General features: G+C 44.7%; 1 protein-coding gene across 1 annotated transcript; it reads right to left on the bottom strand.

Moving 5' to 3' along the window:
- Positions 1-54,174: 54,174 nt before the first annotated feature.
- LOC146797303 (IgGFc-binding protein-like) lies at positions 54,175-284,327 on the bottom strand. The gene is made up of 5 exons (XM_085627587.1): positions 284,186-284,327; positions 270,671-271,873; positions 64,527-64,739; positions 61,547-61,563; positions 54,175-54,525 (listed from the first exon to the last, which is right to left on the bottom strand). Exons 1-5 carry the CDS (start codon positions 284,325-284,327, stop codon positions 54,175-54,177), a joined length of 1,926 nt encoding a protein of 641 aa, XP_085483713.1.
- Positions 284,328-288,358: the final 4,031 nt, after the last annotated feature.

Genomic DNA, 288,358 nt, shown 5'->3' with positions numbered 1-288,358 from the left:
TGAAAAATACCTAGAAATTCAAAATATAGTTGACGCTAATCATACTAAGTATAATAGGCATAATACCCCATTAACACCTAATACCAATGGAGACTGTACATTGGACACATTACTTATACCTCCAATGGATATAGAAACCGACGAAAGCATTTGTCCTGAAGTTCAAGCAAATGAACCATTATTATATGACTTGTCATTTGATTTAGGCATTAGAAGTACAAGTACTGATGAACTTTTAACCAATAATATAATGCCAGATGACCAATATCACTGTTTGATGCAAAATCTTACAAATGAGCAACTTAACTTTATATACCATCACTTGCATTGGATAAAAACAAAAGAAACACCTTGCTATACGTTTTGCACAGGTGGTGCAGGAGTAGGCAAAAGCTTCCTTATTACAGCCCTTTACCAAACATTACTACGCTATTACAATACCAAAGCAGGAGAAAATCCTGATAACATTTATGTATTGCTTACAGCTCCAACAGGCAAAGCTGCACATAACATACATGGTAAAACGCTACATAGTACATTCAAAATACCAGTTTCGCAGTCGCTAACTCATAAACCACTCACTCATGAGAACAGGAGTGCACTTCAAAATGAATTATTGCATCTTAAATTGCTAATTATTGATGAAATATCAATGGTAGGGGCAAATCTTTTCAATTTTATATATAACAGGTTGCAGGAAATTAAAATGTCCAAACTCCCTTTTGGTGGAATATCCATATTAGCAATTGGAGATTTTTATCAGTTAAAACCAGTATTTGACACATACATATTTGAAAATTGTAGACATTCATACAGACCAATAAGTACAAATTTATGGCAAACACACTTTAAGTTGTTTGAATTAACCAAAATTATGCGACAGCAAAATGACTTACCTTTTGCTCAATTACTAAACAGATTAAGAGAAGGAAAACAAACTAATGCCGATATTATACAAATACAAACACGCGAACTAGACCCACCCCAAGATATTTCCAAAACCATCCCTTATATAATGGCAACAAACAAAGAAGTTAATAATATTAATAATGAAGTTTTGTTACAACATATAACGAAATACCCTGTATACACATCAACCGCAATAGATACAGTTGCATCTGACCTAAGCGAAATAGTAAAAAAATAAATACTAATGCAATTACCTGAAGATGCAACTAAGACCATGGGCCTGCCATTTACATTGCATATTGCATTAAAGTTACGATACGATCTAACATGCAATATCAATGTTAACGATGGCTTAACAAATGGTGCAACAGGTATAGTTGAATTAGTAGAAACTATCAATAGCGTTCCAAATGTGATATGGATTCTTGTTGATAAAGAAAACGTTGGAAGATTAACAAGACAGGAAAATAGGCACATATATCACAATAACATTTCACCTGATTGGACACCAATTCATGTTATCTCTAGACATTTCCAATTTACACAAAAATTTATAACAATTATACGCAAACAATTCCCACTACGCCAATCATCTGCACGTACTATACATAGAACACAAGGAGAAACTATTGAACCACTTTACATCCATTTTAACAATAGTAAAATACATCATTTGCATTATGTTGCTTTAAGCAGAGCAAAATCATTAGAAAACATATATATTAAAAACTTTCAGCAAGACAAGATAGTTGTACACCCAAAAGTTCATGAAGAAATGGCCCGCTTAAGAACAGATATGCTATTAGAAATATCAGTACCACAATTATGTGATTATCTGCTAAACTTTAATATTATTGTACACAACATACGTTCACTACAAAAAAATCACAAAGCTATACAAGCCGACACAAATATCATGAATGCAGATATTATATGTCTCACTGAAATAAACACAACTAGGGAAGGCAACAGTAATTCATTATATATTGACCAGTATCATCTGATGCTATTTGATAAATTCCATAATCAAAATACCAAGCATGGGATTGCTATTTATTACAAAAAAAATCTTTGCCTTTTACCAATTTATGAAACACAGCACGAAATTGACATTTTACATTTTACTTTAATTATAAAGAATTCTGATTACTTATTTGTGATAATATACAAACCACCACATGTACAACTACAAAAACTTTTTCAAGTATTGACTAGCGTATTGAGCTTTTACCCAACCTACAAATATATAATAATGGGCGACTTCAACATAGATTTAGCACAAGTATCGCACAATGCAACACTGCTTTTAGAATACATGCAAAACCAATTTCAATGTCACCAAAAAATACAAAACTCAACAACAGACTACAATTCAACCTTAGACCATATATATGTTAATGAAGATGTAACTCAATTTGGTATACTAGAGTCCTACTATAGCGATCACAAAGCATTATGGGTAGCTATTTAATAAGCTGAAATTATCAATTGGTATGTTCTTTAGCTTCAGAAATTTGCTTTCTTTACATGCTATATTCAGAAGGTCTGCTTACATTTTTTGTCTCATTGCAGATGATTTCTATACAAGAAATAAAGGAAACAAAACACGAGGAAAGCAAACCGTATCAGAAAGCAATACGAGCAAACATAGTAAAATGCTCTGCAAAAACAAATTACAAAAATGCAAAACAAGAAAATAAGATTTTATTCCATATTGCTCTTGCTGATGAAAGTGGGTCAATTAAAGGGACTTGCTACAATGATGATTTTTTCAAGCTGACAAAAGAAGGGAATGGAATTATAATTCGGAATTTTATAAACAAGAACAATGTCATAATCTTAACGAAACAAACAAAGATTTCAAGAATGCCACCATTAACAATCCCGGAAGCAATAACCCAAGAAGCAGAATATTTGCTACAGCCGCCTGCACCCCCAGTTTCTCCAATAAAAACAATAAGGAAAGCAAATTTACGTTCATTAATGAGCATATTAGGGACAATATCTGAGGTAGGTATCATAAAATAAAAATTAAGTGCATATTACCAATTGCATGTAGTAGTTAGTAAAGTTAGCAACACTATCTGCCACACACACTTTGTAAAAGCACTCTTCAAAACACTATAACATACATTCTATAACACATTTAGTAACTCCAACTCTTTAAAACACACACATAGCAGCACACTTTACTATAAACTATATACAACACTCACTACAACACACATGCTAACTACAAACATTTCGAGTAATAGCTGTTACTTACTCCTTTTACACACACCACAATCTTACATATAGTTAAAAACTAATACTCTCTATCTCATTCATTGCTACATAAACTTTTACTATACTCTCCAGTACAATCTACTACAAGCATACAAAAATTTATTATGAAAAAATATCATCTGATAACTATATTTAGGACTAATCGATGTAGAAAATCAAATATAATACACAACATTGCTGCTAATAGCACTATACTTACTGTACACCACATACAATATCCTAGCAACTCTACTTGCACATTTTATATTATCAATTATATTTAACTAATACAATTTAAGAAAACAATTTACCAATCTGTAAAAATACACGACGAACACTAAATGCGCTGTTAAGTGTTGATTACATGGAACAGTCCCACCAGTTTCAAACATATGTAAAGTATTAGTACTATTTATTTGCAACACTTGTAAAATTGATAGCTATACACAATATCATCATCTACTCTTTTATGTGCACTCTCCTACAACTTATATCATGTATATACTCCCATACAATAATCTCTACCGCACAAAATCTAACATACACACTTTAGCACACACTATTACGCAACAAATACACAACACCAATCAACAAACGTTTCATTCTCATGTTCTCTCCAATAAACAAAGATACAGGACAAGTGTATACTATCTATGCAAGAACAAATAACAATGATTGTTTATCAAATTTAACAGGAAGAAGAAACAAAAACAGTATTCATAGGAGGACAAGAAACAAAACTAAAATCAATAACAGTAAACGATGCAACAGACTCAGTGAAAATAACACTGTGGCGAGACGCGGCAGACTTTCCCATCGAACTTGGAAGCTACATCAAAATAACCCATTTAACAGTCCATGAATTTAACAACCAAAAAATATTGAATTCTACTCGGAATACACAATTGCAAGTAAGTACAAAGTAAAAAATAAAGTTTCTAAATACAAAAAATGCATTCTTTACAAATAACTTACTTACACATCTACAACACAACAGTAATTAAATTCACCATTTTTATATCACACGTAGTAACATCAGTTGCTCTTTTTTCAACATACAATTTGCAATTCTACACAACTCTCATACACATAGATAAAAAAACAAAATACTATATCACCTTTACATACATGCATATACATTCATACAAAACACTCTCTCTAAATATCTTACACTACTTTTCAGTTTACCTTTCCTCCAGCTCAACGCCTAACAACAAAATACAAAACATGTAAGGAAATACATTGCAAATCATACTACATCTTTTGGTATAATAATTTTGCACACATTTTAAAATGCTAGTCCATACCCATACCATAGTAACTATTTTAGTCCATATCTATACGTTACCTACTAACACATGCAAACATAAAATTGCTTACTTTATATATAGCACTAACTTTCAATCAGAATAGCAACAAAATCATACATTACTACAGCTCAAGCAAAGCAACATCTAACTCTCTATCTATGTCTATATTTACCTTTTTCGAATACATACTTCTAAAAAACTTCCTGACATGCACTTTTAGTTTTTACCTTAACTATTACTTAACTTCTAGTTTATTTGCACTCTATCACTACTTTCCTCTGCATATTCAAATACTATTTCTAAGTTTTCACATAATGCACTACACAAACATACATTTCTATAAATATCTATCACCTTTAGTTCATCTTCCATTACATTTAAAAACACTCTGCATCAAAAATAGACAACACCTCCTTCATAAATTCCACAAGTACTAACACATAAGTCCGCAATTTGGGTCTTTGCCTTTAACTAAATATACACACACTCTTCCAACCTCGCACAAAAAATGCAATTCACAGCAAAATCTTGAATAACTTCCTTCAGCATCTATAGAACGTTTCTATTTCTCTCAAAAGCACGTTCAAAAATAGCACAAAAAAACGCATATACAGTAAAAAATGGGTTTCGTAACAAATGTTTTTTTCTTTTTGCAGAAAATAGAGCCACCCCAAGAACAACTGCAAATAACAATATATGGACTCGAAAATACTACGCAGGAAAAAAGCACCCTCACCATACAAATTGAAGATAATGAACATTTAAAATCTGTACAAATCAGCAATACGCTTTTAATGGACCACCTAAACATTCCAGCAGATATTGATGACTTTGCAGAGGCTCTTATGCCACACCTACCGAAAACATTAAATATAATATTTCAAAATGAACACATTATCGGAATTCTAGACAAAGATTAGATTATGCAATATGCAAAAAAATAACAGTTTTTGTAACTTTGAATAAAAATAATAAATACAAAATAAATATTTTAGTTAATAAAAATCTCAAATGACATTTGGCTTACTGTTGATTTTTTCAAAGAAATAATACTGTTTTACATGTACTTGCATGTATTTGTGTGCCCCATTCAGATAAATAATTACACAATGACTTATGTTTACATTTTGCAGGAATTGGGTAGTAGTATTACAAAAAATATAACATCTCTATAATTTATCAATAATACTTACTGCACTCTGCTAATAATACTTACTCCTCCATTTAGAATATACAACATCCTATTCAAACCTTGCTCTTTCTCTTCACAACTATTACTCATGTAATAGTACACTGTCTAAACACTAACTCACCCAACAATACTACTATTGTTAAAGTTAGAGCTATTGGCATTGCTCATAACATTTTGGTTTGCTTTTGTTTATAAAAAATTTTTTTACAAAATTATTTACTGTATTAATAGCTTACTCAATATGTGTGTAGGTAACTCTGTGTTCAAGTGCAAAGGCAATAGATGTCGCATGTAAGACAGATTAAGGTATTGACATTGGAAATAACAATACCTTTTCTTTAAATGTTTAAAAACCATTAAAAAAAATAATGTCATACACAATGCCAATAGCTCTAACTTTGCCAATGCCGAGACCATTGCATTGTAAATGCTTGTTTACTCAGTTTTTGCTGGTGTCATGATTCTGCGCACTTTCCTCACTGCTGTCCAGTGGTAAAGTGCAAGTGCTCCTGTATAAAATGTATTATGGATTGGTGTTTTCATGATTGGCCTATTTGATTTATGTGTCAGTCCCTAGTAAAGTGCCCTGCGAGTGCCAGGGCCTATAAATCAAATGCTGTTGTTGGGCTGCAGCACTAGATTGTGCCACCCACGCAAACGGCCCGTAAAGTGTAACTCTGGCCTGCCATTGCAGAGCCTGTGCGCAGCCTGGGGCATCCATGTCGACTTGGCAAGTGCACACAATTGCAAGTCCCTAAACCTTCCCTTTTCTACATGTGAGTCACCCCTAAGGTAGGCCCAAGGTACCCCCATGGGCAGGGTGCATTGTATGTAAAAGGTAGGACATGCCCTGGTGTGTGTGGCATGTCCTGACAGTGAATTACAGCCTACTTCATTTTTCATTATTGCAAGGCTACCTGTTCCCCATAGGTCAGAGTGGGCAGTTTGATTATAACATCCTATAATCCTAACTGACTCAGGGAACATGGTAGAAATTCGAGTTTAGTATGCCTGAACTCAGAATGATAAAATACATCTTTAAGTGAAGTTGGTTTTAACATTCTGTGTTTAAAAATACCACTTTTAGAAAGTAGGTATTTTCTGACCTAACCATCCAGCCTGCCACTGCTAGCTTGTGTATTAGCTGTCTGGTTTGTGAGTGACAGGGGCTGGTGGAGACTTCAGGAGACAGGGTGAGTCAGCAGGGCTGAATAGGCATATCTACACATAGATGTGTGGGAGGAGTAGCACCTGGGTCTGAATAGGGCTGGGCTTGCCTTCTACAATGCTGGCTCCACCTCCTGTGCTGCATCTGAGTACCCTGGCCCATACTGACAAAGGAAGAAGGTGCACACTTGCAGAATGCACCCAAAACTGGTTTGAACTAGGTCCAGGCCCCTCTGCCTTCAGAGGACATAGGATTTGCTGGTATAAATATTGGGGCCCAGACACCAAGATTTTAGAACTCACTGGAATCAAGGAACCTGCCAAGAAGAAGAGCTGGAAGTGCTGCCAGGAGGAGTACTGCCCTTTTGCTGTGTTGTTGCTTTGTTGGGTTGGCCCTCAGCTGCTGCTTCTGCCTTGGGAAGCAGTGAAAGGACTGGACTGAACTTTCTCTACTTGCACTGAGTGTCTCCAAGGGCTTGAGGTAGAGCTTGCCCCCTGTTCAAGAAGTCTCAGGAAAAGCAAAGACTTCAAGCCCGATGCCACCTACGACGCTGCTGCCGACTCCGTGTCCTGAAGGCAAAGCAGAGGGCACCGCCGCAACGCTGCACCGCGACCCTGGTCTCACCGATGACGCCTGCTGATGCCGCCACCGAGCCGCTGTCCGCGCTGCAACCTATGGGCACCGCACTCCGCACCGCCTCACTTCACGACGATGTCGTGGTTTCCCCGATGACGTGGCTCCACGCCAGACTCGACGGCGCTGCTTGCACCGTGGTTCGAGGGCACCGCTCGTAAAGTTACACGATGCACTGCCCTCATCCCGCACCGCTGCCTTGGGATACTGACGCCGGTGCCATCGACTCCAGTTCATCAGCCGACGAAAGCGCTTCAGCAACGACGCTGCCGCTGATGCACCGTAACCTGCCAGTACCGTCACGAGCACCGCCTTTATCTGACACCGACGACACCATCTGACACCACCACTGAGCCGCTGCTCGCACCGTGACCTGAGGGCATCGCGCGCCACACCGCTGCACTTCGCACCGCAGCACCCAACGCCTGCCGACGCCAGTGCTCCTGACTCTATCAGAGAAGAGATCGACCTGCAACATGTGTGACATTGAGGGCCACGACGACTCCTGCTCCGACCACCGGAACGACGCCTGCGGACACCGTGTTTTTGGAAGCTCAACGAGAGGTCATCAACGCCATGCAATTCTGAAAGGTACTGTTTGCGGGTCTTCCCGACACTGTAGCTGGCCTGCAATGCCGCAGTCAGCAAGAACTGTTTGGATTTGTTTGTTCACGACGCCGTGATAGCCCCGGACGGAGCTATCGACATCAAGAAACTGTTTGTACTGTACTGTGGATTTTTATCGTATTTGGTCTTGTTTTAAGTATATAAAAATATTGGATATTTTTCTAAACTGGTGTGGTGTCCGTTTGTAGTGCTTACATTGAATCACTGTTGGTCTTGTGCAAATGCTTTACACGCTGCCTCTAAGATAAGCCTGACTTCTCTTGCCAAGCTACCAAGGGGGTGAGCAGGGGTTATTTTAGAAATCCCATTTCTAACACCTGCGCAAGAGTTTTGATAAGGAGGTTCGAGCCCACCTCCGTTCAGAGTGCTCCCGCCACAATATCGCCAATAAGACTGCTGATACACACAAAATTGACTCCTCAATGCAAACTTTCCCCAAAAAGTACAAAAAAGATCCTTAAGGCATACAAGGACAAATTCCTGGATGTGTTCGGTCGTTTGGCAAAGATTTTGGAGCTAGCGCTGGATGCGCAAGAGACCGGAGCTGCGATCCACCCGGAGGTCCTGGCAGGGTGGACGCAGTGTGTGATCTGTCTTTTAGACAATGCTAATTGCACTTTGTCATCAGAGAGACGGAAGTCAGCCCTCCTTCTGTGGTAAATAATTTAATTACCGGAACTGAATTTGATGCGGAAAATCTATAACAATAGCTCAGTAAAATAAGAGGCAGAATCCGTGGTATTAGAGGTTCGGAACGGGCTTTATTCCAAATTCAATTTAAATTGATGAGCTCCATATTCCATCACCACGAAGGTTCAGGAAGTGAAGACCTTACTTTATTGACAGGTAATCATTTTTATACAATAGGCATTACAGTGAAACAAATGGAGGAGGCGTAACAATTGATAGTAAAGATAAAACATACATGCGTAGCAAAAGTGGGTGTAACTGGGTGTAACTAAAGAACGTCATCAGGTATGATGTCATAATAGGGTGGTTCCATGAAAGAATTTCGCAATGTCAGCAGAAATACTTGGCAGAAATGCGCGCGCAGCAGCATGACGTGTGATTGACGTGCAACTAGGGGGTGAAGGGGACTTGACATTTAGCTCTACATGTGGCGACAGAAGTCTGGAGAGTCAAGTCAACCTAATCCCAAATCATATCTAACATCCTATGTTTAAAGAACTATGTTATCCAAAAGAGAGGTCTCTTAGAGTAGAATCTTATTCTATACTGACTATATTGACTGTGAGTGCGTGTACAAGCGTCTAAGTGTCTACACAATATGCGGGGGCAGAAATCGTCCATAGTAACAGGGCTATGAATTACTTGCATAAAGACAGAAAAGCCGGGCCTTTTGCTCGGTAGCTGGCAGAATGTTTACTTAAACTACTAGACAGGAATGCATTGGGTAGGGAGCGGAGCAGATAATTTCGAAGGTGAAATACAGTTTTTGGTAGGCAACAGGCTGATGTCAGGCACCGTTAGCTGCGCAGGGAATGAGACAAAGTTCATGGTCACAGATGCAGGCTCAGACTGGAGCTCTCAGAGGCAGAAGGCAGGAAAAGGCTTGATGGCAGAATCAGGGCCTACTTGCCTAGACTGTAAAATGGCATAAGTGAACCATATAAAGCCGGTGGCCTTTCATACTTAGGAATGGAATATCCGGCCCATTCATGGCGGATCTGAAAGAGGACATGTTAACGGTGGACGCACATGTATTTGTGTCTTCATAACTGGAACTGGAGGGAACATACATGTACTTGTGATTTATACATGAAACCGTTGGGGTCCAAGATAGGGGACATAACTGATCATAAAAATCCATATTTCCACATTCCCTCCTTGTCCCCTACTTGCCCGTCAAGAGATATCAATCTTCATCAATCCGTCGATCTGTTCATATAGCATCATTTGTTCTTCTTTTTTCTTCTGGGATGAACGAAATCTTGGTGGTGGAATACACGATGTGGCACACAGACCACAGATCGCTGGTCCACATTGTAGGCATAGAAAGCAACTGAATAATATGAGGAAACCAATACCTAGGAAGGATAGGACCTTCCATCCAAAGGTAGATAATATACTCCAAAACCAACCGGACCAAGTCCAGGTGCCTGGATTCTGGTGTATCTGGCTTACAATCTTATGAAGACGAGTTATAGCTTTATATACAGATGGCGAATTTTCTGGTATGAAAATGCAACAACTTGATCCGATGACCCTACAAGCTCCGCCCCTATCGGCCAGGATGACGTCAAGGACAAGACGATTTTGAAGCACAACAATCCGCATAGCAGACTGCTCTTCTGTTAAATTGCCTAAGGCGGAAATAGTTTCGTTCACTACTGCTTCAAGGGTTCTGGTTAATCTACGTATCAGCTTACTATTGGTAACTGTACCTATATAGGGAAAGAGACCTTTATTGAAATCTGTGTATTTTTCCCATGCGGTCTCAGTGTAATCGACTATTGGGAGATCTCTCCTTTCTCTATTGTGTACTAAATGAGTATTTCTATGATAATCAGGAGGAGCTAGGAAAACAGGTGGCAAAAGGAATCCGATGTAGCAGGTACCATCCCAATCTAGTGGCAAACGTATATATGCCGTCTGACCACATATGAAGTAGGAATGGCGGGAAGCTCTAAATGTAGACTTGCCTTGATCACTAAATTCTATTACAGTGGTGCATCTACTATGGCCCATATGTATGGAACCATTCTTTCTTACACATAATTCACCTTTTACTGGAAATACTGACATGGCGGGCAAAATTGGAGTAGCTTCGGATTCGACATTTAAGATCATAAGATTAAGCGTAAAATTACCTAATCCATATACTTCATTTTCTAGATCAGTTCCTGTTCTTTTGGGAAGTCCCTCCTTGTTAGGGTGACAGACTTTGAGTAAAACTAAGTTCAAATTTCCCCATACCCAGTTATTCTGGTAAACTGCAGAATTTGAATCTAGGGAATTAATTAAACTAAACCATGCTCCACAGGATCCATTGTGTGTGAACGGGTATGGAAAGAAAGGTAGGATTCCTTTATAGTTCTGATAGGGAGGGAGTCGACCACATATCCAACAATTTGTAGCATTGCTAACCTGATGGGAATGATGTAACATACTAATAAACGTGTTATTGCGCAGCGCAAATCTATAAGACAACTCATGCGGAGGTAATTCACTAAAAGAATGTTCAGCAGTAACATTATAAACATGTCTAGAAATAGGATAATATGTGTGCAACAATATACTTGCAGTAATTATTAAAAGACTTAAGAAAAACAAAATTAATAACGTCACTGTGCAATGACTACGCAGTGATTTATAGTACGCATGTCGTTTCAGCTTTATCCTTCTGTTTCTTTCTCTACACAGGTCTAAGGAGTACATGTCAGAGACAAATTCGACCGATTCACCTTGGAGAGGACTTAAACAATCAAATTGCCTGACTTGTTAGACCTAAGTTTTAGTTTGTATTGTTCATGGCTATTCAGTTCAACCAAAGGAAGTTTTGAGTCAATCGGTGAAGACACGCAAGGTGTGTCGTTTACGTCTGACGGTAGTCCATGAAATTTCTTGATATGACTTGAATGTATCCAGCCTTTTCGACCTTCAATCTTCACGGCTGTCCTCGTCGTTAACAATACGAGTTGAGGCGACTTCCACCTAGGATCCAGCTGAGACTTCCGGTCAAAGTTCCTCACTAAAACTAAATCCCCTGGAATTACGTCGTGGGGTTTCACCTCGGTGTTGTCGGGAAAGGCTGCAGCTACCTGTGAACGACAAGATTGTAGTGCAGACATCAAGGAAGCCAAGTAATCTGTCAGCATATTACAGTCAATATCAGTTATTTTGCGTGGTATATGCGTCCCCCACATATTTGGTGGTCTACCGAAGATCACCTCATACGGGGATAGCCCTGTTCGAGAGTGTGCTACCATTCTCATGTAAAAGAGTGCAACGGGTAAGGCTACTACCCAGTCGACACCTTTCTCTCTACAAATTTTGGACAATCTAATTTTCAGGGTCTGATTATGTCTTTCCACGAGACCTGCTGCCTCGGGGTGTCGGACACAGTGAAATTTCCACTGATAGCCTAACAAAAGTGAAACGTGTTTCATTAATTCGGATGAGAACGGCTGGCCGTTATCTGAGTAGACAGCACGTGGTAAACCGTATCGTGGGAAGAATTCTCGAACTAACTGTTTGGCAGTAGTCGGGGCAGTGTAATCTGAAACCGGGTATGCCTCTGTCCAACGGGAAAGAGCACAGACAACTACGAGAACATATTTGAATCCTCGACATCGTTCCATCTGGATATAATCCATCTGGAGGACTTCAAAAGGGTGATCAGGAGGCTGAAATCCACCCTGTTCTACGGGAATGCTTTTTCCTGGGTTAAACTGACAACAGATCATACAGGTACGAACTTTTTGTTTAGCTGCTGCTCGTAAATGTTTGTTGAACCAAATGTGTTGAATGCTGTCTAGCATAGCTTTTTCTCCTAGATGTGCTGGACTATGTACAGTATTAATTATAACTTGGACCATTGAATCAGGAAGGAACCACACAGATTTTTCCTTCGTCATCCATCCTTGATCCGTTTGGATCCCTCCTAATTCAGTCCATTTCTTTATTTCGTCTGGTGTAGCATGTGTCTGTATGTCGATTACGTCAAGAGCGGGATCCTTAACCATCATGCAATATGTTGGTGTCGGGACTATTGTCTTTGTCATGTCGGATGTTCGAGTTTGAGCAGTCTGTTTAGCTGTTCTGTCAGCTAGATCATTGCCTTGAGAAATGATATCAGTAACTTTCGTATGAGCTTTACATTTCATAATTGATATTGCAGCGGGTAGATGTATTGCATCTAATAAGGCATGAATGAGGGGTCCGTGCTGAATGTGGGCACCGTGAGAAGTTAAATAACCTCTCTCTCGCCACAGCACGCCGAAGTCATGTACAACTCCGAATGCATAACGTGAATCAGTGTATATGTTGACTTTTTTATTTGCGGCTTGAATACAGGCTTGTGTCAGAGCGATGAGCTCTGCGGCTTGAGCGGACAAGGTATTTATGCAATTTGTTTCAACGATTTCAGTGTCTGTTGTGACTGCGTAAGCGGCCACTAGCTCTCCTGTACCTGTTCTCATACATGAACCATCTACATACAACGTCAGGTCTGGGTCTGACAATGGGACGTCTGTCAAATCTTGTCTGGGTTTCGTCGTGATAGTGATAACTTCAATACAATCATGTGCTAGTGGGTCTGTTCCATCTACAGGTAACAGTGTGGCAGGATTCAATGTACTGCAACGTCTGATTTCTATATGTGGCTGAAACAATGTTAATTCGTAACCAGTGAGTCGTGCTATAGTCAAGTGTTGTGTTTGTGTGCGGTTCAAGAGAACCTCTACTGCATGTGGTACTTGTACTGTCAATGGATGTCCTAATACTATGGCATCGCTTTGTCTGATTGCTAAAGCCGTTGCTGCCACTGATTTCAGGCACGCAGGCAAAGCCTGAGCTACGGGATCTAATGTACTAGAAAAATAAGCACATGGTTTGTGTGATCCTGCTTGTTCCTGTGTGAGTACTGACAAGGCAGTACCTTCGCGTTCTGTAACGAAGAGTGTAAACTGTTTATTGTAACATGGTGTTGCTAAAACAGGTGCTTGGCATAAGGCTTTCTTTAGGCTTTCAAAAGCCTGTGTATGTTCCTGAGTCCAAGGGAGAACAGTCGATGTGGCTGCCTCCTGTGTTGTCAATTGAATGAGTGGTTTTGCTAGAAATGCATACTGAGGGATCCACTGCCTACAATATGAAGTGAGGCCTATGAAAGCCCGCACCTCCTTTTGTGTCTTGGGTACTGGCATATTAGCAATTAGCTGGATGCGATCTGGTGTAAGCTGCCTTCCCTCCTTGGACAGCGAGTGACCAAGGTAAGCAGCTCGCTGGACACAGAATTGCAGCTTAGAAGGGGACACCTTGTGCCCCTTTTCGGCCAAAAATTGTAAAACCGTCAGTGAGGCTTTTTCACATTCAGGTTCGCTTCTAGCGGTGATCAGCAGATCATCGACATATTGAAGCAGGGCAGTGTTGACTGGCATGTGGATACTGTCGAGTTCTCGTTTCAGTGCTTGGCTATAAATGCTGGGGCTTTCTGTAAATCCTTGAGGTGCGCGTGTGAATTTGAAGCTACGTCCATTTAAACTAAATCCGAACAAGTATTGGCTTTCCGGATCTATTGGGACGCTGAAAAAGGCATTCTTAAGATCAATTACAGTAAAGAATGTTGCTTCGGAATCAATGGCTGTCAGTAATGAAGAAATGTCTGGGACTACGGGGTATTGTGGTACTATGCATTTATTTAATTCGCGCAGATCAATAACCAATCGATATACTGGCGGGGCTGTTGGATCGGTTCGTTTAAGAATCGGAATTATCGGTGAATTACATACATTGGAGTCAGTTTCCACAACCACTCCTTGGGTAATAAGCTCGTCAATGATTTGCAGTAAAGCCACTACAGCATCTGGGGGTAACTTGTATTGTCGCATTCGTGGAAGTACCACTCCTGCCTTTAGTGTGACTCGATATGGTGTAATGTTCATGCAACCAACATCTGTAGGGCCTTGTGCCCATAAATGTGTCGGTAAAGTCTGTAATCGGTGATCCATGTCTCGGGACACGTAGTGCCCTTTGAAATCACGTAAAAACAATCTTACTCCTTCCGGAGAACAACATATTATAGCTCCTAGAGCTTTCAAAGTTTTTATACCTAACAAGTTTTCTGGACATGATTTAGTAAGCAATAAATCTGTAGTTCGTGTCAAGGGACCGATCGTAAGTGGAAGAGGCTGTGTTACTTCGTTAATGATGGGTTTTCCTGAAAAGCCAAGGGAAATATTCTGTGTGCCTGAGAGGGGTGCCCCTGGAACTTCACTACGTTTTATTGTTGTTCGACTTGCCCCTGTATCAAGTAAGAATTTTCTATCTTGACCTAACAGTTCACTGTGTACATAAGGTCCTTCTTGATCTACAGGGACCTCAATAAGGGGTAAGCCAACTTCCCTCTCTAGGCTGTTTCATGAGTATCGTTGATAATCAGGATAGTCATACTGTGCGGTCTGATACATCTGTCGGGTCGCTGTTTGTGTGGCAGCAATAGGCTGCGGTGGTGGAGCTGGCATAGACTGTTGCGGAGCTGGCATGGACTGTGCATGCTGCGGGGCTCCTTGTTGGTTCTGATCCTGTCTAATTGGTCGTGGTCTTTCTTTTGCGTTACCTATGGCAATATTATGTTTTAAAACTGGACAATCGTGTACATAATGACCTGGCTGTTTACAATAGTTGCACGTCCCTTTTACAGGACCTGTTGAAACACTGGACTGTGTTATACCCTTCTTATGACCGTCGGCTGGCACTGTCTGGGAAACTAGCATTTTCATTTTCGTGTCTTTCATGCGTCTATGTTCATGTTCTTGTTCTTCTCTAATTCTATTGTGATGGTACTGTAGCATTTGTAACATTTGTGATGGAGTGTTACCTTGCCAGGTACTCTCGAACTTCAATATTCTATTCTTAACTTGGGGCAAGGCATTTTCAACTAACTTTGTCACAAACAGATGTGGATACGACTCGCTACTTGCTTTTATTCCACTATTTATACCAAAACATTTCTCAAATCGGGAATAGAAATCACTAGTGTCTTCGTCTGATTTTTGTTTACAGGCTGAGATTGCACCCCAGTCTTCCTTTTTCGTAGTTAATAAACGTGGCAGTACCTGTACTAGTAAACCTGGTAGTGCTTTGGTCTTGTCCCCGAGCCCTGAACCTGGACCTCGAGCTTTTTCTTCGGTTTCTAATGCTGTCCAATCTATCTTCTGGTCTCCCACCTCCCAATCCTTTTCCTTGAGTTTTTCGTAAATGCCCGCAGGCATTAATACCTTCAATATTGTCATAATGTCGGGGTAGGTATATTCTCCCATGAGTAACATATCTTTAATTTCACGGTGGAAACCCGCTGGGTCTTTGTCATGACTGGGTACCACTTTCTTCATTTCTAATAGTTCTATTTTGGATATGGGTATGTATACAAACACACGTTTAAACTCATTGTCATCACCCTTTATCGGGTGTACTTCTCGTAAGGGATTTTGTCTATCCATGTAATACGTCGTTCTTTCCTTGATGGGCAGTGAGACATGTTCAGGACATACAAAAAGAATGTACTGCCTTCTAGATTCTAGTATTTCTCTAATTAACTTAGTACCGGAACCTCTCCATTTATTCGTGAGTAATTCAGTCAATATATCTGGTAAGGGGCCAGGATCGGAGTGTTGGCTTTTATATAATATAAGGAGTTGTTGAATCATATAGATACCAGCTAAACGCTGTTCATCTGGGGCGAGGTTCAAAAACGTATGCGCTAGTGTATCATCACCATATTTTCCAGGACTATCAACCCAGTGTACGGCTGACCTGGCTAATTCTTGTTCGTCCATAGAATCGAGTATATGATAACCCCTTCGTTCTCGGAGTAATTTGTCAGCGGCTTGGAATGAATGTTCGGGGGACCTTATATTTATTATAGGAGTTTGGAATTTTCTGTTATTATCTGGACGTATCGGACATATCGGATCAGTAAAGCATCTAGTATTATTGCAAGATCTTCCTCTACCTACATAGGCCATGGTTTCTAACTGTCCTGTGGGCAGTTCTAATTCTTCCTCATCCTCGGTTTGTTCAGGTTCGTCTACTGCTAATCTTTCTTCGTGTATTCGTTCTATTTCTTTGCGGATCTTTCGGCTCATAGCTACTATACATGATCATTTATCGTGTCTCCCCTCTGATATATTCTTACCCCAAGTGGTAAGAATTTGCATTTCTTCCGGACTTACCCCTGGTTGATCTTGATTTCTGATCACACAGTTTATGAGGAAACGTAACAGTTCCCCCTGTATTTCCACCTTTTGGTACTCCATGGCTCTGGTAATACTCTCAGGGTCTCGCCCTGACTGAACAAAATGATATATATTTTCTAAATGTGCAGTCATTCCTGGTAGCTTCCCTAAGTATATTGCAGCTCGTCTGATACGTAATGATGCCAGCATCATTTCGTCCCCTTTTCCGGGCACTGGGTCATATCTACAATCTATTAGAAGTTCCTTGAGCGTGTTGGGAGTTACTAGTTTGGGCGTACGTTGGTGGGCTAATTCTTGAAAGGAAAGTTTATTTGTTCTGGGTGGCGTAGAAAAAATGCTTGATGCACCTCCGGTAGCACCACCTGGGGTGCTGGATGTGAAAGGATTCGTTGAACGAGATATAGCAACCATAGGTGTGGATGCAGATGTAGAAACAGATGTGCTTGCCGGAACTCGTGTCGGGGTTTGCTGTTGCAGAGGTACAGACGGAGGAGGGTCTTGGCGTTGAACCCCCTCGGCAGATGGTCTATGTGGCGCAGCATTAGCATACTCGGGAGCTGCGTCGTCTAAATAAGAGGAAAGAAAAACATCTTCTGCGGATCTGGGATGCCCTTTGGGATGTACTTTTATCGGAAACAATGGGGGTGGCAAGTCTTTTGGTATTTCCGGAGTAGCCTTAGGTAATCCTTCGGCCAGAAGAGGATACATACCATTCACAAGGGCATTTCTTTGTCTGTCTGTTTGTTCTGACTTTACTCGAGTACCTTCTTCAATTAATACACTTTCTCGAACTTTATTTGAATTCTCCTTGCTTTTCTCTTCCTGCCTGAGCGCTTTTTTTGTGCGTCTATATGATTCTTTATGCCATAATTCAATGGCATCTTTCTGTGACTGCCTAGCTTTCTTTTTCCATAATTCTTCTTCTACTTTCATAATGCAATCTGCATCCCAGGTCCCGGCTGCGGGCCACCTCTGACTTTCTGGTAATTCCTTGGTGTAGTCTACCCATAGATCAAGAAATAATATGGCGTCTAGGCCATGTTTATGATACATGAAGTACCCTGGAGTGTCCCTAGGAGGAATGGGAACAGCTTCTTCGAGTACCCCTTTTCTAGTTGTGATCTGTCTTAATTTCGAAAAGAGCGGCATATTGGGAACTGATCTGATACCTAATTTTGAACACGTTTAGTACCATAAAACACAATAATGAACAGTCATTCACACCACAGTATACAGAACGTATTTAAAACACTTTAACATTTAACATTTAAATGAAATGGACAATGATGGCCATTTAGGGAACTAGTCACTAAGCATAATACTCGATACTAACTAGGTAATTCTGAATTATATACTAGACATACTTGATATACTGCTAAACAGTACAGATACACTGCTGAAACAGTGCAGACCGGATTTGTGTACCCAAACCCGTCTTGACCGGCACAATCTATGTGCACGTCAGAACGCCTCCCCGATAATGGTACTCACCGGGTAGCTCGGAACGGAAGGCCTCGGAACTGAACTGAACTGGACTTGAACCGGACTGGACTCGACTCGGAACTTCGGAAACTTCGGAAACTGGTGGGCCTCTGTATACCTCGGATCTTGCTCTCTCAGCTAGGCTCTGGTCGGGATACTTCGCACTTCTCACCGCCTCGTCTGGGTGTTGATCGCAGCCTCAGTTACCCCCGCTCGGCAGGAGGGAGATACAGGAAATCCTGTGGGTACGCGTTGTTGTCCGTCCAGCTGTGACAGGAGACCGGGCCTGCAACGCACCGCCGGCGCGTGAGATGAGAAAGTGTCCCTGTTCGGGCGCCATTTATGTGGTAAATAATTTAATTACCGGAACTGAATTTGATGCGGAAAATCTATAACAATAGCTCAGTAAAATAAGAGGCAGAATCCGTGGTATTAGAGGTTCGGAACGGGCTTTATTCCAAATTCAATTTAAATTGATGAGCTCCATATTCCATCACCACGAAGGTTCAGGAAGTGAAGACCTTACTTTATTGACAGGTAATCATTTTTATACAATAGGCATTACAGTGAAACAAATGGAGGAGGCGTAACAATTGATAGTAAAGATAAAACATACATGCGTAGCAAAAGTGGGTGTAACTGGGTGTAACTAAAGAACGTCATCAGGTATGATGTCATAATAGGGTGGTTCCATGAAAGAATTTCGCAATGTCAGCAGAAATACTTGGCAGAAATGCGCGCGCAGCAGCATGACGTGTGATTGACGTGCAACTAGGGGGTGAAGGGGACTTGACATTTAGCTCTACATGTGGCGACAGAAGTCTGGAGAGTCAAGTCAACCTAATCCCAAATCATATCTAACATCCTATGTTTAAAGAACTATGTTATCCAAAAGAGAGGTCTCTTAGAGTAGAATCTTATTCTATACTGACTATATTGACTGTGAGTGCGTGTACAAGCGTCTAAGTGTCTACACAATATGCGGGGGCAGAAATCGTCCATAGTAACAGGGCTATGAATTACTTGCATAAAGACAGAAAAGCCGGGCCTTTTGCTCGGTAGCTGGCAGAATGTTTACTTAAACTACTAGACAGGAATGCATTGGGTAGGGAGCGGAGCAGATAATTTCGAAGGTGAAATACAGTTTTTGGCAGGCAACAGGCTGATGTCAGGCACCGTTAGCTGCGCAGGGAATGAGACAAAGTTCATGGTCACAGATGCAGGCTCAGACTGGAGCTCTCAGAGGCAGAAGGCAGGAAAAGGCTTGATGGCAGAATCAGGGCCTACTTGCCTAGACTGTAAAATGGCATAAGTGAACCATATAAAGCCGGTGGCCTTTCATACTTAGGAATGGAATATCCGGCCCATTCATGGCGGATCTGAAAGAGGACATGTTAACGGTGGACGCACATGTATTTGCGTCTTCATAACTGGAACTGGAGGGAACATACATGTACTTGTGATTTATACATGAAACCGTTGGGGTCCAAGATAGGGGACATAACTGATCATAAAAATCCATATTTCCAGACGGAAGTCAGCCCTCCTTCTTATCGACCCGCAATTGGTGGAGCTGGCCGCAGCGGAACCGGGCCCTTTGGCTGAAGGGCGATTATTTGGTGACCGGTTCGTAAAGGACATCGCCAAGTTCGTGAATACCTTTACTTCATTGGAGAAATCACAATCTTCCCTAAAAAAGGTGTTTCATCCCCTCTCTGACAGGGACAGTCGTGGCATAGGATGCTCGGCTGGCCGCTTCACATCTCAAAGTCCTCGACAGGGCTACGCCCCAGACATAGAGGTTACACACAAGAGACGAACCAAGCCGGGTTCTTTCCATCCAGATCCCGTGGTTTCAGGGGCATTTACAATTCTTACCTCATTGGGGTCCTCTGCGGAATTATATGTTTCCTCTATTTGCATTGATCCCCAGAGTAGCTGCTCAGATCAGGCGCCAGGGAGCCTAGGTGATTCTAGTCACGCCAGTGTGGAAGACGCAGTCTTGGTTTCCAACGCTTCTGGAACTATCAGTGGATCTTCAGTTTCAGTTACCCTCATTGTCGATGATTCTCCAGGACCCAGTGGACTCTCCACATCCGCTGGTCCTTCTGCAGCGATTAACTCTCATGGTCTGGACGCTCTCCGGTGACATGACTGCGTTGAAGGCCTTTCATTGGCGGCTGCTGATTTTATCCAGCAGGCTTGGGCTCCATCCACCCGCAAACGATATTCTGCATCATGGAAGCGATGGGTGGGTTATTAGTCCCTTCAATGACAGGTGGATCATGTGGGATCAGATTTAAAAGATATTCTTAATTTCTTGTCAGAGTGTGCAGGTCCGGGTTTGTCCTATTGGACGGTGAATAACTTCAGATCCGCACTCTCAGCGGGGCATGATCATATTGATGGGAAACCTGTTGGTGTTCATCCTTTAGTGTGCAAACTATTGAAAGGTATTAGGTTGTCTCGATTTCCGAAACCCAGATACACTTCTTTATGGGAGGTTTCCAAGGTTCTGAGCTTATTGGAGGCATGGCCTGACAATAAAGATTTGTCACTGAAACAGTTATTAGTAAAGCTTACTATGTTGTTATGCCTCATTTCATGTCGCAGAGTTTCAGATGCTCATGCTCTTGATTTGGGTGGCAGGATTTTTTCTCCCAATGGTGGTTCTTTTGTCATTTCCAGGAGGACGAAAACTATGTCACATTCAGATGAGAATCCTGCTTTTCCTTATAATAAAGAGTCATGTGTTTTGAGATGTTTAAAGATGTATGAGGAACGTACTTTGAGTCACAGGGCCGATCCAGTAGGGCCCTTGCATTTAGCTATTCAGAAGCCATTCAAACCTGTTTCGTCAGCCATGTTGGCCCGATGGGTTATGGCAGAAGCCAGTATTGATGTTGCTGAGTTTGGCGCTCATTCAGCCAGAGGTGCTATGGCGTCTAAAGCTTTTATCATGGGTTCTTGCCTAGAAGACATTCTAAAAGCTACGGATTGGTCTTCCGACTCAGTATCTGAGGCTCCCCCCGCGTCGCGGGACGCGCGCGGGCGGCGCCGGGCTGAGCCCGGGCAGAGGGCGGGCCGTCTGTGGCCGTCCGAGGCAGGAGGAGGCAGGGCTGGGCCTTATCTCCTATTACCCGCCAGCATACACCTGGATACATCCGTCGAGGCAGGTATTCAGCCATAGACACGGAACTTGGGACTTGAGACTGTCGTACCCAATGTTGTCGCTCTGGTCGTATTAACTGCCTCCTGCTTCCTGACCTCCACGGTTGCCATAGCTTGGCATTATTATTTTTGTTACGTAGTGGGCTTGAGGTGTTTTTAAGAGGTAGTGGTGGGGGAACTCGATTTACGGGGACTGTACCCTCTCTCCTGTCCCCATTAATTCAAGAGCTGGGCAGATTATCATACCAAGATCATGGTAAAGACTAAGAACTCCCAGCCCAGGGTGGAGGGAGGGGTAAAGGGTACCCTTGACGCCTTCATTGTAAGAGCGGAGTCCCTGCTAGCACATGAAATTTTATTGACGGAGCAGCGGCTTTCCCTGGACTCTTTAATAGCTAAGAAACGGTCCTCTTTGGGGAATATAGCCCATAGCGCTACGCCGGGGGAAGGGTCCTGTTACCCGAACCTAGCCAAATTCCCCTAAACCCCCCCAACCCCGCCGCAGTTTTATTGATGGGAGACTCTAGACCACAAGGGGCCTTAGAACTAGTAAGCCCTTCTGTAACAGTCATTTCCCCTACACACATGGTGCCACAAACGGTCGGCTTGATACACACTAATATTGTGTTAGGAGAAGCTGAAAGGGGGGCTTCCAGTGCACCTCCAACAGCATCAGACATTGAATCTACGCAGTCGCCCATCAGGGAAGTGGTAACTCGATCTAAAAGATCACAATTGCAGACAGGGATTTCAGCTAAAGGTGGGACGCACATTCCCACCACTACAAGTAGGCCCAGTCGTAGAGGATTAACAAAGCCCACTAAAGGAACCACTAAGAACTCCGAGTGCTAAGAATGCCCAACTTGTAAAATAATAAATGGGTCGGCAGGGCAGCATGAAATCATTACAGCACTGGAGGGAAAAATGGAACAGCTCCTAGTCCAACATCTAGGCCCAGTACTAACTGCAATTTCTAATCTGGAAGGCAAATTAAGGAGGTTGGCAGACCCGGTTACTGGAAAGCCAGCCGGGATTAATCTACAGAGGAGGCAAGAGGGAGGTGGGAGAGAAGAGGAGTTACAAATGGCTGACAGTGGTAAAACGGATACCATCAATATTGACCCTGAGCCCAGAAACCGTAGGGAAGTTGTTTTAGAACAAACAAACACTGATAACGGGAATTCTGGACAAAAAGCCCAGGGCAATATGCGGATCCCCCTCGACTCTAAGGCCGCTCCCCGGGGACCAAAGGAGACTGCAGATTTGCTTAAAATTAGCAACAATATTGTCTGCGCTCAGAATACTCCAGGCCTGCCGATATTAGACTTACCCCCCGCATCTAGCCCTTACACGTTAGTGCTAGTAGGCGTACCAGGCCTTAATAAAGACATTGAGGAAACGACCTGCACCTTGATTAATAAGACCTTACATTGGGTGCGTAACAACTCACATGGGACGAGGCTCCAGCATAGGTACATCTTAATGGCCAGGAGGGTGGCCTGGATTGGGAACAGTGAAAAAAGATTTGCAGGCGACTGTATCATAGTTAACCTCAAACACCCTGAGATGGTAAGAGAACTGCTTGACAACCGACACACGGATGGGGACTTCGGGTCATATATAAGGATGCTACCCCTGCACTTCTTTTACAGGAATAGCGCATTAGAGACTGGGCAGAGATGGGTGGGGCCCCGGGATGCCATAAAACGGAGGGAGGTGGTACCTGCACACGATACAAATAGATTTGCTCAGCTCTCTTGTTTCTCCGCACTGGATGAACAGGACTGACTGACGAAAATAGGGAGTATGGAGCCCGAGATGGTAAACGATACTCCATGTAATATTGCAGACACTAATATCCCAGGGGTCCCTGACTCAGCTTCAGTAGTTGTCCCCATGGTAGGGCAGGGGATGGAAACGGAAGTCAGGCCAACACTGCCAACTGGCCCTGACACTAACCCTCTCCCAAGAAAGATGACCAGAATGATTAGGGGTTTAGATCCAAACCCTAAGGATCTGAGGATCATTTCCTGGAATATTGCAGGACTTGCAGGCAAGATCCAAAATACCGAATGGTTAGCCTTCATCACAAAATTCCGAATCATTTGCCTACAGGAAACATGGGAAACTAACAAAACCATCCCATTCCTGGAAGGATACAAATAGTTTTTTGTGCCGGCCCGGAAATCTAGTATGGGCCGCGCTAAGGGTGGACTAATAATGTATGTAGCACTGTCACTGCAGGGGAAATGTCAAGATTTGGGGTGGGACTCCGGCTGCCTTCAGGGCGTAAAATATTCACTGATGGGCCTAAAGCTTATCTTTATAAATTTTTATAACGCGGGACAATCCTTAACAAACCTGGTGGAGTTAGAGGAAAGACTGGTCAACCTCCAGGACTCAGGGGATGAAGGATCTCAGTTAATCCTCATGGGCGATTTTAATTGCCACCAGTGCCCATATTTGAAATGGGAAGGTGGCATTTGGGATGATTGTCCCTCCACCAAGGGTTGGCATCCGGAGCATACCAGAGAGGGCCTGGCACTGAGCACAGTCCTGAGCGAGTTTGCCCTAACTCAGACGATGGACATGATTGACCATGGGAAGTCTGACAATATTGCCCCCTCCTTCAAGGGAAGGGGCTGTAACTCAATAATTGACTATATTTTCATTTTCACCGTCTTAACAACTAGGGTAGGCCACTTTACGATAGTGCCCAGTGCGTTTAGTGACCATAATCCTTTGGTTATGTCACTGGTGGATATTATCCCCTGCACTAAAACGGACAGAAGGACCACTAAGGGTGAATTCAAGGCAAAGGATAAGGGAAGAAGAATCAAATGGGATAATATTGATGGGGAAGAACTCCATAGAGTACTCCTTGCCAATGCTGAGAATCACCTGTGGAGGTGTTTAGATCTTACTGTTGAGGGGACGGACTTGATTGCAGCGTTTGTGGGCACTGCCCAGCACATAGACACCCTCTTAAGGAGTAAACCAAGGTCCCAGGCAGATCTCTGTCCCAGATGGTTTGATAAGAGCTGTTCTAGAGCCCACAGGGACCTAAAGCTGGCATTATCAATAGCCCCTAGGGATAAAGGAATGATTGCTGATTGTAGGGCCCGGTATAAAAAGGCAATTAAGCTACGAAAAACTTCTTTACAAATAGAGGCCTGGGAATCCCTGAGAGAGGCCGCGGAGCTCCACGACATGACCAGTTTTTGGAGGATCATAAACGCCCCATGCTTCCAACCCCCAAATAAGCCTCAGTTGGTCTCTCACATCTTGCCAGACGAATGGGTGGCGCACTTCAGAGGCTTATATAACCGCGGCGAGTCTGAGGAGCTGCCAACTCTAGTCGCAGGATCTCTTGGTAGTGATTGGTCACCCTTTACGGTTTATGAGGTCAAACTGGGGATAGAGGGTTTGGTGGCGAGGAAGGCGCCAGGGCCAGATGGGATACCCCCCGATCTTTTTAAAAGTCAGGTAGATCTCTGGGCCCCGATACTGACCAGGGTGATTAATACAGCCATTGAAGCAGGTATGCCTAGATCCTGGTCCACGGCCACCATTGTGCCAATATTCAAAAAGGGCAATAGAAACGACCCACAGTGTTATTGCCCAATTTCCCTTATAGACGTCACGGCGAAAATCCTGGGGAGAGTCGTTTTAAACCGCCTATTGTTATGTTATGTTATGTTAGTTACATTTTAATGCGCACAGCTGCTCCAGCGAAGGAGCGTCCTGGCGCAGGGAAAGGAAAGCACCACACAACACTGGATCCGATGACAAGAAGCAAACAATAAAAGCTGGAAAAAAATTAAAACAAGAGGGTTTTCAAAACTCTGCGAAAGGACATTAGGTCGTTCGAAAGACGAATTTCCAAGGGAAGAGCGTTCCAGAGGGTTGCGGCTTTCACACGGAAGGAGCGACCCCCCATCCGACTAAGTCTGAAACGGGGGACGACCACCAAGGACTGTCCAAGGGATCGTAGTGAGCGGGTAGGAACATAAGGAGAGATCAATGAGTTGAGTATTACGGGTGCCAACTCTCTCAGAATTTTAAAAACCAGGCAGAGAGCCTTGAATTGGATACGCTTGCATATCGGGAGCCAGTGCAAGGACCGCAGGGTGTTAGAAGTAGGGCAGGATCGAGGCAGACCAACCACCGCCCTAGCCGCCGCATTCTGAACTCGTTGTAAACGAAGAATCTCGGCTTGGTTTGCTCCTAATAGGAGGGAACTGGCATAATCCAGCCGCGAGATGATCATTGCTTGAATGACCAGCTGTCTTGTAGGGGCATCGAAGAAACGCAGCAGGGGTCTTAGCCCGCGTAATACACCAAAACAGCAGGCCGCCACTCTCTTTGTGTGAGTCACAAAGCTCAGCGTATGGTCAAGCCAGACTCCGAGATTCCTGAGTTCCAGAACAGGGACCGGCGCTGATCCCAGCTCTGGAGGCCACCATTCGTCCCCCCAGTGGTCCGCTTCCCTTCCAACGATCATCACCTCTGTTTTTGACGCGTTTAGTTGGAGACAGTTGTTATTCATCCAGCTGGCCACCTCTCGCAGTCCACTTCGGAACCTGAGGGCATCCCGCTTGGCATCCCCGCTGATCGTAACCGCCAACTGAGTGTCGTCAGCATAGGAGACCATGGTAAGGCCCCATTGCCTGACGACCTCAGCCAGCGGCTGCACGTACAGATTAAAAAGCGTGGGACTCAGCGAGGAGCCCTGCGGGACCCCCAGGTCCAAAGGATGGTACTTGGACTGAAAAGGAGGGGTGGCAACGCAGAAGGAGCGATCACTGAGGAAGGAGCGGCACCACTGCAGAGCTGAACCACAAATGCCAATGTCCTGCAGGCGGTGTAGCAAGATGCGATGGGAGACCGTGTCAAAGGCAGCGCTCAGATCTAGTAAAATAAGCGCTGCCGTTTGACCTGCATCGAGCACACTTCGCAAATGCTCAACCATTGCCAGAAGGGCCGTCTCAGTGCTGTGACCAGCACGAAACCCATTCTGCGTTGGATCCAGGACATTCACAAGGGTCATATGCTCCGTGAGGGCCCGATTTACATGGGCCTCCATGACCTTAGCCGGCCAAGGGAGCAAAGATATAGGGCGGTAGTTTTCAGGTCTCGATGGATCCAAAGATGGTTTTTTTAGGATCGGGGAAACCACCGCTTGCTTCCATTTGGCAGGGACCTGGCCAGAGGTTAGGGAAAGGTTAATCAGGGAGCACACTGCTGTGCGTCCCTGAAAAGCAACGTCCCTGAAAAGAGCAGATCTTACAGGGTCTGCAGGCGATCCAGACTTGACTCGCAGGGCCCACATTGCGAACTCCTCATCAGAGATGGTAGGAAAGGAGTGCAGCGATGGGCAGCTGCTAGAGCCGCTCCAGGGGATCACAGGAGACAGTGTGCTTGGAAACGCCAGATAGATTTTCCTGACTTTATCCAGAAAGAAGGTGGCTAAGGCTTCACAGTGGGCGATGGAACTGTCCAACTGTGGGGGAACTCTCTTTGCCATTAAATCTTTTACGGTTTTAAAGATGGTTTTAGTCGGGTTAGGGCTGTTTCTAAATTCGGCTGCGTAAAACGCCGCCCGGGCCCTGCATATAGCTCGATGGTAAAGCTTAACTAGGGCCAGGTAGATGGATTTCTTATCGGCATCGTACGACTTACGCCACACCCTTTCCGCCCGTCTGCAAGAGGACTTCAGTGCACGCAGCGCACCGTCATACCAGGGGCTGGCCTGCCGGGGACTGGACTTGCTGGAGATGATAGGTACCAGGACGTCCAGCGCCCTGGTAATCCAGTTACAAAACCGGTCATAGCCCGAGGTGGCATTCAACAAGGGACCTAATGGCTCAGCACCCATAATGCGGTGAAGGTCCTCTAGCCTAAGTTTGTTCCAGTGGCGCCGGGGTATCCGCAAAGGAGGCGATATAGTAGGATTGGCAGGGAGAGGAAGCCAGGCAGACACCAGATAGTGGTCAGACCATATCACAGGATCAACCGCCACGATCCTAACATCCGAGATAGTGGTAAAAAACGGATCCAGGATGTGGCCGGCCACGTGTGTAGGCTGAGAAATAAGCTGGGTCAACTGCAAAGCCTCTAAGTCGGCCAAAAAACCACTGATGGCCGGAGACTCTAACCTGTCAAAGTGGAGATTTAGATCACCCAGGATGGAAAAATTTGCCCAGCCACTAGCCAATGAGCTCACAGCCTCCGGAAAGGCACCTCTAAAAGCAACATCGCTGCCTGGAGGGCGATAGACAACCATCCCTGACAGCGAGAACTGAGGGCTGATGGAAACCTTAAACAACGCACTCTCACATCCGGCAATCTGCAAGATCGTCCAGGTGCATGTAAAGGCGGATCTAATAAATAAGGCGATCCCTCCACCTCTAGAATGGCGGTTAGATCTAAAGCATGAATAGCCCGGAGGACAGGCAAGATTGACTATGGCGTCATCAGTATCTTGTAGCCAGGTTTCAGTTACGGCCAACAGATCTGGTGTCTTATCCAAAATGAGATCAGCCACCGACAGATGGTGTTTCACTAGAGATCTGGTATTCAGATTTAAAAATCGTAGACCAGATCCCAGACTGCCAGGCAACGGAGAGAGACCAGGAGGAGCTCGTGGGGCAGGAGAAGTGGCGAGCTCGCGAATACCTACAGGGTGGTCCAATGACCATCTATTGCATGCACACTGAAACGGGCCACACAGCGGATGGTGGGGTGTGGCAGAGCAGCGTGGGAGTGTGTCTCTGATGGCACGAAGCGAGGCGTCGGAATACTTAATCATCCTGACAGAGCAAAAGCTACGAGCACACAGATATATGCAATATTACAATAAAAGATGGAGTGCCCAGCGTACCACGCGTACTTAGCGCGGACGGGCGCAGACGGGCAGACTCTGGCTCGACTCCGGCGCGAGTCAGGCGCTACCGCTGCGCATCACCGCTGCGCTAGCAGAGTGAACTTTAAATACCAGCTCACCTGGGCTACATGAAGCGCTAGAGCGCTGCAGCAAGTGGCCCAGGAGGCAGAGACCACCCCAAAATGGCGGCCAAGCGCCACGAAGAAGCTACAAACAGGAGGAATTTCCGCGAAAAAACGCGGTGGGGGCACAATTAAAATGTAAGTATGAGGCCAGGGACAATTCTACTAATAAAACGAGGCTCCAAACAAAAAATAGTACAAATATAAAAAACAAGCTTTTAAAATCAATAGTAAGCGCAGCGCGCTTAAATGCAACTAATGTAGCGACTGATATAGCGCATGCAGGCACCTTTCCCAAGGCTGATCTGGGCTGATGAGAATAACATCATCACGGACGTGCAGTACGGGTTCAGAAATGGGCGTTCTACCACTGACCAATGCCTCAACCTGTATCATCTGGTAGCAAAGTATACTGTGGCCAGGGAAGGCACTGTTTACTTGGCAGAAGAAAGCTGTGGGAGATCCTGGATGTTTTGGGCGTTGATCCAGGTCTGATCCATATTTTACGAACACTTCACCTAAATACCACGGCACGGGTCAGATTTAGTGAGAAGGGGGAAGTCACAGAGGACTTTCGGTGTCGTAGAGGGGTGAGACAAGGATGCATTCTTGCCCCTTTTTTGTTCACGCTCTATATTAACGGGCTTGATAAGGCGCTCGGAGATCTGGAGGCCGATTGTCCCTGCATTGGGAGGAGAAGTATACCAGTCCTCCTTTATGCAGATGACGCGGTACTCCTGGCGCGCACAGGAAGGAGCCTGCAGAACCTCATCAGCGGATTCGTACGCTTTATGGCAGATTTAGACCTAGTTCCCAATCTCTCAAAGTCTTATGTTATGGAAGCAGGCAAAACGCCTCTAAAGAACTGCACCTTCTCCATAGGCACCCATAAACTGGAGAAGGTAAAAACTTTTAACTATTTGGGAATTATGTTTGATAGGGACCTCACCTTTAAACCCCTTGTAAAGCACAAATGCAGTCAATACCCGAGAGCTGTAGGGTCAATCATGAATTACGCAAGCAGACTTGGCCGTTGGTCGCCTAATGAAATAGTAAAGCTATATAGGTCGGTTTTCTGCGCTAAGACACTGTATGGGAGTGAGGTGTGGGGCTTTATAGACGGGCAAAAAATCCAAATAGAAGAAAATAAGTTCCTAAGGAGACTCCTGCAAGTGCCCCAATGTATCCCCTCTTATATCGTTCAGGGGGAACTGGGCATTCCCCACCTCAGTGATAGGGTACAGCTCAACCCGATAATTTGTTGGGTCAAAATCTGGACAAATCCTGAGGCACTGCTAAGCAGACAAATTTTGGAGGATTGCATGAGGGGGGAAAAGGGGTTGCAAATACCCTGGCTTAAATACATCAGGGACGCACTAGACACATTGGGCCATGTACATTTTTTCAATAATCCATCCACATTGGCTAAAAGGGACCTGGGTCTTATAAAGGCAGATTACCTGCGACACACAGTCAGGGCCAGAGAGGACAGAGAAGGGCGGAAACGTAGCGTTAGTGATTATCAGCTCACAAAAACCTCTGTGGGGATGGAATTCTACCTGTCTAATATATATAATAGACAGGATAGATTCCTGATGACTAGATTTAGGTTAAATCTTGTGCACCACATTCTGTCAGTCCCCGCTGGATTTGTCAGCGATGTTAGGATAAAAGGGTGCTGCAGCTGCGATCTAAGATCTCCGCAAGACACCCTACATTTTGTCCTACTCTGCCCCTTTTATGCATTCCCTAGGTCCCGGTTCCTCAAAACTGTCCTAAGACGAGCCAAAATCAGACAGGCCAAAGTGGCCCTCTTGTTCCTTAAACTGTCCACCAACCCTTTTGTTTTATTTAGCACTGTGCACTTTCTGCGACTGGCAGTCAAATTAAGAATTACTAGAGGAGAGGCCCACTGAAGTAGGAAGTGGATAATTGTGTAGGGTCTATTGGTAGCTTATAGACATATTCTATATCTCTCAATGTATGATAGTCGCACACAAAGTTTTACAGTAATTGATTGTCCCGTTTTTATCCTATTAATCTGTTTGTATAAAGGGGTTTTAATTTTATTGATTTTATATATTATGTGTATAATTGATTCAAACTTTTTTAATGGATTGTATGATTGTTTTATGACGTGTATCTTTTATGGATATCTTTTTATCCGAATAAAGATTATTGAAATGAAATGGGTTTGGTTTGTGGCGTGTCCTCAGCCTGCCTTGAGTTTGAGGTGAGTGCAAGATCATGCCTCTCTTGTTTGGCAGTTAAGTAACCCGCGATGTTGGCTGTTTCTTTTTTGGAATCCTCTGTGCCTCCCATTTCTTGCACCCTTGTGATTCCTACTGGAAAATTGGGCAATAAATTGAATGCTTTTCCGAGGGTTCCAAAAATTAAATAATTCGTCTGTGTTCCTCTGTTGTCTTCACCTCGTGATTTCCCTGCCCCGTATGGCCTGCTTGGGGTGCTCGGAATGTCCGGATCTGTCTCCAGACTTAAATGACGTGATTCCTGTGGGGCTTGTGCCTCTTGTGGCTGAGCAGCCTCATTAGTGATTTGTTCTTGTTCCTCTTTGAGGGAAGTTTTAATACTTTCTATATTTGAGCCATGTACAATGCTTTCCGGTGGTGCTGTAAAAACCCTGTTGTTGATTGTAGAAGGAAGGCTAGAAATAGAGGTGATTATGTGAGCTTGTTCAGTTTTTGGGAAATTTGGGGGGTAGAAATTACTCTTCTTGGCAGAATTGTAATGGTAGGTTTGAGCGGTGGACCATTGCCTGGGTCAGGCAAGGTGAAGAGGTCTCTTGTTGCCAGATTTATTCCGGATTGTGCGTCCCCTATGGGGGATACTTGAAGACATGTGCAGACTCCCCTTGTTGGGCAATCATTCGGTGTCTTTGGGGCTGCCCCTCCTTGCTGCCCATCTGAGCGTCGGGTGGGCATGCCCTGTCCTGATTCTTTTGTCTCGTGTTAAAGACTAAGTTGGTCTGCTGTCACTGGACATAAAGAAGGGAGTCCGTTTAAGCTTTCATTGCCTGGGCAAAGTGCTGCCACCGCAGCCTTCAAAAATGAGAATTTAGTGTAGATCTTAGGCTGGTGGCTGCTCCTTGCCCTTCTAGTGATGTGGAAAAGCAGCCAGTTACTGTCGAACGCCCAGGCTGTTGGCGCAAGGACGCCTCTAATTTCCCATAGCAAATAGATACCAAATAAAGAGACAGGCGCTGGAAGCTGGAACGCAAGAACAGGGTTTATTTCTCATGAGGAGAGCCTGTCATTTCGGACACGCACACAGAATGTCCTCGGGAGGTGCTCTAACCACATCTCTGAGGCCTGGCCTCTTATACACAGGTTTATTGCTTTATTACACGTGACACATTCTTGTTAAGACTTTGATGTACGGAAAGACATCCTTGGAATCCCCACTTCAAGCTCGTTCCCACACATAACTACAGTGGAAGTCCCCACCCCACCCACAGTAGGAGATGGCTATCACACAGCTGGACATTCCGCCAATTCCCGGGGGTGTGTGCGACTGGTCGGGTCTCAGGGGGTGGGGGCCTTGATCTACTGTAATCCCTTTGATGTGAGGTGTTTCCCTTACAGTAGGGGCAATAAACTGCATCCGCAGGGCTAGGTGATGGCCTGGGATCGGTTCGGACAATCGGGCGCAGAGGAAGGGGGTTATCAAAAGGATGTATGACCATGTATGGGATGAAAGGAGGTGTTGGTCAGGCGCGGGATGTGGTTCCATGGCAGGGTCGCGCAGAAGGAGAGGGTTTATGGCCCATGTATGAGAGAGCGGGGGTGGCCGGCGCGCGGGGGATGTTTGCAGCGCCTGAGGGACGCGCTGGCGATCGGCAATGAGACCATGGTGTCTAAAATGGCCGTCGCGCGTTTTCTGCATGTGGCGCTTGGGGAGAGACAAGATGGCGCAGACAATGTTCAGATACGAACTAAATTTCCACAGAGGGGCCATGGCGCTTTCAAAATGGCTACTGCTTAAGTGAGCGTACGGGCCTGAGAGGGGACAAGGTGGCGCCAATTATGTTGACATCGCAAACCAGATTTTAACAGTCCTCCCTTTTCAACATATCTAGCCAGCTTGTCTAGCCGACATCCACCTTCGTTAAATTCTTAGCCACGACATCGTAAATGCTTTCATGCGTTCCTGTTTTCAAAGTACAGAGTCTTAGGACAGACAGGAATAATCTGACACAATTGTATATAATTACATGTAGTTGATGTGATAGGCGAGGAGGTAGCGCATACAAAATTACATCAGCTGCGTCATATGTCAGACCCGGAGATAGGAGGAGGGAAGCTCGCTTGAACACAAACAGGATACCGTAAAAAAAATGTTCTGGCAAAACAAGGAATATTACGTACATTACTTAAGGCCTAGACTTCGTGTGGATCAAACTAGACAGCATAGTCATGTGCACGGCTGATGTTATTCAATTGTCATTATACAAAGTTAATGTTTCTTAACTATCAGTGTACAGTTGGAAGTGACCGATGTAATATCTCGAAAACTCGATTGGAAGATAGTCAATACGAAAGTGGTTGGGAGAGGAATTCAACTCAACATGGGTTACCATCAGAGGGGGGGGGGTAATGTCCAAAAGGGAGTTCTTCTTTCCAGTGTCCTATTACAGCGAGCCATCACTGGTAAGCTCTCATTGTTCCTCTTCTTTCGTTGGCACTGTTGAGCACCGGCGGTGGAGCTAAGGTCCAGCTCAAATCCAGGTTTTCACGTTGCAGGGTGTGACCATTCTTTGCTCTCGGATCACAGTCCTGTTTTGTCCTGTTCCCTAAATGATCTTATCATAGGTACCTTGAGACGGGGTACCCGCATTTCGTTCTTCTTTTGTCAAGTCAAGTTCAAAATCCCATATGAAAAAGGGAGGCCGAGGGAAGAGGGGGTGGAGTGGGATCGGATCAAAAAGCGGACCAAGGAGAGCAGAATCTTTTAGCACTGAGCCCATCAATCGGGCTCGACGGGCTGGGACTTTAGGCACGAGCTGATCAGTGAGCAGGGGGCTTCGGGATAGCCCTTCTTTCTATCGCTTTCCATGCTGAGAATGGTGCCTCGTCCCGCATCTTTTTGCTCCGTGGCTCCCCCTTGGTCGAGGCCATAGATGTTCCATGATCCGCAGCCAGGCTGTGCGTCACGTCCGACCCCTCTCCTCCGATGACCGCATGTTATCTTTGAATGAGTACAAGAAACAAAATCTTAGAGAACTGGTAGGGAAGACGTTTACACACTTCATTCTCTCTCCCAACCCCAAGTAGTCGGGGAAACGTTTATCGGTCACTCTATGGTGGATGTCTATTAACTCTTATGTCGGTGTATGCTACTAACTCATTAATCATTGCTGTGGTGCAGGTTTGCGAGTGTTCCTGCAAATTTCCATCATCAGGTCTGCTAGGTGTTGATTCCTGTACCTTATAAACGTGGCAAGAAGTCTGACATCTATCAACTTCCTGGTCTATCAAAATTCGAACCGGCTTCTCCGGTAGAGACTCGTCTTTCTAACACAAGCCCTTCTGCTTGGGCTGGGTGAAAGATGGAAGGAAATGTCAGCTGTGCAGGGTACAGAGGTGAGAGCTGGTCGCTCCCTTACTCCTCCAAGAGCTGTGCCCGGATTCCGCCCCTATGCTGGAGGCTCCGGGGCTCGGCGTGGCGCCCCACTGGGACACCGCCGCCAATAATTCTACCGCCGCATACCGCTTGCTGCTTACTGCCCCGCTGTCCTACTTCGCTGCACTTCACGGCTCCCGCGGCTTTCCGCGGCCTCCCAGCAGCAGCAGCAGTGGTTGCTCCAGTGCTCCGTGGCACATCCCAGTTCCCGCAGCTCCCAAGGCTTCCGCAGCTCCCAAGGCTTCCTAAGCTTCCACGGCTTCCGAGCAGCAGCAGTGGGTGCTCCGGTGGCACATTGGATCAGGATCGCAGGGTCACGGAGCATCAGACTCGAGCAATCACCAATCGCCTTGTTGGTTTCAACTGGAGTATGCAAGGAGGACACCAAATGTGCCCTTCAAAGCAGTCTGGTGGCACTGGCAAGCACCCCCCACCCCAGCCTAATACACTATGTCCTGTCTGGGAGGACATTACACCGACAGGAAACCTATTGTTCTGCCTTCCCCTGCTCGAGCCTGGCTCAGCAGCAAAAGGGCAGATTTGTGTCTGTGGTCGGCATCAGCACTAGCTTACAGTTAGACCGTGAAATGCGGGTACCCGGGAATACAGGACAAGGCTCCCTATGGGAGCCCCCAGTACATGAGATCCTTCATCCAACACTGGAATCAGTGTTGGGGTAGGATTCCAACATGTTTGATACCAGACATGACCATTTTTGGTGCAGCCAGTATATAGTTAAACATCTCATAATTGACTTGTCCACTATATGTATAAAATGGTTGATCATGTTTACAAAGCCAGGAAAATACACTCCTGGGTCTGTAGGGGGTGTCCTCCACCTGCAGGGCCCCTCACACTTACAACCAAGCACCCTGCCTTCAGCATTTAAAGGGCTACTCCAGGGGTGACTTATAGGTCTTAGGTCCAGTGACCTCAGATGTTAGGAAACATATCTGTGGTGAGTGGTGCTAGCACCAGTTCACACAGGCTGCAATGGCAGGCCTGTAGGCACAGTTTGAGGGGTCTCTCATGGGCGGCATAATACATGCTGGTGCTCATGGGAGACCCCTCGTGTACCAATGCCCTGGGTACCTTAGTACCAGATACTAGGGACTTAGAATGGTACACCAGTAGCCAATTATGAAGGCGCCAGAGTTCTTACCATAGTCCAATTTAGGGAGAGAGCACAGTGACTGGGGTCCGTATTAGCAGGATCCCAGTCAGACTAGTCACACCGCCGAGAACACGTGGGGCTATGGTTTTTACCGATTCTAATTCATAATTGTAACCTCACATTTGTGTACCCTTTTGCCTCTATGCTCCCTGCAACCCTTCCCCGCCCTAATCCTCTATATTTTTCTGCTCTTGAGACTTTTCTGCTTTTCTATTGTTTTCCTCAACTAACAACGCAGTTGCATTTGTTGTCAAATATATAGAGGATACTGGACATGCTAGGCGGTTAACACCTTCCTTCCCCACATGAGTCTTAAGGAGTTGCTCCATAAGAATTCCTTGCATTGACGGGGAGAGTAGACATCCCTGCTAGTTCCATATTTGATTGACATTCTATTTAGGCGGCTGCTTTTAAAAGAGATGACAGCTTCCGGTCAATGACATACTGCCTCATCCAATTGAATGAAAAACTAATCAATATTCATAGATTTTATTCCCTCCCTCATAAGCCACCATCAAACCTGATAAAAAGTTTTTCTATGTCTAATAGCACATCGAAGATAGGCTGATTAAGAGCTTGAGTGCAGCTGCTCAGGTTCTTAGCTAAGTTTAAAGCAACACATACTTGACATATGAGCTAAAAATGTGTTTAGTAAATGCTCTACATTAGATGTTGTGTTATTTAGAAAAATAAATTCCACAGAAATGTCACATAAAAAAGTTTTTCTTTAGAAAGAACGCCTCACAAAAATCTTTTGCATTCTTTTCTTGTCGAGTTAGTTACTTCTTTGTTCCCAAGGTGGATTGGCTGGTTTGTTTTCATTGTGAGTTTGCTCCTCACAGAGACTGCATGTGCCATTGTGATCGCTCCTTCTATGTCACTGGATGTATACGCCACAGTAGTCCTTCTTCTATGTCACTGGATGTATACGCCACAGTAGTCCTTCTTCCTTGTTGCTGGTTTATGTACTATTGTGTTCCTTTTCAACAGTGGCACTTTTATAGAAACAGATAATCCAGTCTCACTAATGTCAGCTACTTTGCTTGGCCATTGTAATAAATTATAGCTGCTCTTTTCTCATTTCTGGGCATCTACTAGCAGCCTGTGTCACTGTAGTTTATTGTGTGCTGCTCACTACTCCAAACCTACAAGAAGCCTGTGGTAGAGCAAACTTGTGCTGCTTGCTGCAAGGTGAGTTCCAGATTATTTCTAATACAATATCTCCCGGGCATCAATATTGCGCCCTAAATATCTTCTATTAATATATCACTCCATTAGAGTTATTAATAAAGGTAATAATGGAAAATCTGCACCTAATGGGATGATATATATTTCGACGCGATATATGAAATACATTATTTATGTCAAACAATATGTTTGTATCTGATATTCTCACATAGAACCTCTCTCTGGACTCCTGTAACAGCCTGTGGTCCAGCCGGCTTGTGCTGGCCACTCTCAGAACACATAATAATAGCCTGCGTTACTGTAGTCTTGTGCTGGTCACTCTTAAGTCTGACTTTAATGTGCTGATGCATGCAAATAACCTTTGTGCATGACCGTGCTTGCATGTATTAACATATTTAGGTAAGATTTAAGCTCGCTAAGAAAAATAACAAATTTTCCTTAGGTCCTGGTTTTGGTATCCTACACATAAAGTGATTTTCTAATGATTTCCAGATATAAGGCACTTCTGCAGAAAATATTTTGTTTTCTTGCGCCAGGAGTGAATTGATCCATTTTCTTTCGCGTCATCAATCTTTGCCATAACGTCAGTCATTTTTCTGTCTGTCACCGCATTTTGTACCTGATCTTGTCTGCCACAGTCACCAAGTCAAAATGGTGTTGAATTCTGTGCTTCATTTCTGTTAAACTTGATAAATCCACCTCTGATTGCAATTTGATGGAATAGTGGTCTGGATACTATCAGTGCCATGCTTTTAACCTGTCCTGTGGTGTGGTAAAGGGTCTTGTGCTATGGCCTTTAGAGCAGGCATTTGCTTGATTTTCATCCTCCTAGAAGTATTTTAATCATGTGGGTATGGACTTGTTTGGTTAATATAGCAGATGTAACAGTCTTAAGGTGGAAAGGATATTGAATTGACAGGGAGTTTTTCTTCACATTATTCTTGCAAATGATGGCTTTTGTTTTTAGAGCTTCTTATGGAGCAAATCTTCTTGTAACGTCTCTTCCCTACGAGTCCTAACTGTAAATAAGTCTTTTAAATGTTATATGTAAGAAATGTTAAACCCTGACTGTGAAAGCTATGGTTGGATTAGTGAATAAAGAAAATTGTCAATAGCAAACAAATTCCTTCCTCACACCTGTTTCCGAGATAGGAAGAGTCATCTTAACAGAGTGTGCAAATGGAAAATGGAATATGAGCCAACAACTGGATCAGATATTTAAGGACAGTTAACATTGTCAAACAACAGGTCTTTTCAGAAGAATTTCAATTAAATTATCAGATGATAGTCTATCCAATGAAATAATCAAAGCAGGTTAAAACATAATCATAGCCATACTCTACAAGTCTGATATATTCTAAAACAAACATTAGACAATAAATTTGCGGCAATTAAATATTCCATTGTTATTACATTTTCAATAGTCGTGAGATGCATGAAATCATGTGACACTGATGCTTTGTTGAGTTAAAATATGCATTCAAGTTTTAATATATACCCCTGCATATGACTGATATATGTAGGCGGAGATTTGAGGACTCTGCTCTCTTGAGTATCATCAGCTCTGTTTCTTCCTAAGATACATCTTACAGTCGGATCCTTGGAGGTTTCAGGAGTCACTCTTCTCCCTGTAGGATCCTGTACCCCTGGCTTTGTGTTCTATAATATCTTCTCTGCACAATCAATGCCATAGCGGCCAGAAGGCAAATGCCACAGATCCCGCCAATGAGGGCTGAGTTGGTAGAAAGTTTCTGTTCTTCTTGATATCTTGCCTGCTTGAGGGTCTTTCCTGAAACAATGAACGTAATATCATGTTAATAAGTAGATCTGTAGAAACAACCAAAAACAGATGGTCATAGAGTTCAAGAAACATGTTTGCCAAGGAAGCCTCCATGAAATCAAATTGAAATGAGGTCTTTGATTTGTTCTGTTTCGTCAATATTTTTCGTTAAAAGCCCCACGGGACTTAGGAAAGGAGGGAAATGATGATTTAGCTTTAGAAAAATACGCGCATGCACCTGAAACATGCCAAGTTTCCGTTTATTAGGGAGTGAAATATTAATGATTGTATAATGAGTATGAAAGCATAGGGGAATAAGTCGGATTAAAGATGATTTACAGGATTTATAAAAAAATCAATAGAAGCAGTGAGATAATAGGGCATCACCACCCCCTCCCATGCACACAGTTGGTACTAAGGCTGGAAGGTGCCTTTGTAAGAGATGCAATAACTAGAGTGGGTGAAGCTAAGTTTTCCTGGAAGCATTACACCCAAGCAGGACTTTTCTTGACAATAGTTGGAGAAAATAGTTTTTTTGTAAACAATTGTCTTTGCAAGAGTGTTTTCAAATTAAAAGTGACACTGATGACATCTCAAATGACATCATTGATGACACTACCGATGACATAACTCATGACATCTTCCAAGCTTCTTTTGTACACATTACTCTATAAACTAGTATGGCATTAGAGGCATGAAAGTAAGTACAACATAGCTCCGAATAATATGAAGCATCGTTAATGCCATCACAGATACAACTCCCTTAGGTGTAGCACGCATGTGTAATGTGCAACATTGACCTTATCACATGCACTTCACGGGAAGCCTAGTTGACATTAACAATCAACCATAGATTTATGGTGAATCCTCTTAACACACGGTTTTCAATATGTATACAACTGTTCAGAGAAAGCTGAGTTTCTCTAGATCCTCAGGGCCTGTTATATAACTAATGCCCTACTATGGACAGTCTTTACTTGTATCAAACCCTTCACAGTCATTGAGCCTACAGTGAGAAATTAAATTAATATTGGTAGAAAAGTGGGTACTGCAAAGAGTATTTATGATATGGAGACAGTTTACTCTGTACCAACTCTCTTGGGAAATACACCACAGAGTATTAAAAAGTATCTACTAAGAACAGTGGATGCTCTATGCATAACCTGTCCAAAAAAAGACTATTCACTTAAAACAACCAAGGTCTCAAGGTGCTAAAGATCATACTACCTGCAGCCTTCATACTGTGATGAAAAGTTTACAGGTAACCCATCTTCTAAAGCAAAACAAGCACATGCACATAGGTAGTACCTGGTGTACACAGTCTTCTGTGTTATGTAGAAATTGTCATACTGAGACGATTCTGCCCAATAACTCAAGGCTGCTTACAATACTTGGGCCCTCATTTATGAAAAGTGACGCATCGCTGAGAGAAAACAGCGATATGTCACTTTTCATTACACCCTCCTTGCGACACCAATGTTGCGTCATATATACAATATGACGCATCATGTCGCAAGGAGTTACAGATACGTCAATATTTCTGACGTATCTGTAGGCGCAAAAATGACGCATTGCTGGAGTGTGTCACAAAAGTGACGCAACTCCAGCAATGGGTCATCACATGGGCAATCCCCATGTTAAATGTGCCTGCGTCAGCCTTACGCCTGCCATGAGGCAGACGTAAGATATTGACGCATTTGCGTCCTAGAAGTGGCGCAGTGAAATCTTATAGATTTCACTGCGTCACTTCTACAACCCTTTCTTGCGTCGGTACACCCCAGCATACATTATACTTGGCGCAGGTATAATGTGGCTCAGGAGTTTACAAAGTGATGCATCTACCTAAATATGGCACAACATGGCACATTTTTTACACCGCTGATGCGTCTTCAAAAAGTGACGCACCAGCAACGCAAAAGTGATGTAAGGGCCTATAAATAAGCACCTTAGTATGTAGTACATAGAATCTTTGCCCTGTTGGAAACTTTTTATGCAGTACCAGAAAATGTGTGTGGAACATGCACTTACCTGCACATAGAGTTATTCTTCAATACAAAGATTTAGCATGTTTTCAATGCCTCTACACACCTATGATGCATTAGGAGCATATGAGTTTTGTATACACTTACACCAAGTAGTGGGACACAGGCTGTACACAATTAGATAGGAAAATAATATGGCAGTTAGCTGCCACTATGTAAATTATAAAGCAAACACACTCTTTGGATGATGTCATCAGTGATGTCATGAATGATGTCATAGAACATGTCATATGTGATGTAATATGTGAGGTCATAAGTAGAGCATGTTGGGGATGCAAGTTAATGTTAGCGTTGCTAACTATAACTGGTGAATTTCTGTGGTTGTTTGAGTTCAAAACGTTAATGTTGTCACTGAGATAATCACCAAAATATGGTAATATTTTATTACCATAGCTAAGCCCCCCTCCCCGAACCTTATTAGGCCTCGAGAATCCCATGCTCTGGGGCCAAATATAATTAACAAGGGTAGTGGGGCTGAGTGGCTCCCTTCCTCCGAGTCTTCATAGGTCCCGGGTACCCCATTACTCTAGCAATTTTTTATTTAAAAGTGGAAGAGAGCTGCACGGCCCCCCTCCCCTTAGATTTTTACCTCGGGTGATGGGAATCCTGGGCCCTAGAAGGCCTGGCGAGGGGGGCGCGCTGTCCTCCTTCCCTGTTAAATTGTATAAAAATGGAGAGGGTGACTGCGCACCCTCCTCCATAAGGCTTTTTGGGCCCTGGGACCCATACCCTGGGCCAAATGTAATAAAAAAGGGGATAAGGCGCGCAGCCGTTCCCCAAGCCTTATTAGGCCTGGGAACCCCATCCTGAGGAGCTGAGTATTTAATAAAGAGAGGGGGCCATGCAGTTCCCTTCCCTTTTTTTTATTGTATTTGGCCCCAGGGGAAGGGATCCCTGGGGCCTATTAAGGATTTAGAACGGGGGGCCACGCGCATAATGAAGAATTGGGAGGCCACAGGGAGAGGGTGGATTTTCTATATGAGATTGTGGGATAATACTCAGGAGGGGACGAAAGTGTGACAAAAGTGTGCAACTGTGCTCCATTGGGCCTCTCTCTGTGAAGTGTCAGTAGTGTGGACCAGGGATGATCATTTGGGCATCAGATCCTATGTCTTAAGTGCAGGAGAGAACTAACACCTCTGAAAGTAGTGAGGTTCTGTCTCCTCTGTGGCATCCTAGGTAAACCACCATCTTAACCAATGAATGGAAGAGAAACCACAACATTGGAACACTGAAAGAGGTTGGAGACCCTCACAAGAAGTAAATTACACTGATTTGCAATGAACTATGTTGGACCACAAGTAGTCCTGGGCCCCATACAGCTTTCAACAAGTGAACAGGACCTCAGACTTCAGGGTCCCAGTAACACTGGGCTCCACAGACAGGCTCAGGAGTATGCCTTTGATGAATCTGCAGGAATAAAACAATTATGGGTGGAATGCATGGAATGCTTGAATCGATCTCAGCCACTGGTGATTACTCGGGCCACATCCCAGTCCATTGTTTTTTACCCATTATGCCACCTTAGATTATACCCAGCCTTATGCAAATCAGTCTTGACCCTGCTACAGAAGGAACAGTCCAGCCCAACCTGCCAGGTCAGGTCCTCCCTGAACCGGAACCAAGCGATGCAAGACCGGTTTCATTCTAGCTGGGACTCTTCAATCAGGTGCAGCTTGGTTCCAGGAGCAGAGTGAGAACAAGGCTGCTTGGCACGAAACCTTCCAGTCTAAAGTATTCAGGTCAATTACAGACCTGAGTAAGAAGGTGGACAACCCAAAGAAGAAGGCACCAACAACCGTAGAATTCTTTGAAAAAAAATGTGACCGGATGTTTAACAGGGTAGAGCAATGGGAATGTTAGCTTCCTGTCAAACTGCACAACCAAGAGAATATGTTTCCTGAGGTTTTGAGGATTTGAAGAAAAGGAGAGAGCCACAAACATGCTGAGAGGGTGAACAAGTACAAAGCTAAATGGCCGATAATGGCAGGTAACACGCTGGCCTCATTGTAGTTCATGGGGGTGCCAGCGTGTATCCAACTAGGATAGGCTCATTTAGATTTTGGTAGGATGGGAGCACTTACATAAATTGGCAGTGCTGCAGCATTATCAAACCCATGGATCCTCTGTCACATTTAGAAGTGAGGGAACAGCGGGGCTTCTCAGTCCCCCCTCCTCACTTGACAGAGACTCAACTGGTTCTGGCAATGGAACCCATTGACATGGCTGGATGTTGGCCACAAGGCTACCAGGTTGCTGTGTCACTTGCCCAGCCCTATTTTAAAAAGACTATTGTATTTTTTTACTAAATGCAATAAACCTTTAAATAAGTACTTGCTGTATTTTAAAAATTGTTTTCATGTCAGTGCTGAGTCGAGTTAACAGCAGCCCAGAGCTTCTGCTGCCCAGGGGGCCGCATGTAAAGGTCAGGATGCGGCCCCCGGGCCGTACTTTGAGTATCACTAGTGTAAGGCCTTCTTTTCCTGTCCGTCACTTGGAGGAAAAGCCTGGCAGTGAGGGACAGGAAAAAACACAGTAATGACCCCCACACCCTTGATGAAAAACTCCCACAGTGTGGGGTCATTAGTGTTATGTTTTTCAGAAACAAATTCCCACTTTGAAAAAACAAAAAAATTCCAAAATTTGGTGGCCGTACACTAAACTCTTAGGCCCTCATTGATTGGGATTTGGCTTTGGGCGGCTGCTTGCCTCACGACCCTACGCCAAAGTGAAAGGGAAGGAATGCACCGTGTTTATGCAATACGGTGCATTCCTGTCCTTTGCCCCTGCAATGGCGCCTTTTCAGCAGCCTTGCGCCATCTTATGCACCCTTGCACTACGGTGCAAGGGTGCCTGTGTTGTCGGCAGGATTGTTTTTTATGGAGTATAGCAGAAACAGAGCCATAGATTTGGACCAAGACACCATGATTGAGTGATTAAATACCGCACAGGTGAGCAATGGAACAATATTTTTAAATGCGACCTTCACAAAAAGAGAGTGCATAACATCTGATATAAAATACCTCTATTGATTTTAGACAGATGATATAGGTGCGACAATCTGATAAACTGAGAGGATGTGTCGTTGCCAAAATCATGAAAAAGGTGAGAAGAAACAAGTCCTCACTGAAAAAAAAGTAGGTTGGAGGGCTTGCTTGTAATGAAACCCAACCCTAAGCTGTGGTTGTTTTATTTTTATTTTTATTTACACAATAGTGCGACCACGACACTGAAATTTGTTTTTAATCATCCGACCCAAGATATTGTGATAAACCAACAGGTGGGTTAATACAATTTTATGCTTTCTATCAGCATCCAACGTACAAATAGGATGAACCTTTTGATTTAATATTCCACAAACGTCTTCTGTACAGTTTCGAATAATACGAAGAAGTGCCAAGGTACACGAAAGGATAGAAAGATGGACCGTGAAAGAATAAAAAGACGGACACGAAAGAACAGAAAGCCAAACCAAACAGGTGTGTGATGCCCCAAGAGATTAATCAAGTTGGGTAGAGAAAAACCTAATGATTTCTGGCCTGGACTCTGACACCAGTCCGCCTTTCTATAGTCTACTAGAGTGCCCCAGAAAGTAAGGAGAGAAGACTCGTTGGGAGCTGAATCCCCTCTGATAACAAACTAAAAGACTACAGTTCCATATTTTAAGGTACGTTGTATTCAATTGCAATAGTTTAAACGTATAAAAGAAAAATCCTTTCTTGAGCAGAAATAATGTTATTAGTTTTAGATAAAACAATATAGCAAACCCACCAGATATTGCAGCACTGCAAACTAGGAGAAAAGGATATACTTCTGAGTTGCTAAACATTAACTTGTGAAACGTGTAATTTTTGTATTCTTATACTGTTTATCTAGATTTTTAATATTGAACTATTGTCCTGAAGAAGGTGACAAACCACCTTAACACCGAAACTCTGCGTCAACAGTTTGTTCATTGTTTTATAATAATGTGCTTTATTAAAATGTAAAAATATTGATTACATTTTTTTTAATATTTAGTCACAAACTATATTGCTATATTGATGTATGATTTTCAACAAAAGTGTTTTAAATAAAAATTGAATCACACAGCATTCCTGTTGCAAATGCACGATTTGTATTGTATACAATTCCTTTTGAGATTGTGTTTCTTTTTAAAAAGGTGTAAGTTTAGCAGCTTGGAATTGGGTAAGAGAGATTAGCCTGCAGTTTTGCTATCTCTGGTCTGCGAGTTGCATTATTGTTCATTCAATTCATAAATAGAGGGAAAATGGAACTCTTTTGTTTTTTTATAAATAGCACCTTCTACTTTGACAAACTCATAATCAGAGCCCATTCATGTATGAGCAGTTGATGGGGTGGAGTGGCGTAGATCCTAGGATCTCCAAGTGGAGCCCCTGCTTCTGACCTTATCCTGTTGGTTTTGACCCCACACACCATTGCCTGCATGGCCTGAGAGACACAGCCCCCTGCTAGTGGGGGCCCGAATCCCTCACCGATTGCGCGCCAACTGCCGTTTCTTCAGCCGTGCTGTGGCCACACTTCAAAAATGGCGGTGTTCTCTGACGAGCCTTAGAAGACGTTGGCACCGGAGGTGATTGGAGAAGTGCTGTGGAAGGTGCAGAGACCTGGTGGGTGACCCCGCATCCTATTGGATCGGTCCGATCACTTTGGGCTGTCCAGCTGGCATCTAAGGAGCCTTGCCACCTATGCAGGTGCCGGCGTGAGATTCCCCTGACATCTGAGTGCGAGCCGCAGAGGGGTGGCCCACAGGACATACAGACCAGCCCTGGCAACAGTGATTGGTAGTGCCAGGAGGCCCCCAGGAAGCTCCTGAGCCTGCGGTTGAGACAGCTCGGGCTGGTTTGCAACCCAAGACGTATTCAAACTGGGTGTTACCAAGCCCAAGAAGGCGGCCCCGCGCCAAAAACATTTTCTCCTCGAGGCGGCAGAGGGCACCAGAGGCGGCAGAGGGCACCAGAGACTGCTGATTCAGTACCCCTTTGCATGGTGCTCTAGGTGAGGGTTTCTTCTACCTTCTTGGAGGGCCTGGCTGAGCATGTAGTCTTCTGACCAGCCCCTCTACATACCTGGGTCTCCCGCTCTGTCTTTGGACTAGGCTTACTTTTCTGGTGCACCACGGAAGTGTCCAGAACCTTTGCGATCCCAAACACTGATGTGGGATTGTCCTCCCCCCCCACCACAGTGGGCTCCGAGTTGTGCTTGAGTATGGACGGCTGAGAGAGAGATAGTTACAAGACTCCCTATATCGCTTAAGGAACCCGGACCTTTGCCACAAACTGCACTGCCTTGCTTACTGATGTCCAACCATCCTTGGAGCAGTGATGGGCCACTGCCTTTCCCCTTACTGTTGTGCGTGGCATTTGCTGTGGAGAGGGGACCCTCTCATTGACTATTGACCCCTGTGCAGTGCTGTGCTTGGCCGTGATCACCAGTTTGGGTCCATTGATCCAGCTGAGTGTCTGCTTCCCACCCTGTGTCTTTTATGGCCTACCCCTCCCTTCCTTCTATGGGTTGCATCCTGGAGATACACAGATGATACTGATAAGTACCCTCTCCGGCCCCTTTGGCAGTTTGGTCAGACACATGGTGTTGGTTGCTTTCTCCAGTCCGCCCTCCCACTTCACCCGCCATGATGTCGTGCCCTGGCTGTGGGAAGGAGGCTCAAGGTTCAGGGCCCACACAATCCCCAGATTCTAGCAACGAGTCAGGCGCCTACTCTGACTTAGTTACAATATCTCAGGACAAGTTGAATTCTATTCTTCTGGCCATTAAAGACACTAAAGACACTCTTGAGCACAAAATAGAAACAGTGGTTGTGGACCTTGGCCTCCCTAGGGCTGATCACCGTAAACTAGGGGACCTCATGGCGGCCACAGAACTTACCTTGCAGGAACTGGTCCCCAGGACTGCTGATCTGAAAACACAAATGGGGGAGGTTTTTGACTGGGTCTGATTCCTTGAGGCCCGAGCGGAAGATTCAGAGGGCTGAGCACGCAGGAATAGTACCCGGGTGGTGGGTATTTCTGAGAAGTCTTGAATATGGTGGTCTTCCTTGAGACCTGGCTGTGGGAGAGAGTGACACTGAAGGGCTTTTCCCCATTCTTCGCACTGTAGTGGACCCACAGTGTGCCCAGCTGACCCCTCCCCGGTGGGCCACCTAGGCCTGTTGTAGCATGCCTTTTACACCTCCGTGGCAGAGACCATATACTCAAATGTGTCAGAGACCATGGAGACCTTCAAGTAGATGAAAGTCAGATAATGCTTTTCATGCATTTTACCCTGGTGGTCCAGAAATGAGGGCCTCTTTTTTTTTTTTTTTGGAGGTCAAGCGTAAGCTCTGAGAACTTGGTATCCAATATGCTATGCTCTACTCTGACCGACTGTGAGTAATCACTACCCATGGTATGAATTTCTTCATTGAACCCAAGGAGGAGTGGGACTGGCTTGGCTTGAGTCTGGAATCTCGAGGGCATAGCAGGTGTCCTTGGAATTGACCCTGGCATAGGTGAGGATGAATCAGTGCCCATTTATCGGACCAAGCCCATAAGGACCGTCAGAGTGCTGTTGATGCAGCGGCTAATATTGCGACCTCTGATCCAGACAGCATTCACCTGAGGAGGGGGCAGCCTCACGTGTCCCTGACATTGGCACAGACTCAGACTCTACCCTACAAACCGACCGGATTTGGGAACCACCTGAGGTCACTCCGCAATCTGCAGAGGGACCGATTTAATGCACTGGACCTGTGTTGTTCTCTTTTCTATTCTACTTTCTGTCTACTTGGGGCTCTTCCCCTTCCTCTGTTCTTTATTTCCTACTGAACTTGCATGTAGGGCCTTTTGCTCTTTCTTTACAGCGAGGCCAAAGGGGTTCTCTCCTTTTGACTTGATACCCTGGGAGTCAATTTGTCAAATATTTGGTATGTGGCTACGGGGTGGGTGGCCCGTCGGGGGTCCCTTCCCCTCTTTTTTTGGGGTAGTCCATGGCTCGTGCCTATCACCCCCTGTTTAGTTTGTGGGTATATTTGTGATCCACAGATTTTAATAGCTGTAGAGGTTTTATGATTTGGATGGAGGGTCGTTACTTTACTGTACTGGTGAGGGGGCAGTGATTTGTTGTATTGTTTTTTGAGGTTACCTGGGGTCCTGTGGTGGTCCACTCCTTCACCTCCCCCATCTGGACATGGTTCTATATACCCCTGCTTGGGTAGCTTGAATGCAATGGCATGGGAAGCACCAGTTTTGGGGTATCACCCATCATCAGCCAGGGAAGCTTGAATCCAATGGCATGGTGAGCATGGGACCCATGTCTGCGCATACCCTTCTCACTTAGGGCGACTACAGCAACACGCCCTTTTCACTTCAGGCAACTACAGCAACACAAAAAGATAATGGACGGAATGATGAGCATTGTAAAACATTCACCTCCAGTACAGAGATCTGGGCCTAAATCCATTGTTATTTTACTCATTATACCATTCTAGTTTGGACCCAGCCATATGTAAATCAGTCTTGACCCTGCTCTACATAGAAACAGTCAAGCCCAAACTGCCAGGCCATGTCCACCCTGAACCAGGAAACAACCATCCTAGGCCAAGTTTTGGGGTATCAGCCAGCTAGCTGAAATCCAGTGGCATGGCGAGCATGGGACCCACGTCTGGACAGACCCTTACCACCTAGGGTGACAAATGCATAAAGAACAATTGATGAGCAGAATGCTGAACAGTACCAAACATTCAACCCTAGTACAGAGATCAGGGCCTAAATCCATTCCAGTTTGGATCCAGCAATATGCAAATCAGTCCTGACCCTGCTCCCCATGGGAACAATCGAGCCCGAACCTCAAGGCCCGCTCCTCCCTGGACCAGAAAACAAGCATCCTGGGACCGGTTTCGGGGTATCGCCCCTCATCAGCCAGGCTAGCTTGAATCCAGTGGTGTAGTGAGCACAGGACCCACGTCTGGGCATACCCTTTCCCAATTGAGGCTACTATAGCAACACAAACAGATGATGGACAGAATGCTTTTTGTTGTGCTATCACTTCAATGTGACTATTGCTTTAGGGGGCGGTTTGTACTGCCGCATTGGCTCCAGTATGATCAAAGCAGGTTTGGGCTGGGCTGCACCTAACACGGAAATAGAGGTTCAAAGTTTTGGGGCTGAGTGGGTCTTGTATCTTCAGCTGGTGAACAATAATGTACTCATAAAGGTGCAAACTCTTACTGAAAGGCCGGTCTGGGATTTGCGAGTCAAGGACATGTCCGGTAGTTTTTCTGCAGCTTGGAGTCAGTTTTCACTCTTTTGATAAGGATCTTTTCAGATTCGCAGTCTGCGCAGGTTCCTCTGCCTTTTACTCTGATGCTGAAAAAAACTTTTTGAGCAACAAAGGGTGGGCCCATCCTTTTCTTTCATTCTTCTGAAGGCAATGCTGGGATTCAGTCTGAAACAGGAAGTCTATTACAGCTTCCATCATGTTGGGTAAATTTGAGGCTAGTACGTAAGCGTTTTTAAATTCTTCTCTCAAGTTGTTGTAGAACATGGCTACGGCGGCTTCATCAATCCACCCCGTCTCTGCCTTTGATTGATAACATTTGGTCACATTGGAAAGGATATCACGAGCTCCCTGCTTGAACATGAGCAAATTAACATGAGCTGACGGCAATACCTGTTTTTGGAAAAGACACTGAAGAACTGTCGAAAGGAAGTCTGAATAGCACCTTAATAATGGGCACTCTTCATTTATTAGAGGTGTGGCCCAGGCGAATGCATCTTAGGACAAATGAGAGAGAATGAACGTAACATGAGCTGGGTCTACTTGAAATAGCTGAGGTTGACTGAGAAAACCTAATTTGGGCTAAGTGGCAAAAAAATGAAATTTTCATGGTTCGCCTGAAACCTTTCCAGGAAATGCCAAAACGATGAGGCCTATTAACTGGGGTGAACCGTGCCTGGGATAGGACTCTATGGCGTTTCTCCAGCCGCCATGACAGAGCTTTCAACCATCACTGCAGATGGATTCGCTACTAGGAATTTAATCTTATTTAACCAATAGTTTCACTCTTCGCGAGCCACCTCCTATTCACTCTGAATCTTACTAATGGCTTGTGCCACAGCCTAAAGGGGATTAAGATCCGAATCCATGCCAGTATGTGAGCCTGGAAAACTGTCAGGGATGAGGCAATTCCCAAGTGGGAGGGCCAGGCTCTGGACTCAGAGGGTATCTACCAATATTCCTTGTAGAACTTCCCAAGATGCGGAAAGGTAGTCCAACCTCCTGGATCAGTCCAGAAAGGAAAATTTGGGAATAGGGATAAGAGAAGACGAGAGAGACTGGGTCTAGAGAGAAGGTAACACGAGTGAGAGAAAAATCACACTAGGAAGAGGCCCATCACATGAGAGTCCCTCTGCATGCCTGGACTGGACTTCAAAGGAGATGACGGTAACAAATCCTGAAGGCACTAGGAAACATTCAGAGGCATGGAAGCCTCTGGCGGGCCTTCAGACAAAGCAGCAGCAGCGATGGGACCAAAACGACACGAGGTAAGACAGCCAGGTAAAAGGGAAACATCAACCTGAAAAAGTAATATCAAAACAAAAGTGGAGGAAATGCAATTCACTGATCAACTAAGCGAGAGCAGGAGCCATACAACAAACTGAAACTTGACAAGCACCATCTTCCTAGTTCGTAGCCACTTAATAGTGACCAGGAGCTGCTGTGATCTCTCTACTGGCCCTGACCTGGACCGGTCAGTTCTTGACCCTCTGTGTGTGAGCCAGCCACCAAGAGCTGGTAGTCCAGCCTCCAACCCTTCATGGTCTTTTGTGACTCTCTTGCACAGATATGAACTCTTTCCAGCATGTTCCTAGATGAAATCCTGTAAGATGGATGTAAATTAAAGAAGAGAGGTATGAGGAGTCACCTGCCTGTGATGTGAATGATGAAGAGCAGAATTGTGGAAATGTGACACTCTGGGCTCTATGCAGTATGATTTGATTCAACTGAAGATCCCTGGAATCCTGTCTGGTTTAGTCTTTGGATCAACAGCTGCTGGTCTCCTGTGTCAAAGGCTTCTTAAAGGTCCAGTAGGTGTACTGTGCCCCCTCCACCAGAGCCTATGGTGTTCAGATCATCCCACATGGAAATGAATAGTCACTTAGTACTTTTAACTGGGCTGAATCCAATCTGTCTGCATGAGAGGAGTGTGGTTGTTCAATACACAGGAGGCATGTGTAAAGGCTGCTTTGTCAATGAGTTTACCTAGGAGCAATCCTTCAAATATTGATCTGTTAATTGCCTGGCTAGTCGGCTCAAGTCCCTGCTACTTTAGGACAGGGTTAATGTGTTATGTGTTCATGCAGCTCTTTAACTCTCCAGTTCTAGAGACAAGTTACTAATCTCTTTGACCAGTATGGCAACAGAGCAGTCTAGCACAATGCTTTTGAATACATATGGAGGACGGTCTGCCGGCTACGCTGCTATCTTTATAAGTTTCTTTTGGTTTGATGTTATTAGTTTATTTCGCTAGTTGATGGAGCATTGTTAATATGGTTAGCAGCAGAGCGTGTTTCACGCCAGCTAAGCTACCGTTTGCCTTTGAAAACTCAGAGGCTGTTTTAAGAAGCTCATATGTGGGCATGTAGCACGTGAAATGCAATGAGAGTAGTGACTTCTCTTGCTTTTGTGATGGATGTTGTGTATATTTTGTAGAGCTGTTATAGCTGGTTGTCTTTCACAGCTTCTGGTTTAGGTTTTAAGTAGATTTACATCTGAGTTGAAGAGGTTGTTGCTGAGTTGTTATGACAGGAGCTTTCATGTTATAAAATTATTATGGGAACATTGCTGGGTCCAGAGGCACACTAGCAGTGAGTTCTTCTTTGAAGGAGTTTTAGGTTGACGTTCTTCCTGGTGAAGCCTCATCTTCTAGCCATATGATGAAGACAAGAACAGGGTTGTGGTCAGCTAGCTGGTCCAGAGGCTGACTAGCAGTGGGTTCTTCTTAGAAGGAGTTTTAGGTCGAAGTTCTTCCTGGTGCAACATCATCTCCTAGGCATATGATGAAGACAAGATAGGGGTTGTGGTCAGCTAGCTGGTCCAGAGGCCGACTAGCGGTGGGTTCTTCTTCAAAGGAGTTTTAGGTTGAAGTTCATCCTGGTGAAGCCTCATCCCCTAGCCATCTAATGAAGAAAAGATCAGGGTTGTGGTCAGCTAGCTGGTCATGCTCAAAGATCTGGCATTGATTAGCTTTAATGATAGTTTATCAATAGTTTGGCCTACCTCGGATGTATTACCTTGTTGGTTACATGATCATGAAAGGAGTTTTTCTGGGGAAGCAGAACACTCTGATGAAATGGCATTAAATTCAACTCTGCAGCTGGTGTTATTGAAGAAGATGCCGGTGATTCCTCTGCTGATTCTTCGTGCTGGTGTAACAAGTGGAAAGGGGGTTATAGATTCCCTTGTTTCCCTTTGCATCATACATTAAAGACACCCTAGGATCTAGCACGTTAGTTGAGGACAGTTTAGTAGACCCAGGATGTGTTCTGTTGGCTGCTATGGCTGGAACGGCAGCAGTGGAAGGACTGTTGTTTCCTCATGTCTGGTTGGAAGACTTGAATAAGAAGGTGTCTCCAAATCTAGGGCTTCGGTGAGCAGCGGATTGCTTTAGTGAGTGGACGCGCTGCTGACTACACTGGACCTCATCGTGTTCCGTGGGGCAGAGGCTTTTTAAACCTGAACTTCGGGATGTTGTACCATGCCTTGAGTCAAACTTATTTATTGGTGTGATAACACGTCACTTTTTTACTTCATCTTTTCACCACAAACACTGTAATATTTACAAACGGATGATTTTCTAGGAAAACAATGACATTTCTGTTAGCATCATGATGCATTGCTTAATTAGGGAATAAATAAATATATTTTTGTTCTGGTCAGTATTTACTACTGATCATTAAGCTTCAACAATAAAGTTGTATTAACCAGTCCTTGTGCATTATACATGGATATAGAACCCACCGCTGTAGTTTATAAGGATAGTACAAGTCATTATGGAGTTCGTAACCATTTAGAGGAAGGAGGTCAAAAGAAAAGGAGAGGTTATTTTATTCTTTTTACTGCCTCGTTAATATTGTGAAGTGTACACATCTAAAATAGCATTTTGTTGTACAAAGATATTAGAATCGGATTAATGTAAGTCAGATTTTTAAAAAAACACTATTGCTCAGAAAGTATATAAACATGCTGAGAGATCCCATCTTTTCTGCAAAGACTCCAGGGTGCAGAAATAAACATTTTGACATAAATATTTATTTTCTGCTCATCACTGTCCATTTTAGAAAAACAGATCATAAGATCAACAAGCCAGTTCTTTTCACTGTTTAATCTACACATGCAATGATACTCTGAGATCTGCATTTCACCGTAGCTGCCAGCTCTGGCAAGAAGTATTATAACATCAAAACTCAGCTGTGATAACTTATTACATTTGAGCAGCAACACCATATGCTTATTGCAGGTAACCAGAGACATCAAAAATTGACTGTACTAGGGTTTTATGTTCTTATGTGTGCATGTATGTATACAATGCTCCTTCTATGCAAACCACCCTGAAAGGCAGGTGCTGTTCAGGTTGTATCTTGAAATATCATTAGTAAAAAAAACATCTGACAGAAATAGAGTATCCAAATTTCTTTAACAAACATATTGTCCTATTTGGTGCAGACATTGAATTATTAACACTAATCGGTGTTAGCTTTGTAAAGTATATTTAGGACACAATATTTCTGCAAGATGAGATTTTGGTTACAATATTCTGAGATCATACAGCTGGTGCTGGCTGGCAATTGGAGGCAGCGGAATTACATCAGAGTGGGGGGTAATATGGTATATTTAGTAAGGCCCCAGATAAGGCATGCTGTGATGTATAGGTTACAATCAGTGTGATGTCTGAGAGGATATGGAACAGGGCAATGCCACCACCTAAATGTGAGAGGGTAAAGTCTTGAACAGCAATTCTTAGGTTACTTTCTGGCAGGAATGGTTTCATTTTCTTCAGTAGATAGACATGGTATAAGGCTGTCTTGGTTTCTTTGCAATGTGCCCTTTGGGAGAGTAAGGCTGGTGTCCAGCATGAATATAGGTGAATGGACATTGGGTGAAAGGGGTTTTTGAACCTATGTTCTTGCCATTGAATAGCAGGAATTCTATTTGTGATGGGGTCAAGCTTCAGGTATGAGCTGGATACATGGTTGGATGCAGGTGCGTGCATTGTCGGAGGCCTTGGATGTCCAGAACAAAGGACACTTTCATGTGGACCTGTGTGTCCTTGGCATTTTGGTGAACTGTGGTGCTGTTACTGGTGAGTGGTTCCATGTAGGGTTTGAACATGCTGGGGGACAGCATGAAACTGAGGGGGGGGGGGGGGGAATCTGCAAGCAAGAAGAAGATTCTGGAACTTGGAGGTCCCCTTGTAAATGGATACCTGCAGCCACACCAACATCTGCTACTACATGTAGGAAAATATTACTATGTGTATTCATATCCAAGTTAAGCTACTTAATAATGAAGGAATTTGTTATTTCACAGTTCTTTGCTGTATTCATGGAGAAATACATTTGTCTGACGTCTCACCCGTTCTTCAGGAGACTGTAGGATTCTTCGTCTGGAGACAAGGATGGGGAGGAGTTACAGTTTTCGGTATGTATCTGGAGGTTGTCATCATCAGACTCCACCTTAAATTCGACGTATATCCTCCCATGAAGGTCAATCTCATAAGGAAACACTGTGATTGGGTCATTGAAGGCGCTGCTCTGGTAGAAACTCATAGAGACGTTGTGATGCCCAAGCGCCACCTTGGAGGTGACCATGGGGTGGAACTGAAGGATCAAGGTCTCGTTATCCACCGTCTCACACCTCAGCGGTACCTCAATCCTGTGCACTGCGGTATTCGGGACGCTGCCATAGACTGAATTCACATAGTCAAGTCAAGTCAAGTCACAAAACTTATATAGCGCACTACATACCCATAGGGTTTCAAGGCGCTTAGGAAGGGGAGGAGGATTACCTTTCAAATATCCAGGTTTTAAGTTGCTTTCTGAATGCTAGGTGGTTCTGGGTGAGGCGAAGGTATGCGGGGAGAGAGTTCCATGTTTTAGCAGCCAGGTAAGAAAAGGATCTGCCTCCCATGGTGGTCTTGTTGATGCGAGGGATAGTGGCGAGGGCTTGGCTGGAAGAGCGTAGTTGGCGGGAGGGGGTGTAAAAGGACAGACGTGAGTTGAGGCATTCTGGTCCGATGTCGTAGAGTGATTTGTGTGCGTGGGTAAGCAGTCTGAAAGTGATCCTCTTATTGACGGGTAGCCAGTGGAGGTCTTTGAGGTGACCAGAGATGTGTTCGTTGCGTGGGATGTCTAATATGATTCTGGCTGAGGCGTTTTGGATTCGTTGGAGTTTCTTCTGGAGTTTTGCGGTAGTACCTGCGTAGAGGGTGTTTCCGTAGTCCAGTCGGCTCGTGACCAGAGCGTGGGTGACAGTTTTCCTTGTTTCGGTGGGGATCCAGCGAAATGTTTTTCTGAGCATGCGAAGAATGTTGAAGCAGGAAGAGGATACGGCGCTGACTTGTCTGTTCATTGAGAGTGAGGAATCCAGGATGACGCCTAGGTTCCGTGCGTGGTCCGTCGGGATGGGTGCTTTTCCGAGGGCTTCCGGCCACCAGGAGTCGTCCCATGAAGAGGGGGACGTACCTAGAATGAGTACTTCAGTTTTGTCTGAGTTCAGTTTCAGACGGCTGTGTTTCATCCATTCGGCAACTTCTTTCATTCCTTCGTGTAGGTTAGTTTTGGCGGTGCTGGGGTCATTGGTGAGAGAAAGGATAAGTTGGGTGTCATCCGCGTAAGAGATGATGTTGAGGTTGTGATGGCGTGCGATGGCCGCGAGGGGGCTCATGTATACGTTGAAGAGGGTGGGACTGAGTGAGGATCCTTGTGGTACGCCGCAGATGACTTCATAGGCCTCGGACTTGAATGGTGGAAGGCGGACTCTCTGGGTTCTTCCGGTGAGGAACGAGGTGATCCAATCAAGTGCTTTTCCTTGGATCCCGATGTTTCTGAGGCGCTGTAAAAGGGTGCTGTGGCAGACTGTGTCGAATGCTGCAGAGAGGTCAAGGAGGATGAGGGCGACTGTGTCTCCATTGTCCAGTAGAGTTCGAATGTCGTCTGTTGCTGCGATGAGGGCGGTCTCAGTGCTGTGTTTTGCTCGGAAGCCAGATTGTGAGGGGTCGAGGGATTTGTTGGCTTCGAGGAAGGCGGCGAGCTGGTTGTTGACAGCTTTCTCGATGACTTTGGCCGGAAATGGAAGAAGCGAGATGGGGCGGTAATTTTTGAGTTCGGTGAGGTCTGCTGTGGGTTTTTTCAGAAGGGCAGTGAGTTCAGCGTGTTTCCAGTCTTCTGGGAAGGTAGCGGAGTTGAAGGAGCAGTTGATGACGTCTCGGAGGTGCGGTGCTATGACGGAGTCTGCTTTGTTGAAGACGTGGTGAGGGCATGGGTCTGTGGGGGATCCTGAGTGGATGGAATTCATCAGGCGGATGGTGTCCTCAGTGGAGATTGGGTTCCAGGCGTTAAGGGTGTTCACGGGGGGAAGGTGTACAGCAGATGGTGGGGTGGGTTGGTTTCCGGGTTGGTTGTCAAAGCTGTTGTGGATGTCTGCAATCTTGTTGTGGAAAAATGAGGCTAGGGAGTCGCAGAGGGTTTGAGAGGGGGTGATGTCGTTGGAGTTGGCCGAGGGATTGGAGAATTCCTTGACGATGTTGAAAAGTTCCTTGCTGTTGTGGGCGTTGTTGTCAAGTCGATCCTTGAATGCTGTTTTCTTGGCTTTTCGGATTAGTTGGTGGTGAGTACGGGTGGCGTTTTTGAAGGCGTCCTTGGTGCTGGTGGTAGGGTCTTTTTTCCAGGCCTTTTCGAGGGAGCGGCAGAGTTTCTTGGATTTCTTAAGCTCATCGTTGAACCATGAGGCCTTCTTGTTGCCGGGTTTGTTTTGACGTTTTTTCAGTGGAGCTAAGGTATCAGCGGTGTTGGATAGCCATAGGGTGAGGTTGGCGGCGGCTTCGTTAACGTTAGAAGAGAGGGCTGGGGTGTTTTGAAGGAGTAATGCGGAGATTTGGTCCGTGGTGATTTTGTTCCAGTTTCTTTGCAGAGTTGGTTGGAGGTGGTTGGTGGGTTTGGGCTTGTTGTAGGTGAAGTGGACGCAGCTGTGGTCAGTCCAGATGAGATCCGCAGTGTGGCTGAAGGAGACATGATTGCTGGATGTGAAGATGGGGTCGAGTGTGTGACCTGCGATGTGGGTGGGGGAAGTGACCAGTTGTTTAAGTCCGAGGTTGGCGAGGTTGTCCACGAGGGTGGCGGTGTTGTGGTCGTTGATCTTTTCGAGGTGAAAGTTTAGGTCTCCCAGAAGGATGTATTCTTTGGAGGGGAGCGCGTGTGGGGTGATGAAGTCCGTGATGTCTTCACTGAATTTTGCGCGGGGTCCTGGTGGCCTGTAGAGGAGTGTGCCTCTGAGTGTGGTCTTGGGGTCGGTGTGGATCTGGAAGTGAAGGTGTTCGGAGTTGGCGAGGTTGGCGTCGGAGCTGGTTGAGATGCGGATGGATTTCTTATGGACGATGGCGATTCCTCCTCCTGTGTGGCTGGTACGGTCTTTGCGAGTGATCTTATAGTCTTCAGGGATGGCAATGGTGATGTCTGGTGCGGAGGAAGCGTTCATCCATGTTTCCGTAAGGAAGGCGATGTCCGGAGAAGTGGTGTCTAGTAGATTCCATAGGTCGATGGCGTGCCTGTGGACCGATCGGGTGTTGAGCAAGATGCATTGTAGGTGGTTGGGGTCGGGTATCTGTGGTGTGGTCGTAGTGGAGATGTTGTTGGTGCCGCTGAATTTGCAGGAGAAGCAGGAGAAAGGACCGTGAGTTTGTCCAGGGGCGGCTTGGACGCAGTTGGGGGCGCGACCGGGGTTAAGGGCTAGGAGGGAGGCGGCATCGTAGGTAATGCGGGGGGGCTGGGCAGCGCGAGGGGCAGGGGGTCTGGCGCTGGGCGCGGTCCAGGCGCGGACGGGCGTAGACGGGCTTACCTTTGGCGCACCTTCGGCGCGGGTTGGGCGCGGGCGCTGCGCGTGAACGCTGCGCGCGGGAACAACTGTCATATATGGATAGTGGAGGGGGAGGGGCGAGGGCGGCTCAGCTGGGAGGCGTGGCGGGCTCAAGGGAACAACAACAACAGTAACAGAGCCAAAATGGAGGGGAGGGCAGAGCAGGGCGCCGATAGCACACGATGTCAATTACACAATGCAGGAAAGTAATGGAGCGACCAAGCAAGCATCCGGTGAAGCAGTGACCAGGCGGTGGGAAATGATAATGATTCCTGGCGCTGTTTAAATAAATAATTAAATGCTCACACGCTCTAAAATCTTTTCGCTATGCAAATATAAAGTACCGCAACTCTGAAACGCTGAAACGCTATGGCGCTATTACAATCAATGAATCACTCAGCTTTGTAGCACAATACCGCCTTTCAGCAGCAAGCAGGCAGGGGAGCGACCACTCGAGGCAGGAGCAAGGAGTGCCATCTTTTTTTACCATCTTCAGCCTTAAAGAAGAAAAAAACACAAGCAGTGAACAGAGCCATTCAAACAATATTCAGTGAGACAATAAAATGGTACAATTTATCCATGGCTGGAACGTGAAGAATAACTTGTCCCTTTGAACTTCAAGAAATGGTGGCGCCGCCAATCAAGACGTTGGTTCTGGATTTGGTTTGTCACACCAGCCCCTAACAGACTACTTTGTCTGAGGACTTGGAAGCAGTCCTGGGAGTGCGAATCACTGAATTAGGTTTGAGACTTTCCTGTAGGGAGAGCAGTGAGTTTCCCAGCATATCAGTATCTCTGAAACGCAGGAATTTTAAAGGGGAGGCATTCCAAGCTTTTTAGACCTCTGTATGTACCATGATTAGTGTCCTTCATAAGTCTTTCTTCCAAGACTCAACAGAGGAGAGTCTTCTTTATATCTATTCAATGTACAAAGTCCTGTTTACTAAAACACAATGTGGGCCATGAAGGTCTTTCAGTGGCGTAACAAAACATGAGGGGGCCCCCTGCAAGATTTACTGAAGGGGGCCCTCACACTCACATTAATAGGGGCTGAGGAGGCCCCCTCCAGTATCGGTAAGCCTGGGGACTCCCCGCACCGTGGGGGCGGCGGGGCCTTTGTTACACCCATGTGGTCTTTAGGCCTTCCATGAACCTCAAATTTGCTTGTGCAGAATTTAATCAATGACCTTCTAACTTCTAGTGGGTCACTGTTTTTCTTACATTGAGACCCAATTAATTTGTTGTGTTTTTAGGTCTCGCCAAGGCAGCACTTGCGCTGTCTCTTTGAGACACGCTGTATTCAGGATATAGGCATAAAGCTCTGCCCACATTCCGCCCATCTTTTTAATTGTCATCTGTCATGGTCCTTTGTAAATGGTAGCTTTCATTGGTCAATAGGCTTAGTAGTCCCTCCTTAGTACCGCCTTTTCTCTTCTACTAACCTCCCATGAGGACACCCCCTGTTATATGTGTTGTTACTCGGTATGTTTTAATTACTGCCTCGAAGCACAATTTTCTTAAATGACTTTTGCATAAAATAAATATTTCGAGAAAAAAAAGCATGCTGTGCCATTCTTTTCAATTTGTTTACTTTTGTTGCAATTGCAGCACCCGTGCTTTAGCTTTAAACATCTTAACCTAAAGCACGGGTGCTGCGATTGCTTCAAAAGTAAAGAAATAGAAAAATATGTATTGTCTAGTTCTTTTCTTTTGAAGCAATTGCAGCACTGGCGCATTATCTTAAGATGTTTAAAGCTAAAGTGTGAGTGCCGCAGTTGATTTGCAATTACTGAAAGTTGGAGCTATTGGTTTTGCATTATTATTAGCAACACCAATAGCTCAAACCTTCAGTAATACGAGACCTATTGCATTGCAAATGCTTGAGTATTTTGCTTTTGAGGCTGGGTGGCATAAATGCAACCACCTGCCCCATTAGTTACGCTTAAGCCGTAGGAGCCTGCAGTCACAGTGGAACAGGCTGACCCACGTGAAGCGCCCCCTATTGTTTATTTTCAACAGCTGGATAATCGGCTTGTTGCCGTCTTTTGTTTCCATGATTACGGAAATAGTAGCTGTCCGGCTGAACACTGTGATGGCGAAGGCCATTTTGGAATGCGTGCATTTTATCTAAATAGAACCTCTGAGCATATTTCTACTACAATTATGTTGTTGTTAGTATTAGAAAGGGAGTATTTTGTTGTCTTTGTTAAGTAAAAGAATGCTAATAATAATTTATAGACTATTCTATAAAATTTCAAATATAAATTGCAGCGGCACGCCCTTTACTTAGTGACTGGAAAGATATTTTTCAGACCTACATGTTCGCTTTACGTTTTTGAAACCCTCCACTCTTCTGTAATTCATGATGGCCGCCTCGTTAGGGTACGGCCGCCTAGTTGCAGTATACTCATGCTCATTGCGGGTTGTCCGCCTGTCCTTAGTGATCCTTGCTCTTCCATAGCAAGCAGGGCCCGGAGGGTGGTTCTCTGCTGCTGCCAGGAAGTGTACTACGGATGTGACTGGTAAGGCAAGGAACAGGGTCTTTAGTACTCTGAACTGAGGGCAGAGGACAAGTTTCAGGTGGGTATCGGGTCCTTAGAGGACAGGGTGGTAAGGGGCATTAGAGTCATGTTCAAAGATGTTTGCTTGAGACCCAGGGGCTATGCATAACTCTATAAGATTCATACCCGGCCTGCCAAAACAAGCCTCCGTCACCGATGCCAATCAACCTTTGCTCGTTTCCCACCAGTCTTTGCTCTTTTTTTCTTTTAAGTCCATCCTGGTCCTCTCTCTTCACTATTCCTTCTCCCGGTTCTCCTGTCTTTCTGTAGGCAACCAAACTGCCTACCTTGATGTATTTTTAGCTGTCTCTCCTCCCTGGATGTACTCACTGTTTTCACCCCTCTTTTTACCCCTGCTCTTCTCTCCCTATTTCCCACTCTCCACCCATTATACACTCCCCCATACGCAATACCGACCCTCTCCCTCTTCTGTAACCTTTCATCTCTTCCTTTATGAAATATCATCATGGTAGTCAGGTTTACTTTTATTGACAACCAAACACATTAGCGCTACTTTACAAAGTTTGCCAGTGAAGCGCTATTCTTGATTTCTCTACTTTCTTTGAACAACAGTGTTCGCTTATCATGCTCTGCTGCTGCCCCTCCCCCTCTCTCTTTCTTTCTCTTATTCCCTCTCTTTGTCTCTGCCTTGCTCCTCCTCACTTGCTAAAAAAAACTCACTTAACATTGGAAAACGTTTGTTATGATCCTTTTCAACAGTTTTCCTTATTTTGGTTCACACAATGTGTACCGCGGCTCTGTGTCCAGGGATGTGGTCTTTTTAAACCATACTACTTACCCCTTTTTAAGGATATAAGCAATGGACAATCAAACAGGTCCCTTCCAGCCCTGTAGTCTTGTTCTTAACTTTTCAGGCAAAAACACTCAAATATTTTTGAATAAGTGTAAGAGTATTAAAGTAACTATCTTGTTCCTGTTTACATTTCTCATGCTTTACTTAATCTTGAATTTGTTTTTACTTTATTTTTCAGCCAGCATATTACTCTTATCTCCTCTCCCTCATAACCTATGTCCCATTTTCTGGTTATCCAGTGGAGCGACGGCATACAAATGGTAATAGCGCTATGTAAATATCATCACTCCACTGCATACAAAAAATAAAAAACATTGTCATTTTCAACGCCAAGAGCTCTAACTTTCACAAATGCAAAACTAATTGCATTTCAAATACTTGTTTATACGTCCCCTTCATTCCACTTCAAACCAAAACACATGGGTAAAAAACATTGTAATTTACAACGCCAATAGCTCTAACTCTTGCAAATGCGAGACCTACTACATTGCAAATGCTTGTTTTGTCATACTCTAAGGAAGGTGCATAGGCTCCTATCTGAGATTGCAGTACAGAGTCACTGGGTCATATTGCTCATTTTTGCACTGCAGGGTTTCTCCGCATTGGTTCCTTTATTAGTTAGGTCTCGACTGAGACAGCACGGCAATCTATTGTTTAAAAAACATAAAATGCTAAAAAGGGGTTTAGCCTGTCATTACTTCATTGTCACCTTTATTTTCTTCCTTTCCATTGGAGAGCGTCTCTGTGCATGCTGGTCTTACTTTCTCTTTGTGAGGTTTTTTTTTCTGGAGCATGGCTCGATCAATTTCTAGATGAGAGTTTCTTCCACACGGCTTACGCTTGGATTGTGAGCGTGTTTTGTTTCTCTCTATGTTCTTTTTACACGCTCCTACGCTGCTCTAGCTCGTGCCTTTTTGCTGCTTTTTCACCCTTCATTGTTGCTAAATCGTCTTGTGGTCACTACCCCCCTTGCTTTCCCGAATTTTCAAAACTTCTCTTTCCAGTGAACTGCTTTTCATCGGTCAGTCTTTTCCAAGATGCATAACAAAACAATTGATTACATTTTAATAAAGTCACATGTTGCAGCATTCACTAAGGTGCTAGAATGGAAATGTTTTTCTGCTTTAATTATGCATTAATCATGTAAAGTTAGCATTCGCCGCGCCATTTTATGTTTGGCCACCATGTGAGTCATGATGGAAACCTAATGTCTGTTTCTCCGAGACAACGGTTTCTGGCGAGTTTAATTTCTCCAAGGTTGTGCCTTGCTTTCCTAATGAATGTAATGTAAATTGAATACACTGTTCTTGTTAGTGCATACCTTTCCCACCAGATAGAGGCCTCTCTCCCACTAGTCTAGAGGGGGGCACGGACAGGAAGAGCTTCACATGGAGTGGAGATAGTGTGTGCCCAGCCTCAAAATCGAAACTTATCCTTCTGTATTCCTTTGTTCAGCTGCATCTGCTCGGAAAATTCCATGGTGGGCGTGCCTTTATTGGCTCAGAATCAGACATAAGGTATCTCTATGTTTGCTGATGTCAGTCCCCTCTTCAGCACTCCTAGGCGATTGGGCAGACCGGGCTCGGCTCGAGCGTATCTGAATAAACATATATTGGTTTGTATTCTCTACTGTCTGACTACCTCTTCATTTGGTACGGAAGGCTACGTGGCGGTCGGGAGTGACCCGGGCGACTCTAATCGGGCTGCTTCTTTCAAAGGGCAAGTCTGTTTATGGCTCCAACTCGTTTTGGTCACATTATTTATTATTATTATTATCATTATTATTATTAGGATTTGTACCGTGCAACGAATCATCTCCAGAGGGATCTCTCGGCGGCCTTGGAGGCACACTACTGGTAGCTTATGACAGTATGGCAATTACAACAACCAGGTTTTTAACAGCTTCTTAAACTGCACCAGAGTAGAGCAGGCTCGTATCTCATCTGGTAGTCTGTTCCAACGAAAGGGGGCAAGATGACAGAATGCATGCCCCCCCCCGCCCCCCCTCCATTTAACTTAGCTAATTTTGCAGGGACAGAGCAATTTCCGAATGCTCGATTTAAGTTGACGTACAGGAACATACGGATTTGCTTCTTCCTTAGGTACTCCGGACCGGTCCCTTGCAGTGCTTTAAAAACTGCTCTCTTCCTAATAGGCAGCCAGTGCAGTTGTTGCAAGAAAGGTAGTGACGGGGTGCGGACTGGTTTGTTGAGAACCAGCCGCGCTGCCATGTTTTGGACAATCTGTAACCTAGATGCAAGATCTTCCCTAATTCCTACTAGTAGTAGATTGCCGTAATCTAATCTGCTGACTAGTAGTGCCTGTATTAAGGTCTTTCTTGCCTCCAGGGGGATCCATGGAAATTTTTTCCTAAGCATCAGCATTATTCCAAAGCACATTCAGTGTAATGCTGCCTTCCCACCCAATTTGGGAAAACTGACAGAAGTTATATTTCTAAATTATACCAACTGGTGAGGTTGGCGCTTGTCTAAAAGAAAGTGTATGGCTGCTGTTAGCAGTTCAAAGGTTGTGTATATTTATAACGCAACATACCATTCTCATACCATAATATGCTATACAATAACAGGCCATGGTGTACCATACCATACCATAGTATACCATACCATTGCATACAATGACAGGTCATGCCATACCATGCCATACCATGCCATGCCATACCATGCCATACCATACCATACCATACGTACAACAAGTTATACCATATCATACTATCCAATCCAGTCACCTTCACCTTCTTTTTACCTCTACCCATCCCTGAACTCTCAAGCCACCCTCACCTTCCTTTACATTTATGCACCCATGAGCCCTCAAGTCACCCCCAACTAATTTACCTTTACCCACACATGAGCCTGGAAGTCACCCTCACCTCACTTCCCTTTATCTTTACTCACCCCTAGGCCTCAAGTCAGTGTCCTTCTACTGCTCACCACTTTCAGAAGCCTTTTCTTTCCATTTTACTTGCACCCACTTCCCCTCCCCTTCTGCATTGCTGTTTGCCCCCCACTCTCCTCCTGCATTGTTTATTTTCCTGTATGTCCCTCCCATATTGTTGCTTGCCCCATCCATATTTTCATAACTTTCAGGCATGCCGCCCTGCTGTACAATATGACTAAAAGTAATTGACATAGCAAATAGTTCTACCATAGGTGAGACCTATTGGCTTTGCTAATGCTTATTTAAATTCCTTCCAAATTTGGATATGCCTCACAATGTCCAATAGGACGTCTTGATGCCTGACTGTAAACAGTGACATATGAGGTGATTAAACCCAATTTAAATACATTAATTGGATGTTTGTCACAGAAATATATATTTTTAGTTTTGGGGAATTGACGGGTGCCATTCACAGGTGTAAAAGTAGATATTTTTTAAGACCTCTAAATTAATGTACTCTTTGTTACTTTACCACTCAAGCTGCCGATATTCTGCAGACAATGTTTAATAACAGAATTACTTACAAGCACTTGGGTGCCACACTTATCGAACGGCATGGTGATGACGGCCCACTGACCCTCCTGTCGAGCTTGGCACTCTGGGCTGTTGAGGTGGACATCGTGAATCGATAGTTCGGCATCTGTGACCAAGCTGAGGGGGAGGCGGTATTCAGCGTGGTGGGAGAGGCAGGTCAGTTCAGGCTCTTCTTTAGGATCCTCAGGCTCCTCTGGTCCTGGAAGAGAAGAACACAGTACCCTGGTGAGATATCCCTATGGTAGATGTGTTTGAGAATACTAGTGAATAGTGAAAGCAGAATGTATTAAATCTATGTCCGTCTTCACCAATGGCATAAGTAGTAGGCAGAGATAGGCAAGTCTTCTCTGACTGTGCCCTCTGAAATTGAATGACATTTCCCTCTACATCACAGCTGTCGTCTTTGAATCGACTATCATGGTTGCTTCCTCTTGTTTATTTCTTGACTCCTGCACTTGCCTCCTTTTGCCCTTTTTCCATTTTCTTTTCTGACTTCTCTCATCATCCCTTTCCACTTCTAACTGCTACGGTTATGTTTCTTCTCTCATATGTTTCATCTTCTCTGCATTTTAATTCCTACCTAATGTTGATCTAGCTCTTCTTCCCCATCGTTGTCTCTTTGTCTCGTCTCCATAATATTATAAAATAGTTCTCCTCGTTTATCAGTTGAATTTTGTGTCCCTCATCTCCGTTATACTTACTGGTATTTTCTTGTGCTCACCTCATGTGCACGTTTTTTTCTATATTACTTCTTAAGGAACTAGTGCCTGCTCTTCTCTCTCACTTGTATGGGTTTTCTTTTTATAATGTCATCTGATCCTTTTAAGTACAATATAAATCAAGAAACAAAACGCCCAAATGCCATCTTTTTTAGGAATATCTACCAAACCAGATATGAAGACCTGAACACTTAACATCAACCCACATGGAATGAAGGCCTGAAAACTTAACACCAACCCACATGGAATGAAGATCTGAACATTTAACACCAACACACATGGAATGAAGACCTCAACACTTAACACCAACCCACATGGAATGAAGATCTGAACATTTAACACCAACACACATGGAATGAAGACCTCAACACTTAACATCAACCCACATGGAATGAAGACCTGAACACTTAACATCAACCCACATGGAATGAAGATCTGAACATTTAACACCAACACACATGGAATGAAGACCTCAACACTTAACATCAACCCACATGGAATGAAGACCTGAACAATTAACATCTACACACATGGAATGAAGACCTGAACATTTAACATCAACAGACATGGAATGAAGACCTTAGCATTTAACACCAACCCACATGGAATAAAGACCTGAACATTTAACACCAACACACATGGAAAGAAGACCTGAACACTTAACATCAACCCACATGGAATGAAGACCTGAACACTTAACATCAACCCACATGGAATGAAGACCTCAACACTTAACATCAACCCACATGGAATGAAGATCTGAACATTTAACACCAACACACATGGAATGAAGACCTCAACACTTAACATCAACCCACATGGAATGAAGACCTGAACAATTAACATCTACACACATGGAATGAAGACCTTAGCATTTAACACCAACCCACATGGAATAAAGACCTGAACATTTAACACCAACACACATGGAATGAAGACCTGAACATTTAACATCAAAACACATGGAATGAAGACCTGAACACTTAACATCAACACACATGGAATGAAGACCTGAACACTTAACATCAAAACACATGGAAAGAAGACCTGAACACTTAACATCAACACACATGGAAAGAAGACCTGAGCATTTAATATCAACACACATGGAATGAAGACCTGAACATTTAATATCAACACACATGGAATGAAGACCTGAACATTTAACACCAACCCGCATGGAATGAAGACCTGAGCATCTAACATCTACACATATGGAATGAAGACCTGAACACTTAATATCAACCCACATGGAATGAAGACCTGAACACTTAACATCAACACACATGGAATGAAGACCTGAACACTTAATATCAACCCACATGGAATGAAGACCTGAACACTTAATATCAACCCACATGGAATGAAGACCTGAACAATTAACATCAACATACATGGAATGAAGACCTCAACACTTAACACCAACCCACATGGAATGAAAACCTGTTCATTTAACGTCTACACACATGGAATGAAGACCTGAACACTTAACACCAACCCACATGGAATGAAGGCCTGAAAACTTAACACCAACCCACATGGAATGAAGACCAGAACATTTAACATCAACACACATGGAATGAAGACCTGAACATTTAACATCAACGCACATGGAATGAAGACCTGAAAGTTAACATCAACCCACCTGGACCCATTTCCAGCTAACAAAGGGTCCTTCTCCACCACGCTGTTACCTCTCTGAGACTAGGTTGCCACACCCAGTCTTTGCAAAATCTTATGCAATTTGTGGAGCACACGTTTCAGACGCCATCTTGACTTGCAGGTGGCATTTTAACCGCACCAAACTCATGTGGTAGCGCTTAGCTTCGTTCCTTTGAGAGAGCAGGATGCTCTCCCTCTCCTCTGCTGGAAGACCTGCACACCGTCCTGTTTTTCATCTTCCTACCTTTCCTGCGACATCTTGGGGTTTCTTGCAGTCACTCAAGTCGTCCATGCAGATCACCGTGAGCCTGCTCCAGCGACGCCACACACTGAGGCTAAGATAGAGCAAAAGACAAATGTTGGTGCAACAGCGGGCCCTTCCCTGTCCACTACATTCTTTGAGTTGAGTGCACAGCATAGCAATCTGCTATACATCATCGAGATATTAGAGGATTGTGCATTTTCTAGACTATTTGAATAAGTTGATGCACAGAGCATCTCTCCTCATACCCTTTGCACATTGCTATGCGCAACAAGACTGTTGCATTACCCTGTGCGTGTTCAAGTGCAGAAATTCAGAACCCTTGTGGACGATTCCCGAGGCTGTGCCTAAATAAGAGCCTGTTGCCCCTCTATGCCAGAATAGAGTAAAGACCTGCATCCTATCCTGCAATAGTGTGCAGATGTGTTATTGCCACATTCACTCACCCTCAGACAGAAGACTGAGAACCGTGCAGAGCCAGAGAAAGAAGTGGGAAAGCCCCGGCGACTGGTTTTCTAATTTAGTGGTCTCCATCTCCTGTGTTGTGTCTAGACTCTGCAGTTCAGGGCTATGTTGTGACTTAGGTGTTTTCCCCATTTCCTCTGAAGAGGGGAGAAAGAGAAAGTGAAGCACAGCTTAGATGGTAAAATAGACACAGATGATGCGGGTAATGGCGGTAGAGAAGGGTAAAACTGTGGTATGACAAAGACATTTGGATGGAATTCCTGTGAATGTAAGAAGAGGGATGAATGAAAGTGAGCGGTAGAGTAAGATTGGATATACCAATTTAATTGGAAACAATATTAAGGGTGTCGTGTGCTGATTTTTATCTACTTAAAGTAACTGAATTAGAGTTTGATTTTCTTATAGAAATGTTATTTTTATATGTTATCAAATGTTTTGTCTCTTATGTGCACCTTGAAGCTCTAATTGCAGGACTTGCGTGTTTTGTAATAAATGCCATTGAGTGGGGAAGGAAAAGGAAAAGTATTCTAATGGAAGACTTTGAGGAAGGGAGGCGGGAATCAAATTGGGGAGGACAATGAGAGTCCAAACGTAGATGGGAAGATGAGTGAATTAGTAACCTCTGACAATCCAAAAAGGAAATTAACAGTTTAAAAACACACAGGGGCATCTTATAATAAGGAATATTGTTAGAATTGGTTTTTCAATTCCTATTTTATTGATGCAAATTTTTGCGCATGGGTGAGACATTTCGGGTACATGAAGTCTTTTAAGTGTACAGGAATTAACATACACAGGATAACATAAGATAATACTGTCCCACTATGACTGTGAGCTTCTTCGAAGAAGGAATATCAGGAGTCCAAGTGGTTGCCTCAATCAAAATCTAAAGGAATAATCTCTAATGTTGTGCACACAAGTTAGATTGAATGAGTTTCATAAAGCTTTCCGTGTTACCTTTCAGAGTGATTGGCTGAGTGGAATACAGTTTACTGATTAGAGGAGTCTGAAGTCCAAACAGACAACGTCAGTGAACCATTCCCATCTGGCATTATATTAAATCTGCAAGATTACCCCTTTCTCGAACCAAAAGTAATCATGGGTATCACAGTATATATGTTGTTCAAAGAGATTATGCCTGATGATGGTACAGAGGGACTAATGAATGACCCAAGCCAAGGAATGCAACAAACTTGATGACATATAACACATTTAGTGGACATTTTGCAACTTTCATTGCTTGAGAGCAGAGGGGGTAACTCCCCTCACCTTGCCCCGTTAACAATATGCATCTTTCATGCTACAAAAAACCTCCTGTAAAACAATAAAACTGGAGTTTAGTCCCAGGGAATTTTTTCTCATTTATCTCAGTGGAGGAAAGAGCAATGCCCATCACTGGAGCCTAATATTCTTTCCATAGTTTTAGAAGCATATGGCCAAATTAAATTCCGTGAAATAAGGAAAATAAACATTTTCCTATTAAAAACAACATTCGGTCCTTTACACAGAGTAAAGCAAACAATAAACTTAATTAGAAGATTTGGTAAAGTCAGAAAATAGGGAGATGCTACTTGGCCTCAGTCGTTTGGCATATTGCAAACCTTGCTGTGATGGTCAAGGATATAATTCAAATGACCTCACCAGCCGTGTCATAGTCCCTCCTGCTCATCAGTGTGCCTCAACCCAGCTGTGTGGCCAATTCTGCTCAGAGGTGGATGAGTTAGGAGGTTTCTCCACTTGCTCTGCCCTTTTGGTCAGAAGCATTAGTCTTCGGAGTCTATTATAATCTTGGAGACTTTCTACTGCGTCACCTAACTAACTGGAGAAAGGGCTACTTTTTTTAATTTTGGATACTTGCTTTGAATTTGGGGAACTTACTTGGCGGTCTGAAAGTGGAGCATCACTTTTATACACAAGTAAGTTGAGATATGTTGCTTTAAAAAAATTATTTAAGATAATCCAATGGGCACACAAACATACAATTGGATACAAAACAATGAATATATTCTCAGTTTATCCTGATAAAAATCATTGTCAGCGGATTATACATTCTAACTAATGTTGGAATGTTGACTACTTGCTTAAAATGTGGGTTACTTTATATTCTGAAAACTAAATGTTACCTTCTTTTCACACAAAGGTATTTGGTGAAGTGCATGCTTCTCTCTCCTAATTTTATAATTTCTTTAATATACCAGTTGAGTTGGTGGTACCAGGGTTGGGAGGGTAAAGGGGGGGCTGCATGGCTATTTACTGGAATAGACCTATCCATCCTGCTTAGAAATGAAATGTGGACATGCAGCAGTGACTGGTTCTCTGAGGGCTCCATCCTTGCTAAACTTTAGACTCTTTAGTTCAGGATAATGTAGTAAATTTAGAGCTTTTTGCCGTTTCCTCTGAAGAAGGGAATTAATTCTGCTTCTTGGAACGAAATGATAAAAACACAAAAACAGAGTGACAGATTGATGTAGTGTAAGGAGAATGTTTAGGTGGAAGTGAGACAAAAGATGCTACTTGGCCTCAGTCGTTTGGCATTTTGCAAACCTTGCTGTGACGGTCAAGGATATAATCCAAATGACCTCACCAACCGTGTCATAGTCCCTCCTGCTCCTCACTGTGCATCAACCCAGCTGTGTGGCTATTTCTGCTCAGAGGTGGATGAGTTAGGAGGTTTCTCCACTTGCTCTGCCCTTTTGGTCAGAAGCATTAGTCTTCGGAGTCTATTATAATCTTGGAGACTTTGTACTGCGTCACCTAACTAACTGGAGAAAGGGCAACTTTTTAAAATTTTGGATACTTGCTTTGAATTTGGGGAACATACTTGGCGGTATGAAAGCGGAGCATCACTTTTTTACAGAAGTAAGTTGAGATTTGTTGCTTTAAAAAAATTATTTAAGATAATCCAATGGGCACACAGACATACAATTGGATACAAAACAATGAATATATTCTCAGTTTATCCCGATAAAAATCATTGTCAGCAGATTATACATTCTAACTAATGTTGGAATGTTGACTACTTGCTTAAAATGTGGGTTACTTTATATTGTGAAAACTAAACTTTACTGTCTTTTCACACAAAGGTATTTGGTGAAGTGCATGCTTCTCTCTCCTAATTTTATAATTTCTTTAATATACCAGTTGAGTTGGTGGTACCAGGGTTGGGAGGGTGGTGGGGGGGCTGCATGGCTATTTACTGGAATAGACCTATCCATCCTGCTTACAAATGAAAGGTGAACATGCAACAGTGACTGGTTCTTCGATTGAGGTCTCCATCCTCGCTAAACTTTAGACTCTTCAGTTCAGGATAATGTGACGTTAGAGCTTTTTGCCGTTTCCTCTGAAGAAGGGAATTAATTGTGCTTCTTGGAACGAAATGATACATAAAAACAGTGTGCTAGAGTGACAGATTGATGGAGTATAAGGAGAATGTTTAGGAGAAAGTGGGACTAAAGATGCTACTTGTCCCCAGACGTTTGGCATTTTGCAAACCTTGCTGTGACCGTCAAGGAGACAATTCAAATGACCTCACCAGCAGTGTCATAGTCCCTCCTGCTCATCAGTGTGCCTCAACCCAGCTGTGTGGCCATTTTTGCTCAGAGGTGGATGAGTTAGGAGGTTTCTCCACTTGCTCTGCCCTTTTGGTGAGACGCATTGGTCTTCGAAGTCTATTATAATCTTGGAGACTTTCTACTGCATCACCTAACTAACTGGAGAAAGGGCAACTTTTTTGAACTTTGGATACTTGCTTTGAATTTGGGGAACTTACTTGGCGGTATGAAAGCGGAGCATCACTTTTTTACAGAAGTAAGTTGAGATTTGTTGCTTTAAAAAAATTATTTAAGATAATCCAATGAGCAAACAACATACAATTGGATACAAAACAATGAATATATTCTCAGTTTATCCTGATAAAAATCATTGTCAGCAGATTATACATTCTAATGTTGGAATGTTGATTACTTGCTTAAAATGTGCGTTACTTTATATTGTGAAAACTAAACTTTACCGTCTTTTCACACAAAGGTATTTGAAGTGCATGCTTCTCTCTCCTAATTTTATAATTTCTTTACTATACCATTTGAGTTGATGGTACCAGGGTTGGGAGGGTGGTGGGGGGCTTCATGGCTATTTATTGGAATAGACCTATCCATCATGCTTACAAATGAAAGGTGAACATGCAACAGTGACTGGTTCTTCGATTGAGGTCTCCATCCTCGCTAAACTTTAGACTCTTCAGTTCAGGATAATGTGACGTTAGAGCTTTTTGCCGTTTCCTCTGAAGAAGGGAATTAATTGTGCTTCTTGGAACGAAATGATACATAAAAACAGTGTGCTAGAGTGACAGATTGATGGAGTATAAGGAGAATGTTTAGGAGAAAGTGGGACAAAAGAAGAGAGGGAGCGAGCAGATGGGGAAATGACACAGACGAGATAAGAGAAGAGTAAAACAACCATATGACCATGAAATTTGGAGGGGGTTACATTAACTGGAAGGCAGGAGTGAAAAGTGAGAGATAGGGTAAAAAGGGACATTCCATTATAATGTGAAAGGTTATGGTGTCATATATACTGATTTTGATGTAGTTAAGAAGACTAATTGAGATTGATTTTATTTTAGGATGTACATTTATCTTTTCTAAAATGTATTGTTGTATTCCTTGCACACTTTCAAGTTCTAATTGCAGGAGATACATGTAGTATAAATAAATGAGAAGTGAGTAGGAAAAGAGAAAGGAATCACAATGGAGGACTTTCAGTGAGGGAGAATGGAAGGGAAAGGGGTCAATTAGAGTCAAAGCATATTTTGAAAGATGAGCGAATGAATACATTTCATCCACTCCAATAAAGCATACAGACCGTTTCAATCCGCACAGAGATGTCTGAAGAGTGAGATAGGATATGGCTGTTTCAGCCCTCACATCTGCCTCTCCAACCCCCATCCTCTTTTCATTTACAGAGGGGTATATTGTTAAAAATAATATTGTAAAAATGTGTTTTTTAATTTCTATTTTATTAATGCTATCTTTTCACAAAACTGTGCCATTTCAGGAATGTGGTATGTTTTCGAAGAAAGGGAATTAACAGGCATAGAGTATGAGATGAGTTAATGCCCCCCCCCTTCCTCTCAGAGTGGGAGGGGCTTTTAGACTAGGGGAAACCCAGAGTCTGCATGGTTGCCTTAATCAGAATTTAAAGGAAAGGGTCAGAGCGTCTGGCACGGGCAAATACAATTTGCTAATGAGAGGAGGTTGTAGTTCAGTCAGACTGGGTCAGTGAAGACCCATAACTAGTGATCTGATAGCACCACCTGTTAGTTGTGCCATGGCCTGCACATGGGGACAGTAGCCCCCCACTTTGAAAGATTTTCCAATTTGAGTCGAGGCCCCACCTTCAGTGGAATCAGAAGATCAGAGCGATAAAGAGCTCTTTCCCTCTGCATCTCCCCTTTCACTCACAGGACTCATAGTAAAACGTATTTGAATGGTTTCTTTTAGTTTTTTCTAATGCTGTCTTAGGAAATGCTGTTTCCTACTTCGGGGTGTTGGGCTGTGCAATTGGGGGGCTGTGCATCACCAGGGAGTAGGGATACAATAGCAGCTAACGCTCCCCAGGCCCAGACTTCTTAGATGTTTGCTTTTTATATCGATTCAACTCACCATCCTGTGAAGCTCACAAATCTAAGTGTGTTTTTAAGGTATTTTCAACTACTGTATTTCTTTCACGCTGTATTTTTTGTTTTCAATTTTCTGTTGTTGGCGAATGATCAAACTTCCATCTCCCGGCATTCACAGATGGATCCCTTTCTGCTTCTTTTGAGATCCCTAGGGTGAGTGAATTTGTTCAGAGTGGAAGGGTGCTTTAGAGTTGGAAGAGAGGGGGAGGGGGCAGTGCTTTCCTCTGGTTCTCTGGTAGAAACAGCCCTCTTCTGTTTGGAGACCTAAGTGGTCCTGATGTTCAGCTTCGTTGGGCGGCCTTCCTTTTAATTGGTGCTTGATTGATGGGGTTGAAGCACTGCGAGTCTCTTCTTGTTAGTTTTGCATCTGACACGGCCTCTTTTATATTTTTGAATCATATTGGTATTTATATGGATCCTAAAGAAGAGCTTTATAGTTGACGCAGGATATGTTTCACCTCCACTACGGCACCGTGCATATTGATCTCACATTCCCATTAGCAATGGAGGTGACACTACGTAGCTCTGCTTGCCTTGGAATCTCATAACATCGCTATTGAGGCCGAGGCCAAATCATTTTCTATATGTGGCAAACAGATGACTGTGGTTTTGTGACTAAAGATACTTGAATACATAAGAATGCATAGTACCCTGACGAGGTACTGGCCTAGGTTCACAAAACATAACAATCACCAGCTGAGTTCACGATTCCCAAGTACATTGTTAGAAACAAATTGCTAATAATGAAAAAAATTCTTGTTCGACTTGGTAGCTGTTTTCTTTCCTGTTTGTATAGTCCTGAATGTGCCTTTGAAACTCCTAGCTTCTCGTGGGCTGTGAATAGTATGTCTGCCTGGGCACGGTTGATGGCTTTTGTATTTGATAGTTGCGTTTTGGTTGGGTGCAGTTACTAATGATTTGGAGTCAGGCAGGGCCTTTTCTTCTCTGACTTTTGAGAGTTTGCTTTATGGTTGGCCTTGTAGCTTGTCCTGACAGTTGGTGGTTTTTAGTCCAAATTGTCCATTGTGCCGGCTTTACATGGTATATTATGTGGGATTGCTCAGGCTTGGTACAGCCTTAACATGGTACATTATGTAGGCTTGCTCAGGCTTCGTTTGGTCTTTACATGGTACATTATGTGGGATTGCTCAGGCTTGGTATGGCCCGGCCATTCATTGCAGTGTCGGTTCTTAAAAAAGCCTTGAGTTTCACCTGTAGACGAACCGAGAACCAGTCTGGTTGCAGAGGATGGATAATGCCTTCAGAAAGCAACAAATAAGATGAAGAAAAATGCTACTCTTGGTAGTTCAGGCCAGTGAAAGGAACTGTAATATCATGCTAATTGCTTGCTTTGAGCTATGCAAGAGCTAATTAATAACAACAATCTATGAACATTGATTCTATTGATGAAAAGGTAACTAACCACCTTTCTCTCTCACCCTTCAGTTGCATAAATGATGCTGCTTCTGGCAATGTGATTTCTATATGTTCCAGGATGGAGGTAAGGGGTCATCCTAAATGCGTCCTTGGATTTTGTTTCTATGCAAAATTGAGTTTTGCCTCGTGCTAAGCTTTTATTGACTAGTTTGACTGGATCCTGCTAATCAGGACCCCAGTCTATCTGCTTTCTCCATAAATTGTTATGTTTAGTACTTAGATACATCCTAGATTGGATACTGGGGTACCCTTATAAGTCCCTTGTATATGGTACTAAGGTACCCAGGGCATAGGTACCTCAGCGGTCATCCACGGGCTAAAGCATGCATTATGTCACCCATGGGAGACTATTCAAAATGGCACTACAGGCCTACCATTGCAGCCTGTGTAAGCTGGTGCTAGCACCACTTACAAAAGATAGTTTCCTATATCTAGGGTCACTGCACTTAAAACTTATAAGTCACCCCTAAAGCAGGCCTTTGCAATCCTGAGGGCAGGGTGCTTGGTTCTAAGTGAGATGGTGCTCCTCCATGAGCAGGACACCGCTACAGCCTACGGGCCCATTGTCCCGAGTTGTCAGTGAAGCCCCCATATACTAGAGGGGCACCGCGTAATTACACAATGACCATCTCAAAAACAGCTGCAACGAATCCTATCATGTTTGTATCAAACATGTTGGAATCACAGCCCACACCATTAACGGTGTGGAAGGTATGATTCCAAGCACTGGAAGAGCCCTCCGTTAAACTCTCAGTGTTCCATGTACTAGTCTTCTTGACCAGGACAGCACAAAACGGTTGTTGCTGACCAGAGTTACAATTCTGCCCACCTGCTGCTGAGCCAAGCTCGAGCAGGGGAAGGCAGAAAAATAGGCATCCGGTCACAGGGAGGTGTGACCACCTCCCAGACAGGATTTAGTGTATTGGGGTAGGGTGGGTGCGCTTGCCAGCGCCACTCAGTCTGCATGAGGGGCACATTTGGTGTCCCCATACATGTCCAGTTCAAACCAATCCTGGGAGCTATTTGCTCCCGCTCTGGCACAAAACTGGACAAAGGACATGGGAGTAACCTCCCCAAAGTCCAGACCCTCTCCTGGGAGGGTCACCTGAATCGTCCTAACCATTTCCCTAGGGTACTTAAGGGCTTGCCTAGGTGTAAGTCCCCAGCTTCGTCGTGGGATAAGATTCAGATCAGACACCACTTCTTCTGTCTGGGAACTCTGGACTTCGCTGGACGACGTTTGGGTTTGACTTCGTCCTCCTTCCAGTCTACTGCATTGTCTGTGCATGTGCACCATACAGGAACCTTCCAAGGCCTGTGGGCATCAAAGACACCTGAAGGAATCTCCCTTGAAGGGAAGGAGTCACTTCCCTGCATCCGCAGGCACTGCAACTAAGTTGACCAGTCTGCTGATCCTGGCGATGTGTGTGGATTGTGGCTTGGCTGGTGATGTACTTGGATTGTGGCTTGGCTGGGCAATGTGCTTGGATCGTGCTTGGCTGGCGGTGTGCATGGATGGCACTTGGTTGGTGGTGTAAGTGGATAGCGCTTGGCTGCAGTGTGGCTTGCATGGATCCCCCAGAATCCCCTGCCACTTTTTGACACTTTATATTCATGTCCAATCTCATTTCTTTTTTAAACCTATTAAAAGTGAGCAAATTAATCAGACTGCACGTTATCCATAACACAATCTGAGATACTGCACCAGATTTGCTAGAAGTAATCATTCGTCATCTGACAAAGTGGGCACACTTAAAAATAAGGCATTTCTGTGCTTAGAGTATCACCTGTAGATTAAATGCCAGTGAAAAGTAAATGACCATTCATTGTGGGCAGAGAGAAATGTATGTGTCGATAGAGGAGATGGTCCTTGAACTGGATTGTGCCTGATGCCTCTTTGTTTCTTCTTTGTCTTCACAGCAGCCATCCCACGCAGACGCACTGGAAATGAGACTGATTCAGGTCTAGTACCTTATACTTGTGGAAATCAAACGGTAAGAAATTAGACACGGGTTAAAATAGGTCTCTGTTGTGGGTGGATTTGGGTTTGTGGAGGTGGGTAGGAGCTTTCACTGTTGTTCTCTGGTATCTAGTCAACTAATGTCTGGTTTAATTTTGAGCAGCCTATTACAACACCCCAATGTACATACAGAAGAGATTTGAGCAATTCAGATGTTGTGCTGGAGATGTCAAGATCATTCAAAGGACCATGATGCTTCCTGTGTCTTTGGGATTGTGCTAGGTTGCTGGAGAAAGACACCCACTATTGGAGAATAAAAATGCTTTTGAATTAAAATACACACACACACACACACACACACACACGCAAACACACCTACACACACACGCACACACACACATACACACACACAAGAGGTTTCTTTTTTCTAGTTGTTTTCCTTCTTTGAGTGTATTTCAGTGTGTGTGCAAGCGTGTGAGTATGTAGACGTGTGTGAATGTGGCTTTATTTTTTGTACATTGAACCTACTTATTTACATTTGCTTGTTTTTCCAGTAGCGTTATTTTTATGTTGTTGAAATAAAAATTCTGCCTGCAAAGCAAATGGTTAAGAAAAGTGTTTATAGAGCTAGCTTGAATACAAAGCGAAAAATCCATCTGTTGGAGAAGGACGATTTGCCAGAGCTTGTCCCCTGCCACATGAGTCTTTCCTACTGGGACTCATGTTGGGCCCACAGCCACTGACATTTTCTCCTTTACTCCCCCGTAGGAACACCCACTTATTCCCTTCTCCCTCCTCATTTCCATCAACAGGCACTCCTGTTTGATGCCCCAGGCAGTCCAACAATTGTCCCTATGCATTTTGTCCTTTCAGCTTTCTCACCACAAGAGCCAGCTATGACAGGGAGGTAAGCCTGGAGCAGAACCAAGAGTCATGATAGCATCCAGTGGAAGTAATGTTTTAATAAGAAATGGATTTTGTATTTTTGTGTGTGAGTGCATGTCTGTCTGTGTGCAACTACATGTGTTTTGGAGCGTGCATGCATGTGTATCTCAAACTCTGCGTGCATGTATGAGGAGTGTGAGTGTTGTGTCCACTGCCCGCCCTGGTAGATTGCTAGCCCATGCACAGTGGTCCTAATTGTTATCAGCTTGTGGGCATCTACAGGATGACACTTAATGATCATGTGTGATAAAATGCTGGTTTCTACTTAATGGCGTAATATCTGGCAACTTGTGGGCCATCCATGGCATGCTACAATTCAGTCCAGTAAAATGGCGGCCGGAGTAGAATGATGATAATTCTTGGCAACTTGATAATTTCATGACAGAATTCACATTGCCTACCCATGGTAAAATGACGCGCCCTCATATAATGGTAATACTTCTTGGTATCTTGTGGCCATTTATGGCACAAAGTCCACCCACTAATAACAGCCTGAGACAACGGTAATAAATCCTGGTATGCTGTGGGTATCCATGTTGGTGCATATATGTGGCATGGTGATGACCCTTAGAGAATGCTGGGCATTCTTGGCATATTGAGAAAGGTCAGAGTCTGGTCCGTCTGCCATAGAGAATGGAACCAGAGTCTGACTCAGATGGATTGGCAAAGAATGTATAATGGGATATTCCTAAACATTTCCATTTTAACCTTGTTAGTATGTCTATTCTATAGAGCCATTGGGTAAGAATAGGACTATTACTTGCCAAGGAGAATCACCCGTAGGATGCATGACACTGAACAGTAAACAATCATTGTGGGCGGAGAGAAAATGTATGTGTTGATGGAGGTGATGTTCCTTTACCTGGATTGCGCCTGATGCTCTTTTTTCTGCTTCTTTTGGTTTATTCGCAGAACCCATCCAACGTGAATGCACTGGATTCGAGATTTGTGACTGCTTCCAGGTCTCATACCGGACATCTGTGGAAGTCACCGATGCCAGTGTTGCATCCCAGTTGATGTTCCACAGATTAGGACGTGCATTCGTGCTGGGCCCCATGATCGTAGAGGGTAAGTGATGGGATACACACCCAAATGTCTGAGTGTTTCCTCTGTCCTCAGTGCGTGCTCTGTTACAAGTCTCGAGCTGTGGATCCTGTTGTTATCTACCTGAGGCTTTTTTATATTCTGATTCCCTCAGTTATCAGCTTATTTCCTCTACAAGACTGAGGAAGCCATGGCTGCTCTACACTCATTCCATCCACTAACCCACCTGCTCTCACCAGATTGATGTCATTTCCTTCCACTCCATCCATACACAACGCTTCTTGCCAATCAATGTTTATGTTTATTTAGTTAAGGACTCAATTCATGACGTCATTACTTTTAGGCTTCTTAGATGTCCTATGTGGTATTGGCGGGGGGTTAGTGGACTGTCCATGTTTTCTTAGTCACTACTTTCATACCTTCCAAGTTAGCTCAGTGTAAAACACCGATGGGTCTGGATAGATTTTGGTCTTTCCTGACATTGGTGGGTATTTAAACCATGGGAAACTATAAAAGATGCCTTCTCTTGATAAATGACATTAAAGGTAAAATCAACATCCTTTTCTAAGAGTTTGTGCCTATCTTCCCACTAAGCCAAGAAAATGTTGAGGACTGTAGGCAGCTCAGACATGACAGAGGTTGTGACAATGTTTAGTGCAGTCGACTCCTGCACTCAGTTTAGCTTGATGCCCTTTTTTAATGTCTTCACAGCTACCAGATTGGCCTGACATGGGAACATCCCCGTGACGGAAATCATAGTCCATGTGGGATATGAATCCTGGTGGGATACAAATGGTAGGTAAGAGGGTATGTAAGTGGATTGAGCGGGAACCATGTCTGTGAATGCTTTCCCTCGGGCTCACACGCCAGTGATGAAGAAATTGCCTCTATTATACTTATTCAGCATGACATGTCACATATATTGACTATTGTCCCTCACAACATCTAACACTCACCGCGTCCAGTGAGTTACAATAGTGTCTTCACTGGAAGGCGCTCACTATGATTCACACTCGACTCTTCTTTCCCATCTCCAGCATAGGCTTATGTCGGTGCACATCTTTCAAACAACTGTTTTGTGTTGACAATGCAATGCTTTCTACCTATGATAGGAGATTTATTTTGCTTGATTGTTCAAAAGCATATTCATTTTCATATCACCTACATCAATATCCCATACAATAGAGATTTGCTTTGGATCAATAGCGTACTCATCTAAAATGTCTCTGTTTTGTCTTGAAATCCATGTTGACAGTTTTTAAAAATTGTCCCTTGTGATTGCACTTTGGAGGGGAGAAATAGAATGCAATGTTGATCCTGACAATGGCAAGTAATAGTCTTATTCTTACCCTATGGCTCTATACAATAGACATCCTAACAAGGTCAAACTATAAATATTTAAGAGTATCCCAATATACATTCTTAGCCAATCCATCTAATTTCACACTTTGGTTCCGTTGTCTATGGCACACCCATCAGACCCTGGCATTTCTCAACATGTCAACAATGCCCAGCATTCTCTAAGGGCCATCACCATGCCAGATATATGCACCATTGTGGATGCCTACAACATGCTAGGATGTAATACCGTTGTCTCAGACATTTACTAGTAGGTGGGTATTGTGCCATAAATTGCCACAAGTTGCCAACAAATATATAAGTATTATGTGAGGGCCCGTCATTTTAATATGGGTGGGCAATGTGAGTTCTCTGATGAAAGTAGCAAGTTACCAAGAATTATCATCTTCGTTATAGGGCCACCATTTTTCTGAGTGTGAATGGGCAACGTGCCATTGATGGCCCACGAGTTGCTAAGTATTTCCACCATTAAGTGGGGACAAGCATTTTATCACACATGGTCGATTAGTGTCATCCGATAGATGCCCACAAGCTGCCAACAATTAGGACCATTGTGCCAGGGTTATCAAATTACCAGTGTGGGCACAACACTCACATGCTCCTCATAAATTCATGCAGTTCCAGATGCACATACATGGACATACTGACCCACATGTATGTGCGTGCACACACACATGCATGCACACTTGCACACAAAAATATTTTATGCAGCCTGCGTGCTCTATACAGTTCTTGCTCATTTGCTGCACTTCATAGAATCTAAAATGGCTTCTGTGGCTTCAGTGATCTAGTTGCTTGCCTAAGGAGACCTTGATGGGCTACTAAATAAAACCTGGATATCCTTTTTACATATGGTACATGGTCTTTGTATGACAATGGAGGATACTCAAAGCAAGTGAATCTGTGAAAGATACCAATGCTGGGGAAGTAGTGCAGGTAAGGGTGTTATCCTCTGTCCCCTGTGACTTCCCAGACACTGTGTTGATGGTACAGGAGTATCTGTGATCATCTTTCTGCTTCGGTAAAATACCACGGGGTGCCAAAGTGCGTTACAAAGAGTGAGGGGATTTCTCATTGTGGCGAGGGATGTTGTCTGCCGTTAGTAGAAGTGGTTTTTGGGGCGACTACTCCACGAGGGTGGAGGAGCGTCACCCCTTTGCTTTCTCGCAGTGCGAGAAGCAGAAGCATAAAATGGTAATAACTACCATTGTATGTTTTTGCTTCTCGCAGTGCGAGAAAGCTGAACAGACGGGTTTGGTTGGATCGGGGCTTCTCTTCGAGCAGGGGAGGAATGGCTTGCCCACTCCTGAGGGCGCAATGGAGGTTTGGTCGGCCCTCTGGGGCCGCCCAGACCAGTCATGAGCTCTTTGCCCTTTCTCCATGCAGGCTGAAATGCAGCCTATATGGCGAAAATGGCCTCCCCATAAGCCCCTTGCTGGGCGGCGTCCTCACCAATCATAACACAGCCATTGCTTAGGGGAGGGGAGGGATGCTGCCTGCTTCCTGTTCCTGCCGGAGGCAGGAGAGCAAGAGCAGGCGCCGAGCAAGACTGGTGCTGAGAAAACGTGAGACCCGGCTGGCGGACAAGTACGTTTTTTCATTATTATATCATTAACCCCTCCTCCTCCCTGCATTACCCCCACCCCGCCACCGCCACCTGTGAGTAATGCCAGCCGCGACTGCTGATGACCTCTTTTGGGACCTTCACAGACCCCACCACTCACAAGAGAGCGTGATGCAGAGAAGCGATCTAAACCTTATGCTGCCAGCAGTGGATGGGTAAGTGCATTGGTAGACAGGGCTTCTAAGGGGTGGAGTGAGATGACAGGCTGAACACTCACTACGCAATGCTCACTGTGCCGTAAGACTCCTGCTGCATCTCACTGACGGCAAAGTAGTACGGAGTTGCATGTTCGCTCAATCAGAGAGGATATGGCCTAGCAGATCAGGGTGGAACCGCCCCTACTGCAGTGAGCGCCTAGAGTCATTTGCATTTAATTGTTGCATATGGTTGGTCTGTAGTAGCAAAGTGAGCAAAAATCAGTGAACTGGAATGTAGCAAAGAGTAATTACCAATCACTAGGAATAATTCAAGCATTAGAACAGTCACTTTGTTGATCGTATCGCTAGCGGTTGCCTGATGCACTTTTTTAGTGTCTTTCACAGCAATCAACCCGGCCTGGCAAAGAGTAAAATATAGAAAGCACGCTGTTAAACTATATACCGGCAGGATCCAGAGCCTAAGTGGAGCAGGCATCAGCTGGAGGGGTATAGACCATGCAAAGCCCTCCTACCATATACAGGTAAGATTGAGAGCCCGAGTGAGAGCAGGCGTCCTTTGGATGGAGATAGATCATACAAATCCTTCCTACCGATTCCTGTTGTTAATCCAGTGAGCTTCAGGCTGCTGTGACTCATCCACATCTCTGTTGCTTCGAGGTTGTCGGTCTCATTGGTGGATTGTTTTCTTTGTCCCACAGGTAAATCTACCTGCTATCATCTTAGGAGTGGAAGGGAAGGTTGTGGTTTCTTAGGAGGCTCATGGAGGGCTTCAGGTAATTATTAAAGTGAGGTATAGGAAGAAGCTCTGGTACTCCTCATGTGACCTCTCAGGGTATAAGAATTCAGACCATTGCACTGGAGTGGTCACTGAAGTGTAAAACAGACTGAAGTCAGAATCGGAAGATGAGACAAAGTGGTTGAAAAGGATCAACATGCTTAGGGAGCCTTCGTTAGCTGAATCATACAAGACGGTCCCGATATTCACCAGTGCGATTTCTGTTCCACAGTAATGATAACATTCAGATTAGAGCTCATGAGAAAACACATTCCTTATTAGTTTTAAGTCTTTGGAAAGGTTGTTGGCTTTTGCTGTTACATTTTGTGCAAGTGTGTGGCGCATTAATAGGTGCCGTAGCACTGAGTTAATTTTCCTTCTTTGGGTAATTGCATGTGAATTTTGAGCAAAATAATGCAAAGCACCAGAATGATCATTTTTGAAGGTTAAAAATAAGATAAAGAGGTTTAAACATCCTATGCAGCTGCCTCCGAGTGATGCTTTCTTTACCCTCAAGGATGAATCCCATTCTACGTTCCATAAGTGCGCAAACGTCTGAGCTTGTACTTGGGTGGTGAAGCTTGTCCAGCAATGGGATTTATAATCACTTTAATTTTCATCTGCTGACCTCCCCAGTGAGGCATTCATAGGAATGCTTATGTTGTACAAACTCTGCTTGTGTTGTGAAAGTTTACCTCAAGCCACACAATCTAAAGTGGATTCTGGAATGTACCGTACTTCATACAGTGTTAAGTGGACACTGGAAGCAGCAGGACAATGGGAGTCTGTAATGCTTCTACAGTTTATGCAGAGCAAGGTAGGGGGACTGTGAACTGATGAACAGAGAGGGATATTTTGTGGTGTGCAGAGAGGGAATGTGTGTATGGAGAGTGACACAATAATTTGAGTCTTTCACTAATGCTATGTCTTGCGTCTTTGCAGCACTCACTGTGGCATGGAACATCTGGAATATTTTAGAAGTGCAGCCCTACAATTATCAACCACATCTATCATTGTTCTGGGAGAGAAAGGGTAAGTGACAGAGAATATCAGTGGATAGATGTGAACCGCATTTCTTTGGCTCCACCTGCAAGCTCTGTTGTTGTCCTTCAGGAATTAGTGTCTAAGATCCAACCTCATTTCAAGCCACCTGCTGCTCCTCATCTGTAGCTGTGATGTCCAATCTGTGAACTACAGCGGCTCCATGACTATCACGTAATTCACCTGCTCTCACCACGTAATTCACCTGCTCTCACCACACTGACATCTCGTCTATCTTTCCAGGCCCTGTCTGGCTGGCTTTTCTTTACACCACGGTTCTTACCTGCCAGATCCTGCTGCTTCTGTTCTTTTCCCATCTTACCACTTAATAGCCAGACTTATTGGCTTTGCCATTGTATGCCGATGCTGTATCTATATTACAGATGCATTGTGGAACCATATTTAATATGTGTATTGTTATACGTCGTTTTAAAGTGTAATAGAAAGCTGAGCTGACCTTAATCCATAAATGGCCTTGTGAGAAAATGCACGAGGGGCTCACCTGTGTAACACCATGGGAGGATCATCCCCGTAGAGCCCGTACTCCTTTCAACGTTCGGAGTATGAAGGACCATGAAGGACTACAAAATCCATTCCCCTATCCTGTCTCTCCACAGCGAGACGTCGACGTGACCCCGGAAGTAGGCGGGCACAACCCCGGAAGTTCTGGCAGCCACCCAATGAAAAGAGGGGAAATCAAACAGGAAGTGTCTTGGACCGGTGGCAAGGGAGCAGCAGGAACGGAATCGGGAGAAGGAAAGCCTTAGAAAGAAGCCGGACACAGCAGGCAAACACCCGAAGGAAACCCAAGGATCGAGGACGCCCTGGAAGAAGGAGACTCGGAACCAGACGAACGGTGGTGTGAAGAGTGGTGGTGTCCGCCGGAGGATGCTGGAGAGCGGCCGCAACTCAGGAAAGTTGCGGCGGAGCCGGTGAGTGATAGCGTCTCGAGGGACCAGGGGGAGGGGGTACAAGGGAGGCGGGTGGCAAGCATGAGAAAGGGCACGGGTAGCGAAGCGGGGATTCTGCCTCAGTAGTAACCGTGTGTTGCACGCCCGTATATTTCGATTTTTCTTGAACAGGTGGCACTTCATTTAATAGTGTGACTTGCTTAAATAGTGTGACAGATAACGAGCCTAATTTCCTGCTGCACTCCAGTTATGGCACTAATAGATTTCCTAGGAGCACTGTTGAAAGAGTTTACCCCCCCCCCCTCAAACCCAGCACACTGAGAGACAACCCGAAGCACTAGTCTGTAAAAGCACTTTAAGGTGTGGTGACGGGTATTTGGTACTAATTGATCTTATAGAACAGTAACTGACGGCTCCCTCTTTCCCTCTCTTATGAGCCTCCGGGGAGAACACCTTTACACTGAAGAGGAGGAGCCGGGAACATCAACCTCTGAATCCCCATCAAGCTCAGCCAAATCCAGAGAGGAGCAGGAAGAAAAACATCCTGAACAACCTACCACTTATACTATTGCTAATAAAAACTGTCCTTTTGGAAAATATATTCAGCCTCCTCGCCTGTTTATCAAACCTGCCCTCGCACAGGCCTTTTTTTGCAAAAACAAACTATTCCTGCACTATTTTAGATAATCTTGCAATAAATTACAGAACAAAGTAATATACTCCCATATTCTACATTTGGAAAACTTGTCAGAATGTATGCATTCATTACTGCAAAATAGTGTGGATCAGTTTGCCCCATGTCTAAATCTGCAGAAAAGAAGCACACATTTGCCCTGTATTGTTTTTGTCTGCTTCTAGCGCAAGCACGCAGCACAAATAAATATCGTTGCACTAGTTATGCAAATTGGAGAATAAAAATAATGCTGCTGTCTAGATGTGATTTTGTGTTGCATCACTTCATTCTGTCCCATGCTGCCCAATCTAGCTGTATACTGTTAATACTCTCACTGACATTTTGTATAAAAGTGCAAGCAGTGGAAAGTGAGGTTGAGATTTGGAGGAACATTTATGAATAAACAAAGTGTGGTGCTTCCATTGTGCCTGATCTTAGATTGGAATAAGGTCCAAATGCTGGGCGCAGGTCCCGTCCCAACTAAGATGGTCTACATAGTGCACAAACTGTGCTTTTATGCCAGAAGAGGGCTGCCGTTTCTGTGCATGGCTCTGTGCAGTGAGCGGCTGCCATGAGCGACTTCTTCATGTGTGGTACTCTTGCCTAAACTCTGCTAACAAACACCTGCACCAGAAGTTTTATTGGTCCCAGACATGACAGAGGTTTTTTGTGATGCCTGGATAAGCAACATGAAGAGAAGCCCTAAGGATGCAGGGTCTGTTTTAGAGTTTGGTGCATTGGGGTTACTTCGTGACGGACGTGGTGGATATCCCATCCGCATATTACAATGCCATTATATCCAGTCAAACTTATAATACCACGGACGGGATATCCCTCACGTTTGTGACCTAGTGACCTGTCCACCAAGCTCTAAATCTGGCCCTTAGTTTCACTTCTTTAAAATATGTGCTGGGGAGTAAAAGCAAACTCTGCACACCCAGCAGGTGCTGAGCTAGTGGTATTAGCCGAGTTTGCTGCCTCATTATTAGTAAGCATTGGCAAAGCTAATAGGCTTCTCCTTTATAAAGTGAGTACTGAGCGACTGGCTTTGTGAAAGATTAGTTAGAAAAGTTATATTGAAGGAAAAGCAAATTATTTTCTTAAAGTATCTCGAAACTGAACATTGAGTTCAATATTGTCAATCTTTATAAATAACATGGTTTATTTTTTTTAATTCACACAGAATGCTCGGGCCACAATTGAAAAAGCCTATTGCATGTGGTCCAGCTTCAAAGTAACAGTGAGGACTCGTAGGCAGGGAAAAGAACAACAGCTGCCTGAGGAAGTGTCAGAATTTAAAAGGTGCCAGTGACTTTCCATCCAATGAGGAACGGAAACACTCAAGTCGTTTTGTCTGTGCAACAGCCTAAGAAAGTGATTCATGGGGCTCTGGGAACAGACATTTCTATAGTCACTCAAGAGCCGAAAACACTGCTGAAAGAGTGCAGTAGCCTGGCCCTCCTCTAGCAACATAAATGCTGCCTTTGTTTATAATGACCTGGACTTGGATGAAACCTATGGAAGGCGATAGATGAAACAAAACCACCATTAGCAAGTTTGCCATACCAGGCAAATATAGACCTGCTGCTGCGTCTTTATGGATTGGGGGGAGGGGTGGAAAGCAACCTCAGCAATACTCAAAGGCAGGGATGTGAGAGGACCCAGGGAACTATTTAGCATTATCAAAAATCACACAGCTTCTGCCCCCCCCCCCAAATTGTTGGCCTCAATCGAAAGATGCGATGAAATTGCTAACTACTTTTCCAAAAAAATCGCCAAGATTGACCAATCCTTTGCCTTATCCCTCCCACCCCAGTGTTCTTCACCCCTCACTGACCTCCCATCCAAGTCTTCTTTTGCACCTTTGCCCCTGCCTGACCCTGTTCATCTCCCTCCCGCTCTCTCCCCTCCCGAACATTTCCTCACCAGCCCACTGCTAAAAAATAATGCATCTTGGCTTAACTTCACCCCAGTTACAGAGCGTGAAGTCCTCAACATCATCACTAAGCTTAAACCCTCCTCTCATTGCTTGGACCCTCTCCCCGCTAATCTTGTTCAAGATTTAAAGCATATCATCGCACCTTATTGGACCACCATCATCAACTCCTCCTTGGCCACAGGGCGTGTCCCTGTTTCCTTCCAGCTTTGCCAAATCACTCCCATCCTCAAAAATGCTACTGCCGACCCCACCGACGTTAACAATCTGCGTCCTATCTCTAATCTTCCTCTTCTATCCAAAGCCCTCTAAAAATGTGCCTTGCTCCAACTGGACAAGCACATTGACTCTTTTTGCCTTTTGGACACAGTCAGGCTTTAGAAAGGGCTGCAGTACAGAAACTGCTATGCTCAACATTGTTGATGACATCCATCACTCTCTCGACAAAGTGGAGGTCTCCCTTCTCATTCTTCTTGACCTCTCTGCAGCTTTCGATACCGTTAACCACTCCGCCTTACTCAACACCCTCAAAGTTCGTTTTGGCTTCAATGGTCTAGTACTTAAATGGTTCACCTTCTTTCAGCACAGAACCCAACAAACTAAAATCAGCAGTTGCCTCTCTAAACCTATTCCTGTCTCCCTGGGTGTGCCCTAGGGTTGTATTCTCTCTCTCCCTATTTAACCTCTTCATGGAACCCCTCACCCTCATTCTCAAGCAAGCAGGAATCAAATACCACCTCTATGCTGACGATACCCAGATGTATTACAGGATCAAATCTGAAGCTGACATTCTGCACCTCAATGATACCCTAAAAAAACGGAAGTCATTCTCTTCGATCCTAAAAACAACCGGCTCCCCATCCAACTCTGGATCTCTGACCTTAACCTCTTCGCCGCGGCACGAATTTTGCCGCAGCGCTGGGGGGTTCAGGGTGAGCGCGGTGCCGCCATGCTCGTGACGGAACCACTCTGTCATGAGCCACGGGCGCGCTGTGCTCATGACGGAGTGGTTCCGACACGACTCCGCCCACTTGCATTATTCGCCCGCACAGGCGGGGAATCAGCGCCGCGTGGGCGGAGCGGCCGCAACGGCCGCAGCATGACGGAACCACTCCATCATGAGCACACGGCGCCCGTGGCTCATGACGGAGTGGTTCCGTCATGAGCAGGCAAGGGGTTAAAGCTCTCAACTGCTCTCTGTCCACTTCTACTTCAGTCAAATCCCTCAGAATAAGCATTGGCCACGACCTCAGCCTTTCTCCCCACATAAAAAATGCGGCCAAAGGTGCTCTCTTCACTCTACACCACCTCAAGAAAGTTAAACCCTTCATTCCTGCTGATGACTTCAAATTAGTTGTTCAATCACTAGTACTTTCTAGATTGGACTACAGTAATGCCATTCTCTCTGGAACACCGAAAGCCCACTTAGCACCAATCAAATCTGTCCTTAACCGTGCGGCATGGCTTATTCCGGTTTGCAAGCGGTTTGACCACATCTCCCCCATCCTCAAAGATCTCAAATGGCTCCCCATTGAAGGCAGATCCAGCTACAAGAAAGCTTGCATTTCACATAAAGCCTTGCATCATCACACCCCATTGTACCTATCAGACAAACTCCACAAAGCGGGCTGCACTGGAGAAATGAGGAGCACAAATACACTTGTGCTAGTATTGCCGTTGGTAAAAAAGAGAGTTACCCAGTCTCGCTCTTTCTCCGGAAATTCTCCCACAATTTGGAACCGTCTTCCCAAAGATCTATGCTGCAATCCCTTCGACCTCAGCTTAAAAAAAGAGCTCAAGCGGCACCTTTTAAACAAATACTGGGCTCCTTAATCCTGCCACCAAACAGGGGTTTACATCCTGCCCAAGATGGTGCCATATTCTCGCCACTTTAGACCTGACCTACTTCTCCCCCTCTTTTTTTCCTTACATATACTTCCACCCTCCCCCTACTAGTTATCATATAGTCACTGCCTACTCTTGCATGTTATCACCTCTGCCAACACCCCCTCACTTCCCCCCTACCTCCACACTGTCCCCCCCCTCATCCCTGACCACCCACGCTAGCTTAACTATTAATTACCGGATCCGGCCTAAATGTTCTCCTTATTTTCCTGTTCATGTAATTACGGTCCTTTGCATATTGTTCTTATTGTCTTGCATATTACCTTTTCACACTAATGTTATTTTGCAATTTGTTCCTCTCTCAACCCTTGTAAAGCGCTCTGATACCTTTGGGTCTAGCCAGCGCTATATAAAAGTGTTGAAATAAATAAATAAATAAAGGAAAGCAGCCCATGAGGAGACATGAAGTGATGTAAGCTTTGTGTTTTTCTGCTTATGTGCACCGAATTGCATTTCATTTGTTCATTCATGTATAAATGCACACATCATGAATGCATATTCATTTAGTATCATTTATATATGTTTATCATATAATGTGCTGCTTTATTATAGGTTGATAGTGCACCAATTATTCACATAATATAATGTGGTTTATAATGTGCAGGAAGTGTCAGTGAATCTGCAACAGAAATTGTATTCTTCTAGTTTACATCACTAATCCCGGGCTCTGACTTATCATATGAAATGTTTGCTTAAGTTCGATGTGAAAATGTCCTTGGATGCAGATAGACACCTTCAGCGTTTCTGCGGATTCCTCTATTTTACGTCACTAATCCCGGGCTCTGACTTATCATAAGAAATGTTTACCTCAGTTTGATGTGAAAGTGTCCTTGGATGCAGATAGACACCTTCAGCATTTCCGCGGATTCCTTTATTTTACGTCACTAATCCCGGGCTGTGACTTATCATAAGAAATGTTTACTTAAGTTCGATGTGAAAGTGTCCTTGGATGCAGATAGACACTGTTAGACCTGGCACCTTGGCGTGTCATGTCAACAGAGTGCTCAAGAACTGGTTTGGACTGGGCAAAGGCCCCTCAACCCCAGAGGAACAAAGGAATTAGGGGTATAAGTATTGGGACCCTGCTCCCAAGAAATTAGATCCTGCTGAATCAAGAAGATCCTCTGCCAGAGGAGAAGGAACTGGAAAAGCTGTAGGAGGAGTACTGTCCCTGACCTGGGGGATTGGCCTGCAGTGGTTGCCTTGCTGCTGAAGGAGAGGAGAAAGACTGCTAAAGACTGCTAAAGACTTTGCTTCAACTTGTGCTTTGAAAAGATCTCCAAGGACCTGAACTGAGCTTGCCCCCTGAACGAAGTCCCAGGACCAGTGGATTTCGCCCTCCAGCTCCCCAAAGTCTTTTGGAAGTGCCTGCTGCTGTTGTTGGGCCTTCTGAGGGACTGCGTGTCGCAAGGAGCTGGAAGCGCGACTCAAGGGAGAGAAGCGTGCTGCCGTCAGAGCCGCTGTCGTCGCATCTCGCAGAGAGTGTCGCCGCTGCAGCATCGCATCGAGCGGAAGCGTCTCGCATCATTCCGGAAGTGTCTCGCAACGCCGAAGAAGCGGGTCACCATCGCAGCCTTCGTAGCTGTCACATTGCACCGCATCGAGAGAAGAGTCTCGCATCGAGGAGGAAGCGTGTCGCCATCGCAGCCATCGTAGTTGTCGCATTGCACCGCATCCAGAAAAGCGCCTCGCATCCACGGAGAAGCGTGCCGCCGTCGGAGCCGCTGTCGTCGCCTCTCGCAGAAGGGGTGTCGCCGCTGCAGCATCACATCGAGCGGAAGCGTCTCGCAACGTCGGAGAGGAGTGCAGCTGCCAAGGCCGCTGTCGTCGCATCTCGTCAAAGGTGACGCCGCTGTAGCTGACGCATCGAGTCGAGCCTTCTCGCAACATCGGAGAAGCGTAACGCATCTGGAAGATCCCGTCTTTATTTCTTTTGCACTTCAACGCATCTGCATCGCTGCAACACTTTCGTTGCCCTGCGTGTCGCATCAAAGGTACATTGACTTAAAGTGTCGCATTTAAGAACTTAAGAGAAACTAAGCAATCTTCTACCAACTAAGCAACCGTATTGTGTATTTTTAATCGTTTAATGGTCTTGTGATAATCCTATATAAAGAGTCCTTATTTTTCATATAAACCTGTGTGGTGTCCATTTGTAGTGTTGTCACTTGGTTACTGTATGTGTTCACAAATGCTTAACCTATAACGCCCTGAGATAAGCCTTGTCTGCTCGCGCCAAGCTACCTAGAGGGTGAGCAGGGGTTATTGTAGTAGTGTGACCCCTTACCGTCACTAGAGGAAAGGTTCCCTGCTTGTCACAAGTACCTACCTGTGCCAACCAGAGAACCCGGATTCTAACATTGGTGATCAGCGGTGAGGATTCTGGACTTGCATTTGTGACTCATGTACAGTGATTGGTGAACACTACTTAGTGAGTGCAGACCTTAAACGCAACCAATACTTGTTGGTAGATTTCTTTTTGGACTGTCTATTTTTGAGCACTGCCAAGCTTAACCATGGTGGAGAAATCAGCATCTATAGTCTCTGTGAATACTGAATTAGAATGGGAAGAAGAGAAATTGGATAGTTACACTGGAAAGCAGTTGAAAGCATTTTGCAGAAGGTTTAAGGTTTCTACAACTGGATGTAAAAACAAGGCAGAGTTCTACAAGGCGCTGAGGGCCTGGGTAGAAGCAAGGAATGCCACTGATAATGCTAATGCAGATGAGCAGCTGGATGGGCCAGTGGGCTCAAGAGGAGGGAGAAACCCTTCCCCTGCAGGTAGCAGTGTCTCTAGTAAAAGCTTATCCCCAGAGGAGTTGGCAGACAGGAAGGAAACCAGAGCTCATGAAGTAGAGATGGCCAAACGTAATGGACAACTGGCAATGGAACAAAAAAGGCTTCAAATGGAACAAAAAAGGCTTGAAATGGAAGAGAGAAAAATCCAAATGGATCATGAGATGAAAATGAGGGAGCTGGAGTTGAAAGCCCAGGGCTTGGGAAGCACTCCCTCTGGTGGCAGCACACCCCCAGTGCAGGTAGAGTCCAGAGTGTACATACCCAAAGATGTAGTGAAGGAATTCTTTAAAAATGATGACATAGGGCAGTGGTTAAGAGCCTACGAAGTAGCCATGTCCTTCCACCGGGTCCCTGAGAAGGATTGGGGAGTGGTGTTGTGGGGGCGGTTCTTGAGTGAATGGCGGGACACCCTGCTAGATTTGCCATCAGATGTGTATAACTCTTACCCCCATATGAAGGATGCTTTAATGGTTAGGTATGGGTTGACTCCTGAAATGTATAGACAGAGGTTCAGGGGTTGCACTAAGATTCCCAATAGTACGTATGTGGAGTATGTGACTTTTTTTTGCAGAGCACTGGATGATTGGGTGAAGGGTAGCAAAGTTGATCATTTTCAAGGGCTTCTTGATTTTATGGCATGGTAGCACTTGTCTAGTAATTGTTTTCCTGAGCTACGCCAGCACCTGATTGATAGTAAGCTGACTAACCCTAGGAAGCTTGCTGAGGAGGCGGACCGCTGGGTCAGTACCAGGGTCCACAAGGGTCAAATGGGAGATTCCGACAAAGGTGGGCAGGGTCCCCAGCAGAAGAGTGGGGGGGACAAGGGTAAACAGAGGGAGTTCCAGAAGAGGCCCCAAAGTAATCCCCAAGGGAACCAAGGGAAAGGTTCTCAGCCTCCCCACCCCATAAACCGACCGGGGCCCCGACAGGTACTCTTGTTCAGAAGGGGCCCATCCAATGTTACAAGTGTGGTAACCTAGGGCATTTTGCATCTGATGTGAAGTGTCCTTCCTTTGGTAAACCAGCACCCCCTGGTGATCCATCCCGGCAGGTGACTCGTGTAGCCCTGGGGGAGGAGATGGGTGTCCAAGGTGGGTGGGGTTCCACAGAGATGTCCTTTGTCTCATTAGGAGACTGTGAAGTGGTCCCCCAAACCCAGCTGCCTGAGAACACTAAAAAATACAGGCAGTGGGTGACCATAAATGGCTATAGGGTTGAAGCTCTCAGAGACACAGGAGCCAGTGTGACGGCTGTCAAGCGCCACCTGGTGTCTCAGCAGCAGGTTGTCCCAGGAGCATTCTATCCGGTTGTTGCCGCCGACAACACTGAGAGTCACTGCCCAGTGGCTCAGGTTCCCTTTCAGTGGGGGGGTGTCTGGTACTCTTCAGGTAGCTGTGAGGCCCGCCATGCCTGTAGACTGTCTGCTAGGGAACGATCTGGAGAGCTCACCTTGGGCTAAGGTGGAGCGGAGTGCTCACCTGGAGATGTTGGGTATGCCGGATTGGGCGTGTGTCACCACACGGTCCATGGCAGCCAGTAGAGGTGCTCAAGAGGTCCTGGAGCCTGAGAGGGAGCCCCAGGGACCAGCCTTGAAGAGAAGAGGCAGGGGGCGCAGGAAACCGGCCCCTGAAGTTCCCACGGTCCAGGAGGAAGCAGACCTTGAGGGGGATGCCCTGGAACCTATAGGGGAACAAATAGCTAAACTGGGGGACCTGCCTGAGCTGACCCATTGGCAGCAAGAAGGAGGACCCTCCAGGGAAGAGTTCTGCAGGGAGCAGAAAGAATGCCCTTCTCTTGTGGGTATGCGGCAGCAGGCTGCAGACCAGGCCAACAGTGATCAGTCTGGAACACATTTCATTTACTGGGAGAACGACCTCCTGTATTCTGAGCCTAAGGTTGCTGAGCTTGGGTCAGCCCGTGTGCTGGTGGTACCCCAGCGCTTCAGAGCCTTCCTACTGGAGCTGGCTCACGATGTACCCTTAGCAGGACATTTGGGGCAGGACAAGACCTTTGAAAGGCTTGTCACCCACTTCTTTTGGCCCCAAATGCGCAGTAGTTCAGATACTCACTGCAGAACATGCCAAACTTGCCAGGCAAGTGGGAAGAGTGGAAGGAAGCAGAAGGCTCCACTTCAACCATTCCCTATGGTTGGTACCCCATTCCAGCGAGTGGGGATTGACATTGTAGGGCCACTGGACCCCAGGACAGCGATGGGCAATAGGTTCATCCTGGTCCTGGTGGACCATGCCACCCGGTACCTGGAAGCCATCCCTCTGAGGACAGTGACGGCCCCCGTGGTGGGACGTGCACTGATGGGAATTTTCTCCAGAGTGGGATTCCCTCTAGAGGTGGTGTCTGACCGAGGTACCAATTTCATATCTAAATATATGAAATCCCTTTGGCAAGAGTGTGGTGTAACCTACAAGTTCACCACACCTTACCACCCCCAAGGAAACGGGTTGGTTGAGAGATTCAACCGAACCCTCAAAGGCATGATAATGGGCCTAGAAGGACCCATGAGGCGCAAGTGGGACGTCCTCTTACCATGCCTTTTCTTTGCTTACCGTGAGGTGCCACAGAAGCCTCTGGGGTTCAGTCCCTTTGAGCTACTGTACGGACACCCAGTGAGAGGACCTCTAAGTCTGGTCAAGGAAGGCTGGGAGCAATCTCCCAGGAAACCTCCCCAGAATGTATATAGTTACATGCTGGCCTTTAGGAATCAGACTAGGCGTTTCAGGGAACTTGCTGAGGCAAACCTGGAAGCCAGCCAGGAGGAGATGAAGCGGTGGTATGACCGGAATGCCACTCTGGTAGAGCTTCAGCCTGGACAGAAAGTATGGGTCTTGGCCCCCGTGGAGCCCTGTGCGCTCCAGGACAAGTGGACCAGTCCCTTTGAGGTTGTGGAGTGCAAGAGCCCTGTCACCTATTTGGTGAACTTGCGGTCTCCAAGGAACCCCTTGAGGGTCCTTCATGTCAACCGCCTCAAGCCCCACTTGGAGAGGCCCAAGTGGGCATGCTCTTAGCGACAGATGCTGGGATGGAGGAGGAGACCGAGCCTCTTCCTGACCTCCTGTCAGTCAAGGAGCAAGATGGGTCAGTGGATGGTGTCATCCTCTCTTCCACCCTGACCCCTGAGCAACAGTACGATTGTCGCCAGTTACTGGGACAATTCTCTGACCTGTTTTCCCTGGTTCCCAGTGTCACTGATTGGTGTGTCCATGATGTGGACACTGGGGATAGTACACCTGTACGGCACAAGGCCTACAGGGTGACTGACAGGGTAAGGGCCTGCAGCAAGGAGGAGGTCTCCAAGATGTTTGCCCTTGGGGTAATTGAGTCCTCAAGCAGTCCTTGTGCCAGCCCAGTGGTCTTGGTCCCAAAGGCTGCAGCGCCGGGAGCCACACCCAAACTCTAGTTCTGGGTGGACTACAGAGGACTCAATTCAGTCACCAGGACTGACGCACACCCCATCCCCAGAGCTGATGAGCTCATAGATCGGCTAGGGGCTGCCCACTACCTCAGCACGTTTGATCTAACGTCTGGGTATTGGCAGATCGCCTTGACCGATGGGGCCAAAGAGAGGTCAGCATTTTCCACCCCTGATGGGCATTACCAGTTCCGGGTCATGCCCTTTGGGATGAAGAATGCCCCTGCCACCTTCCAGAGGTTGGTCAACCAGGTGTTGGCTGGGCTGGATTCGTTCAGTGCAGCCTACCTGGATGACATCGCAGTGTTCAGCTCCACGTGGGAGGAACACCTGCGCCACCTCTGGGAAGTGTTGATGGTGCTGCGGAGGGCAGGCCTCACGATCAAGGCGAGTAAGTGCCAGATCGGGCAGGGTTCAGTGGTGTACTTGGGACACCAAGTTGGGAGTGGCCAGGTGGCACCCCTCCAACCCAGGATAGAAACCATCCTGAATTGGGAGTCGCCCAAAACCAGACAGAGGTGAGAGCCTTCCTAGGTCTCACCGGGTACTACAGGAGGTTTGTCAAGGGATATGGCAACATTGTTGCCCCCTTGACAGCGCTGACTTCCAGGAAGCAGCCCAGGAAGGTGATCTGGACTGACACCTGTCAGAAATCTTTTGAGGCCCTGAAAGCTGCTATGTGCACGGCGCCGGTGCTTTTGGCTCCCAACTTCTCGTTTATCGTGCAGACAGACGCTTCAGAGCATGGTGTGGGGGCTGTTCTTTCACAGATTAATGAGGAGGACCTAGATCAACCTATAGCCTTTATTAGCAGGAGGTTACTACCACGGGAACAGAGATGGAGTGCTATTGAGCATGAGGCATTTGCTGTGGTCTGGGCATTGAAGAAGCTAAGACCCTACCTGTTTGGGTCTCACTTCCTGGTTCAGACAGACCACAGGCCCCTCAGATGGTTGATGCATATGAGGGGTGAAAATCCAAAGCTGTTGAGGTGGTCCATTTCCCTACAGGGTATGGATTTCACGGTGGAACATCGCCCTGGTACAGATCACGCCAATGCTGACGGTCTGTCCAGATGTTTCCGCCTTAGCGATGAGGAACTCCCTGGGGTAGGGTAGTTCTCCCCACTTTTCAGCTGGAGGGGACACGTGTTAGACCTGGCACCTTGGCGTGAGTCTCCCTTCCACTTTTTTGTCACTGTGCCTCATGTGTTTTGCTGGTGTTAGCTGCTCAGAGTACTGTGCCACTGCCAACCAGTGCCACAGTGCAAGTGCTCCCTGTTTAAAATGTATATGTTGGTTGGATTCCATGATGGGCTTATTTGGTTTACTGTCAGACCCCAGTAAAGTGCACCAGGAGTGCCAGGGCTTGTAAATACAAATGCTGCTGGTGGGCTTGCAGCGCTGGTTGTGCCACACACAGAAGCGGCCTGGTAAAATGTATCTAGGGTCTGCCATTGCAGAACCTGCGTGCAGTCTGGTACTGTCATGCTGACTGGGCAAGTGCACACACTTGCCAGTCCCTAAACCTTCCCTTAACTTCATATTAGTCACCCCTATGGTAGGCCCAAGGGCAGGGTGCATTGTAAGCATAAGGTAGGACAAGCCCTGATGTGTGTGGTATGTCTACTCCTAATAGTGAATTACAGCCATTTTCGTTTTTCACTATTGTAAGGCTACCTGTTCTCCATAGGCCAGAATGGGCTGTCAGAATTGTTACATTCTATGATCCTAACAGACCCAGGGAACATGGTAGAAATTCGAGTTTAGTATGCCTGAACTCAGAATAATAAAATACATCTTTTAGTAAAGTTTATTTTAATATTCTGTGTTTGCAAATACCACTTTTAGAAAGTTGGTATTTGCTTGCCTGACCATTTCAGTCCGCCTCTGCTAGGATGTGTATCTGCCTGTCTGGATGTGTGAGTGACAGGGCTGGGGAAACCCAGATGGGCAGGGCTAGGTAGCCTGGTGGTGAATAGAGAGATTGACAGCCAGATGGGTGGGAGGAATACCCCTGGACTCTGAATAGGGTTGTGCTCTGCCACCACAATGCTGGCTCCACCTCCTGTGGAGCGGCTGATGTCTCTGCCCTGCACCCTGAATAGAAAGGTAGAGTCATGTCAATAGAGTGCTCAAGAACTGGTTTGGACTGGGCAAAGGCCCCTCAACCCCAGAGGAACAAAGGAATTAGGGGTATAAGTATTGGGACCCTGCTCCCAAGAAATTAGATCCTGCTGAAACAAGAAGAACCTCTGCCAGAGGAGAAGGAACTGGAAAAGCTGTAGGAGGAGTACTGTCCCTGACCTGGGGGATTGGCCTGCAGTGGTTGCCTTGCTGCTGAAGGAGAGGAGAAAGACTGCTAAAGACTTTGCTTCAACTTGTGCTTTGAAAAGATCTCCAAGGGCTTGAACTGAGCTTGCCCCCTGAACGAAGTCCCAGGACCAGTGGACTTCACCCTCCAGCTCCCCAAAGTCTTTTGGAAGTGCCTGCTGCTGTTGTTGGGCCTTCTGATGGACTGCGTGTCGCAAGGAGCTGGAAGTGCGACTCAAGGGAGAGAAGCGTGCCGCCGTGGAGCCGCTGTCGTCGCATCTTGCAGAGAGTGTCGCCGCTGCAGCATCGCATCGAGCGGAAGTGTCTCGTAACGCCGAAGAAGCGGGTCGCCATCGCAACCTACGTAGCTGTCGCATTGCACCGCATCGAGAGAAGAGTCTCGCATCGAGGAGGAAGCGTGTCGCCATCGCAGCCATCGTAGTTGTCGCATTGCACCGCATCCAGAAAAGCGCCTCGCATCCACGGAGAAGTGTGCCGCCGTCGGAGCCGCCGTCGTCGCCTCTCGCAGAAGGGGTGTCGCCGCTGCAGCATCGCATCGGGCGGAAGCGTCTCGCAACGTCGGAGAAGAGTGCCGCTGCCAAGGCCGCTGTCGTCGCATCTCGTCAAAGGTGACGCCGCTGTAGCTGACGCATCGAGTCGAGCCTTCTCGCAACATCGGAGAAGCGTAACACATCTGGACGATCCCGTCTTTATTTATTTTGCACCAAGAACTTCAACGCATCTGCATCGCTGCAACACTTTCGTTGCCCTGCGTGTCGCATCAAAGGTACATTGACTTAAAGTGTCGCATTTAAGAACTTAAGAGAAACTAAGCAATCTTCTACCAACTAAGCAACCGTATTGTGTATTTTTAATCGTTTAATGGTCTTGTGATAATCCTATATTAAGAGACCTTATTTGTGGTGTCCATTTGTAGTGTTGTCACTTGGTTACTGTATGTGTTCACAAATGCTTAACCTATAACGCCCTGAGATAAGCCTTGTCTGCTCGCGCCAAGCTACCTAGAGGGTGAGCAGGGGTTATTTTAGTAGTGTGACCCCTTACCCTGACTAGAGGAAAGGTTCCCTGCTTGTCACAAGTACCTACCTGTGCCAACCAGAGAACCCGGATTCTAACAGACACCTTAAGCGTTTCCGCGAATTCTTCTATTTTACGTCACTAATCCCGGGCTGTGACTTATCATAAGAAATGCTTACTTAAGTTCGATGTGAAAGTGTGCTCGGATGCAGCTAGACACCTTCAGCGTTTCCATGGATTCTTCTATTTTACGTCACTAATCCCGGGCTCTGATTCATCATATGAAATGTTTACTTCAGTTTGATGTGAAAGTGTCCTTGGATGCAGATAGACACCTTCAGCGTTTCCGCGGATTCTTCTATTTTACGTCACTAATCCCGGGATCTGACTTATCATAAGAAATGTTTACTTAAGTTCGATGTGAAAGTGTCCTTGGATGCAGATAGATACCTTCAGCGTTTTCGCGGATTCCTCTATTTTACGTCACTAATCCCAGGCTCTGACTTATCATAAGAAATGTTTACTTCAGTTTGATGTGAAAGTGTCCTTGGATGCAGATAGACACCTTCAGCGTTTCCGCGGATTCTTCTATTTTACGTCACTAATCCTGGGCTCTGACTTATCATAAGAAATGTTTACTTAAGTTCGATGTGAAAGTGTCCTTGGATGCAGATAGATACCTTCAGCGTTTTCGCGGATTCCTCTATTTTACGTCACTAATCCCAGGCTCTGATTTATCATAAGAAATGTTTACTTCAGTTTGATGTGAAAGTGTCCTTGGATGCAGATAGACACCTTCAGTGTTTCCGCGGATTTCTCTATTTTACGTCACTAATCCTTGGTTCTGATTTATCATAAGAAATGTTTACTTAAATTCGATGTGAAAGCATCCTTGGATACCGATGGCACCTTTAGAGTTTCCTGGGAGCTTCAAGCAGAGCACACTATATAATGCAGACGTATTGATCAGAAGGCCATTGGTTGGCATTCACAAGCTTATCTGCATTTTCAAAGTACAGAATGTCAAAACATAGACAAGCTCCAGCCTCACTGTACAGCAGCATGCTGATCAAAACAACTTTATCATGCAGAGAGATATGTGGATCACCACTTGAAACTTGTGCTCTCACTTTGGTTCTAAGAAGATTTACCTACAGGCTACAAGGGAAAAAGATTTGTTACCATTCTCATCTACAATATTAATTTTTTTAACCATTACATTCTTTGTAATAGCATATTTTTCTATAATCTGTCCTTGTGTGGGGCATTTATTTTATTAAAGCTTTATAATATATATTTAGCTTGGATTTGTGTGTGTGTGTTTGTGTGCATCAAAGAGAGAAAGAGGTTTGGAGCTCACTCACAACTATCAAATGATCCTGTAGTCTCACCTGACTGACCATTGTCCAACTGCCCCATCCTGATGAAGAGCCGTCCCGTTCCATGTATCGCTCTGTGGATGATACAAAGCAGCTTGAACGTGGATCTTCTGGCATCCAGGTAACCAACGTAGGGCTTTCAATGCAGGGGAGATGTGGTCTTGAGGTTTTACGTGTAAGAGTAGTCTGGCAGCCGAGTCCAGAATCCGTTGTAGTCTTTTCATGGTCGTTAAAGGTGATCCATGGTACAGTTTCTTGGCATAATGGAGTGTGGACAGAACAAGGGAGATGGTAGCCTGGACCTTGTGTCGAAAATCCCAAATATGGGAAGATTTGTCGCAGAGTTTCTATACTAACAAAGCTTGATCTTGCTAGTTTGCCCATTTGGGCATTCATTGATAGCTTGGAGACCATGGTCACTCCGAGGTTTCTTACTTTCTTTGATACTTTAGATGGTGTTCCCAGATCATCAGGCCACGCGGCGAGTGGGTCATAATGTTTCCCATCGTCACACGTGAGTATTTCTGTTTTTGAAGCATTCCCAATTTGAAATGGCTTCACGACATCCATTGATCCATGGCTCTGAAACAACTGAAAACTGGTGAGTTTCCAGTGTCTTTGGGGCATTCCAGTTGAAGAAGTATTTGCATGTCATCTGCATAGTTATAGCACATGAGGTGAAATTTATTGCTCAGTGCCGATAATAACTTCATGTGGAGGTTAAAAAGCATGGGTGGGATGATAGAGCCTTGAGGGCCCCCTGCTTTCATGAAGTACGGTTTGGACGAGGAAGGTGGGGTATGGATAACATTAGTTCTGTTGCGGAGGTAGGATGCGAACCAGTCTCTATGCCGGCTTCGTTAGGTCTTTGTATCAGAGTGTCATGGTCAACTGTCTCAAAGGCAGCCGAGAGGTCCAAGGGAAGTAGCGTAGCAACCCTGTTTCGGTCAACTGTGTTCTTCAGGTCATCCCAGATGGTAAGGAGGGCAAATTCTGCTCCTTTTTCTGGACGGAATCCCCTTTGGAATTCTGAAAGTGAGGCATTATCTTCAACGAACTGTGACATCTGGGCGAATACTGCTCTTTCTATCAGTTTTCCCAGGAAAGGTCCATTTGTAATCGGTCTGTATTTGTCACTATTCAGCGGGTCAAAGTTTGTTTTCTTCAGTAATGGGCGTATGTATGACTTTTTGAGTTCTTCTGGAAATAATTCGATAGTTAAGGAATTGTTGAGGATTTTTCTTACTGGAGTGGCGGCAGAGGTTTTTAGAAGAATTGTCTTGAAATTTTGCAGTGGACACGGTTCAGAAGGGCTGCCGGCATGCCTGCATGCTTTGACCAGGTCCATAAATTCATCTTGTGAAAGGTGTTAGAAGGAATATGGAGGCTGGGTTAGAGTATTCTTGGACTGTTGGACTGGGAAAGGGTCCGCGCTGGTGCTTTGCCTTTGTTTTAAGTATGTTTCCAACGTGTCAGCTTTAGCTGTGTAATGATTTGCTAGTTTGTCTGTGAAATCTTGGGTAATAGGATGAGCTCCTTCTAGGCAATATGGTTTGCGGAATTCTTTGAGAATTTTTATAGAATTCTTTATTTGCACATTTAGCATTTTGAATTCTGTCTGAATAGTATCTTTTCTTGGCTTTTATGAAGGCTGACTTGTATAAACTGTTAAATTTCAGTAGGCAAACTTTGTCTTGATTGGTGTTTGTTTTGAGCCAGGCACGTTGCATCTTTCTAATTTGATGTTTTATCGCTTTTATCTCTATTTCACCAAGGTGCTTGTTTTCTTTTGTACTGTTGTGTGGTTTTTAGTGGTATCGGGATTTCAGAAGCTTCCTGTAGCCACTCAAATAGTTTTTTAACAGAATTTATTGTGTCTAGATCTGCACTGGATGTTAGTTGTATTCCTAAGTGTTCCAAATTGAGTTTGTTTCATGGTCGATAGATGGATGCACGTACGGTGGGTTTAGGTGCATCGCTTAGTGTTGTTTTATGTTTGAAAGCAAGAAAATGGTGGTCTGACCATGTGACCTGACTCATTGTTTGAAAGGTAACTAGTTCTGCATTTGCAGAAATGACATCTAGGATGTATCCAGCGATGTGTGTGGGTTTGTGGGTGATCTGATGCAGGTTCAGTGCGTCTAGGCCAGCGATGATTGTTTTCACATGGGGGATATTGGATTTGTCAAACCAAAGGTTGAGGTCACCCAGAATGCATAGGCTGGAGTGTAGTGTTATCAGGTTTGAAACCGTGTCTAGAAGTGTATCTGGGAATGTTGCATTGCTAGGTGGAGGTCTGTAAAGTAGCAGGAAGTTACTGCAGGAAGATGGTGTAGGATTGCATCTGGTGAAAAGGGCCTCAAAATATTTTATGGAGACGTCGTCAGCTTTAGTAATATGCAATGTTTGTCTGAACACAGCAGCTAGGTCACCTCCTCTTATGCCTATACGATTTTGGGTGATAGCCTAGAAGAACGGCTTCATGCAGGACTAGAGCCATATTATCTCCAACCAATCCCGCACACCAAGTGCTGGAGGGACTTTCTATTTGCTATTTAAATACACGCTCAATGGTGAAACACCAGCTCGTGATCTTTCACCTTCTAGATGCTGACAATCCTGAAACCCTCCTCCTCTCAGAAACGTGGTTGACAACGGAATCTGCTCCTGACATTCTTGCAGCAATTCCAGACAATTACTATATCCTCCAGGCTAATAGAGCTGCGGGTAAAATTGGAGGAGGGGTCGCAGCAATAATTCAACAGAAGCACAAATTTATATCATCAGTATCTGTAGGTATCCCCTTAGTCGACAGTCATCTGTTAAAATGTGAATCTCGCCATTCTCCTTTCATGTGTGTACTTTGTTATAGACTCCCACTCCACTTCCCTACATTCCCTCAGTTGTTAGGTGATATGATCGCCAAATTGGTGGTTAACCTTTCCCGAATTCTGATTTTTGGCAATTTTAACTTCTGGCCCTACGACGCATGAGAAAGTCCCTGCTCTATCGAATTCACGGAACTCTTAGTGGGCCTGAATTATACTCAGCATGTAAAGTTAGCCACCCATATCAAGGGGCACATTTTGGACCAGGTCTGGACCGCCAACTTAGAAATTTCTCACCTGCAGGTTTCGCCTTGTATATGGTCGGATCATCACTTTATTACCTTTGTCATCCCCTATGTCCGCCCTAGCGATACTCCTTCGCCAGGTAATTTTATGGCCAGAAACAGGGGTCGGGTGGACATCAAAGAATTTTGTTCCTTGTTAACTGCCTCAGCCCCCACCGCCTTAGATGAGTCTATTCACACTCAAGCGGAAAACATTAATACTTGGCTGTACTCGACTAGAGATAGCATAGCCCCCTTGGGGAAAATTAAAACTAGGAGGCCCCATGATGCACAACGTTGGTTTTCCGCCGATCTAAAATTAAAGAAACTTGCACTGAGACAAGCTGCACGCCCGTGGTGCTGCGACTACTGCCCCACCAAAAAGGCTGTTTTTGTGTCTCTACTGGGAGACTATAAAACCGCTATCCTTAAGACTAAAGCTGAATACTTCTCTTTTAAAATGTTAAAGTCAGCAAATAAATCTCAGGACATTTTCTCTATTGTGGATGAACTTGCTTCATTGGATCGGGTCATGGCAAAACCTGTTCCATCACAAACCCTATGTGAGTCTCTCAACTCTTTCTTCATTGAGACAATTGCCACCATTAAGGCCAGTATTCCTAAACCTTCCTCACCCCTGGTCCTTTCATGCTCTTACACAAACCCCGCTCATCAAGATCAAATCCCTTGTATTACTCAAGAATTTTTTTGTCTTACTTAAAAAGGTCTGCTCCGGCTCCCCCATGGACAGTTGCCCCCCTCTCATCCTTCGGGAAGCATTCCTACGCTGCCCGGACCCTCCCTTTCTGCTTCTTAACAACTCCCTTGCTCAAGGGACTGTTCCAGATCTATTAAAAAAAGCAGAAGTTGTCCCCACCCTTAAGAAACCTAGTTTAGATCCTTTGGTTCCTGGTAATTACCGCCCCATTTCTTTGTTGCCGTACTCAAGCAAGATTTTGGAAGTCCACGTTGCCAATTGTCTCAGTTCTCTTGTAGAGCAATCTCATTATCTGGACTCTCATCAAGCAGGGATTAGACCTGAACATTCAACTGAGTCTGTAATCTTGGCAGTCCTGGACGAACTGAGGGGGGGGGGGGGGTGCTGATCAGGGCACTACTCAGGCCCTGGTGCTCCTGCATTTGTCGGCTGCTTTTGACACTGTCGACCACCATCTTTTGATCGACCGTGTCAGGGTCTGTTGTTGAAGTGGATCACTTCCTTTCTAGACAACCTCTCCCAATCAGTTCACCTCGCTAATTTTTATGCAGAACAAAGAAAACTGACCTGCGGGGTCCCACAGGGCTCTTCCTTCTCACCCCTTCTTTTTAATTTGTACATTTTACCTTTGATCCTGGCTTTGCGTAAAAGAAAGGTTATAGTTTTTAATTATGCCGACGATCTTCAGTTGGTGTTCAACATTGATTCATCTGCATCATCTGTTGTGAGCTTCCAATCCACAATGAATTTCATTAGTGACTGCATGAATATAAATCAGCTCAAATTGAACCCTGACAAAACCGAGCTGATCCTCACCGGCGGGTCGGCCAACCCTTGGAATTCCAACTTCTGGCCTCCTTTACTGGGAGCCCCCACTCCCAGCTAGTTCTGTTAAAAGTCTGGGAATTGTGATCAGTAATGATCTAACAATGAAGGCTCAGATCTGCTCAGTGGTCTCCGGATGTTTTTTTCACGAATTCGAAAAATCAGTACATTCTTGTCCACAAAGGCCCTGACTCAAGTCGTCCTTGCCCTTGTAATCTCGCGTATTGACTACGCAAATTCTCTGTATGCCGGTATACCAGCATACCAATTGTATCGGCTGCAACTGGTCCAGAATCAAGTGGCTAGGCTAATCTGTGGTCAGCCGAAACACCAACATGTGAGACCACTGCTGAAAAGCCTCCATTGGCTCCCTGTGTCCCAACGCTGTCTATTACAGCTAGGCTGCACCATCTATAAAGCTCTTTCAGGACGTGGTCCTGCCTTCATCGTCTTCATCGACTTTTGACAAGTCAGCATATTACGATCTCATTAAGTGCCTGGTACATTGTGCATGAAGATAAATGCATTAGGGCTCTTGAATTTTTAAACAGCTGTACCGATGAATTTAAAAATGCAACGTTGTATATGTGCCTTGTCATTATTAAGCTTAAACAGGTTTTCGGCAAGTTTGCGTGTTGCCTGTTGCCATATACTTGGCAATGAGTGCCTTTAAGGGGCATATGTATCAAACGATTTTGTATTCGCAAACGCTGCGATTTGCAAAAAAAACAGCTTTTGCGAATACAAAATCACAAAACGCGGTGTATGAGCCATTTTCGCATCGCATTAGTAAGGAATCGCTAATTTTGCGATTCCTTAATTTTGCGTAAGCATTTAAGGAATCGCAAATTGCGATTCCTTAAATGCTATGTAGCAAGCACCCAAGTTGTGCGATTTCTCCTTAAGAAATCGCAAATTACTACCAACTTCAAGTTGGTGGTAATTTGCGATTTCTTTGAAAAATTCACTTTTTGGCATTTTTCAAAGTGCCATGTGGCTCACATACATGCCCATAGGGCATGTATGTGCGCCATATGTGCACACATGCTCATTTCAGGGGTGCATCAGGGTGTCCTTATGACACCCTTGCACCCTTGAAATTATTCATAATATGCGATTCTCTATTTGCGAATCGCAAATTGAGAATGACTTCCCATTCATTCCTATAGGCCTCCTGGCCCATAGGAATGAATGGGAAGGTATTCCTTAATTGCGATTTCGCAATTTGCTAATCGCAATTAAGGAATAACAAGAAATCGCAAAATATTTGCAAATTTTTAAATGCATCCCGTTTTGCGATTCTAAATAACGGATTTTGATACATATGCCCCCAAGTCTCTTATTTTGGTAAGCAGTCATGCTGCTGAAATCTAAGCTGTTTCAAAGTGTGGTTACTGTCAAGGAGTATAAATGCAATATTGGAGTAAAAACAATATTGTTGGTGGGGGCGTTCAGGTTTAGCAGTCTGGTAATTGTATGCCATATCTCTGAATTTGTTCCCCTGCAACCGCCATGAATCGTACGAAGCGACACGCCAGATGTTCATCTCCATCACCAAGGCACGCCTTCACTGCTTGTCTACGGGATCTTATCCTCTTATTTTTAAATGGGTTTCAGAAACAGACATCCTTCCAGCTCTCCGCAAATACATAATAGATGTAGAACACTGTCTTCTGCGATCCCACATAGGCCGCACTTGGACGCTGTCTATAGACGCTTCCAAGGAGGAAGATGAGGCAGGATTGGTAAAATGCCCATTCGGGAGCGTAAGTATTTTTCCTTCATTATCCTGTTGAAGCCAGCCCCTAAATAGGATTGAGGATGAGGCCTCGTATAGCTCTGCAGCACAAACCAAACATGGGCCCTTTCTTTGAGCGCTGCCTTGTCCTCGACTATTGAAAACTGCTTCACTGTCTTGTTCACAAGTTGTTTAAAGCTATTATGTGTTCCTGAGGCCGCCCAGAGGTCCTCCAGGCCTAGACGATTAATTGATGCTGTCAGGTAGACCATGGCCGCGCAGGCCTTGTTTGAGTTTATTTCCATCCCTAGGTGGGTATTCAATGTTCCTGGTTCAGACTTCTTCTACTGCTTCTAGGGCTGCACCTGCTAAAGCCCAACAGTAACTTGATGTTTTCTTTTTCAGGCTTAATCGCATTACCTTTGATTTATCTTGATTAATCGTTAAACCATTGGCAGCTCCATGTCTGCTGGTTGTGTCGAGCAGGTGTTGGAGACCAATGGGGGTTCAGCTGATCAACACGACATTGTCTGCACACAACAGGTTGGAGAGTGGTATTTCTCCCATCCTGGAAGCGTGTGATGCGCGGATGTTTAATTCCGACAAAAGGTTTGCCATATACAGATTGAAAAGCGTCAGTGCCAGTGTGCACCCCTGTTTCAGACCCTTCATTGTTGGTATTTTTCTGGACAGGAAGTTACCAGTTCCTAACTTAACTTGGACCCACGTGTTGAATTGGAAAGAATTATCTTGTTTAAAAGAGCAGATGATATTTTCATTTTCTCAAGTTTGGCCCAAAGTTTATTCTTGTCGATGTTGTCAAAAGCAGCGGAGCAGTCGATAAAACACAGAAAGAGGGGGAATTTTGCTGCTTTAGCGCCATCTATTAGTAGCGAAAGTGCAAGTATGTTTGTCATGGTTCCCATGCCCCTTTCAATAGCCCGTCTGATTAATAGGGATGGTCGATTTTTCATTTGCCCAAACTGTATGGTCGTCCAGGAGGAAACCAGCCTAGTATTTGGCCACAATATCGATTAATGCTACAAGCCGGTAGCTGGTTGCTTTGTTCTTATCGCCTTTCTTGAATATTGGGGATATTATGGCGCCTTTCCAGGAATTGGGTATGATATCTCCTCCTATTTGTTCGAACAGCCGCCCAGTAATCCGTGTCAGTTTTGAATACGATTGGTGGGATCCCGTTGGGTCCTGGTGCACCCTCCCGCTGCCTTTGGCTATCCGGATCTTAATCTGGTGGGTCGAGAATAGAAGATGATCATTTTGTGCTGCGAGGGTTTTGACACAGGGAGTTGTCCCAACAGTTTGACAAGGCCCAAACCTCCGCATCCCAAACCTTTCCTCGTCTGAGTTAAAATGATCGAAGAGATGAGATGCCCGGTTGCCTCCGTTAAGTGCGAGTTAATTCTTTGTACATTTGGGTTTTCTAAGCTGTTTAGTGTGAGCCTGAATCTTGCTCTGCTGTTTGTCTTTGCATCGTGCAATGGTTTGGCCCACAGGTTGTCTTCCAATTCCCTTTCTGCTTGCCAAATTACTTTTTTCTTTTTTGCTATTAGCTGTGCTAGGTTATTCTGAATTGTTGGGTCGAATCCCGTTTGTCTCAGCCTATGTAATGTTTTGCTTTCTTAAGCACCTGAAGGTTTAGTATCTTAGGCCTGGAGAGATGGTTAGTCTGGTTATCTAACAGGCGACGTGCAATCTGTGTGTGAGACGTTTCCCTAGGTGTAAAGCCGCCACCTGCTCTGATGGTTTGTGGGTCTCCTAATTTTTTGATGAGACATTCCCAGCGAGTTATCATGTTTGTGAGTCCTTCATCCTGGTTGTCCCAGATTGTCTTTAGTAGCACTTGCAGTTTTTCCAGTTGGCTGGTTTTACATTTGCACCTCCTCGGTGTAGATGGAATCTGGATCCTCCAATGGCTGGTCCGGAGGTAAACTGGCTATTGTCATGGCGATTTCCTGTGGCAAATGATCACTTTGATCTTGTGTCCCAATCTGGAAACCTGCAATCTTACTAAAGAGTGGTAAGGAGACAAAGGTGTAATCTATTAATGTACTGGCCGCAGCATTATGAAATGTTGCCACGGGTGGTTGGTCCCCCGGGAAATGTCCGTTTAATGCCACAAGACTTAAGTGTTCCATATCTTGTATGAAGTTCCTGGTGAGTGCTGATGGATGTAATGTTTTGCTCTGTTCCTGGCTAAGAATGTTATTAGGCCGTGAATTGTTCCTCCAGTATCTCATCCCTTTTTTGCGGCTCTAGCAGATACATGTTAAAGTCCCCTGTCAGGAGTAGGTTGGACGTTGATTCTTCTGAGAGTAATTGGGATATTTCTGAGCCCACCAGTTTGACTCCTTTAATTTTGTCACATGGATGAATGTATACGTTTAACACTATTATTTGTTGTTTTGTGTTGCCATCCCATGTATTCACTCTAAGAGCCTTGATTCCATGTGTGGGGTTGTGGTGGTATCTACGTCTTTGGTCCCCATTATGGTCCTGATTGATGAGTATGTTATTAGTCCGCCCTTTAGGTGCCCAAATGTGGCTCTTTTTACTGCTGGTGTGTGGTGAGTTTTGAAGCAAAGTGCATAGGCTCTACAAGCCATTGCCTCCTGCAGTAAGATAAGGTTGAAGCCTTGGAGATAGCCAAGAAATTCTCTGTCAGATGCCTTATTTCCTAAACCATTTATGTTCGAAGAGCAGATTTGGAGTTGTTGGCCGCCTACGGGAAGTAGTGTAGGGGCATATCAGCAAGCTAGCAATAAAAAATAATCGCCGCTTTAGCGTCCGTTTTCGGACGAAAAGCGGCAAGAATTTAATCGCTTAATCAGCAAGGTCACGCTAACGCATGATTCCTTGCTTTAGCTCCCTTTCCCATAACGCCCACCTTTGCATCTCTAATGAGATGCAAAGTGGGCGTTCCGTCCCAAAATAACTGGAGACATGTCGCTAAGCGACATTTCTCCAATTATCAAGGGAATCGCTAACCGGCATAGCGATAAGAAAAGTAGCGCTAACCACAGTTAACGCTACTTTCCTTACACCTGCTGTCACCCTGACTTTTTTTTACATCTTATCCATAAGTTACCACCTGTTACCACTTTGATTTGTTCAGGTTCCAAACTCAGGTTGCCATTCTGTTCACAGCTTTTTTATTTTTTATTGCTTAAATTGCTGTACACAATGTGCGATTTCTATTTGCTCCCTGTAAAACAATTCACCATGTCTTTTGCAACATGTTTGTACATCCACATGATCCTGCTGGGATGTGATATTATCTTTTGATAAATTGTTGTGTCCGTTCAGGTTTGATATAACTTAAGGATTGGGTTGGATATCGATATGTACTGCTCTTCAAACATTACATTTCATGTAACCCATTGTTTTAATGTTCCAATTTTATGTGCAAAGAAAAGAATTATGTACAATGTTCAGCATGTCTCACGAAGAATGCAACACATTTTTACACATGACCATTTATTTTTGGCGTATTTTTGGCACGTTTTACAATGTGACATAATTTTTGTTCGTGTCCATAGTTTGTTGGATAAAAAACGGGATGCACCAATGACACGCGGGAACTTATTTAGGAATTGTTTTTCCTCTCTGACGGCCTTTAATTTATCGCTGCATGTTAATAGCCACTAAACATACTTGACGTCAGTAAAGAGCCACCGCTTTCCATTGGCGGGCTCGCTTGATTTGCCAGAACGCCTCTCTAGTTGCTAAGCAACCGCGCAGGCGTTTCTATACGTTCTACGTCACAACAGGGAGTTACTGGGTTGTCACTATATATCCCGGCTGATCTGCCTCTCGCTGGTTTCCAATAGCAACGAAAGGTGGACTGAGACGCGGGAACTAGCACCACGCTGGGGACAGAAGTCTGTTACTCTCCTCCCAAGTAAGTCCTCCCATTAGCGCGACGGAATAATTCTCCTTTACGCTCTAGCTCCGTGGCAGTTTTAACTAAGCTTGCCCGTGTGGCTTCCTTTGCAGACGCAGTCTGAGTCTCCCAACTGCCCTTGCTCCCAACCGAATCACCGGTTTACGTACCGTCAAACATTTCCGCTCAAAATTGAATTTTCAGGTGAGCATACCTTTCTCTATGCCATTAGAATATCTAAGCCTGTCACGATTAGAGCTTGCAAACGAGTGTTTTGTGCCACCGTTTTTTCGGACGAATTTCACGGGGGGTCCCTTAATTGATTCCTAACAAGCTCTCAATTTCACTGCCACAACGTTAATTCTAGAATGGCCTGTACCGATAAGCTTCATGGTTATTTCTGTCCCATTGCCTGACCAGTTTTACTGTTAGAATCCTTCTGGATCTAATTATCACGCTGAGACTTAATGAGTCCACGCTGTCATTTCACATCCCACTTTTGGGTGATGAGCTCTGCAATCAATGGTGATGGGTTGATGATCCCATCCATTGACCGTCATTTTTAATTAATTTTTAGATACTCCGCTGGATGAATACACCGGATCTACAAAATTTGAATATTGGGTCATCCTAGACCTTTTGGCTAGGTGAGTCATGGCCTCTGTTGGCCTATTCGGGACCATATACGTGTGACTTTTGTACAAATAGTTGTTGACACGTTCTTTACTTGCTTTTATAGGTTGCCACTGTTAACATTTAAGTCCTGATGAAGACCCAGGTGACAATACAAGATCGCACATAAAGGGTCGAAACGTCGACAGTACCTAGGACCAGTCCAAGACTCGCTTTCCCATAGAATCAGAAATCCCCGGGAAACGGCGTCATTGTACTCTTTCAAATACTGGCCGACTTTTATCTTGTACATAGAAACTTTTGTATTCACTTTGTATATATTGCACATCAATCCTGTCACTTTGATCACTTTGTCACTTATTCACCAATTCACCTCAATGTTTATAACTTTGGCAGCCTTAATTTGCAAGAAGACTGTTATGGGTGTTTATATAAATGAAGCAATTTATATATAAAAGAACATTTTACCACCCTGCCAATCGGAGGTCTTTGTGATTTATACCGTATTTTTGTTGTTGGCTTTATGTGGTCCTTTGAATGTAATCATTCTCAAAAAATCTTTTTTCATTAATTACTGTAAACAAAGTGATTGTTTGGTTATATCCGACAGAACCATTGTCTTTCTTATCATTTATACCCAGGTTCTGAGGGACACAGGGTCACCCCATTGTCTTTATAACAAAGTCACCCTGACTTAGCCATTATATCCAATGTAAGGTGGATATAATGGCTAAGTATGTCCTGCCTTATCAGCAAGCTAACGCCAAAATGTGTGAGATTATCGCTGGATTTCCAGCGATACTCTCACTTTTGGCTGTTAGCGCGAGGAATTTTTTGAGATAAGCGTTGCTGATGGCTCCGGGGCTGATGGCTCCGGGGACGCCCCGCCAATAATTCTACCGCCGCATACCGCTTGCTGCTTACTGCCCCGCTGTCCTACTTCGCTGCACTTCATGGCTCCCGCGGCTTTCCGCGGCTTCCCAGCAGCAGGGGTTGCTCCAGTGCTCCGTGGCACATCCTAGTTCCCGCAGCTCCCACAGCTTCAGCAGCTTCCACGGCTTCCTAGCAGCAGCAGTGGGTGCTCCGGTGGCACATTGGATCAGGATCGCAGGGTCACAAAGCATCAGACTCGAGCAATCACCAATCGCCTTGTTGGTTTCAACTGGAGTATGCAAGGAGGGCACCAAATGTGCCCTTCAAAGCAGTCTGGGGGCACTGGCAAGCACCCCCACCCCAGCCTAATACACGATGTCCTGTCTGGGAGGACATTACAATGACAGGAAACCTATTGTTCTGCCTTCCCCTGCTCGAGCCTGACTCAGCAGCAAAAGGGCACCTTCGTGTCTGTGGTCGGCATCAGCACTAGCTTGCTGTTAGACCCTGAAATGCAGGTACCCGGGAATACAGGACAAGGCTCCCTATGAGAGCCCCCAGTACATGAGATCCTTCATCCAACACTGGAATAAGTGTTGGGGTAGGATTCCAACATGTTTGATACCAGACATGACCATTTTTGGTGCAGGCAGTATATAGTTAGACATCTCATAATTGACTTGTTGTCCACTATATGTATAAAATGGTTGACCACCTTTACAAAGCCAGGAGAATACACTCCTGAGTCTGTAGGGGGTGTCCTCCACCTGCAGGGCCCCTCACACTTACAACCAAGCACCCTGCCTTCAGCATTGAAAGGGCTGCTCTAGGGGTGACTTATAGGTCTTAAGTCTAGTGACCTCAGATGTAAGGAAACATATCTGTGGTGAGTGGTGCTAGCACCAGTTCGCACAGGCTGCAATGGCAGGCCTGTAGTCACAGTTTGAGGGGTCTCTCATGGGCGGCATAATACATGCTGGTACCCATGGGAGACCCCTCGTGTACCAATGCCCTGGGTACCTTAGTACCAGATACTAGGGTCTTAAAATGGTACACCAATAGCCAATTAGGAAGGCGCCAGAGTTCTTACCATAGTCCAGTTGAGGGAGAGAGCACAGTGACTGGGGTCCGTATTAGCAGGATCCCAGTCAGACTAGTCACACCGCCGAGAACTCGTGGGGCTACGGTTTTTACCGATTCTAATTCATAATTGTAACCTCACATTTGTGCCCCCTTTTGCCCCCAGGCTCCCTGCAACCCTTCCCCGCCCTAATCCTCTATATTTTTCTCCTCTTGAGACTTTTCTGCTTTTCTATTGTTTTCCTCTGTTAACCATGTAAAGCGCTCTGATACCCTCACGGGTCAAGTTCGCGCTCTAGAAAACATTAAAATAAATAAATACAGAATGACACCTGCAAAAAGCAGGTTAACCATAAGAGCAGAGCCTACTTTCCTACAAAGATAATGGCATGCACCATGGTTGACAACCTATAGTGGTGATAAACATAACCTACAGGTGGATTTTCCATTTCAAATCCTGTGGATTGACCCACATGTACCACAGGGAATAACCTGTAACACTAGCCCTCTTTATAGGCCAAGCTTTCAGGCAGGGCTCACGCACGGTCGCTTGGCAATAACCTATTTTAGGTCAAACCTGCGCGCATGCGCTGTTGCTTGGCAGTGACTTATTGTATCTAAAAAATTGACGTACATTCATTGTCATCCTTCTCACTCTTCTTTGCTGCCTTCTAATTCGCAACTCTTGTGAAGCGTCACTCACTGCTTGACTTCCTTGTGTTGGTGTGGCTCATGGTCGAACTACGAATTGAATTAGTGTCCGTCCGCTGCTCCCATTGTAAATTGAGGTACTACTTTTTATTTATTTTTTAACTTTTATATAGCGCAACCTGACCAGAAAATATTGGGCGCTTTACATGAGCAATACTTACATTAAAAAACTTCACATTCATTTTTTGATGCTAGGAAATGTAAGTGATTTGCCTAAAATCAGAGGATGTTCAGGCGACAGCGCGTGTTTTTTCCAGCCTAAACCCTTGAATGTTGCAACTGTTTTGCCACTGTGAGTGGGCTTCAGGCTACTCGTGTACTTTCACTGTTCTCATTACTAGGGTCGAACTGGGACCTAAAATAGGCCTGGTAACAAAAATAAAAGTGGCCCTAATTAGTGATCCAGGTAGCTAAGAAGTTGGCCCACATTTGCAATGTAGGGCAGTTTAGATCTGGTAAAGACACCCTGTGTGGGTATTTTGCAAGGTAAGGGAGACTGCATGCATTTGTGGTTGTGCAGTGGCGGCTGGTGACATTTAAAAGTGGTGAGCATAAAATGATTTTCATACTACACCCTAGGGAGCGCGCGCAGCGAGCATTCCATGAACAAGTGCAAGTGCAACAAAGTATGAGAATGACTTGACAAGCTGGAGACTGGACAAGAACAAGTTCTTTCCTACCCACCGCATGTGTCATTGCTGTCATGCTGATCGCTTGCCCTATTGCTTGTTCAAATCTTTAAAATAACAATAGTGCCAGAACATATTGAATGCTGAGCATAAAAAATCTATCACAGTAAATAGGATGGTTTAGAATATTAAAACCAGGATACAACTGTGATTAAAAATACCCAACGACTGCTCGAAGCGTAGACTGCGGACTATTAGAGTCTGTCCCAGAATTTTTAATCAAGTTATATGTTAGAGCCAAGAATTTAGTACGCTTAGATGCAAAAATACCACATTGTAGGGAAAAACATGTTCTATTTATTGGGATATCCCTGATTATTAGCACTGTGTAAATCACGTGAATAAGCTATACAGATTACCGTCCACCATACTTTACAGCCTTCCAAATCTTCATTTTAGTTCTGTCTATGACTGTGGCATATAGGAATACATATTTCTGTGGTTTATCGTAAGAAGATTATTTTAGACTCAGGGATATGTCTTTATTCAACATTTCAATTAGCCTCTTAACAATATCTCAGCAATAATCTGGCAGTGGACTGGTGGAAATACTTGTGCATTCTCTCTGTGAGTATTGTAGAAGTCATACAGAGTGCGGTATTGGAGCGGCATGTACTCATCTAAGTTGGTCTGTTAAGGTATGGTTTATATCATCACCAACTAGAAAAATATCCGAGCAACTGGCACATTTATCTCTCCATGATTTCACACTGACCCCTTTCTCTTGTAGAAAATAACCATAGAATCTAGGCATGGATGGGGGCTCGAAACTGAACATCTTGTAAAGGGTACTGCGTGGAATGCACATCATGGAGGTATTGGAAAAGGAATCCTGGAAAGATTCAACTCGTTTTATCTGTTACTTTGTCAATGACTACTAACGAATCATTTGGTTTGGATCACAACTAACAACGTTGTTGCATTTGTTATCATATATATATAGGACACTGGACATGCTGGGCGGTTCACACCTTCCTCCCCCACATGAGTCTTAAGGAGTTGCTCCATAAGAATTCCTTGCATTGACGGGGAGAGCAGACATCCCTGCGTGTTCCATATTTGAGTGACATTCTATTTAGGCGGCTGCTTTTAAAAGAGATGACAGCTTCCGGTCAATGACATACTGCCTCAACCAATTGAATGAAAAACTGATCAATATTCATCGATTTTATTCCCTCCCTCATCAGCCACCATCAAACCTGATAAAAAAAAAATTCTATGCCTAAGAGCACACTGATGATAGGCTGATTAGGAGCTTGAGTGCAGCTGCTCGGGTTCTTAGCTAAGTATAAAGCAACACATACTTGACATATGAACAAAAAATGTGTTTAGAAAATGCTCTACATAAGATGTTGTGCTATTTAGAAAAATAAATTCCAAAGAAATGTCACATAAAAAAAGAACACCTCAAAAAAATATTTTGCATTCTTTTCTTGTCGAGTTAGTTACTTCTTTGTTCCCAAGGTGGATTGGTTGGTTTGTTTTCATTGTGAGTTTGCTCCTCACAAAGACTGCATGTGCCATTGTGGTCTTTCTTCTATGTCACTGGATGTATACGCCACAGTAGTCCTTCTTCTATGTTGCTGGTTTATGTACTATTGTGTTCCTTCTTAACAGTGGCACTTTTATAGAAACAGATAATCCAGTCTCACTAATGTCAGCTTTGTTGCTTGGCCATTGTAATTAATTATAGCTGCTCTTTTCTTATTTCTGGGCATCTACTAGCAGCCTGTGTCACTGTAGTTTATTGTGTGCTGCTCACTACTCCACACCTACAAGAAGCCTGTGGTAGAGCAGACGTGTGCTGCTTGCTGCCAGGTGAGTACCATATTATTTCTAATACAATATCGCCCTGGCATCAATATTGCCTCCTAAATATCTTCTATTCATTTATTACTCTATTAGAGTTTTTAATAAAGTTAATAATCGAAAATCTGCACCCAATGGGATAATATTTATTTCAACGCGATACATGAAATACATTACTTATGTCAAACAATATTTTTGTATATGGCATTCTGACATACAACGGCTCTCTTGACTCCTGTAACAGCCTGTGGTCCTGCCGGCTTGTGCTGGCCACTCTCAGAACACATAATAATAGCCTGCGTTACTGTAGTCTTGTGCTGGTCACTCTTAAGTCTGACTTTATTGTGCTGATTCATGCAAATAACCTTTGTGCATGACCGTGCTTGCATGTATTAACATATTTAGGTAAGATTTAAGCTCGCTAAGAAAAATAACAACTTTCCCTTAGGTCCTGGTTTTGGTATCCTACACATAAAGTGATTTTCTAACGATTTCCAGATATAAGGCACTTCTGCAGAAAATATTTTGCATTCTTACGCCAGGAGTGAATTGATCCATTTTCTTTCGCGTCATCAATCTTTGCCATAACGTCAGTCATTTTTCAGTCTGTCACCGCATTTTGTACCTGATCTTGTCTGCCACAGTCACCAAGTCAAAATGGTGTTGAATTCTGGGCCTCATTTCTGTTAAACTTGATAAATCCACCTCTGATTGCAATTTGATGGAATAGTGGTCTGGATACTATCAGTGCCATTCTTTTACCCTGTCCTGTGGTGTGGTAAAGAGTCTTGTGCTATGGCCTTTAGAGCAGGCATTTGCTTGATTTCCTTCTAGAAGTATTTTAAACACGTGGGTAAGGATGTCTTTGGCTATTTTATCAGTTTTTATAGCCTTAAGGAGGAAAGGATATCAAATTGTTCAGGAGTTTTTCATCACGCTATTCTAGAAAATGATGGCTTTTGTTTGTGGAGGTTCTTATGGAGCGAATCGTCTTCTAATGTCTCTTCCCTAAGAGTCCTAACTGTAAATAAGTCTTTTAAATGTTATATGTAAGAAATGTGAAACCCTGACTGTGAAAGTTATGAAATCCTGGTTGGATTAGTGGCTAAAGAAATTTGTCAATAGAAACACATTGCTCCCTCACACCTGTTTCCGAGTTAGGAAGAGGGATCAAAGTGAAAATGGGAAATGGAATGTGAGCAAACAACTGGATTAGATGTTTAGGGACAGTTAATATATTTAAACAGGTTTTTCAGATAAATTCCAATTAAATTATCAGATGGTTGTCTATCCAATTAAAATTTCAATGCAGGTTAAAACATAATCATAGTACTCTACAAGATATATTATAAAATATACATTAGACAATATGTTTGTAGCAATTAAATATTCACGTGTTATTAGTTCTCTTTATATTTTCAATAGTCTCGAGATGCATGAAATAATGCTAAGACGGATGCTTTGTTGAGTAAAAATATGCATTCAAACTTTAATGTCTACCCCGCATACGACTGGTATATCTAAGCGGAGATTTGAGGACTTTGCTCCCTTGAGTCTCATCAGCTCTGTTTCTTCCTAAGATACATCTTACAGTCGGATCCTTGGAGGTTTCAGGAGTCACTCTTCTTCTCCCTGTAGGATCCTGTACCCCTGACTTTGTGTTCTATAATATCTTCTCTGCACAATCAATGCCATGGCAGCCAGAAGGCAAATGCCACAGATCCCGCCAATGAGGGCTGAGTTGGTAGAAAGCTTCTGTTCTTCTTGCCTGCTTGAGGATCATTCCTGAAACATGGAACGTAATATTATATTAATAAGTAGATCTGTAGAAACAACCAAAAACAGATGGTCATGGAGTTTAAGAAACATGTTTGCCAAGGAAGCCTCCATGAAATCAAATTGAAATGAGGGCCTTGATTTGTTCTGTTTCGTCAATATTTTTCGTTAAAAGCCCCACGGGACTTAGGGAAGTAGGGAAATGATGATTTAGCTTTGGAAAAATACGCACATGCACGTGAAACATACCAAGTTTCCGTTTATTAGGGAGTGAAATATTAATGATTGTGTAATGAGTTTGAAAGCATAGGGGAATGAGTTGGATTAGAGATGATTTAAAGGATATATAAAAAATCAATGGAAGCAGTGAGATAATAGAGCATCACCACCCCCTCCCATGCACACAGTTGGTACTCAGCCTGGAAGGTGCCTTTGTAATAGATGCAATAACTAGAGTGGGTGAAGCTAAGTTTGCCTGGAAGCATTACACCCAAGCAAGACTATTCTTGACAATAGTTGGAGAAAATATGTTTTTGTAAAAAAATTGTCTTTGCAAGAGAGTTTTCAAATTAAAAGTGTTTTCATAGGATTTTTCCACTTTTTAATTTAAACTTTGCAACCTTCTTAAAGGTTGGGAAGTTGAAAGATTTTGCAAAAACCTTCTTTATATTTGTGGAAAATAACTAATATAGTTAGGTGAATATGTCAGTGACAACAATAACGTTTTTGAACTAAAAAAACACAGAAATTCACCAGTTATAGTTAGCAGGGCTAAGTGCAACTTGCTCCCCAGCCATGCACTGCTTTCGACCTCACATATTACATCACTCATGACATGTTTTATAACATAATTTATGACATCACTGATGACATCTCAAATGACATCATTGATGGCAATGCCGATGACATAACTCATGACATCTTCCAAGCTTCTTTTGTACACATTACTCTATAAACTAGTATGGCATTAGAGGCATGAAAGTAAGTACAAAATAGCTCCGAATAACATGAAGCATCGTTAATGCCATCACAGATACAACTCCCTTAGGTGTAGCAAGCATGTGTAATGTGCAACATTGAACTTATCACATGTACTTCACGGGAAGCCAAGTTGACATTAACAATCAACCATAGATTTATGGTAAATCCTCTTAACACACGGTTTTCAATGTGTATACAACTGTTCAGAGAAAGCTGAGTTTCCCTAGATCCTCAGGGCCTGTTATATAACTAATGCCCTACTATGGACAGTCTTTACCTATATCAAACCCCTCACAGTCATTGAGGCTACGGTGAGAAATTAAACTGATATACCAAGGTCTCAAGGTGCTAAAGATCATACTACCTGCAGCCTTGATACTGTGATGAAAAGTTTACAGGTAACCCATCTTCTGAAGCAAAACAAGCACATGTACATAGGTACCTGGAGTACGTAGTCTTCTGTGTTATGTAGAAATTGGCATGCGGAGACAATTCTGCTCAATAACTCAAGGTTGCTTACAATACTTGGGCCCTCATTTATGATAAGTGACGCATCGCTTAGAGAAAACAGCGATGTGTCACTTTTCATGGCATCCTCCTTGCGACACCAATGATGCGTCATATTTACAGTATGACGCATCATGTCGCAAGGAGTTACAGAAACGTTAGTATTTCTGACGTATCTGGAGGCGCAAAAATGACGCATTGCTGGAGTGTGTTATAAAAGTGACACAACCCTAGCAATGGGTCATTACATATGGGCAAGTCCCATGTTAAATGTGCCTGCTTCAGTCTTACGCCTGCCATGAGGCAGACGTAAGGTATTGACGCATTTGCGTCCTAGAAGTGGTGCAGTGACATCTTATAGAATTCACTGCGTCACTTCTACAACCCTTTCTTGCATCGGATTGCCCCCCCTGCATACATTATACTTGGCGCAGGCATAATGTGACGCAGGGGTTTACAAAGTGACGCATCTACATAGATGCGTCACTTTTTAAATATGGCACAACATGGCGCATTTTTACACCGCTGGTGCATCACAAAAAGTGATGCACTGGCAGCGCAAAAGTGACTTAAGGGCTCATAAATAAGCACCTTAGTATGTAGTACTTAGAATCTTAGCTCTGTTGGAAACTTTTTCTGCAGTACCAGGAAATGTGTGTGGAACATGCAGTTACCTGCACATAGAGTTATTCTTCAATACAAAGATTTAAAATGTGTTCAATGCCTCTACACACCTATGATGCATTAGGAGCATATGAGTTTTGTATACACTTACACCAAGTAGCGGGACACAGGCTGTACACAATTAGATAGGAAAGTAATATGATAGTTACCTGCCACTATGTAAGTTATAAAGCAAACACACTTGTTGGATGATGTCGTCAGTGATGTCATCAACGACGTCATAGAACATGTCATAAGTGATGTAATATGTGAGGTCATAAGCAGAGCATGTTGGGGATGCAAGTTCATGTTAGCTTTGGTACCTACAACTGGTGAAATTCTGTGGTTGTTTGAGTTCAAAATGTTAATGTTGTCACTGACATATTCACCTAACTATGGTAACATTTTATTACCATAGCTAACCCCCCTCCCCAAACCTTATTAGGCCTCGGGAATCCCATGCTCTGTGGCCAAATATAATTAAAAAGGGGAGGGGGGCCGAGAGGCTTCCTTCCTCCGAGGCTTCATAGGCCCCGGGTACCCCATCACTCTGGCAATTTTTTATTTAAAAGGGGAAGAGGGCTGCACGGCTCCCTCCCCTTTTGACCCCAGAGGATGGGAATCCTGGGGCCGAAGAAGGACTGGCTAGGGGGGCGCGCTGTCCTCCTTCCCTGTTAAATTGTATAAAAATGGAGGGGGTGCATGCGCTCCCTCCTCCCTAAGGCTTTTGTGGTCCCGGGACCCATACCCTGGGCCAAATGTAATAAAGAAAAGGGGATAAGGAGTACATCCGTTCCCCAAGCCTTATTAGGCCTGGGAACCCCATCCTGAGGAGCTAAGTAATCAATAAAGGGAGAGAGCCATGCAGTCCCCTTCCCTTTTTTATTGCATTTGGCCCAGGGGATGGGATCCATGGGGCCTATTAAGACTTTAGAAGGGGGGCCACGTGCAAAATAAAGAATTGGGAGCCCACAGGGAGAGGGTGGATATTCTATATGAGATTGTCGGATAATACTCAGGAGGGAATGAAAGTGTGACAAAAGTGTGCAACTGTGCTCCTTAGAGCCTCTGTGAAGTGTCAGTAGTGTGGACCAGGGATGATCATTTGGGCATCAGATCCTATGTCTTAAGTGCAGGAGAGAACTAACACCTCTGAAAGTAGTGAGGTTCTGTCTCCTCTGTGGCATCCTAGGTAAACCACCATCTTAACCAATGAATGGAAGAGAAACCACAACATTGGAACACTGAAAGAGGTTGGAGACCCTCACAAGAAGTAAATTACACTGATTTGCAATGAACTATGTTGGACCACAAGTGGTCCTGGGCCCCATACAGCTTTCAACAAGTGAACAGGACCTCAGACTTCAGGGTCCCAGTAACACTGGGCTCCACAGACAGGCTCAGGAGTATGCCTTTGATGAATCTGCAGGAATAAAACAATTATGGGTGGAATGCATGGAATGCTTGAATCAATCTCAGCCACTGGTAATAACTCGGGCCACATCCCAGTCCATTGTTTTTTACCCATTATGCCACCTTAGATTATACCCAGCCTTATGCAAATCAGTCTTGACCCTGCTACAGAAGGAACAGTCCAGCCCAACCTGCCAGGTCAGGTCCTCCCTGAACCGGAACCAAGCGATGCAAGACCGGTTTCATTCTAGCAGGGACTCTTCAATCAGGTGCTGGTTGGTTTCAGGCACACAGTGAGAATAAGGCTGCTTGGCGGAGCTGGAAACTTTCCAGTCTAAAGTATACAAGTCAATTACAGACCTGAGTAAGAAGGTGGACAACCCAAAGAAGAAGGCACCAACAACCGTAGAATTCTTTGGAAAATAATGTGACCGTATGTTTAACAGGGTAGAGCAATGGAAATATTAGCTTCCTGTCAAACTGCACAACCAAGAGAATATGTTTCCTGAGGTTTTGGGGATATCAAGAAAAGGAGAGACCCACAAACATGGGCAATTATGGCAGGTAACGCGCTGGCCTCATTGTAGTTCATGGGGGTGCCAGCGAATATCCAACTAGGAGAGGATCATTTAGATTTTGGTAGGATGGGAGCACCTACATAATTGGCAGTGCTGCAGCATTATCAAACCCATGGTTCCTCTGTCACATTTAGAAGTGAGGGAACAGCGGGGCTTCTCAGTCCCCCCTCCTCACTTGACAGAGACTCAACTGGTTCTGTCAGTGGAACCCATTGACCTGGCTGCATGTTGGCCACAAGGCTACCAGGTTGCCGTGTCACTTGTCCAACCCTATTTGGGCCCTGACATACTGGGAGATTATTTGATTATGCACGGCGTTTCAAGGTCATTGTATTTTTCTTTTATTTAACAAACTTCCATTGTGTTCCAGCATCCTCAGGCTGTAATGATAGGGGCATGAGGATGTCACTAGTCTTTGGTTGGAAGTTATTAGCAAATAAATGAATGCTGTTCTTGTTACATGTGTGTCTGATGTCAGAACATGCCTGTAATAAGAAATATGACGCAAGACATTGTATAAAGTCACCCACTTACTATAATCATATTATCATCCCCTCCAGTGCTATGAATCCCTCTTGTCACCCATACGTACTTGAGTACCTTTTCTTACTTGTCACCAGTTCTGACATGCAATGCGACCATGCTGTTGGACTTACCATGGTTAAAAATGATGGGTCCCTGGGAAAGTCTTGCTGACTGGGGATGGCCTCCTGACCCACTGCTGTCCCTCTTCTGCCTCTGTCCAGAGCATCCTTGAGTGCAGTGATTTGGAGAAGAGTCTTTGTGGCAGACGATGACATCGCAATGGAGATAGACCTCTGGAGAATCTCCAAATTTGAACACATGGAATTCAAATCGCTGAGCTCTCGGATTGAAAGATTCATAACTGTGCAGAGTTGAGTCCATAAAGCATCTGTATGAAGGGTAAAGAAGGAGACAGACAGACATAATATCTTTACGATGCAAAATTACATGTGGGCCAGCTGTATAAAATGGAGCATCATCAAGAAAACCTACAAACTATTCCTTGAAGTGTTTCACTCATCACAGTAGAAAGAATCGGCCTAGGAAATAGGTTGAAGATCTGATATTCTACACAATTTGTGCATCATTACTATGAAGCGTGCTCTATTCACCCTGAGAGGTTCAAGCAATGCATGTCTTGTGATGTAATGTAATATCAATTTGTAAAGTGCTCTAATACTGAGACAGTGTGCCAGCACTGACACGAGAGCAAACAGAAGATAGCCCAGTTGGGAAACAGGCCGGTCTTCAAAGCTTTTAGAAAGGCAGGCAGGTAGTCATTCTCTTTTCTTCAGTCATTCATACTAAGGTAAGAAGGCAAGGAGTTCCATAACTTTGCCGCAGCAACAGAAAAAGCTTGTCTTCCATGCGGGTCCAGCAAACCTTAGAAACTAGTACAAGGCGAGCTTCAATGTATCTCAAGCAATGGGTGAGGATGTAATCATGGAACTCGTCCTGCAGATATTGAGAGCCCATCCAATGAAATGCCTCAAACACAATGTACTCTGCTTTAAATGCAGTTCACTTTGGTCCTGGAAGCTAATACACTCCTTGAGCATTGGTGCAAAGTTAACAATTGGTATAGTGAGCGTAGCAAGTGAACCTCAATCCAAAAGAGTGAAATAGTGCAGCCCCAAAGGTACAGATTACCATGTGTCGGGCTTACTGCAGAGCTGTGGAGAGCACCATAAACACTTCTTTGAATCCTTATTGAAAGGACCTCATCTTTACAGCCTGAGCCCTCTCAGATTCACATGATCGTAGACAGACTAATGCATCGCCCTCTATGCCAGTCTCCATCAACTGCTCCGTTATCTGAGTGCGGCAGACATGTCCAAGGCTGCAGACAAATCCAGTGACACCAAGGCAGAGGAATAGCCATGGTTGGCAAGGAGTCTATTGTCATTCAGGCCAAGACAGTATGGTTGTCTCAGTCCTGAGGCCAAACAAAAGCCAGACTGGGCCTCATCAAAACTGCTATCCTCTTTAAGAAAGGCTGAGAATTGAGTATTCTATGTACCGCTTTCTCCAGAACCTATATAAACAAGGGCAGATGGGCCAAAGGTTGCTAGTTTTCCATGAGCAAAGGATTTGGCGTTTGACATTTTTTACAAGTGCAAATTTACCACTTGTTTCCAAATTTTGGGAGTTGTAACCTCCACTAGGGATGTACTGCAAATCTCAATAAGCCCCTGGTAGAGGAGTCTAAGGGAAAAATTGAGAAGTTCAGAACACCTCAGCATTTACCGGATGGTAGAGGCAGCCTAACTTGAGGGTAATTCAGCTTCAAGAAGGATTTAAAAGAACTGCTAGGAGAAAGCAGCAACAACCTAGCAACAAATGGAAGTTTTGAGGCATCCGTTTCCTCCTGTTGTCACTTCTTACTCTGCTCTGGAGGTGCTCAGTCTTTTCCTATCTGACGGCCTATCTTCAACCTCTTTAGTATTGTGTGTCTTTTGCCATGATCAAGACATCCATTCTCCTCGTCAGCTGCCCCAGTCTCCAGGGACCACTCCTCTAATGTCTCCATCCAACCGGTTTCTGTCCTGCTCTCTCATTTTCAGTTGCAGAACCTATGAGTAGTTCCTGAGCATAGTGATTACCTGAATCATGCTTCCTAACCTTGAGTGCAACCTACCCTTGAGGGCAACCTATCGTTGAGTGCAACCTACCCTTGAGTGCAACCTACCCTTGAGTGCAACCTATCGTTGAGTGCAACCTACCCTTGAGTGCAACCTATCGTTGAGTGCAACCTACCCTTGAGTGCAACCTATCGTTGAGTGCAACCTATCGTTGAGTGCAACCTACCCTTGAGTGCAACCTATCGTTGAGTGCAACCTATCGTTGAGTGCAACCTACCCTTGAGTGCAACCTATCGTTGAGTGCAACCTATCGTTGAGTGCAACCTACCCTTCAGTGCAACCTATTGTTGAATGCAACCTACCCTTGAGTGCAACCTACCCTTGAGTGCAACCTATCGTTGAGTGCAACCTACCCTTGAGTGCAACCTACCCTTCAGTGCAATCTATCGTTGAGGGCAACCTACCCTTGAGTGCAACCTACCCTTGAGTGCACCCTACCCATGATCACATCCAGACATGGAGATCCAAAATAAATGACAAGATATTAAGAAACTCACTAGAATTAGATGACAGCTGAAGCGTCAATGAATGATCAGGGTGGAATTAATGCTACATAGACTCAGATAAACAGTTTACTAAAAAGGAAACAGGGCAGGGAAGAATCTGGTCAACTGGCTCAAGATGAAACATAGGAAAGGCCATCAGAGGAAGGACATTATGCCATCCTCCCTATTTAGGATGGATGGTGTAAGGCATGGGTACTCAGAAAACTTTTCCCGGCGGGCGCAAAGTTTGGTCTTTGGTGTGACCGAGGGCCGCACTGATGCCAGCAGGGGGTTTAAAGTCAGTGTAGGGAAGCAAAGCATGTCTGTTGGAGCCGGCCTCGTGGCGTGGTCCTGTTCCCCCTCGCCAAGCCGCACGAGGTCCCCTACACCTCGGGGCTCCTCCATTTTGGATTGTACGTGACTCTGCACACCAGCCTACGTGACCCCGCTCAACCCGGCCTCGGCCCCAGCGAAGCCCCGACATCGAGGCACCAAGAACTGACCAGGGGGTACCACGTGAACACTTCCCCGCTCCCGGCGGAGAGCAGTATCGATGGGACCCCCAACCGTCCTCTCGCACCTAGGTGCGATCACCCTCCAGCTTTCCTGAGCCTGGCGCCTCTCCTGCTGGGTGTCTGGCCGCTCCCAACCCGGCCTCTCCGCCCCCCCCGGGCGCAAGGGTCCGGACATCAAAGGGCTCCAGACCAATAACTGGGGCAACCCCGCAACAGGACGGCAGTTGTATCCTGGAGTCAAGAGCCCTGCTGATCGGATCGCGGCTGACCCTACGGAGAAGAACTCATCCTGAAACTACGCTCTGAACCCTGCTGACTACGTCACGGCTCCATCGTGCTTGAAGACCTTCTCGAACCTTTGGGGCCCTGCTGACGCTGTCGCGGCCCGACCTTGTTGAAACTTACCAACAGAGCCCTGCTGACCTCGTCGCGGCTCGACCGAAGCGGACCTACCACCAGAGCCCTGCTGACTGTGTCGCGGCTCGACCCAAGCGGAGTTACCACCCGAGCCCTGCAGACACCGTCGCGGCTCTCCACGTCCGAACTGCCTTGAGACCGGCACCTGCCGCTCCGATCCCCGGAGCCACCTTCGGCCTGACACAAGGTCTGGCGCAGAGCTTCCCCGTACCAGGCTGGTACTGAGACTCTCCCGCTACCCTGTCCCTACAAAGACATTGAGACTCTTTCTGGATCTCCTGATCCCCCTGTAAATATTTTGAATGTGCTACTGCTGATAAAGTACCTAGATAAGCAACTGATACGGAGTCCTGTGTGGTGGTGTTACTGGGCCTAGTACGATCATAGGAGAAGGACCTCTCCTAGGAGGCTTCTCAGCGGCGCTCGGCTACAACTTGCGGTAGGAAGGTGCCCCGGAGTGGTCCCCCTGACTCCCCGGTGGTCCTCCCTCCAACAATGTCTATTTAGTGAACTCAATTGCGCAATGTGAACCTAGAAAACATTGGATGAATCTCAGCTTCTCCACTTGACCAAATTGTGTGACCCTGGGCAATTGTTTTATTTCAATTTCCGTCATTTTTCTTCATTGTCACATATAAGAGGAATTTGAAATGAAATACACTTTTTGAATTTGAAAAAGACTGTTGTATTTTTTTACTAACTGCAATTAACCTTTAAATAGGTAGGTAGGTAAAGCTTTATTCGATATAAAATATCATAAAAGCACAACATACAATGATAAAAAAGAGGATCAAGTGTACATAAAAACATCAGTAGTCGCAAACATCTTAAAAAGTTATAAAAACAGTTAAAACAACATATAAGAAACAGAGAATAAAGTGCTTGGTTATTTAGAGTTCGTTAAAATACATGGTAGCCGTCGATCTCATAAATGGGTCAGTGCAGTTGGGATGGGATGTTTTTCTTACGCAATAGCCACGCACAACCCAAGTACTTGGCAATGCCGCAGACAATAGTAAGGGACGAAGTATCCGTCTGCAGAATGCGTAGCGCAGTACAGTAGTCACGACATCCCAACATTCTGCAGATCGGACGGAGCCATTTAGCTCTTGGCCTTCGATAATGATGGCAAGCAAATAGGAAGTGAGGAATAGACTCATTAGGTGCTGTGCAGCTCGGACAACCAGCAGATTGCGATGGGGATCCCTTCCAACCAGCAGTCACACAATTAAGGGGGAGGGACCCTAATCTAAATCGTACATACAGGGATCTGTCCAGAGGGGACTGGATGAAGTCAAGATATGCCTCAAGTTTACAAACGGGCTTATGTTCTAAGAAAGCCACACTCAACTTCCCCAATTTGGGATTATTCAGATCTCTTGTGTTTACCCAACTCCAATATGCTTCCTTAAGATCCTGTTTCTGAGGGGGTACCTGAGATACCCAGGAGTCTTCGTAGCCAATGGATTTCAGTGTTTGCTTTATGTGGGTAAACCATTTTAACCTCCGCCCAGTGTCTGCTAATAGGAGATCATCTAGACCTGCCGCATATTTAGCAAGTTCAGGGGTCCTCCGCAGTCTAGCCCAGAATAGTAAAGGGCGTAGGCGTGCAATGTCCTGGATGGAGTGTCTCCCCATGTCATGCAACAAAGGTTTTAACGGGGATGATACTGGGACGGAGATGAGGTTCCTCATAAATTTGTTCTCTGAGACTACCAAATCGTGAATGTTTTCATAACCCCAAATTTCAGCCCCATACATGGAGCTCGACAATGCCTGGGCCTCATATACCACAAGAGCCGGTGCCACAGGTCGGCTAGTAGAGAGGTGTTGTTCTCTTATAATGGCACCGGAAACCCTCTTGTGGCACAGAAGCATCTTGGTCAAGTGAGCACTCCACTTCATCCCTTTTGCAATGCGTATCCCTAGATAATCAAAAGAATCTACAATGTCTAGGGGAGTGCCATCAAGGGTAAAAGTATAATTAAAACGTCTCGGAGGATTTATAACCATTAATTTGGTTTTTTCAGTGTTGATAATGAGCCCATAGGATTTGCAAAAGAGAGCAAATCTATCTAGATTTCTTTGTAGGCCAGCCGGGGATTTTGAAATCAGGAGAGTGTCGTCGGCGAACAGGAGGGTGGGGATCTTTTCACCAGCCAGGGCTGGCGCATCGGCAGGGACCTCTCTAAGGAAGTCCACCACCCCATTAATGTATAGAGAAAACAGGGTGGGAGCCAGCACACAGCCCTGGCGTACCCCCCTATTCACCGCGACACTCCCTGTAAGCTGGCCTTGGGCCCCCCATCTGATATTTGCATGGTTATTTTCATGTAAAAGCTTTAAAAAGGCAAGAATCTCATGGGGAACGCCTAGTTGAAATAAAACCTGCCACAAACGTTGGCGGGGAATTAGGTCGAAAGCCGACTTTAAATCAATAAAAGCTAAATATAGGGTTCCCTTGCCTAAGACTACCGTTTTCCAGTATATCATAAAAAATCTAAAAACTTGATCCATGGTGCCTACCTTTTGTCTAAAACCTGCTTGGAAATGTGATAAAACATCCCCATTCCCAATCCAGCATCTCAGTCTCATTAGGAGAACCCTGCCAACTACCTTCTGTATTACATCAATTAGACTGATAGGTCTATAGTTAGCAGGGTCCTCCTTATTGCCCTTTTTAAAAATTGGCACAACCACCGCGGCTTTCCAGGACGCAGGTACTATGCAGCCCTTAGCTATGGCATTCATGACAACAACAATGAATGAGGCCCAGGGGATTGGGTCATGTAGAAGAAGGTCACCTGGTATGCCATCAGGCCCAGCCGCCTTACCTGGGGCAATACTTTTGATGGCCAAGATGGTTTCGTGGATCCCAAAGTTGGTCTCCGCTGGGAACTCAACAATGGGTGGCGAATCCTCCGCCCCCGATGTGTCAGAGGCAGTCACCCCCTCATATATAGCAGAGAAATGGTCGAACCATTGCAGCTCCGCTATGTGATTAGGGATACTTATTGTTTTGGCCCTTTTGGCTCTGTTCAGAATATCCCAGAAAGTTGTAGAATTCCGGTTTAGAGCCGCCTCCTTGAGTTCCTGCCAATGACTTTCTTCCCAATCCCGTTTGGCATCTTTCAATGATCTTGCATAGTCTTGTCTTGCCTTACTGATTAGGTTTCTGTCCTGTTTCCTTAAGGCTTGGGACAGAGTAATTCTGGCCCTTCTGCAGCCTTTGGAGTACCAAGGGTTCCCGCTCCTTGAGGAGTCCGCCTTGGGGCGAGCTTTCTCCCCCACAATAAAGAAGTCCCCTATTTTGCTGATGGTGTCATAATAGACAGAGGCTATTAGGTGGGGATCGTCCATTTTAGTACTAGCTTCATGGAGTTCGGTAAGTTTCCTGGCTAGGAGCTCTTTGATCAGAGCAAGCTTCTCCTCATGTTGGGAGATCCCGTGCCATTTAAGGCGTCGACAGCACCCTGCCAATGACACCTCCTTGGTTGCCATTAGTGGGGATTCGTTGGCCACATTGGGTGTTATCATCCAAGGGTCTTTGGCTTGTAGACATAGTGGATTGTGGTCGCTATCTATTGTATTTTTGACGACCATGTCTATGATGAGCCCCCATGAGTGGATATCGACAAGGATGTAATCGATGCGTGATGGCGAAGATAATCTGTTGAAGGTAAAGGCGCCACCCTTGTCAGATAAAGATCTGCCATTCACTGCACGTAGATTAAATTCTTGTGTAAGTGCGTTCAGTTGGATGGCCCTTTGTGACCATTTCTTAATCGGAGCAAGTTCCAAAGGCGGGATTCCCCAAGTGAGATCTGAATCACTAAGCCCGAGTAAATCTTCTGAGGTTAGGGGTTCGAAAGTGCAGTTAAAATCTCCGCAGATAATAATAGTGGAGTTCCGGTCAATATGTGTAAGTTCATGTTCCAGAGCAACCACTGTCTGAGAGATCTGTCCACCCAAAGAACCTCTAGCATAAATGTTGAAGAGATCTAGGGTGGGGCCGCCATGCGTGCCTTTTATTGTCAGATGTAGCAGATCCGGGGAAACATTGTTATGGCACTGAACCTGCCAGTTGTGCTTGATGTTTATCCACACAAGGAGACCCCCGGAAGGGCGACCTTTCCCTGAGCTTATGGCCGGTAAGAAATATGTGGAATACCCTGATTTATATAACGGGGTTGTACTCCATGTCTCTTGGAATGCACATACGTCAAATGTGCCAATGAAATCGTGCCATTCCGGGATCAAAAGCTTTTTGGTGAGCCCCGCAACGTTCCATGACACAAGATTAAAAAGGGACATAGGCTTTGCAGGTGGGATGGTAGACTGTGTGACAGGGGGCATCTCACAGGACGGGGAGGGCAGAAAAGAGGGGGACAAGCTTTCAGGGGCTGTAGTGATGTCGTTACGAACAACAGTGATCTGCTCCATAAGACAAACCTCGAGAGGAGGATTTTGGGCCAGTCAGTCAACCCTATTCAAGTTGGAATCGTTGCTGATAATCCTCTGTCTACCCGCTGGGAAAGCGTTGCTTGGGATCCAAGGCGGAATGCGCCTTATCTGGATAGCAGAGTTGTCCGGGGCCGAGGTACGATACTCGAGGAGTACCAAATTCTCGGCCAGGGTACTGTTAGAAAGAGTAAGCTCAATGCAGTCAAATTGGCTAGTATAATGAGACAGTCTCCTGGCCTTGGCAATATCTTCTCGGATAATGGACCTACAGCCCCTGACATGCCTAACCCAGTGTATGGCTTTGTTTGTAAGGGAGTCCGCATTTTCGTAAGATTGGTTATTAGTAAGTCTTGGTACCCCAGTCATATATACTACAGTTGGGTTAGACAGTGAACTAGCGAGAGTAGTATTGGGTACGATATTGTCTCCAGGGCATGGCACAGACCTCTGGCTACTGGGTCTCACTGGTCCCATTCCTACAGCTAATGGTAGGATAGGAGTGGTAACTTTGTCAGTTCTCAGATTGTTTGCAGTATCCCTATTTGGTGGTATACTCCGGCTAGGAGGGAGCAGAGTAATCTGGCTAGTGAAGTTAGTTGTGGCATGGGATTGATCTTTAGCCTTACGAGTAACTGACAAAGGGCCTGTTTGGACGGTGGTTTGAGGTGCAAGTGATGTTGGCTCCGCAGGGCTACTGGATGTTGCAGGCTGCATAGGAGTTAATAAGACCCTCTTGCTCAATTCCATGACTATCTTCTTCAGGGATACTATCTCTGACAATAACTGGTCGATTTTTTGTTCCATCGAGACCCCATGCAAGACAGAGGTCTGAGCTTCGTTAGGGAGCGAGGGACCAGCCGCTTGACAAGCAGCTGTATCCTCCTCTAGATCTTCCAGGATAGCAAACCTATTTGAGCAAGTGAGGTCAAGCTGAGTGGTGGAAGAGAGAGATTCGGTGTCTGGTGTAAGACCCTGTGTAGCCTGTTTGTCTTCCTGATAGGACTCATGATTATGGACTATAGGAGTACGGGAAGCGGGTGCGTTGGAAGGGGCTTCCCTGGCTTTGGTAAACATGCTAGGGATCTTGCGAATGGAGAGACTAGGTGGCAAATCATTGGTCAAGTCCCCAATGCTAAGGGGAGCAGAGCTAGAATCCTCTAGTATGACTTGACAATCGTCCACAATAGCTTCAAGCCTATCTAGAATACAGTTGCCAGCAGCATGGTTGACTTTTTTTGCTTTCTTCCCCTTTTTGGAAGCATTACCCCCACCTCCTTCCATGGATTTCCTTTTAGCCATGGTAAAAACACAAGGGAAGTGGAGGATAACAGCGATGCCACAGACCTGGGAACAGTGTATAATCAGGGAGCAGTATACAACGACAGTATTGATTTCAAATTCTCACAAATGGCGGTGTTGTATAGTATATTATGAGCCCAGGTTTGTTCTGGGGATGGAAGAATCTCGGCAATACAGTACCTTGGTGTGCCAGCTCGCAAGTCAGGGGGGTGACCCAGCCCGGCCACTTCCGGCCCCGGACGGCCACAGACGGCCCGCCCTCTGCCCGGGCTCAGCCCGGCGACGCCCGCGCGCGTCCCGCGACGCGGAGGCAACGGCGCTCTTTTGAACGCCGAGTGGCGCGAACACAGCGTCAGCGGGTCCGGTGGCGCACAGGATGCTGGGGAGTGTAGTCCGCCCCTGTCCCCACACTGCGGCCGCTGATGGAAATGGCGGCGGCGGGGGACTGCAGCACAACAAGGTAGGCGGCGCTGGCGTGGGCAGCAGGATGGTGCTTCAGGAAGTGGCCAGCCGGACACAGGAACTAAATAAGTACTTGCTGTATTTTTAAAAATTGTTTTCATGTTAGTGCTGAGTCGAGTAAACAGCAGCCCAGCGCTGCTGTTGCCCAGGGGGCCGTATGTAAAGGTCAGGAGGGCCGCATGCCGCCCCCGGGCCGTACTTTGAGTATCACTAGTGTAGGCCTTTTATTCCTGTCTGTCACTTTGAGGAAAAGCCTGGCAGTGAGGGACAGGAAACAACACAATAATGACCCCCACACCCTGGATAAAAATACTTCCCTCAGTGTGGGGTCAGTAGTGTTATGTTTTTCAGAAACAAATTCCCACTTTGAAAAAAAACAAAAAAATTCTAAAATTTGGTGGCCGTCCACCAACCTTTTAGGCCCTCATTGATGGGGATTTGGCTTTGGGCGGCTGCTTGGTGCAGGACCCTACGCCAAAGTGGAAGGGCAGGAACGCATTATATTTATGCAATACGGTGCATTCCTGTCCTTTGCCCCTGCACTGGTGCCATTTCAGCAGCCTTGCGCCAACGCAGGCACCCTTGCACTGCGGTGCATTCCTGTCCTTTGCCCCTGCACTGGTGCCATTTCGGCAGCCTTGCGCCAACTTAGGCACCCTTGCACTGCGGTGCATTCCTGTCCTTTGCCCCTGCACTGGTGCCATTTCGGCAGCCTTGCGCCAACTTAGGCACCCTTGCACTGCGGTGCATTCCTGTCCTTTGCCTCTGCACTGGTGCCATTTCAGCAGCCTTGCGCCAACGCAGGCACCCTTGCACAACGGTGCAAGGGTGCCTGTGTTGTCGGCAGGATTGTTTTAGTGCAGGAAGGAGCACCTTCCTGCACAAAAGCAATCCTAAGGGGTGCTTTCCTCTTTCTATGTGTGCTGCAGCATGCAACAAATATAGAAAAAGGAAAAAGTGAGGAGAAATAAAGATATTTTTCCTCGTTACGCCTCACCTCGGGAGGCAAAAGGATTTAGAGCTTCTCCAGGTTTACACGCTCTTGTAAATCTAGGGGGGCATCGAAATCGATGGGTGTTGCGTGGGAACACCAACCGTAAGGCCCAGGGAACACCTCTTGAGCGCAGAGTAAGGCAATGCCGCGATTTGCAATGCCTTGCCTTACTCCATATGTATCAGGACATTCAAAGCCACGCATAGTCACTTTGCGTGGCCTCATAGATATGATTTTGGCATTTGCGCTGCCAGAGCATCACAAAAGTGACGCTTCGGCTGCGTAAGGGGCTCGTAAAAATGCCCCTAAGTGCATTGAAAGGAACTACTGTGATGCCGGTTCCGTTTAATGCACAGAGATAACTGCTGGCCCGGCATGTCATTTATAATGGTGACAGGCAGAAAACCATCAAGATAGTGGAAGTAACGTCCTTCGCCATCCCGGTGTTGTGTAATATCTGGTATCCCCTTGGGATCGTGTATCCCCTGCTCTTCGGCAGAATCCAGAGGTCCTGTCTATTGGACACCTCGGGCGAGCCCACGGAAGCCCCGCCCGCCGCTGGAGAGGCGCGCCTCGGCTTTAGCAGGCAGAAGCAGCAGCGCTCCGAGCAAAGCTGCTGTTGGACCCGCACCTTTCTGCTCTAAAGCCGGGAGCCGTCTCATTCATACAGGGTGAAGACATTGTATGTCGATTCCCTCGTGGCAATTGTTAAAGGAAATCACCAGTTTACAAATGATAAGAAATCGTAGGATTGGAAGTGGCAGTCCGTAAACAGGATGATTAAAAGAGTGCACATGACCTGAAAGGCTTGGTGGCACGTCTTCTATGCTCGTATTATTTTACTAGGAGCCCTTGTTGTACGAGTTGTTTTCCATCTAACTTGTATTTAGGACACGCTTTCACTCATTTAAAAAGCAACAGAGGAAATGCCACATTAGGACTTTGAAATGGATGTATGACGTCACAACGCATACATTTACATCGCGGTACATTACATAGCGGTTTTGAAAACGCAAGTCGTTACAAAGACTTGCGTTGGAGGGCGTTGGACTTAGGAGTAGTATAATTTACTATTCCAACTCCAGTCTACGTACAGTAGGGAAGGTGTTGGATAGTAAATTATACTATTGCTTGTCCTAGAGCGCCATCTAGCGCAAGTCGTTGTAACGACTTGCATTGTAAAAACCGCGATGTAATGGCATCGCGATGTAATCCCCGCATTGTAAACGATGTTTCCCCTTTGAAATGCGTGTACCTTGCTCCAATTTTGAAACTCTCCGGCAGACATTCGTTTTTTAATTAATTGAAGGGTTTACATCTGTGTAAGCGCAGCACTATGTTGTATACTGTCATATGTACAATGATAATTTTTTTAGCTTATTTTAATAATAAGGGCTTTGGTAAAGCACTACTAGACACAAGGTCCCTGCCCCAGTGTGCCTTGGGTGTGGACATGTACCAGGGGCACAACAAGACCTGAATTTGGGGGGGGGGGGGGGGGTGGCTAACACTCCCAGCCAGGGCAGGCCCTAGCACTGGTTGCACACGGTGCAACAGCCTTTTTTGGGGCCTGCTGCCCCATTTCCTCCTTCTTCATGAATTACCTCACTACCACTCACCAACAATGCACCTCATCTCGCTGTAGCACCTTTCTGACAAACATTTCATTTTTTATAGCGCTACTCATAGTTTACTTACACTCAGTTCTGTGATCTGCATGGTACACTTTCTTGGTAGCCGGCACATTAATCCTCTGCACTGTGTGGCAGGGGCGTAACACAGGCCCCCGCAGCCCCCGCGGTGCGGGGGCCCCCACGCTCCAGGGGCCCCCTCACTCTCAGCGAGGGAGACCAGTCTTCTCAAATTAAATAGTGCTCCTGAGTCTTCCCTCTCTATCTGTCTCGCTCCTCAGCTAGTGAAAACCGAGACTTCAAGAAACGGGTATTACCCTCTCTTTCCTCCTTTCGTTTATTTGCTCCCCTGTGAAATGGATCCAAAAAAGAAAAACATTTTTGCTGGAAACTTTGTCTTTTTCTGACACAAGTGCAGCCTCAGGGTGGAGAGAAATAAAACGTTCCAATTGTGAAAAATAAATAACTAATTAAAGCAAGACAGAGTGGTTGCAAGGTGGCCAGATTGATTTATTTACACCTAAACACATTAGCGCCACTTTACAGTGTTTGCCAGTGAAGGGATACTTTTGTTTTCTTGACTCTCTTTGAACAACATTGTTTTCCCTGTGTGGGAAAGTGCACCTTGCCTGGAAGTACTGAAATACCTGCTCGATGGGTGAATTGGAAAACAAAGGGGCATATTAGCAACGCTTTGCGATAAATATCGCAAAGCGTGCTTAGCGTCAATTTGTTTACCGCTGGCTATGGCTGGTTTTTATCGCGGAAATAGCGCATTATTAGCAACACGTAGGCGATAAAAAAAAATAACGATAGCGACGAAATGACTGATCATCGCTGGACATCCAGTGATGAAATTCCTGCGATAGTGAAATCCTTGGTAATAAGCTAAGGTGGTCTCAGCCTGACAATCCACCTCCCATTGAAAACATGTCTAAGTCAGGTTTCAATCAGGCATTAGGAACCAGCGATAATCGCGGTTAGTGCGATTTTTTTTTATCGCAACACGGGCATTGATAATAGGGGAAAGTTGTGATTACGATTGTTTCCATTTAGTTTTAGTGAGGAACACCTACTTGGCATGTCATTAGCGATAAATATCGCTGACATGCAAAGTGGCAAAAAAAAACGGACGCTATTGCCAGTAAACTGTCGCTAACAGCTGTTAGCGACAGCTTGCTAATAGGGCGATAAAAATATCGCCGCTTTAGTGGCAAAAAGTGCCGCTAAAGCGGCGATATTGCCATTGATAATATGCCCCAAAATGTGTACAGAGACTGTGTGTTACCGAATGTGGTCTTTTTAAACCATACTGCTTATGTTTTGAAAAGATATAAGCAATGGGCACTGAAACAGGTCCCTTCCTGGCCCTGTAGTCATGGCCTTACCTTTTCATGCAAAAGCACTCACTAATTCCAGAATAATGAGTGTAGAAGGAAAAAGGTAACCATGTTGTTCCTGCTTACATTTGACATGCTTTACTTAATCTTGCATTCCCTATGAGTGTTTGCTTTTTCTAGGATGTTTCTTTTTTTTTTTTTTTTGGCAGCATATTGCTCTTGTCTAGTGTGTAATTAGAATTGATTCACATCCGGGTGTTTATAGCGGGTCAGTGCAGTGCAAGTTTCTCTAAGTGGGGCAGTATGGTGTTCAGTGGGGGAGAGGATGTGGCGCTATGGTCAGAGCTGCTGAAGTGGAACTGGTGAACCAGGTTCAGCCTTAATGACCAGGCTCCCAGACCACTCTCCTGAGGGAGCACATTCCTGTGCTACACCTTAGAAGGCGCCGCATGATCTTAAAAGCCCTGGTGTCTCAGCACCACCAGGTGGACCCTAGCGGTGCAAAGTGTGGATTAACCTTGAAGGCCTGTCCACCACTATCCATGAAGTTCACCTCCAGTCTTGGGGACAGACTTATGAAGCAGCACACCATAGAGTGGCAGTGACTCTGTCACTGAGGTCACAGGACCCTTGAGCAGGGTGGTTCTAGGGCAGTGCGACCACACTGGGCACTAACTTCATGTGGGGGCGTCATGTTTGTAAGTATAATATGGTTTTAAAAGCACTTGCTGCCTCCTTCCTGGCCTCCAACATTGTTGTGCTTCAATAAAAATGTCTTGATAATTCCAGTGATTAATGTTCTTAGTACAGAGAGATGGTGTTTTGTCTAGTGGAAGGTTTGACTCATGAAAAGGAATGGCAGAGGTATAATGTGCATGCTGCTAAAAACATGTGCCATGCAGATCACAAAGTGCACATAATGTGAATAGGTCAGTGGGTTACTGCTTTTGTCAGAGAGACCCTATTGTTAATTGCAGTTAATAAGTTAAACTCCTAACATAAAACAGTGAGCTATTAACGGTCATGTAAGAGCTGCATGCAAACTCCAAGGTATAAATTAGAGCGTTATGTTTTTTTCCCCAGTCTTCGGTTATCCTAATGTGGCAAAAAAGGGTTCATTTGGGTAGAAATCAATTCTGATTATTAAAGAGAACCCCCAACTATGGTATTATGTTTTTAATTCTGAGTTTGTGTTTCTGCAGACCAATCACTATTAAACTATGCTGCCTACTAGTATGGTTGTCATGTGACTCCTACACCTTGTAGTCCTTTGTCTTATGTAACATTCCCTACACAGTGATTTACACACATATGAATGATTGTCTCTGTGTAATATGTGTGATGTAAAGTGCTCTGACACCCTACACTGGTATTAGTGGTGCTGTACATTTTCTGATACTTTATTATTTTGAAATTTGTACACATGCTGTGACAGTCTCTGCAAAGATTTTTCCTTATTAGTACTAGTGGAATATACAACTGCAGCAATGAGAAAGGTGACCAGTCAACCTTTGCAGAGGGCCCTCAACTACACAGCAGCACAAGTCACATTTTTTAGCAACTTTTGATGTGTTTGAGCTATAAACAATTTACTAGTTAAAATCGTCAGATTATGCAGCAGATGATGTATTATGTGGCAAATATGGCAAATATGTCAAAGCCATAGTTATGTGGAAAACATTTGCAGACTAGGATATTTTGCCATTCATGTTTGAACTGCTTTTGTGGAAAAAGGGAGGAGAAGTGCTGATGACAGAAACTCCATGGCTGGGAGACAAATGGCTTGCGATTCCACTTTTAAGGATATTTGGGACATTCTGTGATTGGAAACGTATCCCACTTTGTGAATGTGTTTTAATGTCAATAAGACATATTTAACCTTAAATAAACATGTGTTACTATTGGTTAAATTGAATAATGTAATAAGCTGTGACCGGTTAGTGGAATGGGAAACAAATACAAAAAATTGGGATATTTTGCTCTTTCTGCCACACCTCTCACTCCGCCCACTGACCCAATCCATTGGTTATTCCCGCCCTCTGATTCTCCTCCCACAGTTTCCCTACTTTTTCCCCCCCACTTCGACCACTGCCTGGCACTAACATGCATTAGAGACAACTGTGGGCTTTTACCACTGGAGCTCTTAGAGAATGACACCTCAGGTCCATACACGGGGGCTACAGAGCACGTTTCTGGGTTCTCCGCACAACGTGTTTGCTATTTGACGCCAGACTTCTGCAGCTTGTGTTGAGGAAATTGTTATGTTAAATGTTATGTTAAATGGGACTTTTATAGCGCAACGGCTACTCCAAAGGAGTGTCCCGGCGCTTTTGTGCTCCAGACCAAAGAAAGAGCTGGAAAACATAATAGTGAAAAGAGCAGGGGCCTAAAGAGGGGGCAGATTATCCAGTGAACAGCCAGGTTTTTAAGTCTTTTCTGAAGGCAAGCAGGTTAGCGGTGTTTCGCAAGGACACCGGTAAGGAATTCCATAGCTGCGGAGCAAGAAAGCTAAAGGACCGGCCGCCTAGCCGAGCCCTTTTGATGCGTGGCACCCGAGCCAAAGCCAAAGCTTCTGACCTGAGGGATCGTACAGGTCGATAGAAGTCCAGCCTCCTCTGAAGATATTTGGCACCATTGCCATGCAAGGCCTTATGGGCGAGAGTCATGGCCTTGAAAAGTATCCTCTTCCGCACCGGGAGCCAGTGAAGGGATACGAGGAGATTGGAGGCACTGGTGCGGCGGTGCAGGCCAAAAATTGCACGAGCAGCAGCGTTCTGAGTAACCTGCAAACGCTGGAGGAGGTATTCAGGCAGACCCAGATATAGGACATTTGCATAGTCCAATCTGGACCCTATGAGTGCCTGAACAGTGATCCTCCGATGTTCCTCCGAGAGAAGGGAAAAGAACTTGCGCAACATTATGAGTATCCCAAAGCATGTTCCCGTAAGAGTGGAAACCTGGGATTTGAGCGAGAGCTCGTTGTCAATTTTAACCCCCAGGTTCTTAGCCCACTTAGAGGACTGAGTGGGAGGGAACATGTCAGCAGGCCACCATCCCTGCCAATCTGGTTCTGATGGGCATCCGAAGAATAGTATTTCGGATTTGTCCGAGTTGCATTTGAGGCTGTTGTGTGAAAACCAGCTAAAGACAGCCCCAAGGCACTCGCAGATCCTTTCTCCATCGAACTCTTCGCTCTTACGACAGGTGAATAGAAGCTGGGTGTCGTCAGCATAAGAGACGATCCGGGCCCCGTAGGACTCCGCCAGTGTCGCCAGAGGGGTCATAAGGATGTTAAATAGAGTGGGGCTCAGTACAGAGCCCTGAGGCACTCCGACTCCCAATGGCGGCATCTCGGCGGACCCGGGTGGGACCCAGACCGTCTGCCGGCGGTTGGCCAGAAAGGAACGAAGCCAGTTGAGCACCGTCCCCCCTAGACCGATGTTATGAAGTCTAGTGAGGAGATCCTCGTGGGGGACGGTGTCAAACGCCGCCGACAGGTCTAACATGACTAACATCACCCTGCCTCCTGTGTCCAGCACCTCCTTCACGATCTCCGAGACTTCCAGGAGCGCCGTCTCGGTGCTTAAGTTGGAACGAAAGCCCGATTGGGATTCATGAAGTAACTCATTAGACTCCAGGAAGTTAGAAAGCACGCTGTGCACGTGTTTCTCCAGGATCTTGGTCAGTGCTGGAAGGAGCGAGATTGGCCTATAATTAGAAGGCGCCTCTGGATCAAGATTGGGCTTCTTGATCAGGGGGATGACCATGGCTTGCTTCCAGGCCTGGGGCAGAAAACCCTGACTCAGGGATAAATTGAGGATAGGATTAGCTATGGGATTAATGACATCTGCCATTTTCGCTAAGAATTTTGCTGGACACGGATCTAATGGTGAGCCTGATTTAAGGTTCCTCATCAAGGCTAAGGATGCGGCAACCGGAAGGGGAGGAAAGTCTAGCAGAGCTGGGCCAGGAGGAGACAGGAAGACTGTCTCCGTCGGCATCGTAGATAAATCATCTAACGCTCTTGACGGGAAAGAATCCTGAATTAGCCTGATTTTGGTGGTGAAGAAATTGGCAATAGTGTTAGCCCAGGTCTCCACCGGGGCACCCTGAGTAGAGGTTGTCCGGGGGCTGGTAAATTCACGTACAATTGAAAAAATCTCCTTACAGGAGTTAGCTGCATCTTCAATCCTTTTAGCGAAGTAACATTTCTTGCCCTGTAAGATAAGATCGTGGTAGGACTTCATCATGATTTTATAGCGTTGTTTGGCTTCAGGCTCATACTGGACTCTCCACGCCCGCTCAGCAGCTTTACATTGCCTACGAGCGTGGGCTAAATCCTCCGTAAACCAGGGGGCAGAGACCCGCCGGGCAGCAGATCTGGGTGGCTGTGAGGGAGCGAGCTCATTTAGTCTGGCAAGAAGCCAGGATTGTAGGCTCTCCAGATCTTTCTCCAGGTCGCCAGTACAGGAAACAGGGTGATCTGCCAGGGCATGCGTTAGCATGTCTGGGGTCACCCGGTGGAATGCCCTATAGCTGCTGCCCTGCTGCCTCATGACACTGGCCGGAGAGGTCACAGTAGAAGGTATTTCAAAGTGGGCAAGATAATGATCAGACCAGACGACTGGCAGAAGAGTTACAGCCATGATAGGTGTGGTGGAAAACACCTGATCGAGTGTGTGGCCTTTGTTGTGGGTCGGACCAGAAAGATAGGGGGAAAGGCCTAGAGTGGATGCAATATCCAGCAATTTGATGGCGTCCTGGTCATTATGGTCGTCCATATGGAAATTAAAATCTCCCGCCAGTAGGCACAGCTCCGATCTAAGGACAAGGATCGACATGGCCTGCTGGAGATCATCAAGAAAGGATCCCACTGGGCCCGGAGGTCTGTAAACAATCAGACCCTTCAGCGCTTGTTGCGGCGATAGGGAGATGGTGAAGGCTAAAGAGTCCGCCCCTGCGATGGTGTGAGTATGCGTGACCGTGCACGGAAAAGATTTTTTAACAACCAAGGCAACTCCTCCTCCCCTACCCTTGTCTCTGTCCTGTCGATGGATGGTATAGTCCGTGGGGATGGCTGCCACAATGTCCGGGTGGGAGGAATCATTCAGCCATGTTTCAGTAAGCATCAGACAGGTAGGACTGGTCGTTGAGAGGAGATCAAAAATCTCTTGAGTGTGTCGATGCAACGACCTCGTATTGAGGAGTAAACAAAGGTGTTTTATGCTACACTCCTTAGCAGGGATAGGGGAAGGGAAGGAGCGAACAGGGTGCCAATGGCAGGCAGGGCACGTATGTTTACCCTTATATCGGCCAGGAAAAACCGTGTAACACGACGCATTCCAGTTACGCAAAGAGTATAGCTCCTGAGCGGAGTAGGAGAGCATAGGGGCCAGAGGTACCAGCCACGCCAGACGCTTCCGGGACGCTGACGGGCGCAGACGGGCAGGACTCTAGCACGACTCCGGCGCAGGTCCGGCGCATCCGCTGGTCGCGTCCGCTGCGCGGAGCCGTAAGTGCCTGTTTTTATAGTCCTTGTCTATGGCCTCCCCAACCCAGCCCAAACGAAGATGGCCGCCAAAACCGGCGTCCAGCCCTCGGCATCAACACTCAGCCGAGGGTGGGACCGGAGCTGCAGGGAGGGGGGAAAAAAGAGTTTTTAAGCGCTGCTGAGCGCTGGGGGGTCTCTACACACTGCTGCAGGCTAGAAAATACAATTAGCAAGCACAGGTGAAAAAACGAGTAAAATCACGAAAATTAGTTTAAAATTGAAAGAAAAGCAGGAGACCTCCCGGCTTCCGCCTCAGGAGGGGAAAGGTGTGTGCATTCCCTTGTGCTTGTATAAAACATAGCTGCCAAAAGGCATTGGCACCATGTCATGTCCATTCGTAGCTTTTATCCAACAACACTTTGCATGCTGGAATGTTTAACCCCTTACTTAGATGGTCACAGCACAACTCCCAGAATGCAAGGCGCTGTTGGCTTAAAATCCAGGCCTGGCTGGCGGTGTCACACGTGACGATAGAGCCATTTGGAGGCAATGGTGAATCTGTAATTTAGCAGGCGTGTCTATACTCTTAGTAAGTTGTAAATACTGCCAGTGATGACACACTGAGGTCTGAGGCCTCTGATTGTTATGAAGTAAGGCCCAGTCTGGTGGTTCAGGTCAGTCGTTGTGAGGGAAGCTGCTGGACTTATTTTTACCATGCACTTTGAAAGTATATTCACCTTGATGCAAGAAGAAAGTTGGATTGTTTTACAAAACATGCTTGATTTTTGTAAATTGGTGATTGCTTTATTTTGCACTTTGAAAGTATTTGCACTTTTTCTTTTGCTTTACCAACTACAGTTTGTATAGATTGTCATTAGGTACTTGCTGATATGGTTTGTTTTTATTCTACATGCAGTGTTATTTATGGTGTTGCTTGCACTTGTCTGTAATACATGTACCTTAAATCTTGTATTTAGCATTGTTTACACTACAGAAATGATACATTAAAACAGACAAACATCTGCATCAATGTTCTGAAGCATCCAAACAGTTTTCTTCCTCAGCCTTGTTTGCCTGCCTGTTTTGCAGTGCTTACTAATAAAGACATTATGATTGAAATTGCTTCCTCAGTTCACATTATTATCATGCACAACCCTTGACAGTCGCTAGTGTGTGGCTGCAGATAATTCACCAGTCTATTTCTCTTGACTTTCGCAGGATACTGAGTTATAGTTTGTGTACTTCTCATGTATATTGTCAGTCGAGTTTTTATGGAATCGCAGGTCTGGGTTGGTCTTTCAAAGTTTCAAGGTATTTTCAATTCTATTTCAGACCCTTCATAGTTGTGCTTTGTTCTTCAGCCAAAGGCAGTTCCTGAGACAATAGGATCACTCATTGGTATTGTTCTGATTGCCGCCTCAGTTAAATAATCTGCTTTTGATAGTATTGTTACAAATGGCATAGCTTGCATGTTAAGAGTGTTTCCCACTTTCTCATTGGAACTTAGAGAAAGACAAAATAGAGGCATTTAATTTAAATGTTGGAGGTTTCAAATCAAAATATGCTAGATTTCTGGGTGGTAGGGCAAATTGGTAGATGGTGGGCCGTGCCGCCGGGGGAGGGGGGGCCCCCTCCATGTGCTTTGCAGGGGGGCCCCCCAAAGTTTCGTTACGCCACTGCTGTGTGGGTGGCAGGAGTGCCCATGTGAGTGCACGGTGAGCGATGCAACAGTGTGAGAGTAGGATGAGTGAGGTGACCATATGAAAGTGGGCGCGAATTGTTAGTGCAGAGTGGAACTAATGAATGCATGGTTAGTGATGGGCTTGTTTGAGTGAGATTGCAGAGTGAGGATTGAGGGGAACAGGTGAGTGAAGTGTCACATAAGTGCAGGGTGAGTAGTGTGCTCGTGTGACTGCAGGGTGAGGTACAGGGTGAACAGCGCAAGTGCATTGTGAGTGCAGAGTGATCACTGTGAGTGCAGGCTGAGTGGGTGAATGGTGTGAGTGCATGGTGATCAGTGTGAGTGCATTGTGATCGCTGTGAGTGCAGAGTGAGCATGAAAGTGAAGGGGCGAGAATGAGGAGTGAGTTGTCTGAATCCAGGGTGCATTCCCAGACACTTGGAGTAACTCAGCATGTTATTGACGGTGGCGTAGGGTTTCAGATAAAAGTTAAACTATTGCTAATATGCAGGGCTTTGAGTGGGATAAAAAAAACGGGGAGGGTTCTGAAAGGGGGGTGGCCGATATAATTAAAACATTTATGCTAAAAATCTGTGCTCAGCATAATGTGCTGCCCGACTGGTATTTCGCTGCTTCTGTTATTGCCTCCAAATAAGTAACATTGCACCCACAGCAAGCCAGGACTATTGGCTTTTCCAAAGGTTGTTAGTTGCATAAGATAAATATACTACATGCATACATGCATCTATGGCTTTGTGGTATATTATAATAGAAAATGCTTTAGTTCTTGCGCAAGTGGTTGTGGCGTAATGGCTAGAGCTGCCAACTTTGGTGCTGAATCAGCAGGTTTGAGTGTCAGCGTTGGCTCAACATTCTGTGTTATAAGGGCAAATCACTTATACGTCCGTGCCTACCAAAAAACAAATGAAGACGTCCTTGTTGGTGTTGATGTAAAGCACTTTGAGTTTGGCAATACAGAACAGCAAAAAAATAAAAGTTACATCAAAACAGTGAACTGCTGCAGAGTTAAGATTTTTTTCCATTCTGAGTATGAAGGTGAAAATGTAGAGCCCGATAGGGACCCGTCTCGGCACCTGCTTTTAAGAACTGCAGTGCTAAGCACCCGCAGGACCCGGCCCACTTAAAGCCCTGCTATTATGGCATTAATCAGGGATCAAGGGAGGAGGAAATGAATAACGTGCTGATCCTGCAACAAACTTCCAGTCTTATGATTAGGGTTGCCAGCTGATTATTTTGATGTCCCAGATGGTACAAAAAATGAACATAAAGACATATTTTCAGCAGCATTTACCTGTGCATAGTTCAAACAGCAAATATATATAGAAATCACTTTTAATTGTGTTCTAGAGCTGCCTGAATGATCCATGACTGATAATTAAAGGGAACAAAGACAGAGAAGTCACATTACAAATGAACACATACTTTTTTATTTATAACCCTATTTAGGGTCAAGACAAGGTCTTTGCAGGCTCTATAAACAACACATGGCTGGCATTTTTCTTTCGGCAACCTTACTTTGCATTCCTTTTTCATGAAATGCATTCTTACACTTCGACAGCAAATGTAAAATACAAGTGTAAAGGGGCTCAGGGGGTACTGGAACCAGAAAAAAACTAAGCCTCGGTGTCAAGTTTACAAAGGTATGTAAATATGCAAATGGTCTTTAAAGACCTGTGAAAAATTTGGGCATGCCGGACACTCCAGACACTGCCTAGCCTAGCCCACAGCAGCTCGAGCTGCAGCAGCACGGGCTGGGACACATGATGGGTGGGGCTGAATGCCCTTTCAGCCCTATGGGCGCTGCGCGCTTGGAATGTACAAAATAAGCGGTCCTAAGGCCGAGCACTTTCATGAGACGCAGGTAGACTAAGGGATAAGGGATTCTCAAGGAAGATAACATTCCAAAGCCATGAAGAACCAAGTCCCTGATGTTTATTTGAAGACAGCAAGTCAAAATGCTGCCAGTACTTTAGAACCATTTTTCCTTTACAAAGTTATGAAGATTTTAAAAAACTGGGGTGGTGTGTCTAAGGTGTGCAGTATCTATCTATCTATCTATCTATCTATCTATCTATCTATCTATCTATCTATCTATCTATCTATCTATCTATCTATCTATCTATCTATCTATCTATCTATCTATCTATCTATCTATCTATCTATCTATCTATCTATCTATCTATCTATCTATCTATCTATCTATCTATCTATCCATCTATCCATCCATCCATCCATCCATCCATCCATCCATCCATCCATCCATCCATCCATCCATCCATCCATCTATCTATCTATCTATCTATCTATCTATCTATCTATCTATCTATCTATCTATCTATCTATCTATCTATCTGTCTGTCTGTCTGTCTGTCTGTCTGTCTGTCTGTCTGTCTGTCTGTCTGTCTGTCTGTCTGTCTGTCTGTCTGTCTGTCTGTCTGTCTGTCTGTCCGTCTATCTAGCTAGTCATCATGGCAAAGAACAATGTATCGAGCTCGGAAGGATGGGAGGCTCACCAGGTCTGTCGTGCCGGTACTTTGAGGCACAATGAATCAAGCTCGGAAGGGTGGGAGGGTAGCTAGTCCTGTCATCCCTTCTGTAGACAATCTGGCTGTTGTAAGCATGCAGAAGATTTCCAGAACACCCATGCACACTGTACCTCGGAATGAAGGTGGTCTGACTAGCTCTTGTGCCAGCACACTGATGCACACTCTATTGAGCTCGGAATGTTAAGATGCTGACTAGGCCTGTTGTGCCAGCACTCTGATGCATACTCTATTGAGCTCAAAAGGATAAGTTGCTGAGTAGGTCCCTCTCGCCAGCAATCTGATGCATACTATCTGCAGCTTGGAAGGGTAAGATGCTTATTACACACCTCATGTCAGCACTCTGATGCATACTATATCCAGCTTGTAAGGATAAGATGTTGACTAGGCCCCTCGTACCAGCACTCTGATGCGTACTATATCCAGCTTGGAAGGATAAAATGCTGACCAAGCCATTCGTGCCACCACTCTGATGCACACTCTATTGAGCTCACAAGGATAAGATGCTGACTAGGCCCCTCGTGCCACCACTCTGATGCAAACTGTATCAATCTTGGAAGGGCTGAAGGCTGACTAGGCCCATCGTGCCAGCACTCTGATGCATACTATATCCAGCTCGGAAGGGTAAGATGCTGACTAGTCCCCTCGTGCCAGCACTCTGATGCACACTCTATTGAGCTCAGAAAGATAAGATTCTGAAAATTCCCCTCATGTCAGCTCTTCGATGCATACTATATCCAGCTGGGAAGGATAAGATGCTGACTAGGCCCCTTGTGCCAGCACTCTGATGCATACTACATTCAGCTCTGAAGGATAAGATGCTGACTGAGCCCCTCGTGCCAGCACTCTGATGTGCACTACATTCAACTCGGAAGGATAAGATGCTGACTAGGCCCCTTGTGCCAGCACTCTGATGCGTACTACATTCAGCTCTGAAGGATAAGATGCTGACTATGACCCTCGTCTCAGCATTCTGAAGCACACTGGAAGGACGGGGAGCTGACTAGGCCCTTTGTGTCAGCACTCTGTTGCGTACTATATTCAGCTCAGAAGGATAAGATGCTGATTAGGCCCTTGTGCCAGCACTCTGATGCATACTATAAACAGCTCGGAAGTATAAGATGCCAATTAGGCCCCTCGTGCCAGCACTCTGATCCATACTAGATCCAGCTCGGAGGGATAATTTGCTGATTAGGCCCCTCGTGCCAGCACTCTGATGCGTACTATATCCAGCTAGGAAGGTTAAAATGCTGATTAGGCCATTGTGCCAGCTCTCTGATGCATAGTATATCCAGCTCAGAATGATAAGATTCTGATTAGGCCCCTTGTGCCAGCACTCTGATGCATACTATAGCAAGCTCGGAAGGATAAGATGCTGACTATGCCCCTAGTGCCAGCACTCTGATGCGTACTATATCCAGCTGGGAAGGATAAGATGCTGACTAGGCCCCTCATGCCAGCACTCTGATGCATACTACAGTCAGCTAAGAAGGATAATATGCTGACTAGACCCCATCGTCCCAGCAATCTGGAGCATACTATATCGACCTTGAAAAGACAGAAGGCTGACTAGGCCCATCGTACCAGCACTCTGATGTATACTATATCCAGCTCCAAAGGATAAGATGCTCACTAGGCCACTCACACCAGCACTCTGATGCTTACTTTATCGAGCTCGGAAGGATATGATGCTGATTAGGCCCCTCGTGCCAGCACTCTGATGTACACTCTATCACGCTTGGGGGGATAAGATGCTGATTAGGTCCCTTGAGCCATCACTTCCATGCATACTATATCAAGGTTGGAAGTATAAGATGCTGACTAGGCACCTCGTGCCAGCATTCTGATACACACTATATCCAGCTGGGAAGGATAAGATTCTGAATAGGCCCCTCGTGCTAGCAGTCTGATGCATACTGCATTCAGCTAAGAAGGATAAGATGCTGACTTGGCCCCCTCGTCCCAGCAATCTGAAGCACACTGTATCGACCTTGGAAAGACAGAGGGCTGACTAGGCCCCTCGTACCAGCACTCTAATGTATACTATATACCGCTCCAAAGGATAAGATACTGATTAGGCCACTCGTGCCAGCACTCTAATGCGTACTATATCGAGCTCAGAAGGATAAGATGCTAATTAGGCCCCTTGTGCCAGCACTTTGATGCACTCTCTTTCGAGCTTGGAAGGATAAGATGCTAATTAGGTCCCTTGCGCCATCACTCCCATGCATACTATATCAAGGTTGGAAAGATAAGATGCTGATTAGGCCTGCCATGCCAGCACTCTTTTGCGTACCATATAAAGCTCGGAAGGATAAGATGCCAATTAGGCCCCTCGTGCCAGCACTCTGATGCGTACTCTAGCCTGCTCGGAAGGAACGCATGCTGACTAGGCCCGTCACCTCTCCTGCAGATAGTCTGGCAATTGTAAGCACACTGATGATTCCTAGTACACTGCATGTGTTGCAAGTGTATCTGGTGACTCTGTGCTTGAGGCGTGCACACTGGCTACTGTGAACCCAGAAACAACTCAATGGAATCTCTTTTGGGAATGGGGGAGGGGTTCGATGGCCAAGGCATCTTTTGGTGATTGAACTGCTGCACTAGCACAGTCACCACGCTACATGACACTGGAACCTCAATGTACTGACAGCAAACACGTCTCTGATTCGGAGATACCGGTGCACCAGCAGAAACGAACAGGTGCTGTGTAATATTTCGTATCCTCTTGGGATCGTGTATCCCCTGCTCTTCGGCAGACTTCGAGGTCCTGCCTATTGGACATCTCAGACTGGCCCACAGCAGACCCGCCCACCTCAGGAGAGGCGAACCTCTGCTTTAGCAGGCAGAAGCAGCAGCACTCCAAGCAAAGCTGTTGCCCCAGTCGCTCTGTTTGTGAGGACACTAAGAAAGGTTCTCACCAGATCTTGCTCCAACACTACCAGTAGAGGGCATGACCCCCCAAGCTGTTTATACCTTGATAAGTATATTGCCTTTTTATACTGAATTGTGACCCAAATGCATTATTGTGTATTCATTGTATTTTTCATTTTAAATACACAATAAAAGATTTTAAAAAAAATCTCATTAAGGGTTAATATGCCTGTTGCTAAGCACAGTGTGTAACATTCAAGTATGTATTCTTGTGTGATAGCTTTGTGATAGCTTTGTGTTTTAATTGGACATCTCAGTGGGTTCTTACTTTTTTGTGTGGTGATCCTTGTATTAGTAAGTGCATCCTAATAATGACTCAGAAAGATGCCTCTGACATTCTAATAAATCTTACATAAGTCTTAGTTTGGAAATATCAAACATCACACCAAATGATGGATGGGTCAATCATCTTCCCCCTCCACCATGAAACATCTACCCTAGTTTACCTCTTGAGTACTTATGAAGTGACAAGCTCTGATAGATCTGCCAGCCATCGGGTGGAATTCCCCCCAACATTTGGCTTTCCTCCTCCATGGAATCTGTGCACTTTACCTCTGCTAACCAGTGCTAAAGTGCATGTGCTAAATCCTTTAACAATGGTCACGTTGGCTTATCCCCAATTGGCATATTTAATAGCCTTTAAGTCCCTAGTAAAGTGACACTACTTTTGCTCAGGGTCTGTAAATTAAATGCTACTCATAGGACTACAGCACTGATTGTGACACCTACTGAAGTAGCCCTCTGAACATTTCTAAGGCCTGTCATTACAGAATGTGTAAGCTCATTTAAACTTCCATTTGAACCTGGCAAAATAAACCTTTTATCTAGGTCCAAACCTTCCTGTTTATACATATAAGACACCCCCAGGGTAGACCTTGGACAGCCCTGAGGGCAGGGTGTAGTGTTTACATGTCCTCGTAGTCAAAAACTTTTAAATTAATTTTTCTCTACTGCAAGGCATACCTCTTCCACAGGATAGCATTGGTGTTACTTTATTACATTTAATAAGCTGTAATTTCTAAATGGGAGCAGGTAACCAGTTCATTTATGGTGGCTTTGGAATTGTATTGAAAAATCCTAACTTATGATGAAGTCAGATTTTAGGTTACAATTTTGAAAATACCACTTTTGGAAAGTTGGCATTTTCCTGCCTTAGCCATTTAGTGCCTATAACATTTTTCTTGGTCACATGACTGGGTGTAGCTGACAGATAGGCTTTGTGTGTTCCTCCTAGACAAGCACACACAATAGACAGCTGCGGTGTGCCTAGTAGTTTTCATCACTGGCAGGATGGAAGGGTAGGGCTGGACCCAGCCCTAGTTACACTTGAATAAGCCATGTACTGACTCCACACAAAGGGCTGCATACCCCCTGTAGTTAGTCTGGAGCTAAGGCAGAGAAGGCAGGATCACTGAGGACGTCAAAGGGAAACATCTAGAAGCTTCTCCCCACTTCAAATGCACAGCTTGATATAAATACTGGACCTCAGACACTAACTCTTCAGTACACTTCTGGACCTGTAGATACTCTGCCAGGAAGACGGACCACTGACCTGCTGTGCTGAACTACTGTCATCTTGCCTGAGTGAGAAGGACTGGATCTGCATCTGTTGAACCCAGGACCACAAAGTGACTGAATGGGCTAGTTGGTGGTCATCCTGACTTGGGCCTCAGGGACAGTAGCGTCCAGTAATCTTGAACTCAGCTCCTGGACTGTGCCATTTGTGAGTCTACCCTCTAAAGTGGTGCCACCTCAGTCCCGAACCCTTGTAAATGGGCCTAAGGTGCTCTGCCAGGTTTTGTGAATCCAGTGGAATGTATGCATCTCCACTGTTTCCAAGAACAACTCTGAGCAGAACCGATGTTTGCCACTACTGTGTGGATCAGTACCGCGACAAAGAGCTGTATTGCGTCTCAGCCCAATGACTCAACGGAACTGCCAATGTGCGATGCATTCTTGGTGTAGGGCTTCTCATCCCTCATCGACAGCAGCCTCGAATACGATGCCGAGTGGAGCATCGCAGCCTCTTAGCTCCTCAGAACCGATGCATGGCCCAGACTGTGCAACACCATCTTGAAGATGGAATTTGCATGCAAGCCCTCATCAAAGGTAATGCCAATGACTGCGCAGGATCTTGCACCGCAGCCTTGCTGTACCTCAGAACTGTCGCATCCCTTCAGTTGGGCGATGCATCTTTGACTCAGAACCACACAATGCTGCGCAAACCAGGATTGAAGGTACCTTGTTCAGCAGGCCTAACTGGGTCCCTGTAGCTGGCCCACGCTCCATCGTGGTTGGCCTGAACTTGTTACTTTGTCTCGGTCTGGTGCAAACAGGTATCCATAGTTGACACTTAGTGACTTTTGATGTTATTTTTGCAGAAATCTTAAAATCTGCATATCTCTGGTTCTATTGATTGGATTTTTGTTGATTTTATCTTCTTTTATTTATAAAAATGTACTTTATTTTTCTAAACTGGTTTGGAATCCTTTTGTGGAGTGTTTTCACTCTATTACTGTTTGAAGTGCTGAACAAATACTTTACACATTGCCTCTGAGGTAAGCCTGATTGCTCTGTGCAATCTACCCAAGGGTTCAGCACAGGTTAATTTAGGGTTTGTTTGTGACTTTACCCTGAGAAGAATTGTGGTTGCTGCTTAAGAAGGGTTTCACCACCACTCAACCAGTAACCCAATTTCTTACAAGCTCTTTCTAGGGTGCTTAGCAAGCAACTGGATGAAAAATCAATGGCATCAGAAGGGGGATTGAAAAAGATATTTTTAGGTGCAATGTTTTTTATTGTCATAGAGCACAATGAGTCACGGCATGGCAGACTACATAAAAAAGAAACAAAACCAACTCCCTTCCCAACCCCCCCACCCCTCCAAGTCCCTCCCTGGATGCTCCTGACCCCCTACACCTCTCTCATCCCCATCAGAGCCAGTTGAATGTCATGTCGCTGTAACCCATACAAGTTCACTAGGATTTTGTGCCTGGTGGTGCCAGTGGAGTGGATTCTTGTGGGGGCTACGAGAGCCGCAAAATGCGCATGTACTTAGGGCAGGTGCGTTCCCTCAGCCCAGTGCCAAGTTGGGAAAGAAACGGGAGCCAAAGATCTGCAAAAGAGGCCCCATCTCCCTGTAGTGAAAGAGTTATGCGTTCCATGCCTAGAACGTGCCATCATTTGTGCAACCACCCCTCTGGTTATTCCATCTGTGCCCCAGTGGGATATTATGTTTTGCAATGCTGCCCCAACGGCTATTCCCATTTGTCTACCCTTGCGTGACCTGTGGGGAAATGTAAGTGCGTTGGGTAGGCCCAAGACGACATCCACCGGGAAACGCGGTATCTGTGTGTTGAAATGGTTGTCTACGTTGCCTAAAATTTGGTCCCAGTATGGTGAAATGACAGGCCAGTCCCATAGTAAGTGTGTCAGTGTGCCCTCTGCTCCACATTCGCCCCAGCATTGCGACGAGCGATTGGGATTGTGTCTGTGTATTTTGGGGGCATAAGGTACCACTAAGTCACTACTTTGGTTGCTGTTTCAATGCTGGAAATGTTCAGCACGGTGTGGCATATACGATAGTAGATGTCGCCCCATTCATTCTGCAAAATTGTTTGCCCCAATTCTACTTCCCAACACCATTGCCCTGCCGAGGAGGTCACCATTTCTGGGGGGTTCAGAAAGTGATAAAGTTCAGTGATAAGGTGTGAGTTGGACTTCTTGGTGTGGAGCCATTTTTCATATGGGGTTAGTGGTCTTTTAGCCCCTAGTCGCATCGATGGGTGCATCACCCAATGTCGTACCTGATGGAAGTTGTACCGCTCGGACCATTGCAGAGCGAGTTCGGAATGAAGATCTTCGAAGGTCAAATGGCCCTCCAAGTCAAAAAGTTGTCCTATTGACCTACACCCTTCTCCATCCCAGCATTGGATAGCCCTCTGATCTAGACCTCGGGTGAATTCCGCATTTTTGACTATAGGTGTGAGGGGTGATGGGATGGAGGTTAAGCCATATCTTGTTGCAGTTTAGTCCCATACCCTCAAATTCGTGTGAGTGACTGGCGAGCCATATAAACCAGCTGGGCATTGAGTCTTGTGAAGGAAAGGGATCCCCCACAGCGCCTGACCTGAGATCGCTCTTTCCATAAACAGCCAATGTTTCTCTGACTCACTACGGGACCATTCCAGCAAAACACGCAATTGGGTAGCTTGGTAGTAACGAGCTATATTGGGGACTCCCAGTCCTCCCTCTCGGGAGGGCCTATGGCTCAATTCCTTGCTCATTCTAGGCTTTTTTGTCAGCCCACACGAACGAACAGAATTCCAGCTGAAGCGATTTAATAATACCAGGGGGAGGCTCCACTGGGAGCATTTGAAAGATGTATAATATCTTGGGTAACACGTTCATCATGTGTGCTGCCACTCGGCTAAGCAAGGAAAGGCCGAATGGCTTCCAGGGGCACAGATCTTTACAAATCTGGGAGAGAAGATGCTTATAGTTCAGGGTAGCCGTAGCACACGTGGACACCATCAGCATGATCCCTAGATATGGAATCAATTCCGTCTCCCACTGAAGTGGAACAGAACGCGCAAGGGTCTCCCGGGTGGAAGGCCGTAGGGAAATCCCTAGGACCCGCGAATTCTTAACGTTGACCCGGAACCCAGAGCCCTCCACAAAGCTCTTGAGTTAAGCAAAAAACACGGGGATGGAAGTCTGGGGTTTCTCCAGTGTAGCTTCCACGTCGTCTGCTTAAAGACTGATAGTGTGAAGGTCCCCCCTGATTCTAACCTCAGAGAACAGCGGGTTCTCCTGCACCCTCTAAGTCATGGGCTCCATGTAAAGAGTGAAGAGCAGGGGACAGAGTGGACACCCCTGCCTCGTGCCGCGGGCGATCGGGAAAGAGTTGGAGGAGCGGCCATTCAGCCGTACCATGGCCGTGGGGTGGCTACAGCCGCTGAATATTTATTTACGAAAACGGTCGCCCATCCCAAACTGCGCGTGGGTGGTCTCCAGATACTTCCAATGTACTCGGTCGAATGCTTTTTCAGCATCGACCGATAGCACCACACGTTCCTCTTTCTGGTGTTGAGCCTTGTCGAGAAGGTGAAGTAGCCTCCGTGTGTTGTCACTGCACTGTCTGGTGGCCACAACCCCGGCATCATTGGACCTAGCCTGGCCGCCAATATCCCCGTAAAGAGCTTTAAATCAGTGTTTAAATGGGGCATCGGTCTGTAAGAGGCACAGAGTCGAACATCCTTGCCAGATTTTGGAATCACTATGACTGAGGCCATTAGCATCGTGGGGTGAATGTCCGAGGTATCGCCTACCTCGTTGAAAAGCTTGGTGAGAATAGGTGCCAATGTTGTGCAAAAGGTCTTGTAGAAGATGACGGGGTACCCATCAGGGCCCTGGGACTTAAGAGGCTATAGCTGTTATCACCTCCTCTATGCGAATAGGGCTCTCCATGCTGATTGCCTGATCTTAATCTGGGGTGAATTGCCCCCTGTGTGTAGGTGAGAGAATTTTGTTCTGAAAGGTGTTGGGCTGTGTATAGTTTTGCATTAAAATCACAGAATGCTCAAGTTATGGCTGTGTCATCTGAGAACTCATTGCCAGACTCGTTGCATACTGTATGCAAGGAGGCCGCTTGGCGTTGGGCGCTGAGCTTATTAGCCAAAAGGCGCCCGCCTTTATCTCCCCCATGTAAAAAGAATGTCGCAGCCTAAGGGCTGCAAACTCCGCCTTATTCAAATCTAGGCAAGTGAGTTGCAGGCGCACTGCCTTTAATTGTCGCCATACCCAGGGGGCCCGGTTCATTTATGAATGCGTTCTAGCTCCTGCACTTGCCTGTTGAAGCCCTCTCTTTTGTCCCGTCTAATTTGATTGTCTGCTGTGCATATAGTGATGAGTTCCCCTCTAGCAAATACTTTCAGTGTTTCCCAAGGTGTAGTGATGGAGGTGCCGGGAATATCGTTAAAAATCAGGAATTCCTTCAGTGCCTTATCAAGGCGTGTGATCACCCCTGGACGTGTAAAAGTGTGTCAGGCAGCTGCCATGTGTATGATGGTCTGTCTGGGGAGGGAATCGCAAGCGTAAGTGTCAATGCGGCTTGGTCAGAGTGGGAACGAGGTTCAATATCTGAGGTCAGCGTGTGCTAAAATAGCAAACTGTACCTGATAAAATAATCAATTCTGGCATAGGTTTTAGATGCATGCGAGTAGAATGTGTAATCAGTCGCCCGGGGATGTATAGTGCGCCAGATGTCCACTAGTCCTAGATCCCGCAGCCACTCCTGCCCCGTCTGTGAGAAAGCCCCGGCCTGCCCATGTCGTTGCGCTGAACGATCTAAATGATTGTTGAAAACGGAGCTAATATCTCTCCTTAGTATAAGTTGCCGGTCTGGCGAAACTGTTAGTTCCATCACTGCCCGTCTTAGGAATGCCTCCTGCCCCTCGTAGGGGCGTAAATAGTGCCTAGAGTATAAGTATGCGCATTAATGGCAACCAAGAGGGCCAGGAGCCTCCCCTTAATTTCAGCCTGTTTCATGCCTATTTTGCCCCTAAACGTGCATGAGATGAGGTTAGCAACTCCGGATGGTTTAGCTGAGTGTGAAGAGAAATATTGTTGTGGGAAAGCCCTCGATCTAAGTCTGTGCGTGTCCCCGGCCAGGAGGTGAGTTTCCTGTAATGAGCATATTTGTGGGCGTGAATGTTCTAAGTAAGTTAGAATAGTTTTCTGCTTTTTTGGGTTATTTATCCCTTTTACATTTAGCGTGAGGATTTTAATGTTCGCCAGCATGTAACTATGATGTCGATTGAAAGCCACACGGGACGCCAGTGTCCTCCCAGCGCCCCCTGCCCCCGTGAGCCTTCCCTTGAGATCTAGGACTCTCACCCTGTGGGAAGGAGTGCCTTTAGGTAAGGCTAGAGATTTGTGGGACTCAGAAGAGGGGACAAACAAAGTAAAATAAAAAGAAGCATAATGAACCCCAACAATTGAACCCATGAGGCAAAAGTCCAGCATCATGGAGTTAACCTCAGTCTGGAGCAGCGTGCTCCAAAGAAGAAACAATGAACGGGTACTTGTGACCAATTTCACCCTGCCCCCGCCCGAACCCAGCCCCAACAGCCATAAAAAAAAGGATCAGGAGGAGGTATCTGCGGAATGTCCACTATTTCCTCCCACTTACGCCAGCCTTCATTCACTAGAGAGGTCCCCTGCGAGTGTTGCCAGTACTGCTTGCCGTTCCTTGGCCATGGGGTCTGGGTCAGGGCACAGTTTGCTTGCTGGGGCTTTAATTGTAGTCCATCCATGGCTGCTATATTGGTTTCTGTTTGTCTTGCTTTGTTGCGGTTCTTCCTCCGACTGGACCACGATACGCAAGAGTCTAATCTAAATGGATGGCCCCAGTAGTAAGAGATATCAGCTGATCTGAGATGTATGGTAATGGGCCTGAAAGCTTTGCGTTTCAGCAGGGTTGAGGCAGCCAGGTCTTGGTATAGAGCAGGTTTCTGGCCCTTGTATTGAAATGTGGGATCGTCTCTGGCAGCACGTGAGATCTGCTCTTTATGCTGCAAATCGTGTACACAAGTTAGGATATAGGCCGGGAGGGGGTGGGTGTGCCTCCGAGGACCCCCTCTATGTGTAAGATCGAGTTTAATGTGGAAGTCCTTCAGCTCCTCGAGAAGCGTGTGGAAATGATCTGTCACCATGGGCTCGATGTTTGCATCCTCCGTCCCAGACGCAATACCTCTGCTATGTATGTTGTTGCACCGGGACCTATTTTCGAGGTCCTCTGTGTGCACCTGGAGGTCAAGGTTTGGTTCTCACAGGAGAAGAACCTCTTGTTGCAGGCCCTCTAACTCCTTAAACCTGCTGGATTCATTATCTTACAAGGAGTTGACTCTCCCCTAGTGAATCTAAGTCCCGGCGCACCTCCCTGAGGTTTGCTGATAAGTCACGCTTCATAGAGGTGAGGTCTTCTTGAGGGGTAGCAAAAAGGGATTCTAGAAAGGGGCGGGTGACCGGGTCTCCACGTCCTCAGCTCCCTCCACTTCTGTTGCGGGCTGCATGGGCGGGAGATTCACAGATTGCGATATGGGCATCTTGAGAAGCATGTTCTTTACTGATCTGTCCTTCTTTACTCTACCGGATGCCATGTCCAGGTTCACGCCCCGTCTTGCAGGCTGTAGTCCAACTCTTCTTGGTATGCGTGTAGTTAGAAGATTGGCCAAACCACAGGCTCCTTGGTAGCTTATAGCACTCTGCATTTTAGATAGATTGCCCTGGGGTCGAGGAGCTTGAGTTAGGGGAGCAGCAATGTCCTTCCCAGGGCTTCAGCTCGGTGCGGAATCGCCAGTAATCAAGGGGGCCCTAAGGGGGCACGAGGCGGTCCTCTAGACCGTGCAGTGGGGTCCAGGCCTAGGTCTGTCCTCCTTCTGCTGCCTCCGCTCTCCCCTATGGCACTCCCCACTCGTTGCGCACACCTGAAGGTGTCACGGCCCCGCTAGTTATGGTGGGGGATCCCAGCCCCGCAAGGTGCTCTTGGGTGGAACTTGTCCATGGAAGGACTTCACTTTGAGTTGGGTTGGGGCGGCATTGCTGTTGCGCTGCAAAGTTTTTCAGGCCGCTGCCATCTCTCTGCTCTTTATTTCAGCTCCCCACAGCCGTTCAGCTCCTTGGCCTTGTGTCGCCTGCTTCTCCCAGAATTCACAGCACGAGGCCTCAGCCGTTCTGCCGCTCCCCTCAGCCACCACGGTCCACTGCACCATCTACGTTCCTCTTCGTCTGTAGGTCTTGTTTTACCCCTGCCCTGTGGCTCAAGGTTTTCTGGCCATCAGGTCGGCCTGGATGCTGACCGGAGTTCCTCCCCAGGCAATGGTGGCATTGCCCCGCAGCCTGTAGTGCTCCTCATCGATGCGAATGGCCCGTTGTGGGTGCTCATTGGTCCTGGCCTCATTGCCCGACAGCCTCAAGGTTTCAGCAACCTGGCACCGCCAAAACCCCGGCACCTACTCTACCGGCACAGCTTCTCTTCCACAGCTGCCTGTGCACCCGGCTCACTGGAGGCCACAGCCCCCGGACTCAGCATGGCTCTTCCTACTGCGGTCTGTGTTGCTTAATAGCTGGTGCGGCATTATACTGGGCCTCTCTCAGTCACGCTGCCGCTCCCCCGGCCCCTCGTGGACTGGTTCTCGGGGCCACACAGTATCTTTAACGCTGGGTCCTCACGTCTGTTTCTCGCCACAGTTGGCTGCCTCCGCTGCCGCCACAGGCACCTGTGCGGCCACCTCTCACCACGTGCCCGCCTGGATCTTATAGGGCTGAGTGATCCGGAAGGCTCTCTCTTGCTTCCCCAGCACTGGGGAAGCGTTTTGCTGGGGAAAGCGATTTTCGAAGGTCCCCCTTCCGCCGTCAAGAGTCGAGACTGAGTCGGGCAGGAGCGAAGAGACAGAGACACGACCTTGCGAGTGCCATCTTGGCCACGCCCCCAAAAAAGATGTTTTTAAAAGTGAAATTCAAAGCTTGATCTGTCCTATGTTACATGAAGATCAGAATTTCATTCAGTTGGCATTGAAACTCTAACCAAATGTTTTTTGAGAATTAAATCTGGTCCTCTGCTAGACCTTTGCCCTTCCACATTGAGAAAGCAATTCTGGTCGGCCGCTTAATGACTTCACTAAAGTCCTCTCTTGATCAAGGTACCTGTTGGGCCGGGCCCTCTTTGTAGGGTCACTCCTAAACCTTCTTGCTTTTCTCTCTTATGTTTCTTTATTAGTTTTTGTTGGCGTTAGGACTCCCAACTTTACTACTTCCAACCAGTATTTAAATCCTTGTGATTTCTCCTTAAAACATGATACATCGGATTGGTACATTTAATTTATTTTTGTAAGTCCCTAGTATATGCACGGTCGGACTGGGACCCGAAACCGGCCCTGGCAACTAGCTCGGCTGGCATACCAGGGGGGAGGGGGGACAGAGGAGCTGTTTGTCAGGGTCAGTTTTGGCCTCTTTTGTTACAGGGGACCGATATTGCAGCTATGCTGCAAAACCGGCCCCCGGTAACAAAAATGGCCCCCTCAGGGGTCCAAATCCGGCCCCACCCTGGCGGCCCATTGGGGAAAAGCCTGGTGCCCGCTACGGCCAGTCTGGCCCTGAGTATGTGGTACTACAAGTACCAATGACCTGTAAATTAAGGGACATATTTATCAAAGGTTTTGCGTCATTCTAGAGCCACGCAAGGGGACACAGGGTGATGCAAAACCTAGACTGAGATTTACGAGGCCAAGCAAGGTCAGCTTACATGACCCTGAGTGACTTGGTACATCTGGAGTAACGCAAAGCAGCGCAAGTCGCTGTCTTGCATTACTCTGTCCAAGGGAGGAATTCCATGGGTGGAGCATGGATGTTCCTGCGAACCCACCCATGAATTTGGGTACCTTCCCAGATTTACCATGAGTGGTAGGCCTGGGAATGCGTCAAAATCCAGGGGAGGCATAATAAGGCAAAATATCTATATTTCTACTTGTTTGTTCCTCTATCAATGTGTGCTGCAGAATGCAGCACACATTGAAAGAGGGACAAGCCTCACAGTATTGTATTTGTGCAGGAAGATGTCCCCTCCTGCACAAAAACAATCTTGCTTGCCTCGCAGGCCCATTTGCACCATGGTGCAAGGGTATCTGCGTTTGCGGTAGGCAGCCACAAGTGCACCAGCGCAAGCAAAGAACAGGAATACGCAATGTAATGGTAAATATGGCGCATTCATGCTGTCTACCTGTCACGCAGCACTGCAAGGTGTCTTGCTCCACTGTGTTGTGTGACATTTTGCGGAATCTGACCTGCAATGCTGTTAGTGGGCTTGCAGCATTGATTGTGCAACCCACTAAAGTAGAACTTTAAAACACAACTCAAACCTGCCATCGCAGTTTTAAACTGCCAATCCAACCTGGAGAAAAAACGTTTTACTAGGCCTAAACCTTCTTTTTTAATACATATGGCATTCCTTGTCTAGGTCCTAAAAAGCCCACAGGGCATGGTGCATTGTAAATACAAAGTAGGCCATGTGTTTTTAAGTTTGCATGTCCTGGTAGTGAAAACACTCTTAAATTAATTTTTCACTACTGTTAGGACTGTCTAACCCATTTGATAACATTGTATTACTGTAGTACATTTAAAATTTGCTTTTTGATGGGGAACAGGTAAGGATTTCAAATTTGGACTCAAAAGAATTGTAACTTAAAATCCTCCTTAATGGTACAGTTTGATTTTAAGTTAAAATTCAGAGACTGACACTTTTAGAAAGATTACTTTTTCTTGTCCTGGCCATTTGGTGCCTTCTGCCAGTGTACTGGGTCACAAGACTGTGAGTAATTTAGCTTTTTGGCTTTGTATATTCCTCCAAGTGAGACACAAGGGGATTAGGTGTTGGTAGGTTGTGCCATGCTGCCAGGATAGCTGGGGGTGGAGCTGTTCCCTGCCACACCTATGCTTCAAACGTGCTGCTTTTAGCATACACACCCAATCAAACCTGGCACTAGACTTTTTCACCCCAGAATTCTTAGAGCCTTAGAACCAGATGTGGGGTTAGCATAAGAAATGCCTCCACTTCAAAGGCCGTCACCAGGTATGACTATCAGAACCTTGGATCATCTTTTCAGTATGTTTCTGAACCTGTAGAAGACTTAAGAAGGATTTCATGGACTGCCAGATTACTGCCCTGCTGCTTGAGGCCTGCCGTGGTCCCCAGAGGACTGCCATGCTGCTACCAAAATATTGCACTGGTGGTTGAGACCCGCCTTGCTTCCCAGAAGATTTCCCTGCTTCTAGAGCCCAACCTTTCGGCTAGAAGAGAACTGCACCATCTCCTTGAAAGTAGGACAGCTAGATGTGACTCTATGGTTTAATTGGGCCTCCTGTTTGAGCTACAGGGGCATAACAAGCTCCAGAGACTGTGAACGCTCACCTGGTCACTCTGCTAGAGTTAGTCCTTACAGCCTCTAAATGCTGCCCCCTCCCCCATCCTGCATCTTTAGAAGTGGTGTTAGAGGTGCTCCTCCCACCTACCCTTAAATCTTTTGTCTTCAAAAACCTTTCACCATAAAGTGCCAGAAGATCCAACAGAAGACTGGAACCTACCTGCCTGTCGAGCCACCCAAGGTGCATTGCCAGTCGGTTTGACTTTGCAGTAACGCTAGCTAATTTCTTCACCACAGCAGCAAATCCTGTTCACCGGGATTTCTCAGTGATGGCATCTGGTCTTGTGGCACCCTCTTTGGCTACATCTTATAGCTTTGTCCCGCTGGAGGTTTTCAACTCCCAAAAAGTTGTCTAAGCTGAAAGGAAACAGTCTTCACCGGGCTCAATGTCGATCAGCTCTCCATCAACAATGACAAACTCCTCAGCCTGGAAATTCAGCTTTTTCTGCTCAAAGCTGTTTCCTGCCATTGTCATTTGCTTCACCAAGACTTTGTCCAGCACTCCCCAGTGATGATGAATCCTCTTTGGGCACAGCCTGGTACCTTGCCCCATTGAACTCTACCTTCTTCTTTTCTTCAAACTTTCTTCTCAGTCCAAAGGGAAGCCAAGACCAGGTCCAATCCACCTTTTGTACCTGACTTGTGCTCCATTTCAGTAAACCCTGACTTTTGACTTTATACCGGTCTTGCGCAACCAAATAACCGTGGTTGGCACTTTGATCTTTTAGGCTCTAGATTTTACTGAAAACTTTTCAAAATCATAACTTCAGTTGTACTGATTGGATTTGTTTTGGTGTAAATACATTTATTAAAATGTATCTAATTTTTCTACATTGGGTTGGGATTTTTCTTGTCTTGTGTTTCACTTCATTACTGTTTATATGCTGCATAAATGCTTTACACATTGCCTCCAAGTTAAGTGTGACTGCTTTTGTGCCAAGCTACCAGAAGGCTAAAGCAGATTCATTTAGTAACTTTTAAGGTTTTCTCTGACAGGTATTGTGACTGTTGCTTCAGAAGGGCTCACCTCCCTTCCCCTCAACCAACAACCCAATTTCCCACAACAGCCTAATAACTTTCATTTTGTAGATATGTGACACCAAGATCTGGGATGTGGATGTGGTCGGTCTCACCAGGAAAAGTGGAGCACCCTCTTTTACAAAGCAGAACAAAACTTCAGAGAAAGTAGTGCCCAGGAGAAGGGACAGGACAGAAAGAAGGCACTGCTGAGAGGAGAGTGGCCAAGTAGAGGGAGGGAATAAGAGAAGGCAATACTGAGAATAGAGCAGGCAGGGGGAGGGACAGTGAGAGAGCATGAGCTGCTGCGCGGAGAGGGGGCCAAGGGAGGAAACGCATTAAAGCAGGAGATTTGGAGGCGAGAATTTTTGGAGGAAGAGGGAGAGCAATGACTGCTGAGGAAAGAATGTCCAGGGCGGAAAGGAATATAAAGAGTGAGAGCAACCGCTGCTGCGGAGCGAGGAACTAGAGAGTGGAAGGCTGAAAAAGCAGGCATTGCTTGGGACAGACTGGAACTCAGTCAGGGCCTGACTCTCACACGGGGCATGCACCACGCTTTCCCTGCCCTTCGCTTTCTCATCCTGAAATATCAAAAGAGAGAGTCTTCAAACTGTTAAATATTAAACAGCTTTCACTATGTTTAATTGTCTTTTCTTTTCTGAGTTGCAATGTGCAATTGGTACCACCTACAATATACATTATTGCAACTTTTATTTGTGCTCATCAGGCATTTGTGAAAATAGATTCACCAAGTCCTCGAGTAGTTCTTTCCTTAGCATTATAACTAGTCACCTTCTGCGAGCAGTAGACTCACTAAAGATATCCAGGTGCTGCATGGCCCATCTCCCTTCAACCAAGAAGTGCTGTTGTTAAAACTGGCCATATTATAGTATAGAACCTTTATATTTGAGCAAAAACAAACCTACCTCCGGAGAAAAAAGGATGTACGTTTCTATGTAAATCATTATCCTGAAAACGTCTGAATGCCAAAGACAAAACACATAAAACAAGAGAATTGAGATGATGCTCAGACATGAAAAACATCTGGTACCCAAGAGTATTCCAATTTATGTTATTTACTCTTATGTTACAGCCAGTCATCAATTACTGATATTGCACAGTTGTAAACAGTTTCCAACGTCATATTTTTTTAATTTTTATTCTGGTATAGTTATGTAGCGTAAACTCCACTCGAAGGCATACAAGTCCTTCATATGAGCACTAGCTGTATTACGCAATACATTTTTGGGGGGGGGGGGGTTGCACAGGGAGATTAAGAGATTTGCCCTAGAATCACAGGCTGGTGAGCCCTGATGCCGAGACTCACAGCTGATTTCCAGTTGCAAAGTTGGCGCTATGATGTAATGCCCTTTGCTCTGATTTTTAAATCAAACAGGAAATACAAGGTGATCAACACTCACTACAAAATTTCAAATAATACACGGTATGACATAATTTCTGTCAGTAATAAGGTTAACAGTACCTTCTTTGTGAGAGATCACCTCTGTTTTAATCCTGAATTTTCACGTCAAATATAACATATATTTCAGCAAAGCCATAAAGGTTTGATAAAATGCAATAAATATATAGGTAAAAAAAAAGTGCAACACATTATTACATTGTTAATGAGGAAGTTGTCACAATGCCAATCAACATTGGAACCCATAAACTGTTAAAAATAACATAACATTCAAAAATTGATAACACCAATACCAGTGCATCACTATCCTAAAATCAATATCAAAGACATAATCATTTTATGACAGTTCTTCTCTTTGCCCACATCCGCCCTAAAATTGTTGCTACTGAACAGGTATATAGTATATCTCAATAGCCTCAAATTAATGCAGTGGCTAGATGTGTTCAATTGTCTGCAAATGGGAGACAGCCGTGCAGAGTGTGACTGGACATAAGCTGGGCATGCAAACAGCACATGTGGCAAAGACTCTTTTTGATCAAGACAGAAAGGGTAATTCCGAGAGACAGATTCAAACCATTTTGCCGTGAATAATTTCAGATGGAGCGTTACTACTTTACATTGATTGTGTCTAAAGGCCCCATAATTAAGTCCTCGTACTTCTATAGGCCATAAACCGATTTAAACATAAAAAATTCCCTTGTCATTAATGTGCCTTCAAAAATGCCCAATTCTGGTTTTTTTGGTGTCTCCTTGGAGGGTATTTGGGGTTCCGTAGGGTGGTGCCAAATATCCCTAAAGCCTAAAAAAACTGACAATTTTTTATTTGCGGTCAACCAGAGAATGTTTTAAATTCTATCTAACTTAAGGATGACTTGTAAGGCAGCAGCATATTGAGCGAGCTCTGGGGTAGCCCATCATCTTCGTCAGAATAGCATGGACCATAGGAGGACATTAAGGGCTACCTTTTTATCTCCCATTTCCAAAATTAGAATGTGCAATGGTGTACTTCGTGGAAGGGATGTCAGTGATCTTAAAAGAATTTCTCCAATTGCTCCAAAACCGAGACGTCATGAAAGCCCCACAGCTCAGCACCATATAGTGCTGAGCCAAGAGCCTTGGGCTCATACACCTGTGGAGCTGGCATTATTGGCTTAGTGAAAGAAGCCTGGTGTTCTTTCAGGACGGCACCAATAGTCTGTCTGAGCTTCAAGCAAGCACTATTGACATGTGGACACCATGACATATTGGCTGACAATTTGATCCCTAGGTAATTAAACAAACCAACCCTCTCTAGGGCCTTATCGCCTAGCAGCAGCTTTTCCTTAACTTTTTTATGGTTGCTAAACAGCATAAGTTGTGTTTTGGCTGCGTTGATTTTTAAGCCACAAACTTGACAAAAGACAGCAAATTTGTTAAGAAGAATGTTCAGGCCACTCGGAGTTTTCGATATTAAAGGAGTGTAATCTGCAAATATAAATATAGGGATCTTGGTGTTAGATATAACAGGGACATCCACTGGGCAGTCAAAAAGATAGTCGCCCAATCCATTTAGATACAAAGTGAAGAGAGTGGGAACTAGTACACACCCTTGCAGAATACCTTTCAGCACTGGGATCTTGTCGATCAGTTGGCCTGGTTACCCCCATCTGACACAGGCGAAGGTATCCTTATGTATCTTCCAAAATAATTAGGATAAACCTAAATTCCTGCTATATCGTAGAGGTTTTGGCTCTGAATCCCACTTGAAGTGGGCTTATAATATCACAATAACTTCGGCGCCCTGCCAAGATTCTGGAATAGATGTTCATATATACTGGTATAACTTCACCCTTCATATATACTGGTATAACTTCACCCTTCATATATACTGGTATAACTTAAGGCACCCAGCCAAGATTCTGGAATAGATGTTTCCCAGAGCAATCACATTTGATAGAGCCACTATATAGTCAGCCCAGACATCAGCATTATGAGCAAACAAATAAAGAGGAATGCCAACTGATCCTGGAGCCCTTATCCTCGCAAATGTAGACAGTGAGTCTAGAACTTCCTCTCTAGTGAATGGGGGAGGAGGTAAAATTCTGGAAGCTACTATACAACGGAGTAACTTTGGTGACAGGGACTACCTTCTCATAGTACAGGGCAGCAAAATGATTAACCTATTCTGAGGGTGGAACATGGTTTTGCGGTTCTTCCCCCCCAGGGATTTGTACCACTGGCAACCAAGCGAAGTGCGAACAGCCTCTGGATGAACATGCTTCACTAATTCCTGCTATCCATTATTGTCACACTCCTTCTTTGCATTCAATATGCTAAGTATGTATTACTTTCTGATGGCTGCAATCATAGATGGCTTTTTCAACTCGATCGCCCTAGCTAGAGTGCGCCTCAGGTGCCCACACTCCCTGTCAGACCATCCATTATCTTTTATTTGGGGGGCTTCTTCTTAAATCATAAAATAAGCTGCAATCCTTGCAAAAAGTATTTTTGCAACACACTAAAGTCTAGGTGGTCTCCTTCCTTTTCCATACTTTTTGCAATGGTACTCCGAGTTCCCTGAACATCTTTGTTGATGTTTGACAAGATTTCTGGCTTTCCATAACCTGATGCCATTTGAGGCGACATCTATCAGATATATGTACAACATTGTGAGTACTAGATGGCCTAGCTGGGTCAATTGTATACTTATCAAACAAAGCTAGCAGCCTAAGATATAGAGGGTCATAGTCTCTCTCCACTCTTTCCTACTACCTGTACTACCATGTCACCCACTCTGGACCACAATCTTAAGTCGATGAGAATGTAATCAATTTGGATTTTGGACAAATGGTTGTTAAAAGTGTATGCCCCCTTGGTATCGGAATTAGTACGACCATTGGTAGCCCGACCCCCAATTCAATGGAGCGCGCTATCAACTGAAGGATGGCTTGGGTACATCTTTTGATTGAGTAAGTCTCCAGCTGGGGGATAGCCCAAGATTATTCCTCCTCAGCAGTGATTTCAATATCATCCATGGCTAAGGGCTCAAATGAAGAATTAAGGGCCATATGTAGGTAATTTCTATTTACCGATTCCTAAATACCGAATTTTACCGATTCGGTATTTAAGAATCGGTAAATAGAATGTAGGTAAAAAATCGGTAAATTTTACCGATTCGGTAATATTCGTTATTACCGATTCGGTATTTACCGAATCGGTAATAAGGCATACCTTCCCATTCATTCCTATGGGCCTGGAGGCCCATAGGAATGAATGGGAAGCCATTCACTATTACCGATTCAGTAAATACCGAATCGGTAATAGGGAGGAGCATATTCAAAGGTGGCAGGGTGTCACATTAACACACTGTTGCACCCCTGAATCGTGCATGTGTGCACATGTGGCGCACATACATGCACTAAGGGCATGTATGTCTGCCACATGGCACTTTTAAAAAAGCACAAAATTGCTTTTGAAAAGGTATTCGGTATTTACCATCAACTTGTAGTTGGTGGTAAATAACGAATCCTTAAACCAAAAATGAACTCACTTGAGTGCTCCCTACATAGGATTTAAGGATTCGGTAATTTACCGATTCGGTATTTTACCGATTTCTTAAAATCCTGCAATCCAGCCTCCTACATCTCAAAGGGCTAAATACCGGTCGGTAACGGAACATTTACCGATTTTTGGCCGTTACCGACCGGTATTAGCCCACCTACATATGGCCCTAAGTCCCCTGCAATGATCATATATAAACTTGAACAAGACTTAGCCAGATGAGCCTCCAGGGCTTGAATTGTCACCGAAGTGTGTCTACCCTTAACCACATGTGCATATATGTTGAGGATCAGCACACTATGGTCCCTCGCCCTACTTACTTCAATGCCTAGTATGTCAGTACAATCAATTGTTAATTGGAAAATCTTAATATTTGCGAAGGAATTCACCCATATTGTTAGACCACCCATAGGCCTTACAAACTTATTAGGCTTAGCTGAAACATTGAAAAGACAAATTGTGAGAAGTTGGCCTGGATATATGCTGTTCACTTTAAAGTGGGCACCTTGCACCAGTCCAAACTACCTTAATGGTGATTTAAGAGGTCAAAGATGACCTTAGAAAGCTTTCCAAGTAGTAGCTGTGGAGAGCAGCCTTCAGGCCTAGTCTTGAAGGAATGTTAAGCAGCTTATTTTACCAGAATGCAATCTTATAGTATTGGTTAAAGGAAAGGAGAACCACACAGTAGTTATAAAAAATATGTATTTATTAATATAACACTATCTAGTATGACACAGTATCTCCTACATGGAGATAATCACAAAGCACACACTACTTAAGCACAGAAATGACAGTAAATAGCACTAATACACAGTGGGCCCCAGTGAGGGACCAAACCATATACTGAGTGAGTGGTATAAGAACCACAACTGGAGTCAAGACAGTGTCGAGAGGACGTAGAATCTCTGGGACCCCAAGGAACCACCCAAGTAGAGTAGATAGGGACCCCACTGAGGACGGGTGCAGTGTGGGAACACGACCGCGTGCTTTGCACAATTCTACGGGAAAGTCACGGTGGAAGTTTTAGATTTTAAGGACCTTTTCCAGTGGACTTTGAAGAAACTCAGTGGAAGACAGAAGGTTGGAGAGACACCCCACCCGTGGATACATAGATACCCAAGTTACCTATACCAGTGAAGCCAGGTGCATAGGTCTGAAGTGGTGTCGTAAACCGCAGTCGAACCCAATAGAGGACTTGGAAGAAGAGCTGCTGCTGGAAGGAAGAAAAGTGTCAGTTGGAATCCAAAGGTGGACTCTTGTCGAGAAGTATCTGAAAGCAGAAGGGACAGAGTCTGGGTCACTTGTGAGTGACTAGAACCTTGGTAGACGAATACTCACCGATGTCGAGTGCTTCAGGTGAGTGGATGGAGACCGTGAACCCACGCAGAAGGTCAAGGATGGGTACGGCTCACACCAGCAAGATCCAGGAGACTCACCACAGCAAGAGCTGTCCTGGCAGGCCTGGAGCAACCAGGGAACCCCACGAAAAGCAAAGTTGACCCTCAAGTGGACCCACAGGCCGGAGGCGCAGGAGTCGCGAGAGGACTTCGAGCGTTTCACCAAACAACAGCCCACAGAGCTTTCGGTGTGAGGAGGTCAAAGCTCTTGGTAGGAAATAGTGCCAGAGGTTGGGGCTACTCGGAGCCCAATGTACTTGTTAAAGGAATGCCAAAAAGTATATTCACTTGCAAATGAAGCAGTGCACAGGGGTTCGGGTTTTGCAGCCCCCATGAGAGATACTAGCCTCAAAATTGGTTAGAGGGCAGCTTGGGCCTCGAGGGATATAGAAACCCACCTCCTGTGTTGCTGGACCCTTCAGAGTACGTAGGAGCTTGGGATTAGCTGACTGGTCAGCAGGGATGAGGTGCCTGTGAATGCAGGGGAGTGACTCCTTCACTCCAAGGTAGATGTTTTTGGTTGTCCTTGATGCTCCACAGGTCCTGCATGTATCCTGTATGGTGCACGGGCACAAACGATGCAGCAGACTGAGTGGGAGACAAAGTCGTCCCAAACGAAGTCCAGCGAAGTCCAGAGTGTCCAGACGGTCAAAGTTCAGTGGCTTTTGGTTCAGAATCTTGTCCATGTCGAATCAAAGGTCCTACAGCCAGGTAAGCCCTTATGTACCCATGAAAGAGGGTTGGCAAGATTCAGGGGACCCTCCCAGGGGATGGTCTGGACAGTGGGGAGGTTACTCCCATGTCCTTTGTCCAGTTTTGTGCCAGAGCGGGAGCCAACAGCACCCAGGACTGGTTTGAACTGGACTATGCACAGGGACACCAAATGTGCCCCTCATGCAGTCTTTCACTCACTGGCAAGCGCACCCACCCATCCCTAATACACTAAGTCGTGTCTGAGAGGTAGTCACACCTCCCTGTGACAGAATGCCTATTTTTCTGCCTTCCTCTGCTCGAGCTTGGCTCAGCAACAGAAGGGCAGAAATGTGTCTCTGGTCGACAGCAACTATTTTGTGCTGTCCAGGACTAAAAGGCGGGTACTGGGAACACCAGGGACCCCACGAAGCTCACTTCTGGATGGTGGAATCATACCTCCCACACCGGTTACCAGTGTGGGGTTATGATTCCAACATGTTTGATACCAAACACAATAGGGTTAGTTTCAGCTATTTTAGAGTTGGTCATCACGCAGTCGCGTAATGTCCCTCTATATATCGTATATGGCTGCTTCACTGACAACCCGGGAGAATGGACTCTGTAGGCTGCAGGGGTGTACTGCTCATGCAGTGGCACCCTCTCACTTAGAAGCAAGCACCCTGCCTTTAGGATTGTATAGTTCTGCTATAGGGGTGACTGATAGGTTTTAAGTGCAGTGGCCCTTAGATATAGTAAACCTATGTCTGAAGTAAGTGGTGCATGCACCGACTTACACAGGCTGCAGTGGCAGACCTGTAGTTCCATTTTGCATGGCCTCTCATGGGTGGCATAATACATGCTTAATGGGAGGGCTCTGGGGTACCTATGCCCTGGGTACTAGGAACAGACAAGGGTATACCAGTATCCAATCTGGAGTGTACCGAAGTACATAACATAACAGTTTAGGGTTAAAGCAGATAGGCTGGGGGCCTGATTAGCAGGATCCCAGTCAGACTAGTCGAAAACCAGCTTAGCACCAAGCAAAAAGTGGGGGTACACATGCAGAAGGATCCTACCTTCCTTCACAAGTACCCCACTTTATGTAGAGATTCTATTGACCAAGTTTCTGGAAAGTGGCATATGTCATGCTTGTCGATAAATTCACCTCATGGTGGCTGCATCATCCTGGCTTTGAGGCCAGACACATTACCAGAAACCACATAGATCAATGGTAAATCATGATTTTTAGTCGATCACTTGGGGAGGGAACAAAGTGCCTTCGGATTCAGTTAGTGTGCTATTTGAGACTTCAAGAACTAGAGAATCATTACCAGTGCACAATAACCAAGGTATGCCGGCATTGTAAATTTGGGAGTGGGTAGATAAGTCATGAGTATTCAATCTTACCCAGTTAGTATAGATGGTATCTGGGCGTGAAAAACCATCAAACTGAGTATCCAAACTAAACATGGGTGAGCAGGGGCCCAAAAGTGTATCATGACGCTTGAGAGCCTCTGAATAGGTCGACTGTGGGTGAAAGATTCAGCACTTCTTGGGGTAGCCCTATATTAATAATACTTGCTGGGGGACTTGAACAAGGGGGGAAACTAGGGGGCGTCCAAGACTGTCGTATGAAGCCCCCGCTAATCTGAACTGTAGCCAGGTCACACTTCCCCAACTGTTGTCCATTGTTATCTTCCAAGCTAGATAGAACCTGAAACCTATTCCCATGTGGCCGCTGCGCTGTGTGTTGGTAGTGGCTGTGTGGTTGTATTTCACTGAGTCTCCTGGGTTTTGGGGCTAAACGTTTGTAAAACATATCCCAATGGAACAACATTTATACGCCCTGGCTGAGCTCGATCTGTGTTTGACTTTTCACTTTACTAAACAGTTTGATTCTGTGCACACACTCACTTACTGTCGAACACACAGCACAGCCTCACTCAACTCCCTAGAGCTCGTCCTTTACCCTGGCCAGAACCAGCTGCTCTAAACAATTCTTGCTCAGGTGGCTTCATGGCACTTCATTCACAGCAGGGACTTCGATGGTATAGCGCTAAAATGGATGCTAAATACTCCGAGTCCAACTTTAGAATTTATTATTTATCTGTTCAGTTTTGTATAGCACGAACTAGACCCGAAGGTATCCAAACGCTTTACAGAGTTATCACAGCAGCAATTACACGAGTTCCATAAAGGGCAAATTAAAGTACATAGTAATCGTATAAAAAGTAGCATACGATAGACAGCAGGATATGTGAATGATATAGCAGCAATTACACGAAGTACATAAAAAGAGTAAGTAGAAGTACATAGTAACCGTATAAAAAAGAAGTATATACCAGACAGTAGGATATGCAAATGATATAGTTCTGAGGTAGTTACGGTTGGGTGTAGCGAAGATGGTGAGAATAGAGAAACAGTTTTTGCCAAGGGCAATGGTACTGACATTTCAATGGAGGTTGTGGGGTAGGAGCATTAGGCCAATCTGGTCATTTAGTGGGGAGGGTTTAGGTATTTATTAATAAGATGAAGTTTAAGTTTCTTCTTGAAGTGAGGGAATGAGTGATTGTCACGTAAATCCTGAGGCAATGAGTTCCAGATTCTGAGAGCGTTCCCAGCGAAGGAGCAGGTGTACTATTTTTCTTTCTTGAATTATGGCGGAATCAGGAGTAGACTCTTGGAGCTTCAAAGAGGTCTCTTTTGGCTGGCTTTTGATAGATTGTTTGCAAGGTAAACAGTTTTTTTTCATGTAGAGCGCTTTGAGTGTTACTCAAGCACTTATAAATATACATCTTGACTAGATTGGTAGCCTGTTGAGGTACTGAGAGTGGCAGTGATGTGGTCGAAGCGGCTCTTTTCCAACAGGAGTGCAGATTTCAAAGGGGCTAAGTGTGTATTTGAGGCGCCTGTGATCGTTGCGTTACCATAGTCCAGTTTGGAGAGGACGAAGACTTGTACCACTGTCTTTAGGTCTTCGATGGGGATGAAAGGTTTTTTATTTTTTTAAGGTGTTTTAAGGTGTAGAAGGCAAGTTTAGCAGAGGCATTAATATACTCTTTCATAGTCAGGTTTTTGTCAAGTGTAATCCTCAGAGATTTTACAGAGTTAGAGATGGATAATTTGCAGTTTAATGCAGTGAGGCCGTCAAGCCAGATATCAACAGGGAAGGACTTTTTGTTGGTTGGATGAATAGGAGTTCGGTTTTACAAGGATTAAGCTTACGATGATTGTTGGACAGCCAGGATTGAACCATGGAGGGAGTGCTGTTTAAATGTTTTTAGCTGATGACATTTTTATGTAGATTTGAGTGCCATATGATAGGCAATTCTGGCTTGTTTCAGGATCATTGCAAGGGGTTTCATATAGTGGTTGAATAGGGCAGGAGACCCATGCGGACATCCTTGTAATTCGTGTGTTACTTTTGAGATGGAGTGGTTTAATTTGATTAGCTATGAGCATTCATTCAGGAAGGAAGCAAACCACTGAAGGACAGCGTCATTGATACCTGCACGTAGTGCGAGGATGTTAAGGAGGATGTCATGGTTGACAGTGTCAAAGGCCGCTGAGAGATCCAGGAGGACTTGGACTAGGAGGCAGGTCTGGCCTTCGTCCAGAGATCTGTGTAGGTCATCTACAATGTTCAGTATTGCAGTCTCTGTGCTGCAGCATTTCCTAAACCCTGATTGGAAGGTGTTGTGCAAGTTGTATTTTTCAAAGTGGTTTTTGAAATGAGCTAGCATACATTTTTCCATGATTTGGCCAGGAAGGAGAGGTTGGTTGGGAGAATTACTTTGCAGCATGAAAAGGGACATCTGGATGACCTTTTTACAGTGCCTCATTGTGCCAGGTCTAACACTCATGACTTGAGGACACATCCTTTGCAGGCGTGATCTACTGAGAGTGGATGGAAGTGCCTTGGGCTTGCCAGTTGCATGATAAAATGTTGCTTCAATGGCCATGATGTAAAGGCTCTTTTTGGTGCCCGTGCTGGACGAGAGCCAGTTGCTTTAGTATGTACTCTAGCACATGCCTGGCAGGCTTCAAAGCACTCACATATTCTTTTTATTTTTTGTGGCTCTATAAGCAACAAAAATGGACCAACTTTGATATAACGTGATAAGTGGGTAGTAACATTGCAAAAATGCATAATAAAAGTAGTTTTAAAGATAATAAATACAAACATAACAGAAAAAAGTACATGGCAGACACTACCAAGGGTTAATGCACTTTGCTAATGTCATGCTATGGTGAGGACACACACATACATGCCCCGCCCCACAGAATCAGCGATTTACACATACACACACACGCACACACACTATCCCCCTCAATGACCTATCCCCCTCCACTTACTGGCTCAGTGAGGAGCGATGATGTGGTGATGGCTGGTCACAGCAGGTCACCGTCATGCTCTAATCAGTGGAGGCCAGGCAGGCTGGTGCCAGTGCCTACAGTTCTGCTTGGCCTGCCGTGCTTGCTCTCTGCAATGCTGCCACTGGCATGCTCACACCGCTGAGTGGTATCAGTTTTTATACAGTGTCAGTGCAGAGCAGCACGTGCGCACTGAGTTCTGACAGTGACTGCAGTTTTTGGTGGGCCCAGGCCACAAGCACGTAAAGGCAGTATTATAGACCACTTCAACTGGTTTCAGTTCAGTGCAAACTGATACAAACAGTATGCTATGCACTTTTAAATTGCTCCACGATATTCTAAAGTTTGTACAGAACGTTGCCAGCCTGCTCCCTCCCAGCACAGCCATCAGCTGCCCTCCATAACTATTTACCAATGGAATTAGAAAATGATGATGTGCCTTGGTGAAAGGCAGGTTTGCACTGCTGACTTTACTATTGTGATGCAGTCATCATTTCTGGGTCTGGGTGGGTCAGCCATACCAGGCAGACATCAAAAGGAGAACAGATACATTCATTTGTAATCATTACTGGGCCCAATGCCCAGGGACGGAGAACTCAGTAGACATGGCCCTGTGAAATAAGTGCTGATGCTGAGCACTGGAAACCACTGACACAAATTAAGCACTGGTTTGGACCCAGGTGCTACTTTTTTCTCAGTCATATTAACAATAGCAGTGGTAACATTTTCCCAATATTCATTATTGGAGGGCAGGATCAAGTAAGATGTAGGAAGTCCTTCTCCTCTGCAACATTATGGGCGCAGCACAAGTCAGTCTGAAGGCCTCTTTGCATGAAGCTGTAAGGTCTGTGCTAAATTCAGTGAAGAAATGTTTAAAGAATGAGACACCGACTGCTACAGGGTTAGAGGGTTCAATGACGGAATATCGAGGCACAAAATATCGATACACAAAAATATTCAAAAATAAATCTTGTGAACAAAAATATGGCCGTTCTATACTTAACTAACAAAACAACAATTATGAAGAACAAAAATATCGCTGTTAACAAGATAGTTTTGTACTAATATTGAATACAAAAATATCAGTTACAAAAACATTGTTCCCTTTAAACAAACATAGAAATTGTCGAAAATATCGCATCACACAATGACAACAGCAATATTGCTAAAATAAGTACATTTTTAATTACTCATCATGAAAATAATGACATTATACATTAAAGAAAACATTAAACCAAACAATAAACAACATATACACATACTTTAACAATAGAATATTCACATTACATTACAAAATAAATATAAATAAACCCAGGAAAATATAACTCAATATATAACTTCAATAACATAAATATGTATAATCACTACCTTTATACCACAATATATATATATATATATATATATATATTCACATATGTTTATACATATATTAAACCAGTCCTTAGTGCTGCATCACTCTCAATATATAACTTCAATAACATAAATATGTATAATCACTACCTTTATACCACAATTTATATATATATATATATATATATATATATATATATATATATATATATATATATATTCACATATGTTTATACATATATTAAACCAGTCCTTAGTGCTGCATCACTCAACAATAATCCACAAGTCTCCTCTGCTGTTCAATAGTATATTCAGGATATACACGAATATCCCAACATGTTTCGGAGACATCAGCCTCCTTGCTCACGGCTCAGGAAGCAGACACTTATTCCTTTCACTGATTTGCAATTCACAGAGAGAGAGGACACAGTGCTCATAATACATTATAGAGGGTCTGCAAGCATGGGCGCCATTTCCACATGAGTGATCAAAGCCATAACATAATTAAAAGAATGCAAGCTGCCCTTTGCGTTTCGATTAGAAAATAAATGCCGTACCATTTTGAGTGACATCTCACAACAAATACTATTAATGCAAATTAAACATTTAGCAATCTTGTGGTATGAAGAAATGGCAACGCCTAATTCATGCTGACATGTCCGGTGGCGTCTGGCTACTGCACTTGCTCATAATTTCATGAGACCTAATGCCCATAGCGTGAACCATTTAGATATTCACATAAGCCATTATTTTTACCCAAAAGCTTTTAATTCCTCATGTCCATTGTGTTTAAAACTGGACGTCATTCTGACCTCTCATGTACGTAGTGTTTGAAACTTAACACGCTAGGCAAAGGAGTCTCAGAAGCTATGAGGTGCTACGGAATGCCGCCCCAGTGGGTGTGCATCAACTTCCAATTTTCCAGCACAACATTTGGTATGCAGTTATAACTAAAGAATTACCTTTTGTCTTGTTTGGAGGGATCTAATTGCGGGTTTAAGACACAGTTAAAATCCCCTTTAATAATCGAAGGTATATGCGCAAATCTGGTAAGGATGACAGTGAGATGGGCCAAGAAGGCTTGCTGTGCTACATTCAGCGCATACATACGGGCTAATAAAAGTGGCCTGCCATCTAACTGTCACTCCACCAGAACATTTCGCCCTTCAGGGTCTATTTCCATGGCCATGCATCGAAAGAGAAATGCAGGCCTAACCCATATAAAGCCTGAATATGTAGTGCTGTAACATTGACCACACCAACGTTCCTGGACACGCGCGTCTTCCCCTCCAGCATTATGGGTTTCTTAGAGAAAGGCTATCTGGGCTTCACGCCTTCCAATATATTTTTGGACTGTGTGAAGCTTGTTTGCTGTCCCCATACTTTGGACTGTCCACGTTAAGATATGCAGCCTGGCCATAGCACAGTGTGTAGGCAAGTGAGGGGAGACACCCACCAGTGGAGGGAGGGGCCCCTCATAATTCTGGTGGGTGGTAGCATGTGAGACAGGCCATAATCAGGGCTGGGCAAATATATATTATGTGACCTTGCAAACAAGTAAACTAGAACCACTAACTCCCAACCCAGGGAGGTGAAGAAAACTCCAACTGTCCAAACAATCGACAAACAGACCCACAGGTGGGATTTTCCCAGTGGCATATTTTAATGCAAAACTACGCCTAAGGAGAGGGTCTGGGGCGGTTGGCATACCGTCACCAGATACAGTAAGTCCGAAAATCAGTTTGCAATCAAGGTGGGTCACTGACCCTTTGCGGTTTAGTGATAGTCAGGAATATAAGAATCTGCTCACCCAGTCCCAGGCATCGGCTGTCTCAGTGAAGAAATAGCTGGTGTTTTTCACCATTATCTTCAATTTTGCTGGGGAGAGTAACGAGTAAGTCAGTCCTGCCTGCCTCAAGCTTTTCTTTACTCCCAGGAAGGAGGCCCTACGTCACTAGGTGGCCAGAGTGTAATCTGGGAATAGGAGTATACACACATTGTCATAGAGTATTGGCTCCGTGGTCCTACTGCTCCTGGAATGGCCTTTTTATCCCTGTAGTTCTAAAGACTGGCCACCACTGGCCTGGGAGCAGCTCATGGTGGCAGCCGCCGCGCCGGCACTCGATGGGGATCCTCCACAAGGCCCTGTACTGGGGTGAATGTATGACATTGTTCTGCACTCTGTCCATCAATTGTTATTTTTGCATTTGTCACCCCGAGTGGGACGGGTATGCTCAGACGTGAGTCCCGTGCTCTCCATGCCACTGGAGTCAAGCTATACTGGCTGATGAGGGGTGAAACCCCAAAACTGGTCCTAGAATGCTTGTTTCCAGTCCAGGGAGGACCTGGCCTGGCAAGTTTGGCTGGACTGTGCCCATTGGGTGCAGAGTGAAGACTGGTTTGCATATGACTGGGTTCAAACTGGAATGGCATGGGGAGCAAAAAAACTATGGATTTAGGCCCAGATCTGCGTACTAGGGTGAATGTATGACATTGTTCTGCATTTGTCAATTGTTCTTTTTGCATTTGCCACAACGTATTGAGCTTATAGTTTCATCATGGGCACCCCTGTTTGCGCCAACCATGCTTCACAAAATAGCACTGGGTTGGACCCTTCCTCCCCTTTGGGGATGCCCGTAAAATTGCAAATGAGAGAACACCCTCTGATGATAGCACTGGTGCTATATGTGCACCAGCGCTATCTGTAGTCCAGAAGGGGCTGCACACTTGTCTGCTGCCCCTTCTGTAATACAAAAGGGACCTGGCGCAAACACACGTTGCTCACCCAGGGCACTTCGTATAATATGGCCCTTGGAAAAAAAAAAATTCTAAGTAAAATCAGTGACATGAGTACACGTGGCAACTGTGGGTGCATAAGGTGGAAGCATATTTCACGGAATTTCAATTTAGATCGTATTAGATTCGATTTATCATAGTCTTGTCAAGAAAATGTCTATAAATGATAAAGGAAAAGTGTAGTGTATGACATGCAAATGTATAACATAAATGGAAATTATATTTTCAGAATACAGCATAAAAATTATTGCATGACACAGCTTCTATGTTTGCGAATGTATGGAGGAAGGTGAAATGAAACGGGTGTTTTGGATTTGAAGTAAGCTGGTGAGGCATTGTTTTCCTGACCTGTCATGTGGGCCATGTTTTTCCAGAAACCTGGGGCAATAATCCCTTCTTCTCTCTTCAATCTGCACTCATCTTTCAGCTGCAGACCAGTATTCAATTCCTGTATAGAATGTGTATCTAATTGGGTACTTATTCATGGCAACTAGTTAGTTGTACTTCCAGGTTATAGGGCACAGAGTAACGGAAGGGGAGTTCACAGAAATGGTTTGGGGCAAAATGTACCTTGCTTGAGTGTATTGCCTGCATTCCTGAGGCTGGAGGGTGCAGACCCACACAATGGCACGTGGGAGGATGGAGACTGGGATACCCTTGGAAATTTTATGAGAACCTTTTACCAAGGGGTTGCTTTTCCTGGACACTACTATTTGATAGTCAGTAGGGAAGAAGAAGTCTGCCTGGAGGTTCTATTGTTAAAGGTGAGGATGTTTCAAGGCACGGCCTGCCTTTTTGTATGTCCTTATTACTATGTCATAAAAGTGAATGATGGATGATCATAACTACATGTTGTGAGAGATATTACCTTTAAGAAAGGCTTGACCATGTGGTATCTGCATTTTCCCTGCACTATAGCCAAAGAAGACATCAAAAAAGGAACACCTCAAACCAGTGCCAGGACCTTAGGTAGTACATCCACGTCCTGTCTGGAAAATGAGTATAATGGTTGTGTCCATACAACGTTTATGTAGTTTCCAGTTCCTCTTGACCATGAAAGAGAATGTTTTGCAGGGTACTCACAGAGGTGCTGTGATGCAGGGCTGGTATCTGCATGTCAGCCAGTTTCACAGAGGTGAGTGTATATCACCAAAAGTCTTTAAAACTAGCTGGAGAAGCTGTGGTTCTGCCTAGCATCAAGAAGACTGTACGACTTCTCAGGGAGGGAAGGAGAGAGCCTGGGCCTAGCCATACTGGAGGAGAGGCTGTCCAGGAGCAGAAGACCTGCTATGTTCCCAGCTGTGGAGTGTCCAAAAGAGGCCGAATGACACTGGAAGCCAAGCCTGTGCTTTCTGAAGTTGTGTGATGTCAACCGTTTCCCTCTGCGATTAATGTGTGAAATCACATCGAGAAAGTACAAGACAGCCAACAGTGTGCTATCCAGCACGCTTGCAGCGTGCCTGAGGTGCTTGTCCAGGTGCTGCTGAATTTGTGGTACATCCTATGAGAACCATCATCGCTGCTCTAGTGGTACATGGAGTTCTTCGTGTCACAAGGAGGGCGCACTAAGGAGTGACACATCCCAGTTTTCACACAGCGATGCATCACTTCTCATAAATAAGGCCCTAAATGTGTTTACATCTAATGTTCAGAGATAGTTATGTGTGTTTTCAATATTGTAACACAGCAGCATCCCACCAATATTACTGCAAATAATTTCTGTGATGCCCTTCCATTTCTTATATGTTAGTTCTTGTTTTGATCTAAAAGAAACTTTTTCTATGTATATTGCATGAAACATAAACACAACATTTCTCTGCAAAATGGCTATACTAGACTTTCACACATCAGGTACACAAAAAATAAATTAAAGGAAAACAGTATTTAATTTAAAACAAACTGGGGCAGAGCCCGCTTTGCCTATGCATTAAAACGTCTCTGCTTGCCAGCACCCTTCTCCACACACAAGACACATTCCTCCATTGTCATCCTGTTGGTGCTTGTGTCCAGTTAAAGAGTGTGTCCTGTTTGGGGTGACTGTGGGGCAGGATCCAGGGCCCCCTTTAATCAGAGATCTGAAGTTAGACCTCAGAAAGCAGCAGATGTAAATGCTTTTGGAGTCCGACAGCGCACATAGATGGATTTAGCTGACGTCAAGGCGGGGAGCAAGTAGCCCTCTAGGCGCTATAATAGGAGTGGAAATGTGTAGACTGGGGGCAGTTTGTGTCTCTTCTGCACAGAATGCTTCTCCCAAGGGTGTTTTTTGTCAGAGAGCTGCATTATGCACACATTGACAGCTCCAGGGCAGGCTTCGGGCATTGGAAGCGCTTAAAATATATGGGGGCTTTAAATTCTAGTATTTCTGACAAGAACCGGCTGTGCTTCCCGTACCGACCCCCACACCCCAATCCCATGGTATGTTTTTGTCATATTAACAATGAAAAGGTCCCTCTTGTGTCACCTGTGTCTATTATTGGCTTCAATCGTTTCCCATGTACACCACATTCATCAGTGCTCTTACCTGCTCACAATCCCGGAAGAGCTGTGGTCCTTCGGCCAGGGTGCCTGACTCCGGACCACAGGGTTCACAGTTCGAATCGCGGTGTCGGCAGCAGATTAGCCCAGCACCGTGTGATTCTGGGCAATAGCTTGCTTAATTTTCCCCACGGTCCCCAGCGCCTTGACACCCCTGGGTAATTGTGCGCTTTACAAATACTGGATTTAATTTCAATCATGCAATGAGACCTGTTAATTGCAAACATATCTATCCTTTAATTAAAAACACAAATTTTGTTCTCCAATAAAACGTCATAAATGCAATATCAAAAATTCATTACATAAAAATATCATCACAAAGGGGTTTGTGGAGCAGCATAACATATAAACAGATCACTCATATCTTCTTACTGTACTCCTTCAATATTATCCTTAACACTGCTTCGCTGCGTTATCTCTGTGGAACATCATTATTTTCATACAATACTCAAATGAATATTCTCCGCCCAAAGCAAAACATATAGATCGCCCCTAAAGATTTACATAAACAAAATTTGCAATTTACCACTAATATTCCTAAAAAAGAAACAATAAACAAGTTATGTTTTTGTCATATGCTCAGTGAGATCTGGAAGATTCTGGCCCCCATCACATCCTGCAGGGGCCCCATCATTTTGTGGTACGTCACTGGAGGTATACCGTGATATCTGCATGCAATAAGATGTCACAATAAGTTATCTTTCTCCTTTCTTCATTTTCCCTTCCTTTCCTCCACGTCTTGTTGTCACTTAGCACCCCAAGGCGGATTTAGGACTTATGCACGCTATACTAGGACACCTTATGACGTAGCATCATAATGTCCCTTCTCCCCAGTAACTTATTATAAATTGCTTGCTTTCTCTCAACCTGCGTCCATCTTTTTCCAGCGGGTTTTGACATGGCTGCATAGTCATATAAGCGCTACACAAGGGCGCGGCATGCTCTGTAGTGGGGGAAAGTTCAACATTAAAGCACATTCTCAGTGTATTGATGGTAAATGATTTTAAACACACCATGACCTCTTCAAAGTGGCAGATGCTGGCATGCGGGTCTCAGTACAGAACAAGCATTTGCAATGCAATAGGTCATGCATTTGCAAGAATTCTTTTTTGTAAATGACAATTCCTTTTATTTACATGTTTTGAAAATCTGCAAGCAGTGCATAAACATGCACTTTGTACTTATAGTCGTTGATAACAAAAAGCAAGGCTGACAGTAATTGCGCCTCTTTTACTGCCCCCTTGCTTCTTGTAAGCAACAACTATATGTAGTGTGTTTTTACACATTGCTTGCAGGTTTTCAAACCACATAAATAAAAGGCACTGTCATTTACAATGTCAATAGCTCAAACACTCGCAAATGCGAGACCTATTGCATTGCAAATGCATGTTCACTATTTCAAAGACTATCTCTCCCATAGGTTATCATTGGAGCTGGCTTGTAACATCTTAAAAGTGCAACCTTCAATTGGGAAGAGATGGAGATATGGGGGTTGTGTTCCCTGAACTCAGAATTTAAAAATACATCTTTCTGTGAAGTTGGTTTTGAAAGTGTGTGAGTCAGGAATCACGATGTTCGGCACCTGCTAGCCAGTAACTACATTTCCCAGAAGGCAAGGAGAGGCGGAACCAGCATCTACAAGTAGACGCAACGCACGCTCGTCAGCGTGCGTGATACTGAACTGTTGTGGTGATTTCGACTTGACCAGACATCGGAGCCAAACCGGAGAGACGCTCTTTGTCTGAAGCTCGGCTGAAACTGAGTTGGCCCTCGTAGGGCGGTATCGGGATTTGGGGATTTCACGGACAGTGAGTGCGCATCGGCACTGAGGCGTGGAAGGGCTGTGAGTAAACCACGGCACCAGGCAGCATTTTTTGGAGCACAATCAGTGCAAGAGACAGCAGTGAAGAAACCGCAGGTTCTCTTATGAAAACACTCAAGGGCATTTTGGACTATGGCCACTGCTGGTTAAGTAGGATGGTGTTAGCCCTTTTTCTGGATTACTTACTTTGCTTTATTCTATTAGGAACAGCATTTTCATTTCTTTCTGGATATTTGCAGTCCATGTGGCCCCGTACGGAGTGTACCACAATTAGCATTTTTCACTAGGTTCTTGTGTTCATTTGACCTCCTTGAAGTGAGACATTGGAATTTTTGTTTTCACCTTGCAGCCCTTACAGAACTGGTGAGCAGGAGGGAATCCTGCGTTTGGGTTTGCTAGGCATAGGGTCGTAGCAGTGCTGGAGTATGGATGTGGTATGAGTGTGGTCTTATGTATTGTGTTCTGTTTTGTAGGATTATCCACCAAAGGAGACTGGTTGTTCTCAGAGGCTAGACGCAGGCATGCGATAGTAGTACGGTGGATACGGTATTTATGCCCCATTAGTGAGACTTTATGAGAGTAGCATTATGTGTATGTATATTTGATCTGTGTTACCTTTTGTCTTATAGGTTCTCCTCCCTGCTGTTCCCAACCCTTCCTTTCCCTCACTTGATCAGTTGGAGTTTGGGGATGTCACGGGGTGGACCCCTTATTGCATCGCCTGGACCCTGAGGAGTACCAGATTCTGACAGAGTTTTCGAAAATGCCACTTTTAGAAAGTGGGCATTTTCTTGCTTTACCATCTGTGCCTCTGCTTGCTTGTGGCATCAACAACTAGTTTAGACTGACAGGGGCTGTTTGTGCATTCACTCTAAACAGTCACACAAAGGGAGCGGAGGTGTGCCCTGCATATCTTGATGGCCCATCACCAGGCGGATGGGTCTTCCGGAGCTGGAGTGGTGGGAGGAGTTGTCAATGATACCTGAATAGGGCTGTGACTGTCCTCACACAAAGCTGTCTCCACCCCCTGTAGTGTGTCTGAAGCCAGGCCAGGGGGGCAAGGCAGGATCTTGTGCACCACAAAGACTATACTTTGAAGTTTGCCTACTTTAAAGGCAGAAAGAGGTGTAAGTATTGGACCTGTGACCCAACATGTTTAGAACCCTTGTGGACTCAGAGGAGATTCTGCCAAGAAGAAGGGCTGGAGAAGCTGTGGGAGTGGAACTGCCTCCCTACTTGTTGATGAGCTGTGCTGGCCTCCTGCTTGCTGCTTCTGTCTTTGACAGTGAAAGGACTGGACTTTGCTTTCTATATACTGTTTGCCAGGGTTCTCCAAGGGGTTCTGTGTGCTTGCCTCTTGTTGGAAGCCTAGGGAGATCAAATACTTCATCCACATATTGTAGCTAGCACTGAGACTCTTCTGCTGTGAGTCCTGCGTTTCCAAGTGGTGCCAAAATGTGGAACTGAGTGGTTGTGCCGCATTCGACGTTCCCGAGCACTGAGCTGATACATGTGGCCAGACCACTGTGAACAAAGCCGAATGCGATCTTTTGTGGAACACACTGAGGATTTATCTGCCTCCCGCCAGAGTTACAGATTAATCTGATGCATGGGGCGGGTCTTCCTGTGAAATTGAAAAGGTTTGGATAGGCCACAGCCAATTAAGTGGAGCCAGTGGAACTCAGATTTGAAGTGAGTGGACAGCGTTTAGCCGGGGGGGCCACCCCTTAGAGACATTGCGCCCTTGAGAGGCTAAGTTGTTTCCTTTTCCCTTGTCCTGATGAGGCCCGGAAGGAATGGTAATTTACTTAATCCAAGAACAATTACTGTATTGCTGTGGAGATACACATGTATAACTTGATATAGGGGGCGCTGTGAATTCCCCATGTGTATACAGGATTACCTCACAGAGCATTGCCATTAATGAGAGTGCGAGCACTGACATGAAGTAGCTGGGGTTCAGGTGACAACACACATGATGATTCGTTCTATGTACAGTTGATATGCCCTTTATTTGTTCAAAAGGGTTGATGTATATACGTGCGTAAATGTTCTTTACTTTTCTGCTGTTTTTGTTTGGTTCTCTTTGTACAAGTTTGTTTTAACATAATAAACTAATGCAATGAAGAACTTTTCTAACAAGGAATGTTGAGTGAGATGTGGTTCCTGATGCATTAGAAATTGAGAGGGGACCATGGACCTTGTATAGGGTAACTAGTTATACCCTATGGGTAATATTGAGATATTCATTCCTCCACGCTACCATGTTATATAATGTAACTCCAAGAAAAGCAACACTGACACCGTCATCCATGCTGCTGCCTGCACCGAATCCGTGGTCTCATTAGTAGCACAGATCATCCTCGAAGTGGGACCTTGCAACACTTTGCAAACAGGATTTAAGGTACTCTTGTTCTGTGAGCCTAACTGGCTTCCTGTAGCTGGCCCGTGCTCCATCACAGTCGGCTTGAACTTGTGACTTTGCCCTGTTCCAGTGCAATTGGATATCCAAAGTTGGCACTTTGTGTTTTTTGGTGCTAATTTCACTGAAGTCTTTCAAATTGCATATCTCCACCTTTACTGAGAGGATGGTTTTGTTCTTTCGGTCTTGTTTTACTTATACAAATATATTCTATTTTTCTAAATTGGTGTGGGATTTTTTCTGTGTTGTTTTTTCTCTTACTTGCTGTTTGAAGTGCTTCATAAATACTTTACACTTTCCCTCTAAGTTAAACCTGCAGCACACATCAAAAGAGGAATATGCCTCTCTGGGTTGTTTTTGTGCAGGAAGGTGTCCGTTCCTTTACAAAAACAATCCTGCATGCAGCGCAGGCATCCTTGCGCCATGGTGCAATGTGCCTGCGTTAGCGTTATGCTGGTAAAAGGGCACCAGCGCAGGAGAACACGCAGGAATGTTACATATCACGCAGTACAGCGCATCAAAGTGTCCCTTCATCCCTCACACTCACCTGCACCTCTCTACTTAGTTCAGTGTGTGATCGGCTAGTCTGAGGCATGTTACCTGGCACAAGTGCAGAAAGAGTGGCCCTGCAGACTGCATTAAGACAGCGCAGTGTGCACAGATCCTGCCAACCAGATATATCTTATTGATGAAGCCAGAAGGTGCATCTTTGCCTCTTAGGATCTACCTGATAGTATGCGGTGCACAGAGACCTTCTTTGGAAGCTTGGCCGCTCCACAGCGTCATTGTGGCACAGAGACCTTCTTTGGAAGCTTGGCCGCTCCACAGCGTCATTGTGGCACAGAGACCTTCTTTGGAAGCTTGGCCGCTCCACAGCGTCATTGTGGCACAGAGACCTTCTTTGGAAGCTTGGCCGCTCCACAGTGTCATTGTGGAGTAAGAAGTTACATTTCAACTTTCTTGATTCCCTGATGTTCCACCCTCAAACTCACATCATTGTGTTTTTACAAATGGACTGTTTTGCCCTCCCTGACGATAAGTCTTAAGTTCACCTAGTTTCTTATCCCTTCAGATCATCTTCGTTCATGGTCTTCTTCTGAAGGATGAAATCTCGGTCTCATTTGTCAAGCTGTCTGTCATGACTGATCCCTCCTTCCTTGCGATACCACAGGCGAACAAAGACCCACGCTTCTGGTCACACCTTGGTGCACCTTCACCAAGACCATCACTCAGATGCTTTCTCCAGCATGGGTGCCAAGACTGTGTGTTACACGCTCCCATGATGTGCAGGGCTAAACCTCAGTCTGCACTACTTGCAACCTTGCACATTGTTGCACACGTGCAATTCACAATTTGCCAGGGCTCAGCACCAGCACTCATTTCTAAGGGCTTGGGCACTTTTGTGGACAGTGTTGTTATCAATGAGGAAATTTCAGGTCTCATTAGGGATGTTATCAATGCAGCCACTGAACATGTCATGAATGATGTAGCATGTGAGGTTAGAAGCAGTGCATGGTAAGGGCACGAGTTATAGTTACTTTAGGATACATGTTATAGTTACTTGAAATAAAAACTGGTGAATTTCAGTAGTTTTGTTTCTTTAAAAGAATTGCTGAGTAAGCCTTGTAGGAGTGACATTCTGCGGGTAAGATTCATGACTTTCCTTATGCATGACTACACATCCTATTGGAGAAACAGTACAAGTGTTCCCCTAAAATGCATCCATTTGTTTTGTTCCTGTTCAGAATTTGGGTTCCCTCGGCGCATTTTACTGAAACCTGTTTTTGTTAAAAGGCACATATACCTTAAAGGAGGCATTTACACTTTGCTCCAACTCAGATGACGTAACCGTACAAGCTTGTTTAGGCAAATTTATCAAAATATTATGGAGTAAATTGGAAGCCAGGAATCAGCTTAATTGGAAACGTTAACTTTATGTTTATTAAATGTCACAATGAATGGGAGTCAGGGGCTCAGAGATTAGTGGACATGATGGACTAAAGACTGAGGGACAAGAACTGACATAAGAATTGGTATTTCGCTTATGCCGGATACGTTTACTTCTAATTCATTTTACTGTTTTTTCAGACTCATATAATGATTTTAATTATTACATACAAAATAAAAATACTACTATGTTTTAACTTACATTTTCACATAGCTATAAAGTCCCTTTAAACTTTGTTTTTGTCAGGGAATTTCTATGGTTGTTAAATGTAAACTAAGATGTCCATCACTGTGCATGGTGTGGGGTTGTGCCCAAGCCCCTTCTTTATTAATTTTGTTGCACATGAGATTCCACGGGGGCCACGCTGGGTCTTGTGGTGGATCCAAGCAATCCCAAAAAACCTATTTTTTCAATTTAGCCCCAAGGGGAGCCATGGGTTCAAGGTAAACCTGTTGATGCCCCTTAAAACATATTTTATTTTATTTTGTTGGACTCAAAGACGGAGTCCAGAGTTCTAAGATGGCAGGCGTATTTTTTTCTTCAGGTTGCTGCCAGCCAATTACAATGCATGCTTGACCTGCCGATCCTTTTTGGTGGATACGGCAATTTAACCATGATTTTAAATATACATACATATTGATCTTTATTTTCTCAAAAACAGACTTACACCATATAGAAAAGTAAGATCTGCTTTCATGATTACCCCACTTTTTTCTTGGGGTCAGCCTGTTTTGGACCTAGTCTGACTGGGATCCTGCTAGCCAGGACCCCAGTTACTCTGCTTCCTCCCTAACTTATGTACATCCACAATTGGCTACTGATATAACCTTGTAAGTCCCTAGTGTATGGTACTAAGGGACCCAGGGCATAGGTGCAGCAGAGGTCTCCATGGGCTGCAGCATGTATTTTGCCACCCATGGGAGTCCACTTGAACTGTGACTACAGGCCTGCCATTGCAGCCTGTGTGAGCTGGTGCTAGCACATCTCACGACCGATATAAGTTTCTTACATCTAATGTCACTGCACTTAAAACCTATAAGTCACCCCTATGGCAGACTCTTCAGTCCTGAGGGCAGGGTGCTTAGTTTCAAGTGTGAGGGAGCCCCTGCATGAGCAGGACACCCCTACAAACCCCGAAGTCGATCCGCCAGGCTTTGTAAGTGCAATCAGCCATTTTGATAGATATAGTGGACATCAGTCATTACGAGATGTCTAACTATGTAGTGGCTGCACAGAAACCGATTATGTTTGGTAGCGAACATGTTAGAATCATACCCTAAAACCGATTGCAGTGTAGAAAATGCTCTCAAATATCTGCTGTCTGTGACTATTATTGGCAGAAGAATCCATTTGAGATATCTAGTGTTGTTTTGTATTTCTTCCACACAATGCTGTTCATTAATGCGGCACTGTGTGCAAATGTTTTTGTGCATGTGTTCAGATGCCTGTGGTATAAAGCTAGACGGTATGAATTGTCATCTTTCATTACGGGACACCAAAGATTTTTCATGGAAGAGATGCAATTCTCAATCACACCTTGGTATTCAAGCTGATCTAAGATCTCCCTGACCGGTTTCTTTGCGCCCTGATTTATTGGGCACTGCCTCTGTGGTGTAGGAGTAGGTTTTAATGGGATTTCATGGTGAGGTGACTCAGCATCCCACCTTACATGATTGTGGTAAAGTGCGGGAGCTAGCGCTAACCCCCACTCCTGCGAGTATGAATGTTTAAGTGACTCTGGAACGATTTGGAAAAAGCCTGTAAAATCACATCTTCCCCCCTTGGGCACTCCATGACAAACTCAGGCAGCCAGTCTTTTTCAGCCAAAAGGAAATTGTATCCATATGTCAGGTTCTCCCAAAAGAGACCTTTCACTTTTCTGGGTATTTCTCCCTTCATCTGGCGGGCGATTTCGTGTAATTGATGTGGAACACTTACCCTTGTATCGGGTGTTTCCACCGTGAAATGCTTATTCAATGCTGCTGTCACCAGAAATTCCATAAGGTTCTGGCGAGCTATTGTTACTTCTGCTGCACTGTGTAGCATCGTCGGAGCCCATTCCCCGTTCAGTAGCAGAGTCCTCAGTAGCCTGGTCATTTCTTATTTTAAGGCCAGCTACCTTCTTCTTTTTAAATTGAGGTTTACTTTTGGGTTTATCTTCTTGTTTGATAATGTGGTCTGAAGTGCGATGTGTGTCTCTTGATTTGGCTCGCTCTTCAGATCTGTGTTCTGACCGTCCTTCCCTCTCCTAGTTTTTTGATGAACCCTGAAAGGAACAAGAGGAACATGTATCAGTATCGCACTACCTGGCAGGTTAATATTATCACGGTTTCTAAGATTATATTTTCTATCCGAGGGCTCCTGTTGAGGAGACCCACCCCGTGATCGTGAAGCGTTCTGCTTATTATTTTTTCATTGTGTGCTATCCCATTTCTTTTTAGAAAAATTGGATTGCTCGTTAATTGTGGTTTTCCAGGTCTAGCTCCAAAGTTATCTCTACCCAGCGAAGCATAGGTTTCTACAATAATCTTAGGTAGTTATCGCTCCTGTTGTGCAGCAGTGACTGCCCTCAGTTGTTGGCGTATAGCCACTGATGCTGCCTCCCCTTTTATGTTACCTAACATAACTGTTGATACCTGGGCAAAATTACCTATCAATTTCATCCCAAAGTCCAGTCTGCCCCATACTCATGCAGTATTTGTTTCAATACCTCTGGTATCACTGCTATTGAGGGGGTACCATGAATTCCGGTATAAATGGCAGCAAAAAGTGTACCCCAAGTGGTACAATCCTCTATTGGGAGAGCTATCTCATTGGCAAGCAAATTGTTAGAATTCTGTTTTTCCTGCTGGTGTGTGTGGGGAAACACTACCTCAAGCTGTGCTATTTTCTGTACTATCCAGAACGTCATTTGCTCCTGCGTAGTGGACATCCGTCCCATAATCACGTTCAGAGTTTGTTGGCTGAGTTTTTTCAAAGTCCCTTGCGGTTGTCCAGCTTAAGTGACCCTTGAAGGTTGAATTGTAAGTGTTCGCATTGCGAACTGTGTAAGGTTTCTGTCTAGTTTTACTATCTCTTTGTAATGTGTATGTAATTCTTCTGCTGGCAATGTATCAATCTCTGGATGCGGTGTGTAAGCAGCTAGGACCGGCCAGGTCGCTCCTTCTCTGTTGAGTGAACTGAGTCTCACATTTTCTGTGGGTAGGGGAGGGCGCCTATAAACCAATTAATATGTTCTTTGTAAGTTAACGGGTCTTCAATGTCCTCATATGGAGAGTATTCCTCAGGTGTCCTGTCTGGAATGTAAGTATGAAATAAATGTGTGCGTGCATCTGCAGGTGGGAATTCATTCGAAGAATAGAATGCCTCTGTCCTGAATGCCTCGTGTGCCTCAATCATGAAGGTAACCATCCCACTTACTGATGAGGCCATAATCTACTAATTTCATAGTATGTGCATGTCTGCAATTTTCTGAAATGTTAAGAACACCTTCCTGCTCAGCTTCCTCTGTACTAGCACAACTCGTACCGGCGTATCTGTTGATAGACATTATGAGAGGAAGGTTTAAGAATAAGAGAAAAAGTTTGCACAATGTAGGGAACTATAATCCTTGAAGCTTGAATAAACCTACAGCTGATACATAGGATACACCTCCTGTAACGGATTTTCTTTTCCCACTTCAGACGTCTCTGGTTAAATGTGAGTAGGGGTCTCTGAGAAAGCACAACTGAACTACTCAGATTTAACCCTTAAATAAGAACCAAACCAACGTTGGTGGCGCGATGTCTTGTAGTTCCTAAAGATACATAGGATCTGCGGGTTTAGACAACATAAACTAAGGGATTGGTATCCAGACTGAGTCCAGACATCCCCAAGGGATATGTTAGTCTTTAGACCAGCCAGCGCACAGTGCCACCATAAGCCCCCTAATCTTACCAAGGAGCGAGTAGTTTCTGGCAGCAATCGAGCATGACATCCCTTGATCCTTCAGGGATCGTGGAAACAGTGCAGTACTTTTCACTCAGTCAATCATACTGACTTAGTATCAGAGAGATACTCCAAATAAACTATAACGATGTTTTCAATAAGTATTTATTGAATCTGCGTAATTCTAGTATAAAGCATGTTTACTGCAACAATCATTAGACAGAAACAAACGTATAAGTTTACAACCACCAACAGAGTGAATAAAAGATAGAATTCTACCATGGTGCTAAAATAGTGACTGTATGCAGGCACATAGATGCATTGGAGTAATCAAGCATACTCCTATGATGCAAACCCTACCTAAGTGTACCTGGCATGTATGTGGGTGTAAAGCCAAGAATCCCCTAGGAAAGCGCCAACCCCATTTGAGATCGCTCCCCCTCATCCAAAAACTAAAATAGTGTCCCAAGTTATTGCAGGGCCGTAGCCCAGTAATACAGCTGTACGCTGGGGGCTCCCCACCCTCCCCGGTCTCTAGGTAACGTCAGGTATTTATAGGCTCGGTGTACCTTTCGATACCCCCAGACAAATTTAGAGAACATTGTCTCAATTCTGTGTATTTTAGTTGCAGTAAGCTCCAGTGGTATTGCCCGAATAAGATACAACATTTTAGGAAAAATCTTCATCTTAATTACATTTATTCGACCAATGATTGTGAGATGTAAATTGTTTATACGTCTGAGGTCATTATTTATTATTTGTAATACTGGGTCAATATTGATCGCCCAGAGTTCCTTGATATCTTCTGTAATTTTGACCCCTAAATACATTGCTGTCCTAGCTATGCGAGAATCTTGAAAGACACACTTCGAGGAACAAATAATTTGTGTTTTAGTTTTATTTAAAAGATACCCGGACTTCTCCCCAAATTTGGCTGCCATACTTTCAATTTCTTTAATAGCAGTTCGAAGTTCGGCTGTGATAATCGCAATATCGTCTGCATATGCTAAAATCTTTGTCTCATAGTCACGAATTGTAACTGGTTTGATCAACTGATTATGTAAAATACTGACAATAAAAGGATCTAAATAATATGCAAACAGAATAGGAGAGCAGGGGCAGCCTTGACGGGTACCCCTAGCTATCTCTATCCTCCTAGACGTATGCCCCATAATTTGAATCCAATTGGCAGTGGGCAATGATGTTATGGGATTGCTGCAACGGAAAACAGACCCAATACATAAAAATCCTCGCTATAAATGTATTCAGACGGTATTAAAGATTTGGGAAAAGGTGAGAAAAAACTGTAAGATCAGCAGGTATAACAAATATACTTCACTCTGGCACTCTGATTTCTTGACCTCAGCACTGTATGATGGAATGGCAAAAAAATGGGAACGGGCGGGGGTTATACTATTAGCAGACTTATATTCAAACAGGGAAAGGAAATCTTTTTTGGAAATAGTTCAAAAATTTGGTGTACACAAAAACTCCTGTTTTAAATATTTACAAATTCAAAATCAAATTAGAGGGCTATCTATAGGCCTTATCAATATGGACCCGGTCCCTATACTGAAAATGATGAAAAACCCAGGCAGTAAGATTAAGGGTTTTTATCAGGAATTAATAGCAAAAGTACCAGATGATATAGGTAAAATAGAATCTAAATGGGCTTGTAAGCTTGAGGATCGGGAAATAGACATAGATTAAGTATTAGAGACTGGGAACAAAGTACTTATGGCAGCCAATCTTAAAGCCCAGCAATATAAAACAGTATATGATCTTTATTGCACACCGGCTAAACTATTTGGGTGGGGGAAGAGGCAAAATGATAAATGCCCAAGATGTCATTCATATGTTTTTTTCATGTGAGAAGCTGAACCTGTTAAAATAGGATATCGAAAAATTCTGGTTTCAGGTATTCAATAAAGTGATTAAAATGACCCCAACAGTGATGCTCTTAGGCTTTGATTCTCGATTAAATGTAACTTTCAGGGAGAGGGATTTTGTGTTTTTAATAATGATGATAGCACGCTTATTGATTGCCACAGCCTGGAAGGATAGTAAGCCACCTACATTTTCCCAATGGCTCTATAGACTACTATATCTCGGCTGCCAGGAAATTGCATTGTATAAGTGTAAAGGGGTAAGGGCCAGGAGGAAAGGCGAGAGTATATGGGAACCTCCTACAATATGGATGGAAAAAAGGTGCGGTCAGGGACTGGATAGATATGTTTAATCATAGAAGGAATATGCACTGAATTTTTGGCAAAAAAAATAAATAAAGAATTATGTATATATATGGAAACTCAAAAGAACATTTTGGTATTCTGACCTGCAGAAATATTTTCTTTGTCAACTGAATGTCAAAGATGTGATAATATCTGTATGATATCTCTGATTTCAAATAAAAAAAAATTTAAAAAAAGGAAAGCGCCAGCCCTATTACCTGATGGGATAGAACAAAGGACCCTGTCTTGGTCTCGAGTTGGACACCCCGCAAGGGATGTCAGACGACTGCGTGTTTTAGCTTCTGTAGGCCGGGAGCTCAGCTTCTAGTGTCAGCGTTGAAGCTTCCCCTCTGCCTTTATAGTGTAGGTATGGTTCTTTTATATCATAAAGATAGCCTTGGGGTCCCTTACACAATCGATATGTTGTGAGTACAATTATGCAACTGAGCCTAGAACAATACTTACGATTATGCAAAGCAGTTCTTTCGCCCTAGTATGAAGAGGGCCATGACTTTTGCACTGAGTATAGAAATGTCTTTTCCCGAAGTCCCATGAATCTCTTTCTTAGGCTGTTGCAGAGACAAAAAGACTTGAGTATTTGTCTCCGCTCCTCATTGGATGGAAAGTTAATGACACCCTTTAAATTCTGACACTTACTCAGGCAGATGTTGTCCTTTTCACTACCTGCAACTGGTCCTCACTATTATTTTGAAGCTGGACCACATGTTATAGGCTATTTAAATTGTGGTCTGGGCTTTCTGTGTGAATTTTAAAAAAAATAAACCCTGGTATTTATAAAGATTGACAATATTGAACTCAATGTTCAATTTTGAGATACTTTAAAGAAAATAATTTGCTTTTCCTTCAATATATCAATTTATCTCTTTAACTTTCTAAATATGCTTTCACAAAGCCTGTCGCTCAGTACTCACTTTATAAAGGCAAAGCCTATTAGCTTTGCCAATGCTTACTAATGATGAGGCAGCAAACCCAACCAATACCACTAGCTCAGCATCTGCTGGGTGTGCCGAGTTTGCTTTTTCTCAGCAGCACAAATTTTAAAGAAGTGAAACTAAGGGGTAGATTTAGAACTTGGCGGACAGGTCACTATGTCAGAAACGTGAGGGATATCCCGTCCGCGGTATTATAAGTTCGGCTAGATATAATGGCATTGCAATATGCGGATGGGATATCCACCACGTCCGTCACGGAGTAACCCCAATGCGCCAAACTCTAAAACAGGCCCTTCGTCCTTAGGGCTTCTCTTCATGTTGCTTACCCAGCCATCACAAAAACCTCCGACATGTCTGGGATCAATAAATCGTCTGGTCCAGGTGCTTGTTAGCAGTGTTTAGGAAAGAGTACTACACATGAAGAAGTCACTCATGGCAGCCGCTCACTGCATATATCCATGCACAGAAACGGTACCCACTTCTGTTCTGATAGCACAGTTTGTGCACGATGTACACCATCTTAGTTGGCACGGGGACCTATGCCCAGCATTTGGACCTTCTTCCAATCTAAGATCAGGCATAATGGAAGCACAACACTTTGTTTAATCATAAATGTTCTTCAAAATCTCAACCTCAATTTCCACTGCTTTCACTTTTATTCAAACTGTCAGTAAGCGTATGAACAGTATACAGCTAGATTGGGCAGCATGAAACAGAATGAAGTGATGCAACACAAAATCACATCTAGACAGCAGCATTATTTCTTGACAACATTATTTTTGTTCTCCAATTTGCATCAATATAGCAACGTTATTTATTTGTGCTGAGTGCTTGTGCTGGAAGCAGACATATTTTCAAAGAAATGCTCTGTCACCTAGAAAAGAAAATATATAAATATACATTTCAGTTAGGGATAATGAAACAAAAAAAACTTTTACATTTTTTGGTAACTTGAACAAAAATATTAGCTAATCATGCTCCAAAGAGAATTGGTGCACTGAACAATTACATTACTTGTATTTCAATACATAGTGACCAATTTGGCTTTTGATACAACTCCTGCACCTTTTTCACAAGTAAGAAACAGAATAAGTATTAAGATTTTTCCTGGATTATTATTAACATTATAGAGTGCTCAGTCGCACAATGCTCACGTTAGGACCAAGCTTTATATTACTGGAGTGTAGACACGGCAAAACAGAGCTGACAGGACCGTCCCTGCCTTACAAAGTTCACCAGTTCCAGGCCTGACTATCTGCTCTAGTCCGGATTTTTACTTTTCATTCCAGGACTTGTAGTCCTTGTTTAGCTGTATAAAATCAGGAAAATAAGTCCTAGAATCCAAAGAAACAAACAGCATGGACGAGATTAGCTGCTCAATTCTGAACCAGGGGAATCTTGGCAGCTATGAGCAGCTGTGGCAAAGTGAGAAGGGCCTGATATGTTTTGGAGGGGGCGGTGATATGAATGATTAATTTAGCTTGTCTTTCTAATAACAAAAAGTCCTAAAGACCACAGACGTTTGCACTGATGCAAATAAAAGAAACCAGGGCAAATTTGTGCTTCTTTTCTGCAGATTTAGACATGGGGCAAACTGAGCCACACAATTTTTCTGTTTGCGTTAAATGAATGCATACATTCTGACACATGTTTAAATGTAAATTATGGGAGTGTTATTTTCATCTGGAATTTATTGCCAGATTATCAAAAATGGTGCAGGGATAGTTTGTTTTTCAAAACAGGCCATTTATGGATTACGATCAGCTAAGCTTTCATTTACACTTCAAAATGATGGATAACAACACATATAATAAATAAGGTTCCACAATGCATCTGTAACATGGATACTGGATCAACATGCACTGGCAAAGCCAAGAAGTCTGGCTATAAAGTGTTAAGATGGAAAAAGAAAAGGAGCAACAGGTTCTCGCAGGTAAGAACCGTGGTGTAACAAAGCCAGCCAGACAGGGCCAGGAAGGATAGACGAGATGTCAGTGTGGTGAGAGCGGGTGAATTACAGGACAGTCATGGAGCCGCTGTAGTTTACAGATTGGACATCGCAGTTACGGGTGAGGAGCAGCAGGGGGCATGAAATGAGGTTGGATCTTAGACACTAATTCCTGAAGGACAACAACAGAGCATGCAGGTGGAGCCAAAGAAATACTGAGCCATGCGGTTCACATCTATCCACTAATATTCTCTGTCACTTACCCGTTCTCTCCCAGAACGATGATAGATGTGGTTGATAATTGTAGGGATGCACTTCTAAAATATTCCAGATGTTCCATGTTGCAGTGAGTGCTGCAAAGACACAAGACATAGCATTAGTGAAAGTCTCAATTTAATGTGTCACTCTCCATACACACATTCCCTCTCTGCACACCACAAAATATCCCTCTCTGTTCATCAGTTCACAGTCCCCCTACCTTGCTCTGCATAAACCGTAGAAGCATTACAGACTATCATTGTCCTGCTGCTTCCAGTGTCCACTTTACACTGTATGAAGTATGGTACATTCTAGAATCCACTTTAGATTGTGAGGCTTGAGGTAAACTTTCACAACACAATCAGAGTTTGTACAAAATAAGCATTCCTATGAATGCCTCACTGGGGAGGTCAGCAAATGAAAATTAAAGTGATTAAAAATCCAATTTCTGGACAAGCTTCACCACCCAAGTACAAGCTCAGACGTTTGCGCACTTATGAAACGTAGAATGGGATTCATCCTTGAGGGCAAAGAAAGCATCACTCGGAGGCAGCTGCATAGGATGTTTAAACCTCTTTATCTTATTTTTAACCTTCAAAAATGATCATTCTGGCGCATCTGCATTATTTTGCTCAAAATTCACCTGCAATTACCCAAAGAAGGAAAATTAACTCAGTGTTACTTGGAAGGATGAAGAAGACATGTATGTGGTGATTGTAGGAGGTTGAGCTGTTAGACCAACAAGTAGGCCTGGGCGGTAAATTCCGTTCCGTTTGCGGAATTTGCGGAATTTGGGTAATTTCGCGTTCCGCGGAGAACGCGAAATTGCCCAAAAATCTGCGTTCCGCGACTTCGCGAAATTTTTTGCTTGTTCGCGTTCTCAATATGCGTGTTCGCGAGATATTTCACCCCGAGCATGCAAACAGCGATCGCGAACAGGAAAAAAGTATCGCGAACAAGCAATTCCGCGTGTTCGCGGAATTTCTGCGTGCTCGCGGAGATTTTTTACCGTTTCGCGGAGATTTGCGTAACGCGATTACGCAAATTCCGCCCACCCCTACCAACAAGGTATAAGCTGGTCTTTAGGATTCTGGATCTGATACCTTTTCTACAGGAGCAAGGCTAGCAGGACGAGCAGGGTGTTTTTCCATAAACTTAAAAGGTATGACAGCAATGAGTAAGAAAACAAACAAATTAAAAATAATTTGATTTTTTAGGTAAAGTGCATGTATTTTTTACTTTATGTTGTACCATCTTCTTATCCACGCAAACAAGGATTTAGAGTGAAGAAGTTATAAACTTTCTTTAACAATGGTCCTAACCCTTTTATGCCAGCTTTACCACCTGGTGAGTGGTACTGGAGGAGGGCTAGATTAGAGATTGGTCAGTTTCAGCTAAGGAGGGACAGCAAGGAATGAGGCATTAGGGCAGGTTTAGAGGAGACCAATGATAGAGGACTAAGTAGCATGCATGGAGAACAAAGGGAAGACTCAAACACATGGTTCATTCCATCCAAAAGACGCCTGTTCTTACTCATGCTCTCAATTTTGCTTGTGTACGGAAGGAGGGCTTTGCATGGCCTGTCCCCCTCCAACTGATGCCTGCTCCACTTGGCCTCTTGATCCTGCCTGTGTATGGTAGGAGGGCTTTGCATGGTCTATCCCCCTCCAAAGGATGCCTGCTCCACTTGGGCTCTTGATCCTGCCTGTGTATGGTAGGAGGGCTTTACATGGCCTATCCCCCTGCAACTGATGCCTGCTCCACTTGAGCTCTCAATCTTGCCTGTATACATTAGGAGGGATTTGTATGGTCTATCTCCATCCAAAGGATGCCTGCTCTTACTCAAGCTCTCAATCTTGCCTGTATACATTAGGAGGGATTTGTATGGTCTATCTCCATCCAAAGGATGCCTGCTCTCACTCAAGCTCTCAATCTTGCCTGTATACATTAGGAGGGATTTGTATGGTCTATCTCCATCCAAAGGACGCCTGCTCTCACTCACGCCCTCAATCTTTCCTGTGTACGGAAGGAGGGCTTTGCATGGCCTGTCCCCCTCCAACTGATGCCTGCTCCACTTGGGCTCTTGATCCTGCCTGTGTATGGTAGGAGGGCTTTGTATGGTCTATCCCCCTCCAAAGGATGTCTGCTCTCCCTCAGGCTCTCAATCTTACCTCTATATGGTAGGAGGGCTTTCCGTGGTCTATCCCCCTCCAGCTGATGCCTGCTCCACTTAGGCTCTGGATCCTGCCGGTATCTATAGTTTAACGGCCGTGCACGCTTTATTTTCCTCTTAGCCAGGCCAGGTTGATTGCTCTGAAAGACACTAAAAAAGTGCATCAGGCAACCGCTAGTGATACGATCAACAAAGTGACTGTTCTAATGCTTGAATTATTCCCAGTGATTGGTAATTACTCTTTGCTACATTCCAGTTCACTGATTTTTGCTCACTTTGCTACTACAGACCAACCATATGCAACAATTGAATGCAAATCACTCTTGGTGCTGACTCCAGTAGGGGCGGTTTCACTGTGATCTGCTAGGCCATATCCTCTCTGAATGAGCGAACATGCAACTCCATAATGCTTTGCCGTCAGTGAGGTGCAGCAGGAGTCTTACGGCACAGTGAGCACAGGACATAGTGTTCGACCTTTGCGTGAGCTGCTAGTAATCACTGGGTATTATCCAGCAAGGTACTTTTATTTACTGCAGAATTTGCACTGCCACACGACAACTGCACTTCAATTGGATAATATTATTATTCACGTCATCTCACTCCACCCCTTAGAAGCCCTGTCTACCAATGCACTTACCCATCCACTGCTGGCAGCATAAGGTTTAGGTCGCTTCTCTGCATCACGCTCTCTTGTGAGTGGTGAGTGGTGGGGTCTGTGAAGGTCTCAAAAGAGGTCATCAGCAGTTGCAGCTGGCATTACTCACAGGTGGCGGGCAGGGGGTAATGCGGGAAGGAGGAGGGGTTAATAATATTATAAAGAAAAAATGTATTTGCCCGCCGGCCGGGTCCACGTTTTCTCAGCACCAGTCCTGCTCGGCGCCTGCTCTTGCTCCCCTGCCTCCGGCAGGAACAGGAAGCAGGCAGCATCCCTCCCCTTTGCAACGGCAGCGTTGTGAATGGTGAGGACGCCGCCCAGGAAGGGGCTTACGGGGAGGTCATTTTCTCCATGTAGGCTGCATTTCAGCCTGCATGGGGAAAGGGCAAAGTGCTCATGATAGGTCTGGGCGGCCCCAGAAGGTGGACCAAACAGTCATTGCGCCCTCAGGAGTGGGCACGCCACTCCTACCCTGCTTGAAGAGCAGCCCCATCCACCCGCCCACCCCCAACCACCCCTTCTGTTCTGTTTCTCGCAGTGTGAGAAGCAGAAAACATACGATGGTAGTTATTACCATTTTATGCTTCTGCTTCTCGCGCTGCGAGAAAGCAACGGAGTGACGCTCCTCCGCCCTAGTGGAGGAGCTGCCCCAAAAACCACTTCTACTAACGGCAGACAACATCCCTTGCCACAATGAGAAATCCCCTCACTCTTTGTGACCCACTTCAGCACCCCTTGGTATTTTGCCGAAGCAGAAAGATGATCACAGATACTCCCGTACCATCAACACAGTTTCGGGGAAGTCACAGGGGATACCTGCACTATTTCCCCAGCATTGGTATCTTTCACAGATTCACATGCTTTGAGTATCCTCCATTGTCATACAAAGACCATGTACCATATGTAAAAAAGATATCCAAGTTTAATTTAGTAGCCCATCAAGGTCGCCTTAGGCAAGCAACTAGATCACTGAAACCACAGACGCCATTTTAGATTCTATGAAGTGCAGCAAATGAGCAAGAACTGTATAGAGCATGCAGGCTGCATAAAATATATTTTTGTGTGCAAGTGTGCATGCATGTGTGTGTGCACGCACATACATGTGGGTCAGTATGTCCATGTATGTGCATCTGAGACTGCATGAATTTATGAGGAGCATGTGAGTGTTGTGCCCACCATGGTAATTTGATAGCCCTGGCACAATGGTCCTAATTGCTGGCAGCTTGTGGGCATCTATCGGATGACACTAATTGACCATGTGTGATAAAATGCTTGTCCCCACTTAATGGTGGAAATACTTAGCAACTCGTGGGCCATCATTGGCACGTTGCCCATTCACACTTAGAAAAATGGTGGCCCTAGAACTAAGATAATTTTTGGCAACTTGCTACTTTCATCAGAGAACTCACATTGCCTACCCATATTAAAATGACGGGCCCTCACATAATACTTATATATTTGTTGGCAACTTGTGGTAATTTATGGCACAATACCCACCTACTAGTAAATGTCTGAGACAACGGTATTACATCCTGGCATGTTGTAGGCATCCACAATGGTGCATATATCTGGCATGGTGATGGCCCTTAGAGAATGATGGGCATTGTTGACATGTTGGGAAATGCCAGGGTCTGATGGGTGTGCCATAGACAACGGAACCAAAGTGTGAAATTAGATGGATTGGCTAAGAATGTATATTGGGATACTCTTAAATATTTATAGTTTGACCTTGTTAGGATGTCTATTGTATAGAGCCATTGGGTAAGAAATAAGACTATTACTTGCCATTGTCAGGATCAACATTGCATTCTATTTCTCCCCTCCAATGTACAGTCACAAGGGACAATTTCTAAAAACTGTCAACATGGATTTCAAGACAAAACAGACATTTTAGATGAGTACGCTATTGATCGAAAGCAAATCTCTATTGTATGGGATATTGATTAGGGGTGGGCGGAATTTGCGGAATTAACCTTCGCAAATTATCGCGAGAATGTTTAAAATTATCGCAAACAAGCAGAAATATCGCAAAGATGCGGAAGTTTTTTTCCGGCATGTTCGCGAGATTTTCTGCATGGTTGCGGGTCGCCAACTTACCCATGTGGTTGCTTGCGGGCGCGGCCATCTTGTTTTGAGTTGTTCTCGCGGTGCATGATCGCGAGAAGAAAGACGTGATCGCGCGACGCATGACGTCACTGCGGGGGCGAACTGTCGTGAGACAGCGCAAATGGCTAAAAACAATACAACATCTCATGGAGAACGCGACCGGATCAAGAAAACTTGTCGGCGAACGCAGGGATTCAGGTAAGGCGATCGCGCGCGCGCGAGAATGTATCATTTTACAGCGCGAGCAAGAAACAAATTATCGCCAAGCTGCGGAAACCGGAATTTTTGACATTTTCGCGCTCTCCGCGGAACGCAAAAATGTCAAATTATCGCAATTTCCGCGAACGGAACGAAATTTTTGCCCAGGCCTAATATTGATGTAGGTGATATGAAAATAAATATGCTCTTGAACAATCAAGCAAAATAAATCTCCTGTCATAGGTAGAAAGCATTGCATTGTCAACACAAAACAGTTGTTTGAAAGATGTGTACCGACATAAGCCTATGCTGGAGATGGGAAAGAAGAGTCGAGTGTGAATCATAGTGAGCGCCTTCCAGTGAAGACACTATTGTAACAAACTGGACGAGGTGAGTGTTAGATGTTGTGAGGGACAATGGTCAATATATGTGACATGTCATGCTGAATAACTATAATAGAGGCAATTTCTTCATCACTGGCGTGTGAGCCCGAGGGAAAGCATTCACAGACATGGTTCCAACTCAATCCACTTACATACCCTCTTACCTACCATTTGTATCCCACCAGGATTCATATCCCACATGGACTATGATTTCCGTCACGGGGATGCTCCCATGTCAGGCCAATCTGGTAGCTGTGAAAACATTAAAAAAGGGCATCAAGCTAAACTGAGTGCAGGAGTCGACTGCACTAAACATTGTCACAACCTCTGTCATGTCTGAGCTGCCTACAGTCCTCAACATTTTCTTGGCTTAGTAGGAAGATAAGCACAAACTCTTAGAAAAGGAAGTTGATTTTACCTTTAATGTCATTTATCAAGAAAAGGCATCTTTTATAGTTTCCCATGGTTTAAATACCCACCAATGTCAGGAAAGACCAGAATCTATCCAGGCCCATAAGTGTTTTACACTGAGCTAACTTGGAAGGTATGAAAGTAGTGACTAAGAAAACATGGACAGTCCACTAACCCCCAGCCAATACCACATAGGATATCTAAGAAGCCTAAAAGTAATGACGTCATGAATTGAGTCCTTAACTAAATAAACAAACATTGATTGGCAAGAAGCGTTGTGTATGGATGGAGTGGACGGAAATGACATCAATCTGGTGAGAGCAGGTGGGTTAGTGGATGGAATGAGTGTAGAGCAGCCATGGCTTCCTCAATCTTGTAGAGGAAATAAGCTGATAACTGAGGGAAGCAGAATATAAAAAAGCCTCAGGTAGACAACAGGATCCACAGCTAGAGACTTGTAACAGAGCACGCACTGGGGACAGAGGAAACACTCAGACATATGGGTGTGTATCCCATCACTTACCCTCTGCGATCATGGGGCCCAGCATGAATGCACGGCCTAATCTGTGGAACGTCAACTGAGGGATGCAACTCTGGCATGGGAAACATCCTTAACATCGCAGTCAGTACACCGCGATGCTGTTACATCGCGGTCGTTACAACGAACGCGATGTAACCACGCTATGCCATTACAACGCAAGTCTTTACATCGACTTCCGCTAGATGGCGTGCTAACATTACAAATAGTGTAGTTTACTATCCCAACACCTTCCCTACTGTTAAGTGGACTGGAGTTGGAATAGTAAATTACACTTTTCTAATGTTAGCACGCCATCTAGCGCAAGTCGATGTAAAGACTTGCGTTGGAATGGCATAGCGTGGTAACATCGCAGTCGTTGTAACAACCGCGATGTAACTGCACGCGTTGTAATGACTCGCGTTGTTACGTCATACATCCCACTGGCATCTGTGACTTCCACAGACATACGGTATGAGACCTGGAATCAGTCACAAATCTCGAATCCAGTGCATCCAGGTTGGATGGGTTCTGCGAATAAACCAAAAGAAGCAGAAAAAATAGCATCAGGCGCAATCCAGGTAAAGGAACATCACCTCCATCAACACATACATTTTCTCTCTGCCCACAATGATTGTTTACTTTTCAGTGTCATGCATCCTACGGGTGATTCTCCTTGGCAAGTAATAGTCCTATTCTTACCCAATGGCTCTATAGAAAAGACATACTAACGAGGTTAAAATAGAAATGTTTAGGAATATCCCATTATATGTTCTTTGCCAATCCATCTCAGTCACACTCTGGTTCCATTCTCTATGGCAGACTGATCAGACTCTGGCATTCTCCAAGGGCCATCACCATGCCACATATATGCACTAACATGAATGCCCACAGCATGCCAGAATTTATTACCGTTGTCTCAGGCTGTTCGTAATGGGTGTACTTTGTGCCATAAATGGCCACAAGATACCAAGAAGTATTACCATTATATGAGGGCGCGACATTTTACCATGGGTAGGCAATGTGAATTCTGTCATGAAATTAACAAGTTGCCAAGAATTATCATCATTCTACTCTGGCCGCCATTTTACTGGACTGAATTGCAGCATGCCATGGATGGCCCACGAGTGGCCAGGTATTAAGCCATTAAGTGGAGAACAGCATTTTATCACACATGATCAATAAGTGTCATCCTATAGATGCCCACAAGCTGATAACAATTAGGACCACTGTGCATGGGCTAGCAATCTACCAGGGCGGCCAGTGGACACAACACTCGCACACTCCTCATACATGCACGCAGAGTTTGAGATACACATGCATGCACGTTCCAACACACATGTAGTTGCACACAGACAGACATGAACTCACACACAAAAATACAAAATCAATTTCTTATTAAAAAATTACTTCCACTGGATGCTATCATGACTCTTGGTTCTGCTCCAGACTTACCTCCCTTTGATAGTTGGCTCCTGTGGTGAGAAAGCTGAAAGGACAAAATGCATAGGGACAATTGTTGGACTGCCTGGGGCATCAAACAGGAGTGCCTGTTGATGGAAATGAGGGAGAAGGGAATAATTGGGTGTTCCTACGGGGGAGTAAAGGAGAAAATGTCAGTGGCTGTGGGCCCAACATGAGGCCCAGTAGGAAAGACTCATGTGGCAGGGGAAAAGCTCTGGCAAATTGTCCTTCTCCAACAGATGGATTTTTCGCTTTGTATTCAAGCTAGCTCTGTATACACTTTTCTTAACCATTTGCTTTGCAGGCAGAATGTTTATTTCATCAACATAAAAAGAACGCTACTGGAAAAACAAGCAAATGTAAATAAGTAGGTTTAATGTACAAAAAATAAAGCCACATTCACACATGTTTACATACTCACACGCTTGCACACACACTGAAATACACTCAAAGAAGGAAAACAACTAGAAAAACAAAACCTCTTGTGTGTGTGTGTGTGTGTGGGTGTGTGTGTGTGTGTGTGTGTGTGTGTGTATGCGCGTGTGTGTGTGTGTGTGTGTGTGCGGGTGTGTGCGTGTGTGTGTGTGTGTGTGTTTGAATTAAAAAGCATTTTTATTCTCCAATTGTGGGTGTCTCTCTCCAGCAACCTAGCACAATCCCAAAGACACAGGAAGCATCATGGTCCTTTGAATGATCTTGACATGTCCAGCACCCCATCTGAATTGCTCAAATCTCTTCTGTATGTACATTGGGGTGTTGTAATAGGCTGCTCAAAATTAAACCAAACATTAGTTGACTAGATACCAGAGAACAACAGTGAAAGCTCCTACCCACCTCCACAAACCCAAATCCACCCACAACAGAGACCTATTTTAACCCGTATCTAATTTCTTACCGTTTGACTTCCACAAATATAAGGTACTAGACCTGAATCAGTCTCATTTCCAGTGCGTCTGCGTGGGATGGCTGCTGTGAAGACATCAAAGAAGAAACAAAGAGGCATCAGGCACGATCCAGTTCAAGGACCATCTCCTCTATCGACACATACATTTCTCTTTGCCCACAATGAATGGTCATTTACTTTTCACTGGCATGTAATCTACAGGTGATACTCTAAGCACAGAAATGCCTTATTTTTAAGTGTGCCCACTTTGTCAGATGACGAATGATTGCATCTAGCAAATCTGGTGCAGTATCTCAGATTGTGTTATGGATAACGTGCAGTCTGATTAATTTGTTCACTGTTAATAGATTTAAAAAAGAAATAAGATTGGACATGAGTATAAAGTGTCAAAAAGTGGCAGGGGATTTTGGGGGATCCATGCAAGCCACACTGCAGCCAAGCACCATCCACTCCCACCACCAACTAAGTGCCATCCATGCACACCTCCAGCCAAGCACTATCCAAGCACATCGACAGCCAAGCCACAATCCAAGTACCTCGCCAGCCAAGCCACAATCCACACGCATCGCCAGCCAAGTAATAGTCTACACACACTGCCAGAGATGTGCCATCCATGCAGACTGCTAGCCAAGTGACAGTCTGTGCTTACTGCCAGCCAAGCGCTAGTCCATACACACTGCTAGCTATGTACAAGTCCACTCACACTGCCAACAAAATGCAGGTTCACACACCGCCAGCCTATCGGCAGTAAACATAGACCATCAGCCGAACTCCAGCTCACACACTCACACACACACACAGAAAAATTCACTAGTGTCTAGTGGTTTTCTGCCCCCTTGAGAGCAGATGTGACTAACAATATCGCTGATCTACCCCCAATGGGACCTGAAGCAGTCAAAATGTGTTCACAAAAAAAAAGGGGAGCAACAGTTGCCTAAGGGGCCACTCCCTGACATGCCCCTAAACATATCTCTGGTGCCTAGTGGGCTTTCTTGCCCCGCGTGGGCCCGTTTGGGGATATTGTCCCTTTTCTGCCCCCTGCCCCATGGGGGCAGAAAGACTGTGGCTATTTTTTGTTGGAGTAGGAGGCATTGTCAAGCCCATTTTGGGCAGCCCCCAACACTCTTATAAAAAAAAACAATCATCTCTGGTGCCTAGTGGGCTTTCTGCTCTGGCCCGGGAGGGGGGGCAGATCGGGGGCTATTGCCCCCATCTGCACCCCGGAGAGACAGAAAGACTGTGGCAATTTTTAGGAGGAATGGGAGCATTATAGAGCCCATTTAGGGCAACCCCCACCCATAAGCAATAAAAAAAATAATAATCCCTGGTGTCTAGTGGGCTTTCTGTCCCCCCCCCTGGTGCTCCCCCTCCTGGGGGCAGCAAAAAGAATGTCCCTCTTGTGTTGGGGATGGGGGCATTAACTTACCCATTGTGGGAAGCCCCCACCCCTTTTTTAATAAAACAAAATATATATATCCCTGGAGTATAGTGGGCTTTCTGCCCCCCCCCCCCCCCCGGAGGGGCAGATCAGGGGCAATTGCCCCCATCTGCATCCCAGGGGGAGCAGAAAGACTGACAAATATTGGGATGGGTGGGGCATTATAGCGCCCATTTAGTGCAGCACACAACCCTAAAAACTAAAACAAATCCCTGGTGTCGAGTGTGCGTTTTGCTCCCCAGGGGTGGGGGGGCAGAAAGACTGAAAATGCCTAACTTGATATGAGGGGAGCAAAGGGCCTTGCCCAAGGGGCCACTCCCCCCTCCCTGATGTCTAGTGGTGGATCCCTGCTTGGGAATCACCCTCCTGCGGTGATCCCCAAGAAGGGATCTACTAGGGAAGGGTACCATTGGAAAGGCAAGATTCTCCCTTTTCCCGCGAAACGTCTCCCATGTGTTTTGGTGATAGGGGGTGAGAGCCCCACGAGCGCTGAAGCAGTGAAACTGAAACGAGACAATTGGCTCTTCGGGGACAAGCTTGGTTTCTGTGATCCGGGCGAATGCAAAAGCCAAGGCTTCAAAGGCTGCCAGAAGTGTACAAATATGTTCTGTCCAACTATCCATTTATGGTATCTCTATACCTGAAAAAACTCCATTCTACCAGAGACGCCAAGGAGGCGTCTCCCTCTGTTATTTTCTTAGCAAGGGCATGCCCTGTCGTATTCTGTGCTTCAGATGGCATAAACCTATTGTTTCCCTGTCCATGACCTATGGATAAGAGGGCTGATGTGTACTTAGCCCTCTTAAAGTATTGCAAAGGGAGTAGCTTCTTATCAATGGAGAAAACTCTGTAGGCCTTGCAAGGGTTACAGAAAGCACTAACAATATCACTACAGTACAACACAGACCAGGTAGGGACATAAAGTCTGTACCACCTGAAGTGAAGAAAGGGACGAGGACATGCACTTTCTAGCATCCCTCATTTTTTACATTCTCCACCAAGCAACAGGACGCTTCATTCCCTCAGTCACTCACTGTGGAAGCTGGCCTGGTATATGATGTACACTTATGTAAGTCAACACCTTGCACCAGTCCAGATAACCATTATGGTAAATTAAGAGGTCTTAGACACCTTAGAAAGCTCTCTAAGTGGTAGCTGTGGAGAGCAGCCTTCAGGCTTAGTCCAGAAGGAGTGCAAAGCAGCTTGTTTTACCAGAATGCAATCTGATAGTATAGATTAAGTGAAAAAGAACCACACCTGGTATTTATACAAATATGTATTTTATATGTACTCTCTGACACATACAAACATCTATCTGGAGATATGCACAATGCACACAATACTTTGCAAAGAAATTCAGTAAATAGCACAGAATACACAGTGGAACCCATAGGGGGACCAAACCATATACTAAGAAAGTGGTATAAGAACCATGACTCGGGTCAAGACGAGGTTGAGAGGACGTAGAAGTACTGGGGACCCAAGGAACCACCCAAGGTGAGTAGATATGGACCCCACGGAGAGCGCGTGCAGTGTGGGTACACGACTGCATGCTCCGTACAACTCCACGTGTAAGTTGTGGTTGGATTTTTAAAGATTGAGGACCCTTCCCTGTGGACCCTGAAGAAACCCCAATGAAGTCAGAAGGTTGGAGAGCCACCCCACCCTTGGATACCCTAGTACCCACGTTACCTACACCAGGGAAGCCGAGTCCATATGTGTGAAGTGGTGTCGAAAACCGCTGCAAACCCATGGAGGACTTCAGGAAAGTGGCGCTGTTAAAGAAGGAAAAAGTGTCCGGTGGAATCTGAAGGTGGATTCTAGATGAGAGGTACCAACAAGGAGAGGGGACCGAGTCTATGTCACTCAGGGGTGACCAGGAGACTTGGAAGACGAAAGCCTTCCGATGTCAGGTGTTGCAGAATGGATGACAATGACCTTGACTCTGCAGCTGTGAGGACTAGGCGATGTTAAGGAAGACTTGGAACCATTCACGAGCTGTCCCACGAAGGAAGTCAAGTGCTGAGGGGTTGGTGTCCGGCGGAAGCACCAACAAGCCTTGGCAAATGCAAAGAATGCAGGAATTGAAGAAAGAGCAACGTTGGGATCACCAGGGTCAAGGAGACTCACCACAAGCAGGGGAGTCAGGGCAGGCCCCAAGCAATCAGGGAAGCCCAAAAGAAACAAGTGTGACCCTCAGATGAACCCACAGGCTGGAGGCACTGGAGTCGCGAGAGGACCTTGAGTAGCTAACCAAAAGATGCAGGCCGCGGAGCGCACGATGCGATGTGGCTGAAGATTCTGGTCACTAGAGGTGCTTGAGGTTGGGGCTATGTGGAGCCTGAAGATCTTCTTGGAAGGAAGTCATAAAGCCTTTGCAACTGTAAGTTGATACAGTGCACAGGGGTTCGGTTATTGCAACCCCCACGAGGGATACTGGCCTCAAACTTGGTGAGAGGGCAGGCCTCAGGAGCTGTGGAAAACACCACCTGTGTTTCAGAGCCTACGGAGTGCGGAGGAGCTCAGGATCAGCAGACTGGTCAACTTAGTTGCAGTGCCTGCGGATGCAGGGAAGTGACTCCTTCACTTCAAAGGAGATTCCTTCAGGTGTCTCTGATGCCCCCAGGCCTTGGAAGGTTCCTGCATGGTGCACAGGCACGGACAATGCAGTAGACTGGAAGGGGGACGAAGTTGAGCCCAAACGTAGTCCCACGAAGTCCAGACTGCCCAGACAGTAGAAGAAGAAGTGGTGTCTGATCTTAATCTTATCCCACGATGAATCTGGGGACTTACACCCAGGCACGCCCTTAAGTACCCTAGGGAAATGGTTAGGACGATTCAGGTGACCCTCCCAGGAGAGGGTCTGGACTTTGGGGAGGTTACTCCCATGTCCTTTGTCCAGTTTTGTGCCAGAGCGCGAGCAAATAGCTCCGAGGATTGGTTTGAACTGGACTATGCATGGGGACACTAAATGTGCCCCTCATGCAGACTGAGTGGTGCTGGCAAGCGCACCCACCCTACCCCAATACACTAAATCCTGTCTGGGAGGTGGTCACACCTCCCGGTGACCGGATGCCTATTTTTCTGCCTTCCCCTGCTCGCCCTTGGCTCAGCAGCAGGTGGGCAGAATTGTGACTGTCAGCAGCAACCGTTTTGTGCTGTCCTGGTCAAGAAGACTAGTACCTGGAACACTGAGAGTTTAACGGAGGGCTCTTCCAGAGTTTGGAATCATACCTCCCACACTGTTTATGGTGTGGGCTATGATTCCAACATGTTTGATACAAACATGATAGGATTCGTTGCAGCTGTTTTTGAGATGGTCATTGCGTAATTACGCGGTGCCCCCCTAGTATATGGGGGCTTCACTGACAACCCGGGACAATGGACCCGTAGGCTGTAGCGGTGTCCTGCTCATGGAGGAGCACCATCTCACTTAGAACCAAGCACCCTGCTCTCAGGATTGCAAAGGCCTGTTATAGGGGTGACTTATAAGTTTTAATTGCAGTGACCCTAGATATAGGAAACTATCTTTTGTAAGTGGTGCTAGCACCAACTTACACAGGCTCCAATGGCAGGCCTGTAGTGCCATTTTGAATAGTCTCCCATGGGTGACATAATGCATGCTTCAGCCCATGGGTGACCTCCGGGGAACCTATGCTCTGGGTACCTTAGTACCATATACAAGGAACTTATAAGGGTACCCCAGTATCCAATCTGGGATGTACCTAAGTACTAAACAAAACAATTTAGGGAGAAATCAGATAGACTGGGGTCCTGATTAGCAGGATCCAGTCAAACTAGTCAATAACAGCTCAGCAGCAGGCAAAAAGTGGGGGTAACCATAGAAGCAGATCCTACTTTCATACAAACCCCCCACCTCACCCCCAACATAAGGAGATGAGACTAACCATGCCCAGTTGAGTCCCTCATTTTCTAATATCTGGAGAGTCCATCTGCATTGGCATGGTTACTCCCAGGTCTATGTTCCACTGTATAGTCCATCCCCTGTAGGGAAATGGACCACCTCAAAAATTTGGGGTTTTCACCCTTCATTTGTTTTAGCCATAAGAGGGGCTTATGGTCTGTCTGAACAATGAAGTGAGTGCTAAACAAGTATGGCCTCAACTTCTTCAGGGCCCAGACCACAGCAGAGACTTCCCTCTCTATAGCTGACCAATGTTTCTCTCAGGGGGTCAACCTTCTGCTGATAAAAGCTACTAGCTAAACCGGGCCCTCTGCATTATGTTGCAACAACACAGCCCCTACTCCCAATTCAGATGCATCTGTTTGGAAAATAAATTGTTTGGTGTAGTCAGAACTCTCCAGAATGGGAGCAGTGCACATGGCCTGCTTGGGATCATCAAATGCCTTCTGACCGCTAGCTGTCCATTGAACTTTCTTGGCCATTTTCTTTGATGCAAGATCATTCAAGGGAATCACTAGGGACCCATATCCTTTTACAAATCTCCTGTAATACCCAGTCAGGCCCAAGAAAGCTCTGACCTGAATCTGGGTAGTGGGAGCTACTCAGTCCATGATGGTCTGGATTTTGCTCTGCAATGCTTGAACCTGGCCTCCACCTACAAGATGGCCCAGGTACGCTACCTTACTCTACCCAATCTGGCACTTGGTGGCCTTGCTAGTGAGACATGCTTTCTGCACAGCCTCCAAAACATTCTTCAGGTGGACCAGGTGATCCTCCAAGGTGGAGCTAAAGACAGCTATATCATCTAGATATGCTGCACTATAGGCTTCCAGACCTGTGAGAACTTTATTCACCAGCCTTTGGAATGTGGCAGGTGCATTCTTCAAACTAAGGGGCATTACATTAAATTGATAATGCCCAATAACGGTTGAAAATGCTGTTTTTGGTTTGGCATCCTCAGCCAATCTGACTTGCCAATAGCCAGCAGTGAGGTCAAATGTACTTAAGAACGTGGCTGAGGCCAAAGTGTCAATAAGTTCATCTGCCCTAGGAATTGGGTGAGCATCAGTCCTAGTGACTGCATTGAGTCCCATGTAGTCTACACAAAACATCATCTCTCTTTTCCCACTCTTGGTGTGAGCTTTGGGTACTAGGACTACTGGGCTAGCCCAAGGGCTAACTGGGTGTTCAATCACACCCAAATCCAACATCTTTTAGACTTCTGTCCTTATACAGTCCCTGACATGGTCAGGTTACCTGTAGATCTTATTCTTCACAGGTAGACTGTCCCCAGTGTCCACTTCATGAGTGCACCAGGTGGTCTGACCTGGAGTCAGAGAAAACATGTCTGAACTGCCTGAGAAGGTTTCTGCAGTCAGTTTGCTGCTGGGCAGTGAGGCTGCCTGCCAAGGCTACACCTTCAACTGACCCATCATCAGGGTTCTGAGAAAGCAGAGTGACTGGGGCCCTGGGGTGACCTTCAAACTGGCACAGGGGGCACACTGAGATTGTAAGAGTATGTTTCAGTTCCTTTTTGAAGTCCAGGTGGTTTTCCTTGTAGGAAATCCTGGGAAATGGGCAGTCAACACTCTGAGAATCAAAGTGTAAAGGAAGGTTCTTTTCATTCTGTGATCTCACAGTAGTTCCTGGTTACTGATGTTCCACCTACTAGAGACTACACTTGTTACAAGGGTTACCCGTGAATTCTTTTTACCCCATGCCAGGGAGCATCAATCTTAAGAAAATACAAGCTTTCGATAGGAGACTCATGTGGAAGGGGATGTGGCTAATAAGTAACAAAATATCACAGGAACAGTACCAAATGCAAGGGTCAATTCTAGCAGAAATTACATGAAACAGTGACATTAAAAATGTCTGCTCAAGGAGGGCAAAGAAAAGTACTAAGCGGGAAGACTGAAGCTGACAACCAGATTGGATTGTACATTCGCGAGAAGCAGACAATGGGCTGACTGATGGAACCAGAAGTTTATTTGCTGTCAACCGTAAGTTCCAGACAAACTTAGTGAACTGTAACATCTGTGCAAGAGGGTGAGAAAGAGATGTGCTTTATAAGACAAACTTAGTGAACTGTAACATCTATGCCAGAGGATGGGGAAAGAGCTGTGCTTTATAAGTCAAACTTAGTAACCTGTAACATCTATGCCAGATGATGCGGAAAGAGCTGTGCTTTATAAGTCAAACTGATGACAAACCCCCGCTCCTGTTGTCTACTGCTGCAGTTGGTAGACCATAAGCTCAATAGTTATCAGCAGTAAACCTTGAATAACAGGGCCATTAGCACCACTAACAGGTGAAATGATGTGGCAGAAGGACAAAGCCTTGATGCACAGAACTGGTGCCTGAGGGAACACGCAGACATTGGGAGACAGCGCATGCTCCACACTTGTAGCTAGTGGTTCTCCCCTGATGCACCTCCTCTCTCTACACATCCCAGAGCTCACTCGTTGTCACAATCTTGATCAGCCTGGGCAGTGGTTGCAGGCCTCCAGTCTCAGCAAACTTGATGAACAAGATTTCCCACATCAGGGTAGTGGGCAGCTGGATGTGGGCTCTGAGCTGAGGTAAGTCACATTCTCTACATTTCGGGTAGTCATTCTCCTTCTCTTCTTCATGGTACAACAGAACCAAAGTTCTAGGGTATATTCCCTACTCCTTTAAGGAAGTCATTCAAGTTATCTTGCTTCTGGTCTCACTGAGAGTACAACCCTGGTCGCTACCATAGACAGCCCTGCTGGAACTGGTTTGGCCCAGAGAAGGCGAGCACAAAGGATCGTTCCTGCTCCAATCAAGTTGATGTGGTTGGAACCCAGACACGTTCACCTGGCTTCACAATGGTGTCTACTGTGAGAGTTGGCATGGACAGTGCAGGGAAGGGAGAGAGGGATAAAGGGAGGCAGCAGATCTGACTACCAGTAAACCCCAGTGATCATCCTGCAGCCTTAAAGACTGTACACAGACTCGGAAGACCCTAATTGAGGTTCATCAGCCCTTTTGTACCCAAGGACTACTCCCACACACAACATACGATCAGGGGGATCCGAGGACTCAGACATGAAAGACTGCACAAATGTCCATATGAAGAGCTTGTAGGTACTCCGTCCACTGGAGTGCAGTTATAAAGGTGTGTACCTCATGAATATTAATCAGCTGTCACAAACCTGTGTCACAGCTGGGTTGAGGAAACAGTAGTCACACATATGAAAGGAAGTACGACTGGCTGTTCCCCTCTCACCGAACAGACTCTAGGACTCTGCTGGAAAGCAAAATCCAAGATCATATTGAACACTTCTTAGCAGGCTTGTGACACATGTCTCCTGCATTGGAAATCATATGGAGTCAGTCCGAATGAAAACATTTCATGAGACGGATGCCACACGGCTAATGCATCAGGGACTTTTAAATCCATGTTGAATCCTATAAAATACCTCTCAAGAGGCTGCCTTTGACTGTAGCCTGATAGTGAAAAGGGAACCTTTTAGACTGGTGGTTCCTTAATTATAGGGTTGCTGAATCACTTAACATATTTTACCCATTATGGTAAGTTTTCTATACCTCTGTGGCCATGGAAATATGTTCCTTATAGTATGATGCCAATTTCTTTCTTTGTCTTCAAAGAATGTACAGATGTTCCATGTTGCAAACAGTAATTTTGATAATCGCTCTTCACTTACTTTTAAACAGATATACTTCATGTTGTTAGTTGTATATGAGGGGGAGGGGAAGCTTATCAACCTAACTAGTTGTTTCAGTTAAGCTAACCAAAGGCCTCCACTGCTTGGGAAAACTGCTTCTGCACCGGCTACTGGAATTTAAATTGTTGGTTAAAATTAGCTTTCTGATTGCATCAGTTGTATTAGTCATCAACAATGGATTATGGGTTTGCAGATCTGATCATCTTAATCAAAACTCAATTTTGCATAGAAATCAAATCCAAGGACACACTTAGAATGACCCCTTACCTCCATCCTGGAACATATAGGAACCACGTTGCCAGAAGCAGCATCATTTCTGCAACTGAAGGGTGAGAGAGAAAGGTGGTTAGTTACCTTTTCATAAATAGAATAAATGTTCATAGATTGTTGTTATTAATTAGCTCTTGCGTAGCTCAAAGCCAGCAATAGCATGATATTACAGTTCCTTTCACTGGCCTTAACTACCAAGAGTAGCATTTTTCTTCATCTTAATTGTTGCTTTCTGAAGGCATTATCCATCCTCTGCAACCAGACTGGTTCTCGGTTCGTCTACAGGTGAAACTCAAGGCTTTTTTAAGAACCTACACTGAAATGAATGGCCCGGCCATACCAAGCCTGAGCAATCCCACATAATGTACCATGTAAAGACCGGACGAAGCCTGAGCAAGCCCACATAATGTACCATGTAAAGGCTGTACCAAGCCTGAGCAATCCTATATAATATACCATGTAAAGACCGGACGAAGCCTGAGCAAGCCCACATAATATACCATGTAAGACTGGACGAAGCCTGAGCAAGCCCAAAAAATGTACCATGTAAAGCCGGCACAAAGGACAAGTTAGACTAAAAACCATCAACTGTCAGAACAAACTACAAGGCCAACCATAAAGCAAACCCTTAAAAGTCAGAGAAGAAAAGGCCCTGCCCGACTCCAAATCATTAGTAACTGCACCCAACCAAAACGCCACTATCAAACACAAAAGCCATCAACCGTGCCCAGGCAGACAAACTATTCACAGCCCACGAGAAGCTCGGAGTTTCAAAGGCACATTCAGGACTATACAAACAGGAAAGAAAAGAGCTGCCAAGTGAAATAAGAATGTTTTGCATTATCAACAATTTGTTTCTAACAATGTACTTGGGAATCATGAACTCAGCTGGTGATTGCTGTGTTTGGTGAACCCAGGCCAGTACCTTGTCAGGGTGCTATGCATTCTTATGCATTCAAATATCTTTAGTCACAAAACCACAGTCATCTGTTTGCACATATAGAAAATGATTTGGCCTCGGTCTCAATAGCGAGGTTATGATACCAAGGCAAGCAGAGCTACGTAGTGTCACCACCATTGCTAATGGGAATGTGAGATCAATAGGCACGGTGCCGTAGTGGAGGTGAAACATATCCTGCGTCAACTATAAAGCTCTTCTTTAGGATCCATATAAATCCCAATATGATTCAAAAATATAAAAGAGAGGCCGTGTCAGACACGAAACTAACAAGAAGAGACTGGCAGAGCTTCAATCCCATCAATCAAGCTCCAATTAAAAGGAAGGCTGCCCAACCAAGCTGAACATCAGGACCACTTAGGTCTCCAAACAGAAGAGGGCTGTTTCTACCAGAGAACCAGAGGATAGCACTGCCCCCTCCCCCTCTCTTCCAACTCTAAAGCACCCTTCTACTCTGAACAAATTGACTCTCACCCTAGGGATCTCAAAAGAAGCAGAAAGGGATCCATCTGTGAATGCCAGGAGATGGACGTTTGATCATTCGCCAAAAACAGAAAACTAAAAACAAAAAATACAGCGTGAAAGAAATACAGTAGTTGAAAATACCTTAAAAACACACTAAGATTTGTGAGCTTCACAGGATGGTGAGTTGAATCGATATAAAAAGCAAACATCTAAGAAGTCTGGGCCTGGGGAGCATTAGGTGCTATTGTGCCCCTACTCCCTGGTGATGCACAGCCCCCCAATTGCACAGCCCAGCACCCCGAAGTAGGAAACACCATTGCCTAAGACAGCATTAGAAAAAAGTAAAAGAAACCATTCAAATACGTTTTACTAGGAGTTCTGTGAATGAAAGGGGAGATGCAGAGGGAAAGAGCTATTTATCTCTCTGATCTTCTGTTCCACTGAAGGTGGGGCCTCGACTCAACTTGGAAAATCTTTCAAAGTGGGGGACCTACTGTCCCCATGTGCAGGCCATGGCACAACTAACAGGTGGTGCTATCTGATCACTAGTTATGGGTCTTCACTGACGCAGTCTGACTGAACTACAACCTCCTCCCATTAGCAAATCGTATTTGCCTGTGCCAGACGCTCTGAAGTGACCAAAAGGTGGCACATAGCCCTTTCCTTTAAATTCTGATTACGGCAAGCATGCAGACTCTGGGTTTCCCCTAGTCCAAGAAGCCCCTCCCCACTCTGAGAGGAGGGGCATTAACTAATCTCATACTCTAAGTCTGTTAATTCCCTTTCTTCGAAAACATACCACATTCCCGAAATGCCAGATTTGTGAAAAAATAGCATTAATAAAATAAAAATTAAAAAACACATTTTAACAATTATATTTTTAACAATATACCCCTCTGTAAATGAAAAGAAGGTGGGGGTTGGAGAGGCAGGTGTGAGGACCGAAACAGCCATATCCTATCTCGCTCTTCAGACATCTCTGTGTGGATTGAAACGGTCTTTATGCCTTATTGGAGTGGTTGAAAGTTATTGATCCGCTCATCTTTCAAAATATGCTTTGACTCTAATTGACCCCTTTCCCTTCCCGTCTCCCTCACTGAAAGTCCTCCATTGTGATTCCTTTCTCTTTTCCTACTCACTTGTCATTTATCTATACTACATGTATCTCCTGCAATTAGAACTTGAAAGTGTGCAAGGAATACAACAATACATTTTAGAAAAGATAAGTGTACATCCTAAAATAAAATCAATCTCAATTAGTCTTCTTAACTACATCAAAATCAGTATATATGACACCATAACCTTCACATTATAATGGAATGTCCTTTATTTCTCTATCTCTCACTTTTCACTCGTGCCTTCTTCCAGTTAATGTAACCCCCTCCAAATTTCATGGTCATATGGTTGTTTTACTCTTCTCTATCTCGTCTGTGTCATTTCCCCATCCGCTCGCTCCCTCTCGTCTTTTGTCCCACTTTCTCCTAAACATAATGTAGTGAAAGAGCCACTCTTGTGGTTTGGCACCCTATGATGACCTCCAACTACCACCATTTTAACTGCCTTTAGTGTGTTATTTTACCCTAGCCTTAATGTAGGATGGTCCTGCATATATCTGCTTCTCTTCTATCCTGTAATCTTGCGATCTTTCTTTGACATGGCCTAATGTCATCCTGCTTTCTGACTTTACCTTGCTTGACACCTTTCTGTGTGCACAGTGGTGCTTGTCAGTTGTGTGGATGAGAATTATAGGTGCTGACTATTGCCTTTGACAGGGCCTCATGTCTGACTCTGCCTTGCTGCTGCGTGCACAGCAGTGCTTGCAAGTTGTTTGGTTATTCACACTCAAGGTCTTGCTGTTTTCCTGAGCGATTGTTTTTGTTTAGTTTACTGTGGAAGGCCTTGTGAGAGCTTCGTCAAGACAGAGGCTGGAAGAAGCGCGAATGGAGGAAGAGACTTGAGAGCTCCTTACTGCTATGAGGATGCTTGCTTGGAACTTGGCCAGTTCTGGCAAAATTCCTCTGGCGGTGGGAGGAGGTATTTCACGAATATTCTAGTGTGTTTAAAGCTGAGGGCTGCAGGCTGGGAGTTTGGGAGTTTGGATTCCGAGCGAGGGCAGACGTGTCTATCTCAGATTGAACCCTCTTTGCTGAGCTCTGATCCCCGGCTGTGTGAAGACTTCCCCCGGCCAGAAGTGGGCAGTGTATGCATCAGGTGATGTATTGAGTTTTTTGGTTATTGCCATTGTGATGTGAGCCAGTGGCTGTGATCGTTTGAGGTGTTTTCTTTGTGATGTGGGAGGTACACATCCAGAGTGATCCTCTACTGTGTATACATATATATATATCTTTCTGATCTCTTGCAGGACGTCCAGTGTATCTTATCTTATATCCGTTATTGCTTGTTTATTAATCAGTATTATGGTTTGCTCAGTTATTGATTCATGCCTTTAGATTATACGTTTGCTACATATATTTGAATCTTATGCATTTGGTATCTGTGATAGCCTTTGTTTAGAGAGTATTATGTAATAAACCCCAAACCTTATTCTAAAAGTGATAGACTCTTTGCATTCTGGTATATTTGCCTCCCAGGTGGGAGTGCAGGGATTGGGTGTGGCTTATTGGTGAGAAGCCACATTCAAAACACATTCTCGTTACACTCCAACAATCTGTCACTCTAGCACACTGTTTTTGTATTTTTATCATTTTGTTCCAAGAAGCAGAATTAATTCCCTTCTTCAGAGGAAAACGGCAAAAAGAGTCTAAAGTTTAGCGAGGATGGAGCCCTCAATCACAGAACCAGTCACTGATGCATGTTCACCTTTCATTGGTAAGCAGGATGGAGAGGTCTATTCCAGTAAATAGACATTCAGCCCCCCCCGACCACCCTCCCAACCATGGTAAATAAATAATAAAATTAGGAGAAACATGTACTTCACCAAATACCTTTGTGTAAAAAGACGGTATCATTTAGTTTTCAGAATATAAAGTAACCCACATTTTAAGCAAGTAGTCAACATTCCAACATTAGAATGTATAATCTGCTGACAATGATTTTTATCGGGATAAAATAAGAATATATTAATTGTTTTATATGCAATTGTATGTTTGTGTGCCCATTGGATTATCATAAATAATTTTTTTAAAGCAACAAATCTCAACTTACTTGTGTATAAAAGTGATGCTCCGCTTTCAGACCGCCAAGTAAGTTCCCCAAATTCAAAGCAAGTATCCAAAATTCAAAAAAGTTGCCCTTTCTCCAGTTAGTTAGGTGACGCAGTGGAAAGTCTCCAAGATTATAATAGACTCCGAAGACCAATGCTTCTAACCAAAAGGGCAGAGCACTCATCCACCTCGGGCAGAAATGGCCACACAGCTGGGTTGAGGCACACTGATGAGCCGAAGGGACTATGACACGGCTGGTGAGGTAATTTGGATTATATCCTTGACCGTCACAGCAAGGTTTGCAAAATGCCAAACGACTGAGCCCAAGTAGCATCTCCCTATTTTCTTTGAGTTCAAAATGTTTTATTGAAATTTCATAATAATGAACATGTACAGACAATACAAAAAAAATTGTCCATGAGCGAAAATACCTATATAAAAAAGAGATTCTCAAAAACAATAATAAAATACAATAGGTATAGATGTATAAATAACCAATTAAAGAAGGGAAGGTAAACAAAAAAGGAAAGGAAGGGAGGGAGCCATGTATAATTACTATGTCAGCTATTACAAAATAGAGCTACATTCATCATATAAGTATTAAATATAATGATTGTAAAACGATATATCAAGTATAAATATACAATTGTCTAATGTTAAAGCATCTCTCTATTTTCTGACTTAACCAAATCTTCTAATTAAGTTTATTCTTTGCTTTACTCTGTTTAAAGGACCGAATGTTGTTTTTAATGGAAAAATGTTTCTTTTCCGTATTTCAGGGAATTTAATTTGGCCATATGCTTCTAAAACTATGGAAAGAATATTAGGCTCCAGTGATGGGCATTGCTCTTTTCTCCCCTGAGATAAATGAGAAGAAATTACCTGGGACTAAACTCCAGTTTTTTTTTTTACAGGAGGTTTTTTGTAGCATGAAAGATGCATATTGTTAACGGGGCAAGGTGACGGGATTTACCCCCTCTGCTCTCAAGTGCACTTGTAGCTAGTGCAAATTAAAAGACAAAAACGGTGTGTCATACATGCAAACAATTTCCGGGCAGTGTAATACTGAAATATGTGCAGCTTAGAACAGCCCACTAGGAACGGGGCACATTACATGTTTATCTTTATCAAGTGCACTTAGAACCTTAGAACTACCGGCCAAATTAACACCGCATTCCTCACTATACCATTTTCAGTTTAAATTCCAGTATGTGCCTCAATAGGGAGTTGTTGTTTACTCCATGCAACTCCTTCAACAGCACTTACAATTTATTTTAAAATGGGGCCCATTACACATTCATCCTTATCAAGTGCACTTGTAGCTAGTGCAAATTAAAAAATAAACGGTATGTCATACATGCAAACAATTTTCAGGCAGTTTTATACTGAAATATATGCAGTTTGGAATAGCCCACTAGGAACGGGGCACATTACATGTTTATCCTTACCAAGTGTACTTAGAACCTTAGTACTACCGGCCAAATTAACACCGCATTCCTCACTATTCAATTTGCAGTTCAAATGCCAGTATGTGCTTCAATAGGGAGTCGCTGTTTACTCCATGCAACTCCTTCATAAACACCTCCGTGACATACGCGGTGTCAAAACCAGAACTAAGCATGAATAGCAAACGTTTTCTTAGCTTCAGCTTTATGTGCCACAATAGGGAGTTGCTATTTACTCCATGCACTTCCTTCAACAGCGCTTACAGTTTATATTAAAATGGGGCCCATTGCACGTTCATCCTTAACAAGTGCACTTGTAGCTAGTGCAAATTTTTTTTTTAAACGCTGTGTCATACATGCAAACAATTTCCGGGCAGTTTTATACTGAAATATATGCAGCTTGGAATAGACCACTAGGAACGGGGCACATTAAACGTTTATCCTTATCAAGTGCACTTAGAACCTTAGAACTATGAGCCAAATTAACACCGTATTCCTTACTATACCATTTTCGGTTCATGCCAGTATGTGCCTCAATAGGAAGTTGCTGTTTACTCAATGCAACTCCTTCAACAGCACTTACAATTTATATTAAAACGGGGCCCATTAGATGTTCATCCTTATTAAGTGCACTTCAAACATTACAACTACCGACCAAAGTAACATCGCATTCCTCACATACCATTTTGTGTTCAAATGCCAGTATATTCCTCAATAGGAAGTTGCTGTTTACTCCATGCAACTCTTTCATAAACACCTCCGTGACCTACACGGCTTCAAAACCACAACTAAGCATAAATCGCAAACGTTTTCTCAGCTTCAGCTTTATGTGCCACAATAGGTAGTCGCTGTTTACTCCATGCAACTCCTTCAACAGCACTCAAAATGTATATCAAAACGGGGCCCATTACACGTTCATCCTTATCAAGTGCACTTGTAACTAGTGCCATTTTTTTTTAAACGGTGTGTCATACATGCAAATAATTTCTCAGCAGTTTTATACTGAAAAATATGCTGCTTGAAGTAGACCACTAGGAATGGGGCACATTAAACGTTTATCCTTATCAAGTGCACTTAGAACCTTAGAACTACCGACCAAATTATCACCGCATTCCTTGCTATACCATTTTCAGTTCCAATGCCAGTATGTGCCTTAATAGGGAGCTGCTGTTTACTCCATGCAACTCCTTCAACAGCACTTACAATTTATATTAAAACGGGGCCAAGTAGACGTTCATCCTTATCAACTGCACTTAATACATTACAACTATCGGCCAAAGTAACACCGCATTCCTCACTATACCATTTTTTGCTCAAATACCAGTATATGCCTCAATAGGGAGTTGCTGTTTACTCCATGCAACTCCTTCAACAGCACTTACAATTTATATTAAAACGGGGCCAAGTAGACGTTCATCCTTATCAAGTGCACTTAGAACATTACAACTACCCGCCAAAGTAACACCCCATTCCTCGCTATACCATTTTGTGTTCAAATGCCAGTATATGCCTCAACAGGAAGTTTATGTTTACTCCATGCAACTCCTTCATAAACACCTCCATGACCTACGCAGCTTCAAAACCAGAACTAAGCATACATAGCAAAAGTTTTCTCAGCTTGAGCTTTATGTGCCACAACAGGGAGTTGCTGTTTACTCCATGCAACTCCTTCAACAGCACTTACAATTTATATTAAAACGGGGCCCATTACACGTTTATCCTTATCAAGTGCACTTGTAGCTAGTGCAAATTAAAAAAAGAAACATTGTGTCATACATGCAAACAATTTCCAGGCAGTTTAGTACTAAAATATATGCAGCTTGGAATAGCCGACTAGAAGCGTGGCACATTACACGTTTATCCTTATCAAGTGCACTTAGAACCTTAGAACTACCGGCCAAATTAACACCGCATTCCTTATTATACCATTTTCTGTTCAAATGCCAGTATGTGCCTCAATAGGGAGTTGTTGTTTGCTCCATGCAACTCCTTCAACAGCACTTACAATTTATATTAAAATGGGGCCCATTAGACGTTCATCCTTATCAAGTGCACTTAAAACATACCAGCCATTTAACCCAGATCCTTGTGACTGGGGGTGAATGTTTGCATTTTCCAGCATTCTGTCCATCAATTGTTTCTTTTGCATATGTCGCCCTAAGTGGGAAGGGTTTGCCAGATGTGGGTTCCTTGCTCACTATACCACTGGATTTAAGCTAGCCTGGCTGATGAAGGGTGATGCCCAGAAACCGGTCCCAGGATGCTTGTTTCCGGTCCAGGGAAGACATGGCTTGGCAGTTCGGACTGGACTGTTTCCACAAGGAACAGGGTCAAGACAGATTTGCATATGGCTGGGTTCAAACTGGGGTGGTGTGGTGAGCAAAAGAATGATGGATTTAACCCAGATCCTTGTGACTGGGGGTGAATGTTTGCATTGTCCAGCAATCTGTCCTTTAATTGTTCCTTTTGCAATTCTGTAAAGGTATAGCATAACAGCAAGCATGGCCTCTTTGGAGATAAAAACCAAAGGTTGAGTCTTGGCGTCGGACCAACATCCTGTGATCCTGGGCAAATGACTTAATGATCAGTTTTGTACAAAATTATGAAGTCCTTTAGTGGTGCTTGTAAAAAGCACTGCTTATTTGTAGATGGAGTTTAATGTATAAGCAATGTTGTTCATAATTCATTTTCATGGTGAATCTCGGAAAGCAGCTGGGCAAATTAAGCATTGCTTTTTATACAAATGCGTTACACTTCAGCAAGTTAGAAAAGTGAAAGAGAATGTTAATAATAACACTAAGTTGTATAATTAATAGTTTTACTCAATTAAGTACTGTGGAAACTCCGACTTCAATGTAGCAGTATTATTGGTACAAACACCCTTGTTATATGGCAAAGATAATTACTTAAAGAATATATCATTAAGGGCTGCTTTAAAAAAGCAATGCAATATGTTGAGATGCCAGAAGCAAAATATCATTTTGTTGTTAGAGCACTCCCTGCATCCTAATTAGAATAAACGGTTTAAGCAATCATGCTGTTGATTCTGGCCAAAATCGTTAATGTTTGAATGCTATGGAAAGTTCTGTAAAATACCAAGTGCAATTAAGCAGTAGTAGTATAAATGGAAATACTATTGTGTAAAGGTATAGTATAAAAATAAATCATGGCGTCTTTGGAGATGAAAAGCAAAGTTGGAGGCTTGGCATCGGACCAACATCTTGTGATCCTGGGCAAACTACTTCAATAATATATCATTAAGTTCTGCTTTAAAAACGCAATGCAATATGTTAAGATGCCAGAAGCTAAATATCATTTTGTTGTTAGAGCACTCCCTGCATCCTAATTAAAATAAACAGTTTAAGCTATAATGCGTTGATCCTGGCCAAAATCCTTAATATTTAAATAGTATGGGAAGTTCTATATAAAAAAACGGGTAAAATTAAGCTGTAATTTAAATGGAAATGCTATTGTGTATAGCTATAGTATAGGAAAAAAGAATGACAAATACTATTGTTATATAGCGTATTAGGCAAAGATGGCAACTTTACAACTGGGGAACAAAGGTCGAACTTTAATGTCACACTGTGATCAGGCACAACATTTTTAATCTTTAAAAACTGTAGAAAGTCCTGGAGAACAACAGATTTTAAATAGTTACATGGAGTTGTTTAAATGGGTTGCTTTGCACAAAACAGAAAGACAGGGTTAATTGTGTGGGAAGTACTATTGCTGTTTTCCCAGCAAAGGTAGACTGTAGGCCTGTGTTTACAATGTGATAAGGACGTCTAAGAAGTCACAGCATGTGGTTTGAAGAACAGAAACTTTACTTTTAGCTGCAAATTCCTGACTAACAAGAGATGGTGACATAGATCTTCAAAGGCTTGCCTAAGAGACAGGAAACAAATTGCTTGCGGGCATGTGTCTGTCCCGTGGGAAGTATCTGTGTAGGAAAGTAGGATCTGCTTCTTATGGTTACCCCCACTTTTTGCTGATGTTGCGCTGTTTTCTGACTAGTCTGACTGGGATCCTGCTAATCAGGACCCCAGTCTATCTGCGTTCTCCTTTAAAATTGTTATGCATGGTCTTTGGTACACTCCATATTGGATACTGGGGTACCCTTGTCAGTCCCTAGTATATGGTACTCATGTACCCAGGGCATAGGTACCCCAGAGGCCTCCCATGGGCTGAAGCATGTGTTATGCCACCCATGAGAGGTCATGCAAAATGGAACTCCAGGTCTGCTACCGCAACCTGTGTAAGATGGTGCTTGCACCGCTTACTTTAGATATAGGTTCACAATATCTATATGTCACAACTCTTTAAACTTATAAGTCACCCCTTTAGCAGGCCTTATCAATCCTGAAGGCAGGGTGCTGGGTTTTATGTGAGGGGGTGTCCCTGCATGAGCAAGGCCCCTCTGCAGCCTTCGGAGTCCATTCTCCTGGGTTGTCTGTGACTCAGCCAGACATATAGGTAGAGGTGCATTATAACCTCGCGGTAAATGCTATCTCGAAAACAGCTGAAACAAAACATGTCATGTTTGGTATCAAACACCTTGGAATCATACCTCCACACGAGCAACTGGTGTGGGAGGTATGATTCCACCCTTCTGACGCGAGCTTTGTGGGTTCACCAGTTTAGCCTTCTTGGGGGAGTCCAGCGAGGTATGGCTTGAATGGATCCCCCAACGTTTTCCTACCCAGAATGCCCTGCAAAGCTCAACTATAGGTAAAAAAACACATTTAAACAAACAAAAGAAGGAGTATACCCTCAAAGGTGATTTTAATGCTTAGGAGATGGAGAGGTGCACTGAGAAGAAAGGCTTTTCCTTATCTTGTAGAAGACCCCTCACTCACCAACCTAGTTGGTGACATGCTTCATCATCGGGGTCCCACACGGACAACCGAGTGTCATCCGGGTGTGCTGCGACACCTGATTACAGTGGAGCTGGTTTCAATTTTTTTGATGTGGGTGCAAGTGCAAGGTAGTGATTTAAAAATTGGTCAGTATTAACTCTCTCTCCAAAAATTATTTAATCGTGGAGCTACTGGACAATATTAAAAAGATTAGGCGAGATACCATATCAGGTTAAATTGACCCACGGTATCAACAAAAAGTGAAGTGAGAAATAGTGGAAGTATGTCTACATGTTTCAACCTTAACGGAAGATATCCAGGTTTTCGTCAGGACCAGAGCTAACCAGGGCGGTCTACACACGCTAAGGTGTACCCTACCCTTGGTTAGAATGTAAAAAATCCTACTGTGTTGTCAGCGGGACAATCCTTGCTCGTATTTCGTAAGGAGAAAGTACCTGTTGGAGAAAAGAGAAAGAAACAGCATATACACACCTGTATACGTTCTGTACCAATCATCGTTTCAAGCTCCACTCAATCATCAAGCAATGTTGGAATGTTGTCGTACATAACTCAACACAACAGTCATACTGTATTGCCACCTTCAATGAGTGAATATGACCGTGTTCAATAGTGTTTCGCAAAACGTAAACACTGGGCCGGGCTTACATTCACCCGTGATCACTCCGTGTATCAAATGAACCAGACAAGTGATATTTATGCACTCACAAGGTAAATAGTGGGGTGCACATAAAACGTGACGAGTGGTCAGGTGTTTAGCACGGATGCCATTCGTCCCACAAGAGAACAGACATAGCCAGTATCAATTCCGTACCGACGGTAGCGTGCTAAGTTACAATTAAAAGTGCTTCACAACACAGAACCACTCTCGAAGAACATGCGCACGTGAGCGAAGAGGAGGACGGGACAGGGCTGAGAGGAAGAAGAAAAGAAAGGCCGAAATGGCCAGCCTTACTGGTGTTGCAAACGGAACGTGCCTCGAGGTTGCCGAGGTCACGTTACCAGGTCCTCCCACAAACTAGAGAAAGGAGGACAGAGATTAAATAAAGTTAACTGGAGAAAGCGAACTAGCTGCGTGGAGCCCACCCACATGTATAGGAGGAACTTACTTAGTGGAAATACCGGATCCGCTATTACGCCTAGAGCCGTGACCCGCAACCGCAACCGCGTCTCGACCATTGCCGAGATAAAGCTGAAAACAGAAGCGGAGGTAAAATAGTGACGGCTAGGCTACAATAGGAGGACTGGGAACCAATCAGCAGTCGCTCATTCCGGGAAGGGAGCCAATCATCAAGGCTCAAAGAAAAGAGAGAGTATCTCGCACGGAGATACCCAGTGTGATTGGTTGCTAGGGACGCTTCAAAATTAGAAAAGCAAACCACAGTGGAAGTTACGAGCGCGGGTGCAGCAAAACCATGTGAATATACAAACACGTGTTGACACACCGCGTATAGGACCGAAGGGCCAGAGAAGTATATACAGACGGGCCAAAAGTCCCAAACAGAAGGGGGAGGACGTAGTCCCAGAAATAGAGATGTCTATAAACAGGTATAAAATAGACATCGTATGGATCAAAATGGACCGAAGGTCCAGGGTACAGTTGAAGGACAGGCCAGGTGTCTCGGAAGGGGAACCCCAGAGACTGAAGGAGCGTGCAAGTTAGAGAACAGAACCCAAATTCAAGTTCCGTATATAAGGCAACCATACAAAGGGGTTGTGAAAGAAAAAAGCAGAAAAAAGAAGAATACATCAGGCAACCAAACCAAGCATTCTCTGATAATGCAGTAGCGATGGAAACACCAATGTTGATAACAGTTAGCCAGATAATGGGCAATCTATTTTGGAAGAACAGAGTTCCATGGGATATTGTCATTTAATCCGCTTTTGTGGGTAGAAAGTCTATAAACCCAACGTTGTTCTTTTTCAAATAATCGCTCATTCATTTTCTCTCCTGTTTTAATTTGTTCGATGATGGTCCATTTCAAATCGTTGGTTGTATGGCCTTGTGCAAGAAAATGTTCTGTTAGTTTTGTCATTGATTTTTTACACCGGATGGTGCTGCGATGTTCACAGATTCGCTGTTTGATTTTCCTGCTTGTCATCCCCACATATTGTAGTTTGCAGGGGCAAATAATCCTGTAGACTACGTGTGTGCTGTTACAGTTTGTATGCGTTCTTAAAGTCCATACCTTACCAGGTTCTAATTCTAGGGTTTTTGTGTTTTCAGTAAGGTGGCAGACGCTGCAGTTACCGCACTTGTAGTGTCCAGTGATTTCGGGTAACCCCCATGCATTGAGGACAGTAGTTGGTTTAGTTGGGGCCATCATTTTGGGGCGTGTATTCACTAAAGTGTCCCGCAAGCTTCTGGATTTTTTGTATGAAAACAGAGGTTTTTCCCCTATTGCCACTATTGAGGATTGACCAACGTTTGTTAATAGACTTAGTGACCAGATTCGATATTGTGTTATATGTGGTCACACAGGTCAACGGTGAAATGACTTCTTTATTGGTAGTGTCTTCTAACAGTGCCGCTCTAGGTTGATTGCGTGCCCGTTTTTGGCACTTGTTGAGAATCATTTTTGGGTAGCCCCTAGATGAGAGTTTTTCAGTGAGGTCCAGGGCTTGCTTCTTATAATCCTGGGTTTTACTACAATTCCGTCGTAGTCGCAGGTATTGGCCATACGGAAGGTTCTCCCTCAGAGGCCTAGGGTGAAAGCTTTCAAACCTCAATAGGTTGTTTTTGGCTGTCAGTTTATAGTAGGTTTTTGTCTCCAGGCGATCGTTTTCTTTCGTAATCTCAACATCCAGAAAAATCATAGTGTTTAGATCTTTGGTGTGAGTAAATCTCAAGTTCTGATCACAAGTATTAATCCATTGACAGAAATCTGACAGGGTGTTTTCTGGTCCTTGCCAAATGGCAAGGACGTCGTCAATATAGCGTTTCCAGAAGGTAAAGTGTCTGGAAAAAGGGTTCTGTTCAGTGAGTATAGATTTTTCTTCAAAATTATACACATAGAGTCCTGCCACACTCGGCGCAAAAGTACTCCCCATCGAAGTACCCCCCGTTTGGAGATAGAGGGTACCTTTGAATTCAAATTTTTTTTTCTTTAAAGCAAATCTGGCACATTCCAGAACAAAATTCTTTGGTGTTCGATGTGTCCAGTTGGTGGCATCAAGGGTGCTTTTTAAGACTTTGAGGGTGTCATCCTGCGGAATGCTGGTATAAAAGCTTTCGATATCAAAGCTCACCAGTATCGTGGTATCATTGACTCTGATGTTCTCAAGGTGTTGGAGCAGACCTTTAGTGTCTTTTAAATATGTGGTGGTATTCTGGACAATTGGTTTCAGAAAGACATCACAAAAACGTGATAACGGTTCCAACAGAGACCCAATACCCGATACAATGGGTCTACCAGGAGGGGGGAGTTTGTTCTTATGCATTTTGGGTAGTGTTTCTAATTTTGAAGCGTCCCTAGCAACCAATCACACTGGGTATCTCCGTGCGAGATACTCTCTCTTTTCTTTGAGCCTTGATGATTGGCTCCCTTCCCGGAATGAGCGACTGCTGATTGGTTCCCAGTCCTCCTATTGTAGCCTAGCCGTCACTATTTTACCTCCGCTTCTGTTTTCAGCTTTATCTCGGCAATGGTCGAGACGCGGTTGCGGGTCACGGCTCTAGGCTTAATAGCGGATCCGGTATTTCCACTAAGTAAGTTCCTCCTGTACATGTGGGTGGGCTCCACGCAGCTAGTTCGCTTTCTCCAGTTAACTTTATTTAATCTCTGTCCTCCTTTCTCTAGTTTGTGGGAGGACCTGGTAACGTGACCTCGGCAACCTCGAGGCACGTTCCGTTCGCAACACCAGTAAGGCTGGCTATTTCGGAATTTCTTTTCTTCTTCCTCTCAGCCCTGTCCCATCCTCCTCTTCGCTCACGCACGCATGTTCTTCGAGAGTGATTCTGTGTTGTAAAGCACTTTTAATTGTAACTTAGCACGCTACCGTCGGTACGGAATTGATACTGGCTATGTCTGTTCTCTTGTGGGACGAATGGCATCCGTGCTAGACACCTGACCACTCGTCACGTTTTATGTGCACCCGGTATTTACCTTGTGAGTGCATAAATATCACTTGTCTGGTTAATTTGATACACGGAGTGATCACGGGTGAATGTAAGCCCGGCCCAGTGTTTACGTTTTGCGAAACACTATTGAACACGGTCATATTCACTCATTGAAGGTGGCAATACAGTATGACTGTTGTGTTGAGTTATGTACGACAACATTCCAACATTGCTTGATGATTGAGAGGAGCTTGAAACGATGATTTGTACAGAACGTATACAGGTGTGTATATACTGTTTCCTTCTCTTTTCTCCAACAGGTACTTTCTCCTTACGAAATACGAGCAAGGATTGTCCCGCTGACAACACAGTAGGATTTTTTACATTCTAACCAAGGGTAGGGTACACCCTAGCATGTGTAGACCGCCCTGGTTAGCTCTGGTCCTGACGAAAACCTGGATATCTTCCGTTAAGGTTGAAACATGTAGACCTACTTCCACTATTTCTCACTTCACTTTTTGTTGATACCGTGGGTCAATTTAACCTGATATGGTATCTCGCCTAATCTTTTTAATATTGTCCAGTAGCTCCACGATTAAAGAATTTTTTGAGAGAGAGTTAATACTGACCAATTTTTAAATCACTACCTTGCACTTGCACCCACATCAAAAAAATTGAAACCAGCTCCACTGTAATCAGGTGTCGCAGCACATCCGGATGACACTCGGTTGTCCGGGTGGGACCCCGATGATGAAGCATGTCACCAACTAGGTTGGTGAGTGAGGGGTCTTCTACAAGATAAGGAAAAGCCTTTCTTCTCAGCGCACCTCTCCATCTCCTAAGCATTAAAATCACCTTTGAGGGTATACTCCTTCTTTTGTTTGTTTAATTTGTTCCAGGGGACTAGGAGTACCCCAAGCAACAATACCCTTTCTCTCTTTCTGTTTTTCTAAAAAAACACATTTCCCACATTTTTTTGGGTGGAATCACCATGTCGGCCCAAATGTCCTACCCCACAGCGTTCCCCTCAGTCTCCCAAGTAAAATTATACCTCACTTTTGTGTGTGGGGCAAGGGCCCGTGACTGGGAAAAACTCAAAATATAGGGAATAAGGGTATAGCTCCGAGAATTCTAAGCGCTACATTTTTGTAAAAATACGGTTTTAGCCAATTTTGCATTGGACACCCGCTCAAGTGAGGTATCATTTTACTCTGGACACTAAGGAGAACGCTGTGGGGTAGGAGAGGGTAGGGGAGGGGCTTCTTTGAGTAGAGGATACCCATTATCACCAGGATCGCCTCAATCAGAATCTAAAGGAATGATATTTCACTGAGCTAAGAAACTACATGTTTATTGAGGAGTTACATAAAGCGCCGCGTGTCATATTTTGGTTACTTCAGAGCTTTTGGAGCAGGAAAATACAACTTTCTGTTGAGAGGAGGTTGGAGTCCCGTCAGACCGTTCCCGTCGGTCACTATGTTGATGTCATGACTCTGGGATCCTATTTCTGTGCGGTCTGTGCCTTGGGACAACTTGGGCCCACATTGCATTCTTCAGAGCCCGCATCATGTGTTTCCCGGTTGATTCCCTCTCAGGTGCCTTCCTGGGGCCTGGGTGCTGTTTTGCTGTTTAGGGCCTACCTTTGTTGCACACGGATTGCAAACTTGATTTCTCCCCAGGCCCAGCTCTCTTGTGCATTTATCTCCCCTGGGGCCTCCCTGGGCCAAGCAGACCATCCCACACACAATTCTTAGGGCCCTGGTGTACTGTATTCCCTTTGCCTTGTGCGATCAAAATCTTGTGCAATTTGTGGGCCACACGTTTCAGACGGCCATCTTGACTTGCAGGTGGCATTTTAACCGCACCAAACTCATGTGGTAGCGCTTAGCTTCGTTCCTTTGAGAGAGCAGGATGCTCTCCCTCTCCTCTGCTGGAAGCCTGCACACCGTCCTGTTTTTCATCTTCCTAACTTTCCTGCGACATCTTGGGGTTCCTTGCAGTCGCTCAAATCGTCCTTCCAGATCACTGTGAGCCTGCTCCAGCGACGCCACACACTGAGGCTAAGATAGAACAAAGGACAAATGTTGGCGCAACAGCGGGCCCTTCCCTGTCCACTACGTTCTTTGAGTTGAGTGCACAGCATAACAATCTGTTATACATCATTGAGATATTAGAGGATTGTGCATTTTCTTGACTATTTGAATAAGTTGATGCACAGAGCATCTCTCCTCATACCCTTTGCACATTGCTATGCGCAACAAGACTGTTGCGTTACCCTGTGAGCGTCCAAGTGCAGAAATTCAGAACCCTTGTGGACGATTCCCGAGGCTTTGCCTAAATAAGAGCCTGATGCCCCTCTATGCCGGAATAGAGTAAAGACCTGCATCCTATCCTGCAATAGTGTGCACATGTGTTATTGCCACATTCAATCACCCTCAGATAGAAGACTCTGAGAACCGTGCAGAGCCAGAGAAAGAAGTGGGAAAGCCCCGGAGGTCCCAGTAGCTGCTTCAGAAGCTGCATGTCTTTCCCTCTTTGTTATTTTGTCCCAACCTCCCTTCCCTTTTGGGACAGTGTTCGATTTGAGGTGTTCATTTCCCTCAATCGGACACAGCAGTAATCCTGCTTTATATCCTGCAAACTGGATATTCCAACCTTTTCAGACAAGTAATTTGGTGAAGTAACTTTTTTCTGTTTCCTAATTTAATAATTTCTTCATTATTACTGAGTTGTTGGTGGTAAAGTTGGAGAAGGGGAATAAGGGGTTGCATTGATGTTTGCTGCAACCTATCCTTCCTGCTGCTGAATTAAAGGGTAAAGCACCAGCGACTGGTTTTCTAATTTAGTGGTCTCCATCTCCTGTGTTGTGTCTAAACTCTGCAGTTCAGGGCTATGTTGTGACTTAGGTGTTTTTCCCATTTCCTCTGAAGAGGGGAGAAAGAGAAACTGAAGCACAGCTTGGATGGTAAAATAGACACAGATGATACGGGTAATGACGATAGAGAAGGGTAATACAGTGGTATGACAAAGACATTTGGATGGAATTCCTGTGAATGTAAGAAGAGGGATGAATGAAAGTGAGCGGTAGAGTAAGATTGGATATACCAATTTAATTGGAAACAATTTTTAGGGTGTCATGTGTGCTGATTTTTATCTACTTAAAGGAACTGAATTAGAGTTTGATTTTCTTATAGAAATGTTATTTTTATATGTTATCAAATGTTTTGTCTCTTATGTGCACCTTGAAGCTCTAATTGCAGGACTTGCGTGTTTTGTAATAAATGCCATTGAGTGGGGAAGGAAAAGGAAAAGTATTCTAATGGAAGACTTTGAGTAAGGGAGGCGGGAGTCAAAATGGGGAGGACAATGAGAGTCCAAACGTAGATGGGAAGATGAGTAATGTAATGTAATGTAAGTTGTCTCTTATAGAGCAAGGCTGTCACTCCGTGAGGAGCATCCTGGCGAGTGAATTAGTAACCTCTGACAATCCAAAAAGGAAATTAACTGTTTAAAAACCCACAGGAGGATCTCTGCCTCTTCCGCCACTCAATATATTTTCATTACAGAAGGGCATCTTATAATACGGAATATTGTTAGAGTTGGTTTTTCAGTTCCTATTTTATTGATGCAAATTTTTGCGCATGGGTGAGACATTTCGGGTACATGAAGTCTTTTAAGAGTACGGGAATTAACATACACAGGATAACATAAGATAATACTGTCCCACTATGACTGTGAGCTTCTTCGAAGAAGGAATATCGGGAGTCCAAGTGGTTGCCTCAATCAAAATCTAAAGGAATATTCTCTAATGTTGTGCACACAAGTTAGATTTATTGAGTTTCATAAAGCTTTCCGTGTTACCTTTCAGAGTGATTGGCAGTTTACTGATTAGAGGAGTCTGAAGTCCAAACAGACAACGTCAGTGAACCATTCCCATCTGGCATTATATTAAATTTGCAAGATTACCCCTTTCTCGAACCAAAAGTAATCATGGGTATCACAGTATATATGTTATTCAAAGAGATTATGCCTAATGATGGTACAGAGGGACTAATGAATGACCCAAGCCAAGGAATGCAACAAACTTGATGACATATAACACATTTAGTGGACATTTAGCAACTTTCATCGCTTGAGAGCAGAGGGGGTAAATCCCCTCACCTTGCCCCGTTAACAATATGCATCTTTCATGCTACAAAAAACCTCCTGTAAAACCATAAAACTGGAGTTTAGCCCAGGGAATTTCTTCTCGTTTATCTCAGTAGAGGAAAGAGCAATGCCAATCACTGGAGCCTAATATTCTTTCCATAGTTTTAGAAGCATATGGCCAAATTAAATTCCCTGAAGTAAGGATAAGAAACATTTTCCTATTAAAAACAACATTCGGTCCTTTACACAGAGTAAAGCAAACAATAAACTTAATTAGAAGATTTGGTAAAGTCAGAAAATAGGGAGATGCTAGTTGGCCTCAGTCGTTTGGCATTTTGCAAACCTTGCGGTGATGGTCAAGGATATAATTCAAATGACCTCACCAGCCGTGTCATAGTCCCTCCTGCTTATCAGTGTGCCTCAACCCAGCTGTGTGGCCATTTCTGCTCAGAGGTGGATGAGTTAGGAGGTGTCTCCACTTGCTCTGCCCTTTTGGTCAGAAGCATTGGTCTTCGGACTCTATTATAATCTTGGAGACTTTCTATTGCGTCACCTAACTAACTGGAGAAAGGGCAACTTTTTGAATTTTGGATACTTGCTTTGAATTTGGGGAACTTACTTGGCGGTCTGAAAGCAGAGCATCACTTTTATACACAAGTAAGTTGAGATATGTTGCTTTAAAAAAATTATTTAAGATAATCCAATGGGCACACAAACATACAATTGGATACAAAACAATGAATATATTCTCAGTTTATCCTGATAAAAAACATTGTCAGCGGATTATACATTCTAACTAATGTTGGAATGTTGACTACTTGCTTAAAATGTGGGTTACTTTATATTCTGAAAACTAAATGTTACCTTTTCACACAAAGGTATTTGGTGAAGTGCATGCTTCTCTCTCCTAATTTTATAATTTCTTTAATATACCAGTTGAGTTGGTGGTACCAGGGTTGGGAGGGTAAAGCGGGGGCTGCTTGGCTATTTACTGGAATATACTATCCATCCTGCTTAGAAATGAAAGGTGAACATGCAGCAGTGACTGGTTCTCTGAGGGCTCCATCCTTGCTAAACTTTAGACTCTTTAGTTCAGGATAATGTAGTAACTTTAGAGCTTTTTGCCATTTCCTCTGAAGAAGGGAATTAATTCTGCTTCTTGGAACAAAATGATAAAAACACAAAAACAGAGTGACAGATTGATGTAGTGTAAGGAGAATGTTTAGGAGGAAGTGGGACAAAAGATGCTACTTGGCCCCAGTCGTTTGGCATTTTGCAAACCTTGCTGTGACGGGCAAGGATATAATCCAAATGACCTCACCAGCCGTGTCATAGTCCCTCCGGCCCATCAGTGTGCCTCAACCCAGCTGTGTGGCAATTTCTGCTCAGAGGTGGATGAGTTAGGAGGTGTCTCCACTTTCTCTGCCCTTTTGGTCAGAAGCATTGGTTTTAGGAGTCTATTATAATCTTGGAGACTTTCTATTGCGTCAACTAACTAACTGGAGAAAGGGCAACTTTATTGAATTTTGGATACTTGCTTTGAATTTGGGGAACTTACTTGGCGGTCTGAAAGCAGAGCATCACTTTTATACACAAGTAAGTTGAGATATGTTGCTTCAAAAAAATTAAGATAATCCAATGGGCACACAAACATACAATTGGATACAAAACAATTAATATATTCTCAGCTTATCCTGATAAAAATCATTGTCAGCGGATTATACATTCTAACTAATGTTGGAATGTTGACTACTTGCTTAAAATGTGGGTTACTTTATATTCTGAAAACTAAATGTTACCTTTTCACACAAAAATATTTGGTGAAGTGCATGCTTCTCTCTCCTAATTTTATAATTTCTTTAATATACCAGTTGAGGGTGGTGGTACCAGGGTTGGGAGGATAAAGCGGGGGCTGCATGGCTATTTACTGGTATAGACCTATCCATCCTGCTTAGAAATGAAAGGTGAACATGCATCAGTGACTGGTTCTCTGAGGGCTCCATCCTTGCTAAACTTTAGACTCTTTAGTTCAGGATAATGTAGTAACTTTAGAGCTTTTTGCTCTTTCCTCTGAAGAAGGGAAATAATTCTGCTTCTTGGAACGAAATGATAAAAAAACAAAAACAGTGACAGATTGATGTAGTGTAAGGAGAATGTTTAGGAGGAAGTGGGACAAAAGATGCTACTTGGCCCCAGTCGTTTGGCATTTTGCAAACCTTGCTGCGACGGTCAAGGATATAATTCAAATGACCTCGCCAGCCGTGTCATAGTCCCTCCTGCTCATCAGTGTGCCTCAACCCAGCTGTGTGGCCATTTCTGCTCAGAGGTGGATGAGTTAGGACGTTTCTCCACTTGCTCTGCCCTTTTGGTCAGAAGCATTGGTCTTCGGAGTCTATTATAATCTTGGAGACTTTCTACTGCGTCACCTAACTAACTGGAAAAAGGGCAACTTTTTTGAATTTTGGATACTTGCTTTGAATTTGGGGAACATACCTGGCGGTCTGAAAGCGGAGCATCACTTTTATACACAAGTAAGTTGAGATTTGTTGCTTTAAAAATATTATTTAAGATAATCCAATGGGCACACAAACATACAATTGGATACAAAACAATGAATATATTCTCAGTTTATCCTGATAAAAATCATTGTCAGCAGATTATACATTCTAAATAATGTTGGAATGTTGACTACTTGCTTAAAATGTGGGTTACTTTATATTCTGAAAACTAAATTTTACCGTCTTTTCACACAAAGGTATTTGGTGAAGTGCATGCTTCTCCTAATTTTATAATTTCTTTAATATACCAGTTGAGTTGGTGGTACCAGGGTTGGGAGGGTAAAGGGGGGGCTGCATGGCTATTTACTGGAATAGACCTAGCCATCCTGCTTAGAAATGAAAGGTGAACATGCATCAGTGACTGGTTCTCTGAGGGCTCCATCCTCGCTAAACTTTAGACTCTTTAGTTCAGGATAATGTAGTAACTTTAGAGCTTTTTGCCATTTCCTCTGAAGAAGGGAATTAATTCTGCTTCTTGGAACGAAATGATAAAAACACAAAAACAGAGTGACAGATTGATGGATTGTAAGGAGAATGTTTAGGAGAAAGTGGGACAAAAGATGCTACTTGTCCCCAGTCGTTTTGCATTTTGCAAACCTTGCTGTGACGGTCAAGGATATAATTCAAATGACCTCAGCAGCCGTGTCATAGTCCCTCCTGCTCATCAGTGTGCCTCAACCTAGCTGTGTGGCCATTTCTGCTCAGAGGTGGATGAGTTAGGAGGTATCTCCACTTGCTCTGCCCTTTTGGTGAGACGCATCGGTCTTCGGAGTCTATTATAATCTTGGGGACTTTCTACTGCGTCACCTAACTGGAGAAAGGGCAACTTTTTTGAATTTTGGATACTTGCTTTGAATTTGGGGAACTTACTTGGCGGTATGAAAGCGGAGCATCACTTTTTTACAGAAGTAAGTTGAGATTTGTTGCTTTAAAAAAATTATTTAAGATAATCCAATGAGCAAACAAATATACAATTGGATACAAAACAATGAATATATTCTCAGTTTATCCTGATAAAAATCATTGTCAGCAGATTATACATTCTAATGTTGGAATGTTGACTACTTGCTTAAAATGTGGGTTACTTTATATTGTGAAAACTGAACTTTACCGTCTTTTCACACAAAGGTATTTGGTGAAGTGCATGCTTCTCTCTCCTAATTTTATAATTTCTTTACTATACCATTTGTGTTGATGGTACCAGGGTTGGGAGGGTGGTGGGGGGCTGCATGGCTATTTACTGGAATAGACCTCTCCATCCTGCTTACAAATGAAAGGTGAACATGCAACAGTGACTGGTTCTTTGATTGAGGTCTCCATCCACGCTAAACTTTAGACTCTTCAGTTCAGGATAATGTGACGTTAGAGCTTTTTGCCGTTTCCTCTGAAGAAGGGAATTAATTGTGCTTCTTGGAACGAAATGATAACATAAAAACAGTGTTGCTAGAGTGACAGATTGATGGAGTATAAGGAGAATGTTTAGGAGAAAGTGGGACGAAAAGAAGAGAGGGAGCGAGCGAATGCGGAAATGACACAGACGAGATAGAGAAGAGTAAAACAACCATATGACCATGAAATTTGGAGGGGGTTACATTAACTGGAAGGCAGGAGTGAAAAGTGAGAGATAGGGAAAAAAGAGACATCGCAATATAATGTGAAACGTTATGGTGTCATTTATACTGATTTTGATGTAGTTAAGCAGACTAATTTAGATTGATTTTATTTTAGGATGTACATTTATCTTTTCTAAAATGTATTGTTGTATTCCTTGCACACTTTCAAGTTCTAATTGCAGGAGATACATGTAGTATAGATAAATGAGAAGTGAGTAGGAAAAGAGAAAGGAATCACAATGGAGGACTTCCAGTGAGGGAGAATGGAAGGGAAAGGGGTCAATTAGAGTCAAAGCATGTTTTGAAAGATGAGCGAATGAATAACTTTCAACCACTCCAATAAAGCATACAGACCGTTTCAATCCACACATTGAGATGTCTGAAGAGCGAGATAGGATATGGCTGTTTCAGCCCTCACATCTGCCTCTCCAACCCCCATCCTCTTTTCATTTACAGAGGGGTATATTGTTAAAAATATTGTAAAAATGTCTTTTTTAATTCCTATGTTATTAATGCTATCTTCTCACAAAACTGTGCCATTTCAGGAATGTGGTATGTTTTCGAAGAAAGGGAATTAACAGGCATAGAGTATGAGATGAGTTAATGCCCCCCCTTCCTCTCAGAGTGGGGAGGGGCTTTTAGACTAGGGGAAACCCAGAGTCTGCATTGTTGCCTTAATCAGAATTTAAAGGAAAGGGTCAGAGCGTTTGGCACAGGCAAATACAATTTGCTAATGGGAGGAGGTTGTAGTTCAGTCAGACTGGGTCAGTGAAGACCCATAACTAATGATCAGATAGCACCACCTGTTAGTTGTGCCATGGCCTGCACATGGGGACAGTAGGCCCCCACTTTGAAAGATTTTCCAATTTGAGTCGAGGCCCCACCTTCAGTGGAACAGAAGATCAGAGAGATAAATAGCTCTTTCCCTCTGCATCTCCCCTTTCATTCACAGGACTCATAGTAAAACGTATTTGAATGGTTTCTTTTACTTTTTTCTAATGCTGTCTTAGGCAATGGTGTTTCCTACTTCGGGGTGCTGGGCTGTGCAATTGGGGGGCTGTGCTTCACCAGGGAGTAGGGTAACAATAGCACCTAATGCTCCCCAGGCCCAGACTTCTTAGATGTTTGCTTTTTATATCGATTCAACTCACCATCCTGTGAAGCTCACAAATCTGTGTGTTTTTAAGTTACTTTCAACTACTGTATTTGTTTCACGCTGTATTTTTTTCTTTAGTTTTCTGTTGTTGGCGAATAATCAAACTTCAATCTCCCGGCATTCACAGATGGATCCCTTTCTGCTTCTTTTGAGATCCCTAGGGTGAGTGAATTTGTTCAGAGTGGAAGGGTGCTTTAGAGTTGGAAGAGAGGGGGAGGGGGCAGTGCTTTCCTCTGGTTCTCTGGTTGAAATAGCCCTCTTCTGTTTGGAGACCTAAGTGGTCCTGATGTTCAGCTTCGTTGGGCGGCCTTCCTTATAATTGGTGCTTGATTGATGGGATTGAAGCTCTGCCAGTCTCTTCTTGTTAGTTTTGTGTCTGATACAGCCTCTCTTTAATATTTTTGAATCATATTAGGATTTATATGGATCCTAAAGAAGAGCTTTATAGTTGACGCAGGATATGTTTCACCTCCACTACGTCACCGTGCATATTGATCTCACATTCCCATTGGCAATGGTGGTGACACTACGTAGCTCTGCTTGCCTTGGTATCTCATAACTAACCCTGGGCGTCGTGCTCCGCTTCGCCCACGGAGTGCACGTAGCGCTGCCTGCTTCGCCATTTACGAAGTAGGCAGCGCTACGCACACACCGTAGTGAAGCAGAGCTGCCCGTCACCCGCCTCCCGCCCGCCCTAATTTTAAAATAATTAAAAGACGGTTAAGTAAATTTAAACCTCTTACCTTCAGCGTGGCGTCCCGGGGCTCCCTCTTCTTGCTGACGGTAAATTTTTCATGCAAATGCGCATGCGCGGACGCCCACGCATGCGCATTACTCGTGAGAAATGCGCGGGCCTCCGCGCATGCGCATTTGCGTGAAGAAGTTATCGTCAGCAAGAAGAGGGAGCCCCGGGACGCCGCGCTGAAGGTAAGAGGTTTAAATTTACTTTTTAACCTTTTTTAATTATTTTAAGATTAGGGCGGGCGGGAGGCGGGCAGCGCGTAGTGGGGCTACGCGGAGCGCGCAAGTGTGCGTAGATTTTGCCACACTACGCGCAGCTCCACATAGCCCCACTATGCCGCCTACGCCCAGGCTTACTCATAACCTCGCTATTGAGGCAGAGACCAAAATATTTTCTATATGTGCAAACAGATGACTGTGGTTTTGTGACTAAAGATATTTGAATGCATAAGAATGCATAGCACCCTGATGAGGTACTGGCCTGGGTTCACCAAACACAACAATCACCAGCTGAGTTCAGGATTCCCAAGTACATTGTTAGAAACAAATCGCTGATAATGCAAAACATTCTTGTTCCACTTGGTAGCTGTTTTCTTTCCTGTTTGTATAGTCACAAATGTGCCTTTGAAATTCCTAGCTTCTCATGGGCTGTGAATAGTTTGTCTGGCTGGGCACGGTTGATGGCTTTTGTATTTGATAGTTGCGTTTTGGTTGGGTGCAGTAACTAATGATTTGGAGTCGGGCAGGGCCTTTTCTTCTCTGACTTTTGAGGGTTTGCTTTATGGTTGGCCTTGTAGCTTGTCCTGACAGTTGATGGTTTTTAGTCTCACTTGTCCTTTGTGACGGCTTTACTTGGTACATTATGTGGGCTTGCTCAGGCTTGGTACAGCCTTTACATGGTACAATATGTAGGATTGCTCGGGCTTGGTACAGCCTTTACTTGGTACATTATGTGGGATTGCTCGGTCTTGGTACAGCCTTTATTTGGAACATTATGTAGGATTGCTCGGGCTTGGTACAGCCTTAACATGGTGCATTATGTGGGCTTGCTCAGGCTTGGTACAGCCTTTACATGGTACATTATGTGGGATTGCTCGGGCTTGGTACGGCCTTTACATGGTACATTATGTGGGATTGCTCTGGCTTGGTATGGCCGGGCCATTCATTGCAGTGTAGGATCTTAAAAGAGCCTTGAGTTTCACCTGTAGACTAACCGAGAACCAGTCTGGTTGCAGAGGATGGATAATGCCTTCGGAAAACAACAATTAAGATGAAGAAAAATGCTACTCTTGGCAGGGCCGGACTGGGAACCACAACCGGCCCTGGCAACGTGCTCAGCCGGCCCCCTCCCCCCCCTCACATCAGATCCGAGAGGAGCGGGGGTTGCGCCGAGCTCTTTGCCAGGGCCTGTTTTCGGACGATTTTGTTACAGGGCCGATTATGCTGCAAAAACGGCCCTGTAACAAAAAAACGCCCCCCAGGGGCCCAAAACCGACCCCACCCGTGCGGCACACCGGGGGATCGCCCGGTGCCCGCTACGGCCAGTCCGGCCCTGACTCTTGGTAGTTCATGCCAGTGAAAGGAACTGTAATATCATGCTAATTGCTGGCTTTGAGCTATGCAAGAGCTAATTAATAACAATCTATGAACATTGATTCTATTTATGAAAAGGTAACTAACCACCTTTCTCTCTCACCCTTCAGTTGCATAAATGATGCTGCTTCTGGCAACGTGGTTCCTATATGTTCCAGGATGGAGGTAAGGGGTCATCCTAAGTGTGTCCTTGGATTTGGTTTCTATGCAAAATTGAGTTTTGATTAAGATGATCAGATCTGCAAACCCATAATCCATTGTTGATGACTAATACAACTGATGCAATCTGAAAGCTAATTTTAAGCAACAATTTAAATTCCAGTACCCGGTGCAGAAGCAGTTTTCCCAAGCAGTGGAGGCCTTTGGTTAGCTTAACTGAAACAACTAGTTAGGTTGATAAGCTTCCCCTCCCCCTCATATACAACTGACAACATGAAGTATATCTGTTTAAAAGTAAGTGAAGAGCGATTTTCAAAATTACTGTTTACAACATGGAACATCTATACATTCTTTGAAGACAAAGAAAGAAATTGGCATCATACTTTGGCCACAGAGGTATAGAAAACTTACCATAATGGGTAAAATATGTTAAGTGATTCAGCAACCCTATAATTAAGGAATCACCTGTCTAAAAGGTTCCTTTTTCACTATCAGGCTACAGTCAAAGGCAGCCTCTTGAGAGGTATTTTATAGGATTCAACCTGGATTTAAAGTCCCTGATGCCGTAGCCGTGTGACATCCGTCTCATGAAATGTTTTCATTCGGACTGACTCCATATGATTTCCAATGCAGGAGACATGTGTCACAAGCCTGCTAAGAAGTGTTCAATATGATCTTGGATTTTGCTTTCCAGCAGAGTCCTAGAGTCTGTTCGGTGAGAGGGGAACAGCCAGTCGTACTTCCTTTCATATGTGTGACTACTGTTTCCTCAACCCAGCTATGACACTGGTTCGTGATAGCTGATTAATATTCATGAGGTACACACCTTTATAACTGCACTCCAGTGGACGGAGTACCTACAAGCTCCTCATATGCACATTTGTGCCGTATTTCATGTCTGAGCCCTCGGATCCCCCTGATTGTATGTTGTGTGTGTGAGTAGTCCTTGGGTACAAAAGGGCTGATGAACCTCAATTAGGGTCTTCCGAGTCTGTGTACAGTCTTTAAGGCTGCAGGATGATCACTGGGGTTTACTGGTAGTCAGATCTGCTGCCTCCCTTTATCCCTCTCTCCCTTCCCTACACTGTCCATGCCAACTCTCACAGTAGACACCATTGTGAAGCCAGGTGAACGTGTCTGGGTTCCAATCACATCAACTTCATTGGAGCAGAAACGATCCTTTGTGCTCGTCTTCTCCGGGCCAAACCAGTTCCAGCAGGGCTGTCTATGGTAGCGACCAGGGTTGTACTCTCAGTGAGACCAGAAGTAAGATAACTTGAATGACTCCCTTAAAGGAGTAGGGAATTTACCCTAGAACTTTGGTTCTGTTGTACCATGAAGAAAAGGAGAAAGACTACCCGAAATTTAGAGAATGTGACTTACCTCAGCTCAGAGACCACATCCAGGTGCCCACTACCTTGATGTGGGAAATCTTGTTCATCAAGTTTGCTGAGACTGGAGGCCTGCAACCACTGCCCAGCCTGATCAAGATTATGACAACGAGTGAGCATTGGGATGTGTAGAGAGAGGAGGTGCATCAGGGGAGAACCACTAGCTACAAGTGTGGAGCATGCGCTGCCTCCCATCGTCTGCGTGTTCCCTCGCGCACCAGTTCTGTGCATCAAGGCTTTGACCTTCTGCCACATCATTTCACCTGTTAGTGGTGCTAATGGCCCTATTATTCAAGGTTTACTGCTGATAAATATTGAGCTTATGGTCTGCCAACTGCAGCAGTAGACAACAGGAGCGGGGGTTTGTCATCAGTTTGACTTATGAAGCACAGCTCTTTCCCCATCCTCTGGCACAGATGTTACAGGTTACTAAATTTGACTTGTAAAGCACATCTCTTTCTCATCCTCTTGCACAGATGTTACAGTTCACTAAGTTTGTCTGGAACTTACGGTTGACAGCAAATAAACTTCTTGTTCCATCAGTCAGTCCATTGTCTGCTTCTCGCGAATGTACAATCCAATCTGGTTGTCAGCTTCAGTCTTCCCGCTTAGTACTTTTCTTTGCCCTCCTTGCGCAGACATTTTTAATGTCACTGTTTCATGTAATTTCTGCTAGAATTGACCCTTGCATTTGGTACTGTGCCTGTGATACATTGTTACTTATTAGCCACATCCCCTTCCACATGAGTCTCCTATCGAAAGCTTGTATTTTCTTAAGATTGATGCTCCCTGGCACGGGGCCAAAATAATTCATGGGTAACCCTTGTAACAAGTGTAGTCTCTAGTAGGTGGAACATCAGTAACCAGGAACTACTGTGAGATCACAGAATGAAAAGAACCTTCCTTTACACTTTGATTCTCAGAGTGTTGACTGCCCATTTCCCAGGATTTCCTACAAGGAAAACCACCTGGACTTCAAAAAGGAACTGAAACATACTCTTACAATCTCAGTGTGCCCCCTGTGCCAGTTTGAAGGTCTCCCCAGGGCCCCAGTCACTCTGCTTTCTCAGAACCCTGATGATGGGTCAGTTGAAGGTGTAGCCTTGGCAGGCAGCCTCACTGCCCAGCAGCAAACTGACTGCAGAAACCTTCTCAGGCAATTCAGACATGTTTTCTCTGACTCCAGGTCAGACCACCTGGTGCACTCATGAAGTGGACACTGGGGACAGTCTACCTGTGAAGAATAAGATCTACAGGTAACCTGATCATGTCAGGGACTGTATAAGGACAGAAGTCTAAAAGATGTTGGATTTGGGTTTGATTGAACACCCAGTTAGCCCTTGGGCTAGTCCAGTAGTCCTGGTACCTAAACCTCACACCCAGTGTGGTAAGAGAGAGATGAAGTTTTGTGTAGACTACATGGGACTCAATGCAGTCACTAGGACTGATGCTCACCCAATTCCTAGGGCAGATGAGCTTATTGACACTTTGGCCTCGGCCACGTTCTTAAGTACATTTGACCTCACTGCTGGCTATTGGCAAGTCAGATTAGCTGAGGATGCCAAACCAAAAAGAGCATTTTCAACCGTTATTGGGCATTATCAATTTAATGTAATGCCCTTTAGTTTGAAGAATGCACCTGCCACATTCCAAAGGCTGGTGAATAAAGTTCTCACAGGTCTGGAAGCCTATAGTGCAGCATATCTAGATGATATAGCTGTCTTGGAGGATTACCTGGGCCACCTGAAGAAGGTTTTGGAGGCTGTGCAGAAACCATGTCTCACTATCAAGGCCACCAAGTGCCAGATAGGGCAGAGTAAGGTAGTGTACCTGGGCCACCTTGTAGGTGGAGGCCAGGTTTAACCATTGCAGAGCAAAATCCAGAACCATCATGGACTGGGTTGCTCCTACTACCCAGACTAAGGTAAGAGCTTTCTTGGGCCTGACTGCGTATTACAGGAGATTTGCAAGAGGATATGGTTCCATAGTGATTCCCTTGAATGATCTTACATCAAAGAAAATGGCCAAGAAAGTTCAATGGACAGCTAGCGGTCAGAAGGCATTTGATGATCCCAAGCAGGCCATGTGCACTGCTCCCATTCTGAAGAGTCCTGACTACTCCAAACAATTTATTGTCCAAACAGATGCGTCTGAATTGGGGGTAGCGGCTGTGTTGTCGCAACATAATACAGAGGGCCAGGATTAGGTAGTAGCTTTTATCAGCAGAAGGTTGACCCCTTGAGAGAAACGTTGGTCAGCTATTGAGAGGAAAGTCTTTGCTGTGGTCTGGGCTTTGAAGAAGTTAAGGCCATACTTGTTTGGCACTCATTTCATTGTTCAGACAGACCATAAGCCCCTCTTATGGCTAATACAGATGATGGGTGAAAACCCCAAACTTTAGAGGTGGTCCATTTCCCTACAGTGGATGGACTATACAGTGGAACTTAGACCTGGGAGTAACCATGCCAATGTAGATGGACTCTCCAGATATTAGAAAATGATGACTCAGCTGGGCACGGTTAGTCTCATCTCCTTATGTTGGGGTGAGGTGGGGGGTTTGTATGAAAGTAGGATCTTCTTCTATGGTTACCTCCACTTTTTGCCTGGTGCTAAGCTGTTATTGACTAGTTTGACTGGATCCTGCTAATCAGGACCCCAGTCTATCTGCTTTCTCCCTAAATTGTTATGTTTAGTACTTAGGTACATCCTAGATTGGATACTGGGGTACCCTTATAAGTCCCTTGTATATGGTACTAAGGTTCCCAGGGCATAGGTACCCCAGAGGTCACCCATGGGCTAAAGCATGCATTATGTCACCCATGGGAGACTATTCAAAATGGCACTACAGGCCTACCATTGCAGCCTGTGTAAGCTGGTACTAGCACCACTTACAAAAGATAGTTTCCTATATCTAGGGTCACTGCACTTACAACTTATAAGTCACCCCTATAGCAGGCCTTTGCAATCCTGAGGGCAGGGTGCTTGGTTATAAGTGAGATGGTGCCCCTACATGAGCAGGACAACGCTGCAGCCTACGGAGTCCATTGTCCCGGGTTGTCAGTGAAGCCCCCATATACTAGAGGGGCACCGCATAATTACACAATGACCATCTCAAAAACAGCTGCAACGAATCCTATCATGTTTGTATCAAACATGTTGGAATCACAGCCCACACCATAAACGGTGTGGGAGGTATGATTCCAAGCACTGGAAGAGCCCTCCGTTAAACTCTCAGTGTTCCATGTACTAGTCTTCTTGACCAGGACAGCACAAAACGGTTGCTGCTGACCAGAGTTACAATTCTGCCCACCTGTTGCTGAGGCAAGCTCGAGCAGGAGAAGGCAGAAAAATAGGCATCCGGTCAGAGGGAGGTGTGACCACCTCCCAGACAGGATTTAGTGTATTTGGATAGGGTGGGTGCGCTTGCCAGCGCCACTCAGTCTGCATGAGGGGCACATTTGGTGTCCCCATACATGTCCAGTTCAAACCAGTCCTGGGAGCTATTGGCTCCCACTCTGGCACAAAGCTGGACAAAGGACATGGGAGTAACCTCCCCAAAGTCCAGACCCTCGCCTGGGAGGGTCACCTGAATCGTCCTGACCATTTCCCTAGGGTACTGAAGGGCTTGCCTGGGTGTAAGTCCCCAGCTTCGTCGTGGGATAAGATTCAGATCAGACACCACTTCTTCTGTCTGGGAACTCTGGACTTCGCTGGACGACGTTTGGGTTTGACTTCGTCCCCCTTCCAGTCTACTGCATTGTCTGTGCCTGTGCACCATACAGGAACCTTCCAAGGCCTGTGGAATCTCCCTTGAAGTGAAGGAGTCACTTCCCTGCATCCGCAGGCACTGCAACTAAGTTGACCAGTCTGCTGATCCTGAGCTCCTCCGGACTCCAAAGGCTTTGCAACACAGATGGTGGTTTTCCACAGCTCCTGAGGCCTTCCCTCTCACCAAGTTTGAGGCAGGTATCCCTCGTGGGTACCGAACCCCTGTGCACTGTATCAACTTACAATTGCAAAGGCTTGATGACTTCCTTCCAAGAAGATCTTCAGGCTCCGCGTAGCCCCAACCTCAAGCATCTCTAGTGACCAGAATCTTCAGCCACATCACATCGTGTGCTCCGCGGCCTGCATCTTTTGGTGAGCTACTCAACGTCCTCTTGCGACTCCAGTGCCTCCGGCCTGTGGGTCCATCTGAGGGTCAAACTTGTTTCTTTTGTGCTTCCCTGATTGCTCGGGGCCTGCCCTGACTCCCCTGCTTGTGGTGAGTCTCCTGGACCCTGGTGGTCCAACGTTGCTCTTTCTTCAATTCCGGCATTCTTTGCATTTGCCAAGGCTTGTTGGTGCTTCTGCCGGACACCAACCCCTCAGCACTTGACATCCTTCGTGGGAGAGCACATGAATGGCTCCAGGTCTTCCTCAGCATCGCCTGGTCCTCAGAGCTGCAGAGTCAAGGTCATTGTCACCCATCCTGCAACACCCGATATCAGAAGGCATTCGTCTTCCAAGTCTCCTGTTCACCCCTGAGTGACATAGACTCTACCCCCTCTCCTTGTTGGTACCTCTCATCTATAATCCACCTTCGGATTCACCCGGACACTTTTTCCTTCTTCAACAGCGGCACTTTCCTGAAGTCCTCCATGGGTTCGCAGCGGTTTTCGACACCACTGCACCCGGCTTCCCAGGTGTAGGTAACGTGGGTACTAGGGTATCCAAGGGTGGGGTGGATTTCAAACCTGTCTTCATTGGGGTTTGTTCAGGGTTCACTGGGAAGGGTCCTTAATCTTTAAAAATCCAACCACAACTTACACGTGGAGTTGTACGGAGCATGCAGTCGTGTTCCCACACTGCACACGCTCTCCGTGGGGTCCATATCTACTCATCTTGGGTGGTTCCTTGGGTCCCCAGCACTTCTACGTCCTCTCAACCTCGTCTTTTTCACTTAATCTATACTATCAGTTTGCATTCTGGTAAAACAAGCTGCTTTGCACTCCTACTGGACTAAGCCTGAAGGGTGCTCTCCACAGCTACCACTTAGAGAGCTTTCTAAGGTTGTCTAAGACCTCTTAATTCACCATAATGGTTATCTGGACTGGTGCAAGGTGTTGACTTACATAAGTGTACATCATATACCAGTCCAGCTTCTCACAGTGAGTGACTGAGGGAATGAAGCGTCCTGTTGCATGGAGGAGAATGTAAAAAGTGAGGGATGCTAGAAAGTGCATGTCCTCGTCCCTTTCTTCACTTCAGGTGCGAAAGACTTTGTCCCTACCTGGTCTGTGTTGTACTGTAGTGGTATTGTTAGTGCTTTCTGTAACCCTTGCAAGGCCTACAGAGTTTTCTCCATTGATAAGAACCTACTCCCTTTGCAATACTTTAAGAAGGCTAAGTACACATCAGCCCTCTTATCCATAGGTCATGGACAGGGAAACAATAGGTTTATGCCATCTGAAGCACAGAATACGACAGGGCATGCCCTTGCTAACAAAATAACAGAGGGAGACGCCTCCTTGGCATCTCTGGTAGAATGGAGTTTTTTCAGGTATAGAGATACCATAAATGGATAGTTGGACAGAACATATTTGTACACTTCTGGCAGCCTTTGAAGTCTTGGCTTTTGCATTCGCCCGGATCACAGAAACCAAGCTTGTCCCGGAAGAGCCAATTGTCTCGTTTCAGTTTCACTGCTTCAGTGCTTGTGGGGCTCTCACCCCCTACCACCAAAACACACGGGAGATGTATCACGGGAAATGGGAGAATCTTGCCTTTCCAATGGTACCCTTCCCTAGTAGATCCCTTCTTAGGGATCACCACAGGAGGGTGATTCCCAAGCAGGGATCCACCACTAGACATCAGGGAGGGGGGAGGGGCCCCTTGGGCAAGGCCCTTTGCTCCCCTCAAATCAATTTGGGCATTTTCAGTCTTTCTGCCCCCCCCACCCCGGAGGAGCAAAACGCACACTCGACACCAGGGATTTTTTTTAGTATTTAGGGTCGTGGGCTGCACTAAATGGGCACTATAATGCCCCACCCCTCCCAATATTTGTCAGTCTTTCTGCCCCCCCCAGGGATGCAGATGGGGCAGGGGCAGAAAGCCCAATATGCACCAGGGATATATATATATTTTGTTTTATTAAAAAAGGGGTGGGGGCTTCCCACAATGGGCATGTCAATGCCCCTATCCCCAACACAAGAGGGACATTCTTTTTGCTGCCCCCAGGAGGCAGGTGGGGGTTATAACCCCCGATCTGTCCACCGGGGGCAGAAAGCCCACTAGGCACCAGGGATGATTGTTTTTTTTTATAAGAGTGATGGGGGCTACCCAAAATGGGCTTACCAATGCCTCCTCTCCAACAAAAAATAGCCACAGTCTTTCTGCCCCCATGGGGCAGGGGGCAGAAAGGGGACAATATCCCCAAACTGGCCCACGCGGGGGAAGAAAGCCCACTAGGCACCAGAGATATGTTTAGGGGCATGTCAGGGAGTGACCCCTTAGGCAACTGTTGCTCCCCTTTTTTTTGTGAACACATTTTGACTGCTTCAGGTCCCATTGAGGGTAGATCAGCGATATTTTTAGTCACACCTGCTCCCAAGGGGGCAGAAAACCACTAGACACTAGTGAATGTTTCTGTGTGTGTGTGTGAGTGTGTGAACTGGAGTTTGGCTGATGGTCTATGTTTACTGCAGATAGGCTGGCTGTGTGTGAACCTGCATTTTCTTGGCAGTGTGAGTGGACTTGTACATAGCTAGTAGTGTATATGGACTAGCGCTTGGCTGGCAGTAAGCACAGACTGTCACTTGGCTAGCAGTCTGTATGGATGGCACATGTCTGGCAGTGTGTGTAGACTATTACTTGGCTGGCGATGTGTGTGGATTGTGGCTTGGCTGGTGAGGTACTTGGATTGTGGCTTGGCTGGGCGATGTGCTTGGATCGTGCTTGGCTGGCGATGTGCATGGATGGCACTTGGTTGGTGGTGTGAGTGGATGGCGCTTGGCTGCAGTGTGGCTTGCATGGATCCCCCAGAATCCCCTGCCACTTTTTGACACTTTATACTCATGTCCAATCTCATTTCTTTTTTAAACCTATTAAAAGTGAACAAATTAATCAGACTGCACGTTATCCATAACACAATCTGAGATACTGCACCAGATTTGCTAGAAGTAATCATTCGTCATCTGACAAAGTAGGCACACTTAAAAATAAGGCATTTCTGTGCTTAGAGTATCACCTGTAGATTAAATGCCAGTGAAAAGTAAATGACCATTCATTGTGGGTAGAGAAAAATGTATGTGTCGATAGAGGAGATGGTCCTTGAACTGGATTGTGCCTGATGCCTCTTTGTTTCTTCTTTGTCTTCACAGCAGCCATCCCACGCAGACGCACTGGAAATGAGACTGATTCAGGTCTAGTACCTTATATTTGTGGAAATCAAACGGTAAGAAATTAGACACGGGTTAAAATAGGTCTCTGTTGTGGGTGGATTTGGGTTTGTGGAGGTGGGTAGGAGCTTTCACTGTTGTTCTCTGGTATCTAGTCAACTAATGTTTGGTTTAATTTTGAGCAGCCTATTACAACACCCCAATGTACATACAGAAGAGATTTGAGCAATTCAGATGTTGTGCTGGAGATGTCAAGATCATTCAAAGGACCATGATGCTTCCTGTGTCTTTGGGATTGTGCTAGGTTGCTGGAGAAAGACACCCACAATTGGAGAATAAAAATGCTTTTTAATTAAAATACACACACACACACACGCAAACACACCCGCACACACACACACACACACACGCACACACACACACACACACACACAAGAGGTTTCTTTTTTCTAGTTGTTTTCCTTCTTTGAGTGTATTTCAGTGTGTGTGCAAGCGTGTGAGTATGTAGACGTGTGTGAATGTGGCTTTATTTTTTGTACATTGAACCTACTTATTTACATTTGCTTGTTTTTCCAGTAGCGTTCTTTTTATGTTGTTGAAATAAAAATTCTGCCTGCAAAGCAAATGGTTAAAAGTGTTTATAGAGCTAGCTTGAATACAAAGCGAAAAATCCATCTGTTGGAGAAGGACGATTTGCCAGAGCTTTTCCCCTGCCACATGAGTCTTTCCTACTGGGCCTCATGTTGGGCCCACAGCCACTGACATTTTCTCCTTTACTCCCCCGTAGGAGCACCCACTTATTCCCTTCTCACTCATTTCCATGAACAGGCACTCCTGTTTGATGCCCCAGGCAGTCCAACAGTTGTCCCTATGCATTTTGTCCTTTCAGCTTTCTCACCACAAGAGCCAGCTATGACAGGGAGGTAAGCCTGGAGCAGAACCAAGAGTCATGATAGCATCCAGTGGAAGTAATGTTTTAATAAGAAATGGATTTTGTATTTTTGTGTGTGAGTGCATGTCTGTCTGTGTGCAACTACATGTGTTTTGGAACGTGCATGCATGTGTATCTCAAACTCTGCGTGCATGTGTGAGGAGTGTGCGAGTGTTGTGTCCACTGCCCGCCCTGGTAGATTGCTAGCCCATGCACAGTGGTCCTAATTGTTATCAGCTTGTGGGCATCTACAGGATGACACTTATTGATCATGTGTGATAAAATGCTGGTTTCCACTTAATGGCGTAATATCTGGCAATTCGTGGGCCATCCATGGCATGCTGCAATTCAGTCCAGTAAAATGGCGGCCGGAGTAGAATGATGATAATTCTTGGCAACTTGATAATTTCATGACAGAATTCACATTGCCTACCCATGGTAAAATGACGCGCCCTCATATAATAATACTTCTTGGTAGCTTGTGGCCATTTATGGCACAAAGTCCACCCACTAATAACAGCCTGAGACAACGGTAATAAATCCTGGTATGCTGTGGGTATCCATGTTGGTGCATATATGTGGCATGGTGATGACCCTTAGAGAATGCTGGGCATTCTTGGCATATTGAGAAATGCCAGAGTCTGATCAGTCTGCCATAGAGAATGGAACCAGAGTCTGACTCAGATGGATTGGCAAAGAATGTATAATGGGATATTCCTAAACATTTCCATTTTAACCTTGTTAGTATGTCTATTCTATAGAGCCATTGGGTAAGAATAGGACTATTACTTGCCAAGGAGAATCACCCGTAGGATGCATGACACTGAAAAGTAAACAATCATTGTGGGCATAGAGAAAATATATGTGTTGATGGAGGTGATGTTCCTTTACCTGGATTGCGCCTGATGCTCTTTTTTCTGCTTCTTTTGGTTTATTCGCAGAACCCATCCAACCTGGATGCACTGGATTCGAGATTTGTGACTGCTTCCAGGTCTCATACCGGACATCTGTGGAAGTCACCGATGCCAGTGGGATGTCTGACGTAACAACGCGAGTCATTACAACGCGTGCAGTTACATCGCGGTTGTTACAACGACTGCGATGTTACCACGACTATGCCATTACAACGCAAGTCTTTACATCGACTTGCGCTAGATGGCGTGCTAACATTAGAAAAGTGTAATTTACTATTCCAACTCCAGTCCACTTAACAGTAGGGAAGGTGTTGGGATAGTAAACTACACTATTTCTAATGTTAGCACGCCATCTAGCGGAAGTCGATGTAAAGACTTGCGTTGTAATGGCATAGCGTGGTTACATCGCGTTCGTTGTAACGACCGCGATGTAACAGCATCGCGGTGTACTGACTGCGATGTTAAGGATGTTTCCCATGCCAGTGTTGCATCCCTCAGTTGACGTTCCACAGATTAGGCCGTGCATTCGTGCTGGGCCCCATGATCGTAGAGGGTAAGTGATGGGATACACACCCATATGTCTGAGTGTTTCCTCTGTCCCCAGTGCGTGCTCTGTTACAAGTCTCTAGCTGTGGATCCTGTTGTTATCTACCTGAGGCTTTTTTATATTCTGCTTCCCTCAGTTATCAGCTTATTTCCTCTACAAGACTGAGGAAGCCATGGCTGCTCTACACTCATTCCATCCACTAACCCACCTGCTCTCACCAGAGCGATGTCATTTCCTCCACTCCATCCATACACAACGCTTCTTGCCAATCAATGTTTGTTTATTTAGTTACGGACTCAATTCATGACGTCATTACTTTTAGGCTTCTTAGATGTCCTATGTGGTATTGGCGGGGGGTTATTGGACTGTCCATGTTTTCTTAGTCACTACTTTCATACCTTCCAAGTTAGCTCAGTGTAAAGCACCGATGGCTCTGGATAGATTTTGGTCTTTCCTGACATTGGTGGGTATTTAAACCATGGGAAACTATAAAAGATGCCTTCTCTTGATAAATGACATTAAAGGTAAAATCAACTTCCTTTTCTAAGAGTTTGTGCTTATCTTCCTACTAAGCCAAGAAAATGTTGAGGACTGTAGGCAGCTCAGACATGACAGAGGTTGTGACAATGTTTAGTGCAGTCGACTCCTGCACTCAGTTTAGCTTGATGCCCTTTTTTAATGTGTTCACAGCTACGAGATTGGCCTGACATGGGAACATCCCCGTGACGGAAATCATAGTCCATGTGGGATATGAATCCTGGTGGGATACAAATGGTAGGTAAGGGGATGTAAGTGGATTGAGTTGGAACCATGTCTGTGAATGCTTTCCCTCGGGCTCACACGCCAGTGATGAAGAAATTGCCTCTATTATACTTATTCAGCATGACATGTCACATATATTGACCATTGTCCCTCACAACATCTAACACTCACCTCGTCCAGTTTGTTACAATAGTGTCTTCACTGGAAGGCGCTCACTATGATTCACACTCGACTCTTCTTTCCCATCTCCAGCACAGGCTTATGTCGGTGCACATCTTTCAAACAACTGCTTTGTGTTGACAATGCAATGCTTTCTACCTATGATAGGAGATTTATTTTGCTTGATTGTTCAAGAGCATATTTATTTTCATATCACCTACATCAATATCCCATACAATAGAGATTTGCTTTGGATCAATAGCGTACTCATCTAAAATGTCTCTGTTTTGTCTTGAAATCCATGTTGACAGTTTTTAAAAATTGTCCCTTGTGATTGCACTTTGGAGGGGAGAAATAGAATGCAATGTTGGTCCTGACAATGTCAAGTAATAGTCTTATTTCTTACCCAATGGCTCTATACAATAGACATCCTAACAAGGTCAAACTATAAATATTTAAGAGTATCCCAATATACATTCTTAGCCAATCCATCTAATTTCACACTTTGGTTCCGTTGTCTATGGCACACCCATCAGACCCTGGCATTTCCCAACATGTCAACAATGCCCATCATTCTCTAAGGGCCATCACCATGCCAGATATATGCACCATTGTGGATGCCTACAACATGCTAGGATGTAATACCGTTGTCTCAGACATTTACTAGTAGGTGGGTATTGTGCCATAAATTGCCACAAGTTGCCAACAAATATATAAGTATTATGTGAGGGCCCGTCATTTTAATATGGGTGGGCAATGTGAGTTCTCTGATGAAAGTAGCAAGTTGTCAAGAATTATCATCTTCGTTCTAGGGCCACCATTTTTCTGAGTGTGAATGGGCAACGTGCCAATGATGGCCCACGAGTTGCTAAGTATTTCCACCATTAAGTGGGGACAAGCATTTTATCACACAGGGTCAATTAGTGTCATCCAATAGATGCCCACAAGCTGCCAACAATTAGGACCATCGTGCCCGGGCTATCAAATTACCATGGTGGGCACAACACTCACATGCTCCTCATAAATTCATGCAGTCTCAGATGCACATACATGGACATACTGACCCACATGTATGTGCGTGCACACACACATGCATGCACACTTGCACACAAAAATATATTTTATGCAGCCTGCGTGCTCTATACAGTTCTTGCTCATTTGATGCACTTCATAGAATCTAAAATGGCGTCTGTGGTTTCAGTGATCTAGTTGCTTGCCTAAGGTGACCTTGATGGGCTACTAAATTAAACTTGGATATAATTTTTACATATGGTACATGGTCTTTGTATGACAATGGAGGATACTCAAAGCATGTGAATCTGTGAAAGATACCAAAGCTGGGGAAATAGTGCAGGTGAGGGTGTTATCCTCTATCCCCTGTGACTTCCCAGAAACTGTGTTGATGGTACGGGAGTATCTGTGATCATATTTCTGCTTCGGCAAAATACCAAGGGGTGCTGAAGTGGGTTACAAAGAGTTAGGGGATTTCTCATTGTGGCAAGGGATGTTGTCTGCCGTTAGTAGAAGTGGTTTTTGGGGCGTCTCCTCCATGAGGGTAGAGGAGCGTCACCCCTTTGCTTTCTCGCAGTGCGAGAAGCAGAAGCATAAAATGGTAATAACTACCATTGTATGTTTTTGCTTCTCGCAGTGCGAGAAAGCTGAACAGATGGGTTTGGTTGGATCGAGGCTGCTCTTCGAGCAGGGGAGGAATGGCATGCCCACTCCTGAGGGCACAATGAAGGTTTGGTCGGCCCTCTGGGGCCGCCCAGACCAGTCATGAGCACTTTGCCCTTTCTCCATGCAGGCTGAAATGCAGCCTACATGGCGAAAATGGCCTTCGCATAAGCCCCTTGCTGGGCGGCGTCCTCACCAATCACAACACTGCCATTGCTTAGGGGAGGGGAGGGATGCTGCCTACTTCTTGTTCCTGCCGGAGGCAGGAGAGCAAGAGCAGGCACCGAGCAAGACTGGTGCTGAGAAAACGTGAGACCCGGCCGGCGGACAAGTACGTTTTTTCTTTATTATATCATTAACCCCTCCTCCTCCCTGCATTACCCCCACCCCGCCACCTGTGAGTAATGCCAGCCGCAACTGCTGATGACCTCTTTTGGGACCTTCACAGACCCCACCACTCACAAGAGAGCGTGATGCAGAGAAGCGATCTAAACCTTATGCTGCCAGCAGTGGATGGGTAAGTGCATTGGTAGACAGGGCTTCTAAGGGGTGGAGTGAGATGACGTGAATAATAATATTATCCAATTGAAGTAAGTGCAGTAAATGAAAGTACCTATATTGGATACAAGTGATTACTAGCACCACACGCAAAGGATGAACACTATGTCCTGTGCTCACTGTGCCGTAAGACTCCTGCTGCATCTCACTGAAGGCAAAGCAGTACGGAGTTGCATGTTCGCTCAATCAGAGAGGATATGGCCCAGCAGATCAGGGTGGAACCGCCCCTACTGGAGTGAGCGCCAAGAGTGATTTGCATTTAATTGTTGCATATGGTTGGTCTGTAGTAGCAAAGTGAGCAAAAATCAGTGCACTGGAATGTAGCAAAGTGTAATTACCAATCACTAGGAATAATTCAAGCATTAGAACAGTCACTTTGTTGATCGTATCACTAGCGGTTGCCTGATGCACTTTTTTAGTGTCTTTCACAGCAATCAACCCGGCCTGGCAAAGAGGAAAATATAGAAAGCACGCTGTTAAACTATATGCCGGCAGGATCCAGAGCCCAAGTGGAGCAGGCATCCTTTGGAGGAGGATAGACCACGGAAAGCCGTCCTACCGTATACAGGCATGATTGAGAGCCCGAGTGAGAGCAGGCATCCTTTGGAGGGAGTAGACCATGCAAAGCCCTCCTACCATACGCATACGCAGGCAAGATTCATGAGTGAGAGCAGGCATCCTTTGGAGGGAGTAGACCACGGAAAGCCCTCCTCCAATACACAGGTAAGATTGAGAGTCCGAGTGAGAGCAGACATCCTTTGGAGGGGGATAGACCATGCAAAGCCCTCCTACCATACACAGGTAAGATTGAGAGCCCGAGTGAGAGCAGACATCCTTTGGAGGGGGATAGACCATACAAAGCCTTCCTACCATGTACAGGTAAGATTGAGAGCCCGAGTGAGAGCAGGCATCCTTTGGAGGGGGATAGACCATACAAAGCCTTCCTACCATGTACAGGTAAGATGGAGAGCCCGAGTGAGAGCAGGCGTCCTTTGGAGGGGGATAGACCATGCAAAGCCTTCCTACCATGTACAGGTAAGATGGAGAGCCCGAGTGAGAGCAGGCGTCCTTTGGAGGGGGATAGACCATGCAAAGCCCTCCTATCATACACAGGTCTGAGCTTGTACTTGGGTGGTGAAGCTTGTCCAGCAATGGGATTTATAATCACTTTAATTTTCATCTGCTGACCTCCCCAGTGAGGCATTCATAGGAATGCTTATGTTGTACAAACTCTGCTTGTGTTGTGAAAGTTTACCTCAAGACACACAATCTAAAGTGGATTCTGGAATGTACCGTATTTCATACAGTGTAAAGTGGACACTGGAAGCAGCAGGACAATGAGAGTCTGTAATGCTTCTACAGTTTATGCAGAGCAAGGTAGGGGGAATGTGAACTGATGAACAGAGAGGGATATTTTGTGGTGTGCAGAGAGGGAATGTGTGTATGGAGAGTAACACAATAATTTGAGTCTTTCACTAATGCTATGTCTTGTCTTTGCAGCACTCACTGCAACATGGAACATCTGGAATATTTTAGAAGTGCAGCCCTACAATTATCAACCACATCTATCATCGTTCTGGGAGAGAAAGGGTAAGTGACAGAGAATATCAGTGGATAGATGTGAACCGCATTTCTTTGGCTCCACCTGCAAGCTCTGTTGTTGTGCTTCAGGAATTGGTGTCTAAGATCCAACCTCATTTCAAGCCACCTGCTGCTCCTCATCTGTAGCTGTGATGTCCAATCTGTGAACTACAGCGGCTCCATGACTATCCTGTAATTCACCTGCTCTCACCACACTGACATCTCGTCTATCTTTCCAGGCCCTGTCTGGCTGGCTTTTCTTTACACCACGGTCCTTACCTGCCAGATCCTGCTGCTCCTGTTCTTTTCCCATCTTACCACTTAATAGCCAGACTTATTGGCTTTGCCATTGCATACCAATGCTGTATCTATATTACAGATGCATTGTGGAACCATATTTAATATATGTATTGTTATACGTCGTTTTAAAGTGTAATAGAAAGCTGAGCTGATCTTAGTCCATTCCCCGTAGAGCCCGTACTCCTTTCAACGTTCGGAGTATGAAGGACCATGAAGGACTACAAAATCCATTCCCCTATCCCGTCTCTCCACAGCGAGACGTCGACGTGACCCCGGAAGTAAGCGGGCACAACCCCGAAAGTTCTGGCAGCCGCCCAATGAAAAGAGGGGAAATCAAACAGGAGGCGTCTTCGACCGGTGGTAAGGGAGCAGCAGGAACGGAATCGGGAGAAGGAAAGCCTTAGAAAGAAGACGGACACGGCAGGCAAACACCCGAAGGTAACCCGAGGATCGAGGATGCACTGGAAGAAGGAGACGCGGAACCGGACGAACGGTGGTGTGAAGAGTGGTGGTGTCCGCCGGAGGATGCTGGAGAGCGGCCGCAACTCAGGAAAGTTGCGGCACAGCCGGTGAGTGGTAGCGTCTCGAGGGACCAGGGGGAGGGTGCGAGGGAGGTGGGTGGCAAGCACGAGAAAGGGCACGGGTAGGGAACGGGGATTCTGCCTCAGTAGTAACCGTGTGTTGCACGCCCGTATATTTCGATTTTTCTTGAACAGGTGGCACTTCATTTAATAGTGTGACTTCCTTAAATAGCGCAACAGATAACGAGCCTAATTTCCTGCTGCACTCCAGTTATGGCACTAATAGATTTCCTAGGAGCACTGTTGAAAGAGTTTACCCCCCCCCCCCCCCTCAAACCCAGCACACTGAGAGACAACCTGAAGCACTAGTCTGTAAAAGCACTTTAAGGTGTGGGGACGGGTATTTGGTACTAATTGATCTTATAGAACAGTAACTGACGGCTCCCTCTTTCCCTCTCTTATGAGCCTCCGGGGAGAACACCTTTATACTGAAGAGGAGGAGCCGGGAACACCAACCTCTGAATCCCCATCAAGCTCAGCCAAATCCAGAGAGGAGCAGGAAGAAAAACATCCTGAACAACCTACCACTTCTACTATTGCTAATAAAAACCGTCCTTTTGGAAAATATATTCAGCCTCCTTGCCTGTTTATCAAACCTGCCCTCTCACTGGCCTTTTTTGAAAAAACAAACTATTCCTGCACTGTTTTAGATAATCTTGCAATAAATTACAGAACAAAGTAATATACTCCCATATTCTACATTTGGAAAACTTGTCAGAGTGTATGCATTCATTACTGCAAAATAGTGTGGATCAGTTTGCCCCATGTCTAAATCTGCAGAAAAGAAGCACACATTTGCCCTGTATTGTTTTATTTGTATCAGTGCAAACGTCCGTGGTCTTTAGATTACCTAAAAATGTAAACGTTTTTTCTGTTATAATAACCCTAACTGAAATGTATATTTATATATTTTTCTTTTCTAGATGATAGAGCTTTTCTTTGAAAGTATGTCTGCTTCCAGCGGAAGCACGCAGCACAAATAAATATCGTTGCTCTAGTGATGCAAATTGGAGAATAAAAATAATGTTGTCAAGATGCATATTGGAAATTAAAATAATGCTGCTGTCTAGATGTGATTTTGTGTTGCATCACTTCATTCTGTCCCATGCTGCCCAATCTAGCTGTATACTGTTAATACTCTCACTGACATTTTGAATAAAAGTGAAAGCAGTGGAAATTGAGGTTGAGATTTGGAGGAACATTTATGAATAAACAAAGTGTGGTGCTTCCATTGTGCCTGATCTTAGATTGGAATAAGGTCCAAATGCTGGGCGTAGGTCCTGTCCCAACTAAGATGGTCTACATAGTGCACAAACTGTGCTTTCATACCAGAAGAGGGCTACCGTTTCTGTGCATGGCTCTGTGCAGTGAGTGGCTGCCATGAGCGACTCCTTGATGTGTAGTACTCTTGCCTAAACACTGCTAACAAACACCTGCACCAGAAGTTTTATTGGTCCCAGACATGACCGAGGTTTTTTGTGATGCCTGGATAAGCAACATGAAGAGAAGCCCTAAGTATGCAAGGCCTGTTTTAGAGTTTGGTGCATTGGGGTTACTCCGTGACGGACGTGGTGGATATCCCATCCGCATATTACAATGCCATTATATCCAGTCGAACTTATAATACTGCGGACGGGATATCCCTCACGTTTGTGACAGTGACCTTTCCACCAAGCTCTAAATCTACCCCTTAGTTTCACTTCTTTAAAATATGTGCTGGGGAGAAAAAGCAAATTCTGCACACCCAGCAGGTGCTGAGCTAGTGGTATTAGCCGGATTTGCTGCCTCATTATTAGTAAGCATTGGCAAAGCAAATAGGCTTCTCTTTTATAAAGTGAGTACTGAGCGACTGGCTTTGTGAAAGATTAGTTAGAAAAGTTATATTGAAGGAAAAGCAAATTATTTTCTTAAACTATCTAGAAACTGAACATTGAGTTCAATATTGTCAATCTTTATAAATAACATGGTTTATTTTTTTAAATTCACACAGAATGCTCGGGCCACAATTTAAAAAGCCTATTGCATGTGGTCCAGCTTCAAAGTAACAGTGAGGACTCGTAGGCAGGGAAAAGAACAACAGCTGCCTGAGGAAGTGTCAGAATTTAAAAGGTGCCAGTAACTTTCCATCCAATGAGGAACGGAAACACTCAAGTCGTTTTGTCTGTGCAGCAGCCTAAGAAAGTGATTCATGGGGCTCTGGGAACAGACATTTCTATAGTCACTCGAGCCGAAAACACTGCTGAAAGAGTGCAGTAGCCCGGCCCTCCCCCAGCAACATAATGCTGCCTTTGTTTATAATGACCTGGGCTTTGATGAAACATATGGAAGGCGATAGATGAAACAAAACCAGCATCAGCAAGTTTGCCACTGAGTCATACCAGGCAAATATAGACCTGCTGCTGCGTCTTTATGGATTAGGGGGAGGGGTGGAAAGCAACCTCAGCAATACTCGAAGGCAGGGATGTGAGAGGACCCAGGGAACTATTTAGCATTATCAAAAATCAAACAGCTTCTGTCCCTCCCCAAATTGTTTGCCTCAATCGAAAGATGCGATGAAATTTTACCTACTTTTCCGAAAAAATCGCCAAGATTGACCAACCCTTTGCCTTATCCCTCCCACCACAGTGCACTTCACCCCTCACTGACCTCCCATCCAAGTCTTCTTTTGCACCTTTGCCCCTGCCTGACCTGTTCATGTCCCTCCCGCTGTCTCCCCTCCCGAACATTTCCTCACCAGCACACTGCTAAAAAATAATGCATCTTGGCTTAACTTCACCCCAGTTACAGAGCGTGAAGTCCTCAACATCATCACTAAGCTTAAACCCTCCTCTCATTGCTTGGACCCTCTCCCCGCTAATCTTGTTCAAGATTTAAAGCATATCATCGCACCTTATTGGACCACCATCATCAACTCCTCCTTGGCCACAGGGCGTGTCCCTGTTTCCCTCCAGCTTTGCCAAATCACTCCCATCCTCAAAAATGCTACTGCCGACCCCACCGACCTTAACAATCTGCGTCCTGTCTCTAATCTGCCTCTTCTATCCAAAGCCCTATTTGGGTGGGGGAAGAGGCAAAATGATAAATGCCCAAGATGTCATTCATATGTTTTTTTCATGTGAGAAGCTGAACCTGTTAAAAGAGGATATCGAAAAATTCTGGTTTCAGGTATTCAATAAAGTGATTAAAATGACCCCAACAGTGATGCTCTTAGGCTTTGATTCTCCATTAAATGTAACTTTCAGGGAGAGGGATTTTGTGTTTTTAATAATGATGATAGCACGCTTATTGATTGCCACAGCCTGGAAGGATAGTGAGCCACCTACATATTCCCAATGGCTCTATAGACTACTATATCTCGGCCGCCAGGAAATTGCATTGTATAAGTGTAAAGGGGTAAGGGCCAGGAGGAAAGGCGAGAGTATATGGGAACCTCCTACAATATGGATGGAAAAAAAGGTGCGGTCAGGGACTGGATAGATATGTTTAATCATAGAAGGAATATGCACTGAATTTTTGGCAAACAAAAATAAATAAAGAATTATGTATATATATGGAAACTCAAAAGAACATTTTGGTATTCTGACCTGCAGAAATATTTTCTTTGTCAACTGAATGTCAAAGATGTGATAATATCTGTATGATATCTCTGATTTCAAATAAAAAAAAATTTTAAAAAAGGAAAGCGCCAGCCCCATTACCTGATGGGATAGAACGAAGGACCCTGTATGGTCCCGAGTTGAACACCCCGCAAGGGATGTCAGACGACTGCGTGTTTTAGCTTCTGTAGGCCGGGAGCTCAGCTTCTAGTGTCAGCGTTGAAGCTTCCCCTCTGCCTTTATAGTGTAGGTATGGTTCTTTTATACCATAAAGATAGCCTTGGGGTCCCTTACACAATCGATATGTTGTGAATACAATTATGCAACTGAGCCTAGAACAATACTTGCGATTATGCAGAGCAGTTCTTTCGCCCTAGTATGAAGAGGGCCATGACTTTTGCACTGAGTATAGAAATGTCTTTTCCCGAAGTCCCATGAATCTCTTTCTTAGGCTGTTGCACAGACAAAAAGACTTGAGTATTTGTTTCCGTTCCTCATTGGATGGAAAGTTAATGACACCCTTTAAACTCTGACACTTACTCAGGCAGATGTTGTCCTTTTCACTACCTGCAACTGGTCCTCACTGTTATTTTGAAGCTGGACCACATGTTATAGGCTATTTAAATTGTGGTCTGAGCTTTCTGTGTGAATTTTAAAAAAAATAAACCCTGTTATTTATAAAGATTGACAATATTGAACTCAATGTTCAATTTTGAGATACTTTAAAGAAAATAATTTGCTTTTCCTTCAATATATCAATTTATCTCTTTAACTTTCTAACTATGCTTTCCCAAAGCCTGTCGCTCAGTACTCACTTTATAAAGGCAAAGCCTATTAGCTTTGCCAATGCTTACTAATGATGAGGCAGCAAACCCAACCAATACCACTAGCTCAGCATCTGCTGGGTGTGCCGAGTTTGCTTTTTCTCAGCAGCACAAATTTTAAAGAAGTGAAACTAAGGGGTAGATTTAGAACTTGGCGGACAGGTCACTATGTCAGAAACGTGAGGGATATCCCGTCCGCGGTATTATAAGTTCGGCTAGATATAATGGCATTGCAATATGCGGATGGGATATCCACCACGTCCGTCACGGAGTAACCCCAATGCGCCAAACTCTAAAACAGGCCCTTCGTCCTTAGGGCTTCTCTTCATGTTGCTTACCCAGCCATCACAAAAACCTCCGACATGTCTGGGATCAATAAATCGTCTGGTCCAGGTGCTTGTTAGCAGTGTTTAGGAAAGAGTACTACACATGAAGAAGTCACTCATGGCAGCCGCTCACTGCATATATCCATGCACAGAAACGGTACCCACTTCTGTTCTGATAGCACAGTTTGTGCACGATGTACACCATCTTAGTTGGCACGGGGACCTATGCCCAGCATTTGGACCTTCTTACAATCTAAGATCAGGCATAATGGAAGCACAACACTTTGTTTAATCATAAATGTTCTTCAAAATCTCAACCTCAATTTTCACTGCTTTCACTTTTATTCAAACTGTCAGTAAGCGTATGAACAGTATACAGCTAGATTGGGCAGCATAAAACAGAATGAAGTGATGCAACACAAAATCACATCTAGACAGCAGCATTATTTCTTGACAACATTATTTTTGTTCTCCAATTTGCATCAATATAGCAACGTTATTTATTTGTGCTGAGTGCTTGTGCTGGAAGCAGACATATTTTCAAAGAAATGCTCTGTCACCTAGAAAAGAAAATATATAAATATACATTTCAGTTAGGGATAATGAAACAAAAAAAACTTTTACATTTTTTGGTAACTTGAACAAAAATATTAGCTAATCATGCTCCAAAGAGAATTGGTGCACTGAACAATTACATTACTTGTATTTCAATACATAGTGACCAATTTGGCTTTTGATACAACTCCTGCACCTTTTTCACAAGTAAGAAACAGAATAAGTATTAAGATTTTTCCTGGATTATTATTAACATTATAGAGTGCTCAGTCGCACAATGCTCACGTTAGGACCAAGCTTTATATTACTGGAGTGTAGACACGGCAAAACAGAGCTGACAGGACCGTCCCTGCCTTACAAGGTTCACCAGTTCCAGGCCTGACTATCTGCTCTAGTCCGGATTTTTACTTTTCATTCCAGGACTTGTAGTCCTTGTTTAGCTGTATAAAATCAGGAAAATAAGTCCTAGAATCCAAAGAAACAAACAGCATGGACGAGATTAGCTGCTCAATTCTGAACCAGGGGAATCTTGGCAGCTATGAGCAGCTGTGGCAGGGTGAGAAGGGCCTGATATGTTTTGGAGGGGGCGGTGATATGAATGATTTCAGCTTGTCTTTCTAATAACAAAAAGTCCTAAAGACCACAGACGTTTGCACTGATGCAAATAAAAGAAACCAGGGCAAATTTGTGCTTCTTTTCTGCAGATTTAGACATGGGGCAAACTGAGCCACACCATTTTTCTGTTTGCGTTAAATGAATGCATACATTCTGACACATGTTTAAATGTAAATTATGGGAGTGTTATTTTCATCTGGAATTTATTGCCAGATTATCAAAAATGGTGCAGGGATAGTTTGTTTTTCAAAACAGGCCATTTATGGATTACGATCAGCTAAACTTTCATTTACACTTCAAAATGATGGATAACAACACATATAATAAATAAGGTTCCACAATGCATCTGTAACATGGATACTGGATCAACATGCACTGGCAAAGCCAAGAAGTCTGGCTATAAAGTGTTAAGATGGAAAAAGAAAAGGAGCAAAAGGTTCTCGCAGGTAAGAACCGTGGTGTAACAAAGCCAGCCAGACAGGGCCAGGAAGGATAGACGAGATGTCAGTGTGGTGAGAGCGGGTGAATTACAGGACAGTCATGGAGCCGCTGTAGTTTACAGATTGGACATCGCAGTTACGGGTGAGGAGCAGCAGGGGGCATGAAATGAGGTTGGATCTTAGACACTAATTCCTGAAGGACAACAACAGAGCATGCAGGTGGAGCCAAAGAAATACTGAGCCATGCGGTTCACATCTATCCACTGATATTCTCTGTCACTTACCCTTTCTCTCCCAGAACGATGATAGATGTGGTTGATAATTGTAGGGATGCACTTCTAAAATATTCCAGATGTTCCATGTTGCAGTGAGTGCTGCAAAGACACAAGACATAGCATTAGTGAAAGTCTCAATTTAATGTGTCACTCTCCATACACACATTCCCTCTCTGCACACCACAAAAAATCCCTCTCTGTTCATCAGTTCACAGTCCCCCTACCTTGCTCTGCATAAACCGTAGAAGCATTACAGACTCTCATTGTCCTGCTGCTTCCAGTGTCCACTTTACACTGTATGAAGTATGGTACATTCTAGAATCCACTTTAGATTGTGAGGCTTGAGGTAAACTTTCACAACACAATCAGAGTTTGTACAAAATAAGCATTCCTATGAATGCCTCACTGGGGAGGTCAGCAAATGAAAATTAAAGTGATTAAAAATCCAATTTCTGGACAAGCTTCACCACCCAAGTACAAGCTCAGACGTTTGCGCACTTATGAAACGTAGAATGGGATTCATCCTTGAGGGCAAAGAAAGCATCACTCGGAGGCAGCTGCATAGGATGTTTAAACCTCTTTATCTTATTTTTAACCTTCAAAAATGATCATTCTGGCGCATCTGCATTATTTTGCTCAGAATTCACCTGCAATTACCCAAAGAAGGAAAATTAACTCAGTGTTACTTGGAAGGATGAAGAAGACATCTATGTGGTGATTGTAGGTGGTTGAGCTGTTAGACCAACAAGGTATAAGCTGGTCTTTAGGATTCTGGATCTGATCCATTTTCTACAGGAGCAAGGCTAGCAGGACGAGCAGAGTGTTTTTCCATAAACTTAAAAGGTGTGACAGCAATGAGTAAGAAAACAAACACATTAAAAATAATTTGATTTTTTAGGTAAAGTGCATGTATTTTTTACTTTATGTTGTACCATCTTCTTATCCACGCAAACAAGGATTTAGAGTGAAGAAGTTATAAACTTTCTTTGACAATGGTCCTAACCCTTTTATGCCAGCTTTACCACCTGGTGAGTGGTACTGGAGGAGGGCTAGATTAGAGATTGGTCAGTTTCAGCTAAGGAGGGACAGCAAGGAATGAGGCATTAGGGCAGATTTAGAGGAGGCCAATGATAGAGGACTAAGTAGCATGCATGGAGAGCAAAGGGAAGACTCAAACACATGGTTCATTCCATCCAAAGGACGCCTGTTCTTACTCATGCTCTCAATCTTGCCTGTATACGGAAGGAGGGCTTTGCATGGCCTATCCCCCTGCAACCGATGCCTGCTCCACTTGGGCTCTTGATCCTGCCTGTATATGGTAGGAGGGCTTTGCATGGTCTATCCCCCTCCAAAGGATGTCTGGTCTTCCTCGGGCTCTCAATCTTGCCTGTACATGGTAGGAGGGCTTTCCGTGGTCTATCCCCCTCCAGCTGATGCCTGCTCCACTTAGGCTCTGGATCCTGCTGGTATCTATAGTTTAACGGCGTGCACTCTTTATTTTCCTCTTTGCCAGGCCAGGTTGATTGCTCTGAAAGACACTAAAAAAGTGCATCAGGCAACCGCTAGTGATACGATCAACAAAGTGACTGTTCTAATTCTCATTTTGTTCCCAGTGATTGGTAATTACTCTTTGCTACATTCCAGTTCACTGATTTTTGCTCACTTTGCTACTACAGACCAACCAAATGTAACAATTGAATGCAAATCACTCTTGGTGCTGACTCCAGTAGGGGCGGTTTCACCGTGATCTGCTAGGCCATATCCTCTCTGAATGAGCGAACATGCAACTCCGTACTGCTTTGCCGTCAGTGAGGTGCAGCAGGAGTCTTACGGCACAGTGAGCACACGACATAGTGTTCGACCTTTGCGTGAGCTGCTAGTCATCACTGGGTATTATCCAGCAAGGTACTTTTATTTACTGCAGAATTTGCACTGCCACACGACAACTGCACTTCAATTGGATAATATTATTATTCACGTCATCTCACTCCACCCCTTAGAAGCCCTGTCTACCAATGCACTTACCCATCCACTGCTGGCAGCATGAGGTTTAGGTCGCTTCTCTGCATCACGCTCTCTTGTGAGTGGTGGGGTCTGTGAAGGTCCCAAAAGAGGTCATCAGCAGTTGCGGCTGGCATTACTCACAGGTGGCGGGCAGGGGGTAATGCGGGGAGGAGGAGGGGTTAATAATATTATAAAGAAAAAATGTATTTGCCCGCCGGCCGGGTCCACGTTTTCTCAGCACCAGTCCTGCTCGGCGCCTGCTCTTGCTCTCCTGCCTCCGGCAGGAACAGGAAGCAGGCAGCATCCCTCCCCTATGCAACGGCAGCGTTGTGAATGGTGAGGACGCCGCCCAGTATGGTAGGTGTCGCTAGTCACTGTATATCGGCCACTTCAGGTGTAAAGACAGCAGCAGGCTTAGTCGGAGTGGTTCAGCTGAGGTCTCAGCGATCAGTTCAGTTGCCTGTATTGCAGTGGTTGGGGTGAACAAGTATTGAGGTAGAGGTGAGGTTCAGCACGGGACAGCTGTGGTTAATCGTGTAGCATTCAGGCACTCGTGCTAGAGATGGGGTTCTACGGGTCCACCCAGGCTGGAGGCAGGAGCCACAGAGGCGGGGGGTGTCCACTGCATTGGGTCCGTTGCATTTAGGGGGGGATAAGTTGGGCAGAGATGCTTTGTAAGGGTGTTCAGGGAGTGTTGGTGAGTAGCGCGAATGGCGCGCAAGGCTTCCCCTCAGCTCCGCTTGTAGCAGGATGTATGTCCGGCGGGGCAGATAGGTGAGTGGAGTCAATCCACAGCAGTCACCGCTATAAACTGAATGGATCAGGGCAGACCAGTGAGTGTGCCTCAGGTAGAGCTGGTGCGGCACGACATACAGAGCAGCACATCCGTGCTGCAAAAGTTTAGGGTGGCAGGTTGGAGTGTTGGATTTAAGCTGGGGTGCTGGGTTGCAGCGCCTGGGTGAGGTGTAGCTGGGTGCTGAGCGCTGTGCCCAGCAGACCTTGTGGTAGGCACTCCCTACAAGTGCATGCAGCAGGCAGACGGGAACTGGTTTGCAGGAGGTTAGTTGCTTCAGCGGCAGTGGCGTCCTGTCGTGATCTTATGGTGGTAGCTGGGAGGTCCGCTCTGCCAGCGGCGGTGCATCAGCCAGCTCACAGAGTCGTGGCGGCCGCCATTTTAGGCCATGCGGCCGTGGAGCGGAGGGTCTGAATCTAGAGTGTTCCGGACGTTGCTGGGAGCTCTGTAGATGCAGTGAAAGGCTAGTGTCCTTTGTAGCATGAATAGGCAGGAGATGAGGAGGATATTTGGCGGATGATAGCCCGAGCAGCAAGAGCCTCACGCAAGTGCAGCCATCTTGCTTGGCGCCCTCTAGCCCCCCCCCCGGTATTTGAAGTTAATATAAAAAACAAATATAAGACTGAAGATAAAGGAAGTAATGCTGCCTCACCAGACCTTAGAAGGGGCCATATCGTTTTTCTAGCTAGGTAGGAATCAAGTCATTAGCAATATCTGTACTTTCACTTGGCTATCCACCAATGGCCGACCTCCCTTGTCACCACAAAGAAGCAATGTTTCAGCAGGCTCAGAGGTAGGTTTTGTGACCTTAAGGTGACCTCCTCAAACAATCAGAGGCAGCTCTGATTTTTCCACCTCATCTTGGTCTTTCAATTCCTCAATCCCAAGATGTGCTTCGTACAATTGGCTTAGCCTAAAATTGCAAAAGAAAGGGCATCTCCTGTTTGGGCCTAGTAGAGCAGGAATTCCTGAGGCCCATCGCCCCTATTCCTCGGGAAAACAAATTTCACTATATGCATTACCCAAAACACACCACCCTCCCCACACCCAACACAAACCCAGATCATTCAAACACTCATTAACATCCCTCTTGCAAACACACGCATAGCACCTACAGAACAAGCCTTTTGACTCAAACCCATGAATGTACTATCTGCAGTCCTGACATTGCAGGAAATATTGCACAACATAACCTGGAAACTCGCCATCATAGAAACATGGGTCACAATAACATTCACACACATAGTAGGCATTCCTGTTCCAGCAGCTAAAATGTCCAATGTGCAGAACAGACACACAAGACGGTAAGTTCACTTGAGCTCCTCACCCGACACTTCCCATTCACACCATCGCAGACAACACTATGTGCAGAGACACAAGGACTTCACAGAGGAAATCTCAGACCTCATTGCCTCTGTTTCCCTTCAAAATAAAAATCATAGGTTCCTATGAGACTTCAACCTCCCTGGAGACGAATTGAAACAGCTCCTCAATCTTCTTAATATCCTGAACATCTAGCAACATGTCACCATACTTACCAACACCAAAGGCAAAATCCGCTGCCTCATCTTAACAGCCTCTCCTTCAATGCAATGAAATGTCACTCCACCTCTTGACTGGCCAACTATCTCACCATACCCCACACCCTGTCTCAAACCACAGCAAACTACCAAGGACAGCCTCAATGAGAAAAGCAAACGTATCGGTGCTCCAATAACTCCCCACTGAATCACTTCAAGAAAACCTCATCAGACTCATTGTCCCCTGTCAGCCAACAATAGATATCAACACAATCCTCCACATATAAACCACCATCCTGTAAAATACAAGTGAACAGCTAGAAAGAAGTCTCCAATCCACTCCAAAACTAGATAAACAAGAACACCCTATTTTAAAAATATGAAAACCGCTTCAGCCCGCACTGAAGCACAGAGACTGGGAATTTTCACATAGCTAACAAAGTACTCCTGATCACAAAAAAGAATGACCCTTGCCTCCAGATCCTTCTTGACCTCTCCACTATCTTTGATTCACTCAACCAATCACTGATACATGCACTGGAAAGACACATAGAAACAGTTCTGCAGCAGTGAAACTCGTACCTCACCAGCCACCAACAATTCATGCAGATGGCAACCTTAAGATCCCAGATCCTCCCAATCTCCTCCAGGATTCCACTGTGTCGCTATTATTTTAATTTCTACAGTCAACCCCTTAGCACCCTACTCACGATTGCTGCCTCAAGATCCACAAAATACACTAATGACACAAAACTCTATGTGAAAAAAGTGATTGATTGTGACACGTGGCAACTCAAAACGTACCTCAGTCTTTCTGATCAGGATGACTTTCCCCTACCTAAAACACAATCTTACCAACGAAGAATTCCTCCTTGTTATCAACAGGAACCAACAACCACAAATTCATCATTGGCAGTCTGGAATCAACCTGTAAAGCTTCATCCACCAGCTAACATCCAACGGAAAATCTCTTGGCTTTACCCTCAACATCACCCTCTACTTGCAAAGGAAACTAATTCACCATCATACCAACTCTCCTCCTGAAGCATTACAAGATTTCCTCTATGAATCTGACTTCAGTCCAAGATCTGACCCAGAAGTACCTTGACAGGATCAAAGGCCTGGAGAAGTTCAACCACAGCATCATAAATCTGAAGGAACTACATTGGATCCCAGGCCCTGAAGCCCTCATAGTCATTAACACCAGGAAATCGATCATCCAAGCCTTCATCACCAACACGCTAGACTATGGGAACACCCTGTATGCAGGGTAACCAACCAGCTCACAGGAAGGCTGCAGACTGTCCAAAATGCAGCTGCCAGACTAGCCCTCAACCTCCCAGGTTGAGCCCACATCACACCACACCTTAGGGAACTCCATTGGCTCCCGATACACAAGCACATAGTTCAAACCCCTCACACACATCTACAACGCTCTCCACAACACAGGTTGGGCCTACCGGAATAGCCGCTTTCATTTCCACCAACCAGATACCTCTACTCTACCGGTCACTCACTAGCACACACCCCACGCATACACAAAAGTAGAGCAGGGAGGGCGCACCTTCTCTTCTGGCTCCTAAAGCTTGGAACTACCTCCCAGAAGAAATCAGAACTTCCTCCTCTCTTCTTGACTTTTGCAAGAAGCTAAAGACCTTGCTTTTCGAATGAATCCTTTAGGGCTGGCCTCACACACCTGCTCCAGGATACCCTTACGGGTGATTAGTGTGCTGTAAAAGCTGAAATAAAAAAAACATAAGATCAAGGCCATGCGATCCCATAGGAAGACACCAGAATAGTGCTCCTGTTTGCCTGGCTGAAAAATCATCACATCAGGCTGACAGGCAGAAGACAAGACATCATCTCTTAGAATCAAAAACCTGTAAAATGAGAAAACCAAATGACAGGCCTTCCCCTTCTATGCTCTCAGGATCTGGAATGGATTCTATATCAGCATCAAAATAGCCCAAACTTCTTAAATAAAGAACATGAAGTTGTATCTCTTCAACGAACACTACATCTTAAAATGATGGCATCACCTCCCGCTACATTCTGCTTCTTGTAAAACATCCTGAATCATAGTGCGGGCTCTGACCTAGATTCAGCACTCTTTTGCTTTCTAGATAGCTTTGTGCTTTACAAATGCACATACATACATGCATACAAACACAATATTTACACAGATCAAACTTCATCAGAAATTAAAGAAATTGACAATTTAAAAATAAAATGTTCAATACCTGAAAGCGAGTTTGCTTGGCCCAGTGAATATCCATAAGATATCTCATATTCAACTCCATATACGTAAATTCCAAATGTCTCCGACTGATGGGAAATTTCATGTTGCCCACCAATTTTTCCCAAATTCACCTCCCAACCAGTGAATCCTTCCAGGTTCCGCACGTTCTGTACATAATCACTCAGTGGTCTGTGGTCGAGCAGAAAATCGGATGACAAGGAGGATGAGTGAGACACGATAAATAGGTAGTTGTAATAAGTTTCTTGGGTAACAAACTTGTAGTATCTCCTGGAGAAGCTGTTGGGTGGAACAGTCGTTATGAAAGGATCGGATAGGGATACTAATGGAATGGTGCCCCCCTGGAAGAGATATCCAACCATGATTGGCTCGGTCGCATTCACAAGCATCCCGGTTTGTAAGTCCAGTCGCACCTGAGACCCAGGCTGAAGGTGGTACTGTAGAGTGGTGCCTTCAGTAAGAAGATCCACTGTGGTGTTTGGTCTTGCAGTGATGATAATAACGCGGTCTTTCATATCTTTAGTTATCAGGGGGAACACAGCAAATTGTTGCCCCCAACTTTTCACAGGATATAGCTGTTCGATTACAATGTCACAATAGCTGACCGGCGAATCGTAACATTTATTACCACTGAAAACAGCCACAGGTGCTGAAGAAACAACTCTGGTACCAGTCAGGTCATTGGGGTCATTGAGCAGAATGACCTCTTGTGGAGCCAGGGTGATGGTGACCATCTGTTTGTCTTGATACCTGATTTCATCAACGACCAAGGAGCCGGACACTGTAATGTTGACCTGAGTCTCAACATCTTGGCCATTTCCAACAGCAAAATGGTTTCCTTGACCACTTGCGGAAGTGAAAACAAAGTACTCTGTGCCCAAGTCTTGTTGGGAGAGGCAGGAGAAAGCATCAGCAGTGCCGGGACCTGTGTTAAATGCAATGACGGACATATCTGCATCTGAGCTCACCATCACTAGCTTCCTTGATTTTTCACCCGCCTTCAGCATGTATTCTCTAGGTAGGACCACCTCCGTTGTGCTGTCCTTCGCCAAGAGCACAGTCTCATTGTAGTGTGGAGAGGGGACTGTGACCTGAACCATGCACGGCTCATCATAACTGCTCAGCTGTAGTACAAGGCGGGCATCAACGACAAGACTTTCAGTGAAGGCCACAATAAAAGTTCTTCCTATGAATTCACAAAGAAAGCAAGAAAATGAAAAATAACAATTTTTAATGTGAGACCTAGCAGTATGAACTGTTTGTTTCTTGACAAAAAGGTGCATAATGATAACATGAGCATAACTGCAAGTAGATCATTGGTTTTAGGCACAGTTCGTCTTCTCGCTTTTCGTGTGCCCTGTGGCCCATTAGCCCTACTATTGCACAATTGAAGACTATAGGGTATGTTTACTGAAGGCTCAAGCAACACAGCTCAGCAACCAAGAATGCTGCGTTGCACAGCATGGAGAGAGAAGGACAGCGCCATATCTACAGAGATGTGGTACTATCCTGCTCTCTCTCTAATGCTGCCGCGCACACCTTTTCATCATAGTGCAAGGTGTCTGCCTGAGTCTAGCATAGGTTTTGAACTGAAAGGGTTCCCTTCCAGTATTAAATACTAATCTTAGACTAACTTTAAAACTTTTCCTACTTTGTATCTGTGTTGTACATTGTAGCCCACATGCAAAGTGAGAATTCAAAGGGGAAAAAAAAGCATTTTACATTGATAGCGCCTATTTAAAAAATGCGCTATTTGTTGCTGCAAAATCCTGTCTGATTTCTTTTAGTTGATCGTTTTATTTATGACAGAAACCATGGGTGACGGCATGGCTACGGCCATGTACAGCCCATGGAGCACCCCTTTGATGCTAAGAAATGAAAAACACTACTAGACACAGCTTTGTGTTACTTTCAGGCATAATTTCCAATGCAAAATAAGTTTTGCTCTGGAAAGTAAATTGGAAAAAAACACTTTGTGCCGCTTTGTGGCACGTTTTTGATGGAAGCACTGTGCAAAATCTCAGTAAATATACCCATTTGTGTTAGTGGTAAAAGAAGGTTCATGCACTATTGACACCACAGAAAGAAGAATGTGATACCCAGACGTGGGATGATATAGGTGCATGTTGTACTGCTCAATGTGCGCACAGAGTAATCAAATAATAACCCTGGTCCAAAAATGTAATATCTATATATGAACCATGGCCCATGTCTCAATGTGCATAATGTATGTAGCACTCAAGCACAACAGATGCATTACTTCTAGCACTATCACATGGTGATGTGTCTCAACAGTCCCGCACAATGGTTCTTAAAAGTAGACATCATCCCCAAATCTGAACTTGGAGCTGATGACTGGGATCTAACTTGCCCTGGGAGCTGTGCCCTGGCAGCTTGAGCATGACCAGCAGAAACATGTGCTTGAAGGAAGCAGTAGGCATGTGGTATAGTTGTATGAGTGGTGTAGAGCTAAATGTGGTCTGTGTTTTTACTTAGTTAGGCTGGTGACAAGCTTAAGGTTCTCTTGTGACATAGAAGTGTTCTGAAAGAGAACTCACTAATGGGACAGCCAGAGAAGTGGTTGGGGACTGATTGTGTCTTCTGGGCTCTTTGTACTTATTCACAAAAGAATAGACTCCTTGGCAACAGTGCACTACACTCAACAAACAACTTACATTCGTAGGATGAGAATGGACAACAGGAATATGGTCAAAAGGGAGACAACAAATTATAAATTGTACAAATTTATTAAAAAATTCATCGATAATCACAAATATCAAACAATAGACATTGTCGTGTAGCTATTTATGAGGCAATGACAATGTCACACGATACAGTACAAAAATAATTATCAAATATTCATAAACAACTACCACTTTTTAAAAAAGCATTTACAAATGCAATGAGATAAGCAGCATAAAACATAGGATTGGGAACAAAAAAGAGAAAGAACATATAAGTCCTATTGAAACAAAGAAAACCACCAAATCAAAGATTCATCAATTGTGACCCTACTAGATATCACTTCCGTTATATATGTCACAAAAACAAACATAGGTTTCGTGTGGTTTCCTTTTTTAGGGGCATCAACTTGTACTTATAACTTGTATTCCTGCTGTGTTTCAATAAACCTTAAATGGTTTTACATCGCAGATGTTGGTGTCTGTCTCACTACAAATTTGGCAACGAGTGGTTATGAAGAACCCTGCGTGGCAGCATCTGCATTGTGAAGAGCTGTCTGTTAAGGAGATTGAGCCCAGGAGATTCTTTATGGAGGAAGGAGCACAATATTTTATTAGTTTTGGGTGATCTGGGTAATATGCGAGGCCTTCAAGTGTGGGTTCCTGTCAAACGGTAATGGTAATTACTCATATGCTTACTGTGTGGCAGTGGGTCCTTACTGGCTTGAGCACATTGTGCTGTGCTCTGTTAGCGAGCCTTGTCTATGCTGGAATCTCATGCACATTTATGCGCTTGTCCCTGCTGCCCTTGCGAGCCTAAGCGCCTCTCTCTGCCTGGGCCAGAGCGTGTCTCTTAGCTCATGTGACCATTGCCTTAGCGAGCCGCTTACACATGTGTCACGCCTCCTAGGCATTGCTTACCTTCAAGTGAGACTCGTTGTCATTACCACTGCTTTCAAGGGAAGCAGGATAGATTTGGTGGGGTACTTTTGGGCAACTATTGGTCTTTGCTCCAAGTTGATTAAAGGTAAAGTCTACGTGACCATAAAGCGAATCAACGTTCTTGGGAGGTGGCATCAGGCTGATTTTAGTATTGTGATTAGACCTGGGAGGAAACACTCTGCAGCAGTAGAAGAAAGCTGCAATGTTGGGAGTACTATCATTTATGAGGTACATTGGGTCTCGGAGTTTACATGGAGATCACATTGGAGAGATCTGAGATTTCAAGTATGCCATTAAGGTAAAAGAGGGGGGCAATCCTGTTAAGCACAAATTATGCAATGTGCCTTTTAGTGTCAGGAGTGACCTGTCTAAAATGTTGTCTCAAATGCAACTGGATGGCATTATTTAACCGGTAGATGCAACTTAATGGCTGTCACCAGTTGTTTTGGCCAAGACGAGATCTGGCAAACTACACCTATGTATTGATTTGAAGAGTATGAATGATGCCATACGGGTGGAGAATTTGGTATTCCACGGATTGAGGACCTTATCGCAACAGTGGGTCAGGCCAAGTGGTTTACAAAATCGGATTTAAAGGCAACATATTAGCAGGTGATCTTTGCTAAGGATTCACGCCATTTGACTGCTTTTATGACACCAGCTGGTACCTTTCAATTTTGTGGAATGCGGCTTGGTCTGGCCTCCGCTGCGCCTGTGGTTCAAAAGATCACAACAAAATTCATCATTGTATAAAAAACCTGGTGGTGTTCCAGGAAGACACCTTAGTGTTCGCAAATTCCCTGGATGAACATGACATTGTTTTACGGCATCCACTGAATGTTTTCAGCAGTTACTATGTTACCTTGTGATAAGACAAGTGTGCGTTTGCTGTAAATTGAATTGAGTATCTGGGTCACATGTTCTTGTCAGAGGGTGTCAAACCTAAACCTGTTTTGGTTGATGGCATTATGAAAGCTCCACATCCCAAGGACAAGAATCAAAGTAGGTCTTTTTTGGCAATGTGTGAGTTTTATTCTAAATTCATGTGTAATTTTTCCGATACGACAGAATGTTTTAGAAATCTGTTGCAGAAAGATTCTGAATTTGCTTGGTCCACCGAATGTCAGAAATTTTTTTAACTCACCAAAAAGAGAATTGACTCAGCTCCAGCACTAAAATCTTATGAGAAAGGGCTTAGGACAGTGATCACAGTGGACAGCTGTGGACAGTTTTTTAGAGCAGCGCACACAACCCATTAATCTGGGTCCCTTTCGATCTGGTGCCAAATCCCTCTCGAAGGGGGTTCCTTAGGGCTCATGCCTCAGTCCTACTCTAATTAACATATATGTGCCCCCCCTTGCAAATATCATCAGAGATCATGGCTTTGTTTCTTTTTCATATGAGGACGATATGCAACTTCTTTCGTGTGATAATAAAACTGTGGCGACAAAACAGCTCTTTGCAGACGGTATATGAGCTATCTTTGACTGGATGATGAAGAATTTCCTCCAGTTGAATGTTCTTCTGTTCGGTAAAGCACAAATTCTGTGGTCCCCCGATTGGTGGCCATCAGAATTAGACCCTGCCCCCACACCTACAACCAAGGCAAAAAATCTGGGAGTGTATCTGGCATCTCTTTATCTATGAAAGATCAAGTGGCTGCCATTTCAGGCACCTGTTTTCACATGCTGCAGGTCCTTCGGCGAGTGTTCTACCTTCTCCCTCTATCTGTCCATAAGACCCTGATCCAAGCTCTGGTAGTCAGTCGATTTGACTACTGCACATTTGGGAACTGCAAGCGAGGCTGTGTTAAACAGGTTCCAAGTAGCCAAGAACATGGCAGCGCGGTTAGCTCTTAATATGCCTCCCAGATCAGCATCTCTGTCGTTATTGAAATGCCTTCACTGGCTCCCCATCCTTGACAGAATTAAGTTTAAAACCTGCTGCTGGGTCCATAAAACGCAAAAACAACAATTGATGGACAGAATGCAGAACAATGTCATACATTCACCCCAGTACAGAGATCTGGGCCTAAATCCATCGTTTTTTTGCTCACCATGCCATTCCAGTTTGAACCCAGCCATATGTGCAGATGTGCAGATATGTAAATGTAAATGTGCAGATATTTATATAGCGCAAATCACCAACCGGTCTCTAAGCGCTTGCTTAGGGAACCCGTCCTGGTATTCCCCTGTGAGATAACCCAGCAGGGCATCCACAAGGTGAAAGCCAGGCATCCCGCCGCGAGGGGCCATTGTGGAGATTAAGCAAGCTATTGCCCAGAGTCGCAGAGTGTGAACCCATGAATCGAGTATGCACTGGAGCGAGAATTATCGAGTCCATGGACAATTTATGGACTCAAGCCCCAGCCGAGCCAGGAATTGAACCCTGGTCCCGGGCTGACCTCTGCTTCCAGGTCTGCCTACTCTAACCAGTGAGCCACACTTCTCCATATGCAAATCAGTCTTGACCCTGTGCCTCATGGGAAGAGTCCAGCCCGAACTGCCAAGCCAGGTCCTCCCTGGACTGGAAACAAGCATCCTAGGACCGGTTTCGGGGTTTCACCCCTCTTCAGCCAGGATAGCTTGATTCCAGTGGCATGGAGAGCATGGGACTCACGTCTGAGCATACCCGTCCCACTCGGGGTGACAAATGCAAAAACAACAATTGATGGACAGAATGCAGAACAATGTCATACATTCACCCCAGTACAGAGATCTGGGCCTAAATCCATCGTTTTTTTGCTCACCATGCCATTCCAGTTTGAACCCAGCCATATGCAAATCAGTCTTGACCCTGAGCCTCATGGGAACAGTCCAGCCCGAACTGCCAAGCCAGGTCCTCCCTGGACTGGAAACAAGCATCCTAGGACCGGTTTCGGTGTTTGACCTCTCTTCAGCCAGGATAGCTTGATTCCAGTGGCATGGAGAGCACAGGACTCACGTCTGAGCATACCCGTCCCACTCGGGGTGACAAATGCAAAAACAACAATTGATGGACAGAATGCAGAACAATGTCATGCATTCACCCCAGTACAGAGATCTGGGCCTAAATCCATCGTTTTTTGCTCACCATGCCATTCCAGTTTGAACCCAGCCATATGCAAATCAGTCTTGACCCTGTGCCTCATGGGAACAGTCCAGCCCAAACTGCCAAGCCAGGTCCTCCCTGGACTGAAAACAAGCATCCTAGGACCGGTTTCGGGGTTTCACCCCTCTTCAGCCAGGATAGCTTGATTCCAGTGGCATGGAGAGCACGGGACTCACGTCTGAGCATACCCGTCCCACTCGGGGTGACAAATGCAAAAACAACAATTGACGGACAGAATGCAGAACAATGTCATACATTCACCCCAGTACAGAGATCTGGGCCTAAATCCATCGTTTTTTTGCTCACCATGCCATTCCAGTTTGAACCCAGCCATATGCAAAACAGTCTTGACCCTGTGCCTCATAGGAACAGTCCAGCCCGAACTGCCAAGCCAGGTCCTCCCTGGACTGGAAACAAGCATCCTAGGACCGGTTTCGGGATTTCACCCCTCTTCAGCGAGGATAGCTTGATTCCAGTGGCATGGAGAGCACGGGACTCACGTCTGAGCATACCCGTCCCACTCGGGGTGAGAAATGCAAAAACAACAATTGATGGACAGAATGCAGAACAATGTCATACATTCACCCCAGTACAGAGATCTGGGCCTAAATCCATCGTTTTTTTGCTCACCATGCCATTCCAGTTTGAACCCAGCCATATGCAAATCAGTCTTGACCCTGTGCCTCATGGGAACAGTCCAGCCCGAACTGCCAAGCCAGGTCCTCCCTGGACTGGAAACAAGCATCCTAGGACCGGTTTCGGGGTTTCACCCCTCTTCAGCCAGGATAGCTTGATTCCAGTGGCATGGAGAGCACGGGACTCACGTCTGAGCATACCCGTCCCACTCGGGGTGACAAATGCAAAAACAACAATTGATGGACAGAATGCAGAACAATGTCATACATTCACCCCAGTACAGAGATCTGGGCCTAAATCTATCGTTCCAGTTAGAACCCAGCCATATGCAAATCAGTCTTGACCCTGTGCCTCATGGGAACAGTCCAGCCCGAACTGCCAAGCCAGGTCCTCCCTGAACTGGAAACAAGCATCCTAGGACCGGTTTCGGGGTCCATAAAACAATCAATGATAAAGGGCCCAGATATCTGGCAGAAAAACTCGTCCATTACTGTCCTAGCAGATCTCTGCGCTCTGAAGAGAAGGCCCTGCTAGTCGTACCCCGGTTTAATAAACTTCGAACCGGTGGCAAATCTCTTGCCTATCTTGCCCCGCGTCTTTGGAACTTGCTACCCGTCTCCTTACACAGGCGCTCTAATCTTCATAAATTTAGGAAACTGTTGAAAATTGCACTTTTTAATAACTGAGTGTTCCATTATCCTCTGTTTCTTCTGCTGTCAGTGCAGAGATAGCCCTCGAGGGGTGATTCCAGTGCTCTACAAATTCTTCATTCATTCATAGCAGTGTGTATGGTCTGGGTGCCGTCATCTCTCAACGTGACGGTGACAAAGATTCAGCAATCAGATTTACTTCTAGAAGATTAACTGATGTTGAAACCAGATACTCTGTCATTGAAAAGAAATGCTGGCTCGTGCATGGAGAGTAGAAAAGTTTAAATCATATGATTGTGGTAGACCGTTCTGCTTGCAAATTGAACACAGACCATTAGTTGATATTCTTCAAGGGATCAAGAAATCTACTGCTAGATTGGCACAGCTTGTTGTGAAACTCTTGGAATTCAATTTTGAAGTAATTTCTATACCTGGGGAAAGAATTATAATTCTGAATGCCTATCAAGATTACCAGTTGTTAACAACTCAGATCAGCTTATGGAGGGTGAAGTAGAAGAATGTATGGTGGCAAAAGTTGAAGCTCGTGTGGTGTGTGTGAATCTAGGTGAGTGGTGCAATGTTTTAGGGTCTGATAACATGCTTCAGAAGGTCATGACATTTCTGTTGAATGGTTGGCCTAAAGGGAAGAATCTGGTGTTGAATTTACAACCTTTTCGGAAGATTTCAGATGGATTGTTCCTAGAGAGTGGCATTTTAGTCAGAGGAGGCAAGTTAATTCCTCCTAATTGATACAGGCACAAGATTGTTGAAACGGCGCATAAAGCACATCTGGGCATGACGACCACTAAAAGAATTATAAGGGCCATGTATTGGTGGCCTTCCAAGGACGGTGACAGAGTTGTGTGTGAGTATCTTCAATGTTGTTTCAGTGGTAAACATCTTGTGATCTTGTGGTTTTTGGAGATAACATTGGAGAAGTCTGAGATTTCAAGCATGTCATTAAGTTGAGGGGTGTACTCCTGTTAAGTACGAATTACACAATGTACCTTTTAATGTCAGGAGTGACCTGTCTAAAATGTTGTCTCAAATGCAACTGGATGGCATTATTATTACCGGTAGAGGCCACTTTATGGTTGTCACCGGTTGTTTTGGCCAAGAAGAGATCTGGTGAACTACACCTATGTATTGATTTGGGGAGTATGAATGATGCCATACGGGTGGAGAATTGTCCTATTCCATGGATTGCGGACCTTATTACAGTGGTGGGTCTGGCCAAATGGTTTCAAAATTGGATTTAAAGGCAACATATCATCAGGTGATCTTGGCTAAGGATTCATGCCATTTGACTGCTTTTGTGAATACAGGTGGTACCTTCCAATTTTGTAGAATGCCACTTGGTCTAGCCTCCGCTGTGTCTGTGCTTCAAAAGATCACAACACAATTCTCCATGGTATAAAAAACCTGGTGCTGTTCCATGAAAACATCTCAGTGTTCACAAATTCCCCGGATGAACATGACATTGTTTTACAGCATGTACTGAATGTCTTCAGAAGTAAAGGTGTAACCTTGTGATAGGAGAGTGTGTTTGCTGTAAATAAAATTGAATATCTGGGTCACATATACTTGTCGGAGGGTGACAAGCCTAAACCTGGTTTGGTTGATGGCATTGTGAAAACTCCACATCCCAAGGACAGGAATCAACTTAGGTATTTTTGGGGAATGTGTAAGTTTTATTCTAAATTCATGTGTAATGTTTCTGATATGACAGATTGTTTTAGAAATCTGTTGCAGAAAAATTCTGAATTAGTTTGGTTTACCGAACATCAGCAAAATGTTGAACTCGCCAAAAAGATTATTGTCTCAGCTCCATCACTACAACCTTATGTGAAAGGGCTTAGGATAGTGATCACAGTGGGTGCAAGTGTTCATGGTGTGGGAGCTGTACTCTCTTAATGTGAAGGTGACAAAGAATTAACAATTAGATTTGCTTCCAGAATACTAACTGATGTTAAAACCAGATACTCTGTCATTGAAAAGAAATGCTGGCCTGTACGTGGAGAGTAGAACAATTTAAACCATGTGTTTGTGGTAGACTGTTCTGCTTGCAAACTGACCACAGACAATTAGTTGATATCCTTCAAGCGATCAAGATCAAGAAATCTACTGCTATTTTGGCACGTCTTGCTGTGAAATTCTAAGAATTCAATTTTGAAGTCATTTATATACCAGGGGAAACAATTGTAAGGGTGATTGCCTGTCAAGATTAACTGTTGTTAAGAACTCAAATCAACTTATGGAAGATGATTTGGAAGAATGTATGATTGCAAAGTTGAGGATCAAGTGGTGTGGGCAAATCTAGGTGGGTGGCACAATGCTTTAGAGTCTGATTACGTGCTTCAGAAGGTCATGGAGTTTGTGTTGAATAGTTGGCCTAAACAGAAGAGTCTGATATTGAATTTACAACTTTTTTGGAAGATTGTAGATGAATTGTCCCTAGAGAGTGGCATTTTAGTGAGAGGAGACAAGTTCATTCCTCCTAGTTTTTACAGGCACAGGATTGTTGAAACAGCACATGCAAGACATTTGGGCGTGACGGCCACTAAAAGAAGAATAAGGGCCATGTTTTGGTGGCCTTCCATGGATGGTGACAGAGTTGTGCGTGAGTGTCTTCAATGTTGTATGAGTGATAAACATCTTGTGACATCAGTCCCAGAAACTTGAATGTCTTTTAGTCCTGCTAAAGTATGGAAAAAGTGCCTTTTGACTTCATAGGGCCTATCATGTTTTACCTGTCCACTTGAGATATTTGATTCTGTTAACTGACCACTTCTCCAGATGGGTGGGGGTGAAAGGTGTTGTAGAGCCTAAAGTGTGATCACATTTTTTAAAAGTTTTTTTTTATAAAGAAGGCATTCTGACTGTAGTGTTGTCTGACAATGGAGTGCAGTTCACGTCTACAGTTATGCAGGAGTTTTTCAAGAACTATGGAATTAAACAGACTCATACTGGATAGGTTCCATAAAGGTACTAGTAGAAAGTATTCCGAGTGCATTGAAGTCTCAGGTTATTTGTGAAGAAGCAGTCAGGGATACCACATGGGCGTATTGCACCACTCCGCATTTCGTTACAGGTCAGATTCCCTTTGAAGTGATGAGGGGAAAAGTGTGAGATCAAGCCTTTTCCCTGGATGGGTTTCTGATTATCTGGATGTGGTTGTTAATGTACAGGAGGTATCTGAAAAGGCAAAGGTAGCAAGCGATAAAGTAGCAAGGATGAGAGTTGGGGATGGGTTGGCTTTGATGAAAAGGCACAAGAATGCGATGTGGGTAAGTTCAGGTGACTGGAATCACATCTCTTTATTGTTGAGAAAGGGGTTGTCAAATTTCAGAGAGCCCCTACAGGTGAGGAGAACGCGTGGCAATTATTTTCAAGTTTCCAATGGCCAGTGGTGGAATTTGTCATGTTTTGCCAAAGTGAATAAGGGTAATTTATGCCTTTGGAGTTTAATGTGGATGATACTGAAGGAGAATCTGTGTTGGATACATAATCCAGTAGCAGTGACGGATTGTTAAGAAGGAGTTCCAGTGTAAGGAAATTTACCTAAGAAATGCTTGGACTATTTTTTGTTTGTTTAGTTTTAATTGTTGTGTTTCCCTGTGTATTTGTTGCATTGTTATTTTTTTTGGGGGGGGGGGGGTACAATAGGTGACAGTGTTACATGGGTATAAGTGTATTTTTTATTTGTGCTGCAAATAAAAAAGGGGGAGATGTGGGGTACATGTGTATTAGTGGTGTAGAGCTAAATGTGGTGTGTGTCTTTACTTTGTTAGGCTGGTGACATACTTAAGGTTCCCTTGTGACATGCAAGTGTTCTGAAAGAGAACTCACTAATGAGACAGCCAGAGAAGTGGTAGTGGACTGGTTATGTCTTCTGGGCTCTTTGTACTTATAACTTGAATTTCTGCTTTGTTTCAATAAACCTTAAATGGTTTTACATTGTGCATGTTGGTGTCTGCCTCACTTCAAGTCACAGGGGAATTAGACGCTTGTGACCTTGGGGAGATCTTTGGGTCTTACAGGTCCCTAAATCATTGTCCTTTACTTGTTTCCCGCTTTAGCGATGATGGAAATACAAGTAAGATTGAAGATCATTTGGAGTCATAAATCAGCATCTACACAACCCTACTACTCCCAGTAAAACGCATGGGCCTGCATAGCAAACATTTTTCCGTTCGTTGCCGTGAGTTGAGGACAGGTCACAACTACTGATGGAAATGAGGATGCTTGAATCGTTCTCTGGGCTTGTGAAATTAATACGAGTTCAACGACCATTGGAAACTTTGAGTCTGTCTGTGATAGAATTTGCAGCAAGTCTTACCACCATTTCTCACCATGGTGGAGCACTATGGCCTTATTTAAAGTTTGGTAGATGGGTGGACCTTCAGAAATGTGACTGTATTTTATCTGCCTTTTTACAAATGCAGTTGGATGCAATGCACTTGTAATAAGGCAGACGGGATATCAGTCATGTCTGTGAAGGAGTAACCGGCGTGCCAAACTCTAAATCAGGCCTGTAATTACTTCTCCAAACACTAATTCAGATGCATTTGGCCCTGAGGGGTTTTTTTACTATTATTGCACCTTTTACTGCAACCAACCAAGGGCATCTGTCACATGTGATGAACCAAAAACTTACATGTTTGACCTCACTTCTGCACAGTAATGTGGCAAAGAATCTATATCAGTAGACAGATCCCATATTGATGAAGGGCATCACCCCAGTGTTTGTAAGATGGTACTTTCTGAAAATGACCCTGAACTACTTTGTAATTTTTGGAAGTACAATGGAGGATTCACCCTAGCGTGAGATAGCACATTGAAGCCTGATGACGTCTCCCCCAGCCTTATCCCTCCCCAGCTTTATCACACCTCTTAAAACCCTGTGAGGAAATCCATTGTTTTCCCTCATAATCATCATTTATTTGCTGGGGACGTCTGTGTAGTATCCTGTATATGTATTTATCTTGTTGCTTTCTCCCTAGCTGCTCAGCCAGTGTGAATGTGCTGCGTGGAATTTTGGTGTGGTGACGATGGATGGAATGTTTGGTTGCCTGTGAGGTGAGGAGTGACAGTTGGAGTATGAACTGAGCAGCAGGCAGGCTGCTCCCGGTGGGGCTCCTCCACATGACCTTAACTACCAGCAACTAAGAGTAAACCAACTTAAACTGCAACTCGGCAACTGGACATCATTTTTACCTTTTGTCAAGGATCTGGAGACAAATCTATGTGTTACTACTGCTATAGCTGAAGCCTCCACTCATAAGAAGACAGAGAAATCTAGTAACGTTCAGAAACTGAGAAACATGCCTGTGGACTGAAGCACCATGCCTGGATGCCCCACCAGTGTCCTGTGTACAGCGGACAGCACTGCCAGGGCGTGCTTCATGGTCATCATGTGTTTAATTTTCAATCATGGTGTCAACTGGACATTCTTACTAGCGTGATGGACTTTCAGCATTTTCTTTTGTGAACAATTACCAGCAAGCCTGTTACAGTGTTTGTCTTTTTGATTAGACCATTCAAATGGACAATGCCAAATGATGTTTGCAAGAGTTGCAAATCCTTGCAACATTACAGTCTCATAGACTATTTTCAGGGGTGTCACAGGCTGCATGGTCATCGTCAATGCTGGTGCCTTGGATTCGTAATGGAGCCAGTAGCAAAAGTGCCCACATGCTTTTATTGTCTTTGGTGATCTTGCCATTGCCTTGCCTGAAGCAAACATTAAAAAAAAACATTTAAAAAAACATTACCTGTGTGCGCAAGGCTCCAGGGTTTCTTTTGCGAGTATGAGTCCTCTTGTGCTTGCGATTCCTCGCTGTTGCCGTGAGTGCGAGCCTTGGCGCTGTGTGAACATGTCCATGTCCATGTGACTATGGGCCATATGTAGGTAATTTCTATTTACCGATTCCTAAATACCGAATTTTACCGATTCGGCATTTAAGAATCGGTAAATAGAATGTAGGTAAAAAATCGGTAAATTTTGGTAATATTCGTTATTACCAATTCGGTATTTACCGAATCGGTAATAAGGCATACCTTCCCATTCATTTCTATGGGCCTGGAGGCCCATAGGAATGAATAGGAAGCCATTCACTATCACCGATTCGGTAAATACCGAATCGGTAATAGGGGGAGCATATTCAAGGGTGGCAGGGTGTCACATTGACACCCTGTTGCACCCCTGAATCGTGCATGTGCGCACATGTGGCGCACATACATGCCCTAAGGGCATGTATGTCTGCCACATGGCACTTTTAAAAAAACACAAAATTGCTTTTGAAAAGGTATTCGGTATTTACCATCAACTTGTAGTTGGTGGTAAATAACGAATCCTTAAACCAAAAATGCACTCACTTGAGTGCTCCCTACATAGGATTTAAGGATTCAGTAATTTACCAATTCGGTATTTTACCAATTTCTTAAAATACCGAATCGGTAAATTACTGAATCCTTCAATCCAGCCTCCTACATCTCAAAGGGCTGAATACCGGTCGGTAACGGAAAATTTACCGATTTTCGGCCGTTAGCGACCGGTATTAGCCCACCTACATATGGCCCTTGGTCTTCCTCTCACTCCATCGGCAAGTGCTGTACTGCGACAATTGGCACACCCACGAGCCTGCAGACACACGGTACCCTCCACCACTGCACGCTGCCATCTTGGTTGTGGAGCCAGCTCGCAAGCCTCCGGGCTAGGCGGTTCTTCGTGTTTGCCAGCAGTAGCATGTCGAAGTGAGCCAGGATGTTTCTGCCGGCGTGATCGGGGTGTTGCGACCAGCGGGTGTTTACAGATAGTCTACACTTTAAGACTCACGGTAATCAGAGGGTAAGCCGGGCAAATCTAATCATAACAAACTCTGCTCAAGCGTCTGCCATCTCATCACGACTTCTCTCAGTGTGCATGCGGGTCAGGAAAATACCTGCGCACACACAAGGAAGAGGCGCAGGCAGACTGTGGACAGCGCATCTTTCTGACTGTTCATATGCTTGGAATGCTGTGTGCTCACATGTGCTGCACAATGTATCAATGTTTCATGGTGCTCCCTCTTCGCACCAAGACAGCCATCTGGACAACGCCATGTTCTATGATTTGGCATTTTGTCCACAGAAATGTCAGAGATGATCTCTTGTCCCTGTTTTGTCCAGTGTGCAGTATACTCGGATGAAAGGTCGCTCACCAGGAACTTTCTTTCCTTCTGCAGACTGTTGACCGGTACCATCATTGAGTTGTTTTTTGGTTTCACAATTGTCTGCCTTATTTTCCTTGTTGACTTGCTTCCAGAATGCTATCTTTCTAAGAGTTCATTGCAGTAGCATACTATGTTTTTAAAAAAAAAACACTCTCTGATGTTTAAGGGTCATACTAGGGAGTTGACAAATGTGGTTACACTCATTCGGTGTGAGATGTTCCTTCTGTCTTGTGGCGGCTGATATTGCCGTTACTGTGGTGATGCGGTTACATATGTATTTGCATAGTGGAAATACATTTCTGGTATCCAGGTGTTCTTTTATTTCAGGTTGATAGTCAACATTTTTGCATTACGTTGACGCTAGTTTTCTTCATTTATAGTTTACATATCCCTTACACTTGGGATTGTGTTACGGCTAGGTTTTTCCCATTTTCAAAGTGTGTTTGTGCACTCTTACATGAGGAATGACTAAGTGGGTGGTGTGCACCCATTTGTATGTTAGTCACTAGACACCCATACTAGAGGGAGGGAAATCGGTGATAGTCGGTTTTCTACAATTTTTCATTACAGATCCTTACATTAGGGGTGCCTGAAAGGCTACTTGCCTCTTTTAGACAGTTCAAGTTTTATACCCATTCATGAGGGATGATTGGACCGTGTGTAAGTCACCCTGTGCTACACGTTTTGCTTGACAGTGTGTAAGTCACCCTGTGCTACACGTTTTGTTTGACCGTGTGTAAGTCACCCTGTGGTACACGTTGTGTTTGCTGCCCTTAGGTTAGGAGCGGCTGTATGGGCTGGTGACACCCATTTTCAGTTTTCCCCAATCTTCCTTAGATAAAGGATGTTGGTTGAATGTGAGTGTCACCTGTTCTTACAGGTTACTAAACTTGCACTTATTTTGGGGACGTTTGTTCCGATGTACTACACCCATTACTCTTATGTTATACCTGTGTGTCAGTCGTTCATACGACTAGTTTCTGTCATGCTGTGTTGGGCCTCTTTTCTTTCCTCTCTGGCTAGTGGGTGTGGCTGGTGGTAGTCATAGATGCGATTGTGTCGATATCTAACATGTTGTTTCTTCTGCTATGTTTTATATCATATTTTATTAAATTCATAGAGGGGAGGAAGAGTGATATTTTATCCTGTATATTTATCAATGCATTTTCTCTATTATCCTCTATATTTATCAATGCATCTTCTTCATCTTATCTTGTTCTTTTATCTATTGCATCTACTTCATTCTCACTTGTATATTTTTCTGTGCATCTCCTTTATATTGTTCTTTAATGGTTACTGTGCGTTTTCATTGTATATGTATTACGGCTCTTTCAGGTTTATGCTTTATTCCTGCTTGCATATGTGTACTTTAGTATAATTTCTCTTTTTATGGTTCTTCTTGTTAAAACCTTATTCAGGTTTGCAGTTTCATTTTTGTGTTATATAAGAGGGGAGGATATGTAGTAGCCTGTATATGTATTTATCCTGTGTGAAAGTGCGGCATGGAACGTTGGTGTGATGGAGATGGACGGGATGTTTGGGTGCCTGTGAGGTGAAGTGAGACAGTTGGGGTATGGGCTGAGCAGCAGGCAGGATGATCCTGGAGTGGCTGCTCTACATGACCTTAACTACCTGCAACTAAGACTAAATAAACCTACTTAAGCTACATCTCAGCCACTGGACATCATCATTTCAATCTGTTATTTTATCTTTGCAATATTTGAGGCCTGTTGACCAGACCTGATCTACATGCGTGTGCTCTGATATTAAATCAGATACATTGGTTTGAAAAAACGTAATTTTTGTGGAAATGTTTTGTGAAATTGCATAGTTCGGTTATACAACATACGCTTGCAGGGAATATATAATCCATTTGTAACTAGAAAGATGAGATGCTTAAAAAGCCATGTTGTCTGCAGCAGGCTGCCAAGCCCGCTCTTAAAAGTATAACATGAACAAAATACTTGTCTCACACATTTAGCGAGCAAACCATGAACTTCACATTTTCAAAGCATGGGCCATCTAGTATGAGAAAATCATTGCCCGCTTGGAGAAAAACCAAATGGCAAGTTACAACTGGTCATTGCTACATCCTGCCCTTGTGAAACTTCTTCCCTGTGCCCAAGGAGTGAAGAACACACTTGATGGAGCAGGATTTCGTGAAAATATGCCTGCTCGGATTGAAACCCTCAGTAACATTCATTAACAGTGTGCTGTGAAAAGAAAACTGAAATAAGGGGAAATGCTTTTGCGCATGTCTGTACTAATGCATGGAACTAGGGCGCAGACGCTTTTGGCTAAAGAAAAATGAAAGACTAATGCTGCTTTTGTGCGCGTTAATAATATTTTGCTAGGAATAAGATGGGTTGTGCATGGGTTAGTGCAGTGCTGGGATGGTGTGCAATGAAATTTCATTTCATGAAAATAATAAATGTTTGTGTTTGTTTTCTGTAGACAA

Source organism: Triturus cristatus, chromosome 9, assembly GCF_964204655.1.
Source record: "Triturus cristatus chromosome 9, aTriCri1.1, whole genome shotgun sequence".
Classification (NCBI taxonomy): domain Eukaryota; kingdom Metazoa; phylum Chordata; class Amphibia; order Caudata; family Salamandridae; genus Triturus; species Triturus cristatus.
This window is presented reverse-complemented; position numbering and strand designations above follow the sequence as displayed.

Bases quoted from the DNA above. Each gene is read 5' to 3' on its own strand.
- LOC146797303 (XM_085627587.1), bottom strand. From the start codon at position 284,327: ATGACCATGCAGCCTGTGACACCCCTGAAAATAGTCTATGAGACTGTA. The intron at 271,874-284,185 runs GTAATTGTTCAC...GTGAATTCATAG, and splicing joins ACACTGTAACAGGCTTGCTG to GAAGAACTTTTATTGTGGCC. The intron at 64,740-270,670 runs GTATTGAACATT...CTTCTCTTCCAG, and splicing joins CCAAGCAAACTCGCTTTCAG to GACCAGAGGAGCCTGAGGAT.